General features: G+C 41.6%; 7 protein-coding genes and 3 pseudogenes across 23 annotated transcripts; 6 read left to right on the top strand and 4 right to left on the bottom strand.

Moving 5' to 3' along the window:
* The first annotated feature begins 37,028 nt into the window (after window positions 1–37,028).
* LOC120856251 lies at window positions 37,029–37,408 on the top strand (annotated as a pseudogene).
* Window positions 37,409–76,840: 39,432 nt separating this feature from the next.
* Window positions 76,841–78,943, top strand: HPDL (4-hydroxyphenylpyruvate dioxygenase like). The gene has a single exon (XM_040231329.1). It carries the CDS (start codon window positions 77,537–77,539, stop codon window positions 78,707–78,709), a length of 1,173 nt encoding a protein of 390 aa, XP_040087263.1. The 5' UTR covers window positions 76,841–77,536; the 3' UTR covers window positions 78,710–78,943.
* A 564-nt stretch (window positions 78,944–79,507) lies between these two features.
* Window positions 79,508–89,356, bottom strand: MUTYH (mutY DNA glycosylase). Of its 4 annotated transcripts, none has more exons than XM_040231314.1 (17): window positions 88,860–89,356; window positions 83,834–83,917; window positions 83,554–83,680; window positions 82,875–83,023; window positions 82,746–82,785; window positions 82,551–82,624; window positions 82,372–82,413; window positions 82,218–82,289; window positions 82,027–82,140; window positions 81,849–81,946; window positions 81,622–81,766; window positions 81,472–81,535; window positions 81,107–81,298; window positions 80,860–81,002; window positions 80,624–80,776; window positions 80,392–80,433; window positions 79,508–79,694 (listed from the first exon to the last, which is right to left on the bottom strand). In XM_040231314.1, the coding sequence occupies exons 3-17, from the start codon at window positions 83,672–83,674 to the stop codon at window positions 79,563–79,565; spliced, it is 1,581 nt and encodes a 526-aa protein (XP_040087248.1). In that variant the 5' UTR covers window positions 83,675–83,680; window positions 83,834–83,917; window positions 88,860–89,356; the 3' UTR covers window positions 79,508–79,562. The 4 variants fall into 4 exon arrangements, with proteins under 4 accessions (XP_040087248.1, XP_040087250.1, XP_040087251.1 ...); XM_040231317.1 differs by having other exon boundaries at window positions 79,509–79,694; window positions 82,875–83,062; window positions 88,860–88,944; XM_040231315.1 differs by having other exon boundaries at window positions 79,509–79,694; window positions 82,875–83,020; window positions 88,860–88,944.
* TOE1 (target of EGR1, exonuclease) lies at window positions 88,956–92,704 on the top strand. Of its 3 annotated transcripts, XM_040231312.1 has the most exons (9): window positions 89,011–89,190; window positions 89,903–90,045; window positions 90,132–90,172; window positions 90,318–90,414; window positions 90,543–90,701; window positions 90,972–91,231; window positions 91,432–91,591; window positions 91,670–92,115; window positions 92,158–92,683. In XM_040231312.1, exons 1-9 carry the CDS (start codon window positions 89,139–89,141, stop codon window positions 92,414–92,416), a joined length of 1,617 nt encoding a protein of 538 aa, XP_040087246.1. In that variant the 5' UTR covers window positions 89,011–89,138; the 3' UTR covers window positions 92,417–92,683. The 3 variants fall into 3 exon arrangements, with proteins under 3 accessions (XP_040087245.1, XP_040087246.1, XP_040087247.1); XM_040231311.1 differs by having other exon boundaries at window positions 88,956–89,190; window positions 91,670–92,704; XM_040231313.1 differs by lacking the exon at window positions 89,011–89,190 and adding an exon at window positions 89,581–89,677 and having other exon boundaries at window positions 91,670–92,683.
* On the bottom strand, window positions 92,617–229,938 carry TESK2 (testis associated actin remodelling kinase 2). 2 transcript variants are annotated; one of them, XM_040231309.1, is made up of 11 exons: window positions 229,612–229,938; window positions 195,791–196,102; window positions 162,773–162,894; window positions 133,453–133,501; window positions 106,356–106,502; window positions 96,582–96,664; window positions 96,272–96,356; window positions 95,701–95,784; window positions 95,400–95,486; window positions 94,580–94,697; window positions 92,617–94,289 (listed from the first exon to the last, which is right to left on the bottom strand). In XM_040231309.1, exons 2-11 carry the CDS (start codon window positions 196,010–196,012, stop codon window positions 93,568–93,570), a joined length of 1,719 nt encoding a protein of 572 aa, XP_040087243.1. In that variant the 5' UTR covers window positions 196,013–196,102; window positions 229,612–229,938; the 3' UTR covers window positions 92,617–93,567. The 2 variants fall into 2 exon arrangements, with proteins under 2 accessions (XP_040087243.1, XP_040087244.1); XM_040231310.1 differs by lacking the exon at window positions 95,701–95,784.
* On the top strand, window positions 143,337–147,427 carry LOC120855405 (annotated as a pseudogene).
* Window positions 229,939–233,771: 3,833 nt separating the features above from the next.
* CCDC163 (coiled-coil domain containing 163) lies at window positions 233,772–238,669 on the bottom strand. 9 transcript variants are annotated; one of them, XM_040231333.1, is made up of 11 exons: window positions 238,359–238,669; window positions 237,992–238,121; window positions 237,858–237,891; window positions 237,525–237,718; window positions 237,351–237,432; window positions 237,003–237,189; window positions 236,824–236,891; window positions 236,464–236,531; window positions 236,059–236,159; window positions 235,614–235,747; window positions 235,093–235,387 (listed from the first exon to the last, which is right to left on the bottom strand). In XM_040231333.1, exons 1-11 carry the CDS (start codon window positions 238,370–238,372, stop codon window positions 235,269–235,271), a joined length of 1,131 nt encoding a protein of 376 aa, XP_040087267.1. In that variant the 5' UTR covers window positions 238,373–238,669; the 3' UTR covers window positions 235,093–235,268. The 9 variants fall into 9 exon arrangements, with proteins under 9 accessions (XP_040087274.1, XP_040087267.1, XP_040087269.1 ...); XM_040231335.1 differs by having other exon boundaries at window positions 235,620–235,747; XM_040231334.1 differs by having other exon boundaries at window positions 237,525–237,715.
* A 12-nt stretch (window positions 238,670–238,681) lies between these two features.
* Window positions 238,682–243,945, top strand: MMACHC (metabolism of cobalamin associated C). The gene is made up of 4 exons (XM_040231349.1): window positions 238,682–238,856; window positions 241,250–241,444; window positions 242,117–242,269; window positions 243,165–243,945. Exons 1-4 carry the CDS (start codon window positions 238,776–238,778, stop codon window positions 243,576–243,578), a joined length of 843 nt encoding a protein of 280 aa, XP_040087283.1. The 5' UTR covers window positions 238,682–238,775; the 3' UTR covers window positions 243,579–243,945.
* Window positions 243,946–245,075: 1,130 nt separating this feature from the next.
* Window positions 245,076–255,513, bottom strand: PRDX1 (peroxiredoxin 1). Of its 3 annotated transcripts, none has more exons than XM_040231358.1 (6): window positions 255,412–255,513; window positions 253,616–253,732; window positions 251,844–251,997; window positions 251,008–251,130; window positions 250,605–250,735; window positions 245,076–245,412 (listed from the first exon to the last, which is right to left on the bottom strand). In XM_040231358.1, exons 2-6 carry the CDS (start codon window positions 253,719–253,721, stop codon window positions 245,327–245,329), a joined length of 600 nt encoding a protein of 199 aa, XP_040087292.1. In that variant the 5' UTR covers window positions 253,722–253,732; window positions 255,412–255,513; the 3' UTR covers window positions 245,076–245,326. The 3 variants fall into 3 exon arrangements, with proteins under 3 accessions (XP_040087292.1, XP_040087294.1, XP_040087293.1); XM_040231360.1 differs by lacking the exon at window positions 255,412–255,513 and adding an exon at window positions 255,141–255,376; XM_040231359.1 differs by lacking the exon at window positions 255,412–255,513 and adding an exon at window positions 255,044–255,126.
* A 6,331-nt stretch (window positions 255,514–261,844) lies between these two features.
* Window positions 261,845–262,426, top strand: LOC120856247 (annotated as a pseudogene).
* The last annotated feature ends 12,995 nt before the right edge of the window (window positions 262,427–275,421 follow it).

The following is a 275,421-nucleotide window of genomic DNA, read 5'->3' as shown; positions in this document are numbered from 1 at the left end:
GAGTACATCATGAGAAACGCTGGACTGGAAGAAGCACAAGCTGGAATCAAGATTGCCGGGAGAAATATCAATAACCTCAGATATGCAGATGACACCACCCTTATGGCAGAAAGTGAAGAGGAACTCAAAAGCCTCTTGATGAAAGTGAAAGAGGAGAGGGAAAAAGTTGGCTTAAAGCTCAACATTCAGAAAACTAACATCATGGTATCTGGTCCCATCATTTCATGGGAAATAGATGGGGAAACAGTGTCAGACTATTTTGGGGGGGCTCCAAAATCACTGCAGACGGTGACTGCAGCCATGAAATTAAAAGACGCTTACTCCTTGGAAGGAAAGTTATGACCAACCTAGATAGCATATTCAAAAGCAGAGACGTTACTTTGCCAACAGAGGTCCGTCTAGTCAAGGCTATGGTTTTTCCAGTGGTCATGTATGGATGTGAGAGTTGCACTGTGAGGAAGGCTGAGTGCTGAAGAATTGATGCTTTTGAACTGTGGTGTTGGAGAAGACTCTTGAGAGTTCCTTGGACTGCAAGGAGATCCAACCAGTCCATTCTGAAGGAGATCAGCCCTGGGATTTCTTTGGAAGGAATGATGTTAAAGCTGAAACTCCAGTACTTTGGCCACCTCATGCGAAGAGTTGACTCATTGGAAAAGACTTTGATGCTTGGAGGGATTGGGGGCAGGAAGAGAAGGGGACGACAGAGGATAAGATGGCTGGATGGCATCGCTGACTCGATGGACATGAATCTGAGTGACCTCCGGGAGTTGGTGATGGACAGGGAGGCCTGGCGTGCTGCGATTCATGGGGTTGCAAAGAGTTGGACACGACTGAGCAAGTGAACTGAACTGAACTGAATTGAGCAACTAAACTGAACTGAACTGCTGGCTAGGGAGGGTCTAATCTCCAGGCTACCTTCCTGCAAGTGGGACTCAGCCATGGGACCCTGAAACCACTGTGGTATGAATCCCACAGTTCTGCAGAAGATCTAATTACTTCCATGTGTGTAATAGGAATAGAAAATGAGATTTTAAATAATTTTAATATCACCAAAAACCATGAAATATTTAGGTACAAATTTAACAAAGTGTATGTAAAACCTGTACACTGAAAACTGCAAAACATTTCTAAGAGAAATTAAAGCACAGTTTGAACATCCCTGGTAGTACAGTCGCTAAGACTTCACACTCCCAATGCAGGGGGACTGGGTTCAGATCATGGAACTAGATTCCATATGTTGAAACAAAGAGTTCATATGCTACACCAATTATCGAAGATCCTGTATGCCACAATTAAGAGTGCTGCTGCTGCTGCCACTGCTGCTGCTAAGTCGCTTCAGTCGTGTCCAACTCTGTGGGACAGTGGCAGCCAAAATATAGGGCTTCCCTTGTGGCTTAGAGGGTAAAGCATCTGCCTGCAATGTGGGAGAAAGTGAAGTTGCTCAAGTTGCTCAGTCATGTCTGACTCTTTGCGACCCCATGGACTGTAGCCTATCAGGCTCCTCCATCCACGGGATTTTCCAGGCAAGAGTGCTGGAGTGGATTACCATTTCCTTCTCCAGGGGATTTTCCCAACCCAGGAATCGAACCCTGGTCTCCTGCATTGCAGGCACACGCTTTACCATCTGAGCCACTAGGGAAGGAGACCCGGGTTCAATCTGAGTCGGGAAGATCCCCTGGAGAAGGAAATGGCAACCCACTCCAGTACTCTTGCCTGGAAAATCCCATGGACGGAGGAGCCTGTGAAGTTGTAGCCCATGCCGTCTCAAGAGTCGGACACGACTGAGTGACTTCACAGTCAAATAAATTAATTAATTTAAAAAAAAGACTTAGCTTAGAAAAAGAAAAAGAAAATAAAGCAGAATTAAATAAATGGAGAGGTGGAATCATGTTCATAGATCAGAAGACTCAATGTTGTTAAGATGCCAATTCTCTCCAAACTGGTCTATCAGTTCAGTTCAGTTCAGTCGCTCAGTCATGTACAACTCTTTGCAACCCCATGAACTGCAGCACACCAGGCCTCCCTGTCCATCACCAACTCCTGGAGTTTACTCAAACTCATGTCCATCGAGTCAGTGATGCCATCCAGCCATTTCATCCTCAGTCATCTCCTTCTCCTCCTGCCCCCAGTCCCTCCCAGTATCAGAGTTTTTTCCAATGAGTCAACTCTTCGCATGAGGGGGCCAAAAGTATTGGAGTTTCGGCTTCAGCATCAGTCCTTCCAATGAACACCCAGGACTGATCTCCTTTAGAATGGACTGGTTGGATTTCCTTGCAGTCCAAGGAACTCTCAAGAGTCTTCTCCAACACCACACTTCAAAAGCATCAATTCTTCAGCGCTCAGCCTTCTTCACAGTCCAACTCTCACATCCATACATGACCACTGGAAATACCATAGCCTTGACTAGACAGACCTTAGTCGGCAAAGTAACGTCTCTGCTTTTGAATATCCTATCTAGGTTGGTCATAACTTTTCTCCCAAGGAGTAAGCGTCTTTTAATTTCATGGCTGCAGTCACCATCTGCAGTGATTTTGGAGCCCAAAGAAATAAAGTCTGACACTGTTTCCACTGTTTCCCCATCTATTTCCCAGGAAGTGATGGGACCAGATACCATGATCCTCGTTTTCTGAATGTTGAGCTTTAAGCCAACTTTTTCCCTCTCCTCTTTCACTTTCATCAAGAGGCTTTTGAGTTCTTCCTCACTTTCTGCCATAAGGGTGGTGTCATCTGCATATCTGAGGTTATTGATATTTCTCCTGGCAATCTTGATTCCAGCTTGTGCTTCTTCCAGTCCAGTGTTTCTCATGATGTACTCTGCATAGAAGTTAAATAAGCAGGGTGACAATATACAGCCTTGATGTACTCCTTTTCCTATTTGGAACCAGTCTGTTGTTCCATGTCCAGTTGCAACTGTTGCTTCCTGACCTGCATATAGGTTTCTCAAGAGGCAGGTCAGGTGGTCTGGTATTCCCATCTCTTTCAGAATCTTCCACAGTTTATTATGATCCACACAGTCAAAGGCTTTGGCATAGTCAATAAAGGAGAAATAGATGTTTTTCTGGAACTCTCTTGCTTTTTTGATGATCCAGCAGATGTTGGCCATTTGATGTCTGGTTCCTCTGCCTTTTCTAAAACCAGCTGAACATCTGGAAGTTCACGGTTCACATATTGCTGAAGCCTGGCTCGGAGAATTTTGAGCATTACTGTACTAGCGTGTGAGATGAGTGCAATTGTGCGGTAGTTTGAGCATTCTTTGGCAGTGCCTTTCTTTGGGATTGGAATGAAAACTGACCTTTTCTAGTCCTGTGGCCACTGCTGAGTTTTTCAAATTGAGAATCAGCTACGCGGGCGCCGGAGCGCTGAGAGGAGCTACTCCATGTTCAAACTGGTTTATAGATTCAATCAACTTATGGAAAGGTTTTGTTGTTGTTGTTGTTGTTTAGAAATTGAGAAGAAGTTTTATAAATGTATATGGAAAGGACCCAGAATAGACCAAACAATCCTGACAAAGGAAACACGCTGGGGCACTTATGCTACCTGACTTCAAGAACTACTATAAAAATACATTATTAAGACAGCATGGTGCTGGCATATAGACATATATGAATATGTGTGGATGGACATATGGATCCATCAATGGAACTGAACAGAGAACCCATAAATAGACTCATATGTATATGGTGAGTTGAAGCAACCAAAGCAATCCATCAGGAAAAGGAAATCCTTTCAACAAATAGTGCTAGAACAGATAAATATCCATATAAAGAAAATGAATCTCAACCTCTATCTCTTCCCACACAAAAATTAATTCATGACAACCCTAATGTAAAAAACTATAAAACTTTTAGCCAAAAAATAGACAGGGACTAGGCAGATTTTCTTAGACATAACACAGAAAACAATAATCATTTTAAAAAGGTGATACATGAGACTTCATCAAAATTTAAAACCTCTGTTCATCAAAAAATATGAAGAAAATAATAGGCAATCCACAAACTAAAAGAATATATTCATAAAACATGTATCTGACACAGGACTCATGTTCAAAATATATAAAGAATTTCTAAAATTAACATTAATAAATATTCAAGCAAGATATTTAAACAGACTCTTCATAATGGAAGTTATATGAAATGCCAATATGCACATCATCAGTACTTACTAAGAAAACGCAAATTTAAACCACTATGAAATACAGCACCCACTGTGTGCGTGCTCAGTTGCTCAGCCATGTCTGACTTTTTGTGACCCCATGGACTGTAGCCCACCAGGCTCCTCCATCTATGGAATTTTCCAGACAAGAATACTGGAGTGGGTTTCCATCTCCTCCTCCAGGGGATGTTCCTGACCAAGAGATCAAACCCACTTCTCCTGGATCTCCTGCATTGGCAGGCAGATTCTTTATCACTGTGCCACCTACAACGGCTAAAAATTTCAAAAACTGGTATCACCAAATGCTGAAAAGGATGTAGAACAAACAGAACTCTCAAACATTGCTGGCGGAAATATAAAATGGAACACTTGGGTAAAATGTTTGCAATTTCTCATAAAGTCAAATCATAAACCTAACCTATATCCAGAAAACTCATGGGGTCGCTGAGGGTCGGACACGACTGAGCGACTTCACTTTCGCTTTTCACTTTCATGCGTTGGAGAAGGAAATGGCAACCCACTCCAGTGTTCTTGCCTGGAGAGTCCCAGGGACAGGAGAGCCTGGTAGGCTGCCATCTATGGGGTCACACACAGTCGGACACGACTGAAGTGACTTAGCAGTAGCAGCAAGTAATTAGTCAAGAGAAATAAAAGTACAAATCTACAAAAAGACTTGTGCAAGAATGTTTATAGCAGCTTTATTTATAATAGCATAAAACATTAAAAAACCCAAATGTCCTTCAGCGATTGAATGGATAAACAAGTTGTAGCATATTCATACAATTAAATAATTACTCAGAATAAAAGACAAAGTCCTATTCTATAGCACAGGGAACTACATTCAATATCCCATAATAAACCATAATGGAAAAGAATTAAAAAAAGAATGTATATATATGTATAACTGAATCACTTTTAGGGACAGCAGATATTAACACATTGTCAACTATACTTCAATAAAAAATTATTCAGAAATATGAAAAAACATGGAAGCAACCTAGATGTCCATTGATAGATGAATGGATAAAGAAGCTGTGGTACATATTTATATATATATATATACAATGGAATATTACTCAGCCATAAAAAGGAACCCATCTGAGTCAGCTCTAATGAGGTGGATGAACCTAGAGCCTATTATACAGGGTGAAGTCAGAAAAAGAAAAACAGGTATTGCATATTAACACATATATATGAAATCTAGAAAGATAGTACTGATGAAGCTATTTGCAGGGCAGCAATGGAGATGCAGACATACAGAATAGACTTTTGGGCATGGAGGGCAGGGCAGGAAGGAGAGGGTGGGATGTATGGAGAAAATAACGTGGAAACATATATACTACCATGTGTAAAATAGATGGCCAATGGGAATTTGCCGTATGATTCAGGGAACTGAAACCAGGACTATATAACAAAACCTAGAAGGGTGGGGTGGGGAGGGAAGTGGGAGGGAGGTTCAGGAGGGCAGGGACATCAGTATACCTATGGCTGATTCATGTCGATGTTTGGCAAAAAACAACACAATATTGTAAAACAATTATCCTTCAATTAAAAATAAGTATATCTCATTGAAATAAAAAGAAATATGAAGAAATAAACTACTGATATATACACCAACATGGATAAATCTCACAAACATAATGCTAGGCAAAAAAAGCTATACACAAAAGAGCATGTACTATATGATTCCATTTGTAAGAAGTTCTAGAACAGACAAAACTAATCTAAAATGAAAATAATCAGAACAATGATTCCCTCTGGGGGGACAGGGAGGGACTGATGGAGAAAAGAGAGGATGGAGATTTTTAGGGGGAGACTGAGTGTTATTTGCTCAGTCGTGTCCAACTCTTTGCGACTCCATGGACTGTAGCCCACTAGGCTCCTCTATCCATGGGATTTTCCAGGCAAAAATACTGGAGTGGGTTGCCATTCCCTTCTCCAGGGGATCTTCCTGACCCAGGAATCAATCCCAGGTCTCCTGCATTACAGGCAGATTCTTTACTGTCTGAGCCACCAGGGAAGTCCTTATATTATTATAGGTGTGTGAGTTATACAGGTATATCTGTCAAAATTATGTAATTAACTTTCTTGTATTTCAATATGTGTATATCTTACCTTTAAAATAACTGCAAAAAATAAAATAATGGTCAAAAAACAATGGGAAGTGAATGGGTGGAAACACTGAGGAAATAGGATTGGTAGAATGTTAATAATAACTGAAGCTGGTCATAGTTACACTGAGTTCATTACATGATTCTGTTTGCTTTGTACAGACTTAAATTTTTTCATAACAAAAGGTTTTAAAAATTAGCTGGGCCCGCTTCATTTCCTGGCAACATTTCCTTGTTGTCCATCAAAAAGCTCATTTCCCACTATCAAAAGACTCTTTCAAACCTCCTCCTCCACTTTCCTCCAACCTGCCACCTGCCCTGTCTCCTAGTCTCCTCTTACCACTGAACCTACAGCTCCACCAGCATCTGTATCCACACCTTTCTCTTTCCCACCTGTTCCAGAGAAAGGGGTGGCACTTCTCTCCAGTGTCAGTCCCTCTGCCTGGGCCCTAAAGCTCTGGCCCCACCACCAACCCACTTTCTCAGAGATCTTGTGCCTTTGATGATCATTTTCTCCTCTGCCTTCTAGGCTGGCTCCTTCCCATCAACATTCAGCTGCACTCAAGTCTCTCCTCTCCTAAAAACAAAGCAAAACAGAAAAGCTTATCTCCACACTCCCCCCAAACCTCTGCCTTTTTCCCCACCTCCTCTAGAACCAAATTTCTTGAAAGAGTTTGACACTATCTCCACTTCTTCCATTTCTTCCACTCTTTGGCCCACTTGAGTCTGGCTTCCATCTCTACCACTTCATTGAAATGGCTCTTACCAAGACCACCAATGACTTCCATGGCACTAAAACAAAAGAGTATTTTTCAGTCCTCACCTTCTTGGACACTCGGCAGCATTTGACAGCCCCTTCTTATCAAAATCCCTCTCAAAGTGACTCCATATTCCCTGACCCAAGTCTCATCTGTTAACTTCTGTCCTCTATTAGAATATTTTATGCTGGAATTTCCAAGGTCAATGTCTGAGACCTCTCTCAACACATTGTGCCCCTCCTGGGTGATCTCATTTGCTCCCAACTATATGCTGAGAACACCCAAATGGATATAACCAGACTGTATCTCCTTCATATGCCAAAACCATATACTTGACTCTCTATATGCTCCTGGATGTCCCATGGACATCTCAAACTCTGAATGTCTAAAGGTGAACTCTTGGATTTCCCTCGTGATCTAATTGCTACAATTCCATGCTCCTAATGCAAGGGGCCCAGTTCAATCCCTGGTCGGGCAGCTAGATTCCACATACTGCAACTAAAGATCAAAGACCCTGAATGCTGCAACTAAGGCCTGGCACAGCCAAATAAATAAATAAATATTAAAGCAATAGAAAACTGTTTAGGAAAAAAACAACAAAGTTGAACTCCTGGCTTTCCTCCCATACCTGCTTCCCTCAGAACTTCCTGTTTCAGTATCTGGCATCACTTTCCACACAACAGCTCAAGCCAGAGATCTGAGTATCTTTGACTCATCCTTGAAGTCACTACCTACACCCAATAAAACACCAGGTTTTAGAGATTCCACCTTTTAAATATCTCTCAAATCTTTGTTGTCTCTGGCTCATCCCAGTCCAAGACACCATCCCCTCTTCTTAGACTCCAGAAATTGTCTTCAGTCTCACAGTCTCCCAGCCCATCCTACACAAATAGCCAGAGTGCTCATTCTACATTTACATTTGATGATTTTCCCTATTTCTCCCCAATCGACTCAGAAATATGCAGTGTCTTCCAACTACCCTAACTGTAAAATGAAAACTACTTAGCATGATCTATAAAGCCCTGTGTGTTCCAGCTTTTCTTACTTTTGCAGTCTGGCCTCATGGCTCTCCCCTTCAGTCTCTGTCTTGTTACACTGAGACAGGTGTGGCAGTCAAATCCTCTGTGATGGATAGATGCTGAGATGGAGTCAAGAAGGCAAAGGTTTGTTAGGGAGTAAAATCTATGAAAGCAAAAGGAAGGAAGCAGGATTGAGCAAGGGGGAGCGATGAAGACCACAATACAGGCTTGTTACAATCTTTGTCAGCACCACGGGGAGCTCTGGAGCAAAGGTTGCACATTACAGGATGCACACTGGATGTAAATGGCCAGGCTCTTACACCGCAGTCTTAGTCACTGGCTGGGGCCATTGGAGAGGACCACAACCCCATCTCAAATACTGAGATGGAATTGAAAGAGTTAACAGTTGTAGGTTGTTAATTGACCTTACTTTTTTTTTTTTTTGGCTGCATAGCATGTGGGATCTTCCCTGATCAGGGATAGAACCTGTACCCACTGCAGCAGGAGCACAGAGTCTTAGCCACTGGACTACCAGGGAAGTCCCAACTGACCTTCTCCTTAACAGTCCTCTTTTGAAGAGAAAGCAGCTATTTCAGTGTCTACCACCAGGAAGCATATGATCAAAGTCCCCACTGAAGCCTAGGGGATTAAGGACATTTCCCAGTGAAGTGGCATTCCCAATGAAGCTGAGGCCTAGGCATTCCCTGTTGGTTCAGTGGTTAGGACTCAGCCCTTTCACAGCTGGAGGCCTGGGTTTGATCCCTGACTAAGATCCTGCAAGCTAGTGTGTAGTAGCCTAAACAAACAAACAAAGACCTGCTGGATAGATTAAAATTGGCCAGGGAAGCATGAAAGTATTCCAAAGACCAGCATGTGAGAAAGCTCTGTGTGGCAAGGGTATTGGATCCTTGGAGGAAATGAAAAAAGATCCTTGTGGCTAAGCACAATGTGTTGAGCAAAATGTCGGCTTCCAGCACACTGAGGAAACAGATCTTTTACAAACTGAAAGTGTAAAAGACTTTGAGAACCTCTAATTAAAAATGCAGACCCCTGACCCTCACCCGGAGAGTCTGATGCAGCAAGTCTGGTACAGAGTCCATTACCTATGTTTTAAAAGGCACTTTCCCCTGGGGATTCCAAAGTAGGTGGTTCACAGGACACACTTTGAGGATGGTGGTAAACAGTAGCTCTTATTATCTCTTTACTTCTCTCCCATAGACTGTGAGGGCCTCTCAGTTTTCTAGCATTGGGCATAAAATATACATGTGATAAACATTTGAGGAAGGAGTAAATGGCAAATGAAAAATGGAGGCAGAGCCATATAATAAAAACGGAATAACTAAAAGCATCTTGTAAACTATAAATAAGATGTTCTATTCTGTGAACAGTGACTTTCAAACTTTTGGGGCATGTCCCACACTAAGAGATATATTTTACATTGGGACTCAACAAACACACACACACACACACACACACACACGTATAATTATAAAACAACAGATTCACTAAACAATAGTTACCTTTATTGCATGCAAAGCATCCTGATATTTGCTACTCTCTCTTTCCAAAAAGTATATTGTTTTAATGATCCATTCATGGGTTTTATGCAATTTAAAACACAGTGAGTAAAGTGCAGTCACTATCCCCTGACCTATCCTGTCCCACTCCCTCAGGTATGATTGTGTGCTAAGTTTCTCAGTCATGTCCAACTCTTTGTGATCACTATGGACTGTAGCTTTCCAGGCTCCTCTGTCCATGGGATTTTTCAGGCAAGAATACTGGAGCGGGTTGCCAATTCCTTCTCTAGGGAATCTTCCCGACCCAGGGATTGAATCTGCATCTCTTGCATCTCTTGCATTAGCAGTCTCTTGCATTCTTTACCAGTGTGCCTCCTGGGTAGCCACAGGTATGATTTGGCCTTGCTAAATTAACAACTGCAGCCATGAAATTAGAAAATGATTGCTTCTTGGCAGGAAAGCTATGACAAACCTAGACAGTGTATTAAAAAGCAAAGACATCACTTTGCCAACAAAGGTCTGTACAGTCAAGGCTATGATCTTTCCAGTAGTCATGTATAGTCCAATGAGAGCTGGACCATAAAGAAGGCAGAGCGCTGAAGAATTGATGCTTTTGAACTGTGGTGCTGGAGAAGACTCTTGAGAGTCCCTTGGACAGCTAGGAGATCAAACCAGTCAATCTTAAAGGAAATCAATTCTGAATACTCATTGGAAGGACTGATGCTGAAGTTGAAGCTCCAATACTTTGGCCACCTGATGCAAAGAGCTGACTCGTTGAAAAAGACTCTGATGCTGGGAAAGATTGAAGGCAGGAGGAGAAGGGGACATCAGAGGATGAGATGGTTGGATGACATCACCAATTCAATGAACATGAACTTGGGCAAACTCCAGGAGATGGTGAGGTACCTGAGTCCATGCGGTCGCCAAGAATTGGACATGACTTGCCAACAGAACAACAACAAGTTAGTGACAAGTACCCATGACTTCTGTGAACTTAATTTTCAAGTCTCATATATGGTGCTTCTTCTGACTCAGAAGATCCTTCTCCCCATCCTTACTTGGGTATGTGTGTGTTAGTCACTCAGTTATGTCAAACCCTTTTGCGACCCCCTGGACTGTAGCCCACCAGGCTCCTCTGTCTATGGAATTCCCCAGGCAAGAATACTGGAGTGCATTTCCAGTTCCTTCTCCAGGTCTCCTGCATTGCAGGTGGAAGTTTTACCGTTTGAGCTACTACACCTTTTACTTACTTGGGTAATTCCCATTTACTTTATCCTGTCCTGTGGCCTAAGAAGACTCCCCTCTCCTTATGCCTGTCTTAGGCTAAGACAGCATAGTGTTCCTAGCTCTGTCACTTTGTACAGAAAGCATCTATGTGTCCATATCCTTTAGCAGACCATGAATATTTAGAAGTCAAGGATTTGGCAAAATGGGCAATCAAAAAATACTTGTCAAATACCTGAGTAAAATCTAATGTGCTGTTAAGTGTTATTTTGAGAGGAAAAGTCTGGGTGCTGAGAGGTAAAGAGGAGGCATGAGCTAAATGGTATAATTATGTTGTTAAACACATGAAACTTCTGTAAACAGTCCAGGAAAAAACTCACACTTCTGGTTCCTTTCAAACTCTGTAACTCACTAAAACCATTCACTATTATAGTAAAGTTTTAAGTCAGAGTGCAGGTTTTTGCTGTGTGATTTTTGTACAGAAGCTAAATATTTAAGAGTTTTGAGCATACATATTAATAGAAATAGTGATTCAGTGAGAAGTGATAAAGGCTTTGATGCTGGAATCAAACTGAATGGGTCAAACTCAAAGATGTAACCTCAAAGTGTCTAATATGATGGCCATAATTGAGATGGACAAGCTCTCAGAAGGAGTAGAGTGGCTCTGCTATTCAGCACCACCAAAGGTCCCTTGGCTAATGTCCACATGCAAAGTGAAAAACTGAAATTATAAGGTCTTACCTTTTCTTCCCTCCTAAGGTTACTTCTGTTAATTTACATATACTGTATTTTAGGGACAATGTTAATAAAATCCAATAACATTTCAAAGAAGCTTGTGTTGCCTTGAAAAACTGCTTCATCTTTGTAAAAAAGTATTTTTGTCATTTCTTAGCATCCTTCACTTTAAGCATTTCTACTTAAAGAGGCTCTTGACACTCTTTACTCCTTTCTCTGTCCCTGGCATCTTTCTTCTGTCTTGTATTCTCTCTCTACTCCTGAGTAATCAGAAACCAAAAGGATCTTTGAAATGCAGCTCTCTGACAGCCAAAGGGGGTAAGGGACTACCTTGCACCATACTTCACAAACAAGGACTCCAGAGAGTGAGGCTCCGACTCCTGGGAGCTGGGGCTGGTGTTCAACAGTGATAGCAGCGATGCAGGGATCTGAGAGGAAGAAGCATGATTACATGTGAAAAGTCTGCTGTTCCCCTGCTGTACTGACACTTGGTAAAACTGACCAACCCAAATTTACTGCTTTTATTCTTTGTTTTTTCTTTCTTTTTTAGAAAAGCTATTTGTCACCTGAAAAGAGATTAAAGCTAAAAAAAAAAAAAAAAAAAGGTGTACATTGGGATAATCTGTTGCCCATTGGCAATTTTCCTCAGCGGAGCCCAGACCAAACTATCATAGACATAAAACAAGAATTGAAATAGAAATGTGTATTCTCAACAACTATGAAATCTTCTCTTACTCTTCAATTTTCTAGAAAAGTACTTTATTTCTGAAAACTCTTTCATAAGTTTTTCACTACTAGTCATAATGTATCACTGTCTATGTACTCATGTGAGAAAATATGGATTCTGAAACTGCTGAAAATGTAGCTCCTATTAAAAAGGATGAAAACAGTGAGTTTACCATCTAGTATAAATGAATCTTACCACCTAAGTTGCTATCACTCAGCAGTCCAGGGAAACTGATTCCACAAGGGGTTTCTAGTTGGAAAGGGTGGCATATTAGGCCACTGGTTAAGTGAAATATTCACTATGTGCACTTGTATGATCTCGCTTTCAGTCTAAGAGCATGTGGTCTAACACTGAGCTTCCTACTTTTCATGCTTAATATGAGAATTAATCAAACTGTCATAATATTTATGCAAATGCTATATTATAAACATACAGCATTTATAATACTATGTCTATTATGACCTTGTGTCTTTTAAGACTTTTTTTGAATATCCAGAAGTCAAGTGGGCCGTAGGAAGCATCACTGCAAACAAAGCTAGTGGAGGTGATGGAATTCCAGTTGAGCTATTTCAAATCCTAAAACATGATGCTGTGAAAGTGCTGCACTCAATATGCCAGCAAGTTTGGAAAACTCAGCAGTGGCCACAGGACTGGAAAAGGTCAGTTTTCATTCCAGTCCCAAAGAAAGGCAATGCCAAAGAATGCTCAAACTACCACACAATTGCACTCATCTCACACGCTAGTAAAATAACACTCAAAATTCTCCAAGCCAGGTTTCAGCAATACGTGAACCGTGAACTTCCAGATGTTCAAGCTGGTTTTATACCAGCCAGAGAAACCAGAGATCAAACTGCCAACATCCGTTGGATCCTTGATAAAGCAAGAGAAAAACATCTATTTCTGCTTTATTGACTATGTCAAAGCTTTTCACTGTGTGGATCACAACAAACTGTGGAAAATTCTTAAAGAAATGGGAATACCAGAGCACCTGACCTGCCTCTTGAGAAATCTGTATGCAGGTCAAGAAGCAACAGTTAGAACTGGACGTGGAACAACAGACTAGTTCCAAATCGGGAAAGGAGTACGTCAAAGCTTTATATTGGCAACCTGCTTATTTAACTTATATGCAGAGTACATCATGAGAAATCCTGGGCTGGATGAAGCACAAGCTTGAATCAAGATTGCCTGGTTATCAATAACCTCAGATATGCAGATGACACCACCCTTATGGCAGAAAGGGAAGAAGAACTAAAAAGTCTCTTGCTGAAAGTGAAAGAGGGGAGTGAAAAAGCTGGCTTAAAACTCAACATTCAGAAAACGAAGATCATGGCATCTGGTCCCATCACTTCATGGCAAATAGATGGAGAAACAGTGGAAACAGTGGCAGACTATTTTTGGGAGCTCCAAAATCACTGCAGATGGTGATTACAGCCATGAAATTAAAAGACGCTTACTCCTTGGAAGAAAAGATATGACCAACCTAGACAACATATTAAAAGCAGAGACATTACTTTGCCAACAAAGGTCCATCTAGTCAAGACTATGATTTTTCCAATAGTCATGTATGGATGTAAGAGCTGGTCTATAAAGAAAACTGAGCACAGAAGAATTGATGCTTTTGAATTGTGGTGTTGGAGAAGACTCTTGAGAGTCCCTTGGACTGCAAGGAGATCCAACCAGTCCATCCTAAAGGAGATCAGTCCTGAGTGTTTACTGGAAGGACTGATGTTGAAGCTGAAACTCCAATACTTTGGCCACCTGATGCAAAAAACTGACTCATTTGAAAAGATCCTGATGCTGAGAAAGATTGAAGGTGGGAGGAGAAGCAGATGACAGAGGAGGAATGGTTGGATCACAACACCGACTCAATGGACATGAGTCTGGGTAAACTCTGGGAGTTGGTGATGGACAGAGAGGCCTGGCATGCTGCAGTCCATGGGGTCGCAGAGTCAGACATGACTGAGCGACTGAACTGAATGTGAATATCCAGAAACCCTTGTCAGTCATTTAACAAAATTAGTAGAGATTTCCCTGGTGGTCCAATGGTTAAGAATCCACCTGCCAATGCAGGGGACGTGGGTTCTATCCCTGGTTGGGAAACTAAGATCCCACATGCCATGGGGCAACTAAGACAGCTTGCCAAACAAAGCTACTTAGCGCAAGCTCTGGGGCCCATGGGCTACAACTACAGAGAAGCCCACATGCTGCAACGAAAGATCCTAAGCACCACAGTGAAGACTCAATGCAGCCATAAATAAATAAATAACAATATCAATAGAAATCAAAGAAAGAAAAATTTACTCTCAGTCCCACCACTGCAACAAATCAAAACTCTCTTCATTTTCCTGTTCCCTTCAAATCCTTGCCTGTATCTCTATCAGCTATTTCACTTGCAAATGACAAAAGAACAATAAACAATAAAGGAATTGTTGAAAAGTATAGTTTCATATGAGGCTTCCTTCACCCAACAGCTTGAACTAAATCACCAAGTACCAAGTTTCTTTCAACTATGCTATTCTGCCTACCACTGCCTTGCTTTACCCTCAGGCTCTGTCTGGTGACCTTAGCAAGTCCCAGGCCCTCCCAGTGTGGTAGGAAAACAGCTGGAGAAGTTCTAGATCCCACACTCTTACACCTCATCAAGCCCTAGTAAGTGGGCTCCAATTAGTTTACCTGCCCATCCCTGAGCTAGCCACTATGGTCAAGAAGGTGATGTTTAGATTGACCTGAATTATCAGAACTCAACACATGGCTGAGAACTGGTGAGAAGTGGTTTCCTTTCAAACAAACATATATGCTCTTAGCAAAAAAAGAAAATAGATGCTGAACAACAGAAAGAATATATGCCTGTTACCATATGCAAACTTGATTTGTATCATTATAATCACCGTTTGTTTGGTTGGGTTGTTTTTTTTTTTTTTTTGGCACACCCTGCAGCATGCAAGATCCTAGTTCCCAATCAGGGATCAAACCCATACCCCCTGCAATGAAAGCGTGGAGTCTCAACCACTGGACCACAGAGGAAGTCCCATAATCACTGTGTGGGTGTGATTTTATATTCTGCTTTTTAAATATACCTTTATTTAATTATTTTTGGTTACATCAGATCTTAGTTGTGGTGCACAGGCTTCTTTCTAGTTGAGGCGTGTGGGCTTAGCTGCCATGAGGCAAGTGGGATCTTAGTTCCATAACCAGGGATCGAACCTGCATCCCCTGTATTGGAAGGTGGAGTCTTAAACCACTGGACCACCCGGGAAGTCCCTATATTCTGCTTTTTAAACACAATTTTCTATAGAGTTGTATCTCAATATGTTGGACTGATAGTAAGCATATTTTTTTTCCTGTCTTCACCTCTGTCAGATAATCTATATAAGAGTGTTTTCATTTTATTCTACTGCCATATGGACTAGGTTGGTTTATGGTGACATTGACAGATATCTAGGTGGGAGGCCCAGGGGAGAAGGGGAAACCCAGTGAGCATCCTTTTTTTTTTTTAGTAAGCATAGTTTTAATGCTGTTAAATTTATGTCATCTTCACTGATTCTGTCATCATTTAAACTTGAATGTAAAATACTGTTGATGCTAATGAAAAATCTAGTGACCAATCATTCAAATAAAATGAGCATTAAAATGAATCTTCTGTGAAAGCTTGTGTATCATAACAATGATCAAAACGCATCTTTGATGTGGTCAACAATTTAAGGTGAAGACTGCAAGTGAGTATTTATTCATTGATTTAGTCATTTATTCTCAACAGACATTCAACAAGTACTCATTGTTTGCCAGTGTGTGCCAGAGTAGAGAATACAAAAGGCGAATCAAACCTGGTCCCTGACCTCACTGATTGCATGTTTTTGGCAGCCTTTTCCTCAAACCTCATTCTGAGTTTCACAATCTTGTTTTCTATATAATCTACTTTGATGCAGCAAAATTCAGTAAAAATCTCAAGCTTTACATCTCTGATCAATTTCTTCCATGGGGCGGCATGGACATCATTTCAATTTTCTTCAGATTGACCATCAAGCTGCAGGACGGCAGTGTCTGACTACAAAACAGATTCTTGCACATTTGCTTATGTACCTCCAGAACTTAGTTATCAGCACATAATAATTTCTAGAGCTATAAAGGAATATTTGACTGAATGGAAACAGGCAACATGCCCCTGGATGTCCGTCCTTCCCCAATCAGTGTATTGTTAAGTGCAATTCTAATCAGTCATCATATTAATTTTTAAATTATAACATAATATCTTCTGGAGAAATATAAAAAATGAGTGATGGTTAGCCCTTCAGAGAAACTTTACTTATTTTTCATTTTTTTGGCTGTGCTCCTGTGACATGTGGGCTCTTAACGATGTTAACGCAAGTTAAATACCCCAGTGGAGTGTGATGAGAAGGGTGCTTCACTTCTGTGTTACTCTTTCCAAGAGCAGTAAATAGACTGTAAGTCCAGTCTAATCATGAGAAAGACATCAGACAAACCCCAGCTAGAGAGAAGCCTGTGCAATGCAACAAAGCCCAAGCACCACAACTAAGACCCTACACAGCCAAAAATAAATAAAATTTTTTAAAATGAAATAATTTCAAAATAAAAGTTTACCTTGTAAAAAAAAAACAGCATGATGCTGGCATAATTACATGCAGATAGAGCAATAAGACTAGAGATACTACCTAGAAAGAATATTAGGGTATAACAATATAATATAAGAAAAAGAAGGTGTTACAAATTACAAGTAATTTATAGATTAATCAGCAAATAAAGTTGAGCCAAGTTTTTCAACAATTTGAAATTAAATCCAATTTGAGCTTTACTTCCATATTCATCTATGAATAATCTATAAATATTGAGCACCACCCATATGCCAGGAAGTATGTTGGGTATTAACACTGTTCCTATTCTCAATGTGCTTACAATTTAGTAGGAAACGAGACATGGAACAGTAATTATAAATGTAATTATTGTAAAGGGGCAATCAGTTCAGTTCAGTCGCTTAGTCATATCTGACTCTTTGCGACCCCATGGACTGCAGCATGCCAGGCCTCCCTGTCCGTCACCAACTCCCGGAGTTTACTCAAACTCATCTCCATTGAGTCAGTGATGCCATCCAACCATCTCATCCTCTGTTGTCCCCTTCTCTTCCCACCTTCAATCTTTCCCAGCATCAGGGCCTTTTCTAATGAGTCAGTTCTTTGCATCAGGTGGCCAATATATTGGAGTTTCAGCTTCAGCATCAGTATTTCCAATGAATATTCAGGACTGATTTCCTTTAGGATGGACTGGTTGGATCTCCTTGCAGTCCAGGGGACTCTGAAGAGTCTTCTCCACACTACACTTCAAAAGCATCAACTCTTCAGTGCTCAGCCTCCCTCATAGTCCAACTCTCGTATTCATACATGACTACTGGAAAAACCATAGCTTTGACTAGATGGACCTTTGTTGGCAAAGTAATGTCTCTGCTTTTTAATATGCTATCTAGGTTGGTCATAGCTTTTCTTCTAAGGAGCAAGCATTTTTTAATTTCATGGCTGTAATCACCATCTGTAGTGATTTTGGAGCCCCCAAAATAAAGTCTGTCATTGTTTCCACTGTTTCCCCATCTATTTGCCATGAAGTGATGGGACCAAAAGGGCAATACTGAGTGCTTGAAAAGTGTTCCTAACCTAGCCTTGGGCATCAAGAAAATCTTCTCTGAGGCAGTGACATTTAGGTTGACATCTGAAGACAAGAAATTGACCAGGTAACAAAGGAATGAAGAGCACTGTAGGAAGAGAGACTGACCCAAGTAAAGACTTGAGATGTATGAGATGACCTAAGGAGAAAGGTTAGTGTGGCAAGAATAAACAAGAGCTGGGAAAATAGTCCTAAGGTACTCTAACATTAGAGGATGAATAGTGGAGCAAGAGCCAGCCTTGGGACAGAAAAGAAACACTCAAAGATGTATAAGGAAGAGATGTACATGTCTTCAAAACATAATGACAATGTGGAAGCCAAGAAGAGAAATTGTGAACACCAATTGCTATATGCTGCTACAGGTTGAAGTGTCCCTTTTATTTAGCAATACTATTGGAGAAAGAAATGGCAACCCACTCCAGTATTCTTGCCTGGAGAATCCCAGGGACTGGGGAGCCTGGTGGGCTGCCATCTACGGGGTTGCACAGAGTTGGACACGACTGAAGCGACTTAGCAGTAGCAGCAGCAGATTACTGGTAATCTTTAATAAGAGCATTGAAATGACTGGAATAAAAGCCAGATTAAGTGATCTGAAAGGGCAAGAGACAGGACTTCTGTTTTGAAGATGGCAGAATGATCCCTTACAGGAGTGTCCTAAAAGTATAGGACACTCTTTTCACCCAGACTCTGAAGATTCTATTGGTAAGGGGAGCACCAGCATCCTTGAAAGGCTCTGTATTGGCCATTCTTGGAAAGTCAGAAATGACAGTGGTGATGCTGCCATTGAGATGGGCTCCCTGAATTCTATGTGTGATAAGAGTGGCAGAGGCCAAGTGGAGCACTTAACTGTCAGAGAGATACTTCAGAACTCTCTCTCTCTCCCCCCCACTACTCTGTCTCTCTGGTGTGCATGGGTGGAGAGGTGGGGATGAGGGGAAGACACATGCCTGTGTGTGCATGTGCAAAGACAGTCAGAGCAGTACACTTTTATTGGCAGAGACAGTTACGCCTTCAGTATCTTGCCTCAAATCTGTGTTGACTCTCTGTCATAATCTAGACCCTAGAGACTTTGATCATCTCTCCTTTCCATATCACCAAACCAGCTTCCACAGATGGTTGATTCACTGCCTTGATGACATCTTGCTGACTGTGAGAGGCAAGCAACTTCCTAATGAGCAGGAAGTTGTTTATCCAAAACACTGGATGCTTTGATAAGACACATGAGTGCCAGAAGGAAGGAAATAAACATAAACATTCATGAGACTGTTACATTGATGAACTTTCCAAGAGTCCAGTGGTCTGAGGTATGTAAAATGTGTAGTTCTCCAAGATGAGATGAACAGTAGAAGAGAGGAGACCGTTACTCTGGAGATCACTGCAGCCAGAGATGTGGGCAGACGTGAAAGCCGGAGCAACTTCCCAGGGAGCTCAGAAAACTATCTGCTTCTGCTTCACTGTTTGAGACTAAGTCAATTGGTGGAAGCGTCTCAGGTTCCTGAGAATTATGGCACATTCCCAGTGCTTTCTGGAGAACGACTCAATCATTGATATCTCAAGATGAGACTTTTGGTGGCACTTTCTTTATCTTCGATAGTGGTTTCTCCAGCCTTTACTCTCCTGCTCTACTAATTGTTGTATAAGCCCCTAATTCATTATTTAGCCTTTCATATCTAGAAAACATAGAATGGTTCTGTTGTCTGATCCAGCCCATACTTCCCTACTTATTCAGGAATCTTTGACTTCACTGGATTTTCAAGTGGTTGAACCAATTTACTATGCTATTCACTATTTCAGTTTCTTCCCTTATGAATTAGCCATTCTTCTTATTAATTGCCCATTTTTCTGTGGTTTATGTGATGGTTAGTTTTATATGCCAACTTGGCTAGGCTATCATTTCAGTTCAGTTGAGTCGATCACTTGTGTCCGACTCTTTGTGACCCAATGGACTACAGCACACCAGGCTTCCCTGTTCATCACCAACTCCTGGAGCTTACTCAAACTCATGTCCGTTGAGTCAGTGAAGCTATCCAACCATCTCAACCTCTGTCATCCCCTTCTCCTCCTGCCTTCAGCCTTTCCCAGCATCAGGGTCTTTTCCAATGAGTCAGTTCTTCTCATCAGGTGGCCAAAGTATTGGAGTTTCAGCTTTAGCATCAGTCCTTCCAGTGAACATTCAGGACTTATTTCCTTTTAGAATTGACTGGTTTGATTTCCTTGCAGTCCAAGGGACTCTCAAGAGTCTTCTCCAACACCACACTTCAAAAGCATCAATTCTTCAGTGCTCAGCCTTCTTTATAGTCCAACTCTCACATCCATACATGACTACTGGAAAAACCATAGCATTGACTAGAAAGACCTTTGTCAGCAATGTCTCTGCTTTTTAATATGCTGTCTATGTTGGTCATAGCTTTTCTTCCAAGGAGCAAGTGTCTTTTAACTTCATGGCTGCAGTCACCATCTGCAGTGATTTTGGAGCCCAGAAAAATGAAGTCGCTCACTGTTTCCATTGATTCCCCATCTATTTGCCATGAAGTGATGGGACCAGATGCCATGATCATAGTTTTCTGAATGTTGAGTTTTAAGCCAACTTTTTCACTCTCCTCTTTCACTTTCATCAAGAGGTTCTTTAGTTCCTCTTCACTTTCTGCCATAAGGGTGGTGTCATCTGCATATCTGAGGTTATTAATATTTCTTCCAGCAATCTTGATTCCAGCTTGTGCTTCATCCAGCCCCACATTTTGCATAGTGCATTCTGTATATAAGTTAAATAAGCAGGGTGACAATACACAGTGTTGACATACTCCTTTCCCAATTTGGAACCAGAGATCTCTAGTCTTTCCCATTCTATTGTTTTCCTCTATTTTTTCTGCATTGTTCCCTGAGGAAGGCTTTCTTATTTCTCCTTGCAATTCTTTGGAACTCTGCATTCAGATGGAAATATCTTTCTTTTTCTCCTTTTCCTTTTGCTTCTCTTCTTTTCTCAGCTAATTGCAAGGCCTCCTCAGACAACCATTTGGCCTTTTTTGCATTTCTTTTTCTTGGGGATGGTCTTGATCTCTGCCTCCTGTACAATGTCATGAACCTCTTTCCATAGTTCTTCAGGCACTCTATCAGATCTAATTTCTTGAATCTATTTGTCACTTCCACTGTATAATCGTAAGGGATTTGATCTAGGTCATATTTGAATGGTCTAGTGGTTTTCCTCACTTTCTTCGATTTCAGTCTGAATTTGGGAATAAGGAGTTCATGATCTGAGCCACAGTCAGCTCCCAGTCTTGCTTTTGCTGACTGTATAGAGCTTCTCCATCTTTGGCTGCAAAGAACATAATCAATCTGATTTCAGTATTGACCATCTCGTGATGTCCACATGTAGAGTCATCTCTTGTGTTGTTGGAAGAGGGTGTTTGCTATGACCAGTGCATTCTCTTGACAAAACTCTGTTAGCCTTTGTCCTGCTTCATTTTGTACTCCAAGGCCAAACTTGCCTGTTACTTCAGGGATCTCTTGACTTCCTACCTTTGCATTCCAGTTCCCTATGATGAAAAGGACATCTTTTTTTTTCTTTTTTTTTTTTTTTTTTGGTGTTAGTTCTAGAAGGTGTTGTAGAACCATTCAGCTTCAGCTTCTTCGGCGTTATTGGTTGGAGCATAGACTTGTATTACTGGGATACTAAATGGTTTGCCTTGGAAATGAACAAAGATCTTTCTATCTGTTGCATGTAAGGCTGCACCCAAGCACTGCATTCAAACACAAATCTAGGTATTGCTGTGAAGATATTTTGCAGATGTAGTTAACATCTACAACTATTTGACTTGAAGTAAAGGAGATTATGCCCACTGAGAGAGTAATACATATGGGGGTGGGACAGAAGAAGAGAATCTCCCCTATTTAGTTCTGTGTCCCTGGAGAACCCTGCCTGAATCAGATTTTGGTACTAGGAAGTGGGTGCTGCTGTAACAAATGCCGAAAATGTGGAAATGGCTTTGGAATTGGGTAATAGGTAGGGACTAGAAGAATTTTGAGGCACATGATAGAAAAGGCCTAGATTGCCTTGAAGAGATTGTTCTAGAAATATGGAGGTTAAGGTAATTCTTGAGGTCTCAGATGGAAATGAGAAATATGTTTTTAAACCCTCAAAGAAAGGCAATCCTGGTTACAAAGTGGTGGAAAACTTGGCTGAACTGTGTCTTACTGTTAGGTGGAAAGTAGAAATTGTAAACAATGAATCTGGATATTTAGCCCAAAAGATTTCCAAGAAAAAGTATGGAAGGTATGACCTAATTTCTTGTTGCTTACAGTAAGACATAAGAGGAAAGAAAGAAATTGAAGAAAGGGCTGTTAAACAAAAAGGAACAAATACTTGATGATTTGAGAAATTTTCAGCATATTCAGATAATACATACACTCTGGAAATAGAGGCAAGGGTGTATGTAGCTGGACAAACTGTTGTGGATGAGATTAGTTGTGTGACTTAACAGATCTAATCAACCACCTCAGCAGAACCCAGGAATAGACATATGGGTTATACAGGAGGGATCTGTGGAGAATGCTCTTGTGTAATGGCATGGATTCCCCTGACATACAGAGAAGACTAACAAAGGTTTGTGAGAATGTCATATCAGCAGAAATACTGCCAACCTGGACTGAAGAGGACAGAGACAGAATGAAGGAAAGCTGTGGGACTTCAGGGATTCTACAGGTAGGAAATGAGCTGCCAAAATTACTCAGCTACATGTATATGTTATGCTTCAAGTAAAAGGAAAAATGATTCCAAGGGCAGTACCTTGGACACAGAGGCCAGAGAGATGGGCCCAGAGGCAGGAGCTGAAGAGACCTCCTTGGGCTCAGAGGGCAGATAGAGCCACAGAGAATGATTCTCCAGCCCCAAGACCTAAAGGAATTTTCCCTGCCAGCTTTTGAATTTGTTTGAGATCAATTCTTTGTGACACTATGGACTGCAGCATGCCAGATTTCCCTGTCCTTCACTATCTCCCAGAGTTTGCTCAAACTCATGTCCATTGAGTTGATGATGACATCCAACCATCTCATCCTCTGTTGCCCCCTTCTCCTCTTGTCTTCAATCCTTCCCAGCATCAAGGTCTTTTCCAATGAGTTGGCTCTTCACATCAGGTGGCCAAAGTTTTGGAGCTTCAGCTTCAGTGTCAGTCCTTGCAATGAATATTCAGGACCAATTTCCTTTATGATGGACTGATTGGATCCTTGCTGTCCAAGGGACTCTCAAGAGTCTTCTCCAACACCACAGTTCAAAAGCATAAATTCTTCAGTGCTCAGCCTTCTTTATGGTCCATCTCTCACACCCAAACATGACTACTGGAAAAATCATAGCTTTGACTATACAGACCTTTGAAGGCAAAGTGATGTCTCTGAGTTTTAATACACTGTATATATCCACTCTTTTTTAGATTCTTTCCCATATAGGTCATTAAGAGCATTGAGAAGAGTTCCGTGGGCTATACAATAGGTTTTTACTATTAATAGTTATCAATTTTATATATAGTAGTATGTATATGTCAATCCCAACCTCCCTATTTATCCCTCCCTCACACTTCCCCCTCTTAAACATAAGTTTGTTTTCTACATCTGTGACTCTATTTCTGTCTTGTAAATAAGTTTATCTGCATCATTTTTTTAGATCCTACATATAACTGATATCACATGATATTTTTCTTTTTCTGTCTGAGTTACTTCATTCAGTATGATAATATCTAGGTCCACCCATGTTGCTGCAGATGACATTATTTCATTCTTTTTTATGGGTGAGTAATATTCCATTATATATATATATACATATATATGTGTGTGTGTGTGTATCACAACTTTTTAATCTATTCATCTGTTGATGGACATTTAGGCTGATTGGCTATTGTAAATAGTGCTGCAATGAACATTTGGGTGCATGTATCTTTTCAAATTATGATTTTCTCTGGATATATGCCCAATGATGAGATTGTAGGATCTTACTGTAGCTCTGTTTTTAGTTTTTTAAGGAACCTTCATACTGTTCTCCACAGTTTATCAATTTACATTCCCACCAACGGTGGAGGAGGGTTCCCTTTTTTCCACATCCTATGAGAAAGAAATGGTATATGGAGAGCGCTTGCCTGGACTCCAGTATTCCTGCCTGGAAAATTCTATGGACAGAGGAGCCTGATGGGATACAGTCCATGGGATATCAAAGAGTTGGGCATAACTGAGTTCACCCACACACATATCCAGCATTTACTGTTTGTAGATTGTTTGATGATGTCCATTTTGATGGGTGAGAGATGACACCTCATTGTAGTTGTGATTTGCATTTCTCTAATAATTATCGATTTTGAGCATCTTTTCATGTGCTTTTTGGCCATTCATATGTCTTCTTTGGATGTCTATTTAGATCTTCTGCCCATTTTTTGACTGTCACCTTTGTATTTTGCAACCGAGCAACTTGTTTTCTAGCTTCACAGGTTCACAGATAGAGAGAAATTTTGTCCCATGGTGGAGCATTTTCAGAGTTTCACCCACACTTGATTTACAAAATTTAGATTATGAGGTTTGGGACTTTCTAAATTGATATTTAGATGATATTTGGGACTTGGAGTTGATGCTGGAAAAATTTAAGACCTTTGGAGATGTTTGGATGCAAGAAAGGTATTTTGGCACACAGCATGAATGTGAAAGTACAGGTTCAAAGAGCAGACTGTATTGGGTTGAATAGTATCCTTCAAAAAACCAAGTCCACCAGAACCTCAGAATGTGACCTTATTTGGAGATTGGGTTTTTGCTAATGTAATCAAATTTAGATGAAGCCATATTAGATCAAGGTGGTCCCTAAATATAACAGTTAGTGTCCTAAGAAGCCCATGTTAAGACACAGGGAAGAAGAACATGTGAAGACAAAGGCAGAGATTATAGAGTGATGCAGCTAGAAGCCAAGAAATTCCAAGGATTGCTGACAACCTTAGCTAGGAGAGAGGCATGGAACAATTCTTCCTTAGAACTGTCAGAAGGAAACAGAGCTGCTGTCACCTTGATTTTGGACTTCTAACCTCCAGAACTGTGAGAGTATATTTCTGGTGCTTTAAGCCACTTCAGTTCAGTTCAGTTCAGATCAGTCGCTCAGTCGTGTCCAACTCTTTGCAACCCCATGAATCGCAGCACGCCAGGCCTCCCTGTCCATCACCAACTCCCAGAGTTCACTCAGACTCATGTCCATCAAATCAGTGATGCCATCCAGCCATCTCATCCTCTGTTGCCCCCTTCTCCTCCTGCCCCCAATCCCTCCCAGCATCAGAGTCTTTTCCAATGAGTCAACTCTTCTCATGAGGTGGCCAAAGTACTGGAGTTTCAGCTTTAGCATCATTCCTTCCAAAGAAATCCTAGGGCTGATCTCCTTCAGAAAGGACTGGTTGGATCTTCTTGCAGTCCAAGGGACTCTCAAGAGTCTTCTCCAACACCACACTTCAAAAGCATCAATTCTTCGGCGCTCAGCTTTCTTCACAGCCCAACTCTCACAGCCATACGTGACCACTGGAAATACCATAGCCTTGACTAAATGGACCTTTGTTGGCAAAGTAATGTCTCTGCTTTTGAATATGCTATCTAGGTTGGTCATAACTTTTCTTCCAAGGAGTAAGTGTCTTTTAATTTCATGGCTGCAATCACCATCTGCAGTGAGTTTGGAGCCCCCCAAAATAAAGTCTGACACTGTTTCCACTGTTTCCCCATCTGTTTCCCATGAAGTGATGGGACCAGATGCCATGATCTTCGTTTTCTGAATGTTGAGCTTTAAGCCAACTTTTTCACTCTCCACTTTCACTTTCATCAAGAGGCTTTTGAGTGCTTCACTTTCTGCCATAAGGGTGGTGTCATCTGCATATCTGAGGTTATTGATATTTCTTCTGGCAATCTTGATTCCAGCTTGTGCTTCTTCCAGCCCAGCGTTTCTCATGATGTACTCTGTATAGAACTTAAATAAGCAGGGTGACAATAAGCAGGGTGACACCCTTGACGTACTCCTTTTCCTATTTGGAACCAGTCTGTTTTTCCATGTCCAGTTCTAACTGTTGCTTCCTGACCTGCATATAGGTTTCTCAAGAGGCAGGTCAGGTGCTCTGGTATTCCCACTTCTTTCAGAATTTTCCACAGTTTATTGTGATCCACACAGTCAAAGGGTTTGGCATAGTCAATAAAGGAGAAATAGATATTTTTCTGGAACTCTCTTGCTTTTTCAATGATCCAGCAGATGTTGGCAATTGGATCTCTGGTTCCTCTGGCATGTATAAAATCAGCTTGAACATCTGGAAGTTCACGGTTCACGTATTGCTGAAGCCTAGCTTGGAAAATTTTGAGCATTACTTTACTAGCGTGTGAGATGAGTGCAATTGTGCGGTAGTTTGAGCATTCTTTGGCAGTGCCTTTCTTTGGGATTGGAATGAACACTGACCTTTTCCAGTCCTGTGGCCACTGCTGAGTTTTCCAAATTTGCTGGCATATTGAGTGCAGCACTTTCACAGCATCATCTTTCAGGATTTGAAATAGCTCAACTGGAATTCCATCACCTCCACTAGCTTTGTTCGTAGTGATGCTTTCTAAGGCCCACTTGACTTCACATTCCAGGTGAGTGATCACACCATCATGATTATCTTGGTCATGAAGATCTTTTTTGTACAGTTCTTCTGTATATTCTTGCCACCTCTTCTTAATCTCTTCTGCTTCTGTTAGGTCCATACCATTTCTGTCCTTTATTGAGCCCATTTTTGCATGAAATGTTCCCTTGGTATCTCTAAGTTTCTTGAAGAGATCTCTAGTCTTTCCCATTCTGTTGTTTTCCTCTAATTCTTTGCATTGTGAGGAAGGCTTTCTTATCTCTTCTTGCTATTCTTTTGAACTCTGCATTCAGATGCTTATATCTTTCCTTTTCTCCTTTGCTTTTCACTTCTCTTCTTTTCACAGCTATTTGTAAGGCCCCCTCAGACAGCCATTTTGCTTTTTTGCATTTCTTTTCCATGGAGGTGGTCTTGATCCCTGTCTCCTGTACAATGTCATGAACCTCAGTCCATAGTTCATCAGGCACCATGTCTATCAGATCTAGTCCCTTAAATCTATTTCTCACTTCCACTGTATAATCATAAGGGATTTGATTTAGGTCATACCTGAATGGTCTAGTGGTTTTATAATTTCTTTCCATTTGCCCCTTAGATTTTCACTATGATGCCATTGACATACATGATTTTTAACATAAAAGGTATAAACCTTTTCCTTTATGTTTTTTGGGGTTTTTCATTGTCCTGTTGAAGAAATCCTTCTTACCCTGAAACAATGAAGATTTTCTCCCATGTTTTCTTCTTAAGTGTTTGTGAATGGAAAGAGATAATATTGTATTTTTTTCCAATCAATTGCTCCAGCACCACTTAGTAAACAGCCTGTCTCTTCTCCACTGATACATAATTCTATTCCTGTCATATATCACTTTCCATATATGCAGGGGTCCATTTTTTATCTCTCTCTTCTGTTCCATGGATCTATTTGTCTACCCTTGTACCAATAACACATCAAATACTGAAACTTTGTAGCAGTGGTCTTCAACTAGGGTGATTTTACCTCCCAGGGGACATTGGGCAAATCAGGAGACACTTTTGGCTGTCGTAATGGAGGTTGAGAGTGGTACTGGCATCTAACAATAGAAAATGGAAATGCTGGTAAACATCTTACAATGCACAGACCAGTCCCACACAAGGAATTATCCTGCCTCACATGTCAGAGGCACTGAGGTTGAAGGATCTTGTTTTATAGAAGGCTTATATCTGATAGGAAGTGCATTATCTCACTGAAACTTCACAATAACTCCATGTGATAGGTACTACCACTGTCCTTACTTTACAGATGAGAAAGCAGGAGCTCTGAGTTGAGTGAAGGTCCTACATCAAACATTTGTCAATAATTGGTAGAATCTGGATATAAATCTAACAAAAACTCCCTAAAATAAGATAGTTCTCATCATGTCCTAAGATGGGGCTTCCAAATCTCTACAGTGTTTTCCATTGATTAACTGATCTTATCAGAAAACTCACTGTACACCCTTTAGATGCCAGACTGAGTTGAATGGTGGGAATCCCCAGCAAACAAACCAGAGCCCCCTGGCCTTGTGGAGTTCATAGTCTAACAGGGAGATAAAAATGGGAACAGACAGTCTCTCCCAAAATGCTGTGGCAGAGGGTAACCATCACTTCAGTTACCTATCATAAAATAGTGCTTTAAGTGTTCAGGGACATGTGTCATCCTATGTACTCCCAAGTTTTGTTTAAAATCTTAATTTTAATCCATGACAGAAAGGGTTTGCTAAGCAAAATTCAACTTCACCCCAAACCCTGTTCAAATTATTGCAAATTACAAATAAACTTAGCCAGTGGAATTGTACTGTTATGGGTATATAAATGTAGGGCAAAGACTGTATATGAAGATTGGGAGCTTCCCTTGTGTTCCAGTGGCTAATACTTGGTGCTTTCAATGCAGGGGGCCTGAGTTTGACCCCTAGTCAGAAAACTAGATCCAGTAAACCACAACGAAGATTGAAGGTTCCGTGCGCTCAGCTAAGACCTGGCAGAGCCTAATTGATTAATTAACTTAAAAAATACTGGATAGCAATCTTCATATAAAGACAAATAATTAAATCTCTTATTTTGGTGGGACTATAAATCAGGACAGTCACTATGAAGAACAGTATAGAGATACCTTAAAAAACTAAAAGCAGAGCTACCAAGTGATCCAGCAATCCCACTCCTAGGCATATAACCAGAGAAAACTCTAATTCAAAAAGATACATGCAAAAAGAAAAAAAAAGATACATGCATCTCAGTGTTCATTGCAGCACTAATTACAATAGCCAAGACACAGGAAACAACATAAATGCCCATCAACAGATTAATGGATAAAGATGTGGTACATATATACAATTAAATACTACTCAACCATAAAAAGGAATGGAATAATGCCATTTGCAGCAAGATAGATGGACCTTACTTACTAAGTGAAATCAGACAAAGACAAATATCATGATATCACTTGTACGCAGAGTCAAAAATTATACAAATGAACTTATTTATAAAACAGAAACAGACTCACAAACTTTGAAAATAAACTCACGGCTGCCAAAGGGGAAAGGTCTTGTGGATGGATAAATTAGGAGTCTGGCACTAACATATATATAAAATAGACAATCATAAAGATCTACTGTGTAGCAAAAGGAACTCTACCTGTATTCTTTGAATAACCTGTATGGAAAAGAATCTGAAAAAGAATGGATATATGTATAACTGAATAACTTTGCTGTACATCCAAAACTAACACAACATTGTAAATCAGCTTATACTTCAATATTAAATAAAAACTAAAAATAAAATTGGAAAGCATTTGTCAAAAAATGCTCTTCTTTTGTTTGGAGAGAAAATGCTTGTTGTTTGTTCTGGATTAATACAATAATCATGGCAGGGAATCTGTGGTAAAACAGTAGAATCAAAGTTAGAACCATTTAACCTCCATCTCTGCCCACCCCAGCCTTTCAGAAGTTTGAAAAGAAGGCCTGCAGGGTCATTAGTTTCTCTCTGTGGTAGCAGGATGGATGTGTTGGTCTCAAACCATCCATAATAGATAGGTTCTAGTCTAGCCTTCAAAATCTACTCCTATGATGATTGTTCCACAGCCTCCCTTGGCAGTTCTTAAGTGTTCTTAGAATTTTAATATTTATTAAATCCAAACCTCATCAACTTATTTCTGAAGTCCAGACAACAGCAGGCAAAATCTCTTGTAATTGATTCGTCATCTGTTCTTCCATTGTTAGGTTCTGACTTTACTTGCCAGGCGTTTTCCATTGTCAAACTATTTCCTTCCTGTCTCGACTGCCAAACTTTCTTACATCACTAGTCATTCATCACTCCTGTCCTCATCTCCTCCCATTCCTGCCCAGCCTCTCCTTTTCTGAGTGCAGGCTTCTCAGTCTCCTTTGGACCTAATTCTGGGAGCACTCCTGATTCCAGTTGCTGAATTTTGCAACTTTCCAGTTATCTTTTTACTTTTTCTGAACAGTAATGCTTACAGGATTAATTCTATTTTACTATTACTGTAGCTAGCTAAGGGAAACTGATGCCTATTTTGTAATGTTGCTTTTATGAGAAATAACCTAGCTTTAGGACTTCCCTGATGATACAGTGGATAAGAATCTGCCTCCCAATGCAGGGGACATAGATTTGATCCCTGGTCCAGGAGGATCCCACATGCCACGGGGCAACTAAGCCCCTGCACCACAACTACTGAAGCCCTCCATACCTGGAGCCCGTGAACCACAACTCCTGAGCCTGCATGTAGCAACTACTGAACCCTGAGCACCTAGAGCCTGTGCTTTGCAACAAGAGAAGCCACAGCGAGAAGCCTATGTACTGCAGTTAGAGAGTAGCCCCCACTCTCCACAACTAGAGAAAGCCTATGTGCAGCAGCAAAGACTCAGGAAAACCAAAAAAAATTAAAATCTAGCCTTAAATTTTTTCACCCAGTATCTATTTAGCCATTTTCACACTTTTTAGTTAAGTATTTCTTATGTACTTAAGTAGATTGGGCAATGCTTTCCTGACAAAGACTTCCCTTAATACGGTTTGGCCAAAGTTTTGTTGAAGAATCATAGCAATTAAAATTTTAATGTTCTTACTTCAAGCATTCATCCACCAACTATTTATTAACGATCTATTGTATTCCAAGCACTGGGCCTTTAGGATGAATCAGACTCAGACTATCTTCCTGCAGCTCCCCTCCAGTGGCAAGCCAGGGATTTTGACTAATAATTATGGTAAGAGGTAGACTCTTCTGAGTGTCTTCAGAGCACAATGGATGTACAGCTCAGTCACAAACATTTTCTGAGTGACTTCAGTCTGACTGCTGAGCAGAGAGGGAGGTGGATACAAAGATGAATCATATAAGGTCCCTACCCTCAGGAGTCACAATCTAGAGGGAGAGACTGAACAGGGTAAGATGTCTTGAGGCTTACAAAGAGGAAATATCTAGGCTGGGTCTTGAAGAAGAAGACAGCAGGCAGAGGTAGAGGAGGGAATTCATCCAGGCAGGGTAACAACCTATACAAAAACACAAAGAGGCATAAAACCACAAGGCTGGGACTTTCCTGGTGGTCCAGTGGTTAAGAGTTTGCCTTGCAATGTAGGGGACGTGGTTTTGATCCTTGGTCAGGGGACTAAGATTCCACATGCCTCGGAGCAACTAAGCTCCATGTGCTGCCACAACTACTGAGCCCACACACTGCAACAGAAGATCCCAGGGCTGCAACAAGAAATAAAAGAAAAAAAAAAAGACCTGGAGCAGCCAAGTAAATATATACATACATATTTTTTTAAAAAGCAAGCTGCAGACAGGTAAATAGGAAAGACTAGAAATCTCTTCAAGAAAATTAGAGATACCAAGGGAACATTTCATGCAAAGTTGGGCATAATAAAGGACAGAAATTGTATGGACCTAACAGAAGCAGAAGATATTAAGAAGAGGTGGCAAGAATAAACAGAAGAAATGTACAAAAAAGATCTTCATGACCCAGGTAATCATGATGGCATGATCACTCACCTAGAGCCAGACATCTTGGAATGCGAAGTCAAGCGGGCCTTAGGAAGCATCACTGTGAACAAAGCTAGTGGAGGTGATGGAATTCCAGTTGAGCTATTTCAAATCCTGAAAGATGATGCTGTGAAAGTGCTGCACTCAATATGCCAGCAGATTTGAAAAACTCAGAAGTGGCCACAGGACTGGAAAAGGTCAGTTTTCATTCCAATCCTAAAGAAAGGCAATGCCAAAGAATGCTCAAACTACTGCACAATTACACTCACCTCACACGCTAGCAAAGTGAAAAAATTCTCCAAACCAATAGTACATGATGATGAACTTCCAGATGTTCAAGCTGAATTTAGAAAAGGCAGAGGAACCAGAGATCAAATTGCCAACATCCGCTGGATCATGGGGAAAGCAAGAGAGTTCCAGAAAAACATCTACTTCTGCTTTATTGACAAAGTCTTTGACTGTGTGGATCACAACAAACTGGAGAATTCTTAAAAAGATGGGAACACCAGACCACCTTACCTGCCTCCTGAGAAATGTGTATGCAGGTCAGGAAGCAACAGTTAGAACTGGACATGGACTGGTTCCAGATAGGGAAAGGAGTATGTCAAGGCTGTATATTGTCAACCTGCTTATTTAACTTACATGCAGAGTATATCATGAGAAACGCTGGGCTGGATGAAGCACAAGCTGAAATCAAGATCGCCTGGAGAAGTATCAATAACCTCAGACATGCAGATGACACCACCCTTATGGCAGAAAGTGAATAGGAACTAAAGAGCCTCTTGATGAAAGTGAAAGAGGAGAGTGAAAAAGTTGGCTTAAAACTCAACATTCAGAAAACTAAGATCATAGCATCCAGTCCCATCACTTCATGGCAAATAGATGGGGAGACTGTGGAAACAGTGAGAGACTTTATTTTGGAGGGGCTCCAAAATCACTGCATATGGTAACTACAGCCATGAAATTAAAAGATGCTTGGTCCTTGGAAAAAAGTTATGACCAACCTAGATAGCATATTAAAAAGCAGAGACATTACTTTGCCAACAAAGGTCCATCTAGTCAAAGCCATGGTTTTTCCAGTAGTCATGTATGGATATGAGAGTTGGACTGTAAAGAAAGCTGAGTGCCAAAGAATTGATGCTTTTGAACCGTGGTGTTGGAGAAGACTCTTGAGAGTCCCTTGGATTGCAAGGAGATCCAACCAGTCCATCCTAAAGGAAATCAGTCCTGAGTATTCATTCAAGGGACTGATGCTAAAGCTGAAACTCCAATACTTTAGCCACCTGATGCAAAGAATTGACTCATTGGAGAAGACCCTGATGCTAGGAAAGATTGAAGGCAGGAGGAGAAGGGGATGACAGAGGATGAGATGGTTGGATGGCATCACCAACTCAATGGACATGAGTTTGAGTAAACTCCGGGAGTTGGTGATGGACAGGGAGGCCTGGCATGCTGCAGTCCATGGGGTCACACAGAGTTGGACATGATTGAGCAACTGAACTGAATTGAGACAGATAAATATAGTATGATACCACTTACCTAAAGTTTCAATATATGGAAAATGATACTATATATTATCTTGGAACACTTATGCATTGAATATTAAGATTATAAAAACCTACATGTGAACATTAAATACTAAATTCATTTTGGTTACTGCTGGAAAAAGAGCAGGAAGCCTCGGGGAAAGAAAGGGCTATAAGAGGGTATTGTAATAATTATATTGTAATCATTCACTTCTTTATCTGGGTGGTGAATTAGGTGGGGTTTAATATCTCATTTTCTCTTCTCTTTCACATGCAACAATATTTTGTAATTTGTTAAAGTTGGGGAGAAAGGGCCTTTTGGAATAGACTGTTAAATTGTGGTAGTGACCCTAGAGCAGTGTCAGTAGGTGGTGGGAGCAAAGGCTGAATGCACTGGTGAGAAGATAACAGGAGGTACCATTTGAGCTGCCTTTTAAAGACTTGCAAGGCCTCCAACTGTATTTCTGGCCTCTAGTCAAGCTAACCAGGTCAATATGCCTTAGATATAGCCCACTTGATCCCCACCCTAATCCTCACACTTGATTCCCATATTTATTTACATCAATTCTATTCCCAGGGACTAAGAGTTGTAGCTGTGACTTTCTGACAACCTGCTGCAGTCCTGGCCACTATGTATAGAACACCTACTATGTGCCGGGAACTTTACAGATACTCTTCTAGTTAACCCTGACAGCAGACAGAAGTAGATGTCATTCTCATTTTACAAATGAGAAAACTGAGCTTAAACGTCATATTCCAGGTCACTCAGGAAATGGTAAAGCTGAGATTTATATCTATGTTCATCTGAACCTAAAACATGTTTTTCCATTATAGCAGCCTGTCTTACCTTCCTAACACTGGCCCCACTGTACTCAGTTTCCATTCCTTGACTCAGTTCAAATATCCAACCCTTCCTTTTCTGACTCATCTTTTCAAACATGTATTGAGTGTTTCCCAGGTACTGGTACTCCATCCATATGCCCTTGGCCCAGCCCAGAGACACTTGCAGCTTCTGAAGACTGAATGGCTTATGCTTCAAACACTGGCATCTTTCAGCCTGAAGGCTTTATCTGGCTGCAGGAGGACTTGGCCCATGTGGCAAGCAGGCTAAGGTGATAGAGAATTAGCACTTGAGGGCGCTAGCCTCAACAAATGCAGGGTGGTGCTTGGTAGAAAATACCCCCGCTTGCTCTCTTTGATGGGACAACTCGGAAGTACATTCTACACACTTCCTGAAAGGGCACCCAGCAGGATGGAGCCCTAGTTGCCCATTGCTGTAGCCCTTTGATTAATGAGCCTTTTATTGGCTTTCTTACCTTTTGTGTCTCACTTTCCTTCCCTCTCACCATACTTCTTGGAATCATGCTCAAATAAGCTCCATGTGCTTTCTCAGAGGGTACTTAGGGGAAAAGAGACTAAGACAGAGGGTCTTCCTTATGCAGAGTCAGCGAAGCCTTCCCTCGAGCCCAGGCATGGTTTGTGTTCCCTCCTTCCACTCGCTTTGCTCTAGCTCTCTGAGGCTCTGTCATGCTATCCCAAAGCCTTTCTAAATGTGGGTCTGCCTAGCTCACTTTGAACCCCTCAGAGCTGATGCCCTGTTCTTCTTTGTCTTCCTTGACCCTAGCACACCAGAACTGCCCACTGAATGCCTGCTGAGTGGGCTGAACTGTTGAAAGTCCTTCTTACATTTGATCTAATTAATCCTCACCTCCCTTTCAGGAAACCTTGTATTACCCTTAAGCCTAGAACTATAAACAGATCAAGTCAAAATACATACAAGTTGTAACAATGTCAGAATAAATTCTTCTTCAGTTTGAACCAGAAATAAACTAGAAAAACAAATCCAGGGACTACATCTTCTAATGCAGGGGGTGCAGGTGATCCCTGGTTGGAGAGCTAAGATCCCAAATGCCTCGGGCAAAAAACTAAAACATAAAACTGAAACAATATTGTAACAAATTCAATAAAATACTTTTAAAATGGTCCACATTAAAAAAAAAACAAATCCAATCATTGATTACACTTAAGATCTTAATTCTGACAGTTTTCCTTTAAAAAAAAAAAAGCCATACTTACGTTGGGTGCTTTGATTCAGACTATAAAGATGAATTGAAGTAATTGCTTTTAAATTTCTGTTTATTAATAAAATGCAAATACATTGCTTGAAATGAAGGCAAGCAGGTTAGTCCAGGACCAGAGATATCTGAAGAGAAATACATTTTTTTGTTTGTTTTCAGTGAGGCACCCTTATGAAACAATATAAAGTGGTAGATAAGAGCATGGATTTTAAAGCCAGCTTGCCTCTGTTTCTGTTTCCACCACTTACAGCCATGTGATCTGGAACCAGTTACCCAATCCCTCTATTTCTTAGTTGCCTTAATTATAAATTAGAGATAATAATAGTACCTATTATCTCACAAAGTTGCTGTTATTGAGATGGGCGTGGGGCTGATAATCCTGCTGCTGTTTTGGCTCATCCCTGCATCTTCGTCCTGCTCCATCAGAGAGCACCCTACTCCATGTTTCTCATTCCTGAACCTCCCCCCACCTTCTCATAACCAGCCACCTCCTCCCTCTTAATCTCCCTTCCCTCACTACCTGGGCCTAGCCCAAGAGCTCTCTCCATTGTGGTCCCTCCCGTTTCTCATACCTCCTTTTTCCTACCTCATCTCTCTTCTCCAATTGAGGATACAGGTATTTAGAAGAGGCATATCTATAGGACTCAGAAAGGAAGTTCCAGAGAATACAATGGAATGACTGAGGAGCAATGCAAGAAGGAAGGGCTGGGTCAGTGGAGGGGACCCAGGGAAGGACCTGTATAGAACAGATGGAAGAAGAGTCAGAAAGGCAGGGTGACCCCAGTGAATGGGGTTCATCCTGAGAGTCTCTTGGAGGAGGAAGCATTAACCCTGACTCTTTTCTCCCCAGAGCAGTCTGTTCTTGTCCTACCCTAGGACCTTAGGTGAATCCCTCATTCCAAGTGTCTGGAAGAAGTAATTGAACCAGAATTATCTGTCTTTCTCACTGATAAAGGTGCCAGGTCTGTCACTTTGAAGAGAGGGTCCTCTAGTTTCCAGCCTTCCCCAATCTTACAGCATCATCTTGACTGTATCTGGGAAGTAGGAGATAAGAATATTCTGCTTCTTATCTATAAAACACTGGTTCTCTGGCTGTAGACCTAATTTAGATTATAATCTCCTAGAACCATGTCTACCAGTGCTGCATAGGAAAAAGCATAAACCATGGTGTCAGGTAGACATAGATTCTATTTTCAGCTCTGCCACTCACCAGTCACGTGACTTTGAGGAAGTCATTAACCTTTCTGAGCCTCAATGTCCTCATGGGGACTGAAGTCCCCACCTCATAGATCATAGAAATAGTTTTATTTATTTATTTTTTATTTGGCAGCACCAGGTCTTAGTTGCAGCATGTGGGATCTAGTTCCCTGATCAGGGACCAAACTCGGGCCCCCTGCATTGGGAGTGCGGAGCTTTAGACACCAGATCACCAGGGACGTCCCGGTTATGAAGAGATGATGTATGAAAGACTCACAACTGGGAGGACTGAGACTGGGCCAATTTGTTCACTATTTGTAGTTCAATGTTCAGCACAAAGCATGCTCTCAATAAATACTTGTTATGACTGAACGAATGAGTAGGTACCTAACAAACTGTAGCCAGGTATCCCTTTGTCTGGGCTGATTCTGCTGGCTGCAATGACACTCTTCCCTGACATATTCTGAAAAAAACTCACTGCATCGAATCCAGAGATAGTAGCATACTAGTCTAATGTGCGTGGGAGATTGCATCATGTCCCAGCAGGTCAAAAGGGGCTGGTGTGAAACAAAAGTTTCAATAATATTGATTGTGCCCATTGAGGAGTTTAATATAGTGCTTCTCAAATCTTAGTGTGCCTCTGAATCACCTGGGGATCTTGTTAAAAAGCAGGTTCTGTCTGCCATCTTTCTGTGCTGTCATAATGGTGTGCACAAATGTCCTGACTGATATTCTCAAGAGCATCAACAATGCCAAAAAGAGAGGTTCTTATTAGCCTGTACTTCAAAGCCAACATCCAGTGTCTAACTGTGATGATGAAGCATGATTAAATTGGCCAATCTGAAGTCACTGATGATCACAGAGCTGGGAAAATTGTTGTGAACCTCACAGGCAAGTTACACAAGTGTGGAGATCAGACCCAGATTTGATGTACAACTCAAAGATCTAGAAAAATGGCAGAATAACCTGCTACCATCCAGTCACTTTGGTTTCATTATACTGATAACCTTAGCTGGCATCAAGGACCACAAAGAAGCAAGATGAAAACACACCGGTGGGAAAATCTTGGGCTTCTTTTTCTAGGGATATAATGTGTGTATGCTCAATCGCTCAGTTGTGTCCAACTCTTTGTGACCCCATGGACTGTAGCCCACCAGGCTCCTCTGTCCATGGGATTCTTCAGGTAAAAATACTGGAGTGGATTGCCATCTCCTCCTCCAAGGGATCTTCCCACAGGGATTGAACCCACATCTCCCGAGTCTCCTGCGTTGGCAGGCGGATTCTTTACCACTGCGCCACTTGGAAAGTAATACATACATGCAAAGAAAATGCCTCACCGGGGGAAAAAAGAACAAGTTCTGACACATCAGTTGCAAGTGGAGATTTGACAAGCTGCCACGTGATGCCGAGACTGCTGGCTTATGGACCTCATTTTGAGTAGCAGGGGTCTAATACAGGGGTGAACAAATTTCCTCTGTAATGGGCCAGACAGTAAATATCGTAGCTTTGTGAACCATGGGATTCCTGCTGCAACTGCTTAACTCTGCCAGTACTGAAAAAAGGCAGCCATAAAAAACACTCAAAGAAACAAGCATGATTGTCTTCCAATAAACCTGTATTTCTAAAAACCCAGCAGACCGAATTTGGCCTATGGGCTGTACGTAGTTTGCCTACCCTTTATCTAACGTAGGTAAGTCAGCATACCACTCTTGTAATGAACATCGGTGAGCTTGTCACCTGAGTGCCCAATAATTCCCTCTCATATGATAGCTTCTCTCTCCTGCAGATCCGCTTCCCTCTCCCCACTATGATGCCAGGAGAGGAGTACCACTGCCAGGCTCTCACAACAGGCCTCTGCTTCCAGACCCCAGCAGACTGGTTCAGAATGGTGGCACAAGTCCAAGGGGCATCATTCACACTCACATCATCCATACTCTCTTGCACAGAGTGCTGCACTCCAGGAGTACCCTCTACAGAGAGAACCATGCACCTGACTAAAGCAGGCTACTCATAGTCTTTCCTTAAGATTCCGGAATTGAGTGTAGGAGATTCCTGTTTTTGTCTGCCTATCTGTTCTCTTAAATGGAGAATACATTAGCAGAGATAGACCCTTTAAAAAAAAAAAACAACTCTGTTTACTGGGATAGAGATAAAGTTAGTAGAGAGAGAGAAGGAAGGAAGCATATATTCAGAGAGAGAGAATGGTGAGAGCTGAGAGGGGCTTCCTGGGTTTTCAGCAGCTCTGCAGTCACTGACGCCAGGTCACCTTGAGGTCCAGCTGCATCCTTGCCCTTGCCTTCTGTGAGAAGACCTTCTATAAATGTATTTTTCTTTTGCTTAAATCCAGTAGAACTCGGATGCATGCAAACTTCAATCCTAATAGCACTGGTAAGCAACAAAAAAGTTCTTCAGTGAAATTCAAATTTCATAGGATTTTTTTTTTTTAATCAATGGATAGGGACTTTCCTGGTGGTCCAGTGGCTAAGACTCCACACTACCAATGCAGGGGGCCTGGGCTGATCCCTGGTCAGGGAACTAGATCCCATATGCTGCTACTAAAAGTTTGCATGCCGCAATGAAGACTCACCACATCCAAATAAATAAATGCTAATTAATTCATTTATTTATTTAGGCTGTGCTAGGTCTTCAGTGCTGTGTATGGGCTTTCTCTAGTTGCAGCAAGCTGGAGCTACTCTGCAGTTGCTGTGCATGGGTTTCTCATTGCGGTGGCTTCTCTTGTTGCAGAGCATGGGCTCTAGGGGCAAACAGACTTCAGTGATTGTGGCATGCAGGGTTAGTTGCCCCATGGCATGTGGCATTTTCTCGGACCATAAGTTGAACCCATGTTCCCTGCACTGGAAGCACGAATTCTTAACCACTGGACCACCAGGGAAGTCCCCAAAATATGTTAAATAAATAAATGCATGAACAAATAAGAAATCAATGTATAGATTGTTGTAGAAGCACATATTTTTGTTGAAACTGGATCTTCCTGACAATAGAGTATGTCCAGTGCGTGGTTCAGTCCAGTGGTTAGGACTCCATGCTTTCACAGCCATGGGCCTGGGTTCAGTCCCTGGTTGGGGGACTAGGATTCTGTGAAAGTGAAATTGCTCAGTCATGTCTGACTCTTTGTGACCCCATGGACTGTAGCCTGCCAGGCTCCTCCATCCATGAAATTTTCCAGGCAAGGATACTGGAGCGGGTTGCTATTTCCTTCTCCAGGGGATCTTCCCAACCCAGAAATCAAACCCAGATCAAAAGAGTATGTGATACTTCATAAATATTAAAGTACATCCATATTCTAATGAGCCACATAGTAATCAACCATTGTGTCAGATGTATAATAATTCTCAGCCCCTAGGGCTTAATGGCAGAGAAAACTACTCACTTGGGCAGAAAGGGATTTGGTGCAAGGTATTATTAATTGAAGTTGCTCAGTCGTGTCCGACTCTTTGCGACCTCATGGATTATAGCCTACCAGGCTCCTCTGTCCATGGGATTTTCCAGGCAAGAGTACTGGAGTGGGTTGCTATTTCCTTCTCCAGGGGCACGGTATTAAGTGGCTTACAATGTTGTTAGATGCCCTGAGGAAACAGACTCCAGTTTGATCACCCAGGAAAAACTCTGTAATCCACTCTGCAGAACTGGGCTGTGAAGAAGGCTGCTGCTCCCTAGAAAAACAGGAGACTACTTGCTGAATCAGGGAGTCACGACCCAGCACTAGCTCTGGAATCTTGTTACCTCTTCCACATCAGGAATTTCCCTGCCAAATTAGGGAGTCAGTACCTCTGCTTTAGGTACACATCAAACTCCTTTCCTCTCAACCATTAGAATGAGTAAGATAGATGCCTCAAACTCTCCCTCTTAACTGTTCATTTTCAGGTTACAGGTGGATGCATTTGAATGAAGGAACCTACATCTCATTCAGAACCCTAGCAGGAAAAGAGTCTGGAAAATGTACTTTTAAACTTTTCAGTCTCTGCATTCCAGGAAGACACACTGTAATGAGAATGGAACAGATGTTGAATGAGCCAGTCCACAGAATTAGCCGCACCCTTAATCGACCACACAGTTGTAAAACAAATTTTTTATTTTTGTGAAGAAAATGTAAATATGAGCAAACAAACAATAACACAGTAGTTCGCTGCACTTGTCAGATTGATGCTACATAATTCAGACTTTCCTTCCTTTTGCCAGATAGTGTTAGTTATGCATTCATTTCTACTTAGGCAACTGGAACAGCTTTTAACATCGCAATGACTATGATGAGTAAAGAGATCTATTCATTCATTCATTTATTCAACAAATACGTTTCAAATGCCTGCTGTGTGCCAGGCACTGCTTTTGTTCTGCAGCTACAACAGGGAACAACGGATGCTACATCCTATTAGGTCAAGATTCCCTTTGAAAATTCCCTCCATCCTCTATGAGGCTGAAAGGATTCTTGGGGTTCTGTTGACAGGGGCAAAGACAAAGCTGTTGCAATAGTCAATGACCCTTAAGTAGTTGGCCTTTTAAATCCAAAAGGTGCAAACATTTGATCAAAGCATGCAATGACATGAAAGTTAACTTTATTGACTTAAAAATTGTGTTTAAAAAATCTACATTAGAGATTTATTTTAAAAAAATTTTTTTAACCCTCTCTCAGCCAAAATTTCACCATTATTTGATGATCCTTACGAATTTTGCCTTGTCAGCTTTACTTTTATGCCAACTGATCTTTGGTAGTATGTAATGGAAGTGAAATATAATTAATCTTTCCTTATACTGAGATCACTCAGATAAATGCAATCTTTTAAGGGTTAAGTATTTTTGCTGATTTCTTTGTATATTTTTCTCCCACTCATAAGGATGAAAAAGTCTATATATAAAGTGAAATGCAGAGAAGAGGCAACAGGAAGTTTCAGGCACCTATTAGAATCATTATTGATCTAATTATTGATTGACACCAAAGCAGAAAAAATCTGAAAAAACAACAAAAAAAAGCTGTTCATGAATTTGGTGATTCATTCATTCAGTAAATATTTGTTTAAAAACCTATTATATTAGTTATCTATTGTTGCATTATAAATTACCCCAGAACTTGGATGCTTAAATCAATAATGATAATCATTTATTACCTCTCACAAGGAGCAACTTGTTGCAGTGGCTTAGATTCTCTCATGAGATTATAGTTAGATGCCAGTCAGAGCTGCAGCTATCTGAAGGCTTGACCAGGGCTGGAGGATCCACTTTCAAGTGCCTTCCTCCAATGGGCGGAAGGGATAGTTAGGGAGTTTGGGATCAACATGGACATTCTGCTATATTTAAAATGAATAAAATGGATAACCAACAAGGTCCTACTGTATAGCACAAGGAACTCTGCTTAATGTTATATGGCAGCCTGGATGGAAGGGGAGTTTGGGGAAGAATGTTTACATGTGTATGTATGGTTGAGTCCATTGGCTGTTCACGTGACATTATCACAACATTGTTAATTGGCTATGTGTGATGGCTCAGTGGTGTCCAACTCTTTGTGACCCCATGGACTGAAATTATTGCATTAGGATTCAGAGAATTCTCAGTTGCTCATAAAGAATTTGAAATTTTATTTTGTCATACTTCTTGATGGAAGTATGATTCCTTGCTAAAGTCTGAGGTAAAAGAAGTGTCCTTAGTATGCAAAAGTTGTGGCTTATATGGAACATCTTATCTGTCCCTAACAAGAACCAGCACAATGCATGCCAAGAGTTGTGGTTGTTTAGTCACTAAGTTGTGTCTGACTCTTTGTAACCCCATGGACTGTAGCCAGACAGGGTTCTCTGTCCATGGGATTTTCCAGGCAATAATAGTGGAGTGGGTGGCCATTTCCTCCTCCAGGGGATCTTTCTGACCCAGTTAATTGGCTATACTTCAATAGAAAATAAAATATTTTAATTAAAAAAAGACAAAAAGGTGCCTTCCTCTCATGACTGAAAACTTGATGCTGGCTATTGGTAGGAGGCCTCAGTTCCTCTCCATGTGAGTCTTACCATGGTGTTTCTTCTTTAAAAAAAAAAAATATATATATATATTTATTTATTTATTTATTTATTTATTTATTTATTTATTTGGCTGTGCTAGGTTTTAGTTGTGGATATCTTTACTTGCAGCATGTGGAATACAGTTCCCTGACCAGGGATCAAATCCAGGCCCCCAGAATTGGGAGCATGGAGTCTTAGCCACTGGACCACCAGGGAAATCCCTACCACAGTGCTTCTTGAGTGACGTCATAGCACGCCCTGGCTTTCTCTGAGCAAGTGATCCAAGAACAAGAAAGCACCAGGAGGAAGCTTTATTCTTTCTATAACCTCAGAAGTTATATATTGTCACTTCCACTACATTCTATTTGTTAGAAGCAAGTCACTAAGTCTGGTCCACATCAACAGGAGGAAAATTAGTTTTCTGCCTTGAAAGCATGAGTGTCAAAGCATTTTTGGATATATTTTAAAACCATCACACCTATTATATGCAAGTATTAGAATACCATGTGTATCAAACAGACATGACCCTTGTGGAATTTACAGACAAGCAGAAGAGAGGAGCTTTAATTAAATGAGCACATAGATAACTGCAAAATTTTAACTATGATAAGCTCTGTTAAGGAGAGGAACACAATGTGATGAGAGAGAATAACAGGAGAGCCTGGGGTGTACCCAAAGGAGGGAAGTTTTAGTCAAGATCTGAAGGATGAGTAAGAGAGGGCAGAGAGAAGGGTGTGTGCCCCTGTGGCAGAGAAGAACATGCAAGAATTAAGGATCTAAAAGGTGGCTATGATATCTGGAGCAGAGAGTGCAATGAAGTGAGAGGAGGCTGGTGGGAAAGGCCTACCATGAGTTGGGTTCTAAGTCTCAGTGGCTGTTCCATGTGAACCTGGGGGCAGATGCCCTGAGTTATCAAATCCCCCTCTGTGTGCTGCACCCCCATGTGAAGCTGCAGGGACCGTATTATTGCCAAATCACCACAAGAAGGCTCCCAACTATACTCAGCCAGTGTATATATCTTTCATCAAGGAATTCTCAGGACAAATTCCATTCAAAAGGATCACCCTACCTTTGTGACTCTCCTTACCTGTTCTTGATATCCCCTCAACTGATCCAGCACTCTTTCTTGGCCCTGAACCCCAGTCATCCCTTTGTATCCTCTTGAACCTCATTCTGAAACTGATAAACTCCCTTAGATACCAACATCCCCAAGCTTTTCTTTTGCTTAAACTGAAGCCTGGTGATCCCTTGAGGACCCTCCCTCCACCCACCACAACCTCCTCACCAGGCAAAGCTCCCTCTCCAACTGGAAGGTGAAATCACTGTCCTTCTTACCACCATGTATAACTTCTAGAACTTTACTACTTCTCCTTGTAAAAGAAAACTTATGAGAACTTCCCTGGTGATCCAGAGGTTAAGAACTCGCCTTCCAATGCAGGGGACACAGGTTCAACCCCTGGTCAGGGAACTAAGATCCCACATGCTTTGGGGCAACTAAGCACAAGTGCCACAAGCTGTGGTACATAACACAATGGAGTATTACTCAGCCATTAAAAAGAATACATTTGAATCAGTTCTGATGAGATGGATGAAACTGGAGCCGATTATACAGAGTGAAGTGAGCCAGAAAGAAAAACACCAATACAGTATACTAACACATATATATGGAATTTAGGAAGATGGCAATGATGACCCTGTATGCAGGACAGCAAAAAAGACACAGATGTGTATAGCGGACTTTTGGACTCAGAGGGAGAGGGAGAGGGTGTGATGATTTGGGAGAATGGCATTGAAACATGTATAATATCATGTAAGAATCGAAATGCCAGTCTATGTCTGATGCAGGATATGACACGCTTGGGGCTGACGCGCGGGGATGACCCAGAGAGATGTTGTGGGGAGGGGGGTGGGAGGGGGGTTCATGTTTGGGAATGCATGTACACCTGTGGTTGATTCATGTCAATCTATGCCAAAACCAATACAGAATTGTAAAGTAAAAATTAAAAATAAATAAATAAATAAATTTTAAAAAAAAACAAAAAACAGAGAACCCCCTGCAATGAAGAGCCCATGTGACACAATGAAGACCTAGCGCAGCCAAAAAAGAAAAAAAGAAAAAGAAAAGAAAAATTATGTGCCTTCAATGTCTCACTTCATCCAGATTTACCACCATCTTCTCCTCCCCACACAACTATCATTTTCCATTTTCTTAGTCATGACCTGTCATCCTCTGAAGACTTTGGCATATGATTCAAGACTTTTCTCTCATTTACAATTCCTATTATCCTTCTGGGTGGTATTGGTACCCACACAGCTAAACCTGGGCTCTCAGTTTCCTAGACTTCCTCACTGTCAGTGACTATTTTCTTCATTTCATCTCTGCCTCCCTATGTCCATGGTCACATATGGACCTTGTCATCATCAGAATCCAATCATATCCTAAATAATTTGTCCAAACATATCCTTCTTGAAAGGGCAAACACCACAGTGCCCTCTCATTCCAGCTTAATTATTTAAGAATCCCCATGGAAGTCACTCTTGGCCTTATCAGGATCTCCAATTTACTGGTTTTGCTCCATTCTGTCCATCAGCACTTACCTTCCTTGTCTCCTTAATGCCTTAAACATGGTCTGTCTTTGTGGTCATTCTTTTGCAAATATCCTTGACCTCCCTGCCCCTGTCTCCTGGCTGGGGAAAAAAAATCTATCCTCATGGGCTCTTAAGCCCGGTTTTTGCCCCTCTTGTTTCTTAGAAAGCTCACTCTTTCCACTACCCCCTTCTCCAACCCCCACCTCATCATCTACGTCTTTAACTTCTTCCCCTATAGCAGAGATTGCTAGCTACCAAATCCTCTTCTTCCTCTTCCTGCACGCAGCTAGACAAGATTTCTGAATCTCTCTGGAAGTTAGGTATGTATTGATAGTATGGCTCTGTGTGCTGAAGTGATCACTGCTGCTTCCAAGCCAGACCCCTAAAAACATCCCATGAATATTATTCATGCTCTTTTCTCTTTCAAGGCTTGATGCAGACAAGCTTAGAATCACAGGAGTCTGTTGAAGGTGGGTGAGTCACAAGGTATAGGAAGTCAAGGTCCTAAATTACCATCTGGAGTAAACCTGATTGCTTTAGAATTTAAGTTATCAAGACACAAACTTCTATCATGTTTGAGCCATTATGCATAATTGGGAAAGTTTATATAGGAGCTGGGCTTCCCCAGTGGCTCAGCAGTAAAGATTCTGCCTGCTGTGCAGGAGACATACCGAGAGGGGCGTTAAATCCCTGGGTCAGGAAGATCCCCTGGAGGAGAACATGGCAACCCACGCCTGTATTCTTGCCTGGAGAATTCCATGGACAGAGTAGCCTGCCGGGCTACAGTCCATAGGGTCTCAAAGAGTTGGACACGACTGAAGCAACTGAGCACACACACACATATAGCAGCTAATGTTAGCTTAATCACTACATCATTTACTGAACTGTTTTCATCAGCACACAAACATAGGCTAGGATCCTCCAGTTACAAGAGGAATGTCTCCCTTGATCCAATACCCTTTCCAGCTACTACCCTCTCTTCTCCCCTAATAGCCAAGTTCTGTCAAGAATGATCTTCTCAGACTTCCCTAGTGGCCCAGTGGATGGGAATCTGCCTGCCAATGTGGGGGACATGGGTTCAATTCCTGGTCCAGGAAGATTCCACATGTCAAGGGGCAAATAAGCGAGTGTGCCACAACTACTGAGCCCATGCTCCAGAGCCCATGCTCCACAACAAGAGAAGCCACCGCAATGAGAAGCCTAAGCACCGCAACAAAGAGTAGCCCCCACTCATCACAACTAGAGCAAGCCAGTGTGCACCAACGAAGATCCAGCGCAACCAAAAATAAGATAGATAAGTAAGTTACTTTTAAAATCCCTCATAGGCTATTTAAAAAAAGAAGAAGAATGTTCTCACACTTTGTTTTCTCCCCCAACTCATTCTGATAGTCTCCAACCTAGCTTCTACCCACATCACCAAAATTTCTCTCACCTCAGTCACCACATTGGCAAGCCTTCTGGACACTTTCCGGTGTCCATCTTACTAGCTCTTTCAGGAATATATGACTCAGTTGGTCAGCCTTTCCCTCTTGAAACACTTTCTCTTATTTTCTGTGGCACCACACTCTCCTGGTTGATCTCTCACCTCTGTATCTATTCTTCTTTCTCCATTGCCAGCTCATTTTACCTGACATGGACTGTCAATATATTTCTTTCACTCCCTTTCTCATTCAACTTTCTCTCTCTACACAACTTCATCCACACCCATATCTTTAACAACTAGCTATATATAATAACTCAAATTTATGTTTCCAACATAGACTTCCCTTCTGAGCTCTGAATACTCTATCTACGTGAGGTATTCTACTTACTCATTTCATGACATTAAAGATAGAACAAAAGTCCAGGGCCAGAGAAGTGAGAGTGATTGCTGGTATATCAAACAAATCAAACAGAAGGAGAGGGGACTTCCCTAGTGGTCTAGTGGATAAGACTTTACCTTCCAATGCAGGGAATGTGGGTTTGATCCCTAGTCGGGGAAGTAAGATCCCATATGTCTTTGGGCAAAAAAAACCCCAAAACAAAACAGGAACAATATTGTAACAAATTCAATGAAGACAATAAAAATGGTCCATATCAAAAAAAATATTAAAAAAAAACTGCAGGAAGGATAGATTGGACTGGGAGTGGAGGGGATAGAGAACACGGAGGACACACTGTTTTACAGCCCATGGAGCACACAGCCTGGATGGATCAGTCTCTCTCTTTAAAAAATATATATATTTATTTGGCTGTACCAGGTCTTAGCTGTAGCATGTGGGATCTAGTTCTCTGACCAGGGATTGAACCTGGGCACCCTGCATTGGGAGCGTGGAGTTTTAGCCGCTGGAGCACAAGGGAAGTCCTAGATCAGCCTCTTTTAAGGGACTAATGAAGCAGAGACACGGTGACAAGTATTTTGCTTCATCCTTTGCCTATAATTCCGTTCCTCTAAATCAGAGAACTAATTTAGCCTGAAGGTTAGACTTGTACATTCCCAGACATTTGGGAAAATGTATTAAATATGAAATTCTTCTTTGTTGGATTAAGAACATAAACTTGTATATAATTTTATTTGTTCAAGATTGTTATATTTTATATATTACATTTTAAAACATTTCAAATTCAGAACATAAATTACAAATTCACTAAATTATTTTTAAATATAAAAAAGATGGAGCCCACAAACTACAGGACTTTAAGAACAAAGTATTGTTTGCCAGCTAGAAAAAGTAGGCAAAAACTGCAAACATAAGATGAGGACTTCCCTAGTGGCGCAGTGAATGGAAGTACATCTGCCAATGCAGGGGACACAGGTTTGATCCCTGGTTCGGGAAGGTTCCACATGCCATGGAACCACTGCACCACCACAACTACTGAGCACAAGGAGCCACAACTACTGAGCTTGAGTGCTGCAAATACTGAAGCCAGCATGCCTAGAGGCCCTGCTCCATATAAAAGAAGCTATTGCAATGAGAAACCAGCGCACGGCAATGAAGAGTAGCCCTCACTCACTGTAACTAGAGAAAGCCCAGGGACAGCAACGAAAATAATCCAGCATAGATCCAGCACAGCCAAAAATAAATAAATAAATAACATTTTCAAAAAGAGAGAAAGAGAGAAGATGATATCCTTTTTGGCAATCACCCTGAGTCCTCCAGCCTGCTGGGGTTACTCTTTAATATCCAAATAAAGATTGCTCAAGACACTGCCCCACAGAATGCAGAAGTCTGTGCCCTCCTGATGTTTTGTATATTGCTTGGGAAGGACTCGTGTTCTCCTTATCACTGATTGTCCTGTTCTCCAGCTCATGATGACTTACTTCACTCAAGGTTCTTCCTTGGATCTGGTATTCCAACCTTGTCATTTCTTCTCATTGTTTCACTCTCTCCAAGTTATCCAGGCCTATTCCCCCAGGCTGTTCCTGAACTCCAAATTCCCCTCACTTACTGCTTACTTTCCCTGGCAGATCAATTCTGCCCTCTTTATCTTATTTCTTCTGTCCTCCTCTCCCCCTGCCCATTCCTTATTCCTCTCCTGAGAATCACACATCGTTTTCCAATCTGTGTCATGAATGCCATCTTCTTCCTGAGCCATGATTTTTTCCCTGAAGAGCAATTTGTTCCCACTCCACAGAGAAAATCATTCTTTTAACATCAACATCTGCCTCTGTGCCTCAGCATATACTGTTCCCTCTGCCTGCAACAGCCCACATACTCCTCTCAACCCTTCTCATGGCCCACACATCCCACACAAGGCTCACTCAAGCATAACCATCCCCAGCACCTGGTACACATTTGAGAACTGAACACATTAATTACGTCTTCTCAACTCTCAAGTACAAACAGCATTCATTTCTAGAAAAAATCTTCAGGAAAAATAGAGCAAAACTGACTCAAACTTTTAATCTAATGGGTCTCATATTCTGAGCTACTGTTACCATCAGTTTCTACTGCTGTAGTTTTAGAATTTGCATTGGCTCCTCCAAGTTAAAGGTTAGCCAAGACGGGAGCAGCCTGCTCTTTCTTCCCTCATGTTCCTTTACTCCTTTAACTGATACATTTCCAGGAGGGAATGGAAATGGTTTCTGATGGACATGCTTGTTAGGAACTCAGCTGCTCTCTGTGGTCTGTACACTATTTTCAAGATCTTTCTGGTATGCTGTCATTTGGTCAACATTTGCGGGTTTGCATTTCTGCCTCTGCAAGTAGAAAAGTTCAAAAACACAGTTCCATTTCTTAAAAATTCTTCTCCAGATAGTTTGGAAAAGGGCTGTTTTCACATTGTAACTAAGAAGGCAATTTCTTCTTTAATTATTTTTGATAGTCTTTTAAATTTTTTAATTTGGAGTATAGTTGCTTTACAATGTTGTGTTAGTTTCCACTGTACACCAAAGTGAATCAGCTAATATGTATACATATATAACCCTCCCTCGTGAGCCTCCCTCCCACTCCACCTCCACCCTACCATCTAGTTCATCATAGAGCACCCAGCTGAGCTTCCTGTGCTATACAGCAGCTTGCCACAATGTGTGTCTGTGCACTCAATCAGTCTATCCAACTCTTTTTGACCCCATGGACTACAGCCTGCCAGGCTCCATCGTTCGTGAAATTTTCCAGGCAAGAACACTGGAGTGGGTTGCCATTTCCTTCTCCAGGGGATCTTTCTGACCCAGGGATCAAACCCACATCTCTTGCGCCTCCTGCATTGGCAGGTGGATTCTTTACCACTGCGCCACCTGAGCTTCCTGCCAGCTAGCGATTTTACACATGGTAGTATATATAGGTCAATGCTACTCTCTCAGTTCGTCCCACCCTCCCCTTCCCCCATGTCCAAGAGTCCATTCTCTTTGTCGGCCTCTCTATTCGTGTCCTGAAATAGGTTCATCAGTACCAAGAGGTCAGTTTAAAAAAGGAATGCATACGTCACTCAAGAGTCCGTCTTCAGGTGGAGACAGATGACTGTGCAACATGGCAGTAATATTTTGACAATTCACTTATTGTGCTGTTGGTCCTATTTACTTATAGCATTCTGATGTACACTGCAGGTTAGTAAAGCAAATGTTTCATTGGCCCTGCTGCTGCTGCTAAGTCGCTTCAGTCATGTCCGACTCTGTGTGACCCCATAGATGGCAGCCCACCAGGCTCCCCCATCCCTGGGATTCTCCAGGCAAGAACACTGGAGTGGGTTGCCATTTCCTTCTCCAATGCATGAAAGTGAAAAGTGAAAGTGAAGTCACTCAGTCATGTCCAACTTTTAGCGACCCCATGGACTACAGCCTACCAGGCTCCTCCATCCATGGGATTTTCCAGGCAAGAGTACTGGAGTGGGTTGCCACTGCATTCTCCATCATTGGCCCTAGTCTTCTACAAAATGTACTATCATTAACTCATAATACATTGGGTGTTCTGTTATTTCCCTTTCAGCACTTTTATTAAAATTATTTTGAGGTGTTATCATAAAGCTTATTATTTCTTGTTCCTGAAAACGTTTTATCTATCCAGGCAAGACACAAAGACTCATGCCTTTTTTTCCACACAGGTTTTATCATCTGGTTATAATCTCACTTTAAAAGAGGTTTGTTCTGGGGACTTCCCTGGTGGTCCAGTAGCTAACACTCTGTGCTCCCAGTGCAGGAGGCCTGGGTTCAATCCCTAGTCAGGGAGCTAGATCCCACAGGCCACAACTAAAGACTCCACATGCCACAATAAAAAGATCTTGTGTGCTGTAACTAAGATCCAGTGCAGTCAAATAAATAAGTATTTTTAAATTAGATAAATAAAAGAGGTTTGGTCAAACTTGACTATTGTGCAAATAGGTAAGTAATACAAGGCAGTGATTACCATGGGCTTTGGAATCAATGGCTTCCTTGGTAGCTCAGTTGGTAAAGAATTCAGCTGCAATGCCGGAGACCCCAGTTCAATTCCTGGCTAGGGTAGATCCGCTGGAGAAGGGATAGACTACCCACTCCAGTATTCTTGGGCTTCCCTGGTGGCTCAGCTGGTAAAGAATCTGCCTGCAATGCGAGAGACCTGGGTTTGATCCCTGGATTGGGAAGATCCCATGGAGAAGGGGAAAGCTACCCACTCCTGTATTCTGGCCTGGGAGAACTCCATTGACTGTACAGTCCATGGGGTCACAGAATTGGACAAGACTGAGCAACTTTCACTTTCACTTTGGAATCAGTAAACGCCTCTACGTACTGGCTGTGACTTTGGACAAATCATTTCAATTTGGTGAACTCCAGAATACTACTTTAGAAAATGGAGGGCCATGTATAACTAAGAATTGCAACTAAGGATTGAAAAGCATTAAATGATTTTCAACTTGTTGACACAACAACCATAGAGCCTGAAACATAGCAAGCACTTAAACAGGAATTACTATACTACTACTATCATTATTATTACTGCACTTATAAGATCTGAAAAACCCTGACATTCCCCTTGAGTTTACTTGTCAGTTTTGATCAGTGGTGTCCCAGGAAGAGGTCCAAGAAATAAATGTTCTATTTTCCTACATGATTTGCTCCTAAAATCTTGTATAAAAAACCAAATGTGTGAAAATTTAACTATCTATTCATCAAGGAAAAGAAAGGTATCTATTCTTAACATGCAAATATATATATGTGTGTATATATATATATATACATACATACATACATAAAGTCTCAAATTATATCTGATTATATATTCCCAGTATTTTTTTACCTATTCGTTAATTCTTTTTCCATCCAAGTCAACACAAAATAAACTGAGTTAACACATTCTCATCTAAATGGGAATAAAGTCAACACTTCCAGCTTAACTGAATGGTAACCATTTAATCTCAATAGCAATACATTTATAAGACATATACATTTTATCACCACTATCAGCAATTTCTTTTTCTGTTTTCCACTTAGTTATATAAAATATACAAAAAATTCAAAGTTGGACAAATACTGTTACACCAGCAAAAATGGAGAAACCAAATTGCCACTTGGTATTGTGTGATGGATTAAAATGTTCACTTATCAGCAGATGTGCAAACATTCAAAATGTTTTATTTAGAGATGTCAAAGTGTAATGTATAAAAGTACAGGTTGTAAGTCAGTCAAGAACTACCCCCATTGCATTTTGACAATCTTTTCTAAAGTTAACCAATAACTTTTCGTAATGATTATTCATCTGAGATTGTTAATGGGCAATTCTTTTTTATTCTTAGTTTTCTTGGGGGGCAGTGCCATGCAACATGTGGGATCAATGCAGGATCTTACTTTCCCAACCAGGGATGAAACCCATACCCCCTGCAATGGAAATACAGAGTCTTAACCACTGGACCAACAGGCAAGTCCCTGGGCAATTCTTTTTAATAATGCTGATGTAATGGACCAGAGAAGACTTCTGGGCAGAGGATGTTAGGAAAAGCAAGAACACCTTGTCCATAGCCACAAAAGACTTTTAAGGTGTGGAGCTAGCCCTAGTACATGAGGCGGGTGGCCATTTGAATGTAAACTGGAACTGCATATTTCATGTGCCAGTATTTGCAAAGGTCTTGCCTGGATTGGGGCTTTTTGTCTCATTCTCAGAAAAAATTTCAGTTTGAAAATGTTTTTATGCCAGAATTTCCCCAGGCCTCATCAACCTGTAAGTACAAACGAGGTCACATGAACAGATAAAAGACAAATTGTACTGGCTCAGGCCCACGTTCAAGACTGTAGGCAGTGAGACTGACAGGTGACCTAGAAAACTGGGTTACCTGTGAAACTGATGTTTATTTAAAGGTTACAATGGGAACAAAAGTAGCAGTGGAAAATCTGAGTGTGATGGCAGAAGCATGGGTGCTGCTGCATGAGGGGGTGGGGGAAGTTCCAGCTTAAGGGTATGCTGCAACAATGCAAAAAGACAACTTCCTGTGGCTACTTTATGGTGACCCCTAGATCCTCATGGTTCAGAGCTGCGTGTGTGCTAAGTCACTTCAGTCGTGTCTGACTCTCTGCGACCCTATGGACTGTAGCCTGCCAGGCTCCTCTGTCCACGGGATTCTCTAGGCAAGAATACTGGAGTGAGTTGCCATGCCCTCCTCCAGGGGACCTTCCTGACCCAAGGATTAAATCTGGTCTCCTGTGTCTCCTGTATTGCAGGCAGATTCTTTACCTCCTGGAGAGGGAAACGGCAGCCCATTCCAGTACTCTTGCCTGGAAAATTCCATGGACAGAGAAGCCTGATAGGCTACTATCCATGGGGTCACAAAAAGTCGGACATGACTGAGCGACTTCACTTTCACTTTCACTTTTCTTTACCTCTAGCGCCACCTGGACAACTCAGACTTTAACAAAAGCTCAGTTTAACCAGTCGAAACAAGACACGCCTGCAGTGTAGGCCATCTCTTCTCCCTGCTCACCCAATTCTCCCCTACAATATCAAGTTACATATTAAGAAAGATAAGAAGGCAAAAAAAAAAACACACCAAGTCATAAGCTCAAACCATAAGCAGCACTGACTTTAAACGCGGTCCAGAGACAACCTGCAACAGAGAGGTGCCCTCTGTCCCTGACTGGGAGCTATCCTAACACAAGCTTCTGGCACAGAGGATGACAGTCACAAGAAGCACTTCTAGCCTGAGGGAGTCTCAATCCTGCTTAAGTCACCACCATGACTCCATGAGGCCAGACTCCTGATAGCACACAGAGGAACCAGACCCTTCACGTGCAGAAGCGTTTCCCACTTGAGAACAATACCTCCAAACTACAAAAGCTAAAAGTTGAGAAGCTGAGGGGCAAAAATCCTGTGGGTTATTAGGTATAAGAGTGAAATGAGTATTTGTATACATCACATTGTAGACATCCTAGTTGTATGCACTGACTCCCAGACCCATATATTCTGGCTGTGGGGGAGAAAGTACCATATAATCATCTCTGAATCAGAGTATATACTGTTACTGAAAGAGTGTGTGTGGGTCTGGGCGCTCGCTGCTCAAAAGGCAATAAACAGGCCAGGCTGGAGGAAAGGAAAGTTTGCTTTATTTCACGTGCCGGCAACTGGGATGGGGGCGGGGGGGACAGGAGGGACCAGCATCATCTTGGTTGCTTTAGGTACAGTTAATCTTCAGTTCCAGGGTCCCGTCTGTTCCCATTTCTTTGAGGCCAGTTCTCAGAATTGTGGCAACTCATGTTGTGGGTACAGTCTGGTCATCATGTGGTTAACTTCTCCATCTGTGTTTTTTAGTATCTATAAGACAGCTCAGAATATCATCTATAGCCCTTGAGAAAGAACTAAATGTCCTTGACTATGCTTAAAGAGTATATTATTATAATTTGGTTTCCCTCTGTTTACACATGTTCTTATTTCTCCAATTAAACTTATTCTTTGACTTAAGTTCCCCACAGACAAAAGGCAGGCAGAGAACATGGGTGGGGAGGGCAAGGACCATACAGTCCTGCTCCATTTCAATATTTCAGCCTGTAAGACAGAACACTCTCCCTTCAGAGTGTTGCCTCCTAACTGACTCCAAAACTGAGTCTTCAGTAGGCCATTCCACCTTTTTAGTAAGCCAGATACTTCTAGGTAATGGTAAAAGTAGTAAGACCAGTCAATTCCCTGGGCATGAGCCCACTGACTGTGGATAGAATCCATGACAGTACATAAAGTATCCTGATAGTCTGTAGATGGTAGAATTGACAGAAACATTACAGGCAGGATATGGAAAATCCATATCCATAATATATGTTTAGTCCTCTAAGGATGGATTTATGACCTTTTCATGATGAAAGAGATGTATAATATATTCAGCCTACATCAGCTGGCTGGCTTGTTCCTCTAGGGAATGCTATCTATTGGGGACTCCGTGTTGACATCATCTGTTAGCAGATTAAGCACTCAGAAGTAGCAGCAGTCAAGCCAAGTCAGCTTCCTTAAGGGAAAGTCCATTTTGTTGAACCCATGCAGAGTTCTCACCTCCATCATCAAAGCCTGCTGTTCATGAATCCATTAAATATGCACTGGGGTGGCTGATGAAAGGGCATAGATTTGATCCAAAATCCTAAAGATCTATACTGTGATTCTCTTACTGGTACTTGCCTAAGGTTTTATTACCATCCTTATTTGTTAGAGATTCTTGACTGTCACTGGACCTAGTGATCATAAGGACCAAGTAGAAAAACATCTTGTGCTATAGCCTGGACTTGCAGAAGCTTTGTTTCACCATTTGACACTCGCAGCCTTATAAGGGACTCCTCAGATGGTTCCAACTCAAAATGTGGTTTACACTGCCTCCAAAAGCCAAAAAGACCTATCAATTATGATTCTTTTGTCATGGTAGATAATACATCAATTTGTCTGTCACTGTGGAAAGAATATCTCAACATGCTCCAGTCTGCTGGATTCTCAGAAATCACTGAAGTGGCAGGTCCCTCAGATTTACCTCAAACTTTCTGGTTTGCTCATATCTTAGTAAGGCTTCCAAATTAACTGCTACTTTTGCTCATCAGATTCAATCAGCAAAACGTCATCTATGTAATAGACGGAGTGACGTTTTGCAGAACATCAGCACCATGGAGATCTCTGCTGACTATAACATGGCAGACAGATTGAGAGCTGACATAGGACTAAGCCAAGATGGTGAATGTCTTGGCTGTCGTCGCTGCCAGGTAAAAGTAAACTGTTCATGGTTACCTTTTCAACGTGGCATGGAGGAAAAAGCATTAGTCACATAACAGGGCCAGGGACTCTATTGATTTGTTCCAGTACAGAAACTGTTTTATAATGGGAGTTGCAACTGAAGTCACACCCTAACTAAGTTTATTGAGATTTACAGTTATTCTCCAATATCCATTTTATCCAGGCCAAACAGGTAAACTAAATAGGGATATCCTAGATATCACCAATCTTGCATGTTTCAAGTCTTTGCTATTGAACTGATCTTTGTAGTTCCCTCAGAAATACAGCATTGCTTCTGGTTTACTATCTTGGTAGGAGGAGGAAGTTCAAGGGCCTTCCATTTAGCTATTTCTACCATAATGACCTTGTCCCATGGGTTAGAAAGCCAACACAGGAATTTTTGCCTCTGGTCAAGTTTGTCTGTTCCAATCATTGGGGGAATTACCATAGGGTAGACCCATGAACTGACTGATCCCACACACTGGTGGGTCACAGTGGCATTTTTGGCTCCCAGGAATTAACATTAATCTAAAAGTAGTGTCTAGACATCCACCAAAGCTCTCAGTATTTTCCTTTCTCCACTTTAGTAAATGATATTAGGTATCTTTAGGAAAGACTCACAAGGAAGATTTACATTATATGTTTGTGGCAATTCTATAGGATTCTTCCATAGTGAGACCTAGCTTTCTGTTCAGTAGAGGAGCTCTGGATTTCAGAACTGGATTAATTCTGTAAATTGAATGAGAAGCCATGATTTTCCACTGTGGTGACCCAAAAGAACTGAAAACAGATACTCCAACAGACAATTGTTTATGAATGTTCACAGCAGCAATATTCACAACAGGCAAAAAGATGGCATGAATAAATTTTAAAAATTGTGGTATATCCATACCATGGGTATAATTTATCCATAAAAACAAATGAAGCACCGATACATTGCTATAGCTTGGATGAATCTCAAAAGTATGCAAAGCCAAATAAGCGAGACAGAAAATAGCACATACTGCATGGTTCACTTAATATGAAATATCCAGAATAGGAAAATCCAAAAAGACATTAAAGGAGTTTAGTAGTTGCCAGGGACTGGAAGAGGGAGGAATGGGGAGGGATTGCTTAATGGGTATCTTCTGGAGTGATAAAAAAAGTTTGAAACTAGAGAGAGGTGGGTGTCTACAACATTGTGACTGCACTATGTGATACTGAATGGGACACTTTAAAATGGTTAATGGTATGCTATATGAATTTCATCTCCATGTTTTAAAAGAAAAGTAACAAAACAGTACCCCTAAATAAAAAAGTAATGAAACTTTTCCTTCTCTAGTACCAGTGGAAGGAGAGCATCCTGTTTTTCAGTCATGCATATTTTTACCCTTTTACTTCAGAGAAACAGTACTTAAAAGAAATTGCAATGATCCAATACTACTAAATAGTTACATATTTTGCTGAGTTGTTGGAATTTTGGGGGGTCGGGTAGGGATTGTTGTGAAGTCTGACGAGGAAGAGAAGATCTATATAAAGCCTTTTTGTATTGGTCTCTTTGTTCTCAAAGAGAACATTTCTTTTTAAAAATATATATATATATATATTTTAATTTGGCTGCTTTGGGTCTTAGTTGCGGATCATCCTACAGATGCTCTTTTGTAAGCATCTAATTTCTTGCATTGAATTCTTTTATGTTTCTTTCCTTTTGAATGGTTTCTGTTTCTTATCCTGAACTTCACTGACTTTTGAGGGTATTTAAAGAGATAAAGCATTGAAAGCAATCAGCCCAGTGCCTGGCACATGGAAAGGGGTCAAAATTGATAGCAATCACTATTATTACAACACATTATTTTCTAGTTTTTATTATTACTACGTGATGTAGAATTTCAATGTTTCTCCCCTTTCTTTGTTCCCCAATCCTGGTTAGATTATAAAAGGTTCACTCAGGGACTTCCCTGGTGGTCCAGGGGCTAAGATTCCTTGCTCCCCATGCAGGGGGCCTTGGTTCGATCCCTGATTGGGGAACTAGATTCCACATACTGCAAGGAAGACCCAGTGCAGCCAAATAAAGGAATATAATTTTAAAAACAAACAAACAACAACAACAAAAAGGTTCACTCAAAGAACTGAGGAGTCCTAAACTTTTTCTCTGTTTTCATTTAGGCTCCTCATATTAGTCAAATTTCTTTGACAAATCTCTCTCTCAAGAGACTTCCCTGGTGGTGCAGTGGTTATGAACCCACCTTGCAATGCAGAGGATGTGAGTTTGATCACTGGTCAGGGACTAAGATCCCACATGCCACGGAGCAACTAAGTCCACACACCACAACCAGAGAATTCGTGCACCGCAACAAAGATCCTGTGTGCCACAACTAAGACTCAACACAGCCAAATAAATAAATATTTTTTAAAAAGGTTCTTCAGAGAAACAGAATCAATAGAATATAAGAGTGCATAAGGATGTGTGGGTATGGGTCTATATGTGCAAGCATACAAACACACACACACTAGCAAGTTTGAAATTTGTAGGGCTATCCAACAGTGTGGAAATCCTGGCAGAAGCTGATATTATATTCTTGAGTCAGAAGGCAGAATTCCTCTCTCTTCAGAGGACCTCAGTCTTTTCTCATAAGGCCTTCACCTGACTGGATGAGACCCACCCACACTATGGAGTGTAACTTGTTTGACTCAAAGTCTACCGATTTAAATGTTAATCTCATCTAAAAATACTCTCACAACTATTTGACCACATAACATAGACTAGTTAAATTGACACAAAATGAACTATCATATTATTTAAACTATCAATCATGTCATGTAATATTTATCTATTGATGTTAATCCACAATGCTTTGGGGCATAAGACATATTTGATTTCACTACGTACGTTTTAAAGGTATGGTACTTCAGTTTTCTTAGATTGAGTATCTGATATATGCAATAAACTACAGAAGACTGCAAAATGAGTAAGGAATAACCTGGAGCCTCTTCCTGCCTTTCACATGCCACAGCTAGAAGATCCTGCATGCCCCAATGATCAAAGAACCCACATACCACAACTAAGACTCAGCACAGCCAAACACATAAATAAACATAAATATGAAAAAAAATATTACATGGAGCGTGAGATATAGGGAGACCATTAGGGTCCATGGCAGTAACCCAGGCAAGAGATGTCAGTCACATGGATTAGGATAATAGCAGTGGAGGTAGGAGTGGAGATTAGAACAAGTAAATGATTTTAAGAGCCCTTTAAAAGGAAAAGTGAAAACATTTGGATATGGATTGGGCACAAGGTGAAGGGGAGGTTGGGGTCCCAGGTTTCTGGCTGGTACAACCAGCTAGTCAGTACATCATTTACTCAGACAGGGAACACTGTGCAAAGAAAAAGTATAGGAGAAACTGTGTGTTCAGCCTCAGGTATGCTGAATTTAAGGTAAGACACTCAAATAGAACTATCCAATAAGCAGTGAGGTATGCAGGTTTGAAGGTCAAAAGGGAGGTACAGCCTGGAGATGAATATCTGGAAGTCATATCCAGGGCCAGTCTATCTACTAGGCATGACTAGGCACATTAGAGCCCCAGTACTCTCAGGGCTCAGTTCAGTTCAGCCACTCAGTCATGTCCGACTCTTTGCAGCCCCCATGGACTGTAGCATGCCAGATTTTCCTGTCCCTCACCAAATCCCGGAGCTTGCTCAAACTCATGTTCATTGAGTCAGTGTTGCCATCCAACCATCTCATCCTCTGTCGTCCCCTTCCCTTCCTGCCCTCAATCTTTCCCAGCATCAGGGTCTATTCCAAGAAGCCAGTTCTTTGCATCAGGTGGCCAAAGTATTGGAGTTTCAGCTTCACCATCAGTCCTTCCAATGAACATTCAGGACTCTTGGGGCTCACATACACACAAAAAAGCTTTAATCTCCTTTAAATCAGAAAAAGAAGTCTTAATAGATAAAGATGTTTTAATAGAAATTCCATGGACAGAGGAGCCTGGTGGGTTGCAGTCCATGGAGTTGCAGAGTCAGACACAACCGAGCACACACACACAACACACAATATATTCATCTTTACCCCAATGCAGTCATAAAAGATAATTTTAAAAGAAATGGTTCCCTAGGAAGGAGTGAGCCCACAAAAGTCCTAATGCTGTTCTGGTTGTATCAGTAAGGATGCTTCCTACCACAAATATCAGAAAGCCCACTCTCAATGGCTTCAGCAGGGATGATATTTAATTTCCCTTGTTCAGCATTAGCGTGGCCTCCAGAGGTGACAGGAAGCTTATGCCCTCAAGGACAGAGGCTCCTTCCAACTCTCTACTCTGCCATCTCTGCTGTTGGCTCCATCCTCAGCTGGAAGCACACCAGTGCAGTAGGTCCAGAACACATCCAGACTTGACAACATTTCCAGAAACCAAGCTCCTGAGGAATGTCATGTCCAGAGAATGCTTCTCTCCTAGGAGTGAGAAAACCTTTCCCAGAAGCCCCACAGCAAATGTCTTCTTAGTCCCACTAGGCAGATACTGGCAAGAAGGAAGGAATTTATATGATGGGCTCAGACTAATAATCTGGGGTACAATAGAGGTTAGGGGGTCAACCACAATGCCTTCTCTCAAAAACTTCCTCCAGGAGGTGGGACTAGAAGCTAAAAGCAGGGATAAGCTCACCCAGGGAAGAGTGTTCAAGAGGGAGAAGAACAGAGGACCTAGGAACTTTAGTATATCCATGTTATGATATGGATATACTAAAAAAGTGGCCACATCTTTTCCTCACTGATGGAAGAGACTCATCATTAAATACAGTTGCAAATGGACTGGAATGTGAACACTCCAGCCTGGGTGTTGGAGGCCCAGGTGTATGTTAAAACCTGTGTGACTCGGTAGGTTTCTTAAACTTTCTGCCTCAGGTTTCTTCTCTGAATAATACCCTACACATAGTAAATATCAAATAAATTCAGCTATTATTTTTTTATGTCATCCACATTATTATTATATTTAGGTGATGGGAAGATACTGGAAGGGAATTGACAGGCAAGTGTCCTGGACAGATTTGTGGCTAGGTTATATGGCTTGGGCAGGTTGTGCTCTGCACTGGGTTTCCTTTTCACGAGATCACTGTGAGCAACTCTCCAAGCTTCCCTCTGGCTGCCCCCAAAGTTGAACCCCACCAGAACCCTCCAGGCCCCAGCAGCATCTCTATAAAATCTGTGTGTTGGTTTTAGCTACACTCCTGTGTCTTGGAATCAGGATAAATTACTATCTCTCCTTTCACCCCTGTCCGCTTGCATTGTTGTCACTCAAAGAAATTAATCAGGTTTATTAAGCATGACCTCTCTTTTGTGAGCCTTGCTCCCGGTCTGCGGATCTGTACCTGTCTGCTGCTCTCCTAGCTCAGTTCCAGTTGGGGAGGCCTCAGCCTCTCTCGGTGTTCTGGTGGGGGCAGGGACAAGCAGCCAAGTGGCCATATCTTTTGTTATTTGCAGAGATTGATGCACTGGGCTGGATTGGACAAAGGCAGGATGCTCCGCTGTAGTGAGCACAAGGCTCTTTGTTGCCATGGCTGTGGAAGAAATAGGAATAGAAAGGATAAATGTTGCATCCAAATACACTAATAATTAACACTTAGCACCATGGATATAAAAAGCACTTAATGCTAAATTACTGTGATCATAATAGCTATTCTTTATTCAGCCTGACTCCATATGGCATCATGGTTTGGTAGTTAAGTATGTGTGAACTGGAGCCTGACTGTCTGGGTCCAAATCCTGGCTCTGCTTTTTGCCATTGTGGGCCAGTTACTCACACTCCTTGAGTCTCAGTTTTGCATCTATAACACACAGATAGTGGAAGTACACAACCCATTGTGTTATGTGAGTTCACACTAAAAGCACTTAAGCATGACCTGCCACATAATAAGCACTCAATAAATATCATATTTTCATATAAATTGGCAAATTTAGACCTCAAAACAAACTTATGACATAGATGTTATTATTACCCTATTGATTGATTAAGGATTCCAAGACTCAGAGAGGTTGAGTAACTTTCCCGAAGTTACCCAGCAAGAAATTAGCAGGACCGATTCTGACTGACCCTAAAGTCATGTGCTTTCTACCACACGTCACTGTCTTCCACGAGCTCCTGGCAAGAGGCCCCACATCAATGTGATGGTGCAGTATTGGTGACTTTCACAACACTCTCTTTCATTACAGGTGGTACAGACCAGGTATTTTCATAATGAAGGACAGAGGAGTCTTGTGGACAAGGCAGCTTAATCAAGGTTTCTCTATTCTTTAGCCTGGCTTCATGCCCAGATCCCCAGGCTTCCATATGTACAATGCCCAGTTCTCTGGTGGAAGGTGGAAGGCCAGCTAGGGAAGAGCAGAGCCATAGCCCAGGTCTGTCTCAGGCACCATCCGTCTCATGGCTTGGCTTGTAGAGAGGAGCCAAAGGGCAGAACTTGGCCATGGGACACCAGGCTACACCAACACCAGGTCTGAGCCCAAGATGGTCCAGGACAGATGTTGCACCCCAAAAGTCTTTGGACACCACCAATAAAATAAAGTAAAACAGCACAGCCCAAAGCACCTTATGCCAAAGCACTTAAAATTCTTGAGGGATGTCTACATTTTTTTTTTTTCATGTAAAAGAATCCAAGTCTGGCTTATCATACCTTTTGTGGAGTAGACATCTGGCTGCCAGACCAAAAAGTGCCCACAGGGCTCTGACCACTGTCTAGCCTAGTCAGGCCTCTGCCTATTCCTCCACACAACCAAATTTAGGCCTCTGCTCATACTTCCACACAACCAACTCTTGTTATGTATTCAATAGCAGCTCAATTCCCAAATGACCACCCAGGCAAAAATAAAACAGCCTTACAAATATCTCTGAGAAAGAGAGGCAATTGGCTATATCATTAATTGCAACCATTCACTGAGCCCAAACTCTGGACAAGGCACTGTACTTACCATGACCCTTGTCACAGGCCCTACCCATCCCTCACTTATCAAGTTTAAGTTTATGGCTAGCTCCTGATGGCTCCTCCTCTGTGATTCATGTTCAGATGTCCATTTGCAAGCAGGTAAGACGTGGCTGGGTTTACCCTTGACTCTGGGAAACACAGCCTTGAATATACAGCCTGGTGTCAGGAGAAGAGCCTGTGAAGGGGGCTCCCTAGAGTCCACAGGCTATGCCCACCTCTACTTCAAGACAGCAGAGACTTCTCGTGTGGACAGGCAAACTGTCAGTGCTATGCGGATCCCCCACTCCTACGCAGGCTCTGATCACAGACCCTCTTCCTCAATCCCTTCCACCCACACCTGCCTCTTGCCTCCTCCTCACACCCCAGGGGCTCTCAAATGGTGACCAGAGAAGGAAGGAAACGGCCAGGCTAAAGATTCAGTGAAAATAACAGGAGCTTTATACTTGGACAGACATGGGTTTGAATTTCACCATGTTATTTAATAGCTCTGTGACCTGGGCTGGTCACTTGACTTCTCTGAGTCTGTTTTCTAATCACTGAAAAGAGAATAATCTGTACTCTTAGGGTTTCTGTGAGGATTAGAAAAGGTATATATCAGTATATTATGCTCAGTGGCACTCAATAAATGGTAGATATTGTCAGACATAAATTGGACTCTTTTTTTTAATTTTTCAAAAGATTGTATTTATTTATGGCTGTCCTGGGTCTTTGTTGCTGTGCGGGCTTTTCTCAAGTTGAGATGAGCAGGAGCTATTCTGCAGATGCACTGCACAGGCTTCTCATCGCAGCGGTTCCTCTTGTTGCCAAGCATGGGCTCCAGGGCACGCTGGCTTCAGGAGTTGTGACTCCCAGGCTCTGGAACCCAGGTTCAGTAGTTTTGGCGAAGGGCCTTAGTTGCTCCATGGTATGTGGGATCTTCCCCGATCAGGGGTTGAATTTGTGTCTCCCCCATTGGCAGGCAAACTCTTGACCACTGAACCACCAGGGAAGCCCTATAAGTTGGTCTCTTTCCATTCATTTAAAGTATATACACTTTCTCTCTCTAAATGCTTACAACCACCAGGCAACAGTCAGCCCACTCGTGATGCTGCTGGAAGGAGCTTGGCTGGGTTAGAGTATCTTTCCTGCTGGGCTTGGAGCTTAGTCTAGTACATATGTTGCAGTTTCAGCCCCTCTGCCCATGGTTTGGTGACCAACACTCTCGAGTTGCCTGAAGTTCAGCCTTGGGAAATCTGGTATGATGGGTCATCCTATCAAGACAGTTGACCCAGAGCAGATGGAGAAGATGTGAGACCTGGAAAATAGCTGGGATTCCCATAACCTCTCCCAGTTTGCTGGATTGATGGGCCAGACTGGGCATCAACTCCACCCTTCCTTCTAGGTTCCCAGCCAAAGCCTAGTTAAACTGAAGTCAAGGGCGACATCTAGAGTCTATGTGAAAAACTGCAGTCTGGTAATCGCCTACCTGGCCCTTGAGGCCTTAGCTGGTTAGTTCCTCTCAGTTCAGTTCAATTCAGTCGCTCTGTTGTCCGAGTCTTTGCAACCCCATGGACGGCAGTATGCCAGGCCTCCCTGTCCATCACTAATTCCCACAGTTTACTCAAACTCGTGTCCATTGAGTCGGTGATGCCATCCAACCATCTTATCCCTCTGTCGTCCACTTCTCCTCCCGCCTTCAATCTTTCTGAGCATCAGGGTCTTTTCTAATGAGTCAGTTCTTCACATCAGGTGGCATTGAAGTTTCAGCATCAGTCCTTCCAATGAATATTCAGGACTGATTTCCTTTAAGATGGACTGTTTGGATCTCCTTGCTGTCTAAGGAACTCTCAAGTGTCTTCTCCAACACCACAGTTCAAAAGCATCAATTCTTCAGTGCTCAGCTTTCTCTATAGTCCATCTCTCACACCCATACACGACTACTGGAAAAACCATAGCTTTCACTAGATGGACCTTTGTTGGCAAAGTAATGTCTCTGCTTTTCAACATGCTGTCTAGGTTGGTCATAACTTTTCTTCCAAGGAGTAAGCGTCTTTTAATTTCATGGCTGCAGTCACCATCTGCAGTGATTCTGGGGCCCCAAAAAATATTCTGTCACTGTTTCCACTGTTTCCCCATCTATTTGCCATGAAGTGATGGGACCGGATGCCATGATCTTAGTTTTCTGAATGTTGAGTTTTAAGCCAACTTTTTCACTTTCCTTTCATCAAGAGGGTCTTTAGTTCTTCTTCACTTTCTGCCATAAGGGTGATGTCATCTGCATATCTGAGGTTATTGACATTTCTCCAGGCGATCTTGATTCCAGCTTCATCCAGTCCAGCATTCCCATGATGTACTCTGCATATAAGTTAAATTAGTAGGGTGAAAACATACAGCTTTGACATACTCCTTTCCCAATCTGGAACCAGTATATTCCCATCTCTCTCAGATTTTTCCAGTTTGTTGTGTACACATAGTCAAAGGTTTGACATAGTCAATAAAGCAAAAGTAGATGTTTTTCTGGAACTCTTGCTTTTTCGATGATCCAGAGGATGCTGGCAATTTGATCTCTGGTTCCTCTGCCTTTTCTAAATCCAGCTGGAACATTTGGAAGTTCACAGTTCACGTACTGTTAAAGCCTCACTTGGAGAATTTTGAGCATTACTTTACTAGCATGTGAGATGGGTGCAATTGTGTGGTAGTTTAAGCATTCTTTGGCATTGCCTTTCTTTGGGACTAGAATGAAAACTGACGTTTTCCAGTCCTGTGGCCACTTCTAAGTTTTCCAAGTTTTCTGGCATATTGAGTGCAGTGCAGCACTTTCACAGCATCATCTTTTAGGATATGAAATTAGTTAGTTTAGTAAATATTTATTATTGAGTTCTCACCACGTGCCAACCCTTGTATTAGGCACTAGGCACAAGTCCTGGGGGTCTTGGAAGACATCCTCAAACAAGTCAAATTTATGTTGAGACCTGAGGTTGGAGAAGGAAATGGCAACCCACTCCAGTATTCTTGCCTGGAGAATTCCATGGAAAGAGGAGCCTGACAGGCTACAGTCCATGGGGTTGCAAGATATGGACACGACTTAGTGACTAAACCACAACCACCACCTATTGAGGTATTTGCTAGGTCAAGGCAGGAGGGCAAGAGTCTTCCAGGCAGGAAGAAATAGCAAAGACAAAAACTCTGAGTGGGAAGGAGCACAAAACATCCAAGAAGCTAATTACAGTATGAAGGAGGGAGCCAGTGATGACAACAGCAGTTGGGACGGTTACTAGGGCCTATTAAAAAAAGTCAGGGGATTTTTGTCTTTCAGGTTTTTTTTTGGTCTTTACCCTGAGTGCAATCAGAACTTAGTGAAGGGTTTTAAGCAGGACTGTAACATAATAGGGCTTCCCCAGCGGCTCAGTGGTAAAAAAAATAGGCCTGTAATGCAGAAGCTGCGAGTTCAATCCTTTGGTCGGGAAGATCCCCTGCAGAAGGAAATGGTAACCCACTCCAGTATTCTTGCCTGGGAAAGCCTATGGACAGAGGAGCCCGGCAGGCTACAGTCCACTGGGTCACAAAAAGAGTCAGACACAACTTACCAATTAAACAGCAATAACATAATCAAACCTGCATTTTTCAAAGTTTACTCTGGCTTGGAGAGTATTAAGTCTAAAGCCAGGGAGGTGATTAGATCACTGCAGTGTCCAGATGGTCCACAGTCTGGACCTGGATGGTGCAGGGAGATGATGAGAGATGATGGTTTGAGAGATGTTATGGAGACAAACGGGCAGAGACATGGTAATTGATTGGAGGTGAGGGTTGAGGAACAGTGAAGTTCAAAAATGACTTGTAGATTTCTGGCTAGGATCACTGGACAGCAGTGGGACAGCTGCTGTGATGGAAGCACAAGGAGGATGATGTTGGACACATGGAATCTGAGGGACCCATAGGACATCCACATCAAGATGGCAAATAAGCATGTGAATAAAGATTTGTTGTTGTTCAGTCACTAAATCGTGTCCAACTCTGCAACCCCAAGGACTGTAGCACACCAGTCTCCTTGGTCCTCCACCATTTCCCAGAGTTTGCTCAAGTTCCTGTCCATTGGGTCAGTGATACTACCTAACCATCTCATCCTCTGCTGCCCCCTTCACCTTTAGCCTTCAATCTTTCCCAGCATTGGGGTCTTTTCCAATGAGTTGGCTCTTCACATCAGCTGGCCAAAGTATTGGAGATTCAGCTTCAGCATCAGTCCTTCCAATGAGTATTCAGGGTTGATTTCCTTTAGGATTGACTGGTTTGATCTCCTTGCAGTCCATGGGACTCTCAAGAGTCTTCTCCAGGTTAGGAAGAAGGAAATAATGTGGGGGTCATACACTTGCAGATGGTAACTGAAGCCCTGAGCAGCACCAACCTTTACAAGTGGGCAGAGGAAGACCAGGCAAGTATTATAAAAAAGTATTATAAAAGCCAGGGCCAGAGTGTTTCAGAAAGAAAAGCGTGGTCAACCCCATAAAACATTTCTGAGAGGCAGCAAGATGAGATCCGGAAATTGTTGACTGGACAACATGAAGATCATTAGTAACCTTAGATCCTTTTGAAGAGGAATGATGGAGAGAAGTCAAGTTAGAGTGAATTGCGCTGTGAACAGGAGGTGAAGAGGTGGAGAAAGTAACTGAAGCCAATTCTTTCAATAAATTTGGCTAAACTATCACCAGTGAGAGTGTGTGTGCTATGTCACTTCAGTCATGTCCAACTCTTTGTAACCCCATGGACTGTAGTCTGCCAGGGTCCCCTGTCCATGGGATTCTCTAAGCAAGAATACTGGAGTGGTTGCCATGCCCTCCTCCAGGGGATTTTCCTGACCCAAGGATCAAATCTTTTGTCTCCTGCATTGGCAGGCGGGTTCTTTACCACTGAGCTACCAGGGAAGCCCTAGCACTTCAGGCAGATGGATGTGCTAGTAACTTCGAGAATGTGAGAGTGTAATTAGGTACAACTTTTTTGAATGGTAATTAGGCAGAACTTATGAAAATTAAACACACACACAGTCTTTATCCCAACAAGTTTACTTCCAAGAAGTTACACTGTAAATGTACTTTACCCATGTACAATGACTTACAGAAAGGATATTTACTGTGGCATTTTATAAATAGCTAAAGTGAAATACAACTAACACATTCATCAACAGGGGGCTGGTTAAATTAGCTGTAATACATCCATGCGACAGGATGTTATACGTCCATTAAAAAGAACATGTTAGATTGATATGTATTGAAATGGGTACATACCTAAGACTGGATTTATCAAGGAAAAAAGTATGCCATAAATATGCTTGTATAAATGAATAGAAAATACTTAAAATGAATACATAAGAAACTCTTCATAGTGGTTACTTCTGCAGAGTAGTCAGCATAAGAATTTTACTTTTCATTTTATGGTTTTTCTTATGTTTGGACCTTTATTGCGAGCAATGTACAGTGAAAATTTATGTAATTTATATATCTATATAATAATTGATATAACTAGTTTTTTAATGAGCAGCAGACTTAAATAGACATTTCTCCAAAGAAGACATACACATGGTTAGCAGGCACATGAAAAGATGTTCAACATCACTAATTATTAGAGAAATGCAAATCAAAACTACAATGAAGTACCAACTCACATTGGTCAGAATGGCCATTATCCAAAAAATCATAAATGCTGGAGAAGGTGTGCAGAAAAGGGAACACTCCTACAATGGTGCTGGGAATGTAAATTGGTACAGCCATCATAGAAAACAGTATGGGGGTTCCTTAAAAGGCTAAAAATAGAGCTACCATGCAATCCAGCAATTCCGCTCCTGGGCAGATATCAGGGAAAGATGAAAACTCTAATTCAAAAAGATACATCCAGGGAATTCCCTGGAAGTCTAGTGGTTAAGACGGCACTCTCACTGCTGTGTGCCTGGGTTCAATCCCTGTTTGGGGAACTAAGATTCTGCAAACCATGAGGCATGGCCAAAACACAAGTAAACAAAAATCCCAAGAGGAAAAATGCACTGTAATGATCAAGAGACTAAAAAAAACTAAAAAAATTTGTAAATTAAAAAAAATTTGAAATTCTATCCTCTCCATTTACCAGCTGTCTGATTCGCTGACTTGGCAAATTATTTAACTCTTTGCCTCAGTCTCCTCATCTACAGTGGACAAAATTATAGTATTTTTGCTTAATGAGTTAATGTGTGTTACAGAAGGTTTTGTTCTTATTACAAACATTCATTATCCATAATTAGATTAAAAGTAGGGGCAATGTCAACTGTGTGTGTGTGTGTGTGTTCTTAGCAGATAGTAAAGTTCCTCATACATAGTATGAGTATAACAAATATTTATTAAATAAATGAAATACTAGAAAGAAAAAAGTACTTGGAAAATCATTTTTTGTTCTCATTTTTTTTACTTTGCATATGTCAGTTCCATGAAATAATGTTAAATAAAAAAACAGTAATCTAGGGGACTTCTCTGGTGGTCAGGGGTTAAAAATCTGCCCTGCCATGCAGGAGACATGGGTTCAGTACCTGGTTGGGGAACCAAAAATACCACATGCCACAAAGCAACTAAGCCTGGGCAGTGCAAGCACTGAGCCTGCATGCTCTGGAGCCTGTGTGCCACAGCTAGAGAGTTCATGTACCTCAACAAAAGATCCCTCATGATGCAAGGAAGGTCTTGCATTCCACAACTAAGACCCTTTGTACCCAAATAAATTTGTTAATGTGATGTGTATATATATATGTATATATACACAATGGAATATGAGTCAGCCATGAAACGAATGAAATATTGCCATTTGCAGCAACATTCATGAACCTAGAGAATATCACACAAGGTGAAATAAGTTAGAAGAGAAAGACAGATATTATATATCACTTATATGTGGAATCTTGAAAAATATAAAACAGAAACAGACTCACAGACATAGAAAACAAACTTATGGTTACCAAAGGGGAAGGGGATGGGAGGAGAAGGAAAATAATCTGAAAAAAAAAATATATATATATATATAACTGAATCACCCTGCTATACACCTGAAACTAGCACAATATTGTAAGTCAACTTTACTTTCAGAAAACTTATTTTTACAAGTTTGACTGTGAAAGGGAGGAGAATTATACAAAAACAGTTGTAGAAGTCAGCAGGATAGAAGAGAAAGAAACATTTGGGTTCTTTTCTTTTTTTTAAGATGAGAGACAGAGCAGTTGGCGGGGGTGGGGTGCAGTGGCAAAATAGATGACACATCTGACTACAGAATGGAAGATTCTAGATGAGAGAGAACTATTGATCTCTTAAGAGGGAAAGAGTAAAGATATATAGGAGAGAGAGGAAAATCAGTAAAGCAAGTTCACTGATTTTACAGGGATTTCCAACTGTGCAGGGATTGTCACCCCAACTCTATCCTTTTCTTCACCACCTGTGTTGTTCATGCATGCATGTTAAGTAGCCTCAATAGTGTCCAACTCTGTGTGACCCTATGGACTGTAGCCCACCAGGCTCCTCTGTCCATGGGATTCTCAAAGCAAGAATGCGGGAATGGATTGCCAGTATCACATCAGTATCACTGATGATGTGAGTGTTGGTGGGATCCAGTGCCCTGGTTAGTCCAGCAGGTCTTCAGAGCCTGGCCCTAGGGCTATGGAAATGAAAACACATTCTGCCACTCCTACCCTCCCAGGAAGCTCCCAATCTAGGGGTTTAATTAGTTGACCCCTGAACAACACAGGGCTTCCCAGGAGGCACTAGTAGTAAAGAAGCTGCCTGACAATTCAGGAGACATAAGAGTCACGGGTTCAATCCCTGGGTCGGGCAGATCCCTGGGTCGGGCATGGCAACCCAATCTAGTATTCTTGCCTGGAGAATCCCATGGACAGAGGAGCCTGGCGGGCTACAGTCCATAGGGTCACACAGAGTCGGACACAGCTGAACCGACAGCATGCATGCATGAACAACACAGGTGGTGAAGGAACAGATAGGGTTGGGGTGACAATCTCTGCACAGTTGGAAATCCCTGTAAAATATGCATATAACTTTATAGTCAGCCCCCCATATCTGCTGTTCCACATCCTCAGATTCAACAGACCATGGATGATGTACTATGATGTATTTATGTATGATGCCAAAACCATCACAAAGAAAAAGAAATGCAAGAAGGCAAAATGATTGTCTGAGGAGGCCTTACAAATAGCTGAGAAGAGAAAGGGAAAGCAAAGAAGAAAGCAAAAGATATACTCAACTGAATGCAGAATTCCAAAGAATAGCAAGGAGAGATAAAGTCTTCTTAAGTAAACAATGCAAAGAAATAGAGGAAAACAAAAGAATGGGAAAGACTAGAAAACTCTTCAAGAAAATTATACCAAGGAAACATTTCAGGCAAAGACAGGCACAATAAAGGAAAGAAATGGTAAGGACCTAACAGAAGCAGAAGAGATTAAAAAGAGGTGGCAAGAATACACAGAAGACCTTTACCCAAAAAGGTCTTACTGACTCATATAACCATGATGGTGTAATAATCACTCACCTAGAGCCAGGTATCCTGGAGTGTGAAGTCAAGTGGGCCTTAGGAAGCATTACTATGAACAAAGCTAGTGGAGGTGATGGAATTCCAGTTGAGCTGTTTCAAATCCTAAACAATGATGCTGTTAAAGTGCTGCACTCTATATGCCAGCAAATTTGGAAAACTCAGCAGTGGCCACAGGACTGGAAAAGGTCAGTTTTCATTCCAATCCCAAAGAAAGGCAATGCCAAAGAATGTTTAAACTGCACAATTGTGCTCATTTCACATGCTAGCAAGGTAATGCTTGAAATCCTTCAAGCTAGGTTTCAACAGTACCGTGAATCGAGAACGTCCAGATGTACAAGCTGAATTTAGAAAAGGCAGAGAAACCAGAGATCAAATTGCCAACATCCGTTGGATCATGGAAAAAGCGAGAGAATTCCAGAAAACATCTAATTCTGCTTCACTGACTATGCTAAAACCTTTGACTGAGTGGATCACAACAGACTGTGGGAAATTCTTAAAGAGATGGGAATATCAGACAGGCCACCTTACCTGCCTCCTGAGAAACCTGTATGCATGACAAGAAGCAACAGTTAGAACTGGACATGGAACAGACTGGTTCCAAATTGGGAAAAGGGTATGTCAAGACTGTATCTTGTCACCCTGCTTATTTAACTTATATGCAGAGTACATCATAGGAAATTCTGGGCTGGATGACTCACACACTGAAATCAAGATCACCCTCAGATATGCAGATGATATCACCCTAAAGGCAGAAAGTGAAGAGGAACTAAAGAGCCTCTTGATGAAGGTGAAAGAGAAAAGTGCAAAAGGTGGTTTAAAATTCAGCATTCAAAAAACTAAGATCATGGCATCTGATCCCATCACTTCATGGCAAACAGATGGGGGAAAAATGAAAACAGTGGCAGATATTACTTTCCTGGGCTCCAAAATCATGGCGGACAGTGACTACAGCCATGAAATTAAAAGACGCTTGCTCCTTGTATGAAAGCTATGACAAATCTAGAAAGCATATTAAAAAGCAGAGACATCACTTTGCTGACAAAGGTTCATATACTCAAAGCTATGATTTTTCCAGTAGTCATGTATGGACCATAAAGAAGACTGAGCATCGAAGAACTGATGCTTTTGAACTGTGGTGTTGGAGAAGACTCCTGAGAGTCCCTTGGACAGCAAGGAAATAAAACCAGTCAATCCTAGATTAAATCAACCCTGAATACTCATTGGAAGGACTGATGCTGAAGCTCCAATACTGTGGCCACTTGATGTTAAGAACTGACTCATTGGAAAAGACCCTGAAGCTAGGAAAGATTGAAGGCAGGAGGAGAAGAGCACACAGGATGAGATGGTTAGATGGCATCACTGACTCATGAGTTTGAGCATACTCTGGGAGATGATGAAGGACAGGGAAGACGTGTTTTACAGTCTATGGGGTTGTATAGAGTTGGACACAATTTAGGGACTGAACAACAGTATGTATTTACTGAAAAAAACCCCACATATGAGTGGACCTGCATGTAAGTTCAAACTCATGTTGTTCAAGGGTCAACTGTACTAACAACTGTCAATCAACTACACTCGCTCTCACCTCCCAGGCCTTTGTATAAGCTGTGTCCTCCACCTGGAGCATTTATTTCACTCCCAATCTCCAACACATAAAGTTACCCCTCACCTTGTCAATTCCTACTTAAAAATCTGGTCTCAACTTCCCCTGGAAGCCTTCCCTAGACCTCCAGACAATGTTAGAAGCAACAGTTTCTTCTGGCCTCCCCAATCTGCCCTGGCACCCCCTCCAACCTGTTATCAACTCAGCAGCCAGCTAGGTTCAATGAAAATGCAGTCTGATATGTCAGCCTTCATCTTAAAACCTCCAATGGCTTCCTATCTTGTTAGAAAGTGAAAGTGGTTTTTTTTTTTTTTTTTAACGTGAGTGTTAGTCACTCAGTCCTGTCAGACTCTCTTGAGACCCCAGGGCCTGTAGCCCGCCAGGCTCCTCTCTGTTCATGGGATTCTCTGGGCAAGAATGCTAGAGTGGGTAGCCATTCCCTTCTCCAGGGCATCTTCCCTACCCAGGGATCGAACCTGTGTCTCCCACACTGCAAGCAGATTCTTTACCATCTGAGCCACCACGGAAGCCCATCTTACTCAGAGTAAAAGCCAAAGTCCTAACAGGCAAAAGCCACTATTACCCCTCCTCCCTATCTTCTTCCAGCTTCACTGGTCCTTTGCTCCAGAACACTAGCCCCATTCCTGCCTCTGAACCTTTCCGTTTGTTCCTCTTGCCCCCACACTTCCTTCAAGAATTAATTAAAAAGTCACCAACTCCGAATTCTGACATTTTACAACATGGATGAAACTTACAGGCATCATGCTAAATGAAATAAACCAAACACACTGCCCAACTTCATTTACATGAGGTACCCAGAGTAGTCAAAATTATAACAGAGACATTAAAATAGAATAACGGTTGCCAGCGGCTGGGGGGAGGGGCGAGTGGAGAATTATCTAATGGGTAGCGCTTCAGCTGTGGGAAAAGGGTTCTGTACTTGGAAGAGGTGCCGGGCGCACAACACGAATGTACTCAATGCCATTGAACTGTACCTTAAAAATGGAACATGGTAAATATTATGTGTATTTTACCACACACACACACACACGCACAAAGTCACCTTCTTTAAGGTCTTCCAGGTCACTCCTTATAAAAAGTCAAGGACTCTAGGAGAACGGAATCATGTGGAAGAAGGGCGAGGGCAAAGCCAGAAAGGAGGGAGCTACACAGGGAGCCTCCTTGAAAGGGTGGGAGCCCGGAAGAGGCGCCTGAAAGGCGGAACCTTCCCAGAGCGCGTTTCTGAGGAAGCGAGTAAGTCCGGAGCTTGGGAGAAGCCGGCTCCAGGAAGGGCGGAGTCGGGCGCGATCAAGGAAGGGCGTGGGGGGTGGGGGAGGAGAGGGGAGGAGGAGGGGGGAAGAGGGGGGGAGGAGGAGGGAGAAGGGGTGGGAGGGGCTTGAACGGTGAGAGCTCTCGTGTGGAAAGAGGCGAAAAGTGGGAGGAGAAGCGGTGGGGGAAAGAGCTGGAAGCTGCTGAGGAACCGAATTTCCTCTGAGGCAGAGGGCACCTCGGGTAGCCGGCTTCCTAGACTGAGCGCTCCACGAATTCGATCTCTTGGCCCTCCACACCCCCCACCTCGACCTCTTCTGACCTTGTCGTTGTAGACGGCAGATGTGTTAGGCGCCACCACCTCACCTCTCGGACCACGCGCCCTCGCGTACTACAGGCCGGTTTGCTCAGGTCTCCACCGTCAGCATCAGTAGCCCCAGTCAGTCAGTCAGTTCAGTCGCTCATCGTTTCCGACTCTTTGTGACCCCATGAACCGCAGCACGCCAGGCCACCCTATCCATCACCAACTCCCAGAATCCACCCAAACCCATGTCCATTGAGTCGGTGATGCCATCCAACCATCTCTTCCTCTGTCGTTCTCTTCTCCTGCCCTCAATCTTTCCCAGCATCAGGGTCTATCCAATGAGTCAGCTCTTTGCATCAGGTTGCCAAAGTATTGGAGTTTGAGCTTCAACATCAGTCCTTCCAATGAACACCCAGGACTGATCTCCTTTAGGATGGACAGGTTGGATCTCCTTGCAGTCCAAGGGACTCTCAAGAGTCTTCTCCAACACTGAAGTTCAAAAGCATCAGTTCTTTAGCACTCAGCTTTCTCTATGGTCCAACTCTTACATCCATACACGACCACTAGAAAAACCATAGCCTTGACTAGATGGACCTTTGTTGGTAAAGTAATGTCTCCGCTTTTTAATATGCTGTCTAGGTTGGTCATAACTTTCAAGGAGTAAGCATCTTTTAATTTCATGGCTGCAATCACCACCTGCAGTGATTTTGGAGCCCAGAAAAATAGTCAGCCACTGTTTCCCCATCTATCTGCCATGAAGTAATGGGACTGGATGCCATGATCTTAGTTTTCCGAATGTTGAGCTTTAAGCCAACTTTTTCCCTCTTCACTTTCACTTTCATCAAGAGGCTCTTTAGTTCTTCACTTTCTGGTGTAAGAGTGGTGTCATCTGCATATCTGAGGTTATTAATATTTATCCCGGCAATCTTGATTCCAGCTTGTGCTTCATCCATATATTATACCATATACTATTTCTTTTAATCATAACAATCCCATGAACTAGGTACTATTATTATTCCTATTTTTACAGATGAAGAAACTAAGGCTCAGAGAGGTTAAGCAACTTGCCCAAAGTTATACAGGTGCTAGTCAGAATTGGAGGTGAATTTTAATACCAGGTCTTAATGGCTTCTGGAGCCCATGTTCTCAAAATCACTGGTGTGTGGAGTAGCACAAAGTGCCTTTCACCACTAATGACCTGCTTCCAGGTACCGACTTACTGACTGTAGGCCTGAACACTCAGCCAGGCCTTTTGCTAAGCCCTGTCTCCTTGTTGCATCCTTCTTCCTCTTGCCAATGAAACTCAATAATAAGTTGTCACACCAGGCTGCCTGATAAAGGAGTCTCTTTTACAATGCCTCAGACCATAGCATCCGTCCCACTATCTCCCCAACCTTATGCTCCATGGGTCCTCTGAGGGCTTGTCTCACACTCCTCACTGAGCTTTTGCTTATGCCATTTGCCCTTCTTGGAATGCCCTTCCAATCCCTTCAAGAGCTACCAGTGAAGTTCCAAAAGAGTCCTAATTTCCTCAACCCAGGGATCTCACACTGTTCTGAATGACAAGAACAGAAGTGCCCCCACTAAGCTTCTCTGGCCCAGTATCCAATCAAGAAACTGCAAACAGCAGGGAGGGCTTGTTCAATCCTAAGGCTTTCCTGGTGGTTCAGCTGGTAAAGAATCCACCTGCAATTTGGGAGACCTGGGTTCGATCCCTGGGTTGGGAAGATCCCCTGGAGAAGGCAACAGCTACCCGCTCCAATATTCTGGCCTGGAGAATTCTATGGACTATTCCATGGGATCTCAAAGAGTTGGACACAACTGAGTGACTTTCACTTTTCTTTCAATAGAGTCAGGAGGGTGAGAAAGGACACCCATGCAGCTATTCCTTTCAGATCCTGAGCCACTGTTTTTTGTTTTTCCCTCTAAATCTTGTTTAGGACAAGGAGGGTAAACCATATTAAGGGAGAAGTGGGGTTGAAAAAATAGGTGCAACTGAGAGATTTCCCAAAAGATAGATGCGTGTAGTGAAGAAGGAATTCATACGGCCTGGACTCCATCTTAGGCCTGGTCATGCTGATCATGCTCAGCCACCTTTCCAATGGACTCTGAACTCTGTTTAGTGCCTATGAAAACAACAACAGAAGGATAAGACCCCCTCCAGACAGGGAAGCTTGAAGATCGTATCTAGGTTACTCTTTGCCTAAGAGAAAACATACACTAATCACCCCTTCCTCCATCCAGGCCATGAATTTTTCTGTATCAATCGGAGTGTAACCTCGGGTTTCTTGATTATTGGCTAATTGTTTTACTGTTTGACCATGTGAGCACATAGCACGTGAATGATGGGATTATTGGGATTGTATTTTCCTTGGTTTATGTAAGTTTCAAGGAATTTGGAGTGGTGGGTTCAGACACATACATGGGGTATAAAAGATTTTCACATATGCTGGTCGGGGTCCTTGGCTAAGAGGAGACTCTGCCTTGGGGCTGCCGGTGTAATAAACTGCACTCCACTATCGGCATTGTCCTTCTGAGTGAGTTTGTTTCCTGGAACTCGTGGCTACATTAGGAGCTATATAAATGGTCTATCTTCCTATAACATAAATTTCTCTGCACTACTTTGGAGAAAGAGTGAAAATTTGTAACTTAAAGCATTTTAAGTTTTAGGAACATTAAGACTTAAAAGCAAAATTCTCCAAATATTTTAAGCTAAAGCAGGAAAATTGCTAAGAAATCCCGTGCTTGTAGGGAGAAAATCCGGGCTTTTCCCCCAGCTGGAGCTGATTCCCTTTGCTCTGAGGTTGGGACATGAATGGGAGCCCAATGCCTGGAATCTAGTGAAGGCAGCTATTGTGATCTCGAGAGTTGGGGGAAGGGAAAATCAGTGCCCAAGCGTGTGTGGCCCAGACAGAGGCCATGGGAAGGTCAGTGCTCAAGGGTGAGGCCCAGCCAGAGACCGTGGGAGGGAGCAGTCCTGTGTCCCCGGGTTACTGTCTGCGACACAGGCTGAGCAGAAGGTGGAGCAAGGCAGCTGCAGTCACTGCCTCCGCCCCTTCTCCCGCCCCTTCCCTGCCGTGCCTCCACGTGGTTCTCAAAAGCTGCAGCTCAGACTTGGTGGTCCCCAGGCAGCTCCAGTTTGCGGTAGCTCGGCAGCACGAACTGGAAGCCTCCAAGGGGGTCCGTCTGCGTCCTCTGCCAGAAAAAGATCGAGGAAGGTGCTTTGCGGGCAAAATTGGACTCCACCGGCTTCCGACGACAAGACTGAGCGTCTCAGAGTCCTGAACGACAAGTGAGCATCCCCAGGGGCAGGACAGGCCAGGGTCGCCATCCAGACCGCTATGGCCGCGCCCGTGCGCCGTCTGTGTCATATTGCCTTCCACGTGCCGGCAGGGCTACCCCTCGCCCGGGATCTGCAGCGCCTCTTTGGCTTTCAGCCTTTGGCAGTGAGGGAAGCAGACGGCTGGAGGCAACTGGCTCTGCACAGCGGCGACGCTGTCTTTTTGGTGAATGAGGGCGCGGGCCCCAGAGAGCCGCTGTATGGCCTGGACCCGCATCATGGGATACCCAGCGCCACAAACCTGTGCTTCGACGTGACCGACGCGGGTGCTGCCGCCCGGGCGCTGGCGGCGCTGGGCTGCAGCGTGCCGGTACCCCCTGTCAGCGTGCGAGATGAGCAGGGCGCTGCCACCTATGCCGTGGTCAGCTCGCCGGCAGGCAACCTCAGCCTGACTCTGCTAGAGCGCACTGGCTTCAGTGGGCCCTTCCTGCCTGGCTTTAGTCCTGTGCCCTCCGCACCCGGCCCTGGCTGGTTCAGCCACGTGGATCACCTGACCTTGGCCTGCAACCCCAGCAGCTCCCCAAAACTGATGCACTGGTTCCACGACTGTCTAGGCTTTCACCACCTGCCACTGAGCCCAGGTGAGGATCCAGAGCTGGGCCTGGAGGTGGCAGCAGGGTCTGGGCTTGGCGGGCTAAGGCTCACCGCCCTGCAGGGCCCTATTGGCTGCACTGTCCCCACCCTTGTGCTGGCAGAGTCCCTGCCAAGGGCCACCAGCGGACAGGACCAGGTGGAGCAGTTTCTGGCCCGGAACAGGGGACCTGGATTGCAGCACGTGGGGCTGTACACACCCAGTATCAAGGAAGCCATTGAAGGGGTGGCAGGGGCTGGGGGTCAGCTTCTGACTCCTCCTAAGGCCTACTACCAGCAGCCAGGCAAGGAGGAGCAGATTCTGGCTGCAGGGCAGGAGCCTAACCTGCTGGCCCAACAGGGAGTCTTGCTAGATGGTGACAGAGGCGAGTTTCTGCTTCAGGTCTTCACCAAGTCCCTGTTTGCGGAGGACACTTTCTTCCTGGAGCTGATCCAGAGACAGGGGGCCACTGGCTTTGGCCAGGGCAACATTCGGGCCCTGTGGCAGTCTGTGCAGGAGCAAGCTGCCAGGGTCCAAGAAGCCTGCAAAGGGCCCAAGCTGGATGCAGCTGGCTGTCCCGGCGCATTGGAAAGTTCAGCATAGGGCCTGCTGGAACTGAGGGACATTCAGAGGCCTGGAGTAAATGCTTTTGTCTTTAGGGGCTTCCATCTCATCAGTACCTGCCAGAAGCTGAAACTCTCACAGGGGTCCAGAGAGGTGGGATTTTTTAAACTGTGAAATATTTCTCATATTGTCTGTATCTAATATATATGCACAGTGTAAAGAATAGCAGAATTATATGATTAGGAAATAAAACATAATCAGTATTTCTGAATCCTCCTTATGTCTTTCTGACCTCATTTCTCTCCACCACACCTCCAATATTATGATTAAAAACCTGTTTTTCTGCAGTTTCGCTCCATATATAATGTATCCCTAAACAAATGATCTAAATGGCAACCCACTCCAGCATTTTTGCCTAGAAAATTCCATGGATAGAGGAGGCTGGTGGGCTATAGTCCATGGGGTCGCCAAAGAGTCACTGAGCACAGGAGTCTAAGGCAAAATAAATTCTCTGTGCTTCCCTGTTCCCTAGGGAGAAGCCACTGCAGGAAGGAGGGGCTGAGTCAGGGCTAAGCCCAACCACCTGCTCTAGGGTGATAACGCAGCTCCAATCAGAGACCTGGCCGGAGAGTGCTGGATGTAAGCCACTGGCAGGGGCTCCCTGCAGCTGCCTTCTCCCTTTCTGGGGTTGGAGGAGGACAGAACACCCCCCTCCTCCATCTGCCCAGGGCTGGCTACGAGCTCAACAGAAGTCAGCACCAAACAGAGCTCTACCACTTTCTGGGTCCCTCAGAGGTGAGGAATGAAGAGGCTCAGGAGAGGGTGGGAAGCCTCCAGAATGACTACAAAAATAAGCATTTTATTAAACAGGATTCTCGGCGGGGTGGAGGCATCACTGGGCTGCAGTGTTGAGGCTGGGTGCATCAGTGGGGACGTGGGGCCGAAAGAAACTCTCCAGGACCTGCTGGCCTGGACTGGGCTTTTTCCGTTTGGACAGGGTAGCCACCTGGGATCTTTTGGAACCCTGTGCAGAAGACGAAGGAAGGAAACACCAAGGTGACAGTAGAGTCTTCCTTCCACCTCGCCCCCCCATACCACTGATCTAGCTCAGATTTTAGCCTTAGTACTGTAAAGCTTCCATCCTGTTTCCAGTGTCTAACTCTTCAATCAATCAATTCTTTAAAAGGCAGCCTGAGGTAGTCTTCCTAATAGGCAAATCTGACTCCTCTCTCCACCTAAAATCCTTCAGGGCCTTCACTGGCCTGGGCCAGTCCTGCTAACAACTCCAACTAATCCAACAGCTCACAGGCTGTATGGTACTTCACCTTGGCTCATACTACTCTTGGGCCAGGAAAGAATATCTTTACTGCTGATTCTCCTTCCAAACCTGGAGAAAATGATTTAGTTCTAGGACCTAGATTACCAGCTGCTTCTTCCAAGCATCCATTCCTGATTCTTGTCTCCCAGATAGAAACGATAGCTCCCCACTTCATATCCCACAAAAGTGAGTACAAACATTTCACACACTGTGACTCTACTGTCTCCATCATTTGCTCCTGTCCCCTCTCTACCTGTAAGGTCTTCAGGTCAAGAACTATTCCTCTTGCCCCAGTGAACTCTGTCATGCAGACTGTTCACCCAAACATGCATCACTTAACTCACTGAAAACCTGTAGATTTGGCCCTGGGGAGAGATGGCTGGGTGAGGGCCAAGAAACTCACCTTGCAGGTGCCAGGCTGTTGGCCCTCATACATGCGGAACACCTAGACGAGAAGAGGGAAGTGCAGGGCTGGCATCTTTCCCACAAAGAGACAAACCTCTGTATTCTATCCTTAACTTCATGCCCCAGCCCTTTTGTTTAAGTTATGTTTTTCATTTGTTTATATAGTAACAGGTTTACTTAGAACATGCAGGGAACAGGAAAAAACCCAACAAAGACAACAAAGGTAGTGCCTTTTTCATGGCGGTGGAGACGGCTGCAGTGTAAAAGTCCTCCCGGGTCAGCCAGCGAGCACCAGGTGGTACAATGGTCACTGGGGTGTGTTCTTCCAGGACCTGACCGTATACTTGGTATGTCATCTTGATGTGAGAGAACGTGTGGACCACCTAGGGGGTGCCAGGAGACTGAAACAGACCTGGAGATGTGGCCACTGAAGCCATCATTCCTGGTCACTCCTCTCCTCACTCACCTGCCCCAGGTGCTGAAGGCGCGTGTCCGGGAGGGGCCCCACCCAACTCTGCAGTTCCTGCAGCAGAGCCTGCTGCTGATGCTGCCCTGAGGCTTCCGCATTCACACTCACCGATGGGAACTCCCACAGTCCTGCCAGCAGACCTGAGAGGAAGGGCAGCCAGGCGTGGGTGGGGCCTTAGCTGCTGCTGCCTCCATTTCTTCCCTGTTGCTCATGCCACCTCGCTGCACTCCCAGGGTCCAGGTACCTGAGTTGGGCCTCTGCACCAGCAGAATGCGGGCACCCCCAAGAGCCTTGGGCTGCTCCAGAACACAGATGGCAGAGCACTCCTCCCTGGGCGGCTTGCGGCTGGCCTTTCTGGGAAAGTTGGTTACTCCCAGGGTTTGGTCCCAGGGCTCTGTGGGAGGCGCACACAGCGGGCATTGTCCAGTATTGGGAGCTGGGAAGAGAGATCAAGAGCCTCACTCAGGCCAAGTGGGCTCAGGCGCCAAGCCCAAACAGCAGGTCTTTGCCCAGCTCTGTAGAATCTGACTCGGTTGTAGGATGAAAGGGAATGAGGCTGCCACAGGCAGCTTCCTGACAGCAGAGGGAAGGGCTGGGGCTGCCACTCACCACACTCCTCCACATCACAACTGCCGGGCAGGTTCTGTGAGGCTGAGAGCTGCTCCCGCTCCACCTGAGAGGCACAGACAGGGCAGGATGCCATGGGGCAGTGGTCACTCCCTAGGACCCCTGACTGCCTCCCTTCCTTGGGCGGCTCACCCTCTGGCGTGCCCGGCACAGGCTCTGCACAGGGCAGTGGCTGCAGAGTGGGCGCTGCGCGGTGCACACTATGGCCCCCAACTCCATGGCTGCTTGGTTAAAGTCCCCTGGCCGGGCTGGGTCCACCAGCTGCTGGGCTAGGCTCCTACAAGAAGGGAATATTGCTCTGAGCCAAAGACCCTTTGGAGACACCTTTTCCAATCTTCCCCTTTACCCTAGTATCCTACCAGAGGTGCTGGGAGACAAGAGTGCTGCCAGGATCAGCACCTATGGCTCGGACACGGCACAGCACCCGTATGACGTTCCCATCCACCACTCCGGCGGCCTGGCACAGAGGAGTCCGGAGTCAGCCTGGTCTGGGAGGAAGGTGGGCACGTACAATATGGGGGTGGGCGGTGGGCTCACCTGGCCAAAGGCTATGGAAGCAATAGCTCCGGCTGTGTACCGCCCTACCCCAGGTAGGAACTGCTGCAGGGTCTCTGCTGTACGTGGCATGTGGCCCCCTAGCTCCTCTACCACCTGATTGGAATGGGAAGGTTCATGGTTACGAGGCACCCAAGGTCCTGGAGCTTCCAGACCCCTCGTCAACCCCTTACCTTCCGGGCTCCTTCCTGTAGCCACCGGCCTCGAGAGTAATAGCCCAGGCCGGCCCAGAGTTGGTTAACTTCCTGTGCGTGGGGTCAGAGGTCAGAGGAGTCAGGGATAGGTCCTCAGTAGTCCCCATTCCCCCTACCCTAGGGTGGTTCTCACCTCCAGGGAAGCACTGGCCAGGTCCTGCAGCGTTGGCCACTTCTATAGCCCGAAGGCAGACAAAAAGAGATGAGGCCAAAGGTGAAGGAAGTGGAGGAGGCCTTATTTTATCCCCACCCCCAAGGAGTCATCTGGGGTCTGGACCATGACTGACCCATCCCTCTGTTCCCGGAAGTCACCTGCATCCATCGGGTATAATAGTTGATCACCGTGGCAACCTGGGTCTGCTGCAGCATGACCTCTGAGACCCACACTGGGGAAGAGGGGCTGGCATGAGGACACCGCTGGCTGCCCTACTCTTAGCCCACAGCTCCTAGACCCCAAACCTGAGGCCGTCTAGGCAAAGCAACCCTGCTCCAAGGAAATGTACTCACCAGCGTATGCCCGCCTGTCTAGGTCCACCTCACCCTCCACCTGCCAATGCAATGCCAGATGGGCAGTTAGTGTGGAAGGCGCTGGGCACCAGTCTCCTACCTACCCCCTCACATCCATTGTCCTCCTACCAGCCTTCTCCAGGGTAGGTCCCGCTTCTTTCGGTCATACCAGCCCAGCAAGCTCTCCTGGAAGGCTGTGACCTCGGCCACATCTCTGAATAGATGGTATGGGGAGACAGAGGCCTGCAATAACGCCTTCTGCTGCCTGGCTGGCCCTGCTGGGGTTTCAGAAAACTCAGGGATCATCCCTGCACAGGCTGTGCACCAGAGGCCTGGTTTTAGGCTGTCCACTTAAGGCTTAAGTGGACACCCCCACTCCAATCCCTTGATTGAGCGCAGACTGGGAGGCTCCAGGGTTTTGTAGCCTACGTCAAGTTTCTAGCCTTTATTTCCCCAGGGAGGTACCCCTGGCTCCTTTGTCTCTGGATCATAATGAAAATCCAAGTTTCTGCCAAACATACACCTGTGGAGGGCCTTCCCATTCACAGAACACGCTCAGGCTGATAAACTCGTTGGATCCCATGAAAGCCAAGTGAGGAAGGAAATGCACAAACTACTGCTCCATGTCACTGATAGAAAGCATCTATACAGAGCAATTATCCCAAAGTACAGAGCAAAGTCAGAATTAGATCCTTAATTAGTCCCCTAATGACTTGATACATACCATGCTCTCTTCTCAGCCTGAATTTGCCCCCTTTCACGGCCAATTAAACCAGCCCCTGAGTCTGATTAGGACCCAGATCCTCACCACTGGGGGCAGACAGCTTGGCCTGGCTGCTACCAAAGGCACATTTCTCCTTTCCCTCCTGGCTGGATGCCTGCTTCCTGCGACCACTTCGATTCCCCACAGCTGCTCGTGGCTTCTTCATGATCAGCTAGAACAGAATGGCCCAGCCAAAGTATGTCAGTCACCATGAGGCTGAATCTTAGGGTCCTGTAGAGGGTAAAGCTACCTCCCTCCCCACACCATTCATATAAAGTGTCTAGCTTTTCTCAAGCACTCCCCAGATGCTCACGGGCTTACTTACTCTTGGCTGGCTGTGGTACTGAGGTATGACCAGTAGGGCTGAACTTCTGCAAGTGGCCTTAGTAGAACCAGCATTAGTATACACCTGGAGACATTAAATAAGAGGTCAGAGCTGGGCTGAGTCAAGGACCAAAGCCTCCTGTGCAGGAGCATATGTGTATCCCTGGGAGCTCAGGTGTAAGAGGTTTATCTCCTTAGAGATGTAGCACATTTACACTGAAACAGCCTTTTTTTTTTTTTTAATTTTAATTGGAGGCTAGTTACTTTACAATATTGTAGTGGTTTTTGCCATACATTGACATGAATCAGCCATGGGTTTACATGTGTTCCCCATCCTGAACCCCCCTCCCACCTCCCTCCCCATCCCATCCCTCTGGGTCATCCCAATGCACTAGCCCTGAGCACCCTGTCTCATGCATTGAACCTGGACTGGTGATCCATGAAACAGCCTTTAGTAATCATCTAGTCTAAACCTTCATCCTATAGAAAGGAGAAACCTCAGTGATGATTTTAAAAATAAAATGCAAGGGAAAAAGAAAACAGAGAAACTAAAGATCAGAGAGGGTAAAAGATTTGCCTGAGAGCAGATGGCAAGTTGGGAAGAGGGGGAAATGAGCTATTTTTATTTCTAATCTTCTACTGATTTAGTAAATCACAGCTGCTTATCCACTAGTAATGAGAAAACATCTGGTTGATCTTCACTGCTCCCTAACTATTCTGGCTGCTGATTTTACCTTTTATCTAACAGCTAAGTTAGTGAGTGATATACATGCCAGACCCAATGTAAATGCTTTACCAGAGTTCTTACTCAGTCTCTTTAACAATCTCATGAGGTATGTTCTAGGATTACCTCCATTTCAGTTACGAAGAAGCTGACGCTTGTGATTAAGCAACTTTTTGATTCAAACTCCAAAGGTCTGCCTGCAGAGCTATACTTGGCTCTGCTGCAGTCCCTGCTGAAACTCTGGTTCAAACCCTCTCCTCAAACTTTTTGCTTCACACCTGATTTTCTTTTTTTTTAATTAAAGGATAATTGCTTTACAGAATTTTGCTGTTCTCTGTCAAACCTCAACATGAATCAGCCATTCAGTTCAGTTGCTCAGTCACGTCTGAGTCTGCGACCCCATGAATGTCAGGCCTCCCTGTCCATCACCAACTCCCAGAATCCACCCAAACCCATGTCCATCAATTCAGTGATGCCATCCAACCATCTCATCCTCTGTCGTCCCCTTCCCCTCCTGCCCTCAATCTTTCCCAGCATCAGGGTCTTTTCCAATGAGTCAGCTCTTCACATCAGGTGGCCAAAGTACTGGAGTTTGAGCTTCAACATCAGTCCTTCCAATGAACACCCAGGACTGATCTCCTTTAGGATGGACTGGTTGGATCTCCTTGCAGTCCAAGGGACTCTCAAGAGTCTTCTCCAACAGCACACTTCAAAAGCATCAATTCTTCGGCGCTCAGCTTTCTCTATAGTCCAACTCTCACATCCATATATGACCACTGGAAAAACCATAGCCTTGACTAGATGGACCTTTGTTGGTAAAGTAATGTCTCTGCTTTTTAATATGCTGTCTAGGTTGGTCATAACTTTCCTTCCAAGGAGTAAGCATCTTTTAATTTCATGGATGCAATCACCATCTTCAGTGATTTTGGAGCCCAGAAAAATAAAGTCAGCCACTGTTTCCACTGTTTCCCCATCTATCTGCCATGAAGTGATGGGACCGGATGCCATGATCTTAGTTTTCTAAATGTTGAGCTTTAAGCCAACTTTTTCCCTCTCCTCTTTCACTTTCATCAAGAGACTCTTTAGTTCTTCTTCACTTTCTGCCATAAGGGTGGTGTCATCTGCATATCTGAGGTTATTGATATTTCTTCTGGCAATCTTGATTCCAGCTTGTGCTTCCTCCAGCCCAGCATTTCTCATGATGTACTCTGCATATAAGTTAAATAACCAGGGTGACAATATCAGCCTTGATGTACTCCTTTTCCTATTTGGAACCAGTTTGTTGTTCCATATCCAGTTCTAACTGTTGCTTCCTGACCTGCATACAGGTTTCTCAAGAGGCAGGTCAGGTGGTCTGGTATTCATGTCTTTCAGAATTTTCCACAGTTTATTGTGATCCAAGGCTTTGGCATAGTCAATAAAGCAGAAATAGATGTTTTTCTGGAACTCTCTTGCTTTTTTGATGATCCAGCGGATGTTGGCGATTTGAATCAGCCATAGGTATACATATATCCCTCCCTTTTGAAACTCCCTTCCCATCCCAACCCTGTGGGTTAATACAGAGCCCCTGTTTGAGTTTCCTGAGCCATACAGCAAATTCCTGTTGGCTATCTATTTTATATATGGTAATATAAGTTTCCATGTTACTCTTTCCATATATCTCACCCTCTCCTCCCCTCTTCCAATGTCCATAAGTCTATTCTCTATGTCTGTTTCTCCACTGTTGCCCTGTAAATAAATTTTTCAGTACCATTTTTTCTAGATTCAATATATATGTGTTAGAATACAGTATTTATCTTTCTCTTTCTGACTCACTTCACTCTGTATAATATGTTCTAGGTTCATCCACCTCTTTAGAACTGACTCAAATGTGTTCCTTTTTATGGCTGAGTAATATTCCATTCAGGGAAGGCAATGGCACCCCACTCCAGCACTCTTGCCTGGCAAATCCCATGGATGGAGGAGCCTGGTAGGCTGCAGTCCATGGGGTCGCTAAGAGTTGGACACAACTGAGCGACTTCACTTTTCACTTTCATGCATTGGAGAAGGCAATGGCAACCCACTCCAGTGTTCTTGCCTGGAGAATCCCAGGGACGGGGGAGCCTGGTGGGCTGCCATCTATGGGGTTGTACAGAGTCGGACACGACTGAAGTGACTTAGCAGCAATATTCCATTGTGTATATATATCACAATTTCTTTATCCACTTATGTGTTGATGGACATCTAGGCTGCTTCCATATTCTAGCTATGCTTCACACCTCATTTTCATCAAAAGAGCTTGCTTCTGCCTTCAGGAAAAAAGAACCAATGCATAAGCTTCCCTCCATCTGTACTTTCCTTCTCCTTTATCCCATTATATGGAGGAATGTTCTCTCTTCTTCCTCCAATCCCATTCGCAAGACACACCCACTTCCTAGCAAAAGTTCCTTGACCAAACTCACTGACTTCCATAATTCCTTATGGAGTGCCTACTATGTGCCAAGCAGTTTTAGGTACTTGGACTACTTCAATAAATAAAACATCAAAGGTTTGGGCCTTCATAAAGTTTATGGGGTCTACAAAAAATAATGCACAAAATCAGCCAATTATATAGGATGTTAGGTGATAAAAACTAGCATAAACAGTCAAAGTAGACTTGTGAAGGGGATAAGAAATAAGTGAGGGTGGTGGAATGTTGCAATGTTAAAAAATGTGGTCAAAGTGGGCCTTGTTAGAGCAATACTTGACCAATGACTTAAAGCAGTTAAAGGAGTTATTCATATGGATGACTACCTGTGGGAAAGGCATCCTGAGAAGCTAGTCCAAAGGCCCTAAGCAGGATTACTGGTGTGTTTGTAGACTGAGGAAGTCAGTGTGGTTAGAAATGGAAGGGGTGAGTAGCAGGTGAGGTCAAAGAGGTAAAGAAGGGGAAACTGAAAGTGGCTCAGTCATTTTGTGACTGTAGCCCTCCAGGCTCCTCTATCCATGAACTTCTCCAGGCAAGAATACTGGAGTGGGTGCCATTTCAAACAAGGTGGGGGGAATAGGATTACAAAGTACCTTGTAGGCCACCGGAGGACTTTGGCTGTCACACCGATTGCTCTCAGGAGCCAATTCTCTTAATGTATCTTTGCAGGATACAAACAGCTCAACCTGCCTCATCCCCTCACCCACTGCACTCCAGCCATAAAAGTGAAGTCACTCAGTCATGTCCAACTCTTTGTGACCCCGTGGACTGTAGCCTACCAGGCTCTTCTCTCCATGGGATTCTCCAGGCAAGAATACTGGAGTGGGTTGCCATTTCCTTCTCTAGGGGATCTTCCCAACCCAAGGATCGAACCCGAGTCTCCCACATTGCAGGCAGACGCTTTAACCTCTGAGCCACCAGGGAAGCCCAGCCATGTTTGCCTGAAATAGTTGCTTCAATTCCCAAGTGTCTGTCCACCTTGAGGCTCACCCAGTTCATTTCCTCTGCTTGAACAGCTCTTCTGTTTTACCTAACATTTATTCACTCTTCAGGTCTAGACTTAAATGTCCAAATCAGATCCCCCCCAGTCTTACCCTCTTCTGTACTTCTCCATTGTTGCTCTTATACCAATCATATTTTCATGTTTATTTGTGATTCTTTGATCAGTGTCTGCTTTCCCCACTTAACTGTAAAATTCCATGAAAGAAACTTGGCTGTCTTTTGTTGACTGTTGTGCACAGTGCCAGGCAAATTGCATTAAAAGTACCCCTTTTTTCCAGAATGGGAGAAATCCCAACAGTTCAGAATGATGACGCAAAGATTCAGTAGAGAGAAAGGATGAACTGGAAACAGCAAATAATCAGAGAGAGAAAAGGTTGAGTCCTTGGTGGAACTCTTGGGAAAGTTCTGCTCTACGGTAGGGACAACTCTTAGTAGCAGAAATCAAATCCAAAACCCCTCAGGAACAACTATAACTCTTAATTGCTTACAAGCTGTCACTGCTGGAGCCTAATTCAAGTCCTTATTATCACGCGCGTCTATTGTTTCAAAAATGTCCCCGCCAGCGGTCGCTTTCACCCTCCGCAGCCTCATCTCCTGTCCCCCTCCCCAGCTCCTTTCACTTGCTGGAATGCAACCAGCTCTCCACCCTTCCTAGGAGCTTGCCTTCCCAAATCCTTTTCCCCCGCACACTCTCTAGTCTGCATAACTCCTACGGTTGCTTTAAGCTTAGCTCAGGTATCATCTCATCCTCTACAGACATAAAAGCCCCAAACCCCACCCCGCGGCAGAGTCGGTGAAGACAGCGTAACGCAAAAGCCTGCGTTCCCGCCGGATCGCACGGGAAGAACGAATTACCTCCCGCCTGATCTCCCGCGCCAAGCTCAACGGCGAACTCCAGGGGGCGTGGCCCCGGCCAATTTTGGCGGCGAGCCGATCCACGCCGGCCAATAGGATTCCAGCGCGCGCCAGGCTGCCTCTTCCGCACCAGACCCAGGAGATCTTAAAGGAAGTCCGACCGTTCGGCGACTCTGGGCATGAGACCCCGCCCCATCCCCGACTGCAGGAACCGAGACAGGAGACGAAGCGGAAGTCCCCCGTGCCCAGTGACTATACTGGCGAGGGACCCGTGGTGTCATGGCCGCCGACCGTGACGATGGCGCAGCCTCAGCTCCCGCGGTCTCAGACGGTGAGTGGCTTTCCCAGGGGCTGTTTTCAAAGCCTGTGTGCTCCGAGGCAGCGGAGGGCCTCGGACTCGTAGTTCTAAGAAACCGGCCTCAAGTTTCAGAGGACTAGCGCCTTCCTTTTGAATCAGCCACGAGGAGACTACATATCCCGGTGTGCACCGCGGTCCCACCTCCAAAAGCCTGGAGTGTTGGGAGGCTGGACCACTGGGGGCATGTCGGGAGATGTAGTTTGGAGTTTATAGCGCTGTTAATTGGGGGAAGTTGGGAGTTGTGGTCCACAGGAAGTGGGACGGATTGGGGCGTTATCTATTAGGCTCTGGCGCAACCTGGCTACTGCTGCTTGTGGCTATGAGGCACCATGGGAACGGTAACAGAGCGTTGTGGGATATCAACGGGCCTGAAGTCCTCAAACCTTGCAAAATATTTCCTACAGGATATGGGGAAAAGGAACCTCAACAGATTATCTAGCTCAGTCTTCCACTATTACAGGTTTTGATGCTAAGGGGAAATATTTTCCTAGAATTTTACATCAGCCACTGGAAGACCCAAGCTTTCTCTCCCCAAATTCAGGGCACTGTTCACTCCAATCCTGTGTATAAAGCATATGCAATATAACTCTTGAGGGGGAAGCTGCCCCTAGCCATGGCCTAGCTTGGTGTCTGTTCTCTTGGCTCTTTCCTGAGCATTAATATCCATCACCCTTCTTATCTCCAGATGGTGTCAGCCAAAGCACAAAATCTGGGGAGGAGCTAGTAGTCCAGGTTCCCGTGGTGGATGTGCAAAGTGACAACTTCAAGGAGATGTGGCCATCCCTCCTCCTGGCCATAAAGACCGCTAACTTTGTGGCTGTGGACACGGTGAGAGCTAGGGAACTGGGAGAGCAGGTGGTGGTTAAAGGGCTGGTACTGCAGAACCTAACAGCTCTCCCTTTACTGATCCATAGGAACTGAGTGGGCTTGGGGACAGAAAATGTTTGCTGAACCAGTAAGTATAAGCCCTGATCTCTTTAGTCCTAGCCTTGCCAGGAAGGGCAGACCTCAACCCTGGAGTGGAGGTCACAGTCCTGGGTGGTTTGGGTCTTTCATGAGGCTAACTCCCAGCCACAGCCACCCCCAAACCCAACCCCAAGGTGCATCGAGGAACGTTACAAGGCCGTGTGTCATGCTGCCAGGACCCGTTCCATCCTCTCGCTGGGCCTCGCCTGCTTCAAGCAGCAGCCAGACAAGGTATGGGTTACTCTTACCCCCATCCCTGATCTGTGGCAAGGGAAGGAGGGATTAAGATACTGAGGAACATCAGCTATGAGATTTTTTTTCTCCTAAGCCTGGATGTAGCAGATCTCTTTTTCTCCCAGGGTGAATACTCATACCTGGCCCAAGTGTTCAATCTGACCCTACTGTGCATGGAAGAGTATGTCATAGAACCAAAGTCTGTGCAGTTCCTGGTACAGCATGGCTTCAACTTCAACCGGCAGTACGCTCAGGGAATCCCCTACCACAAGGGCAATGACAAGGTAGATCTTCAGCCTTGAGACTGCCTCTTCTGTGAATTCGTTTCTTACTACTCTAGGCTGGGTACACTGGGGAGGATCTGCTTCTTAGAGAGTATGGGGGCTCACCAGTGACAGAGCTGGAGAAACAAGATTGATATACTGGTGAATAGCAGTAAATTAGATGAAAGCAAAGGAAAACTTTCCAGGTGAGGCTGCCTGGGACAGGTGTCCTGCAAAAGAGGTTCCCTAAGGCACTCTATCCTTCTTGATGACCCCTTTCTTTCCACCTAGGGGGATGAGAGTCAGAGGCAGTCAGTGAGGACACTGTTCCTGGAGCTGATCCGGGCCCGCCGGCCCCTGGTACTACACAACGGTCTGATAGACTTGGTGTTCCTCTACCAGAACTTTTACGCACACCTGCCTGAGAACTTGGGAACCTTCACTGCTGACCTTTGTGAAATGTTCCCCGCTGGCATTTATGACACCAAATACGCTGCTGAGTTTCATGCCCGCTTTCTGGCCTCCTACCTAGAATATGCCTTCCGGAAATGGTGAGGGACTGGTTGAGGGAATGGGGTGGGGCCTGGCATAAGCCTGATTATTTCATTCACTTAAGATATTCAGTGAGTGCCTACCATGGGCCAGGCACTGCTTTAGTGCCAAGCGTTCAGCAGTGAACAGAACAGACAAAAACCCCTACTCTCACGGAGCTTACATGCTAGTGGACCTATATCCTTTTGTGATGTTGCAGTGAGCGGGAAAATGGGAAGCAGCGGGCAGCTGGCAGCCCACATCTGACCCTGGAGTTCTGTAGCTATCCTTCTAACATGAGGGCCCATATTGACTACCGCTGCTGTGCGCCGCCCCCCACCTACCGTACTCATTCCACCAGCATCTGTGACAACTTCTCGGTGAGCACACCTGCCCATTTACTGGGGAAGGGACTTTGATGCCTGGAAACCCTCTCTAAGCTTCTTTCCTACCTCTAGGCCTATGGTTGGTGCCCCCTGGGACCACAGTGTCCTCGGTCCCATGACATTGACCTTATCATTGACACTGATGAAGCTGCGCTGGAGGACAAGAGGCGACGGAGACGACGTAAGGAAAAACGGCGGAGGGCTTTGCTGGGCCTGCCTGGGAAACAGCCTTCTAGGGAAGCTGAAGATAGTCCTCCCACCAAGCAGGTCTGTAAGGACAACGTCAAGCCTGAGGAAACTGAGCAGGAGGTGGCTGAGGATGAGACTGGGACCCAACCTGGCTCAGAGCAAGGTCACACAAATGACCTGGAGATGGAGCCTAAAGCAACAAGTGCTGAGACAACTGACATGGCCACCTCAGACACACCAGAAAGGCAAGTTACAACTGACATGGCCACCTCAGAAGCGCCAGAGAGGCAAGACACAACTGACATGGCCACCTCAGAAGCGCCAGAGAGGCAAGACACAACTGACATGGCCATCTCAGAAGCGCCAGAGAGGCAAGTCAGTCCTAACCCAGTGCCTGGGGATGGACTGCATCGGGCTGGTTTTGACGCCTTTATGACAGGTTATGTGATGGCCTATGTGGGAGTGAGCCAAGGATCCCAGCCCTGTAGCTCTGAACCATGGCTACCTGAATGTCACAACAAGGTATACCTGAGTGGCAAAGCTGTCCCCCTCACAGTGGTTAAGAGCCAGTTTTCCCGTTCTTCCAAAGCCCACAACCAGAAGATGAAGCTGGCTTGGGGCAGCAGCTGACCCAACTTCTACACAGCACTCAGGGCCTAGGAAGAGAAGCTGAGAGTGGGTCAGAGGGGTCTGGATCCCTTTAGCCTGTGAGTGACTTAATCCCAACTACTCGGGGAAAGGATGGGGTCCTGGCAGAGACACTGTTGCACTGCTCTGGCATTTCTGCCTTTACCCCAGAGGCTGAAGAACAAGGGTACAAGTAAGAAGGCTGACCAGCACCTGTAACACCGACTTTATTCATTTTTAAATCTTAAAGTGTCCTGGGAAAGTTTTACCCCAAAAAAAAAAAAAAAAAAACCAGAAACAAGATATGAAAATATCTGACTAGCTTCATCTTTGGTTCTTATTGTGGTTCTATTAGGACAGACTGTTCCCATAGCTCCGGCCATAGCAGAAAGGGAAGAAATCAGTCCATGTATAAAACCAGTTGGGTGTATCATGTGTCGACAAATTGACAGAGCAGGCCCTAGGGCCTACAAAATCAGCCCCACTCCCAACCACAAGGTTGAAAGTCTTTTAGGGCAGAACATTAAGACTCCTTCATAAATATGAAAATAGATTAATCAACTGGAAAAGATCTTTGAATAGGTTAGCTGAGAGCCATGACCACCACTCTGCCTTGCCTTGCATAGAAATGTAGTGACATGGTCTGGCTGTGCAGTAAGTGCAAACAGCAATTATTATTCAAGTGTCTTAGACATTCTGGCAAGAAGCACCCCAGTCTTCAGGTCTGAGACATAGCCATGCCCTTTATGATCTCCTGGTCAGCTCCAGGTTCCATCCATTAGCTTATATGCCCCAGGAAAGGGCAAGAAACAGACCCGGGGTAGGAGAAGAACCTGGGGTAATAGCTGCCTGCCAGCTCACAGGAACTAGGAATCCTCTGGTCCTGTTGGGAAGTCTCGGGGATCTGGTGGGAGCCAGAGCTCCTTGCTGGATTTCAGAGGCTTCGTATCAGCCATTGGCCCTATCTAGGAATGTCTCTCATGGCTACCTCACCTCACATAGCCACTGGGCAGTGGGAGCCTCACAGATGAGTCTGGCTTGGCTTAGCTTGCGTGCTCTGTGGGCCCTGGGGAAGAGTCTAGGCTTTGCACCAAGGGGGCCTTGTGGCTTCAGCTGAAGGTCTGTCCCCAAGGTGAGGTGGGGATGAACTCTGCTCACCCATCCTGTTCTCCCTGGGTCCTCAGGCCCATGCCTGAGACAGAGAAAGGGACTGGAGCCAAGTCTCTTGGCCTTTCTTCCACCTCCATCTCCTCAGGGCCACCTGCAAGGCATGGACTGACTCCCTGGGGCCTGGGCCCAAAACCATTTTCTTCCTGGGGGTTGGAGCAGTCCATGGCCTCATGGGCTGGAGCAGCTGGCTGGGCAGATGTTCGGAATGGTGGGATCTCCCTTACTCTGTACTTGTGACTGCTGAGGCGTGGTGGGGGCCCATCAGATAGTGATTCTTCCCGGCCCACAAATGGACAAGCCTCCTGATGCAAGAACTCAGGTGAACTAGGCAAAGAACGCCACCGGCGAGCAGGTGGGCCCAGGGGCTCCTGCCAGTCAGCCATGGGCATTGTTCCAGGCCCTGGTGCATCCAGGTCAAATACCAGGGAGATGACAGATTTGCTGGGCAGGTCAAAGAACTTGATCTTGCCACCTTTGAGGTCCTGGCGAGTACTGAAAGGATTGATTTTGGGGGCTCGGGCAGCACCAACTCGTTGTGGCTGGTAGTAGGGATCCAAGACATTCACTGTACGTGGCGGCTTATTGGAGAAAATGTCTGACTGGCTTCGAGACAGCCAGATGGTACGTCTTGGGTGTGGGGACTTAGGAGGTATCTTGTCATCCAGTAAGCTTAGTTGCTTCACCCCAGGTCCTTTCTCCAAGAGTCCTGAAGAATAGTGAGTCAAGTCAGCGTTTCTAGTCATAACAAAGTATTACCACTTGAGAAAGCAAAGGTAGATACTGTTGTCCCCATTCAACAATGAGAAAACAGACTCAGAAGGGAGGCGGTATGCTAGCACAGAGCTCCATGACTTTTCCCATCATCCCCTGCTTTTTTGCCTTTCTTCTGTACATGCGATCCTGTGATCACAGCCCTAGAGTGGAAGCCCTTTTGCCCCCCACCATCCTAATATCCTCCCATGGGTTCAGGCTGGACCTTCTGGTTTCATTTCTTACCCTTGGCTGTGGGCTGCAGCTTCCTGTCCCTCTCCAGCTCTTCCTCCTGTAGGCGGCTCAGAATTTCCTCCAAGGTCTTCCCAATCTCCACAAAGGATGGGCGTAGTTTGGGGTCCATCTGTAGTCATCCACAGCAGCCATTAGCCCTGACCTCCTATCTTCCATCCCGAGGATGGTATTTGAGTCTGTTTCTGGCATCTTTTGAGAGTCAGATGTGTATCTAAGAGATCTTTTTTGAAGGTTCCAGACCATAAGACTGAGCCCAGAGTGAAGGTCAGGGAAGATGCTATTGTCTAGTACCCTCCCCTATCTCAGCGGCCTTTCTATGTCTTGTCCCCTTATTTGGCATAGAACCCTCCAAAAGTGGGTGTTCACATTGGTTGGTTCTATTCTTTGTTGAGTTCTGCAGCTAACATGTTTCTGGAAGCCACCTGGACCAGTCCCAGCTACCCCTTAGTCGTAACTGGGAGGTGCGGCCCCAGACCTAAAATGCTAACAAGAGCCTTTCTTATGGGCCTTGGACCAGTTGGATGCATGGTCCAACTAAAACCTGACCAAAGCTCCATCAATATCCAAGAAAAGGGGTAGTAGGTTTACATTACAAGCTGAGGACTTGATAATACAAAGCAATTTTCCTTTCCTTGGTCCAAGGCTCTGGGCCAGAGTCCAACAGGCACAGAGGAAGGAACATAGGCACTGCCACTCATCATTGAGAAAGAAGTCCCTCATGAGGCTAATTAGCAGCCTCTCCCTGTGGTCCTAACCAGGTGAACAGGGTTCAGCCAGCCCCAACCAAAGCCCAGGAGAAAAAGATACTCACATTACAGCAGTTGAAGGTGAGCTGCAGAAAGTCTGGGGGACAGTCTCCCACCATGTGCTGGAAAGCATCATAGTCTAGCCCGAAATTCTGTGGAGGGGTATGGTGGAGAAGGAGCAGGGACATGGGTAGACAGGTCATTAACCCCTCCACCCATGTTGGCCTGCTCAGGAGAGGTGGAGAACTGCCCCAGAGAAGAAGCCACAGACTAAGTTCCAGGAACTCCACCCCAAGAAAATAAAAAATTCCATGGCCTCGAAAGCAGCCCCATCCCAGTGGCACTGATCCCCATCCTGGAGCTCACCTCTGTTCGGGGAAGATAGTCTGGATCAGCCTGGATGCGGGCGATGATCTCACAGAGGATGATACCATAAGAGAACACGTCCGCCTGGTGGGTAGTGAGATCTCAGTTTCCCTCGATGGGGTAAGAGGTGGGGTTTCTGCCCTCTCATGTTCACTAGCCCAGGCTTGGGCCCTACTGACCATGTGCTCAGTTGCTCAGTCATGTCTTAACTCTTTGTGACTCTGGACTGTAGCCCGCCAGGCTCCTCTGTGGGATTTCCCAGGGAAGAATACTGGAGTGGGTTGCTATTTTGTACTCCAGGAGATCTTCCTGACCCAGGGATCAAACCCACATCTCCTGCATTTGCAGGGGGATTCTTAACTACTGAGCCATCAGGAAGTGGAATGAAATACTGACCATATTTCATTCAGTTCATTCACCAGGCAGCTGACAGGTACCAGTGCTGATTTTGAAGGAAGGATATAGATCCTTACCCTATACGTGAAGGGTGATCCAAGATACTTTATGCTAAGAATGGATTCTACAGAGAATCAGGCCTTGGGGTCCCCAGACTCACCTTCCCCAGACTTACCTTTTCATTGTAGGGCTCATCTCGGAGAACCTCAGGTGCCATCCAGAAGGGTGAGCCCACCACAGCTAGCTTCTCACTTCCCGTGCTGTGGGGTAAGATTATATGGAAAATGAGCTTGCTACTGGTGGGTGCAATGGGAGATCTGACTGTTGGGAATTTCTCTCCCCCAAGGATGGGCACACCAGAAATGACTGAATTTAGGGAGCTGAGATTGGGCTGTGACCAAGTCCTAGCCTCTGAAGACGACGCTGGAGTTTTCCCCTTTGCCTCAGTCCCTTCAGTGACCCCAGCACCCATTAGGGCTACCCACCTGACATCAGGGATCTTCTCAGCCAGGCCAAAGTCAGCTACCACTGCAGAGTAACCATTTTCATCCCTCTTTATCAGGCAGTTCTAGGTTCCCAAAGAAGAAGACATGTGGCTCAGAAGAGGGGACCAGCCAGCCATAGTTTCCCACCACCCCTCCCTACTACCACAGGGTACCTTGTCCTTTTGCTTCTTGGTGAAATCATGCTCTTGGGCTGACCCCAGTGGGGCTCTAATAGCCATGTGAGATGAGTTAGGCCTGGATCTTGGGTGGCTGCCCTAGGATTCATACCATGCTCCAAACACAAATATTTATCTTTGTTTTCCATGTGCTAGGCAAGGTTCTAAGTATCAAAGATACCACAGTGAACAGAAACCCTCGTTCTCCTGGAGCTTATAATCTAGTGGAAGAGGACAGATTATCAGACCCTGACCTCCCTTCATTCTTCCCTCAGAACATAGAGACTCAAAGACCAGGCCTGACCTTGCCAAGTAATGTATGCACAGGACAAGTACCCAAGCCTATACCAACTTTCACTGCCCACAAGATCACAACCACCCTCTCCTCTGGCATTAAAATTCCATGATCTGGCTCTGTTCTGTGATCTGAGCCCCTGGTGCCCCTATGTACATAGCTTCATCCAAACTTCTTACAGACAAGCCTGAACAGGCCCTTCAAACCTTTGCCTTTGCTTTTTCTTTCCATTTGGAATATTCTCCCAATTCTTTTTCCCTCAGAATATTTAGTGTGCTTTAAGGTAAGTTTACCTTTCCAGTCCTGACCTCTCTAGTTCTCACCTTCAGCTTTCTTAACTCCTCTCTGCCACTTCCTCTTACAGCCTAGCAGAGAGGCCATCAGCCTCTCAGGGGCAAATTCGGGTTTGGGCCTTCTTCACAGTATTCAATTTATGAGAGAGGTTCAAGACAAGCTTGTTGAACAAATGCTGCTGTCTCCAGAGAAAGGATGAACCCAGATGACTTTAAACATAAAGCAGCAACGAGTTCTCCCCAAATATCATTCAAAATGGACCTTCACCACTCTGGCTCAGGAGGCACCTCATTCCATCCCCCTTCCTCCAGGGGCAGCAGAGAGCAGGGATCCTTGGCTCACAGGGACATTTCTGGAACTGGCAAGGCCCTCTAGCCCTCCCTCTTCCTCACCTTGGCACGTAGTTGCCAAGGTATTGCTAAGTCACCTGGTTACTTCACATCAGGTACAAAGTAGTCCATTACTCTGGCCTCTCTTTTTCTGAGCTGGAAGCAGCCTGTGATTTCATTACATCTACTGTCCTCATTTCCTGATATACATAACTGTCCCTGGCTTCTAAGCAGGCCTGTCCTTGTGCTTGTCCTGGCTTCAGCCCTTCCATCAGTCCCCTGGCTCAGCAATCTACCACCCCCACCCCAGCTCCCTGACTTTACAATATATGAGAAGATGGGTTCTAAGCCAGCCTGTCTATTAGACAGCCAAAGTCTAGGCAATTGGGCACTGGCTTGTGAGGCAGTGGCGGCTCAGATCTGTTGCTTGTTTTCCTCCCCTCCCCCTGTTCTTTCATCAACAACTCAGGCTCCTGTCTCCAAGGATCAGTCTAAAGTCCTGTTTACTACTGGCTTTACAGCCTTCAGAAACAATCCTGTGAAATTCAGCTTAGGCGCAGCAGTAAGGAACAGAGCATGGCCGGTAGCCCTTATCAAATCTGTTCAATTTCTGTCCCATCTTCACAGTCATGAAGCCCTCTCGTACACTCGCTGTAGACCAACCATCCAGGAGGAAGTGACTTACAGTAGCTTCTTGAGCCACTGAAAGATGGCTACGGCAAGGTTGATCAGGGCCCCACAACATGGGTGAGCCTGCCTAGTCCAGTCTGCCTCTGATTTGGAATGTGACCCCTGCCTCTCTTAAAGCTTCTCCATAGCCAGCAGTCAGGCACTGGAGCTAAAGACAAAGATGGAATACTGAAAACCAAAAGAGCCAACTTTAGGAGTCTGTATCTGAGGTGATAAGGAAAATGGGGAGGAGCCCTGACCGAGATTAGCTCCTATGGGGTTTTTCAATAAACTCCTGAGCCTGCCTTTAATGAGGTCTAGACTAGTGAAGTCTGGCTGGCAACACTTGCTGTTTTTACTTCCTCATCTCCCACCCCTTCCTCACTGGCTTCTGCTGGAAGTGTTCTCCCTGAGGATCCCTCTGAGTTCCATGGCATTAAACTCAATAGACAAAGTCAGTCCTTAGTATTACTTGATTTTGCTGCTGTTGACATTGCTGATTATTTCCTTCAGCATTTTTATATATGATTCAGGAATCCTATCAATGCTGGGCATGTAGAGACTAAGCCATTGTGGTCCTGGAGCAAACAGACTAGCTATCACAGGCTATTACAGGCTATTTCTGTTGCTTTTGATTCTTCTCTCCTGGCTTCTGTGACACTATAGATTGCCTTCTCTACCTCTGGCTACTCTGAACACTCTAGGGCAGGCCCTTCCTCCCATCCCCCCCCCCAAGGGTGATGGTCTCAGGGTTCTCCTAGGCCTACAGCTTGTGCTCTATTGTGGAGACTATTCCACATTTCTTTTCTCATTACCACTTCTGTACTGATGACTCCCAAATGTATATCTTCAGCACTGACCTTTATTTCTCAATCTTCAGCTTTGCACATCCAGTCTATATCTGGTCAACATCTGGATTATTCACACTGAACTCTATACATACAAACCTGAACCCATCTTTTTCCCCCAAAACTAAATCTCTAGCTGTATTTTTATGTCAGCTAGTACTGCCATTTCCCACACAGTTTGCTAAGCTAGAAACTTGGGATTCACCTAGACTTTCCACTCTTAACTCCAAATAATTTTAGCTTCTAAATGTTTTCAAATCGCCCCCTCCTTTTTCATCCCCATGACTACTGCCTTAATTCAGGTCCTCCTCTGAATACTCCAATATTCCAGATGGTCTCTGCCTAGGCTAGGCTTGATCTCCATAATCCACCTTCCTCACTTCTGCCAGCATGATCTTTGTAAAACAAAAATCTGTGTTACTCACCTACTTAAAAGCCAGCAATAATATATTGTATGATTCTGTTTCTATGAAATGTCCAGATTAAGCAAAGCTATAGAAACTGAAAAAAGATTAGTGGTTGCCAAAGGCTGAAGGGAGGGGAGAACAGGGCATGGGGTTTTCCTTTTGGAACGATGAAAAGATTTGAAATTAATAGTGGTGATAATTGAATATACTAAAACCCACTGAAATGTATACTTTAGAAGGATGAATTTTATTTTATGTGAGTAATATCTCAAAAAAGCTCTTATTTAAAAGAAGCCTACAATGGTTCTTCATTTCCTATCTAGAAGATAAAATGCAGGTTAGATGGTATATGATCAGACTCCTCTGCTTTCAATTCTTATCCCCTACCACTTCAGCCTCACAGTCTGCATATCATACTGTTCATGTTTCATGTCTCTATGCCTTTGTTTATGCCGTTCGTCTGATCTGATCTGGAACATAACCCCACCACATACACAGTGTGGGTTGCCACACCCTCTTCCAGAGGCTCTTCCCAACCCAGGGACTGAACCCAGGTCTCGCACATCTGGGCTTCCCTGGTGGCTCAGTCAATAAAGAATCTGCCTGCAATGTGGGAGACTCGGGTTTGACCCTTGGGTTGGGAAAATCCCCTGGAGGAGGGCATGGCAACGCACTCCAGTACTTATGCCTAGAGAATCCCCATGGATAGAGGAGCCTGGCAGGCTGCAGTCCAGGGGATCACAAAGAATCAGACATGACTAAGCAACTAAGCACACACACACAATACTTACTAAGTAGAATTCAATTTTCAAGATTCAGCTCATGCATCACCTTCTCCAAGAAGTCTTCTCTGTACCCTCAGGTTAGGTTCAATATCCTTTTCCAAAGTATCCTTTGCATTCTTTTCTCTCTAACCTTAGCATTTGACCTAAGTGTCTGTTTCTATAGTCCCTTCCTATAGCTATAGGCTGTACGCCATATACTAAAAGATTCAGCAAAGCAGCAATATCTTAATAGCGAAGTGCCTTCGAGAATATTTCCTAGCTGCTTGTGCAAGGGAAAGACTGTCTACTTCTGCCTGTGTGGTACCTTTCGAATTAATTATAAAACACTATTCATAAACTAGTCCAAGTGATTCAAACAACCTTGTCAGGTGGGCAGATCTGAGATTTTTACATTTAAGATGAGAAAAGTGAAGCTTACAACTATGAGCGGTAAAGATGTGGGTCTCTTGATTCTAATAGGATCCCCCACTAATGATTCTGACCTTTCCAGAAAAACTGGTTGAAAAGCTTTCCACTAGAGACAGCAAGGCTATGGCAGGAACACTGTAGTATTAAGACAGAAGCAGAGGCCCAGACCTATGGAGAAGGCAGCACTGTTTGGGCAGGCAATACAGTAAGACCCCTTCATCTGGGGTGCTAGCCCCCACCTCCAAAGCTGATTAATCCAAGGGCGCCTACTGTAATGCTTGCATTTCTCACCCAACTTGGACATGGCCGCAGTACAGACTAACTACAGAGCACAAATTATGAACTCAGACCACTGTGTGGCTCTGAAGAATCCAGACTAATTTTCAGGCTGTGCGGGATACAAAGTCCATTAAATCAAGCTGAAGAATGCTTTATTCAAAAGTATGCCTGGAGTAAGCAACAGACATAAGAAAGGCCCAGTCAGACTTCCCTGAGGTGAGAGGTGACCTTTTCAGGTTCAAAGAGGAGCCCAGGCACTGCTGCCGCCTGGCTCCCATTCCTCTTTGTCCTCACTCTTATTATAATACATCACACCGTAGCAGAGAGACTTACATGTCTGCCTCTTCAAAGGGCAGAGACTGATCCTATTATCTCTGTATCTCTAACCTAGCACAGACATGCAGAAAGAACTCGGCCAAAGTTTGTCATGTGAAAGTCTGAGAATAAAGCTTCTTTCAAAAGCAAGTGAAAAGGCACACGCTAATCATACATTCGACTTTCCATGATGGGGACCAAGCTGACAGATTCAAAAGGTGGCCATGAACGCATTTCTGTAAGCCAGCACAAACCCTTCAGGACTGGGCCAGGGGAGACACCTGAGAGCAGATCCCGAGGGCTCCTAGGACAGCTGCACATCTGTACTGGCACTGGATGAAACCACCCAAACGGAGAAATGCCAGGTCCATTTATAAGTGTTAGCTCTACACTAAAGCTATTTCTATAACAACAAAAAATGGCTTTCCGTGTGCCAACACCTCTCTCCCCTTACCCCAAACAAAGTCACTCCATAAATCCAGTTAGAAAGAAAGTACTGATTCTATGTCTCAAGAAAGGTTAAAAGTTTCTTTTCACAGCACAGCCAGATCAGAGATTGAACTGCCCTCCTAAATGTCCCAGAGACAACTAGAGTCCAACTTGGAGAAGATTATCTGGTTTGCTCTAATGTATCCTGTCCCTTCCTCTCCATTCCAACATATGATCCTATACTTTCTCCATAGTTCTTGGGAAGTAATCTGTTCACATATCTGTATCTCCAACTTGACTCAGAGCCCATGGATGGTACAGATTAGGTTCCAGTAATTTCTATCTCCTCTAACAGCACAGTATAAGTGGTTCCAAAAGGCTGTTGATGGTTCTCATTATAAAAAATGACTACAGAGTGCCCTAACACACACACACTACATCCTCCAGCATCCACTCTGTTTCTAATTCATGTTCTCTTCAGTCTCTGAAACTGTTCTCTTGAGTTTGATGTGTGACACAGGGAACCCAAAGCCAGTGCTCTGTGAAAATCTAGATGAGCGGGATGGGGAGGGAGCTGGGAGGGGCGTTCAAGAGGGAGGGGACACATGTATAGCTAATACCAATGCATGTTGATGTATGGCAAGAACCATCACAATACTGTAATTATCCTCTTAATTTTAAAAAATATATATTTAAAAACAAACAAAGAAGCCCTCCTTAGCTGCCCTTAAGAGCAAGGCTCACATACAATGGAATCAACTGCTTCTAGCCTGCATGTGGCTGTTGCCACTTCTTGATGGAGCTCAAGAACTGAATGTTTTTAAAGCCACACAACCTCCCATTTCCTTCTAAGTAATCAGCATTGCCACTGCACAAACCTAAATCAGCCTGTTTCTTAGAAGTAGTTATAAAATTAGACTGAAGAGCTATATCTGACAGACTTTTCATTCTTGAAAGCAGTGTTGCAGTAACCACTGATGTGTGAATTCTACAAAGGGAGTACTACTTTCAGCAGGCACTCTGAAAACTAGGATTCTCTCTGCCACTACTCTAGGCCCAGGATCATTTGGAAAATGGCATATGCTTCTCTCTGTTCTGGTTTACCCACCTGAAACACACTGCCACTATTTTAAATCCCTCTTATTAGCTCTGGTCTGAGAAGCCAGGGCTGATGTCAATAGCCTAGGGACATGAAGGGCCCAAGAACTCTGAAGTCATTTAAAGAGGTGGAATAAAACTGGATGTGGGACTCAAAATCTCAGTTCTCAAGTAGATGTTCTGGCCTCTGTGCCATCAAGTACATTTTCTGCAAGAGGGCTAGGAAGCCTCTACTCTGACAGGCCCTATGTTAGGTGCTAGGGGGAAAAAGGTGAATAAGAACAGCACTTGAGAAACTCATGTGTTGGTGGGAGACACAGACACAGTATAACCATCAAATAACTGGAATTGTACACACTAAAATATAAGTAAACCTTTTATTGCTCTTAGAGAAATCAAACTCAGACTCAAGGCTGACAATGAGGAGATAATTCGAAAATTTCAAAGCCCTGCTCTGTCCCTTTAGCCTTATTTTTCCCTTGGGCTTCTCATTCTTAGGGTCAATGTCACCACCATACAGGTCTCCTGGGTGGGGCTGCTCTGGTCTAGGTGTGAACATACAACCTCTCCTTAATCTCTGCAACACTGTGAAGCTGAAACATTTGGATAAAAGGGCAATAAATACAGTCTCTCAAATTGGATGGTCTGGCTTATAAAATTTGCTTGTTTTTCTTCAACTTGAGATTCCCTAAAGTGTAGTTCCCAGCCTGTCTTCCAGTTGCAAAGTCATTTGTTCTCACCACCACCTAAAGTTCAGACCCAAGAAAGTACACCCAATAATACCAGAGAATTATTTCTCCTAAATTCCTAGTTTCTCATCACAAGCCAGCTGACATGGGAACACCCACCATCAACTAAGAAAACCAAAGGACAGTGGTTTTACCCTAAAGATCCAAAAAGGGTAGTCATTTTTACAATACATACAATATGACAAACCCAGACAGAACCACACTAGCACAATGGGATAAAATATTTTGGGGGCACAGAATGGAATATGATGAGTTCCTCCAGAAAACCTAGGTACCCTAGTCTACTGATTTTTTTTCGCTGAAAACACATAGTCTATAGCTAAACACTCAATTATAAAATGCTATGAACTTTTCTGCAAGGAGATCCAACCAGTCCATTCTGAAGGAGATCAGCCCTGGGATTTCTTTGGAGGGAATGATGCTGAAGCTGAAACTCCAGTACTTTGGCCACCTCATGCGAACAGTTGACTTATTAGAAAAGACTGTGCTGGGAGGGATTGGGGGCAGGAGGAGAAGGGGGCGACAGAGGATGAGATGGCTGGATGGCATCACTGACTGGATGGACGTGAGTCTGAGTGAACTCCGGGAGTTGGACAGGGAGGCCTGGCGTGCTGTGATTCACGGGGTCACAAAGAGTCGGACACGACTGAGCGACTGAACTGAACTAATGAACTTTTCTTCAGTTATTTGCCAACAGACTATCTGTGGTCAGAAATTATCTTTCTTGAATATTCCTTCATGCATGGTGCCAGGCACAGAAGACACTCATGTGGGTGTGTAGGAAATATCTGTGTGATTGGTAAATAACTGATCATGACCTCCCTCCAGTTAGAAGACATGATGCTCTCTGAGTAGGAAGCAACAATTTGATTTTAGTTGCATGCCCAAGGTAAGGGTATGCCATCAACTTGAGACAGTAGCTAAGTTGATACAACCCAACCCATCTGCCAGGAACAGGTGCAGTTTTCTAAGTCTTGACTTTCTAAAACATTCTAAGGAAAGAGAGGAGGCTGATGAAGGGATAAGATACTACCTTCCAGCTCCCAGCTGTCTAGCTCTTGCTTATACCAATGAAGATAAAGGACTTCTCACAACTAGGTCTCAGCTGGTCACCAGATTCCACCAATTTTAGGGTTTCTTTAGTAACAGTGCAGCTGACTACAAATGGCACTGCCACACCTAGAGCCCTACGAGCACTACTTAGAGCTATTTTCTGTGTAGTCACAAACCAATGGCCAGGGTCCCTTGGGGACAGTACTGCTGTTTAGAACACCAGAACCATTCTAATGGGAGGTAGCCAGGGACTCACTGCTCTAGGTCTATTGGCTCTGAGAGCACAGGCTGCTTTTGTTCCCCTTGCAAACTTTTTCCTGTACCAGGTTTCCTTACCCCTCATCCAGGACAGAAGAGCTGCATGAGTATGTGTATGCACGTGCATATGCGTGTGTTGAGGGTGCAGAATGAAGTGGCCGCTGCTCTTGGATGGGTATAACACTTCCACACACCTCCCCTGCATGCATGCCTCTGTGCTCAGAGCTTAGTTGTGTCTGACTCTTTGTGGCCCCATGGACTGTAGCCCACCAGGCTCTTCTGTCCATGGGATTCTCCAGGCAAGAATGTTGGAGTGGGTGCCATTTCCTCCTCCAGGGGGTCTTCCCGACCCAGAGACTGAACCCAGGTCTCCTGCGTCTCCTACACCGGCCGGCGGATTCTTTGCCATTGAGTCACCTGGGAAGCCGCACATGCCTCCCTAGGAGACTTCTAAACCAGCTTCTGAACACAAGTTGTATTAGATGATTTACAGTTCCCATATCAATGGTCCAACAGTACTATTAAAAAAATTTTTTTATTGGCATATATTTACAATGTTATGTTACTTTCTGCTGTACAGCAAACTGAATCAGTTATATATATATATATCTGCACTCTTTCTGAGATTCTTTTCCCATATGGGTCATTACAGAGTATTGAGTAGAATTACTGTGCTATATAGTAGGTCCTTATTGGTTATCTATTTTTTATATATAGTAGTACAAACAGTACTATTTATATAAGCCTTGTCATGTGGTATCCTGTGCTACTTGGCCCTGAGGTGTCTGCCTTGCAGTTAGCCAACTTCCTCTAAAAGCAACTCTTTTCTAACCTGGTCACACAGCAATTTGGACAGCAAGAGAATACTACAGAGACCAGCTGATGCAAAAGAGGAACTGGCAAGATGGCAGAAACTCAATCACACAGAAAGAAAATGGGTCAGTACATTATGGCCTCCAAAACCTGTACTCAAGTGACTAAAAATCACAGAACCCCTGCTGGAGACCATGGGAGAGAATACAAAGAGGCAGGTTCCCACACGGCCTTGACTGCTGTCACCCGTAAAGAGCAAGAATCTCTTACGTGTTCTCGTGCCATCTATTCCTGCAACATACATTCAGTAGTGAGTGAAACCAAGAATAAAGGTTCTCAAGATGTATGTGCTGATGGACTCAACAATGAAAGGAACCTGCTGTGAGCCAAGTTTGGCTTTCTAAGGACTAGCTATACACAGTAATAAGCTGTATCTTCCATGATTAAATGTTGAATTTATAAGAGATCTCCAACATTCCAAAGCTCATTAATGACTGGTTTCTTAATGCAGTTTTCTTGGTAAATGGGAGATAGTGTCTCACAGAGTTGTCTAAGTAAAGCCTTCGTACCTTAGAGGTGAGGTCCCGATGGAAAATGCCTTTGAAGTGAAGGTAGCTGAGGCCCACTGCTATGTCATAAGCCAGTTTCACCCTCACAGTCCAGGGCAAATGCAGGTTACTGTCTAGCAACTGTTCCAGGTTTCCAGAGTTGATATACTGCAAAACAGAAGGAAAACCCAGCTACCATTTGTCAGCAACGTTTAGGGTGGGGGTAAAACTACTAGAGGGTAAACACCTAGAAGACAGAGTTTTTTTTTTTTTAAGTTACTGAGCAGTTATTCTGCATCTGGGCACTATGGTAGATGCTGCACCTTCCTTTGAGATCACAATCTATTAAGGGATATAGACAAACAATATCATGTAGCAAATGCTAAAAGATAGCTTTGTATAGGTATGACAGCACAAAGGATAAAGGTACAGACTCAATCTAGGCATGTCAGGGAAAGCTGCACAAAGGAACTGAGGGGTTCAAAGGATGACTTGGGGGAGCAGGAAAGAAAGTCCACACAGAGGGAGCAGCAGACATAAAGCTATAGGTTAAGAATATGGTGTATTCAGAAAACTAATTTACTCAGTGTGGCCAGAGTACATGAGAGGTGAGGCTGATATCTTTGCTAAAGTATATGGACTTTATCCTGTCTATGGGGAACAAAAGAAGCCTTTCAAGCCAAAGAGCAATATGTTCATACTTGCTTTTTTAAGGAAAAGATTATTTCAGCAATGGTATGATGGATGGATTAGAGTGGAGAATATGGAGAAGGGAAAATAGGTTAGGAAATTATTGCAATAATCCTGGTGAAGGAAGAATGCCTGAGTTAAGGCAACAGTAGAGGCATTGGAACAGAGCAAGATTCAAGATTTTAGATGGCAAAGTCAAAAAAACTTGATGAATGCCTTGATGAGGAGGATGAAAACAATGAAAAGCTCCTAGGTGGATTGCAGGCTATTGGCCCCTGTGTGCCATTATTAAATATCCAGAATATAGGGAGAGGAGGTTTTTAGAAGAGGCAATATTAAAAAACAGGGAGTATAACTAAGACATGCTGGGCTTAAGGACATATGGAGATACCCTATACCAAGTCAGTTTAAAGTTTAGGAGCAAAATCTGGGCTAGAGACTAACATTTAGGAGGTAATGACATTGAGCTGAAGTAGTCACTGAGGCTAAGGAATGTATGGGATTGCCCAGGGTTTAACATGTAAGGTGGGAAATTAACAGAATCCCAAACAATTGGAACATTTACAGAAGCAGGCAGAGGAAGAACCACCAAGCAAGAATGTCACCACAGAAGCCAAAGAAGGAGAACATTCCAAAAGAGAAAATGACCAAAGTAGCAAAATGCTACAGATCAAGTAAGATGAGCCTGAAAAGTGTCTACTGAATTTGCCTCTAACAAGTCACCAGCAGGATTTCCCTGGTGGTCCAGTAGTTAAGAATCTGCCTTCCAATGCAAGGGATGAGGATTTAATCCCTGGTCTGGGAGCTGAAAATCCCACATGCTGTGCCTCAACTGCTGAGCCCACACTCTGGAACCCATGGGACACAACCAGAGAGAAGCCCATGCGTCATAACAGAAGATGCTGCGTGCAGCAAGACCCAATGCAGCCAGATAAATAAATAAGAAGTCACTGGCAACCATGGCTAGAGCAGCTTCAGTAAAGTGGTTAAGACCAAAATAAGACCAAAGTGAATTGAGGAGTGAGTAGGAGACAAGGCTAAGTGGAAACTACGTGAAGATATACTCGTTCAAGAAATTTGGCTGTCTGTCATTCTGCAGTTCAGTTCAGTCGCTCAGTCATGTCCGACTCTTTGTGACCCCGTGAATCGCAGCACGCCAGGCCTCCCTGTCCATCACCAACTCCCAGAGTTCACTCAAACACATCCATCGAGTCCGTGATGCCATCTAGTCATCTCATCCTCTGTCGTCCCCTTCTCCTCCTGCCCCCAATCCCTCCCAGCATCAGAGTCTTTTCCAATGAGTCTACTCTTCACATGAGGTGGCCAAAGTACTGGAGTTTCAGCTTTAGCATCATTCCTTCCAAAGAAATCCCAGGGCTGATCTTCAGAATGGACTGGTTGGATCTCCTTGCAGTCCAAGGGACTCTCAAGAGTCTTCTCCAACACCACAGTTCAAAAGAATCAATTCTTCGGCACTCAGCTTTCTTCACAGTCCAACTCTCACGTCCATACATGACCACAGGAAAAACCATAGTCTTGACTAGACGGACCTTTGTTGGCAAAGTAACGTCTCTGCTTTTCAATATGCTATCTAGGTTGGTCATAACTTTTCTTCCAAGGAGTAAGCGTCTTTTAGTTTCATGGCTGAAATCACCATCTGCAGTGATTTTGGAGCCCCGGAAGATAAAATCTGACACTGTTTCCACTGTTTCCCTATCTATTTCCCATGAAGTGATGGGACCAGATGCCATGATCTTCGTTTTCTGAATGTTTTTCACTCTCCTCTTTCACTTTCATCAAGAGGCTTTTTAGTTCCTCTTCATTCATACCCACAAAGAGCTGCTTTGTTTTGTTTTGTTTTGTTTTTAAAGAGCAAATAAGTCTATTCATACAGAGATAATAATAATAACAACAATAGCAGCAGCAGCTGCTATTAGTTGGTGCTTACTTTGTGCCAGGCACTACTCTGAGGACTTACTATTAATTACATCATTTAATCTTCACAAAACCCTAAGGTAAGTGTACTATTATTCTCATTTTACAAGAGGTATTTGGAGGTTTAGCAACCTGCTCAAGGTTACCCAGTTATTAAGCAGCAGAGCCAGGGTTCAAACTCAGGCAGTCTGGCTCCAGAGTTCACGCTCTACCCCTGTATTAAATTGGAGAATAGAGGCCGTGGCACCTGGACCAGGGAGCCTCATGCAGAAGAGGAGCTCAAAATTTTTTGCTAATTAAATTCATGAATTTACTCAAACCTCACATGATGTATTATTTCCCTCCTCCTTCCAAGGAAGAAAAAGGGGCAAATTCCTCTAAGCCTAAAAATAAGCACTTCATCCCTTTTCGGAGTGGGGGGTGATATTGGTTTTACAAAAGACTAGAGAACCTAATGGGAGAGAAGACAAGAAATCTGGATTTTAGTCCAACTCTGCCTCTAAACAGCCATTTTACTTTGGACAAATCGACTAATGAGGCTTTCCTTCTGTTTTCCCATCTATACAATAGGTATGATAACCCATGATCCATATACCTCATGATGTTATTATAAGAACTGAATACAAATACATCAAAGTGCTAAGAAAAAAAATAATAGAAGTTTCATATAATCTTAGATTCTCTGATGTGGTAACATGAGTACCAAAACGAACCAGTTGGGGGCAGCATGAGGCAGCATTTCAGATCCTTGGATGAAACAGATCAGGTTTGGCAAGGCAGAGAGAATGGCTAAAAATACGCCAAATTTCTCAAAAGGGAAACCTGTTGATCTGCTTCATCTTGTTTGATAATCCACCTTTGGAAATCTCAAAACAACGCATAATGACGGTATTAGCATAGCACCTTAGCCTCTTCACTCTAGTTGAATTTGTTCACGGTTCACATCTGAGGTGCCCATTTGCTAAAAGGAAAGTGAACTTGCAAATTCCAAGCTATAGAGGGGCAATGAAGCTGACAGCTCATGTAGACAAATTTCTCTAGCTCTGAGAGTAAAAAAGGTATGACAAGGTTGTAGTCCACTTGTTTGGCACCATGACAGTGTAACATGGAAGGCTTGACTTCAGGAGCCACTCAGGTTCCCCACTGAGGGCCAGGCAGAAAAGGCGGGTAAAAAGCCTGTATGTGTACTCTGTGGGCCAGGGTAAGCCAGGACTCTCGGTTCAGACAAACGCATGTTTACTCTGTCCCACCACGTCTTCTGAAAGTCTGAGAAATCCACAGACCAAGCCACAGGGTGGAGAGCAGAGGAGAGAGGTGAGACAAGGTGAGGAATCACACTGGCTATTAGGCGCTGACTTTTCCAGACAAGATGGAAAAAAAAGCACAAACCCAGGACCAGAGAGGGAAATCAAATGGAGTTTATTGTTACAACCCATTTCTCTTGCCTGCCTTCAGTGAATACTTCGGTGGGGCTGATAAGCCTCTGGGGCTCTCAGAAACCACAACTTCTCACTGTCTCAAGACCTTTGCATGTATGAGGAAAGGAAGTTTGAGATCTGCCAACAAGGAAGATTTCTAAGTTGCTACACACTCTGTGTGCCCATTAGTCGGAATATCCACTTCCCCATAAGCAACGCCACATGCAGACTCAGCTGGTGTGTGCTCCGAACAAATCCCTCTGTGGGAAGCAGAGGCAAGAACAACTGTCCCCACACATTCAGCTGTCTGGACTGGGGATAACAGCCGCTTTGCTTTCATTTTCTTCCAGACCACTCCCTTGGGAGCCCTACAAACCAACCGAAGGCATTGGCAACACATTTAAATACCTGCCAGAGAGAGATTTTATAATTTTTATTGTTGCTCTTTTTAACTTTCAAGTTCAGAAAACTATAATATCAGCCGATCAAATGTGTCAGAGGGACTTAATACCTCTAAGTGACTGTTCCCCAAGTTCACGTACACCAAAACCTGCTTCTCCTCCTCATGGTTTAATAAAATGTTAAGAGTTTCTGCCATTTCATTAGTGTGATACTTGATTTCATTAAAGACTTTTTTCTTAAAAGGCACTGAATAGACAAATATGTGTTGGTGACTGAACAATATTGCTATGTATGTAAAAAATCATATGCCACACTCTAGAAAATTATCAAAGGAACAGGTAAGCACACACTCAGTTCACCACTCAGGAATATCAGCTTATTTCTCCAAATACTTATTGAGCACTCCTCCCCTTCCTACCACCCCCATATGAGAGTAAGAACTTGTCCATTTACATCAACATTGTATCCCCCAGTGAAAGAGTCCCATCCACACAGTAAATGTGGGTATATAAATACTCAGTTTATACCATAAAGAAGTTCATGAAAGACACATTGGTAAACAAATAATACTAGTAACCTTTCAGCAGAAGTAAATACTTGGGGTATAAAAGTAGATATTGAAGAGTTTGGAAAATTTCAGAGAAAAAGTAATATCTGAGTTGGATCCTAAAAGGCTGAGAATGGCTCTTTCCATATATCCCCTATAGAGTCTGATGGTACCACTCAGACACAGACAGACACATAAACTTGTACATACAAAGAATATTCTGAAGCAGGACTAGGCAATACATACTTCTCCCTGAGGTAACATGCACTACACCCAGGACTCCTGTTCTAGATTCCTGCTGATTCTAATCATAACCTCATCCAATCATAACCAGTCAGAAGAACAAGAAAAAATGGTTAACCTTTCTTAACTCTGAATTATCAAAGTAGTAATATCTATAATCAAACAAACTTATCTGTGAATAGTAGTTCAAAGGCATATTTAGTGAGGTACTAAAGAAAATATCAACTCTAAGAATTATTATTCCTTTGTGAAAAATCTACCCAAAAAGCCTAGAGCTAGGGCACTTACCTAAGGCAGATGAATGTACTGCCATTCCACTAACAGACATCATTTGCTGCCACCTAACTAGAGGGGTTATCCCGAGGAAGATCCACCCACCTCTATCCATACACCTACAGAAATACTGAAAACCGACTACGTGAAAACACAAAACTAAGCAGGGCCAATCTCTGCCCTTAGTTCACAGTCTAGTAGAGATGACACAAAAATAAATAATTTTTTTCACCCAGGACAATGACCAGATGTGCTTTAGAAATATCATTCTAACAGTAATGTAAAAACGGTACAGAAAGGTCAGGAATTGAGGCTGGGAGAAGAGTTAGGAGGCTTCTGGAATCCAAGTGAGAAGCAACAAAGGCCTGAAAAAGACTGGGAGTGAGAATGGAAAAGAGGTTAATATCTAGAGACATCTCAGAGGCAGAACCAAAGTGATTTGGTGTTTAATCAAAGGCAGGGAAAAATAAAGAGAGATAAGATATACAAAGTATTAACATGTCTAGCACATGCTTAGCTTAGCTCAAAGTATACAACTCATTCTTTCCACTATTAATATCTTATCATTATTCCTCCCCTGGGTTACTCTACTAGCTTTCGAAGTAGGCTTCTTTTCTTTTCCTTACATCTTGAATAGAGTTAGCCCTCCTTCCAATCCATTTTCCTTAATATATCCAAGATTAACCTTCTAAATGCCAACCTTAAGTCATTCCCCTTTTAAAATTATTCACTGATGCCCTATTACTCTTAGGATAAAATCCACAATCCTTAGCATGTCATACAAAGTCTTTCACTCCTGTTTATAAGGGTCTGATCCCTGCTTACTTGCACATTTGTGCACATTGCTGGCCCCATTACCTGGAATACCTTTTCCCACTAGGCCTGGGTCATCACCCATTGAGGATTCAGTTCTATTTCCTGGAAGCCCATATGCAGGGTTGGAGTAATAAAGACATTTTATACAAAAGGAACACCAAGTGCAGCGATTAGTAGTTATTCCTCTTTTTTTTTCTTTCCCTGCATGAAGCATAAGCAGGGGAGAAGAATGAAGTTAAAAAGTGAAGCCAGGCAGTGCAACATAGTGGTGAAGCCCGCATACTGCAGAGTTAGGCTGCCTCTGATTGAATCTCACCTCTGACTAGCTGTGTGACCTGCGTTGGTTACTCTTTAACATTCATCTATAAAATGGGAATAATAATAGAACCTAATCCATAGACTTATGAAGATTCAATGAATTGATTATCTGTGAATGTGACCTTATTTGAAAATAAGGTCTTTGGCAGATGTAATCAAGTAAAGATAAGGTCCTTCTGGAGTAGAATGGATCCTTAATCTAATATCTTAACAAAAAGAGGAGAGGAGACACAGACAAACAAGGAGAATGTCAGGTTACAGTGGAGGCAAAGATCTGAGTGATGTGTCTATAAGCTAAGGAACACCAAGAGAAACCAGGAAGAGGCAAGGCTCTTCTTCCTTTAGGGCCTTCAAAGAGAGCAAGACCCTGCCAACACTTTGATTTCAGACTTCAAGCTTTCAGAACTATGAGAAAATAAACTTGTATCATCATAAGCCACTCACTTCGTGGTGCTTTGTTATGGCAATCCTAGGAAACTAATACATGACTGAAACTACATTTTAGAAAGCTCATGGTGTTAACAGGAGAGAGAAGGACCTAGACGGAGGTTTAAAGGCCACTGCATCAGCCCAGATGAGAGATGACCAAACACCTGACTTATAGTGCTATTACAGGCATGAAAAAACAGTCTAGAGTTAGACTAAACAGAGGTAGAATCTAAAGGATTTAGCAACTGAGTGGTAGATATGAGAACTAAGGGAAAAGAGTCAAAGGCAACTCAGATTCCAAATAGAGGTGTTGATAGAAACAATGGGAAGAAATCCTACAATGTTACACACCAAAAGTAAGTCAGAAAGCCCATCAGAAACCAGCATCAATACCAAACAGCCAAATCAGAGGCTTGTCCAACCTCTGTTCTTTGGATGGGCCCTCTGGAGAGGAGGGCCTGGGCCCCGACCTACTTTTCACTGAAGCCCAACAATGCCATTGTGCTGGTCCCTGTGTGTTTGTTGGTTGGCTCCAAACACAAAGGCTAGCAGACATCCCATCCTGCTGGCTTGGTTTAAAGAAGAAAAGAAAGCTTTGTTACTGCCCTGGGTAATTCCGGGACAGGCATCCCAAGAGCGCCCTGTGGGAGGCTCATGCTCTAAAGAAGCCCCCTGTTCTCAGCCCGAGGTTCCACAGCCACCACACAAGTGCACATCCACACATCTGCCAAAGCCTGAGTGCGCCACGGTTCAGCCTCCACTCCAGGAGGTCCACTGGGACCTGCGCGACTCAAGCAGGCAGCAGTAATGAACTGAGTCAAAGAGAAAGGGAGCCCAAGATGTATTTCAGAATATTTAAACGTTAAACTCTCTCTGCCTTCACATATGCTTAATTACTATGCAGAATACTCTTCTTCCCCTTCATAGCTTTGCTAATTCTTATTCATTCTTCTAAACCCAACTTGAGTCGCTTATATTGGAAAGCACTTCCTGATACCCTATCCCATCCTTTGTGCCTCTTGGGCCCCCTGTATGTATTTCTACCACTGCTTATCATATTGTAGTATAACTTTGATGACAGGGACCAGATCTTTCTCAAGTTTCTAAGTCTAGTATCCAGTAAGGTAAATAATAAATCACTGAATTAATAAATGAATGATTAAGTACATTTAAATAATAGAGGCAAGTTTTAAGTTCCCTCTTTTATTAGAAGCCCTCCCATTTCTGTCATTACTGTAATTTAAGATCAAAAAGAGAGATGTGCTTTTAGAGGAATTTTCTGATACATATCACGCAAAACAAACATTTAATAATGCCTACTTGAAGCCTTCTCAGATGGCACTAGTGGTAAAGAGCCTGCCTGCCACTGCAGGAGACATAAGAGACGTGGGTTGGGAAGATCCCCTGGAGAAGGGCATAGCAACCTGCTCCAGTATTCTTGTCTGGAGAATCCATGGACAGAAGAGCTTGGTGGGCCAAGGTCCATGGGGTCGCAAAGAGTCGACACAACTGAAGCGACTCAGCACGCATGCACTATATGGCAGCTACTACGGTAGCAATAAATACAAAGCAAAATACAAAACAGCCTGTCTGGCCACTCAGTGGAAGGGAATTCTGAGGATCTTTTGATCACTCTATCTGTAGACTCTTTAAAGTGATCAGAATCACATGGACTTAAAGATATATCTAAGATCTCTTTTTGAAAATTAGAGAGGGCATTTCTTTTATCAGTAGCTGAAAAAGCCAAGTTAGAAGAGGCCATAAAGATACCACTCACTTTTTCCTCATACTTCCTGCAGACACTAAGTAAAGCCCGCTCACCACTTTAAGAACATGTTTGTTTAATGCACCTGAAGTAGTACGAGTGTTTTTCTATGCACATAAACTACTATAAACATCAAAATGACTGTTTACCCACAAGATTCAAAAAGTATGACTAAACTTCTCCCACAGATCTTTAACTCTTACTGTAAACATCTCATAATCAAAATCAAATTTGTTTAAATAAAGTAAACATTAAAAGATAAATCTGTAAAACTAATCTTCTCAAAGAAATGAACTAAGATAACACTAAGACTATTTTATTTGCCCCATAACACTCTACTAGCAATCAATTGTCTCAGACATGATTTAAGATCAGCCTAGGTCTCCTGACTGCTCTATCCAGTCTGCTTTCCCATCCCCACCTCCATGATATCTTCACCAGCGACATAGTTACTAAGGTCATGTTTGAAAGCTTTCTTCTCTACTTCAATAAAACAATTTTTTAATTTAAATTTTAAAAAATAAATAAAACATTCTTCCCTCCAACTTGCTACCCCATGTCTACTACAACCTCACATTTTCCAGATTCAGACAAGAACTTCTGACATTCACCTTGTGATTGAACTCATAGTGAACAAAGCAATCTGTTAAGGAAGACAACAGACCCTGCTTCCCCCTTCACCAGATCTCAGGAGTAAGGGCTTGACAGTGGACAAAATGAAAATGGAAACCAAAAGAGGTTTAAGTTTCTAATTAAGATGATTTATATCAAAGGAAACTACAACATGGAAACTTACATTGCCATACGTAAAATAGATAGCCAATGGAAATTTGCTGTATGGCTCAGGGAACTCAAACAGGGGCTCTGTGACAATCTAGAAGGGTGGGATGGGAGGGAGATGGGAGGGAGGTTTGGGAGAGAGGGGACATAGGTGTCCCTAAGGCTGATTCTTGTTAATGTTTGACAGAAAACCACAAAATTCTGCAAAGCAATTATCCTCCAATTAAAAAAAAAAGGTGGGGGAGGAGAGACTCTATCATCAAATAAGCCAATCATTTCTTCCACCTCTTCTGTCCATATCAACATACAACTTGGCCTATGGATAAGGACAAAGTCAAGCAAAATTTAGAGGCAAACTATAAGCCCAAATGGTATCTTCTAGTGGCAAATGGTAGGTAGAGAGGCAAAAAGGTAGGACAGGTTTCCAATTTGCTATGTAGAAAACAGCTTCCTAACTCAACAGTCACTCCAAGTGCAGGGAGAAATCTCCTCTAAAGGCTAAGGGTTAAATAGATAACTAATTACCTGCAAGATCACAAAAATTCACAAAGACTAGCTGGAGTTATCAAAAGAAGGGGCAGGCAAAGAGTCAGCCAGTTTTGGTTCAACTGCAGAGAAAACAGATTTGAGGTCTGGTGTATACATAAGTGAACTTCCCAGGTGGCTCAGTGGTAAAGAATCCACCTGCTAATACAGGAGACACAGGTTTGATCCTTGGGTCAGGAAGATCCCCTGGAAGAGGAAATGGCAACCCACTCTAGTATTCTTGCCTGAATAACCCCATGGACAGAGGAGCCTGGTGGGCTATAGCCCAGGGGGTCACAAAGAGTCAGACATGACAGCGACTGAGCACGCATGTATATGTAAGTATCTACAGCTGTAAAGAAAGAGAGAGCCTTTTCTTTGGTTTCAGACCATCTCAAATGTTGGAATTATGTGCCCTCTGTAATGACAGAGTAGAGAATTCCTGAGTGGTCCGGTGGTTAGGATGCCATGCTTCCACTGCAGGGGCACAGGTTCGATCCCTGGCTGGGGAACTAAGATCCTGCAAGCTACACAGGAAAAATGAGAAAGGAAATGAGAAAAATGAGATGATTAATCTTGAGTCAAGTTAAGTCTAGATTTTTTTCTATTAACATGTTCCAAATTATCTTTTCTCTATCAGTCACTGGACTCTCTGAGAAGCAGCTAACGCTAGTCTAAGGCCAACTCTCAATTCAAACAAAGCAGCAGATCTGGATATTATATCACTCAAAGGGGTTTTGGGGATGCTAAATTCTAAGAAATTTTTCTAAACAGCTAAAAGCAGAGAATGACCAAGGTGCTGAATTCTGAATACTTTTCCAAATAAATTCACAAGGTTCTAATGCACAATTGACTTCATTTCTTGAGTTCACTGAGATTCAATGCCATTGCTAGATCAGTGTAAGCCTCAATAGAAGGGAATTGAATTAACGAACAAATTAAGCATCTCCAACCATTTATCTACATATAGAGATCCCTTCTACACTCTCCATGAATCTACTCTCATCAGCTACCTCAGTCTTTAGAGCTTAGACCAAAAAGGTCTTGTCCATGGAAGGGCTTTAAGATGCAGTGATGTGTTATTCTTAAAAAGCTCAAAGGCTGAGTCTGGTCTTCCACAGCAAACAGACTATTCTGATTAAGTGTTATGTTAACAAAAAAAATCTCAGGTAATACATACATGGCTGAGTAGGCATTCCATCAGCGTTCTGCAAATTTTCCAAATCTCAGTAAATGAAACAACCACTCACCTAGAAAATGGGCCTCATTTGATTCCTTACTCTTTTTCTTATCAAAGTCGCAAGACCTTGTGTTTCTATTTCTAAAAAAGACCTTTAAAAATCTTCACAGATACCACTCCAGTACAAGCTACCCACATTCTCTCATATAATCCGTGTTTCTCCCCACTGGTCTCCTTGTCCTCACTTTTGTTCCTCTACAATCTATTCTCCACAGCAGCCAAAGTGCTATTTTTTAATGCAAACTGCATCCTACAGCTCTCTTATCTAAAATCTTTCAATTGCTTCCTGCTGTATTTAAAATAAAATTCAAAATCTTCACCATGGTCTATAAGGCTCTGTATGATCCAGCCTCTATCTCTCAAATTTTTAACATTCTTTTCTCTAATCTTCATGAATGTCTCCTTATCTTTTACGTATTCCCAGAAAAGTATTTCTAAGAACTTATGTACAGGATAAGTTAGTCAGTATCAACATAGGTACATTCTCCTTCCTGATTTCATGGATGGATCAACAATTTTTTCAAAGATACTCATGAAAAAAACAATGCCCAAGGGTATGGAACAACAATATAATATGGTGGGATAGAACTGAAAGGCAGTCCATGCTAAACTCCACATCATACAATTGAAGTCCTTCTATAACATCCTTGCCTAGAAGCCAAAGTAACCCATATTAGCTTTGTAAAGAGAGTAAGTTAGGGAAGAGAATAATCACACTAAACACAACGGTCCGTCTTAACTGTGGTGCCCTCTAACACTCCAAATTCCCAGCATCTAAGAATGTGGTCTTTAGCTTCCTGAGCTTAATATAAAGGCAGTAACTGAGGAGGTCCACTACTTCCTCTACCAACCCCATGCCCTTCAATGACCTGCTACTTACTTGTTGCTGGTAGTAAACAAAACAGAACATGGTCCCAGTCCTACTGGAATTGATATATGGGAGAGGGACAATAAACAAACATCAAATAAATAAAGAATTATATGTTACGATATGTGCTACAGTGAAAAAAGGAAGAGTACTATCAAAGAGAATAATAATCTAAGTAATCATCTAGATGTGCAGGGGGAACTATTAGGAAAAGCCAATACAATGAAGTGAAAATTTAAACTAAGACTTGAAAATTGGGCTAAGTAGATAAAATGAAAGAAGAGCTTTTCAGGTACTATTTAATCTAATTCTCAGCTTCTTTTTATATAAGATAGCAACAATAATGTCTACATCTCACAGGGTTGTCAAGTTGTCACAGGGTAAAAAAAGAAAATGCATGCCAAACTTGACATTCTAGAAATATTAGCTACTTCTTTAATGAGCATGTGTGATTTCATAATCAGAAAAAAAAGTTATTTTTTAAAAAAGCATTCCTGACACTGCCAAGTACATCAAATTATTGGTTAAAAATTAAAATATTTCCTCATCCTAACACTTTAGTTGACTTAAAGATTTATTGGGCAAGTAGTATGTCTATTGTTTTATTTGTAAGTCCAGTACTCAGTTCTGTTCCTTCTGAGCATATCAGAAACACGTCTGACTAGCTAGTCTGGGTAGAAAAGAAATTGCCGAGTGAATTAGTTACAGAAGGAAAGGGTAACTATGCAAGAGGTCTTACAATTGAACAATTTAAGAAGCCATTTAGAAATTATTCCATTCATGAGGCAAGAATTCTACACATTCGTACAGGTACTAAAAATCACTGGAAGATTTTTCTCAAGTTCATTTTTTTGATGACATAAAATGTTTACTGTTTGCTTCCTTTCCTCCCTATTCAATCATTCAGCCAATACCTATAAAAGTATCTTCTAAACCTGGGATTTCTTTGGAAGGAATGATGCTAAAGCTGAAGCTCCAGTACTTTGGCCACCTCATGCAAAGAGTTGACTCATTGGAAAAGACTTTGATGCTGGGAGGGATTGGGAGCAGGAGAAGGGGACGACCGAGGATGAGATGGCTGGATGGCGTCACTGACTCGATGGACGCAAGTCTGAGTGAACTCCGGGAGTTGGTGATGGACAGGGGAGGCCTGGCGTGCTGCGACACATGGGGTCGCAAAGAGTCGGACACGACTGAGCGACTGAACTGAACTGAACTGAAACATGAGGTACTGTTGGGAGATTAGGAGTATACAGATGAATGAGACACTATGTTTGCCATTATATAATAACCAGCAAGTGATTTTACAAAGCACTTTCACAGTTACCTCATTTGAACCTTGCAAGATCTTGAAACATTCTTGTCATCCTTTTCTACTGAATAAAGAAACCAAGCCCAGAGAATTTAACTAACTTGCCTTTGGCTATTCAATGGATCTGAGATAGGGATCTGAACCCAAGTCTTTTGACCCTGAAGTCTGGGTTCCTCCTTTATTCTAGGAGCTTACACTGCTGCAAGGAAACTAAAGCAAAAATTACTTTAATGCATGGTGAAATGTGTAATAAGAGAGGTACCCCCCAAAAAAAACCCTGTAAAAGATCAATGGAGGGAAACATTTTGACTACCTAAGGGAGAGGGAGGGAGGTGTAGCAATGGTAAGGAAACAATCAGGAAAGGTTTTATGCAGAAATAAGTGGCCTTTGAGCCAAGTCTTGAAGAGGGGGAAGATTTCCATAAGATAAAGGAAAAGAGTATTCTGGGTTGAAGAAATAATACGAATAAGGAGGCAGGAAAACACACACTGCATTTAGTAAACACATAAAGCCAGTTTGCCTGAATTAGAGTACTTGTGAAAGAGGAAGAGAACTAGAAGAAAACAGGCAGGATGATGCTACAGCAGAGAGGACTGGATACCAGGCTAAGAGTTTATTTTGAGTTCCATGTTTTAACCCTAGCTGTGTACTAGATAACCTATGGTGCCCTGTTAATTTATTTTCAAATACAGATGCCTGGGTCTCACCCAAGACTTTAACTCAATAGGCCTTGTGTGAGGTCTCGGCATCTGTACTTTGTAAAAAACTCCTAAGCAATTCTAATAAGCCACTGCTGCTGCTGCTAAGTCGCTTCAGTCGTGTCCGACTCTGTGCGACCCCACAGACGGGGGCCCACTGTCTCTGGGATTCTCTAGGCAAGAACACTGGAGTGGGTTGCCATTTCCTTCTCCAATGCATGAAAGTGAAAAGTGAAAGTGAAGTCGCTCAGTCATGCCCGACTCTTAGCGACCCCATGAACTGCAGCCTACCAGGCTCCCCCGCCCATGGGATTTTCCAGGCAAGAGTACTGGAGTGGGGTGCCATTGAAGGTTACGAAACTGATTTCCAGTGAGGAAATCACAAAATACTTTTGAGCCAGAAAATGCTACTGATTTTTTATTCACTCAATCAACCAACAAATATGATAAGCAGTTATCATTGTCAGGCACTATGAAGGAACCAATGGAGGCCAATGCAAATAAAACAGACCCTGACCTCAAAAAATTTATAATCTACATACAAAGTCAGTTCAGTTCAGTCACACAGTCATGTCTGACTCGTTGCAACCCCATGACTGCAGCACACCAGACTTCTCTATCACCAACTCCCAGAGCTTGCTCAAACTCATGTCCATCGAGTCAGTGATGCCATCCAACCATCTCATCTTCTGTCGTCCCCTTCTCCTCCTGCCCTCAATCTTTCCCAGCATCAGAGTCTTTTCTAAGTTCTTTTCAGTTCTTCACATTCGGTGGCCAAAGTATTGGAGTTTCAGCTTCAGAACTTTCCTTCTAATGACTATTCAGGACTCATTTCCTCTAAGATTGATCAGTTTGATCTCCTTGCAGTCCAAGGGACTTGGAAGAATCTTCTCCAACACCACAGTTCAAAAGCATTAATTCTTCAGTGCTCAGCTTCCTTTGGGCTTCCCTGATAGCTCAGTTGGTAAAGAATCCGCCTGCAATGTGGGAGACCTGGGTTCAACCCATGGGTTGGGAAGATCCCCTGGAGAAGGGAAAGGCTACCCATTCCAGTATTCTGGCCTGGAGAATTCCATGGACTGTATATAGTCCATGGGGTCGCAAAGAGTCGAGCATGACTGAGCAACTTTCACTCATAGCCATCTTTATGGTCCAGTTCTCACATCCATACATGACTACTGGAAAAACCATAGTTTTGACTAGATGGACTTTTGTTCGCAGAGTAATATCTTTGCTTTTTAATATGCTATCTAGATTGGTCATAGCTTTTCTTCCAAGGAGCAAGTCTTTTAATTTAACGGCTGCAGTCACCATCTGCAGTGATTTTGGAGCCCCCCAAAATAAAGTCTGTCACTGTTTCCATTGTTTCCCCATCTATTTGCCATGAAGTGATGAGACCTGATGTCATGATCTTTGTTTTTTGAATGTTTTGAATTTTAAGTCAGCTTTTTCATTCTCCTCTTTCACTTTCATCAAGGGGCTCTTTACTTCCTCTTCACTTTCTCCATAAGGGTGGTGTCATCTGTGTATCTGAGGTTATTGATATTTCTCCTGGCAATCTTGATTCCAGCTTGTGCTTCATCCAGCCGAGCATTTCGCATGATATACTCTGCACAGAAGTTAAATAAGCAGGGTGACAATATACAGCCTTACCTACTCCTTTCCCAATTTGGAACCAGTCTGTTGTTCCATATCCGGTTCTAACTGCTGCTTCTTGACCTGCATACAGATTTCTCAGGAGGCAGGTGGTCTGGTATTTCCATCTCTTTAAGAATTTTCCACAGTTTGCTATGACCCACACAGTCAAAGGCTGTGGCATAGTCAATGAAGCAGAAGCTTTTCTGGAATTCTCTTGCTTTTTCTATGATCCAATGGATGTTGGCAATTTGATCTCTGATTCCTCTGCCTTTTCTAAATATAGCTTGAACATCTGGAAGTTCTTGGTTCATATACTATTGAAGCCTAGCTTGGAGAATTTTGAGCATTACTTTGCTAGCATGTAAGATTACTTTGCTACATACACAAGAAAAGAGTAAATTAAAGTCAATGATAAGTACTATGGTATTATGGAAGCATATAGGAAAGATGTCTAACTAATCTTGGCAGATTAGAAAAGACTTCCCAGAGAAAGTTATATCTAAGCTGAGTCCTGAAGGTTAAATAGGATTTGGCCAGGCCAATGAGAGACAGAAAGATTATGTTCTAGGGAGAGGAAGAGCTGGGGCAGGGACCCAAAGGTGGCAAAGGTCACATCTCATTCGTGGAACTGAAGGAGAAAGAGGTTCAGTACAGCTGCAGTATACAACTGAGACAAGAACCAACAGATCAGAGAAGAACAAGCAGTGAGGACACAGAGATGGTGAGGACCAGGATCAGATATTTTGACTTTACTCTGAGGATCCAAAAAAGGGTTTATGAAAGGAAAAACAAAATTAGCTTTGCATTAAACATTGTGGTGTTGGCATTATGACAGACATATAGACTAATGGAATAGAATAGAAAGCTCAGAAATAAACCCTCATATGTATCAAAGGGAAAAGGACAGTCTCTGCAACAAATGAGAAATGGAGAAATGCAAGTCAAAACCACAGTGAGTTACCACCTCACACCCATTAGAATGCAACTATTCAAAAAAAGAAAGAAAGAAAACAGTAAGCATTGACAAGGATGTAGAGAAATTAGAACCCTTGTGCACTATTTGTAGGATTGTAAGATGGTACAATAACTATGGAAACAATATGCTGGTTCCTAAAAAAGTTAAAAATAGAACTATTATATCATTTAGCAACTCTGCTTCTTGGTATACATCAAAAAAAAAAATTGAAAATGGGGTCTCTGAGAGACATATGCACACCTTTATTCAGTATTGTTCACAACAGTCAACAAGTGGAAGCAACCCAAATTTCCACAGATGAATGAATAGGTAAGTAAAATATAGTATGTATATACTTGTGATGGAATATTATTGAGACTTAAAAAGGATGGAAATCCTGTCACATGTTACAACATGGGTGAACCTTTAGGACATTAAGCTAAGAAAATGAGCCAGTCACAGAAAGACAACTACTGAGTGATTCCACTTTTTTGAGGTACCTAAGTAATCAAAATCATTGAAACAGAAAATAGAACAGTGGTTATCAGGAACTGGAGGAAGCGGGAAATAGGGAGTTGTTTAATAGTACAGAATTTCAATTCTGCAAGACGAAAAAGATCCAAAAACCTGTTGCACAACAATATAGACATATTTAACTCCAATACTTTGGCCACCTCATGTGAAGAGCTGACTCACTGGAAAAGATGATGCTGGGAGGGATTGGGGGCAGGAGGAGAAGGGGACGACAGAGGATGAGATGGCTGGATGGCATCACCGACTTGATGGACATGAGTTTGAGTAAACTCCGGGAGTTGGTGATGGACAGAGAGGCCTGGTGTGCTGCGATTCATGGGGTTGCAGAGTCGGACATGACTGAGCAACTGAACTGAACTGAATACAAACTGTTGAATTGTACACTTAAAAATTGCTCATATTGTTAAAAAATAGATTTGTATTTTAACAGGAACTCTGTCTGGCAATATGGACAATATGGATGCAAGGCAAGGAACAAGACTGATAGGGAGACTAGTTTAGAAGGCTGTAGCAAAAGATGATGATAGCAGAAGGAACTTGCCTGAGGTGAATGGATTCAAGATAGAAAGGAGGTCAGGACATGATGATTGATAAGATGCAAAAAATGGGAGAGGTCAAGGAGGAAGGGAAAGAGAACTAGTTTTAGAAAAGCTAAGCATTATACTAATACTTTTACAAGTTATTAATTAATTTAATAAACATTATTAAGGAGCTACTTGTGACAAGTACTTCAGAAGTCTTTAGACAATTGTTCTGCCACCTTCACAGAGCAGCTTCTCTTGGAAGTTCATCTAAACTAGCCCTTGACACAAAGTGTCTCCTTAATAATTATTTGTTGAAAAGGATATAGACACAAGCAATTACTATGAGAAGGTCAAGTGTACTAAAATGAGCATGTTGAGGAAAGAAAAGCTTATGATTCATTTTGGAAATCATTGATCTAAGAACCTACTATATAAGCAAGCAACGGTGACTGTGATAACAAGAGAAGACCAACAATAAACAGCAAGGAAACACAGAGCATAAAGATTAGGTATCAAGTGTAGGAATGCTGAAATGCCCTGAAGCAGTAAGAATGTGTGAGAGGTACATCCTCCCACCATTGTCCTATTTGCTACAGAATCCAAAGTAGGAGAAGCTCTCGAATCAACACAGATCCAACTCTGATGAATGATACCACCTATCAAATTAAGAAAAACACACTTGTCAAAATTTCTGTTAGAAACAGGTTTAGCCTAAACTCACAAGGGGCTCTATGAATTCAAATGCCACACTAGTTTCACAGTCATGGAGAGGATTAAAAGAAAGATTAGCTAGAAGTCTCCTGAAACATTTTGTAAATTCTCTGTCCTATCACTATCAACCACTGAAAAGATTTGTCATTTGCCCAAAACAACCCTGCAAGAGGCAGATGTCTGTGGCTAACAGCTTAATGGCTGGACGTTCAAGTGTTGGGAAGCAGTGTCCACTCATTCATCTATTTATCCATTCACCCAACAAATATTTATTGCATGCCAGTTATGTGAGATTCAACAGTAAACAAAATAGCCAGGATCAAGGAGCTTAAAGTTGAGTAAATGGAATTATAGTCAGGTAGAACTTGACTCAATCCCAGCTCCACTTCCTAGCTAAGAGATCTCAGGTAAATTAACTTCTTTTTGAGCCTCAGATTTCTCACCTGTAAAATGGGAAAATACTACATATTCCATGGGATTGTAGGCTAATGTATCCCCTCCACCCCAAAGGAGAGGCTTAGTAGGACCTGGGACACTTATAAGAAGAACAGCTTAATGTTCTTCAGAACAGCTTTATGTTCTTCTTATAAGAAGAATAACAGAAATAATAGTAACAGAAAATAAATTATTTTTCTTATAATAAGAAAAATAGCTTAATGATTTTCATTATTATCACTCAGAAAGTAATACAAGCAGTTGAAAAACACCTCCTTCTAAATCAATAAAATGTTTTCTAGTGAAAAAGCTGATAAACAGGATCTGTACAAGGAAGGTATCTTTCAGAGCACTCCTTGAAATCCTGATGCTTTATGAAGTTATCTCCACTTCGATGTTCAGTAAATATCACAAACTCAATCTGTTCAAAATTGGCCTCTTGATTATCTTCCATCTTGTACCTCCTGAAGTCTTCCCATCTCCATTAATAGAAACTCTATCTTTCTGATGTTCAGGCCCCAAACTTCAGTTATCCTTGAATTATTTCATCTTCTCACTTCCCTCACCCACTGCATCAGGAAAGTTTGTTTTCTCTACTTTCAAAATAGATCTAAAATCATGATGTTCACTGCTACCACTCTAGTCCAAGTCACCATTCAGTTCAGTTCAGTTCAGTTCAGTTGCTCAGTCGTGTCCGACTCTTTGCGACCCCATGAATCGCAGCACACCAGGCCTCCCTGTCCATCACCAACTCCTGGAATTCACTCAGACTCATGTCCATCGAGTCCGTGATGCCATCCAGCCATCTCATCCTCGGTCATCCCCTTCTCCTCCTGCCCCCAATCTTTCCCAGCATCAGAGTCTTTTCCAATGAGTCAACTCTTCCCATGAGGTGGTCTAAGTACTGGAGTTTCAGCTTTAGCATCATTCCTTCCAAAGAAATTCCAGGGTTGATCTCCTTCAGAATGGACTGGTTAGATCTCCTTGCAGTCCAAGGGACTCTCAAGAGTCTTCTCCAACACCACAGTTCAAAAGCATCAATTCTTCGGCCCTCAGCCTTCCTCACAGTCCAACTCTCACATCCATACATGACCACAGGAAAAACCATAGCCTTGACTAGATGGACGTTAGTCGGCAAAGTAATGTCTCTGCTTTTGAATATACTATCTAGGTTGGTTATAACTTTTCTTCCAAGGAGTAAGCATCTTTTAATTTCATGGCTGCAGTCACCATCTGCAGTGATTTTGTCACCATTACCTCTCAACTTTTTTGCATAGTCTTTATTTATTGCATGGACTCTGTTGCAATAGTCTCTCTTAATTAGTCTTTCTGCTTTCACCTTTGCCTCCTTTTCAGTCTATTCACCACACAGTTGCCAGGGTGATCCTGTTAAAAGGTAAGTCACATCATGTCGTAATTCTACTCAAAAACCTCCAAAGACTTCTCAATTCATCCTGAGTAAAAGAGGAAACTCTTACAATGGTCTATAAGGCACTTTGCGGGCTCTGGCCCATGCTTCTTCTCTGACTTCCGTCTATTACTATCCTTTTTATTCCTCCTGCTGCAGCCACATCACCGTCTTCAGAGTTCTTCGACCACACCCAGCACCAGGCATTTCTCCCTCCATATCTTTACACTTGCTGTTTCCACTGCCTAGAACACTTTTCCCCCAGATATTCACATAACTAGTTCCATTACCTCCTTAATTTTTATCTCTTCTGTGATATCTTCTCTATCCACACATTCAAAATTGTAAACCCCAGAGCACATAACATCATATATACAATTTGTTTCTTGTTTAGTCTAACTCCTCTCCCATCCCTGATGATTACAATGTAATTTCCATGAGGGCAGAGATCATCATTTGTTCATTATTTTATTCTACAGTCTTCCCTGTAGCTTAAATGGTAAAGAATCTGCCTGCAATGCAGGAGACCTGGGTTTGATCCCTGGGTCAGAAAGATCTCCTGGAGAAGGAAATGGCAACCCACTCCAGTATTCTTGCCTCGGAAACCCCATGCACAGAGGAGCCTGGCAGGCTGTAGTCCACGGGGTCTCAAAGAGTTGGACACAACTGAGCAACTAACACTACACTATATTCCCAGTACCTGGAAGAGTGCAAAACACATAGTGGGAGCCAGTAAATTTGTTTCTTTAATGAGCTAGAGGCATGCTAGCAAATCAGGGGGAAACTTCTTTAAGAAAAAAGTAAATTAAATGAACTCTTCTATTATTTGTAGGTTAGGCTGCCAACCTCAAATTCTTGTTTCTCAAATGTCTTAGGGAGTTACTAAAAATAAGGGCAGAAAACATGTACCACAATTTATTTAGAGATTTTTAAAGTTACTAAATGACCAAACCAAAAGTTAAATAAAAGCTACATTTTTTTCAGAAGTAAAGAAGATGCCAACATGTATTCATAGGAATGCTTTAGCTATTTTTACATGTATAAATGGAATGAACTTCTAATTGTGAAAGGACTTAGATGTAACATTTCACACTATTTTTGACTGCTGGCTCTTTCCACTGGAGTTAATACAGCTTCTACATGTACTATGGACCCAGTCACACAAGGTATCATTATACAGACCCTATTTAAGAGACTGACCTTCACTAGAGAACTTGGAATTTGACATAACTTGGAAAGTGGAAGGGAGAAGAGAGACAAGGGCATCCCAGGTCCTGGAAGGCATATCTAAGGCCGGCACGTGTAGAAGATAGCAAAGTGACCCACCTAACTAAAGGGAGCAATTTGAGTTTTGAAATCCGATTAGAGAAAGTCTAGAATACTAAACAGAGGTTTTTAAACAGAAGCATCACATTATCAAAGTATGCCTAATGAAGATTACTTATGTAGTAACATATCAAACTGAAACAAAGGCAGACCAGGGACAAGAAAAGCAGCCACATGCTTGAAAGATGGAGGGCATGGCTATGCTGCCAATGTTAACTCAAGGCAGGTACCAGACAACTTTGCATTTGGCTCAAGGTAAGTTAGACCAGGAGAATACTCTGTACTGGGTCACACAAAAATAAGAAAAGCAGTAGGCAAAACCAATGGCAATATCACAGCACACCAAGAAACTGGAATCAGGGTCTGGCTGCTCGTTTTTATAAATAATGCATGAGTTTGGTTACCGAACCCACAGAGTTTCCTTTCATTGTAAGCTCTGATTATATAAGGCTTCTTAGAGGTCTGACAGAAACCGACTCAGAAACAACACATATCAACCCAAATAAACAAGGAAATTTCCAAAGTAACTCTTCTTTAATAAAGAAGGTGGGGAAGAGGGTAGAAATGGTGAGTGAGAAGAGGATGAGGGCTTTGTCAATTAAAAATTCTCTTCAGCCACTTGCAGGGCCAAATATTCCCTCATGAGTGAAGAGCGTTTCTTTCAGTACCAAGTATCTGACTGGCTGAGGTGACTTTGCTGTAAAGAGGCCAAGCAATTGCTCTGTTTATAGCTGCCACGCCGTGTTCAGTTGCTTCAGTCGTGTCGACTCTACGACATCACAGACTGTAGCCTACCAGGCTCCTCTGTCCAGGGGACTCTCCAGGCAAGAATACTGAAATGGGCTGCCATTCCAGAGGATCTTCCCAACCCAGGGATTCAATCTACATCTCCTGCACTGCAGACAGATTCTTTATCACTGAGCCACCAGGCAAGCCCCCTTTTTATAGCTAAAGAGCTCTTATAGCCACAGTGGAAAAAAGTTTTTCCATGGCAGAAATGGCAAGAAAGACCCCAAAACATCCTACCAATTCTTTTGCTGACTCCCTTGACCAGAGTATTGTCACTTGAGGCCCCTACCCCACAACCTTATACTCCGCTCATCCACCAAATTCCCAATCTTCTAGGCACTAAAAGGTTCTGTACAAGGAGGTCCCCCCCCAAAAAAGAAGTTTCCCGAACTGTTTGATATAAGGATATTTCCTTCCTTGTGCTTAACAAAGTAAAAAACAAAAAATATCCCCAAACAAAAACAAACCGTAAAAACCATTATGAGATGACATGTAATCTGTCTGTAAGCATCTCTCTCTCCTCTCTTTGACATCCCTCCTACCTGAATATGGAATAGAAAACAGCATGTAAGTTGGTGGCAGCTACTTTTTGATTATGAATGAGAGCCAACCTTAGGACTAAGCTGACAATGTAAGCATAGAACAAAGAAATGGGGAGAGGTGGGGGGGTCTCTGGATAACATCTATTTAGCTGCTGAATTAAACCAAGCTCTAATCTAATAAGCTGCTAGAATTTCAGTTTATATGAGTCCTTTTGTTGTTTAAGGCCATTTAACTATTTTGTTTCTTGCACCCAAATACATTATAATATATCCAATAACCAGAAAACAGCTTTCCCAAATAACAGAAAATATACAAAGTTAGTCAGAAATGAATTCTACAAATACTACATGTGTTACACATACAAGAACCTGTGCTCAGGACTATGGGGAATACATAAATGAATTAAGGACGGCATGTTGCAATGAAAAGAATATCGACTTTGAGGTCAGATGAACCTAAATCCACATCCTACTTTGAGGAAGTCGCTTAATTTCTCAAGCCTTAGTTGTCTCATCTATAAAATAGAAGAAACAGAACTACAGAATTGTGAGAACTATAGGTAATATATAAAGCACCAAGCATAGCACTCAGCCCACAGTGGGTGCTTAATAACTAGTAGTTATGATTTTTAAAATGAGAGCAAGTCTTTACCCTCAAGTAGGGTAGAAAAGACAAATAATTATAATGTGCTAACTGGGATGTTTATAGGGTATGAGATATTGCAACAAAGGTTCCAATTCTTCACCCCTTACTGAATCAATGTTCTTTGACACAAAGAACTTTGCAGTATGCTCCCAGTGTGGATTCAGGCATGTGATTTGCTTTGTCCAATCAGATATTAGCCAACCAAACTGGAACATAAGGAGAGTCATGAAAAACACTTGTACAAATGTGCTGGCACACTCTTGCTATTCTGGTATCATCTTAAGACGGACAAGTCCAAGTTAGCCCACCGGTCCCAGAAGACAATGAGAAACAGCTGAAGCAAAGTGCCCACACAAAGCTCACCCTACAGCAGACCACCAGCAGACCTGCAGATAGATGACTGAGCAAGAGAGAGAGCAGCAAAACTGCCCAACTGGGCCCCTGGGCCCAGTTCAGCTTAGCAGAGCCTCCAGAGGTATGAGAAATAAATGTTTATTGTTGCATGGTTTTGTGGTTGAATATTACGTAGCAATAGCTAACTGACCATAGGGTTATATTTCTGTCTTTAAAAACCAAAGATTTCCACTTCCTTGATACTTGTGACTAAATGAAAGACAAGGTTAGGTCGGTCTGAGTCAAAGACATACTTTGGGATTCTTAATTCAACTCATTAAACTCAAAAGTGCCTGATCTTTCATCAAACTGCTTTCTCTTTAACAAATACTAATTTGTTAAAAAATTAGAAGTCTATGCTTACTATAAGTAGTTAAAAAAAACACTCGTAAATATCTGACTGTTCAAAGTTCAATTAATGTTTACAATTACAATGAACACTTGTAGAAGTGGCTGAGGCCCAGAAAAGTCTGTATCACCATTGTACGTGAGAAATATTCTTCTTAATAATATCAATACTTTATAGGCATCAATAAGAGCTGTGCTTCTCTACTGTAATTATTGACAAACTATTTTGAGAGAAATAAGGAATGGTGCTCACATTACTGTGGAGGACAGGCATTCCACCAATCAAGAAATATTTACTAAATATCATCCAAGTTCTAAGCAGTGTGCTTGATGTTATTAGTAATTTATCTTTATGATCCTTAGTGAAACCAAGAGCTGTGCTGTCAAGTCAAATTATTTTGCCATTAAACCAGAAATCTATGCCATGAAGGCCTTTATTGAGGCCCTTATGAAAACAAGCAAGAACATTTGGATATTTGGGCTTCATGACCTGTGGCCTATTAATATCATAATAAAGATTATTAATATGATAAGTTGTATCAATATCTCATTAATTATACAGAAATACACTCACAAAGCATTTACTGTATCTTGCATATGACTATAAACAAGCTACTAAGCAACAGAAAATATTATTTAAGTGCAACATGGCCAAAAGAATGTGGCACTACAATCATCAATTTCTGCCCTTTCTACTACATCTACTTTCAAATTTGAAGCATGGTCACAGGTTTTAAAGCATATTCTTATTTGTCAGTAAAACCAACACACAAAGCTCTTCCAGTGAACTCACATTTCAGAAAACAATGATATAAACAGGGAGTGCAACAAATAACTTTTACAAGTGTTTATGATTAGTGTCAGAGTTCTGGTGGATAGAAGACTTGAGAGGAGACAGTTTTGTCTTTGAGGAATATATATACTCACTTCTGAGAAAAGAAATACACAGAAAATATTTCTTGATCCAGGATGCTGGTTATGGGTGTGTTCATTTGTGAAAACCTAGTGAGATACACATTTTCCATATGTGTGCTTTTCTTTATACTTTGTAAAAGGTTTTAAAAGTTTAATGACATAAACAGCAGTACAGAATTAAGTACTAAAAGAAAACTACTGACAATTCGAGGAGTTCAGGAGGGACTGGTCACTGTTAATGCTATAATAGTTAAAATGTATTAAGCAATTACTGTATGCCACCTACTGTGTTAAATAAACATTTTACATCCACATAGTATCACTGTGGTCATAATCTTACCAACAGCATTTGCCACAACTATGTAATTATTTCTTCCTCCTTGAAACCCCTTCCTTTCCATTCCAGGCCAACACACTCCTGGTGTTCTTCCTATTTCCCTAGCTACTCCTTAATCTGCCTTTCCCACCAGACTTTAAAAATTCAAGTACTTTAACACTCAGCTATAGTCTTCTTCTCTATCTGGACTCCTTGGGATAGGTACTACTATTATTATTCCTATCTTACAAATGAAAACATTGTAGCACAGGGAGATTCAATTATTAGATTCAATTACTTATTAGGGAATCCAAGAATATTAAGAGATATGGCAATCAACACTACAGAGCCCATACTCTTCACTACCTCACTAACCTACTTTCTTTGGGGTTACAAGAGGCAGGACATAGCTATACACATTCCACATTCCGGTGTTCTCAGTAATTGAGAAAAAAGACACCGAGTGAGGCACATGGGACCCTCCTTGATAATATATTAAGGATTAATACCAGGTACCAAGCCAGCAGGAAACCAATGCTCTTGCAAATTCTGTTGAACAATTTTCCTTCTTAAATTCTTCACTTTTTATTCTGGTGCTTCTCAAGGAGAAATGTGAAATCATTCTAGAAGATAGAATCTGAAGAGTTTTCAAGAATACCTAGGAGCCTTATGAAGATCTACTAAACCTAGAGTATTCTAGGAATCCAAATTTCTAAGAAGCGACCCAAGCAAATTATGAAGCTGGTAACCTAGTACCTGAATTTGGGAAGCATTTGTTTGAGAGGGGATTCCCTGGTCCTCAGAGGCTAAGTAGTGACCACTACATATTTACCTGCCTAGAAGAGACTGAAAATGAAATGAGAATAGAGATGTAAACTCTAAAAGGAGTACTTTCCTCCAGTCAGGAAACTAGAGCAGCAACAGTGGAATTTTAGATCAGGACCCCACACATTTCTTAATAATCTGGGAATTTGTTGTCATGATACAGCATGCAGCCAAGTGACATCATCCCTTAGTTTAGGAGGGGGTCATCCAGGCAGCAACAACCAATATAATATTTGAGCACTCGTTCCCAGTTCAGTTCAGTTCAGTCGCTCAGTGTGTCTGACTCTTTGCGATCCCATGAACCGCAGCACGCCAGGCCTCCTTGACTCATTCCCAGAGTACTCACCAAGTGCTATCAGGGAATCCAAGAGTATTAAGAGATATGGCAAACTGTCCCAAGGCTACAGAAGAAAGCTTTGTTAACAATGCCCCTTTTGCATAAACATAAATGAATACATATTTTGCATACGTATGCGAGTAACAATTAGAGTGGAACCATAAATGCTGAAACTAAGGCAAAGAAGTCACTTCAACATGCTTATTGAAGTCTTACCTCTGTGAGTGCATGCAACTGTCCTTGATGTACACACACACCCATGAACCTACAAAATAAACAGATTTTTTTTAAACAAATGAAAAGGACATGAACTTAACTAGTGTAGTTGTGCATGCATTACAGACAGTCCAACACCTGTAAAGTCTACTGTCCTGAATAACACTGTAGCTTCTCAAACTTTAATACCACTCTTGTAAATTCTAAGTTTATCATGAAATATCTGGCTATGGCAAGACCCAGTGGTAAAAAGCATTGGTGGAAGAGAGAGGTGAGCAAGCCTTTAAAAACAGCATGGTATAATGAGACAAGCACCAAGCTGGAACCAAGGAAACGTGATACTGGTTTAGCTTGGCCATTATCTGTTTACATGCTCACACACACAAAAAGGTCACTAACCCTATGGTTTCCTCAGTTTGCTCATCTAGGAAGTAAGTAGGTTGAACTACCCAATATGAAGGTCTGTAATTTACAATCAATGAACTGGGGTTGGGAATACCCACATTAACTAGAGGACAGAGAGCTAACTTCCTTAACATAAAAAGAACTCTTCTAAATATGTAACTTTAAAAAGAACCCAATAGAAAAATAAGCAAAAAGCACGTACATTAAAAAAAATACAAAGAAAACTAAGAATAAAGGGCTAATCATATAAAAATGTGATCTCTCTCATAATGAGAGAAATGTATACTAAAACAAGGAGCTATTACTTTTTAAATCTATCAATGAATGAAGATTAAGAATGATAATGATTGGGAGAATTCCTCAAGATGGATCCCGTGGTTAGGACTCTGCTCTTACTGCAGAGGGTGCAGGTGCAATCCTTGGTTAGGGAACTAGGATGTTGCTTAGGAACACAAGCCCAACAGGGCAGCACCCCCCAACCCCCAGAAAAGAGTGATAATGCTCAGTGTTGTCCAGAAGGGAAGGAAACAAGAATAGGAAATACTGCTGAGTCCTCAGTACAACTTTTTCAAAGGGAAATTAATTGATCATCCTAGCAAAAATTTTCATTACTCCAACAATCCACTTCTAGAAATTTATCTTACAAGTATAATCAATTTGGGTGAGCAAAAATTCACATAAAAGGACATCTACTTCACCAGTGTATGTGAATCTAAATACCCATCAAATAAAAGACTTGTTAAATATTTACAGTATAATTCATACATTAGAATACTATACAGGCATTAAAAAGAATGAAGTACTCCTTACGCATTGACATGACAATATACACCAAATATACTGCTAAATGAAAATGTCAAGCTTTAAAAAACCATTTGTGTAAAAAAATTTTTATACATTAATAAAAAGTATCTAGAAGCATTAATAATAAATGGTACTGAGGGGATAAAGGGTGATTTTTATTTTTTAGTGCACAACTTATATTTGAAGTTTCTTCAAACATCAGCTTAAATTTTTACGTAGAAATAATTTTTAAACAAAAATCACAAATCAATTATTATGACTGATGATAATCATTAAGTGACAGAAGATAAATGATATAAAGCCAGTGACACTCAGAGCTTAGGTTGTCAAGAAAAGTCTCATTAACAATACCCACAAGGCCCAAGTAAGTTCTAGTTTAGAAGAGAAAAGAAAAGGGAAGAGATTGACTAAAGTGATAGTGAAGGCATAGCAGTGACTGTGCTCGAAAGAACCATAAAGCTCTATGAAGGCAGAGTCCAGGCCATAGCACCTAACAGTGCCTAGCAAAGAGTTTGCTTACTCAGTGAATAATTGCTGAGTGAAAAGGAACTGAGTGAGGGAGAAGGCCAGCTGTAACATCACAGCGGTTTTAAAGACATGCTGCTCTAACCAAAATTACTAGTGTGGAAATTTCACAGTTTCTCCAAGAGGTGTTATCTAGACCACTGGTTTTCTCTAAGGGCATCTAGAGACACGATGGGGACTTGAGAAAGGAAAAAAACCCAAGGAAATATTTAGGTAGTACTGAAAATAAGATGCAGGTTTCAATGACAGGCTAAAACTTACCTCTTGGGAATAAACAGGTTTAGGAATAAAAAGGAAGTGAGAGTAGTTAAAAGAGGTCTGGAAAAAAAAAATAAAAGAGGTCCTGGATTTCCCTGGTGGTACAGTGGATAAGAATCTACCTGCCAATGCAGGGGACATGAGCGGGATCCCTGATCCAGGAAGATTCCACATGCCATGTGCCACAACTACTGAAGCCCACACATTTTAGTACCCACGAGCCCCAACTACTGAGCCCTCATGCTGCAAGTACTGAAGTCCAGCACACCTAGAACTCGTGCTCTGCAACAAGAGAAGCCACCACAATGAGAAGCTTGCACACCACAACCAAGAGTAGCCCCTGTTTGCTGCAACTAGAGAAAGTCCACACAGCGGTGAAGCCCCAGCACAGCCAAAAATAATTTAAAAAATTAAAAGTACAGAAAGAAGACAATTGACAATCTAGATATCAATTTACAAAAGAGCTCTGAAGTTAGAAGGTGTAGGTTCAAATCACTTGTTACTAGGCAAGCATTAGTTTCCCTCTTATAGGATAATAGTGTCCACAACATAAGGTTGTTGGAAAGACTAAATGAAACAACTTTATTCACCAGTCAGTTTCTTTACTGTGAAACTCACTACCTAATATGGAAGAAAATGAGGTGAGGCATGTAGACAGGTAAAAGTTTAAAGAATAATTAACATAAGTAACACAGAGTGCTGGAAGACTGAATCTGGAATGCTGAATGTTTCTGGGCAGCATGGCATAGTGTCTTTGCAGATACAGTATCTGATACCTTCAGTTTAACATCAGAAACCAGTTGGGTAAAAGAGAGGAAGCTGTACTAGAACAAAGGAAATCCGGGCAAGATAAATGAGAAAACAATCAATCTGGGGGAGCTGAAGTTTTAGACGTATCTTTTTTTCCCCTTATTAAAGACACTTTTTTTTTTTTGGTAATGATGTTTTTATTGAAGGACAGTTGATTACAATATTATATTCACTTCAGGTGTACAGCAAAGTGATTCAGTTATATATATATTCTTTTTCAGATTCTTTTCCCTTATAGGTTATTACAATATATTGAGTATAGTTCCATAGCTATATAGTAGGTCCTTCTTGGTTATCTATTTGATATATAGCAGCATGTATCAGAGAAGGCAATGGCACCCCACTCCAGTACTCTTGCCTGGAATATCCCATGGATGGAGGAGCCTGGTAGGCTGCAGTCCACGGGGTCGCTAGGAGTCGCACACGACTGAGTGACTTCACTTTCACTTTTCACTTTCATGCACTGGAGAAGGAAATGGCAACCCACTCCAGTATCCTTGCCTGGAGAATCCCAGGGACAGGGGAGCCTGGTGGGCTACCGTCTATGGGGTTGCACAGAGTCGGACACGACTGAAGCGACTTAGCAGCAGCTTCAGCAGCAGCAGCATGTATAAGTTAAACCCAAACTCCTAATTTATCCCCGTCCCACCTTTCTCTTTTGGTAATGATAAGACTGTTTTCTATGTCTGAGGGTCTATTCCTATTCAGTGTCATATATGTGTGTGTGTGTGTGTATATATATATGTATGTATGTATGTATGCATATATATATCCTTTTTCAGATTCTCTTCCATTATAGGTTATGACAAGATACTGAACATAGTTCCCAGTACTATACAGTGGCTCCTTGGTGATTACCTATATTGTGTATAGTAGTGGGTATCTGTTAATTCCAAACTCCTAATTTATCTCCCATTTTCCCTTTTGGCAACCATAGATTGGTTTTCTATGTCTGTAAGTCCATTTCTATTTTATAGATAAGTTCATTTTGAATTTTTTAAGAGTCCACATACAAGTGATATCATATGATATTTGCCTTTGTCTGACTTACTTCACTTAGTATGATAATATCTAGGTCCATTCATGTTACTGAAAATGGCATTATTTCATTCCTTTTATGGCTGAGTAATATTCCATTGTATGTATATACCACATCTTCGTTACTATAGAGGTATCTTTTAAAAAGGTCAGTGTTCTTTAAGTGTTTGTACAGTTCCTCAGTCACCAGAATTATGAGAGTCAGTATTCTATTCATTTATTTAACAACTATTTGTTGAGTGGTCACTATGTGTAAGACATTAGGGACAGAACAGTGAATAAAACAAAGTCCCTGCTCTCAAAGCAGTTTCATTCCAGGGATCATTCTATTGGAAAGCAATTGTAGTAAAAAGCTAAATGGATGTTTTGCAGAATGCAGTTAAATTGTTGTGCATAAATAGCTGTATCTAGTGAACCTCTTACAGGAAGGATGCTTCCCTGAGATTACATGGTATTTCTGCCTAAGGATGATTCTATTCTCATTATCCCACCATAGCAAAAAGAGGTAAATAATACACAATATGCTTTTATTACAATTATACAATAAGCTTTTATTACAAAAATTTTATTACAATATTACAATAAGTAATATATAAAAGCTCACTACAGCTTTCTAAACTATAAAGGGCACTAGCAGGGGTTAATAACTAAGGCCTACTACTTGTTTTTATAAAAATTTTATTGGAACATAAGCAGCAGCAGCAGCAGCAACCATGGTATTTTCTGGGGCTGCTTTTGTGCTACAACAGCAGACTTAAATAGTTGTGACAGAGACTGTATGGCTTGCAAATACTGAAACATTTACTATCTCGTCCTTTACCAAAAGAGTTTGCTCATACTACTTTTAAATGTTTTTTATTTTATTATTATTAACAATTCTAAATTATACCATCTCTTATATGACTATTAGAGTTACCTTTTCAAAACCTGAACTATGTAATTTCCTTCTTTATAAACCTTCAATGGCTCCCTTCTGCCTATAAAGTCAAAATTCCTTACCACAGCATTTGAAACTTTCCATGATGTGTTCCAGCTTATCTTTGGAAGCTCACACTTTCCCATGAGCCTTATTCTTCACCCATTTCTCCCTTTCTTCTGCTTCTATCCTACAAATATATTTAAATTTACTCATCTTAAAAAATGCTTCCCTTGCCCCCTCTCTAGTGGTTCAACAGTAAAGAATCTGCCTGCAATGTAGGAGATGTGGAGATGTGGAGCTCTGTGGGTTTGATCCTTGGGTCAGGAAGATCTCCTGGAGGAGGAAATAAATTTCTAATGGCACTCCAGTATTCTTGCCCAGAAAATCTCATGGACAAAGGAGCCTTGTGGGCTACAGTCCATGGGGTTGCAAAGAGTCAGACAGGACTGAGCGACCAAAACAACAACAAAAACAAAGCCCCCTCCCTAAAATATGATCCTAAGTCATTCTTTGCATTTGTACCCAACCTTTAAGAGTAGGTTACATACACTATATGGCTTCCCTAGTGGTTAAGACAGTAAAGAATCTGCCTGCAATGCAGGAGACAGGGGTTCAATACCTAGGTTGGGAAGATCCCCTGGAGGAGAAAATGGCAACCCATTCCAGTATTCTTGCCTGGAGAATTCCATGGACAGAGAAGCCTGGCGGGTGACAGTACATGTGGTTGCAAAGAGTCAAGTCGGACACAACTGGGTGACTTAACAGCTTCACTTTACATACATATCTTTACACTATCTGGCTTCCCTGGTAGCTCAGCTGGTAAAGAATTTGCCTGCAAAGCAAAAGACTCTGGTTTGATTCCTGGGTCAGGAAGATCTGCTGGAGAAGGTATAGGCTACCCACTCCTATATTCTTGGGCTTCCCTGGTGGCTCAGCTGGTAAAGAATCTGCCTGCAATGCAGGAGACCTGGGTTCAATCCCTGCATTGGGAAGCTCCCCTGGAGATCTTCATGGCTACAGTCCATGCGAACACGACTAAGTGACTAACACTTTCACTTTACATACACCATCTACATATCTTTAACCTTCCTTTGTTCCTAAACTCATTATAACCTGCCTTCTGCCCACATAACTCTTTTTGAAATTTTCCTTACTGTGGAAGATTCAGAGTTTTATTTGTCTCTGCATTTCTAGTACCTAGTATAGTATCTTACACACAGTAAGCAAGATCTCAGTAAAGATTTGTTGAAGGGCATGAATGATTTTTATGACCTAGAAACTTAACTTCAAGCTCCTCCTTGAGCTGGAAGACTTCATTTACTTACAGAAAATTATCCTTCTAGGATCAGCTAAAATTTCATTTTCTCTGCAATCATCTTTAGGATGCCTTCAGTTAACATTAGTACTCTTTCTCTTTCTTCCTGGCTCCAAGCAGTGCTAATATCCTTCTTTGCAAGATTGCTCATTAGCATAAGTCAAGAGGTCCAAGGTCTGGAGTCTGCTTGGATTTGAATCCTGGCTCTGCTTACTGATGACCTCTCCGTATTTCAGGTTTTTTCCACATGCAAAATGGAAATGTTGGTATTATCTAATCTGTATGGTTATTGTGATGATTAAAATAACTTGAGCTTTTAGAACATAATATGCACTAGAGAATGTTAGCTATTCTTCTTTTTAACCTTCCTGACTTCTCCAGATTGGAATATAAGGAAGGCTTTTAAGAGTACAGAACTCATCTAATTTATTTCTATATACATACAATGCTTTGCACATAAGATGCTAAACAAGTATTTCTTGAATGAAAAGGCAATAATCACCAGATTAGTTTCACAACGTAAACTCATTTTATAAGAAAGAACATTTAGAGGCAGGTACAAGGCTAGAAAACCAAGAGGTATTTATTTTATTTCATCAAATATTTGTATAGAAGGGAGGCAATAGGATTCTATTAGCAAAACAATGGCTACATTCTAAAGTTAAGAGTCGTCTAGAAACTGAAAGTACTTGGTTTGAGTGTGATTTACCCTTGCTTCCCATGCCCTCAGACCCACCATCACTATTACCACACCACCCACAGAGATGTCACAGAGGACACGTTCAGGCAGGCATGGCTTCATATGACAGTCTTCCCCACCCCCTACTCCCATCACCACATCATAGTGGTGTCGCACAATTCTACTTCTGCGTGAAACTTTTCTGCTAGACCTTCTCAACCTCATTTCCTTTTTACCACCACCACCACCGCATCAAAAATGGTATTAAAGAGCTGGCAAGCTGAGACAGGCATTAGCTTTCTATTGGAAGAAGAGCTTAAGCAGAGCTAATCATTCGAGTTGCTATAAAAGGCATATACTTTTAAAAGGGAAATATTACTCATCCTTAATAGGGAAGTGATTTATGCCTAAAAAGGCATTTAATATATCAACAGTAAGTTTCTACTGATATTTTTATTGCTACTTTAATCAAAATCTAAACTGTGGCCAAAGCTGAAAATCTTTCTTGGTAAGAGACAGGATCTTAAAAAAAATTACATTATGAATGATTCTTATTCTCCACTACCAACACCCAAAATCATGTAAGCTTAAATTATTTAGCTCAGAAAGGGGGCATTTTCTTAATGGATATGCTTAAGAGTGAGTGACAGATTACTCAAATTTGTTATTTTTAATTTCATATTACACACACATTTGCATTGTCTTTTACACCAGTGCTTCCTAAATTTTAATATGGAAACAGATCACCCAGAAGTTATATAAACTGCAGACTTTGATACTATAAGTCGGGGGGAACTGAAATTTTGAATTTCAGTAGCTGATCACTACTCTAAAGTTACTAAGACTATAACAGGAAACTCCCAACTCTGACACTACTGGTAAACTAGAGTTTGAAAGAAAGTTTCCTGTCTTTCCTGTAGAATGATTTACCATTCCCCATAAAGTATCATAACCACACTTTTCCATAACTTAGCTTTTTTCCTCAGACTGTTTCCAATGTTTAGAATGCCCCACCCTTCATTTCCACAGAGTTATATTGTGCCCCAAAGCTCATTTCCTTTCCCCAAAACAAATCTGGCTCTAAGTAGAAGTATTTCGGAACTAGCATGCTTCTGAATTACCAAGGCACTCCATCTATACCGCCCTGCCACAGCATCATAATTTTCTACCTTTAACTGTTTTATAATATGCCTTACATTTCCCTTAGGAGACCATAAGCTTCTTACAGCATTCTCTTGAGTGGCATACGATAGTATATAAACACTTGCTGGATAATTTAAAACACAACTCTGATATTTCTGAGTGCCAGTTATGTGCCAGGCACCGGTAACGATCATAACAATGATAAGAACTAACTCAAAGAGTGCTTACCATCTAGGCATTGTTCTAAGCACTTTATGTTATATTCATTTAATCCTCAGAATAACCCAAAGAAGTAATACTTTTATGAACCTGATCACATTGATGAAAAAACTAAGGCTCAGAGAAATTAAGTAACTTGTCCAAAGTCACACAGCTAATAAGTGGCAGAGTCAGGAGTCAAATCTAAACAGTGGGTTCCAAAGTCTGTGGTTTTGTTGTTTTTGTGGGTTTTTTTGGGCCGGGTGGGGGTGGGGGGGCGGGTGTGTACCATGTGGCTTGGGGGATCTTAGTTCCCCCTACCAGGGATCGAATCCAGGGCCCCTGAAGTACAAGTATAGAGTCTTAACCCCTGGACCACCAGGGAATTCCCAAAGTCTGTGCTCTTTATCATGATGTTATAATACCTCTCCGTATAGTTATAAAGAGGATATAAAAATGAGTAAGACACAACCTGTTCACTTAAGAAGCTACTAGCTACTCAAAAAAATTGTTGTGGCAGCTCAGAGCTCATGATATAAATCCAAACTCCTTAGCATGCTATTCAACAGTCTGAATGATCTGACCCAAACCTCTCTTTCTTTATTACATCCATCTGCATTCTCTATGTTTTACTGTAGTTACATAACCAGCTTCTCCTAAATATGTCCTGAATTCTCCCACTTCCACTTCCGTTTTGTTGCTGGAATAAGTCCATCTTTCTCATCAAAATTAATCTTTCTCTTCCCTATACACTCAAATTACTCCACTTAAACTTCTACTGTAACACTAACCAGGCTTGCCTTCTACATGTTTTAGCTATCTCCACCTTTTCCACTCAATTAGAGGATTCTTGAAGGCAGAGATGGAAGAGTATGGAAGAGATGGTTACCTGTTAACTTCCCTTTTCCTCTTAAAGTAGGCTACATTTCCCAGATGGTTAAGATCATAACACTGAGTTCTGACCAGTGGTACAGGGATAGAAGTGATTATATCATTTTCAGGCCTGTCCCATTAAAAACCTCAACATCATCCTCCATACTTTCTTCATCTGCCAGCAGATGCACAGGATTCAATAGAGGAATCTGAGGCCCTGTCCTAGGTTAAAAGGAGACCCCCTTCAACCTCCACTCAACATGCACTGGATTAGAATATGAGTAAGAAACAGCTTTTAAGCCAATAAGATTTTAAGTTAGCCCATCTGGACTAAATACACCTTATAGTTTTGTTTCTCTATATATACCCAAAACACTGCCTTGTTCATAATTAGTGTTCAGTAAATATTTAGAGTCCAATTAAAAGTTAAACTTCTTATTGCAAGGCAGAACCTTTCAAGACTCTACTATTAGCCAGCAGTCTTCAAAACTGGGGGTATGAGAGAGATTATTCATTGAAGTATGGGAAGAAAATTGAAATTTTTACTTTTTTTTATACAAAAAAAGAGAAATGTTTACTAATATTTAATATAAGTTGATAGTAGCACCTGGGATGGGCTAAAAAATGTTTTCCTAATAGGATTCTACGGTAGACAGAAGATATCCAAAGATGTCCATGTCCTAATCCCTAGAACCTGTGACTATGTTAGACGGCAAGTAGAATAAATTTAAAAAACTGCAGATGGAATTAATGCTGCTAATCAGTTGACTTTAAATTAGGGAGATTATCCTGGATTAGCAAAGTGGGTGCAGTGTAACCATAAAAGGTCTTCAAAGGTGGAAAGAGGGAGGCATAAAAGTCAATATCAGAGGGCTATAATATGAAAAAGACTCAACGGGTCACTGCAGGCTTTGACGATGGAAGGGGACTACAAGCCAAGGAATGCAAAACAGTCACCAGAAGTTGAAAAAAGTAAGAAAATAGGTTCTCCCCTAGAGCCTTCAGAAAGGAATACAGCCCTCCTTGAATTTAGCCCAGTAAGACCTGTAAGATAATAATTTTCTGTTATTTTAAGCCATTAGGTTTGTGGCAATTTGCTACAGCGGTCCTAGAAAACTATCAGAAAAATCTAAGGGTCACTATTTTATGTTATAATGTTCACAGATCTAAGATAGACTTTGGGCTTTGACTCTTTGTAAAGAAGCATAAGGAAAATAATAACGTTATTTTCCTTGGTGGCATTTACATCTAGTAGGTCAAATATTTATTGAACTCACAGTCATGTATAAAGCTCAGGGTTAAACATTGAAGTTCAAATGTTATCCCTTCTCAAAAGTTTATTACCTAAATAAAAGAATAAGGGAGAGGTATGGTAACAGTCTAAAACACATCTATCCTTCTTCTGAAAAACAAAACAAAACAAAATACTGACACTACCATTTTGACTGGGACCCCTTAAATCCTGCATAACAGGACCTAGGAAGAGAAATGCAGCCACTGCATCAAAGCTGTCAAGAAAATTGCTCTGTATTGCTCACCTACAATATACCTGGAAACTGTGCTAGGTGTTTTATAGGTGCTACCTGATATGGAATTACCCCTATTTTATCATCTAGGAAAATAAGATTCAGAGTATTTAAGTGACTTGACAAAGACTAGAGAAGGTACTGGAAATTGGATCCATTTGGCTCAAAAGCCTATGTTTTGTTCTGTGATAATCAGTATGTATGAAAAAGGCCAGTAGATCAAGAATAATTTTATTTTTGATTCATAAAAAAGAACTATCTATCTGCAAACCAATGAAAATCTGACTAGTTTGCTTTACAAGCCCTTCTACTGCCAACTTTGAGCAGTAAAAATAGCACTCTTCTTATAAAAGTTTTTCTGACCTGTACTGGTCTTTCCGGAAAAATGTCTGACTCCAAAGTTTGGTAAAAACAATTAAGAGGCCTGAAATAAACCTATAGCAAAATATTAGAATGTGGGCATGATTTTTATAATAATATGCTTTCTAAAAGGTCTGCATTTGAAACTTACTTAGATTGGTTTACTTTTCTTAAAAAAAAAAAAAAAAAAAAAAGTTTTTCCAGAAGTTTGAATATATTTTTATCTTATTTCCTCACATAATTTTGGAAGGCAAGGCCCTGGAACATACTCCACGAGATTCCACTAAGCTGTAATGTGTGGCACTAAAAGGAACTGCTTTGCATTTTACTCCCAAATAAAGCAAAGATACCAACACTCTCTCTTGGACTAGAAAAAATCACCAATAACCAAAAAGGAGAAGAGACGGAAATGGCTCAAATCTTAAGTCCCAAAAGAGCTATGAATCCAGACCCATACAAAAAGGAGTAATATCCTTAGGTAATTAAGGCTTGCTGGAGTTCAAACGTGTTTTAGAGGTATTACATCATGGAAAACTGGTTGTACTGGGTCCTAGATATGAAAATTCATAAGGAAAATTCAGCTGAACTGACATTAACCACCAGAGCTCACATCAGGTGACACTGAGCAGAGCTGGTTCAGTCTGGTTTTCTCTTTTCTGCCCATAGCTTTTATAGTCCAATTTTAAGATTGCTAAAGGCAGAATAAATATGCCTCAGCCATCACTAGATTATGTCAATAGCACTACATATAATAACAAAAGGTCGAATCAAGTTCATGTTCAAATTTTACTTTTTCTTAGTAAAACAATACAAATATCTAAAAAGTTAAAATGAGATCTGCTTGTTTATAAATATTATACAGTATAATAAATATAAAATCCTAGATTTCTGAGAGAAAAATATCCTCTATCTTCAATAACAATTGAAAATAAAATGAGACTAAGAATGAATTCATTCTGTATTTTATTTCATATAAAATTTTAAACCAGATTGCTCAAAACAGTCATGCAAGCAGCAAAATACCAAGTCTCCCAACAAAGGCAGAGCTATTAATAAATATATGGGCAGTGACTTCAAAATGTCCCCAACATGCTTTCTGTTTGTAAACCCAGGAAGTTCAGAAGAGAACTAAAATCCACAAACCCAAGTATATAGATTGTCTCCCCAAGCACTGAAAAAGCTTCTTCCTCCTTCCCAAAATTATCTTTTAGCCTACAATTACTCATAAACTCATGCCAAAATAGCAAAATATAAACAAACTTCAATTTATGTGAACATACTTTTGAAACTATATTCTCCCAATGATTTATTTCTTCCCCAATTCAATCCAACAAGCATGTATCAAGAAATACTATATGCAAATACCTGTATTCTCCATTGATAAACAGAACACCTAATTTTCTTTTTCACTGCCTGTCACATATATATAAGAACAGTGCCAGGCAATAAGGATCAAGTAAGGTCCGTCTAGTCAAGGCTATGGTTTTTCCACTGGTCAGGTATGGATGTGAGAGTTGGACTGTGAAGAAAGCTGAGCACCAAAGAATTGATGCTTTTGAACTGTGGTGTTGGAGAAGACTCTTGAGAGTCCCTTGGACTGCAAGGAGATCCAACCAGTCCATCCTAAAGGAGATCAGTCCTGGGTGTTCATTGGAAGGACTGATGCTGAAACTCCAATACTTTGGCCACCTCATGCGAAGAGCTGACTCATTGGAAAAGACTCTGATACTGGGAGGGATTGGGGGCAGGAGGAGAAGGGGACGACAGAGGATGAGATGGCTGGATGGCATCACCGACTCAGTGGACATGAGTTTGAGTGAACTCTGGGAGTTAGTGATGGACAGGGAGGCCTGGTGTCTGCAATTCATAGGGTCACAAAGAGTCGGACACGACTGAGCGACTGAACTGAACTGAGGGGCCATAGAAATCAACATAAATAAATTCTTCTTTAAGGAGCTCAGAGACAAATAATGATAATAGTAGATAACATTTACTAAGCACTTACGTGTCAGACACTGTTCTAAATACTTTACAGGATTTACCTCATTTAATCTTTATGAAGATATTATGTAGTAGGTACTATTACTCTCTCCATTTTATAGACATGAAGACTGATTAAGTGGCAGTCAGAAGTAGATCCCTAACTCTTTTTTTTTTTTTGCTTAACAAGTTATCTATTTATTGTTGCTTGAATCCTTAACTCTTAAGCTTTATGCTATACAGCCTCAATATATAATGCTTCAGATGATTATAACAGCAACAATAATAAAAAATAATAGTTAAGATTTAGTCCCTTGCTTTGTGATAAGTTGTTTGTAGACATTATTTCATTTAATAATCTCCATAAAAGCAAGCAGGACCCTGGGCACACAAGCTTTTCAAACAGTTGCTAATCTGGGAAAGGAGGGGATGCTGAGACAAGGAAGGAGCAGTCAGGAAACAAAGGCTAGTGTTGCTATCCAACCTCTTGGCGGCTGCAGCTCTTCCAGCTGCCCCAACAGCCGCTGCCCCCCTCCACAACAATAACAACTGTGTGGAAGGTGAACAGTCTTTGCCTCTGCCAGCCAGCCTCAATAGTTCCTGGGCGCAGCTCCCCAGGAATAGCGATGGCAGTGGTTACAACAATGGGGAAAACAGGGTGCTAGAACAGGTACCCTCCTCATCCTCTACCCACAGTGGAGACATAGAGAATATTCTTCTGGATGCACAACATGAGTTCAGAGTAGTTCAACAGACAGTTCGCACTGCAACAACCTTCCCCACCAGAAGAGGAGGAGATCGTGTTTGATGGGAAACACAGTAGCAGGGACCGTAGCTCTCAGTCAGAAGAAACTGCCAAAGAGAGAGATGTGGGTGCACTGAAGAAAATCGCAAACTGGGTGTCCAGCTGGTCTAGCAGACCTGAAAACATTTTGCCTGAGGAATCCCACTCAGGCACCCTAAATATTCCATTTCCTTAAGCATGAGGAGAAGTGGGTCCATGAAAAAAGGGGAGATTTTCTTTCTCCGCACAATTTCTTAAGGTATTCATTCCATCTCTCTTCCTTTGCCACGTTATGGCTTTGGAGCTAGGCACCTACATTGGAAAACAACTAATCACAATTACTGCCAGTACCTACTGAAGGAAAAGAGCCCCTGGGAAAGCGTGTGACTTGTGATGTGTGTATTGTCAGTAGTTTATTTGAACTTGAGACCACTGCAAGCATGACCCAACCTACACCCTGTTTTTATATATCCAAGTAGTTCCAGTAATTCTCAAATCCATTATTTTATTCAAACTCGAGGCATCGAATTTAACTAATCTCATTCTCTTTTTGACCTAAAAAACACTTAGGTATTTCTTAACAAAGTTTACTGTTGTTGACCTTTATCATTTGTGATACAAATTTTACTCTTGCAAGATTATTTCCATCTTTCTTTTTAAATGAGACCAGGTTAGCAAGTGTTATATATAAAAGCTTTGTTTTTCAAGACAAAGGCCAGTTTGAATTTATAGTTATTAAAAAAGAAAATAAACAAAAGACAGAATAAAAAATATCCCGGGCAATAAAAAATTATTTTAAACCAGAAAAGAGAGAGAGAGAAACAAACAACAGTTTGGGGGCAGGGTCCTGGTTCCATCTCAAGAGATAAAACATAGTATCTTTGAGCCCTTCTACAGAATTAAAATCTCCAACAAGTGGAAGATGTTAGCATTCTTCATTCCAGAGGAGATCATAGTTCGATTAACCTCAGGAAGACCATGAGAAGACCACCTAAGGCCAGATAAAAGAAGGACAAGCCTTGCACACACCTTGATCCTTATCAGCAACCCTGCCCTTGAACCATTGCTATAAATCTCACCAAATCGCCCTGGATTGGGACATACAGTTTTTATCAGAGCATGAGCCTCCTGTGTCCCTCTTTGCCTGGCAAAGCAATAAAGCTATTCCTTTTCCCAAAACTGTCTCCAAGATTAAGAGTACCACCAACCTGGTACAGTAGTAATACTATTCTTTTCTACTTCACAGATGAGAAAACTGAGGTGATAGAGGTTATATAACTTATCTAAGGTCCCCTAACTATTAAGTGATAAAATCATCCTGAACCTCTCCTCTAAATTCCAGACTTGTTTACCCAACTTGCTCCAAGAGGAGCAACCCCACGTCCAAAGAGAGGCGGCTGGGCGGGCACAGGAGGGCCGGCTGGGCAGGCACAGGAGGGCCGAGAGGAGCTACTCCACATTCAAGGTCGGGAGGGGTGGCCGTGAAGAGATACGCCTCATCCAAGGTAAGTAGCAGCGGCAGCACTTTGCTGGAGCAGCCATGCCCCACATCCAAAGTAAGAGAAACCCAAGTAAGAGGTGTAGCCAGAGGGCATCAGAGGGCAGACACACTGAAACCATAATCATAGAAAACTAGCCAATCTGATCACACAGACCACAGCCTTGTCTAACTCAATGAAACTAAGCCATGCCCGCAGGGCAACCCAAGATGGGTGGGTCATGGTGGAGAGGTCTGACAGAATGTGGTCCACTGGAGAAGGGAATGGCAAACCACTTCAGTATTCTTACCTTGAGAACCCCATGAACAGTATGAAAAGGCAAGATGATAGCATACTGAAAGGGTAACTCCCCGGGTCAGTAGGGGCCCAATATGCTACTGGAGACCAGTGGAGAAATAACTCCAGAAAGAATGAAGGGATGGAGCCAAAGCAAAAACAATACCCAGTTGTGGATGCGACTAGTGACAGAACCAAGGTCTGATGCTGAAAAGAGCAATATTGCATAGGAACCTGGAATGTCAGGTCCATGAATCAAGGCAACTTGGAAGTGGTCAAACAGGAGATGGCAAGGGTGAACATCGACATTCTAGGAATCAGCAAACTAAAATGGACTGGAATGGGTGACTTTAACTCAGATGACCATTATATCAACTACTGTGGGCAGGAATCCCTTAGAAGAAATGGAATAGCCATCATGGTCAACAAAAGAGTCTGAAATGCAGTACTTGGATGCAATCTCAAAAACGACAGAATGATCTCTGTTCGTTTCCAAGGCAAACCATTCAATATCACGGTAATCCAAGCCTATGCCCCAACCAGTAATGCTGAAGACACTGAAGTTGAACAGTTCTATGAAGACCTACAAGACCTTCTAGAACTAACACCCCAAAAAGACGTCCTTTTCATTATAGGGGACTGGAATGCAAAAATAGGAAGTCAAGAAACACCTGGAGTAACAGGCAAATTTGGCCTTGGAGTACGGAATGAAGCAGGGCAAAGGCAAATAGAGTTTTCCCAAGAGAACGCACTGGTCATAGCAAACACCCTCTTCCAACAACACAAGAGAAGACTCTGCACATGGACATCACCAGATGGTCAACACCGAAATCAGATTGATTATATTCTTTACAGCCAAAGACGGAGAAGCTCTATACAGTCAGCAAAAACAAGACTGGGAGCTGACTGTGGCTCAGATCACGAATTCCTTATTGCCTAATTCAGACTTAAATTGAAGAAAGAAGGGAAAACCACTAGACCATTCAGGTATGACCTAAATCAAATCCCTTAATCTTCCACTACAGTGGAAGTAAGAAATAGATTTAAGGGACTAAATCTGATAGACAGAGTGCCTGATGAACTATGGACAGAGGTTCCTGACATTGTACAAGAGATAGGGATCAAGACCATCCCCGTGGAAAAGAAATGCAAAAATGTAAAATGGCTATCTGAGGAGACCCTACAAGTAGCTGTGAAAAGAAGAAAAGTGAAAAGCATAGGAGAAAAGGAAAGATATAAGCATCTGAATGCAGAGTTCCAAAGAATAGCAAGGAGAGATAACAAAGCCTTCCTCAGCAATCAATGCAAAGAAATAGAGGAAAACAACAGAATGGGAAAGACTAGAGGTCTCTTCAAGAAAATCAGAGATACCAAGGGAACATTTCATGCAAAGATGGGCTTGATAAAGGACAGAAATGGTATGCACCTAACAGAAGCAGAAGATATTAAGAAGAGGTGGCAAAAATACACAGGAGAACTGTACAAAAAAGATCTTCATGACCAAGATAATCACAATGGTGTGATCACTCACCTAGAGCCAGACATCCTGGAATGTGAAGTCAAGTGGGCCTTAGAAAGCATCACTATGAACAAAGCTAGTGGAGGTGATGGAATTCTAGTTGAGCTATTTCAAATCCTGAAAGATGATGTTGTGAAGGTGCTCCACTCAATATACCAGCAAATTTGGAAAACTCAGCAGTGGCCACAGGACTAGAAAAGGTCAGTTTTCATTCCAATCCCAAAGAAAGGCAATGCAAAAGAATGCTCAAACTACTGCACAATTGCACTCATCAAACACACTAGTAAAGTAATGCTCAAAATTCTCCAAGCCAGGCTTCAGCAATACGTGAACCATGAACTTCCAGATGTTCAAGCTGGTTTTAGAAAAGGCAGAGGAACCAGAGATCAAATGGCCAACATCTGCTGGATCATTGAAAAAGCAAGAGAGTTCCAGAAAAATATCTATTTCTCCTTTATTGACTATGCCAAAGCCTTTGACTGTGGATCACAATAAACTGTGGAAAATTCTGAAAGAGATGGGAATACCAGACCACCTAACCTGACTCTTGAGAAACCTATATGCAGGTCAGGAAGCAACAGTTAGAACTGGACATGGAACAACAGACTGGTTCCAAATAGGAAAAGGAGTACTCAAGGCTGTATATTGTCACCCTGCTTCTTTAACTTCTATGCCGAGGACATCATGAGAAATGCTGGGCTGGAGGAAGCACAAGCTGGAATCAAGATTGCCGGGAGAAATATCAATAACCTCAGATATGCAGATGACACCATCCTTATGGCAGAAAGTGAAGAACTAAAGAGCCTCTTGATGAAAGTGAAAGAGGAGAGGGAAAAAGTTGGCTTAAAGCTCAACATTCAGAAAACTAATATGGCATCCAGTCCCATCACTTCATGGGAAATAGATGGGGAAACAGTGGAAACAGTGTCAGACTTTATTTTGGGGGGCTCCAAAATCACTGCAGATGGTGATTGCAGCCATGAAATTAAAAGACGCTTACTCTTTGGAAGGAAAGTTATGATCAACCTAGATAGCATACTGAAAAGCAGAGACATTGCTTTGCCAACAAAGGTTCGTCTAATCAAGGCTATGGTTTTTCCAGTGGTCATGTATGGATGTGAGAGTTGGACTATAAAGAAAGCTGAGTGCCAAAGAATTGCTTCTTTTGAACTGTGGTATTGGAGAAGACTCTTGAGAGTCCCCTGGACTGCAAGGAGATCCAACCAGTCCATTCTAAAGGAGATCAGTCGTTAAGATGAAACTCCAATACTTTGGCCACCTGATGCGAAGAGCTGACTCATTTGAAAAGACCCTGATGCTGGGAAAGATTGAGGGCAGGAGGAGAAGGGGATGACGGAGGATGGATGGTTGGATGGCATCACCGACTCAATGGACATGTGTTTCGGTAGTCTCTGGAAGTTGGTGATGGACAGGGAGGCCTGGCGTGCTGCAATTCATCGGGTTGCAAAGTGTTGGACATGACTGAACGACTGAACTGACTGACCTCAATTCTTCCCCAAATCCTCCAACAGAACTGCAAAATTTTTCCGAACACGAATGTCCATCCTGTCAAACACATCTGGGAATATATAAATTCTTTCCTCAAACTCCACTGCCCAATCTCTCTCCTGAAGTTCTTGATCCTCCCACTCCAGTTTAGACTGCTTATTCTCTAGACTATTGCCCAGCAGTCACCCTGGGACTTGCTATCACCTTTCTTTACAGATCTTATGCCTTTTTATTTTTATCTGTTGTTTTGTTTGCCCCCTTACTTTTGATGGGGGTCATAGTCCAGCACTTCATAAGAAACAGCTCACGAGAGGTAACATTTTCAAAACCGTGCATGTCTGAAAATGTCTTTACTCTCATGCCTGACTGGTAGTTTGACTGGATAAAGAATTCTAAGTAAGAAATAATTTTCTCTCAGAAAGCATTGTTCTACTGGTGGAGGTTCCAGAGCTGGGTTTTGGGTTTTTTTTTAAGATTTATTTGTTTATTTTTTGGCTGTGAGTCTTCGTTGCTTCACGTGGACTTCCTCTAGTTCCCACAAGTGAGGGCTACTCTTCACTGAGGTGTGCAGGCTGCTCATCATGGTGGCTCCTCTTGTTGAGTAGCACAGGCTCTAAGCGCAAGGGCTTCAGCAGCTGCAGTATATGGGCTCAGTAGTTGTGGCCCAGGGGCTTAGTTGTTCCAAAGCATGTGGGATCTTCCCAGACTGGGGAATCAAACCTGTGACCCTTGCTTTGGAAGGAGGATTCTTAACCACTGGACCACCAGGGAAGCCCCCAGAGCTGGTTTTGAGAAGTCTGATACCATTTGAATTTTCAGTTCTTTATATGGCCTCTGGTTCTCTCCACCCCTATGCTGTCGAAGTACTTAGAATCTTATTTTTATTACCCATATTCTAAAATTTCACAACTATATGCTCTGGGATGGGCCTTTTTTTCATTCATTGTGCTGAGCACTTAGGAGGCCCTTTCACTTTGGAAGTTTATGCCCCTTGGTTGTAGAAAATGTTCTTGTATTAGTCAAAAACAGACTTCCTAGATTGATCCTTTACTTTTTAATTCTTTTCTCTCTTATTTTCCATCTTTGGTTTTTTACCATTAATGGATGATTTCCTCTTTATCTCCTTGGCAGGCCAATCAAATACTTAAAACCATAAATAAAGAATCATATAAAACTATATATAAACATATAACCACATTTTAAAATTTTCAAGAATCTTTATGGTTAATTACTCCTATTTTACAGTATATTATTCTTATTTCATAGATGCAGCTCCTTCTCAAACCTCTCCTAGAAGAAGTATATTTAGAAGATAATAATTAGTTTTTTTGCTGGTTATACTTCAAAGTTTTCTTCTTTTACTTGGGGCTCTTCAATTTCTCCAAATCTACCAGTTTCCTGGCAGTTGAGGGTGGGATGGGGATAATTCCTACCTGCTTAAGAGTCAAAGGATAGAAGAGGACTAGAAGTCTCAAGAGCCTCACCATTCAGTACATAGACAGTCCCTTCATTTCCCTCTTCTCAGGATAACATTCCTTCTCCATCAGCTGTCATACTAGATGCTTACCTAGTATGAAGCATGTATGGTTCAATTTTTTACCAAAAATAAAAATTCACCTCTTGTTGAGGTAGGTGAGACTTAACTGATTCATTGCAATGAATAGAGATGGTGACTTTTAGGCCCAGTTACCCCTGAAAAGACTTTCAATAGTCCTCCTGTTTTCAGCCCAAGCCTGATATCCACCTTCAGTTCCAGAGCTGAACTGTAGGTTTTGTAGGTTTCTGTGATGCAAACTGGCTTGCTTCTATGTAGCATCTGCCTCTATAGACACTACCTTCAGGGAACTCACCCTATCTGAAGGCTATAAACAATAAGTAAACAAATAAACAAGATATTTTCAAAGATGATAAGAATGATGTAGACAAAGCATAATAATGAGGGGGTGAAGAGTGATACTGGATGGCTATTTTAGACAGGCTGGTCAACAAAAGTCTCTTTGAGGATGAGATATCTCAGAAGAAGCATGCTAAATGATTCTGGAACAAAGACATTATAGGAAAAGGGAAAAGAAAGTACAAAGACCCTGAAGTATGAAAGACGTTGGTGTATCTGAGAAACAAAAAGGCCAGTGAGGGTGGTTAGGATGGTGTAAGCTAAGAAAGAGCGATCAGAAATAAGGCCAGGGACTTCCCTAGCGGTCCAGTGGTTAAGACTTTGCCTTCCAATGCAAGGGATACAGGTTCAACCCCTGGTCGGGGAGCTAAGATCCCACATGCCTCGTAGCCAAAAAACATAACCTCATAGCCAAAAAACATAAAACAGAAGCAATACTGTAACAAATTCAATAAAGACCTTAAAAATGGTCTACATTTTAAAAAAAGAAGAAGAAAATAAGGTCAGAGAAGCAGATAGGTCAACTCATTTAAGGTCTTGTATGCACGCATCTCAATATCAAAGCCCTGAGTTTAGACTTCATTTGAAGAGTGACAAAAAGTCATAGAAGGAAATTCAGCAGAGGAGGATGGTATGATCTGATTTACCTTCTTCAAGCTCAAACTGGCTACCATAAAGCAAGAGGGGATCTGGGAGATCAACTAAGAGTGTTGAAGTAGGATGGTGGCTATGGAGGTAATAAGTGGTAGTCAGACTCAGGGAATATTTTAAAAATAATGCTAAACTACTTGAAGGTTTGAAGTAGGGTACAAAGGAAAAATATTAAAGATGACACCTAGGGTTTTGGCATAAGTAACAGATGAATGGTAATTCCATTTGCTGAGAAGGGGAGACATCTAGAAAGTAAAAGGAATATGATCAACAGTGGCCCAAAACAGGTGCTCAATAATTGGTACCCATCGTTTATATTAACAATCATCTTACATTGTATGTCAATTATATCTCAATAAATTTCTTAAAAATCACCTTCTTTTTGGGGTTACACTACTTCACTATCCACAGACAATGACATAAATAGTACTGAAGCTTATTCCACATTTATTTTAAACAAAAACTTTCTGGTTATATGAAATTAGAACTCAGACTCAATTCATAAGTTATCAGACTTTCTAGCTTAGTACAGAGAAGAGAAAACAATATTAAGATTCCCCTTACCAACGTTCAAGTATTAAAATTTGCTTTGATGGCTATATTGACACTCTCATTTAGTTACTCACTAGGATTACAATGATAAAATCAAAAAGGTGAACTTTAATCCATCATTTTTAAATGCTTCCCATTTATTCTGAACAATATGTGCACACACACAACTCAAACACACCCTGAGATAATATATTTTTCAAACCTGATCATTTAAAAACTATTCAACATTAATTCCACATGATTTCTAAGCTGATCCATTCTTCTCATTTAACAAAAGGGGAAACCAAAGCCCAGAGGTCAAATAACTTGTCCAAGAGAACACAATTAGGAAATCACAGAGTGTACAAGAATGTGCATAAGAATAGCTGAAGATAAGGCTAGAAAAACAGAGCAGACATTAGCTGTCTGTCTAAAGAATTTCTGATTCAATTCTGAAATAAATGGGAGCCACAAAAAGTTTTTAAGAAATGTTCAGTCGCTAAGTTGCGTCCGACTCTTTGTAACCCCATGAACTGCAGCACACCAGGCTTCCTTGTTCTTCACTATCTCCTGGAGTTTGCTCAAATTCATGTCCATTGAGTCAATGATTCTGTCTAACGCACTCATCCTCTGCTGCTCTCTCCTCCTTTTGCCTTCCCTTCTCCTTTTGCTTTCCCAGAATCAGGGTCTTTCCCAATGAGCCAGGTCTTTGTATAAGCTATACAGTTAGAGCTATGTATCAGGAAAAGTGAAAAGGAGGGCAATTCATTCAAGGCAAAAGTGAAGAGGATTGAACTGACAGATGCATAGGGGAAGAAGAAGATGCTAAAGTCTTTGAAAGTTTAAAATCAAGAGCTAGTTTCTGATTAGAAGCAAGGAATAAAAGGAATAACTAGAGATGAGTTTGGGATTTCATAATGAGTAACTGGAAAGACTGCTATCTTAATAATGAGGTTGGGAAAATACTCTGACACATCCTCATAGCATTAGCAGATATTAGTCTGTTTCCTAGGTATACAGTTTGCTTCCTAAGGAGACCATCTGGGAGATATGGTATTACCTAGCATGGGGTTGGACTGTGTAGTTCTAAATAAATATTTGGTGATTTGAAAGCATATTCTTCATTTTAACAAAATGGCAATCATATTGTTGAATATGGATTCTGAATAAAAATAGGTAGATAGGAAAATAAATCCAGAATGTGGCCTAAAAAGAAGTAAACATGAGATTGTCAACAAGGAGTCTAAAAGAAATATTAAATTTCTCATGGCGTGAAGAATAACAAAGAGGTATGAGAACAAATCTTGGTACAGGTCCTCAAAAAGGCCATTGGGGAGTGGAAGTGAGCAGGGCACAGAATTAGATTACAGATCTTTGAGCATAAGACTTCCTGGCATAAACAACCTTATTCACAAGAGGTCCAAACTATCGGTCCCTGCCCTCAACAAAGCATTTTGTTGTTCCTTTTTTCAACCGATAAGTTAGAGCAACTGATGATAAAACAATCTTAACCGTATCCATGTATTAAAAAAATACATACACACAAACAAAATATACACATATACTTGCCTCTGTGTCTCACCAGGGCCACTCTCTTCCTTCCAACTAGAAATCTTAGGAGGGAGAAAGATAAAAAGAAAAGAGGAAATAGGGAGGCTGGGGTCAGAAAAAGAGAAATAAAACTGCAAAGGTTCAGCTCATTCACTCATGCTGGGCACAGAATAGCTGTGCCAGCAGAGGACCAATTCATGCCCAGAGGATCAGATGCCCACCATCTGGCAGCACATGCAGATAGCCTTTTTTTCCCCAAGTACACCTTCAAAATCACTAATGTAGCAATTTTCAACTTTTTCTTTAAGTAGGAGATCTTTTTTGCAAAACTCTTAGATGGAAGTTCAGTATAAAACAGCTTCTCTGGCTGGATGAAACAGATATGGAAACCGAAAGGCTCATCTGCTCAGCCACCTCCCTCCTGAGGTTAAGCCCCCGAGGATGCAAGTTGGTGAAAATCCTAGGGTTCCAAGAGATGGATTCTTCCCAATTTAAATCCCATCTTGAAGGAAAACTTTGGTGCATATTTCTGTCTCAGCTTTTGTATCTCTAAAAAAAACTAACCTATACTAACAGCTTGAAAATAGGCTAAGAGCCATACTAACAAATAGGAACAAAAAATTTGAATCACAAAAAATATTAAGTATGAACAGTAAATTTCTAAGACAACTAGAAAAGCATTCACGGAGAAGGAAATGGCAGCCCACTCCAGTACCCTTGCCTGGAAAATCCCATGGACAGAGGAGCCTGGTAGGCTCCAGTCCATGGGGTCGAAAAGAGTCGGACACGACTGAGCGGCGTCAGTTTCACTTTCCTCACCTCCTACTCTTCTCTGTCTATAAAAGAAACTGGCATGCAGACCCAGATAAGATGATACGCGGGGGCACTAGCCTGCCATCTTCTAGGACGCCTAGCTTTCCAATAAAGTTGTATTCCTTGCTTCAGCAAAAAAAAAAAAAAAAAAAAAGGCATTCAGTTCAGTTCAGTCGCACAGTCGTGTCTGACTCTTTGTGACCCCATGAATCGCAGCACACCAGGCCTCCCTGTCCATCACCAACTGCCGGAGTCCACCCAAAACCATGTCCATTGAGTCAGTGATGCCATCCAACCATCTCATCCTCTGTCGTCCCCTTCTCCTCCTGCCCTCAATCATTCCCAGCATCAGGGTCTTTCCAAATGAGTCAGCTCTTCGCATCAGGTGGCCAAAGTATTGGAGTTGCAGCTTCAAAATCAGTCCTACCAATGAATACCCAGGTCTGATCTCCTTTAGGATGGACTGGTTGGATCTCCTTGCAGTCCAAGGGACTCTCAAGAGTCTTCTCCAACACCACACTTCAAAAGCATCAATTCTTTGGCACACAGCTTTCTTTAGAGTCCAACTCTCACATCCATACATGACTACTGGAAAAACCTTGACTAGACGGACCTTTGTTGACAAAGTAATGTCTCTGCTTTTTAATATACTGTCCAGGTTGGTCATAACTTCCCTTCCAAGGAGTAAGTATCTTTTAATTTCATGACTGCAATCACCAGCTGCAATGATTTTTGGAGCCCCCCAAAATAAAGTCTGACACTGTTTCCACTGTTTCCCCATCTATCTGCCAGGAAGTGATGGGACTGGATGCCATGATATTAGTTTTCTGAATGTTGAGCTTTAAGCCAACTTCTTCCCTCTTCTCTTTCACTTTCATCAAGAGGCTCTTTAGTTCCTCTTCACTTTCTGCCATAAGGGTGATGTCATCTGCATATCTGAGGTTACTGTATTTCTCCTGGCAATCTTGATTCCAGCTTGTGCTTCCTCCAGCCCAGTGTTTCTCATGATGTACTCTGCATATATGTTAAAGAAGCAGGGTGACAATATACAGCCTTGACGTACTCCTTTTCTATTTGGAACCAGTCTGTTGTTCCATGTCCAGTTCTAACTGCTGCTTCCTGACCTGCATACAGGTTTCTCAAGAGGCAGGTCAGGTGGTCTGGTATTCCCATCTCTTTCAGAATTTTCCGCAGTTTATTGTGATCCACACAGAAAAGCATTAAGGAAATAAACATTCTAAGAATTTGAGACTGGAACACAGTTATGCATCCTCAGTTCAGTTCAGTTCAGTTGCTCAGTCGTATCCGACTCTGCGACCCCATGGAGTGCAGCACACCAGGCCTCCCTGTCCATCACCAACTCCTAGAGTTCACTCAAACTCATGTCCATCGAGTCAGTGATGCCATCCAGCCATCTCATCCTCTGTTATCCCCTTCTCCTCCTGCCCCCAATCCCTCCCAGCATCAGGGTCTTTTCAAATGAGTCAGCTCTTCGCATCAAGTGGCCAGAGTACTGGAGTTTCAGCTTCAACATCAGTCTTAGGGAAGTATAATAAATGCTTCTACTGCTATGGGACTCCTCTGGTTAACAAAAGCCAAGAGGACTCTGCTTGCTCTAGGCCCCCTTGATAGGATAATTTCCTTCTGTTGTATTCAAAATATACAATGAAAGTAAAGGCATGAAAACATGAAAGATAAAAGCAACTAGAACTTCTTTTAAAAAGTAATCCACTTCCAGGCTTTTAACTGCTCTATATTTGAGACAGATGGCTTATGCAGGACAAAAAATGTCACCATCAAAATGCAAACCCACCATGGTTAATAATCATTATAATAATTTTCATGTATTATATGCTTACTGTGGATTATAACAGATCTATAGACTTTATATACATTATCTCACTTGTTGGCTTATTGTGAAGATCAAGATAGAATTAACATTACATTTTATATGTTAGAAAACTTAGCTCACAGCAAAGAATATGATTTTTTGTAAGTTAAAAGGGAAGGGTGTGTCATTCCTGAACAACGAGGCAAAAAAAAAGATAGGCTGAGAAAACAGACCAAGGAGACATCAGAATAGGAATGGTATTCAACAAGAGCAAAGATGTACATAGACTGAAAGCCCAGGATTGTCCAATATAGTAGCTGCTAAGCTTCCTGTGGCAATTTAAATAAAATCAAATAAAAAATTTAGTTCCTTCTTTGTACTAGCCACATTTCAATGCTCATCAGCCACATGAAGCTATTGAACAGCACAGATAAAGAACATTTCCATCATTTTAGAAAGTTCTATTCTACTCAACAGCATCACTCTAGCAGAAAACTCTTGAATGTATTAGAAACAGCAGTAAACCCTCAACAAACGTTTGGTGAGTGAATGAATGATAAAAGACAGATGGGATGCAGTGAGCCATTTAAAGAACTAGCCGGAGGAAAAGAAACTAATAATAATAGCTAACATTTACTGGACACTTAACAAAACCAAGTACTATTCCAAGGTTCTTTATATGGATTAAATTGATTCTCAATAACAACTCTATGAGGGATTTAAGGTCATTATCCTCATTATAGATGGGAAAACTAAGGATGTCAGAGGTTAAATAACTTTCCAAAGATCCAGGATTTGAATTCAAGCAGCTTGATCTGGAATCCAGAGCCTCTATTTTTAATCAGTACACTATAGTATTCTACTTCTTTATATAACAACTACATCTTTAAACTTTGCTGTCAGGAAATAAAATTTGTTTAGAGTTAATCTTCCCATGCAATTACCAGTCAAGTTCATAGTGAAGAGAATAAAAAAAGAAGTGATGAATAAAGAAGATTGGCAGAATATATATCAAATGTTAATACTAGCTTGATGCCTAGATGCTGAGATTAAGGACCATTTTTTATTTTCCTGTTTTTGAGAATACTATTTTCTCAATGATCCACAGTGATGATGTATCAATAATAATAAAACACTATTTTTTAAACAAGACGAAAATATAATCAGCTTAAAAATTCCTAAGCAGAACATCAAATCAAGACTCAACCATCTCGAGGAAATGGCGACACACTCCAGTATTCTTGCCTGGGAAATTCCATGGACAGAGGAGCCTGATGGGCTACAATCCATGGGGCTGCAAAGAGTTGAACATAATTTAGTGACTAAACAACATATACTATATATGGTATACTATACATTAAATAGTAGGGAAAAAAAAAAAAAACTCAACCATCTCAAACACTGTAGATGTCCCCTAACTGATCTCTTGGCCACCAGTCTCTTGCCATTAGTTCCCTCTGTCATCTAATCCCTGTTCAGAATTCAACACATAAAACATAAAATATAATCTTCTTGGCTTTGGGCAAAATATTTCTGCATAGAATGGCCCAGCTCTACCTTTCCACATTTATCTACCAATGCTATCCTGTCAAATCCTTTAGAAGAGACATGATAGAAAAAGTTCTTCTAGGAGAAACATGGTAGAAAGTGTCCTACCTCAAAGTTACAGACCTCAGACAACACATAATCTCTTGGCCTCAGTTTCTTCAATGAAGAAAAATTGTGAAAATTAATTCTTTAAACAGGCAAAACATCCAGCATACAAGGAAGACTTCAATAAATGGTTTTCTCATTGCTTTTATTATTAACAAAATTTTTTTTCAGTCCAATAAATTGCTCTATTTATTTCCTGACCAGATCACAAAAATAATCAGTCGATATCTTAGTTCATCCTTTGAACAAGCTGTTGATCTAGTCTTCCCTGTGGCCAGCATCTCTACCTTCAATAAAATGGGTGGTCTTTTCCTTCATTCCACCTCATGGAGAAAAGAACTGGAATGGCCACAAGAAGTTGTTTCCTTCTTTGAAGAATTTTCCAACAGTATGGGTCTTATAAATCAGATCCTCCATGTAGATAATGCTATATTTACCAAGACATCAGGCAATCCATGTGTTATCTGTCAGGGAAATTTGCTTCTTGTTGATTTTGTCACAACCACATCTGTAGATCAATTCATCTACTGACTGCAGGTTCGATTACCCTCACGCAATATATGGTTCCATGGTCCTTGGCATGTTAAATGGAGCATAGTTGATCTTAATGAAGGTGCCATTGAAGACTTGACAAAGGTGAAGAAGTTGCATCGTCTTTCAGATCTGTGAACTGAACAACACTGATGCCTCTGATCCTGCCAACAAATGCCAGTTTGGGCTCTGCAGGTGCATAGAAGCTGCCAGCTTTTCTTGCCATCCTAGCCATCAGAATCTCAGTTCTGTACATCTGCCTATACCCTCTGTGAGAGCACTTAGCTTCTTTACAGATAAGCTTCATTCCTTACCTTTTGAAGGATCTTTTGGGCAAATTTCTTTCATAGGCACTTGATATTCAGCTCTGCAAAATTCCTTCCCATTTCAAAAATATATTTGTTTTCTAATTTTATTTATTTTGACTGTGCCAGTCACAGTGGCAGCACACACAATCTTCCATCTTTGTTGCTGCATATGGGATCTTTTACTTGTGGAATATAGAATCTTTAGTTGTGGCATGCAGGATCTAATTCCCTAACTAGAGATCAAGCCCAGGCCCCCTGCATAGGGAGCGAGGAGTCTTAGCCAACTGTCCACCAGTGAAGTCCTCAAAATTCCTTCATTTTTCCTTAAGGGTTTCAGTAGGAGCATTAGTTTTCTCCTCTTCTGCATACTCCAGAGCCAAATGGGCTTTTAATTCACTGACTCCTTAAAAAGCTTTGTACTTTTACCTTTATGCTTTATTTGTTATTATTTTGTTCCTTTCTGAGTTTCTAGAAGACTAGCGAGAGTCCCTTGGACAGCCAGGAACTCAAACCAGTGACTTAAAGGAAATCAACCCTGAATATTCATTGGAAGGACTCATGCTGAAGCTGAAGCTCCAATACTCTGGCCACCTGATGCAAAGAGCCAACTCACTGGAAGAGACCCTGATGCTGGGAAAGATTGAAGGCAGAAGGAGAAGGGGAAGACAGAGGATGAGATGATTGGATGGCATCACCAATTCAATGGACATGAGTTTGAGCAAACTCCAGGAGATAGTGAAGGACAGGGAAGCCTGATGTGCTGCAGTCCACAGGGTCAAAAAGAGTCAGACACAATTTAGCGACTGAACAACAACAACAATTTTGTTCCTTTCTGAGTTCCTTCCCTATCTTCTAAAAGCCTATTAAACTTCACGTTACAATTTGAGTCAACCTCCTCTAAGAAAGCTTTCTGGCTCTACCAAGGGAAGTCCCCAAAGTTGCCTTATTAAATGCAGTTAATTACCAGAAATTTGTTTTAATAGGTAGAAAAAGACCTACAGCACAGCTAAATTCCAGCAAGACAGATTCAGCATGAAACCTGGAATCCCTCTTTTCAGCTATTACTACTATTCTAACAAGTTTCCAATAATGTTTCAGCTTTCTCACTGATCTCTGGAAGGAAGGAAAAGCCATTACCTAAGGATGTTGGGATGGGAGAGTCTATTCATGAGCTGCACTTCTTTCAGCATGTTTGCCCGGTTACTGCTCAACGTGTTCATCTTAAGAGCCATCACCTGGCCAGAAGCTCGGTGGCGCACCTAGAAAACAAAATAGAACAAGAGACTCAAGGACAGCAGCTATATATGAGGTCAAAGTCTCCACATGTAGAGCATGCTGAGATGTTTTACTGCCAATTCAGATAAAACAGACATGGTAAGGGATGTTTTTCTATAAACTCTGATTACATAAGGGTTTCACATGCATTAACAAAGATGGATTTATTCCTTTGAAGACCAAAACTGTTTCATATTAAGCTGGCTAGAAAATACATGATTATACCTCAAGAAATCATGACTTCTTACTTTGCTGTCCACCTGAAACTATCACAGCATTGTTAATTGGCTATACTCCAATACAAAATAAAAAGTTTACTTTAAAAAAAAAGGAAAAAATCATGATTTCTTAAAAAAAATACCTTAGAGAAAAATGGGGAAAATGTATTAGGCTGGTTCCTCATGGCCAATGCTTCTGAGCCTTAGGACACTAACCGGAAAGTCTCTTTCGTGGAGTTTTAATTGTGCACAGAAAAGATTCATTCACAAGGCTTATGTAACATTTAATGAACATTTAATAAAACTGTCTTTACAGGACACTAAACCCACATCCTCAAAATCTCTCCCAAGCACCATAAAATGTATATCTATACAGAAAATATTATTGCATATTAAATATAGAAAGAAGGCAGTGGATCTTCTGGACCTAATATTGAGTAACGCAACCCAAAGTTCCTTATAATCATTTACAATCAAGTCAGATACAAAAAACCTGAGCCACACCACTTACACCATTACCCATATACACAGAGCAAAGTCTACTTCTAAAACATTCATCCACTGTAGAACTCAATCTATTTTACATGTAAAAATATTACTTTATAATTTCAATGCACACTCCACAGGTTTAAAAAACTCAACACTTTACCTGCAAGAAAATTAACTATGTTTTCAGTCTCCAAAAGTAGTCTCAGTAGTATCAAAATGAGAGAATCAAAATGAGAGACTAACAAAATGACAGAAAATATTTTGTCTTAACCAAAAGAAGCTCAATTATTCACTTAGATATGTGTTTCCTATTGAGCAATTATGAATGAGGCTGTAGAAAAGTTACAAAGTACCAAAGACCTCATTACTTACTGGTTAAAAAAAAATTCATTTCAGATCATGTACAACAGGGACATGCCATGCACAACTGTCATCATTTTATGGACTTTCAGAGTATCATTTCAGGATATTATTTCTACTTCACCAAGTGGAAATTCCAATAGAAAACACAAAAATCTACTTAACTCTTCAACCTCCAGAAATTCTTTGACAAGACAACAGCCTCAGAAGTTTAGTATAGCTATTAATATAGGACAGACAACACAGCTGTCTTAAAACTCAAAGACACAATGTTTCAGAGTGTCTAGACAGAAGAAGGAGAAGGAAGAATTAAAACACTCAGAGCCACAGGAACCCTGATCAGAAGAACTGAGCACAACACCGGGCTGTCTCTCCCCTCTTCTAGATCCCTGAGTGAGATCTGGAACCCAACTCTCTTCCTAGTGCATCAATGATTCTGTTGTCATGTACCTCGTGACTGATGAAAGAGAAGTGGCTTTCCTTTTCAGATCCTGCGTGGATAAGTTAAAAGAGACATTTATATACAAAGAACACACTGACAGTATTTTTCCAGCTTTATTTACAGAAGACATCTGTTTTTTCATAAGGGCTCTCCATTCTGAAAGTCACTCCTCTTTTTTTTTTTTTTTTCCATCATCTGAAAACTATCACTCTTGAGGTCTTTTTTTTTTAATGTCTGCTTTTAAGAAACTTTGATAAAACAATGTGTGAAATTTAGGAATAAAAAAAGTTGTTTCAAATTAATCATAAAAAACCCTACTTCCTTAAACAACCGGACAAGGAGATGAACATGTTCATAACACTGTATATCTTTAATGTGCATAAAATATTTCCTCTTTCTTCTAGCCCCTCAAATTCTACCTATCTTTGAAGGCCATACTCAAATATCCCCTTCCTGTCTGACATCTTCCTTGTCTGTCTCTAGGAACTGTTTGTGGTTTCCTTCTTCATACTGCCTCAGAACAACAGTATACCACTCAAGACATAGTTCTGTGCATAAATATATCCTCACTAGGCTACAAAGCATTTTGAGACCAGGATCTATATTGTATTAATTTTTATTTTGCAGTACCTAAATAAAAGGCCTGGTACATCATAAGAGCACAATGAAAACAACAGCAAGAACAGTTAGTTAAATGATACTTCTAACATAGTTTTTAAGGGCCAGTGCATCATTCATTTATCCAGGTAATTTCTTTCAGGGTAGTGCTTTTTTCTTTTTCTCTTTTTGGTGGCAGAGGTACGAGGGGAGGATATAAACAGAAAAGCAGTACAAGATTTGGCTTAAATTTTCTGGAATTAGCCATCTAGAAAAGGACAAACAATAAGCAATTTGACCAATCAGTAAAGAAAGAGAATAAAGACTCAAATATATCACAAGAGGTATTTATATGAATGTTGATGCACTTAGGGGAAAACTTCATGGGACTTCAGTGAAACTTCCAAGAATTAATAGATTTGGACAGATTTTTGAAGCACAAAACTGACTATAGGCGATAAAGAAAAAGGTATCATCCAATATAGAGGTCCACAGGACTTCCCTGGCAGTCCAGTCCAGTCCATATTTCCAATTCAGAGGACGTGGGTTCAATCCCTGGTCAGTGAACTAAGATCCCACATGCCCCAGAGCAAGGCAAAAAAAAAAAAAAACATAGAGATCCACTAAACATAGGGAACCTGTCTAAATCCAGGAGGATCTTCATTCCAAGTTGTCAAAACCACAAAAATTTGTTAGCCCTCAAACCTACTTAGATTTTCAGAATAAAGGGAAGGTCAATTTCTGCTTAAGTTTGTCCTCTATACATAGATCAGTGTTACTACTACTAAGCGGATTTCCAAGAGACTGATATCTTTAAATATCTTTTTAAAAAAAATTAAAAACAGAATTGCCATACGATCCAGCAATTCTACTTCTAGGTACAAACCCAAAAGGACTGAAAAAGGGTCTCAAAAAATATTTGTACACTCATGTTCAAAACAGCATTATTTATAATAACCAAAGGGCAGAAGCAACCCAAGAGTCCATCAATAGATGAACAGATAAACAAAATGTGGCACATGAGGGAATGTTATTCAGCCTTAAAAAGGAAGGAAATCTTGACATATGCTATCACATGAATGAACCTTGAAGATATTATGCTAAGTGAAGTAAGCCAGTTAGGAAAAGGCAAATACTTATGATTCCACTTACATGAGGTTCCTCGGATAGTTTAATTCAAACAGAAAGAATGTAGAATGGTGATTGCTAGGGGTTGCAGGGAGGGGAGGAATTCAGAAATGTTTAATGGGTACAAAGTTTTAGCCTTGCAAGATGAAAACAGTTCTGGAGAATGGTGACACAAAAATAGGAACTGAATTGTACACTTAAAAATGGTTAAGATGGTAAATTTTATATATACTTTACCACAAGTATAAATAAAGGAAGGAAGAAAAGAAAGAAGAGATAGAGAGGGAAGAGAAGAGAATCACCAAGGTAAGAATTACTATCCCTCTTTGAAGCTTTCTGTTGTAAAATAAAGAGAATGATAGTGTCTATCTCATTTGGAGGATAAACTGATGTTGTTATGTTAAAGAAACAAAAAAATGTATATAAAGTACTTAACATAGTGCTTGGCACATAGTATTCACATAAACAGGTATCTGAATAAATAGGTATCTGTCTTTAATAAAGATAAGAAACTATATGTTCATAATAGTTTAGTATATCAGGTGATTTTAAGATGATATAGAAAATGTATACCTGTAATTTTAAGTGAAAAGAGCAATATTCAAATCTGTATTGGCCTCCAAGATGATTTATTTATCACAAAGGGGAAAAGGTAACCTTTACAATGGAGAGGTCTGGCAGCTAGCACCTTAATCAAGGGTTTATAAATTCAGTTATTAGCAAAAGTGAGACATGCAACATTATCAACCTTCTGAAGCAATGAAATACACTTGCCAAATGTTTAACTCAAATCTAATCATAAGAAACTGACTCATCAGAAAAGACCCTGATGCTGAGAAAGACAGAACGCAGGAGGAGAAGGGGATGACAGGATGAGATGGTTGGACGGCATCACCGACTCAATGGACATGAGTTTGAGTAAATTCCGGGAGTTGGTGATGGACAGGGAGGCCTGGCGTGCTGCAGTCCACGGGGTCTCAAAGAGTCGGACATGACTGAGCGACATATTCAGAATATCTAAAAGACAACTGACAGTACTCTTCAAACAAACAAAATGTGGGGGAACATTTTAGATTTAAAAAAATTTTGGCCATACCTCATGGCATGGGGGGATCTTAGTTCCCTGACCAGGGATCAAACCCATACCCCCTGCAGTGGAAGCACAGAGTCTTAAGCACTGGACTGCCAGAGAAGTCCTAGAATATTCTAAATTAAAAGAGATTAACATTCATAACCAATGAAATGAAACAGATGAAATCGTAACTGAATTCAGGGTCTAAAAGTTATAAAACTTTTTGGAGGCAAACAGAGAAAATTTTAATAGAGACTGTACATTAAATTATTTTACTGAATTAAGGTTAATTGTCTAATGTATAAATAATATTATGACTTTGTAATAGAATGTATTCTTAGAAAACACATACTAAAGTATCTAAGTGTTATGATGTCTGCAATTTGCTTTCAAGTGGTCTGTCAAAAAAAATACAGATAGATAAAGCAATATAGCAAAATATTAACAACTGATGAATCTAGATGAAGGGACTTACAGGAGTTTATTGCATTATTTCAATTTTCTATAGATTGAAAAAGTTTTCAAAAGTTGGAATAAACAAGTAAAAACTGAATTTTATTTCCTTACATGAATTTAGGAAATTAGGAAACAAAAATTAGCTTTTAATTGTAGGGAGAAAAATTCTGCATATGGCATATGCCTAAGTTTATGTCAAAACAAAAAGTAGAAGTAAGTTTATAAAATATTAATGATGCTTGTCACTGACAGTAGATCAATGATTTTTTTCTTGCTTTTGTTTCATTTTCTACTTTCTTCCACAATATACTTGCCTTAATTTTCTAATAGAAAACATAGCATTTCAACTTGAATTTATATTCATTTTTAGCTAAATAAGTACTACATGCATATAGTTTCTTTGTAACACACTTAAACAATATACATAAGTAAAGTCCCTTATGATATCAGATTCATTAATCCTAATCTTCCGTGCTCATTCTCAGAAGCTGTTATTATTGCAAGCTTAAATAGTACCTTTCTGGGCCTTTTACAAAATGCACTGACCAAAACAACAACAAATCACTGGTGTGTATAACATATACATGATCTAGATGAGGGATATATTATGTGTATCAGAAGATGGAAGCTCTACAAAACAGAGGCTTCTTTCAACATGCTCAAAAGTCCAAGTACCCTATATGTCTTTTTTTTTCAAGTACGCTATATGTCTTTTTTTTTTCCAAGTACCCTATATGTCTTAAGTCCTAAGAATATTTCAGTAATAAGCTGAAACAAAAAAACAAAAAAGCCATAGATACTATCACCACAATGAGAAACCCGAGAACCACAACAAAGAGTAGCCCCTGCTCACTGCAACTAGTGAAAAGCCTGACCAGCACTGAAGACCTAGCAGAGTCAAAAACAATTAAATGATTTTTTTAAATAATGATTTTTTTTTAATGCAGGAAAAAAAAAAGATCCACAAACAAAAACTACAAACTAAGCCAAGAACTAAGAGTTGGCCAAGTGTGTGCATGCAGCTTGAAAGTAACTGATAATATTTCATTAGTCTTTTCAGTCACATTCAAATAGCAAATACTATCAGTCCAGTTCAGCCGCTTAGTCATGTCCAACTCTTTTGAGACCCCACGGACTGCAGCACACCAGGCCTCCATCATCAACTCCCGGAGCTTACTCAAAATCATGTCCATTGAGTCGGTGATGCCATCCAACCACCTCATCCTCTGTCGTCCACTTCTCCTCCCGCCTTCAATCTTTCCCAGGATCGGGTCTTTTCAAATGAGTCAGCTCTTCGCATGAGGTGGCCAAGGTATTGGACTTTCAGCTTCAACAGTCCTTCCAATGACTATTCAGGACTGATTTTCTTGAGGATGGACTGGTTGGATCTCCTTGCAGTCCACGGGACTCTCAAGAGTCTTCTCCAACACCACACTTCAAAAGCATCCATTTTTCAGCACTCAGCTTTCTTTTTAGTCCAACTCTCACATCCATATTTGACTACTGGAAAAACCATAGCTTTCACTAGATGAACCTTTGTTAGCAAAATAATGTCTCCGCTTTTTAACATGGCGTCTAGGTTGGTCATAACTTTTCTTCCAAGGAGTAAGCGTCTTTTAATTTCATGACTGCAGTCACCATCTACAGTGATTTTGGAACCCCCAAAATAAAGTCAGCCAGTGTTTCCCCATCTATTTGCCATGAAGTAATGGGACTGAATGCCATGATCTTCGTTTTCTGAATGTTGAGCTTTAGGCCAACTTTTTCACTTTCCTCTTTCATCAAGAGGCTCTTTTTTTAGTTCATCTTCACTCTCTGCCATAAGGGTGATGTCATCTGCATATCTGAGGTTATTGATATTTCTCCGGGCAATTTTGATTCCAGCTTGTGCTTCCTCCAGCCCAGCATTTCTCATGATGTCCTCTGCATATAAGTTAAATAAACAGGGTGACAATATACAACCTTGACGTACTCCTTTCCCTATTTGGAACCAGTCTGTCGTTCCATGTCCAGTTCTAACTGTTGCTTGCTGACTTGCATACAGATTTCTCAAAAGTCTGGTATTCCCATCTTTTTCAGAATTTTTCACAGTTTGTGGTGATCCACACAGTCAAAGGCTTTGGCATAGTCGATAAAGCAGAAATAGATGTTTTCCTGGAACTCTTGCCTTTTCTATGATCCAACGGATGTTGGCAATTTGATCTCTGGTTCCTCTGCCTTTTCTAAAACCATCTGGAAGTTCACTGTTCACATACTGTTGAGGCCTGGCCTGGAGAATTTTGAGCATTACTTTACTAGCGTGTGAGATGAGTGCAATTGTGCGGTAGTTTGAGCATTCTTTGGCATTGCCTTTCTTTGGGACTGGAATGAAAACTGACCTTTTCCAGTCCTGTGGCCACTGCTGAGTTTTCCAAACGTGCTACCATATTGAGTGCAGCACTTACATAGCATTATCTTTCAGGATTTGAATTAGCTCAACTGGAATTCCATCACCTCCACTAGCTTTGTTCGTAGTGATGCTTTCTAAGGTCCACTTGACTTCACATTCCAGGATGTCTGGCTCTAGGTGAGTGATCATACCATAGCGATTATGAGTCATGAACCTCTTTTTTGTACAGTTCTTCCGTGTATTCTTGCCACCTCTTCTAAATATCTTCTGCTTCTGTTAGGTCCATACCATTTCTGTCCTTTACTGAGCCCATCTTTGCATGAAATGTTCCCCTGGTATCTCTAAGTTTCTTGAAGAAATCTCTAGTCTTTCCCATTCTGTTGTTTTCCTCTCTTTCTTTGCACTGATTGCTGAGGAAGGCTTTCTTATCTCTTCTTGCTATTCTTTGGAACTCTGCATTCAGATGCTTATATCTTTCCTTTTCTCCTTTGCTTTCCACTTCTCTTCTTTTCACAGCTATTTGTAAGGCCTCCTCAGACAACCATTTCGCTTTTTTGCATTTCTTTTTCTTGGGGTGGTCTTGATTCCTGTCTCCTGTACAATGTCACGAAGCTCTGTCCATAGTTCTCAGGCACTCTGTCTATCTGTCTATCTATCTGTCTGTCTATCAGCTCTACTCCCTTGAATCTATTTCTCACTTCCACTGTATAGTCACAAGGGATTTGATTTTGGTCATATCTGAATGATCTAATGGTTTTCCCTACTTTCTTCAATTTAAGTCTGAATTTGGAAATAAGGAATTCATGATCTGAGCCACAGTCAGCTCCCAGTCTTGTTTTTGCTGACTGTATACAGCTTCTCCATCTTAGGGCTGCAAACAATATAATCAATCTGCTTCCAGTATTGACCATCTGGTGATATCCATGTGTAGAGTCTTCTCTTGTGTTGTTGGAAGAGGGTGTTTGCTATGACCAGTGCGTTCTCTTGGCAGAACTCTATTAGCCTTTGCCCTGCTTCATTCTGTACTCCAAGGCCAAATTTGCCTGTTACGCCAGGTGTTTCTTGACTACCTACTTTTGCATTCCAGTCCCTTATGATGAAAAAGACATCTTTTTTGGGTGTTAGTTCTAGAAGGTCTTGTAAGTCTTCATAGAACTGTTCAACTTCAGCTTCTTCAACTTACTGGTAGGGGCACAGACTTGAATTACTGTGATACTGAATGGTTTGCCTTGGAAATGAACAGAGATCATTCTGTCGTTTTCGAGACTGCATCCAAGTACTGCATTTTGGACTCTTTTGTTGACTATGATGGCTACTCCATTTCTTCTAAGGGATTCTTGCCCACAGTAGTAAAATATGATGGTCATCTGAGTTAAATTCACCCATTCCAGTCCATTTTAGTTCTCTGATTCCTAGAATGTCAATGTTCACTCTTGCCATATCCTGTTTGACCACTTCCAATTTGCCTTGATTCATGGACCTAACATTCCAGGTTCTTATGCAATATTGCTCTCTATAGCATCGGACTTTGCTTCTATCACCAGTCACATCCACAACTGGATGTTGTTTTTGCTTTGGCTCCATCTCTTCATTCTTTCTGGAGTTATTTCTCCACTGGTCTCCAGTAGCATATTGGGCACCTACTGACCTAAGGAGTTCCTCTTTCAATGTCCTATCATTTTGCCTTTTCATACTGTTCACAGGGTTCTCAAGGCAAGAATACTGAAGTGGTTTGCCATTCCCTTCTCCAGTGGACCGCATTTTGTCATACTATCATCTTCCATATATAAATCACCATGCTAGATGCTGAGAAGGCTTTTACATATCAACATGAGACATCAGTTTGTCAGATCTCCCCGCAATCCTTGTTTCCCAATTGCAAAGTTATCTTGTTGCTCTCCAGCTTAAAATTCTTCAGTGGCTCACCACTGCCTGGAGAATAAAGTCCAAACTCCTTTTAGCAAAACTAAATCCATTGACTTCTCCCTGTATATTCCCACCATCCTCTCTCCTTCAATCCTCAGTGTGTGCTCAATCATGTCTGATTCCTTGTGACCCCACAGACTGCAGCCCACCAAGTTCTTCTGTCCATGGAATTTTCCCAGCAAGAATACTGGAATGGGTTGCCATTTCCTCACCTAGGGGATCCTCCTGACCCAAGGATCAAACCCGACTCTCCTGCATGGTAGGCAGATTCTTTACCACTGTGCTACCTAGGAAGCCCTCTTCTCCCCTTACCTTTAGTTATTATATACTAATACTTGTAATTATTTCTAAATGCATCACCCTCTCCACTTTTCCTTTCCTTGACACATTCTATTCTCCTTGCCCTGATGTAATCCTCAACCCCCTAAGCCCTATCCTAATCTCCCTTCCAAATTCCTTTCAATTATTCAAGTTATAAGAAACATCATTTTCCCTGAGAAAAATCTCACTTCAAGAAAAGTTAGATGGCTCCACTCTGTTTTCTTAATACTCTGTTCTTATTTATCTCTGTTACAGCACTTGCATATTTTTTCAAAACGTTTATTTGGCTGTGCCAGTCTTAGCTGCGGCACTCAGGAGATCCATTTTCGTTGCAGCACACAGGATCTTTAGTTGCGGCATACTGGATCGAATTCCCTTACCAGGGATCAAACCTGGAACCCCTGCATTGGAAGAGCAGAGTTGTAGTCACTGGACCACCAGGGAAGTCTCAGCATTTGCATATTGTATGCTCTTAGTCTGTCCACTTATCTCCAATATATCTAAGGGCAGTTCTGGTTCAAGGAGGCAACTAGGAAGATCCAGAACTTACCTCCTCCCAAAGACAGAGAATCTACATTTGCATATGCAACAACTTCCTATATGCTTAAGGGCAGTTCAGTTCAGTTCAGTCACTCAGTAGTGTCTAGAACTGCCTTATTCATTACTCATTTCTTTATTCCAAGAATAGCTATTCAGCTCCTCCCACCATCCACCCACAATACACACCTTCTGACAAGCAAGACTTTTCACATGGACAAACCTAGATTTTCGTCAAAATTCATTAAAAGCTAATCAGTAAAGAAAAGCATGGCAATTATTATATAACTATCAACAGACACTAGTAGATTGCAAACTGTAGACTGAAAAGGCAGATTACAGGTTATACACAATCTTATGGCCACTAGTTATCACTCTACCCATTTTTACCCCATTCAAGTAAGCATATTAACATGCAAGTGAGAATGACAGGAAACACAGTTGCTGTTGTTTAGTCACTCAGTTGTGTCTGACTCTTTGTGACCCCATGGACTGCAGCCCACCAGACTCGTCTGTCCATGGGATTCTTCAGGCAAGAATACTAGAGTGGGTTGCCATCTCCTTCTCCAGGCGACCTTTCCAACCAGGGGTTCAAACCCGTGTCTCCTGCATTATCAGGTGGATTTGTTACCACTGAGCTACCAGGGAAACCTCAATTGGGGTGGCTCTGTGTGTGTGTGTGTGTGCTTAGTCGCTCAGTCATGTCCAACTCTTATGACCCCATAGACTGTAGCCTGCCAGGCTCCTCCATGGGATTCTCCAGGCAAGACTACTGGAGTGGGTTGCCATTTCCTTCTCCAGGGGTGCCTCTAATTCAGCTCTAATTTATATTTTTCAAATTAAATTCTTTGCATATGCTGGTACTTCAATCATTTAAAATAACAAACTACATGCAATAACTTCAGCTTTAGCAATGTGGTATGAGACCAAATTGAGAAATTCTTCTCTGGCACAGTGCCTAGCATCTAGTAGCTGACTACTCAAAAACTGTTTGTTGAATTTAAATGGTTAACTTGAGTCAGGACACTTATTTTCTAGAGGGGAAGAAAAGCATAAGCCTCTGACCAGCTCACAGAAATACTAAAGGGAGAATTAAGTAATAAAAACAACAACAGTGTAAGAACGGTAACAAAGTAATTAATCATAAAGTTAACTATTAGATGAGTGGCTTAGGACTTCCAGCCAAGAAGTCACAGTGAGCATACAATAAATATAGAGTAAGCTGGGATAGCAACATTAATATTAGGCAAATAAAGTTTAAACAGTAGTCTTCAAAGGAGGCTACAACACCTCCCTTCAGAAGTGTTTTTGAAGTTTTCGGGTGAAATGTTTTGGTTCTAACAATGACTGGGGGCAGGGAGTGCTGCAGGCCTGAGATGCTGCAGCTACAGGACTGTAATGCACAAGGAAGCATTGTTCCATGTGCTGTAGAAAATGCAAATGTCTTACCAAATATTCATGTAAATAAAGAACATATTTATTATTATCTAAGCTTGGGTTCTAACTCCATTTTACATTAAAAACAAAGTCACTTTGCATGGTATTAGTATATACTGAACCTCCTAGGAATGCAACTAACTACCTGTAAATTAAGGAAAATTGCTTTTTGTTTTGTTGAGAATATCATTAAGAATTGGTCCTCATTTCAGAAAAACAGACCACCAATGACAGTGCTGCTCCTGAATCCCAATATAACACATCTGTATCAGATCCATTTGCAGTTTTTATATTTATGGTGATTTATTTAGCCTTTAAAAAACAAAACAAAAAACAAAAAACCACTTTTTATTTTGTATTGGGGTGTAGCCAATTAACTGGAGAAGAAAACAGCAACCCACTCCAGTTTCATGGGAAATCACATGGGCAGAGGAACCTGATGAGTTGCAGTCCATGGGGTCACAGAGAGTCAGAGACTACTTAGCAACTAAACAACAGCAACACCATAGCCAATTAACAGTGTCGTAACAGTTTTCGGTGAATAGTGAGCACAGAGACTCAGTCATACATAAATATCTATTCATTTTTCCCCAAACCCCCCTCCCATCCAGGCTGCCACATAACATTGAGCAGAGTTCCATGTTATTTAGCCTTTTTAAAAATATCAAACATACATAGGACTTTCCTGGTGGTCCAGTGGTTAAGAATCCTCCTGCCAGTGCAAAGGACACGGATCTGATCCCTGGTCCAGGAAGATTCAACATGCAGGGCATGTGTGCCACAACTACTAAGCCTGTGTGCTGCAGCTACTGAAGCCTGCCTGCCCTAGAGCTCAAGCTCTGCAACACGAGAAGCCGCCACAACCAGAAGTCAGTGCACCACAACTAGAGAAAACTAGAGAAAGCCTAAGCACAGCAACCATGACCCAGCACAGCCATAAATAAATAAATACAATTTCAAAAGTATATATGTATAAAGTGTATTTTTGCTTTGCCCACAAACTTATCATTGTGCCTATTCTGCCAACTTTTTTCTCTAATGAAACATTCCAGGTTAAATGAACATCTGATAAACCTGGCAAAGATATATTATACCTCCTTAATCAATCTGTAATTTGTCTTGGCAAGCGATTCCTATTTCAACTGAAGTTCCTCTTTCCTTTATCACATACAAGTAAGTCTGGTCTATTATTATACTTTTATTCTAATATTCTATGGCATCTCTGTTCTTTTTTTTTTTTGCATGGAGTGGTTTCTGTCTTCTCTTAAAACTAGAACTAGTCATGCTTAAGAAGGTAAAAGCATCTAACTATTTTAATATGTATTCCAGCATAGTCAGGCCCCAAAGTGTGCATACTGAAATCTATATTTTCACTAATTTAATTTTACTCTTCTTTTATCATACAATTTTATCAATGATGTTTACCATTGATCTTATATAAGTATAATTATAAACAACAGAACCACTGTTTCCTATCAATTTCGTGTCAGGGTAGTTAAGAGTTAGGTTTTAAAAAATTGTTATAACAGCTAAATTTATACCACTTGCTATATACTAGGTTCCGTTGTGTAACTGCTTTATATATTTTAACTCAGCTAATCCTCAAAATAATTCTATGAGATATTACTAACATTTCCCATATTACAGCTACGGAAACTGAGGCAAAGAGAGATTAAATAAGACTTTTTCAGAGCTCCAGCAAATGGCAGAGCCAGCATCTTACTTCCGATAATGCAAAGAACAGTGGACCTGAAAGTGTTCAAAACAAGTGGTCTAAGAAAAAAGCACTGCACGCACGAGAAAACAGTTTACCAAATGCATGGATACTACATCATAATGATTGAGTCACATTCTCAGACCACCATGAAATAAAATTTAAAATCAACAGTAAAGAGATAATTAAAAATAAGCATAGTGGGCAAACCTAATTGTTTACCCAACATCTAACGTCCCCTTTTCTTGACCAACGTAACTCCAATTAGGTGGCTTAATTAAAATATTCAATCTTCCCTTCCCTGCAGCTAGGATGGACAGATGTCCTAGTCCTAGTAAGGACACGGAAGTGGGAATTGCTTGGTGGAGGATTCTGGGAATGCTAATGTTTTCCTGATGAAATTGTTCTTTTTATCTGCTGAAGCATAGATGTGGTGCTTGCATCAAGAGCAAGAGGACAAAAGCCACACACTAAAGAGAGCTAGTGGAAGCCTAGATTGTGGATGACTTCCTCAAGCAGTTATAAAGCATAGGAATTTCTCAAGACTTCCTGAGAAACATTAATATCTTATTTGAATAAGATAGTGGTGTTCTGATTTCTGTAACATACTGCCAAAGACAATCCTAACTGATCCATAAAATATTAAAAATAAATAATTTAGAGTTCAACCTAAAGATTCTAGGGAGGACTTCCCTGGTGGTCCAGTGCTTAGGCATCCACCTGCCAATGCAGTGGGCCTGGGTTCAATCCCTGGTCTGGGAAGATTCGTCATGCCGCAGGGCAACTAAGCCCATGCTTGGCAACTACTAAGCCCATGTTCTAGAGCCTGTGCTCTGCAATAAGAGAAGCCACTGCAGTAAGAAGCCCACACACCCAAACCAGACAGTAGCTCCTGCTAGCTGTAACTAGATAAAGGCCTGTGAGCAGCAATGAAGACCCAGAGAGGCCAAATATTTAAAAAATAATAATAAAGATTCTAAGGAAAAAAGAAAGTATAATAATAAAGATAAAAGCAAAAGTTAATGAAACAGAAAATGAAAAAATAATAAAGAGGGTCAACAAACCAAAAGCTGATTTAGGAGAAGAAAAAAACATATAAAGAAACATATCTCCAGGGGCTTCCTTGGTGGCTCAGTGGTAAAGAATCCACCTGCCAATGCAGGAAACACGGGTTCAACCCCTAGTCTGGGAAGATCCCACATGCCAAGGAGCAACTAAGTCCATGTACCACAACTACTGAGCCTGTGTTCTAGTAGCTGCAACTACTGAGCCCACATGCTGCAACTACTGAAGCCCAAGCACCTAGAGCCCATGCTTGGCAACAAGAGAAGGAAGCCACAGTGAGAAGCCTGCACGTCACCATAAACAGACCCCCCGCCCCCACTGGGCAAAATTAGAGAAAAGCCCATGCAGAAACAAAGACCCAACACAGCCAAAAAAAATAAATAATAAAATTATTCAAAAAAGAAAACATATCTCCAGAAATCTTTTATTTCCAGGTCACTGCTTACCTTTCTAGACTCATTACAGGCTTGCCACTTCTTTCCATGCATGCATCAGACTTGAACTAAACCCAATTTTTCACTCACCACTCTGAGAATATTCCATGCTCTTATTCCCCTGTGCCTCCACAAATGCTTTTCTTCTTGCTTGAAATACCCTTTTCCCTGGTTGTCTTCCTAACAAGCTCTTTCTTCTTCTAGAAAACTCACTGGTGACCTCCTCTGAGAAGCCTTCTCTGACTCCTTTAAACAAAGTTTGTACTGGTGGCCCATATTAAATTCCTTGGCACCTTTTGCATACTTTCACACACTTATTAACTATATATTAAGTAATTTGAGGCTCTTGCTACAGGCTCTGTTTTAGCAAGTACTATATTTTAAATATATTTCCTTTTTTTCACCCTTAAGCAAAGAGCTCATTTAGGGTAAGATTTTATTCATTTCTCTATCCCTAACACTAGCTCAGTGTCCTATCTATACCTAATGAGCTGCTGCTACTGCTAAGTCGCTTCAGTCATGTCCGACTGTGCGACCCCATGGATGGCAGCCCACCAGGCACCGCCGTCCCTGGGATTCGCCAGGCAAGAACACTGGAGTGGGTTGCCATTTCCTTCTCCAATGCATGAAAGTGAAAAGTGAAAGTGAATTCGCTCAGTCATGTCCGACTCTTCACGACCCCATGAACTGCAGCCTACCAGGCTCCTCCATCCATGGGATTTTCCAGACAAGAGTACTGGAATGGCAATTGCCTTCTCCGATACCTAATGAACACTAACTATATATTTGCTGAATAAATGAATGAATGATTAAGATAGCAAATAACTGCAATATTTATTACATGCTCGAAGTATCAGCCTTATGAGATCTCAAAGAGGAAGCAACCAACCCTCTCACCTTATTGAAAAAATAATATGCTTTAAGATAACCTTTTTTTTTTTTTTTGGCTACACCATAAGGCCTGCAGGACCCTAAGTTCCCCAACCAGGAATAAAACCCTGGGCCTTTGGCTCAGTTCGAAACAGAACACAGTTTCTAACCACTGGACCCCCAGGGAAATTCTAAGATCAGTGTTTTATATCTCTCACAAGCCTTCGCATATATCAATGTCAACAAAAATACACCCATACACTGAGTGAATCCAAGTTGTACATACAATTTCTGTGCTTCCAGTTTTTGTTTTTCTAGCTGGATTATCAATTAAGGTGAAGGATCTTGGGAGCATAGCAGTACACACACAGTAAAACTCTCAACCTGATAAATTATCCCCTGACGTTAACTAGTGCTAAGTTCATCCCCCAGAGACATTTGCAAAGTTCTTTACTAATCAGTAGCCCAACTTTCCACATCAGCTCTGGAGGAAATAGTAAATGGGTGGAATATGGCCAAAAGCTACAACCATACATTACTGTGAGTGAACCTTAAGAATACATGTTATACAAATAGTCTCCTTTAAAACATATCATGTCACCCCAAAACCCTGAACCTCCCCATGAGAGCTCCCTCTCTGAAACCTCACTGTACCTCAAAGAGGTTGCAAAACGAGATAAATGCAACAAGAAAAACAGCAGGAAATTTAGCAAGAAGCAGTTTTGACAGACAGCAAGGACATGTAACAAGGACCATTTCCAAGGTGCAGAGCCCTAAGAAGCCTTGGACTGCTATCATCCTTTCTCCCGGGGTTCTCAATGCTAAACTCCTTTTAAAAAGGTGGTGGGAGATGGGAAGGAACTTCTTTCCTCTCTATTCTCTTTTGTAAATCTCTGTAATACATTGTTAGCCCCTTGGATTCAGCACAGGCAAAAATAAATAATAAAATTATTTTTAAAAAAATTAAAGAAGAATTAAGAATTAAAGAAAAATTAAAGAAGAATTCTGGTGGGTCAGTAGCTAAGACTCCATGCTCCCAAGGCAGAGGCCCCAAGTTCAACCCCTGATCAGGAAATTAGATCCCACATGCCACAACTAAGAGTTTGAATGTGACAAAGAAGATCAAAGATCCTCCATGCCACAACTAAAATTGGGTGCAGCCAAATAAATAAAAGTAAATAATTTTTAAAAGAAGAGTTAACTGCAACCTAAATATAATGATGTTAGATAAGACTCTAACCCATAACTTGCTAGGAGACTCCCATGTTTGCTGGCTTTGAAGAATCAAGCTGCAACATGGAAAAGGAAACAGCAAGGACCTACAGCCTTCAATTCAGCAATCTGACAGGAATTGAATGATGCCAACAACCACATAAGCTTAGCAGCAGATCCTTCCCCAGTTGAGCCTCATATAAGACAGCTGCCCTAACTGACACCTCGATTGCAGCTTTGTGAGCCTCTGAGGCAGGGGACCCAGCTAAGTCATACCTCGACTCTTGAACTACAGAAACAGATATAATAATATGTGTTCTTTTTAAACCACTGCATCTGTGGTAAAATTGTTATGCAGCAATAAATAACTAATATACTATCCTTCCCTTTGTGTGGCAATTACCCTTGTACTTAATTAATGTTAATATAAGTGATTACCATTAGATTATAATTTCTACAAGGTCAGGATTAACAACTTTTAATCATCACTGTATCTCAACACTTAACACAGTGTCTGATGTGAACAGATGGATAGATGGATGAATAAATGCCTACTCTGTTCCAGGCATAATGCTATATCTTAGAGAAACCAAAGGTAATTAAGACATAGTCCCTGTTCTTATGGAGTTTGAAGCTAAGTAGGATGACAAGACACTTAATCAGATGATTTCAAAAGACTATGTTAAAAGTAACATAGGCTTCTGTGAAGACACAGAATATGGGCTTTTAACTCAGACTGCATGGGTCCAGGTACAGGAGAGGAGAAAATCTCCCCAAGAGTAGAAAGACAAACAAGGCTGTGGGGGGTATGATCAAATCAGTGCACTATGAGTACTACTCTCTCAAGATTGACATCATTATCAATAATGTCTTCAGAATATAATCTAGTCCCAAAATGACAAAGTATTCGGTATGCTGCTGCTGCTGCTGCTGCACTGCTTTAGTCATATCCAACTCTTAGCAACCCCATGGACTGCAGCCCACTAGGCTCCTCTGTCCATGGGATTTTCCAGGCAAGAGTACTGGAGTGGGTTGCCATTGCCTTCTCCCGAGTGTTTGGTATAGTGGGATTAAAAACAAGGAGCCACACCTCTTGCAATGTGAGAAGACACATTTTAGGTACTGTATTAGTTACAAGAAAATCTGATATCAAAGAAATTCAATTAATCTTCTAAAGGAATGTTTGGGGATTCTCAATAGATCAATAAAATCAAGATTTATATTGATCAGGCAACATGATCTTATGTATAGAAAATTCTTAAAAAAAAAATAACTAGAAAAACTGTTAAAATTAATAGAAGAGTTCAGCAAGGTTATAGGATACAAGATAAATATATAAAAATCAATTGTTTTCTATACTGTGCTGTGTGCGTCCATAGTCGCTCAGTCACACGTCAGACCCTTTGCAACCCCATGGATTGCAGCCCGCCAGGCTCCTTGGTCCAAGAGGACTCTCTAGGCAACCCACCGGAATGGGTTGCCCACGCCCTCCTCCAGGGGATCTTCCCAACCCAGAGATCGAACCCAGGTCTCCTGCACTGCAGGCGGATTCTTTATCACCTGAACTACCAGGGAAGCCAGTTTTCTACACTAGGAATAAGCAATCAGAAAACGAAATTAAGGACATAATTTTCCTACAACAAAACTGCTAGAAACAAAGACTGAGAACCTTAGGACTTTGAATCCAACGTAGCTAGAGCATTATCCTTATAGCACATAAAGTTCTCTTCTAGAGGAGGCAAAAAGGTTGCTGCTCTGCCTGTGTTTTTCCCTACAGTATCCCTTGCTGTCACTCTGGAAGACACCAGCTGACTTTTGCCTGACACTGACATTCTCAGTTTGATCTCAGTCACTGCATCCTTCTAACACTTAACACTCCTGAAGTTAAAGAAAGGGTCCTCATTGCTTGAGTATAAAAATCCTCCCAAGTGAAACATCTCTCTTAGTTTTCTTTTTAAACCCCCTTTCACTGTAATAACTTTTCTTTTAATAAAATATTCCTTTTTTTTTTTTAAGACCTAGGAAGGAAGGGAGGAACACAGAAAGAAAGGAAGAGAAGAAAGAAAAGAAGACAATCACAGTTACAACAGCACCAAAAGTTAAGAGCTGAAATGACAGAACTATTAGCAAAAAACATTAGGGGAAATCTTCACCACATTGCATTTGGCAACAATTTCATGGATATGACATCATAAGCACAAACAACAAAAGGAAAGCTATAAATTGAATCTCAACAAAGTTAAGAACTTTTGTGCATCAAAGGACACTACATAAAGAACTACAACTCAACAAAAACAACCCAAGTTTTAAAAAAAAAAACGAAAGAAAGGAAGGAATATGCAACAGATTAAAGACAATCTCTTCAGCAACTGGTATTGGGAAAGCTGGACAGCTACGTGTACATCAATAAAATTAGAATACTCCCTCACACTATGCACAAAAATACTCGCTTAGTATCATGCTTAGTGAAATAGGCCAGAGAGAAAAAAAGACAAATACTATATTTTATCACTTACTTGTGGCATCTAAAAAAAAAAAAAAAAAAAAAAACTAGTGAATAGAACACAAAAAAAAGCAAAACAGACACAGATAGACAGAACAAGCTAGTGACTACCAATGGAGCAAAGAAAAGGGGCAAAATAGGGGCAGGGGATTAAGAGGTACAATCACCATGTATGAAATAAACTACAAGAACATTATCTATAGCACAGGGAATATAGCCAATTTTTATAATAACTATACATGGACTATAATCTATAAAAATTGTGAATCTCTATGTGGTACACCTGAAACTAATATAATATTTTAAATCAATTACTATCTCAAAAAAAAAAAGCTCATGAGATACTACTTCACACCCACTAGGATGGCTATAATAATAAAAATTTTTAAATAATAAACAGAATAGTAAGTGTTGGTGAGATGAAGAGAAACTGGAACCCTTACACATCGCTTGCAGGCATGTAAAATGAAACAGCCACTGTGAAGAACCTCAGTACCTCAAAAAGTAAAATGAAATTACTATATGACCCAGAAATTCCACTTCTACATAGACAGCAAAAGAATTAAAAACAAGTGCTCAAACAAATACTTGTATACAAATGTTCACAATGGTACTATTCACAATAGCCAAAAGAAGGAAACAATCCTAATGTCTATCAACAAATGACTATATAGACAAAATGTGGTATTTCATACACTGGAACATTATTGGGCTATAAAAAGGAATGAAATGTTAATACATACTATAACACAGATCAATGCTGAAAACACTATGCTAAATAAAAGAAGTCAGTCATAAAAGTCACATATTGTATGATTCCATTTATATGAAACCTCCAGAACAGGCAAGTCTATAGAGACATGAAGTAGAACAGTGTTTGCCTGGAGATGGGGGAAGGGAGGAACGGACAATGACTATTAATAAGTACAGAATTTGTTTAGAATGATAAAAATATTTTAAAATTAATGGTGAGAGATGTACAGCCATGTAAATATACTAAAACCCACTGAATTATGTATTTTAAAAAGGAGAATTTTATATTACCTGAACTATTTCTTAGTAAAGTGCTTATTAAAAAAAAAAAGTACCCTGATACTTTGTTCTGGAATAGGATTCCAGGTTTTATAGGTTTCACAATATACACTAAAATACAGAATTATCTCATGGGGGTACTTTAGTTATCTCAAGAGACTGGAAAAGTCATCAGCCTACAAATCCTCCTTTCAATTATATTTCCAAACAAAACAAGGACTAGCATAAGAAGAAATTAAGAGCCTTCTCCTGTAGCCCAACAGAAATACTCTTAACGTGAAACTGAAAAGGTTATCAACCACTGCTACACTGGAGCTGAACAGATTTTCCACTTAGCAGAGCTAAGAGATTGGGGCCATTGTGCCATTTGGTTTTACATTCTTTTCTCTTTACAAATGTACATACAAACACTCATGTCACCTCTATTTACACATACCTCAGTTCTTCCCTAAACAGATTTCACTAACATCCAAAATATCTAAGTCATTTTCTTAGAAACAACTGAAATTAATCTGTTTTATAGTATTTTTAAAATAAGAAGATGATTAACAGTCAAAAGAACTCTCTGAAGCTCACAAATTGTTTTAAGTGTAAATCCAACCTATTTTGCTTCTAAAAGGGTGTTTTTTCTAATTTCAGTAACAGATGTTTTATATATCTTTCCTAGTGCTTTTAGGTCAGGGCTTTATAACCTCAGCACTATTAACATTTTGGGCCAGACAATTTTTGGTGGTGGATGGCTATCCTGTGCATTGTAGAACTGTTAGTGGTATCCTCTACCCGCTAGATGCCAGTAGTACCCCCTGCCCAGTTTTGACAATATCTCCAGACATTGCTAAATATCTCTTAGGAAAGCAAAACTGACCCCAGTTGAGAACAACTGCCCTAGTTCATCAGTCTTAATTATTTCCGGACTTCCCTGGTGGGCCAGTGGCATCCACACTTCCAATGTAGTGGGCCTGGGTTCAATCCCTGGTTGGGGAAAATCCCACATGCCACATGTTGTGGCAAAAAATAAGGAAAATGACAAATTATCTAATTGTGACTCATGGGGCTAATGAACCACAAAGTATACAATAAATACCATGAGGTTTGATAGTCATAGCTTTCTATCCTTCATAAAATATAGCCTAGTAGTCTTTTACTTATCTAAAGACAGGCTTCAGAACTAAATTGAACAGATAATATAACTAAAATCTATCCTTAAGGAGGAATGACCAGAGGGTGCTAAATCCTAAAACTGAACTATTTTAAAGGGATATAAATAAGCTGCATAAACCCACATTCTTGGGACTTTCCTGGCAGTCCAGTGTTTAGGGCTCCACGCTGCTGCTGCAGGGGCACAGGCTTGATCCCTGGTCAGGAAACTAAGATCCTACACGCCATGTAGTGCAGCCAAGAAATAAAAAATAAAAAGTTCACATTCTTTAATATGAAGTCATCCATCAGCCAGTTTTCTTTTGCTATCTAAGAAACTAAAAGTCCTTACGCTACCTGCATAATTTATACCTCCCACACCAGAAGTTAAATATTTTCTTTTATTGCTACTGATACATTTTTTATTTAACCTGACCTTTAAAGCTCTGTAATCATCTGTACTTTGGTAATCAAAGATAAAAACTAACCATCACCTAGCTGTGCACTACAGAGCTATTAGACCAGAGGTTGGAAAACTTTTTCTGTAAAAGGACAGACAATAAATATCTTGGGCTTTGAAGTTATATAGTCTCTGTTGTAACTACTCAACTCTCACTGTAGCACAAAAGCAGCCATAGAACATACATTACCAAATAAGTGTAGATGTATTCCAATAAAACTTATTTACCAATGCAAAAGGCAGGCAAGATTGGTCCAAAACCCTGTATCAGAATACTACATGTGAGATAAAATATAAATATTGATCCCTCTCTTTCCCAATGATGTTTTCATCATAAAATTAAACTAATAACTTTCTAAAATACCATAAAATACAATTAAGTTTTCTTGTTGCTGTTCAGTTGCTAAGTCGTGTCCGACTCTTTGTGACCCCAAGGACTGCAGCACACCAAGGTCCTCTGTCCTCCACTATCTCCCAGTGTTTGTTCAAATTTATGTCTATTGAGTCTGTGATGCTATCTAACTATCTCATCCTCTGCTACCTCCTTCTCCTTTGGCCTTCTATCTTTCCCAGCATCAGGTTCTTTTCCAATGAGTTGACTCAGCTGGCATCAGGGGGCCAAAGTATTGGGACTTCAGCATCAATCCTTCCAATGAATATTCAGGACTGATTTCCTTTAAGATTGAGTGGTTTGATCTTCTTACAGTCCAGGGCACTCTCAAGAGTCTTCTCTAGCACCACAGTTCAAAAGCATCAATTCTTTGGTACTCGGCTTTCTTTATAGTCCAACTCTCACATCCATACATGACTACTAGAAAATCCATACCTTTGACTATACAGACTTTCATAGGCAACATTCTTTCTAATATGCTAAGTTTGTCATAGTTTTCCTTCCAAGGAACAGTATTTTTTAATTTCATGGTTGCAGTCACTGTTCACAGTAATATTGGAATTCAAGAAAATAAAATCTGTCACTGCTTCCACTTTTTCCCCTTTTAACTAGCTTTCTTCAATTAACAAGCTTTCTCCTATTTAGTAACAGGCATTCACAGTGGGAATTTCCTATTGCTTTAAATGAGGAAAAAGAGCCAACTAATCAGGCTCAAGATTGAGATTTGTACTATACCAGTATACAGAAGCCTGACCCAAGAAATTAAAATAAATCCTTTAGGTTCAGATCCAGAACCTAAACGAACCCAGCAGAAGCAATGTCAGACCTGTATATTAAAACACACCCACAACCTAGAAAACTGCAAGGTAAAACCTATTTCCCTGAATATAGGCTCTCAATATAAAATTATAAATCACAGAAAAAATGAAATACCAGCAGGTCAAAAGACCAAATAGTAAGGTATTCACACCCTAAGACTTGCAACTAATCTTAAAGGGACTAAAAACAAACAAAAAAGTTTAATGGTGAAAATTTACTCATCTCTATGCAAATCTACTAGAAAACCTATAATAATAACATTCTCTTTTTTCAAATTTTTATTTATTTATTTTTTTGGTTGCACTGGGTCTTCGTTGCTGTAAACAGGCTTTCTTCAGCTGCAGCAAGCAGGGGCTACTCTTCACTGCAGTGCACAGGCTTCTCACTGCGGTGGCTCCTCTTGTTGCGGAGCGTGAGCTCTCCAGGCACAGGCTTTAGCAGCTGCAGCATGTGAGCTCAGTAGTTGTGATTCACCGGCTTAGTTGCTCTGCGGCATGTGGGATCTTCCCAGATCAGGGATCAAACCTGTGGCCCCTACATTGGTAGGCAGATTCTTAGCCACTGGACCAGCAGGGAAATCTCAACAATAATTTTCTAGTAAAATATAATTACTGAAATTGACGTAGAAGAAACAAAAATTTATACAGATCAGTTAAACTAAAAGGATAGAAAAATTTTTCAAAGTACTTGGCCAAGATTTGACAGAATTCAATCAAATATTCAAGAAGTAAATTATTCCAATAATATTTCAATTGTTACAAAGCATAGGGGAAAAAACTTCCAAATTATTTTTATGAACCAAGCATAACATTCCTAACAAAACCTAAAAACAGAAGCATGAAAGAGAAAAACACAGCCTATTCTCATAAATATTGGGATACAAACACCCCACCCTAAAGAAGTTAGCAGCTCATTAAAGAATAATATACCAGGAATGCAAAGATAGTTTACTATTAGACTACTTACTAATATAATTCACTTTACTGATAGCAAAAGGCAAAAATACATGCATCATCATATGTATTACAGTTCTTCAGAGAAACAGAACCAACAGGATATATACAGAGACAAAAAGATTTATCACAAGGAATTGGCTGACACAGTTATAGACTCTGATAAGTTCCAAGATCTGCAGTTGATAACATGGAGACCCAGGAAAGCCAATGGTGTAATTTCCATCTGAGTCTGAAGCCCTAAGAACCAGGAGAGCCAATGGGATAAGTTCCAGTCCAAAACATGGCATGGCAGTTCAGTTCAGTTCAGTCACTCAGTCCTGTCTAACTCTTTGTGACCCTATTGACTACAGCACACCAGGCCTCCCTGTCCATCACCAACTCCCAGAGTTTACTCAAACTCATGTCCATTGAGTCAGTGATGGCATCCAACCATCTCATCCTCTGTTGTTCCCTTCTCCTCTGACCCTCAATCCTTCCCAGCATCAGGGTCTTTCTAAATGAGTCAGTTCTTCGCATCAGATGGCCAAAGTATTGGAGTTTGAGCTTCAACATCAGTCCTTCCAATGAATATTCAGGACTGTATTTCCTTTAAGAAGAATTTGTTGGATCTCCTTGCAGTCCAAGGGACTCTCAAGAGTCTTCTCCAACATCACAGTTCAAAAGCATCAATTCTTTGGTACTCAGCTTTCTTTATAGTCCAACTCTCACATCCATACATGACTACTGGAAAAACTATAGCTTTGACTAGACGAACCTTTGATGGCACAGGTCTCTGCTTTTTAATGAACCTTCAATAAAATCTTTAATAAAAGGTCTCTGCTTTTTAATATGCCACCTAGGTTGTTCATAGTTTTCTTCTAAGGAGTAAGTATCTTTTAATTTCATGGCTGCAGTCACCATCTGCAGTGATTTTGGAGCCCCCAAAAATAAAGTCTCTCACTGTTCCCACTGTTTTCCCATCTATTTGCCATGAAATGATGGGACCAGATGCCATGATCTTAGTTTTCTGAATTTGAGCTTTCAGTTCAGTTCAGTCACTCCATCGTGCCCAACTCTTTGCGAACCCATGAATGGCAGCATGCCAGGCCTTCCTGTCCATCACCAACTCCTGGAGTTCACCCAAACCCATGTCCATTGAGTCGGTGATACCATCCAACCATCTCATCCTCTGTCATCCCCTTCTTCTCCTGCCCTCAATCTTTTCCAGCATCAGGATCTTTTCCAATGAGTCAGCTCTTCACATCAGGTGGCCAAAGTATTGGAGTTTCAGCTTCAGCATCAGTCCTTCCAATGAACATCCAAGACTGATCTCCTTTAGGATGGACTGGTTGGATCTCCTTGCTGTCCAAAGGACTCTCAAGAGACTTCTCCAACACCATAGTTCAAAAGCATCAATTCTTTGGTACTCAGTTTTCTTTATAATCCAACTCTCACTACCATACATGACCACTGGAAAAACCAAGCCTTGACTAGAGGGACCTTTGTTGACAAAGTAATGTCTCTATTTTTGAACATGCTATCTAGGTTGGTCTTAACTTTTCTTCCAAGGAGTAAGCGTCTTTAATTTCATGGCTGCAATCACCATCTGCAGAGAATTGGAGCCCAAAAAATAAAGTCAGCCACTGTTTCCATTGTTTCCCCATCTATTTGCCATGAAGTGATGGGACCGGATGCCGTGATCTTAGTTTTCTGAATGTTGAGCTTTAAGCCTACTTTTTCACTCTCCTCTTTCATTTTCATCAAGAGGCTCTTTAGTTCTTCTTCACTTTCTGCCATAAGGGTGATGTCATCTGCATATCTGAGGTTATTGATATTTCTCCTGGCAATCTTGATTCCAGCTTGTGCTTCTTCCAGCGTTTCTCATGATATACTCTACATATAAGCTAAATAAGTAGGGTGATAATATACAGCCTTGACGTACTCCTTTCCCTATTTGGAACCAGTCTGTTGTTCCATGCCCAGTTCTAACTGTTGCTTCCTAACTGGCATACAGATTTCTCAAAGGGCAGGGCAGGTGGTCTTGTATTCCCATCTCTTTAAGAATTTTCCACAGTTCATTGTGATCCACACAGTCAAAGGCTTTAGCATAGTCAATAAAGCAAATGTAAATGTTTTTCTGGAACTCTCTTGTTTTTTCGATGATCCAACAGATGTTGGCAATTTGATCTCTGGTTCTTCTGCCTTTTCTAAATCCAGCCTGAACATCTGGAAGTTCACCATTCACATACTGTTGAAGCCTGGCTTGCAGAATTTTGAGCATTACTTTACCAGCATGTGAGATGAGTGAAGATGGCAAGCCCAAAGCCTAAGAAGAGGCAGTATTTCAGTTTCAATCCAAAGGCAGGGAAATACAGATATCCCACCTAAAGTAGTCAGGTAGGAATTCCCTCATCACAGGAAGGTCACCCTTTTGTTCTTTTGGGGCCTTTAAATGATTGCTTAGGTGGTAAAGAATCTGCCTGCAATGTAGGAGACCAGGGTTCAATCTCTGTCTCAGGAAGATCCCCTGACACAGGGAAGTGGCAACCCACTCCAGTTTTCTTGCCTGGAGAATTAGGAGGCTACACAGTTCATGGGGTTGTAAAGAGTTGGACATGACTGAGTGACTAACGTCCACATTAGGGATGGCAATCTGCTTTACTCAGTCTACTGATTCAAATGATAATCTTATTCAAAATGTACTCTCAGAGACATACTCAGAATAAAATTTGACCAAATATCTAGGCACCATCTGGCCCAGTTAAGTCAACATATAAAATTAACCATCATGCTAGAGACTGTGAAAAGACATACAGTAAAAGTCATCATCCATACTGCATAAAAGTAGGAGGTTTTTTTATTACAATTTTGAAGATCGAACAGAAAAAGAAATATCTACTTCAGCCCCCCAATCATATCATGTTTAATTAGGAAACACTACAGGTATTCCCATTAAAGACAGGAACAAAGACAAAGATGTCAAATACCAATATTACTTAACACTTTAGGAAGTATTAGTCAATGCTGTTTATTGAGAAAAAGTGAGATAAAAAATGGGAAATAAATTTATCATCATTCAAAGATATAACTATATATCTGGAAAATCAAAGTGAATCAACCGAAAATCTATTGCAAACATTAAAAAAAACTCAGTACACTGGATGCATCAAAGATTAATGTGTAAAAATTAGTAGTCTTCACAAGTAAAAAACAAACAGAAGATATAACGGAAGTACAATTGATATTTACAATTGCAGAAAAAAAATGAATATCCAACATCAGAAGAAATGTGGAATTTTTTTTAAATTTTTTAATGTCTACAAAGAGACACAAAATACTTGAACAGATGAAAAGGTATGCCATATGCTTATATAAAAAGATAATAATTCTCTGAATTAACCTATAAATTTACTCAAATCTCAATAAAAGGGTAATAGGATATTTTTTGGAGAAGGAAATGGCAGCCCACTCCAGTGTTCTTGCCTGGAGAATCCCAGGGACGGGGGAGCCTGGCGGGCTGCCATCTATCAGGTCGCACAGAGTCGGACACGACTGAAGCGACTTAGCAACAGCAGCAGCAGCAGCAGGATATTTTTAGAAACTGACAAACACACTTTAAAACTCACAATAAAAATAAGGAAGAATTGCTAAGAAAATTCTGAAAAGGAATAATAATGATGAAGAAGACTAGAGTAACCAGATATTAAAATAAAACTGAAATGATTAAATTATTATAACAGTGTATTATGGTAGACAGGCCAATGCAACAGAATAAAGTCTAGAAAGACACCAAAATACATACTGAGGAAAATTCAGGATAGAATAAAGGTAACACTTCCAATCAGTGAGAAAAATATTAAATATACATTAAATGTTGCTGGTACAACTGAGTAGACATCTTAAAAACAAATTCCAGATAAATCAAACATTTAAACATAAGTAGTAATACCATAAAAGTGGTAAGAAAAAAATTATAATGTTATTTATAACATAGGAGTATAGAGAGCTTTTTTAATAATAAAAGAAACAGAAGACAATAAAAAACAAACAACTATTTCTACATCTCAAAAATTGTTAAAAACTAACTTAAAAAGCACTACAATCTTAGAAAATTCATAATAATTTATAGCACACATAAAATCAGGATATAGCAGTGCAGAGATAAAGAGAGATTTAAAAAAGAAACCTGCCCTCATAGAACTTATACTACCTCTACCATGGAGCAGGTAAGTAAGTAGGTAAATAATAGATAATTGATATATAAACATGCACACACACATATACATACAGGCATACACGTATTTGCTTACATAAGTACAAAATATCTCTAGAAGGACACATAAGAAAGCACTGAATACCAGTTACCTAGAGAGAAGAAAACTGAGGGGCAGAAAAAAAGCAAATGATTTTTCACTGAATAACCTTTTACACCTTTTAAGTTTATACTATGTGATTTTAAAAATAAATTTAATTAAAATTACACAAAATTAGATGTTCAAAGAAAAGCAGGAACAGGATATTTGAAACAAAAGAGAAGTGCATTTAAGAAACACAAACAGAAAGTCTACAAAACTCTCATCACAAGAAAAAAAAGAATCTGGAAATATATGACGTGATGGATGTTAACTAAACCTATTATGGTAATCATTTCACAATATATATTCATATGAAATCATATTATATATTGAAAATTAATACACTGTTATATGCCAACTGTATCTTAATAAAATCTAAAAGAAAAAAGCCAAAAAAAGAGAAAGTCTAGAAAAGAAAAACAGCAATTGAAATTAAAAAATCTCAAAGGCAGTTTGAATAATAGAGTAGGCCCCAAATGAAAAGAAACTAAATAGGAAAATAGGCTGAAAATCACCACCACACTCCCCCCTAAAAAAAACTAGCACAAAAAGGCAAAGAAATAAAAACACGAGAGAAAAATTAAGAGACATGAAAGATAGCATGAGACAATCCAATATGCATGTAATGGGACCTTAAGAGGCCAAAGAAAAGAGCAGAATTTTAAAAGATAAAATGTCCAAGAATTTTCTAGAATTTAAGACACACGAGTTCTTAAAATGAAGGAGTAAACCACATTCTAAGCAGAATAAATAAAAATAAATCAGCTCTGAGACCAATATAATCAAAACTGAACAAAGAAGAAAAAATAATTCTAAAGGCTGATTAAAAAGGGTAAACAACCAAACTAACAACTAACTTAGCAACAGCAGAGGTGAATTAAAAAAAGAAGAAAAAAGGAAAGAATAATTTTAATGTGCTGAAGAAAATACTGTCCTAAATTCTATACTCATTAAATTATCATTTAAGAGTTTATTCAGTGTAAAGATAGAATAACAATAAATATAAACAGATTACAATTTCTCTGTCTCTTTATGGGCAAATTTAATTTTGGATCAAAAAAATTTAATATAAAACTATTTCACAGGACATACACAAAAAATGTACTATCACAGGCAGAATAAAAATAGAGATAGAAAAAGACATACTGGGAAAATAATAACCAAAACAACAGATAAATGCATACAGTGAGGAAGAAGGTACATAATATTGATATCAGATAAAGTAGAAATCAAAGCTAAGAGCATAAAGTGGGACAAAAATAGAAAACTAGCATTTATAAAATATACAATCTATAGTGTACATTCCAATAATAAACATGAATTTCTATTAATATATACTTCACAAAATGGACTATAAACAAAATAACCACACTGACAGAAACACAAGGAGAATTTATAAACACATTAGGAAATATTAATAGACTTTTTCCAAAGAAATAGATTAGACTACAATAAATAAGGTCATATAACATTTGAATAACAATACAAAAGCTTAATCTAACAGAGGTACACAGAACTTTATGCAATCAAACAAAACAGAAATTCATATTTGTTTCAAATATATTTGTGGCATTCAAAAAAATCTGACCTTGTGCTGTATCAAAACAAAACCTAAATTATATTCCAGAGGCTTCCTTAATGGTCCAGTTGTTAAGAATCTACTTTGTTGGACATCCCTGGTGGTTCAGAGGTTAAGAATTCGCCTTGCACATGGGCATATGGGTTCGATCCCTGGTCCAGGAAGATTCCACATGACACAGGGCAGGTAGGCCCTTGTTCCACAACTAATGAGCCTGAGCTCCAGACCTTGCAAGCTGCCACTCACTACTGAGCCCACCTGCTCTAGAGTCCCTGAGCTGAAACAAGAGAAGCCACTGCAAAGAGAAGCCCGCACACTGCAACTAGAGAAAGGCTGCCTGCAGCAATGAAGGCCCTACACGGCCAAAAATAAATAAACAAACAACTTTGTTTTTTTAAAAAAAAAAGAATGTGCCTTGCAATGCAGAGGACTCAGGTGCAATCCCTAGTCTCAGAACTAAGATCAGCTAAGCCCCGGTAGACCACAACCACTGAGCTCTTGTGCCACAACTCAAGAGTCCCTGCACTGCAATGAAAGATCCTGCATAATCCAATTAGGACCCAACACAGGACTTCCCTGGAGGTGCAGTGGATAAGAATCTGCCTGCCAATGCAGGAAACATGGGTTTGATCCCTAGTGCAGGAAGATTCTACATGCTGTGGAGCAACTAAACCTGTGCACCACAACTACTGAGCCCACGAGCCTCCTAGGAACTTCAAGCCACAACTACTGAAGGCCGTGTGCGTAGAGCCTGAGCTCCGCAACAAGAGAAGCCACTACAGTAAGAAGCCCGTGCACCACAACTAGTAGCCCCTGCTCGTCATAACTAGAAAAAGCCCACAGGCAGCAACAGAGCCAGAGCAACAAAAAAAATACATGAGATAATTAAAAAGAAAGAGCCAACACAGCCAATAAATAAATATTTTAAAAAATAACTTATACTCCAAAGACTTCATATAAGCCATTTTCTATGATCATGATGCACTAAAATTAGAAATTAAATATCAAACAATTACCCAAAAGAAAATTCACCATGTAAACATTTTAAAATTTCATTTAAATAATTCTTATATCAAAATGAAATCAAACCAAACTACATTTAGAAATGATGAGACCACACTGAAAACCTGTGATATGGCCAAGTCTAGAGAAAATGTTAAAGCTTACGTGTGTATACGAGAAAATAATAAACACTGGGAAAAACTGAGATAAGAATAAAATACAAAAAGAACAAAACATCACTAGAAAGTAAATGAAAGAAAGTAATACAGATATAAGTAGAAAATAGTGAACCATAACACAAACAGAAGATAATCAGCAGAATCAAAGGTAATAATCTGACTGCCAGGTTCTGCCGAGGGAAGAGTTATCATCAACAGGTGTGGAAACAGAGACAAACTTCCCTGGGACAGGTACAGGGGCAAAGGCAGGACCAATGAGATTTCATAGCTATCCCCACAGGTCCCAGAATTCTATATTTCTTAAGCTTTCAGTTTATCAATAAACGATACCTCTTCCCCGCCCCCGGCCCCCATTTTTGGCCACATGGCTTATGGTATCTTAGTTCCCTGGCCAGAGGTTGAACCCAGACCTTGGTAGTGAAAGCACCAAGTCCTAACCATTGGATCGTCAGGGAATTCCCAACTAGCTAAATTTTTTTTTTAAGCAAATCCTTTGAGAAGAAACCTAAAATAAATTTGTGTTGTTTTATTTTTAAAATAGAAGACACAAATAAACCATATTAGAGGAAGGAGGCAGATATTGATATGGTACAAATTACACTAATTACACTTAGGTTTGGCTGCAAACAGAGGACCAAATATTAAAAGTCTTTTAAGATTTTTTTCCTCACAAAGAGACTCGAGGAGATAGTACAGAACCAGGCAGCTCTCTTCCATGTAGGCATGGAAGATGCAGGCTCTGTCTTGTTGCTCTGCCACAGATGGCCTCCATTTGTAGGGTCACACTATGATCAAAATGTACAACAGCAAATATGAAGGAAAAATGGATATAAGAAGTGGCAAAGGAAGATTTCCAAAAGCTCCCATACGACAATTCTGCTCATACCCTATTGGACAGAACTACTGATATAGTTAAACCTAGCTATAAGGAAAGCTAGGAAATGGCATCAGTGTGTCCAACTAAAAGATCTATTAATATGGAAGAAGCAAAACACAGCTATTGCAGAAACAAAAAACCTGTGCCACGTCAATTACATAAAGTATTTATGCCCACAAATCTGAAAATTTAAGTAAGATTAATTATATCCTAAGAAAATAAAATTAACAAAAATTACTTAAGAAAGGAAAGATCCCACACAATGTGAAGCAATTAAGCGTGCTCTCCTCAACTAATGAACCAACATGCTCTGGAGCCCACATGACACAACTAGAGAGTCTATGCACCTTAAAGAAAGATCCTGAATGAAACAACTAAGACCCAGTGCAGCCAAATAAATAAATATTGAATGGAAAAAAAAAATTTTTTTTTTTTGGCCACGCCACAGGGCTGGGTGTGTTCTCAGTTCCCCAACCACAGATAAAACACAGGCCCGGCAGTGACAGCACCAAGTCGTAACCACTGGATGACAAGGGAATTCCAGGCACAAAAGGACAAATATTATAATTCCATTGTATGAGGTTCCTAGGATAGACATATTCATAGAGACATAAAGTAGAACAGATATTAACATGGGCTAAGGGTACTAGAGAGAGGTTTTTTTTTAATGCATACAAAGTTTCCATTTTGGATGATGAAAAATTCTGGAAGAGTGGAAGAGGCTCCTATGTTATTTTAATTTTTGATCAGTATGGATTATTTTTATAGTTAAAATAAAATATCTTGCAAGTTAATAGACAGCTCAAGAGGAGTTTACAATACTACTCAAAATCCACAGCCCCCTGACAAGACAAAGCCTACATCCTAATGAAACACAGCTGTGAACTCTGCAGTGAAACTGACCCTCAACAAGACAATATGAGAAAAACTATGGCATCACTCACCTTGAACACTTCAGAGAAGAAGCCAGACCCTATTTTTTCACAGGTGAAGTCATCTAAACGTGTCAGTCTGGAAAAGGCACTTATAAGAGCTCGATATGAGGAGGGCCAAATTCTTCCCACTTGGGTCATGTTCCCATCCCCTCCACCACCTCCTTCAAAATCCTCAAGACGCTCCACACGTGGAGGTAATCCTGCAATTGAATTCCGTTTGCTCCGATCCATACTCTTCAATAATCACTTGTTTCTTCTTTTAAGAATGAATTCCATACATAATAAGTTTTTGTTGAGTTTTACTTCTCTTCTGGCTTGACACTAAACAAGAGATCAAAATAATATTTCATTAAAACCATTAATAAAAATTAAACACATGCATACAGTAAACTATTAATGTAAAAGTACTGCCTCTCTTATATTCTAGTTACTGATTTTCAGATCTAAAAAACACTTTATGCCTTTACCTTAAAAAAACAATGATATAGCCATGATTTATTGAGCACCTACTATCTAGGAAACAGTATGAGAATTGTACATATGTTATGTTATTTGATTTTCAAGTAACCCATGATACAAAGATTATAATGCTTATTTTGCAGAGAGGTCAAATAATCATACAGTCACTAAATGACAGAGATAAAACTAAAATGCCAGACTGTCTGATTCAAAAACTTGTACTCTTGCCAATGCCCTTCACAGTCTCACATAATTTTCTCTTCATTTGAAAAAGTCAAGTTCAAATATATAAAACAAGGATGACAAATATTTTACATTTTAAAATTATATAATTTTAAAAGAAAAAACTATATCCAAAGGCAATTTAAAAAGCCACTCTTTATTAAACAACCCAGTCTAGCAGAAATGACCACAGAAGGCTCTACCATTCTGGTACCTGACGAACAATAAAAACAAAAGCCCACTTTTTCTTTTAGTCTGTCTCTACTACTTTTTCCCACAAGAATCAATTATATTTAGGTTTAATTAATCCATTTTGAGTTTAGTTTTGTGTTTGGTGTTAAAGAATGTTCTAATTTAATTTTCTTACACGTAGCTGTCCAGCTTTCCCAGCACTTATAAAACTCTTAGAGGAAAATATAGGCAGAACACTTGACATAAATTACAGAATTACTTTTTGAATCCATTTCCTAGAATAATGGAAATAAACAAATGGGACCAAGTTAAATTCAAAACTTTTAAACAGCAAAGGACACCATTAAAAAAAAAAAAAGACAAGCTACAAAATGGAAGAAAATATTTGCCAACAATGCAATGACTAAGTGATTAATCCCCAAAATTTACAACAGCTCATACAGCTCAAAAAAAAAAAAAAAAAAAATCGACAGAAGATCGAGACAGACATTTCTCCAAAGACATACAGATGGCCAAAAAGCACATGAAAAGATGCTCAACATTGCTACTTATTAAAGCAATGCAAATCAAAGCTACATGCTATCAGGCGTCCCTGGTGGCTCAATGGTAAAGAATCTGCCTGCCAATGCAGGAGACATGGGTTTGAACCCTGATCCAGAAAGATCCCACATGCCGTAGAGCAACTAAAAGCTGTTTGCTACAACTACTGAGCCTGTGTTCTGGAGTCTGGGAGCCGCAACTACTGAGTCCACGCGCTGCAACTAATGAAGCCCAAGTGCCCTAGAACCCATGTTCCACAAGTGAAGCCACCACAATGAGAAGCCCTTGCACTGCAACTAGAGAGCAGACCCTGCCTGCTGCAACTAGAGAACGCCTGTGCAGCAACAAAGACCCAGCACAGTCAAAAATAAATAAAATTTTAAAAAAATATATATATCACCTCACACCAGTCAGATGAATACTGGAGAGGGTGTAGAAAGAAGGGAACTCTCCTGTACTGTTGGTGGAAATGGTACAGTCACTATACAGAACAGTATGGAGGTTCCTCAAGAAACTAAAAATACAGCTACCATATGATCCAACAATTCCATTCCTGGGATTTTTCTCGAACCTGAGAAACCATGGTTTGAAAGGATACATGCACCCTAAGTTCATTTCAGTGCCATTTACAATAGCCAAGACATGGAAGCAACCTAAATGTCCACTGACAGATGAATGGATAAAGATGTGGTACGTACATACAATGGAATATTACTTAGCAACTAAAAAGAATGATAAATATTTAGGACCAACCTAGACAGCATATTAAAAAGCAGAGACATTACTTTGCCAACAAAGGTCCGTCTAGTCAAGGCTATGGTTTTTCCAGTGGTCATGTATGGATGTGAGAGTTGGACTATAAAGAAAGCTGAGCACCGAAGAATTGATGCTTTTGAAGGGTAGTGTTGGAGAAGACTCTTGAGAGTCCCTTGGACTGCAAGGAGATCCAACCAGTCCATCCTAAAGGAGATCACTCCTGGGTGTTCACTGGAAGGACTGACGTTGAAGCTCAAACTCCAATACTTTAGCCACCTGATGCAAAGAGTTGACTCATTGGAAAAGATCCTGATGCTGGGAAAGATTGAGGGCAGGAGGAAAAGGGGACAACAGAGGATGAGATGGTTGGATGGCATTATCAACTCGATGGACATGGGTTTGGATGGACTCCTTGAGTTGGTGATGGACAGGGAGGCCTGGCGTGCTGCGATTCGTGGGGTTGCAAAGAGTCGGACACGACTGAGCAACTGAACTGAACTGAACTGAGTGCTATTTGCAGCAACATGGATGGACCTCGAGGTATCATACTAAGTGAAATCAAACAGAAAAGACAAATTTCATGTGGCATCTCTTATATGCAGAATCTAAAAAAATATGATATAAATAAACTTATTTACAAAATAGAAAGACTCTCAGACAATGAACTTATGGTTATCAGAAGAGAAGGGGAAGGGGGAGGGACAGACTGAGAATTTGGGATTGACATGTGCACACAGCTATGTTTAAAATAGATAACCAATAAGGACATACTGTATAGCACAGAATACTCTGTAATTCCCTAAACAGGAAAAGAATTTGAGAAACCATACACACATATATGTATAACTGAATCACTTTGCTGTACACCTGAAACTAACACAACATTATTAATCAACTATATTCCAATATAAAATAATAAAAATTAAATTAGTATTGAAAAAAACTTTTTAAAAAGAATCAATTATGAGTCCTATGCAAAATACTACATTGTGATCCTACAATTAGTGAAATGCTTTTGTAAATGTTATGAATACCTAACTCAGACTACCTCTACCAACCTCCAATCATGGAGAATTAGTGGCAGGGCTCACAAGACCATTCTTATACTATGCCCCTGCTTTAGTGAAAGCTGGTGGCCTTCTACCCAATATGGACCAATCACATTTCCTTTCCTGGCAATTTGGAATTGGAATTAAGATATTCCAGCCTCAGTCTGGCTGCTTTCTAAAATGAAAGCAATGTAAACTCAGGAGATGTTGTCCGTGTCCATTTTCTACCATGCAGCCTTGAAGGCACAAAAAGCCAAGTGACTGAGGCCAATTTGTAAAGAAAAAGAGACAGTAAGAACTTCTTGATTTTCCTAATGTGCTCTATCTAGTTCCTGATTCCTGAGGCCTAACTGCATCCTGGCAGTTAAGGTTTCACAAGCTATCCCCATATCTTTAAATTACTTTTGCTTAAGCTAGTTTCACCAGTCTTCATAGAATGAAGCATAATCCAAGTTCCTAAAGTACCTCTATTGAACTTCTGCCAAGAAGCGGCAACAGATCACCAGTTCAAAAATTTAACGTTATAAAATCAACATTTTTAAAATTTTACAGCCAATAGAGACCATAAAGTTCATTTTATACTTGAAGAAACACAAGGACCAGAAACTGGAAATTATGTGCCCACAGCTCTAAGTTATTTACTAGCAAAGCTAGACATGGAATCAAGGATAGTGCATCTCTAAAAGTTGATCATCTGCTTCAAAATTACCCAAGGACTTTGTTTAAAACTCAGATTCCTGGGTCTCAACCTTGACCTACTACTCACTCTTGGAGTGAGGCCTGGAAATTTTACCAAGTTTCCCAGAAATTAATGTGCACTATGAGTTGAAGATCTCTACAGCAAGGAAGGAGAATATTAATAGCTTATAAAAAAACTTTTTTAAAAAAACCACTAAGAATTTCACAAGCATTTTCTCATTTAATCCTCAAAATATACCACCAAGTAGGTGTATTTTGAGGATTTTTTTGAGGATTTTCCCCAAGTTACAGAAAAAGAAATGTAGGCTCAGGAGGTAAAGGAAATTGTCTAAGGAAAAACAGCTAGTAGAATCAGCACTGTAATCAAGGTCCACCTAGCACCAAAGCTCAAGCTTTCTCCATTTCATTATTACTTAGTTCAGTGTTTTTTCCACTAAGAGAGTTAAAAGGAGTTCAGCTAGTCATCTGCACAGAAAAGAAAATCAGGACCTGAGTGCAGAAGAAGGCCAGGCCGATTACAATTTAGACAGAGATGGAAAAGAAAAAGAAACTTTAGAAAAATACAGAATGGGAGGAAATATTTTCAAAACAAGGCAACTGACAAGACATTAAAAGAACTTAACAAAAATACAGAATGGAAGAAAATATTTTCAAAACAAAGCAACTGACAAGAAATTAATCTCCAAAATATACAGCAAAAAAAAAAAAAGAAAAACTCAATCAAAAAGTGGGCAGAAGATCTAAATAGACATTTCTCCAAAGAAGACATACAGATGGCCAACAGCACATGAAAAAATGCTCAACATCACTATTCGAGAAATGCAAATCAAAACTACAATGAGATATCACCTCACACCAATCAGAATGGGCATCATCAAAATATCTACAAACAATAAATGCTGGAGAGGATATGGAGGGAACACTTCCCTACCCTGTTGGTGGGAATACAAATTGGTAGAACCACTATGGAGAACAGTATGGAGGCTACTTTAAAAACTAAATATAGAACTACCATATGATCCTGTAATCCCACTCCTGAATCCAGAAAAAATTATACTTGGAAAAGATATACACACCCCAATGTTCATTAAAAGACTATTTATAATAGCCAAGACATGGAAGTAATCTAAATGTTCACTGACAGGGATGGATAAAGAAAATGTAGCATATGTACACACACACACAAAGAAGTATTAGCCATAAAAAAGAAAGAAATAATGCCATTTGCAGCAAATGGATGCACCTGGAGATATCACGCAAACTGAAGTAAGCCAGACAGAGAAAGACAAATATGATACCACTTATATGTGGAATCTAAAAAAAAAGAGAGAAAGATACAAATGAACTTATTTATAAAACAGAAATATACACACAGATATAGAAAACAAATTTATGATTATCAAAGGAAAAAGGTGGGAATGGATAAATTAAGAGCTTGGGATTAACAGATATACACTGCGGTATATAAAACAGATAATCAATAACGGCCTATTGTATAGCACAGGGAACTTATATTCAACACTTTTTAATAACATATAAGGGGAAAGATTCCAAAACAGAATAGAGATATATACATATATAATGGAATCACTGTGCTGTATTCCTGAAACTAACACAATACTGTAAATCAGCTGCTGCTAAGTCGTGTCAGTCATGTCTGACTCTGTGCGACCCCATAGATGGCAGCCCAACAGGCTCCCCCATCCCTGGGATTCTCCAGGCAAGAGTACTGGAGTGGGTTGCCATTGCCTTCTCAGTAAATCAGCTATACTTCAATAATTTTTTTAAAGAAAAAAAAGATATATATACCCCAATGTTCACTGCAGCACTATTTACAATAGCCAAGACATGGAAGCAATCTAAGGCCTTCAACAGATCAATGGATAAAGATGATGTGGTATAATGTGCAATTTTAAAAAAGGGTATAAAGGAACTTTTTTACAAAACAGAAACAGAGTCATAAATATAGAAAACAAACATGGTTACTAGAGGGGAGACGGTGAGAGGGAAAATTGGGAGATGTGGATTGATATATATGCACACTACTATATATAAAATAGGGAACTAATAAGGACCTCCTGTATAGCATAAGCGGAGAAGGCAATGGCACCCCACTCCAGTACTCTTGCCTGGAAAATCCCGTGGATGGAGGAGGCTGGTAGGCTGTAGTCCATGGGGTCGCTAAGAGTTGGACATGACTGAGCGACTTCACTTTCACTTTTCACTTTCATGCATTGGAGAAGGAAATGGCAACCCACTCCAGTATTCTTGCTTGGAGAATCCCAGGGATAGAGGAGCCTGGTGGGCTGCCATCTATGGGGTCGCACAGAGTCAGACACAACTGAAGTGACTTAGCAGTATAGCATAAGGGGACTCTATTCAATACTCTGTAATGATCTCTATGGGAAAAGAATCTAAAAAAGAGTGAATATATGTATATGGATGACTGATTCACTTTGTTGTACAGCAGAAACTAATACAACATTGTAAATCAACTATACTCCAATAAAAATTTTTAAAAAAGATGTGGGGGGTGTGTGTGTGATACATACACATATACAATGGAATATTACTCAGCCATAAAAATTCAAGCAATGTCATTTTTAGCAACATGGATGGAGCTAGAGATAATCATGTTAAGTGATGCAAGTCAGAGAAAGACAAAAAAAAATGATATAAATGAAATTACTTTCAAAATAGAAATACACTCACAGACATAGAAAACAAACTTACAGTAACAAAGGGGATGGAAGGGGAAGGGTAAATTAGGAGTTTGAAATTAACAGATACACACTTCAGTTAAGTTCAGTTTAGTCACTCAGTCGTGTCCAACTCTTTCTGACCCCATGAACCGCAGCACGCCAGGCCTCCCTGTCCATCATCAACTCCCAGAGTCTACCCAAACCCATGTCCACTGAGTCGGTGATGCCGTCCAACCATCTTATCCTGTCGTCCCCTTCTCCTCCTGCCCTCAATCTTTCCCAGAATCAGGGTCTTTTCAAATGAGTCAGCTCTTCGCATCAGGTGGCCAAAGTATTGGAGTTTCAGTTTCAACATCATATAAAATAGATAAACAATAAGGACTACTGTATAGCACTGCTACTGCTACTGCTAAGTCACTTCAGTCGTGTCCAACTCCGTACAATCCCATAGACGGCAGCCCACCAGGCTCCCCCATCCCTGGGATTCTCCAGGCAAGAACACTGGAGTGGGTTGCCATTTCCTTCTCCAATGCAGGAAAGTGAAAAGTGAAAGTGAAGTCGCTCAGTCATGTCCGACCCTCAGCGACCCCATGGACTAGAGCCTACCAGGCTCCTCCGTCGGGAACTATATTCAATATCCTGTAGTAACCTATAATGGAAAAGAATAGACAAATATATATGTAAAACTGGATCACTTTGCTATACACCTAAAAGCAATTTAAGTTAACTAAGCGTCAATTGAAAGAAATAGTTTAAAAAATAAAATAAGCTAAAAAAAGCAATATTGAGTGGAAGTGGAAAGAAGCAAGTTGTAGTTCACAGTATCATTAAAACTGAACTGAAAACAATTTTTAAGAAGTTACCCAAAAAATTATAGGACTATCCCTATAGAATGATACCATTTTCATTTTTTAATGTATTTTTAAAATATACAAGGGGGCTTCCCGGTGGCTGAGTAGCCACCTGCAAACACGGGAGATGCAGATTCAATCCCTAGTCCAGAAGGATCCCACCTGCCACAGAGCCGCTGCTGCTGCTGCTAAGTCGCTTCAGTCATGTCCGACTCTGTGCGACCCCATAGACGGCAGCCCAACAGGCTCCCCCGTCCCTGGGATTCTCCAGGCAAGAACACTGGAGTGGGTTGCCATTTCCTTCTCCAGTGCATGAAAGTGAAAAGTGAAAGTGAAGTCACTGAGTCGTGTCCAACTCTCAGTGACCCCATGGACTGCAGCCTACCAGGCTCCTTCGTCCATGGGAGTTTCCAGACAAGAGTACTGGAGTAGGGTGTCATTGCCTTCTCCGACAGAGCAGCTGGGCCTGGGCCAACTGTTGAGCCCGTGCTCTGGAGCCTGGGAGCCACAGCTGATGAGCCCGCTGGCAGCATCTACTAAGGCCCACACCCCTGGAGCCCCTGCTTTGCAGCAAGAGAGGCCGCCACAGTGAGAAGCCCACGAATGGAAACCAGAAAGTGGCCCCCACTTGCGGCAATTAGACAAAGGCCCGGGTTGCAGCAAAGACCCAGCACAGTCAAAAGCAAATAAATTAAATAAATTAAAAAAAATTATTAGACTAAGCCTGAATGCCTCAACTACTGAGCCAGTGAGCCACAACTAGAGAGCCCACATACTCCAGAGTTCTCACACCACAGCTAGAGAGAAGCCGGCATGCCACAACCAAGACCTGATATGGCCAAAATAATTAATTTTTAAATACATAAAAAATAACATATACTTATAGAGAGGGAGGATTGCTTAAAGGTACATGCTTGCTTCATTTGGGAGTTGACTGCCACAGACCTCAGGAGAAAATGCATCTTGCTTTTGCAGAGATCAACATAGTTCAGCAATGCCCAAGCTTCTTTTTCAGAGAGGTGAACCTCAGCTTAGAGGAAGGGCTAAGGAGGCTTCCACACTGAAGGCGACATGGAGAAGAGGTAGTAATCACAAGGGAGCCAGCTCAGGGAACAAATGGAGCGCATGGCCACCTGCTGCTTCCCTGTGCCCTGCCAGGAGAGCGCTGTAAAGCAGAGGCATCCAGATTCCCAAGCGGGCACCAGCAACACCTCCAAAGCAGACTCCGAGGCCTCCCTGCTGGTGGGGACCTGAGGAACCTGAGGATGAGGTTCCAAAAGTAGTCCCTGCAGAGGCTAAGAGTCTAATCAGGAATAAAAGTAGACAAGCAGGGCAGGGAGTGGGAAACGGGGCTTGGTGTATGTATGTGTGTTCAGTCCGGTCTGACTCTTTGCAACTCCATGAACTGTAGCTCATCAGGCTCCTCTGTCCATGGAATTTTCCAGGTGAAAATACTAGAGTGGGTTGCCATTTCCTTCTGCAAAGGTATACATGATTAAAGGTATAGCCTCCAGACAAATGTGGCTTCAAATCCTCGATCTGTAGCTTGCAGCTATATGAACCCAGCCAAGTTATTTTAAAACCTCTACATTATTTACAAAATGGAAATAAACTAGTACCTGCCTTATATGGACTTCTCCGGTGGCTCAGACGGTAAAGAATCTGTCTGCAGTGCAGAAGACTCAGTTTGATGCCCGGGTCGGAAAAAATCCTCTGGAGGATTGAATGGCTACCCACTCCAGTATTCTTGCCTGGAGAATTCCATGGATAGAGGAGCCTGGTGGGCTAGTCCATGGGGTCTCAAAGTCTAACATGACTGAGAAACTAACACTTTCACTTTATACTTCCTGTAACATTTTCTATGTATTAATTTATTACAGTCACCATAAGGTTATTGGTTAAATGAACAGTGTCTGGCAAGTAGTAAGCATTCAAGCCCATTGGTTACTATAATTATTTTGTTGCTGTTGAGCCGCTCAGTCCAGTCCGACTTTTTGTAACCCCATGGACTACAGCATGCCAGGCTTCCCTGTCCTTCACCATCTCCTGGAGCTTGCTCAAACTCATGTCCATTGAGTCGGTGATAACATCCAACCATCTCGTCCTCTTTCATCCCCTTCTCCTCCTGCCTTCAATTTGTCCCAGCATTGGGGTCTTTTCTAATAAGTCAGTTCTTCCAATCAGGTGGCCCAAGTATTGGAGCTTCAGCATCCATCCTTCCAGTGAATATTCAGGACTGATCTCCTTTAGGATGGACTAGTTTGATCTCTTTGCAGTCCAAGGGACTCTCAAAAGCCTTCTCCAACACCACAGTTCAAAAACAACAATTCTTCGGTGCTCAGCCTTCTTTATGGTCCAACTCTCACATCCACACATGACTACTGGAAAAACCATAGCTTTGACTAGACTGACTACTGTCGGCAAAGTAACATCTCTGCTTCTTAATATGCTGTCTAGGTTGGTCATAGCTTTTCTTCCAAGGAGCAAGCGTCTTTTTATTTCATGGCTGCAGTCACCATCTGCAGTGATTTTGGAGCCCAAGAAAATTAAGTCTTTCATTGTTTCCATTGTTTCCCCATCTATATGCCATGAAGTGATGAAACTGGATGCCATGATCTTCATTTTTTGAATATTGAGTTTTAAGCCAGCATTTTCACTCTCCTCTTTCACTTTCATCAAGAGGCTCTTTAGTTCCTCTTCGCTTTCTGCCATAAGGGTGGTGTCATCTGCAAATCTGAAGTTATTGATATTTCTCCCAGCAATCTTGATTCCAGTTGTGCTTCACCCAGCCCAGCATTCTGCATGATGTACTCTGCATATAAGTTAAATAAACAGGGTAATAATATACAGCCTTGAAGCACTCCTCTCCCAATTTTGAACCAATCTGTTGTTTCATATTATCTTCTAACTGTCGCTTCTTGACTTGCATACAGATTTCTCAGGAAGCATGTAAGGTGGTCTGGTGTTCCCATCTCTTTCAGAATTTTCCACAGTGATCCACACAGTCAAAGGCTTTGGTGTAGTCAATGAGGCAGAAGTAGATGTTTTTCTGGAACTCTGTTGCTTTTTCTATGATCCAACAGATGTTGGCAATTTGGTTTCTGCTTCCTCTTTTTCTAAATCCAGTTTGTATATCTAAAAGTTCTCAGTTCACAGACTACTGAAGCCTAGTTTGGAGGATTCTGAGCATGACCTTGCTAGCATGTGAAATGAGTGTGATTGTGCAGTAGTCTGAACATTCTTTAGCAGTGACCTTCTTTAGCACTGGAATGAAAACTGACCTTATCCAGTCCTGCGGCCACTGCTGAGTTTTCCAAACGTGCTGGCATATTGAGTCCAGCACTTTCACAGCATCAACTTTTAGGATTTGAAATAGCTCAACTGGAATTCCATCACCTTCACTAGCTTTGTTCATAGTGATGCTTCCTAAGGTCCCTTTGACTTCACATTCCAGGATGCCTGGCTCTAGGTAAGTGACCATACCATCCATCATAGTTACCCGGGTCATTAAGATGTTTTTTTGTATAGTTCTTCTTTAAATTATTATTTAAAGGTACATATTTATAGTAAATGTCTAAAAGCAAGAAGTAGAAAGCCAGTCACTAAATTCATCATAGTAGTTGCCTTGGTGGCAAAGAAGAAAAATGAAATAAGGAAGGGAAAAAAGGAGACTTGTATTATAGCAATAATGTTTTGTTCACTTTTATTAAAATATCAGAACAAATATGTTTGCTAATTTTATTATTTTTTCACTAACTTGCTGTTATTGTTGTTCAGTCGCTAAGTTGTGTCTGACTCTTTGCAACCTCCCATATATTGCAGCACTCAAGGCTTCCTTGTCCTTCACTATCTCCCGGAGTTTGCTTAAAGTCATATCCATTGAGTCAGTTCAGTTCAGTTGCTCAGTCGTGTCCGACTCTTTGGGACCCTAAGGACTGCAGCATGCCAAGCTTCCCTGTCCATCACCAACTCCGGAGCTTGCTCAATCATGTCCATGGAGTCAGTGACGCCATACAACTATCTCATCCTCTGTCGTCCCCTTCTCCTCCTGCCTTCAATCTTTCCCAGCATCAGAGTCATTTCTAATTAGTTAGTTCTTCGCATCAGGTGGCCAAAGTATTGGACCTTTCAACTTCACCATCAGTCCTTCCAGTGAATATTTAGGGTTGATTTCCTTTAGGATTGACTGGTTTGATCTCTTTTCTGTCCAAAAGACTCTCAAGAGTCTTCACCAGCACAATTCAAAAGCATCAATTCTCTGGCACTTAGCCTTCTTTATGATCCATCTTTCACATCCGTACATGAAAAAAAACCTAGCTTTGACTATATGCACTTTGTTGGCACAGCGATGTCTCTGCTTTTTAATACACTAAGTTTGTCACAGCTTTCCTTTCAAAGAGCAAGTGTCTTAATTTCATGGCTACTGTCACCGTCCTCAGTGATTTTAGAGTCCAAGAAAATAAAGTCACTGTTTCCCACTTTTCCCTCTTCTATTTGCCATGATCTGATGGGATTGGCTGCTATGATATTAGTTTTTTTAATGTTGAGTTTTAAGCCAGTTTTTTCACTCTCCTCTTTCACCCTCATCAAGAGGCTCTTTAGTTTCCTTTCATTTTCTGCCATTAGAGTGGTTATCACCTGCATATCTGAGGGTGTTGATATTTCTCCCGGCAGTCTTGATTCCAGCTTGTGACTCATCCAGCCTGGCATTTCACATGATGTACTCTACATATAAGTTAAAAGAGCAGGGTGACAATATACAGCCTTGTCGTACTCCTTTCCCAATTTTCAACCAGTCCATTGTCCCATGTCCAGTTCTGACTGTTGCTTCCTGACCTGCATACATGTTTCTCAGGAAACAGGTAAGGTAATCTGATATTCCCATCTCTTTAACAATTTTCCACAGTTTTCACTAACTAATATTTGTTAATACTGGGTGATATTACATTGTACTTTTTTCTATATTTAACTTTTCTAATAAAAAAAGAATTTTAAGTTTGTTTTGTTTTGTTTTGTTTTGCCAATACAACAGCTATGCCATATGATCTGGCCAAAACAACTGACAATAATTTGGCAAATAAATAGCATCCCAATGTGCAAGCCAAGTCTCACAATTCTCAAACTTTTATCCTGCAACAGTTCAACCGTAGTTCTTGGTCCAAGGAGCATTTATATTTTAAGCTAAAAACTCAAAAGAACTGGGAGAATTTTTGGATAGCTTTCCTTATTCAAATCCACACACTCAAAATATAAAAACACTCATGAAAAACACTGATATTTAGTTGTAGAGCCCTTATTATATGCTAAAGCAATACTAATTACCAGACAGTTGAGGGAGGTGAGTGGGAAAAAGTACAGTCCCCTTATGGGAGTAAGAACTTTATTAATCCATTTTGGAGAAGTGCTGAACATGGGAAAACCTCCAAACCATGCCTTCTGCTCCCCTGGCCAACATACTGAATGACCACATTTTAATAAATGAAACCAACCAAGTTACAAATAGCTTTCAATTTAACCTAATAAATTTTAATTTAGCCGTAAAAGGCAGCAAAGGTATGTATGAACAGACTCTAAAACCATATGCTTTTTTAAATCAGAAAATGACTAATTTTAAAATGAGACAATACATTCTTTGAAATGTGTGAGATTTTATGCTATTTTCAGACCCTGGATTATCTCTCTTGGTGTCATTTACGGAATATTACCTTTTGATGTTAATGGTGCCCTTTAAAGTACACATTTTGGGTAGAACAGAAAAAGTTACTCTTGCTATCGAGGCTATTTGATTCAAGAGATGACACACTGATGATCAACAATAATGAATTTTTAGCTTGTAAAAACTTGAAATTCCTAAATGGAAGCTGATGATACTGTGAGCTGATTCACTAAATATATCCGAGCGAGAGTCCCAGTGGTTCTCCATTAAGGGCATGTGAAAATTTAGGGGGAAGGAGGCTCTTCTCAGGGTGGAGCTATTGTCACAATGGCGGGGGTGTGGGGTGGGCACTTTTGGCATTTTAGTGGGCAGGGCCAGGGAAGCTAAATGTCCTACAATGCACACAACAGTCTTGCACAACAAAGAATTGTCTTGCCCTAAATGCCAATAGTCCCCCTGTTAAGAAGCACTGTGTGAGAAAAGCTTAATCAGTTTTGTTCTTAAACTAGGAAACAACCTTCAGCACTCTTTCAAAAATGCCAAAATCATGTGCTTACAAGGACACAAAGAATTTTTTAGTGTGTTCTCAACTTCAATACTTATAAACTGGGAAGTTCAGAACTTTTTCCCTTTCCCATAAGCAGGTTTGTCTTTTCAAAGGCTAATTTTCACTTATCTTGGGATTGATTTCCTTTTCACAAAAAAAGTACAATTAAAAGCTTTTATTGGAGAAACTAATTGGAAAAGCTGTCAATAAAAAAGTCAGTGAACTAAATATCCTATAAGATACATTACATCTTTCCAAAGTAGGAATTCCACAAATCGTTTTCTGGAGAATTAAGAAACTTTTTTAGGACTCCCAAGTAGACCATACACTTATCCACAATGCTTCTGGAAATAATAACCACAATCACCATTTACCATAGGTCATGGATTCTACCAAGTGTTTTTGCATTTGCTATCTCTAAGCTTTATGACTCTTGAGAGTCTTCTGGACAGCAAGGAGATCCAACCAGTCCATTCTAAAGGAAATCAGTCCTAAATATTCATTGGAAGGACTGATGCTCAAGCTGAAACTCCAATACTTGGGCCACCTGATGCAAAGAACTGACTCATTGGAAAAGACCCTGATGCTGGGAAACATTGAGGGCAGGAGGAGAGGGGACAACAGAGGATGAGATGGTTGGATGGCATCACCAACTCATTGGACATGAGTTTGAGTGAACTCCGGGAGTTGGTGATGGACAGGGAAGCCTGGCCGTGCTGTAGTCCATGGGGTCTCAAAAAGTTGGACACGACTGAGTGACTGAACTGAACTGAACTGAAGCTTTACGACAATTCTGCAAGATAGGTATTATCATCTCCATTTTTTAAAAAAGAAATTACAACACTGAGAAACTAAATTCAAATAAATATGGCTCAGCTGGTAAAAGATCTGCCTGCAATGCAAGAGATGCCTGCAATGCAGGAGACCTGGGTCCCATCCCTGAGTCAGGAAGATCCCTTGCAACAGAAAACGGCAACCCACTCCAGTATTCTTGCCTGGGAAATCCCATGGACAGAAGAACCCACTTGGCTATCGTCCATGGGGTCACAAGAATCAGGCACAACTTGGTGACTACACCACCACCACAGGCTGTATTCAAATTCAGAGTTCTAATACCAAACACTTCCACTACAGCATGTCTCCTCCAGAAAAATAGCTAAATTTCTGTGAAAAATTGCTCATTAGCTACGTACAAAGCTACTATTATTCCCCACCTTAACTTAACAGAGACTAAAGAATATACAGACAAGAGCTTCACTAGCCTCTGGAGCAAAAGCCTTCAGTCATTTAACCACATTCCACGGGCATAAAAATTAGCATTGGCTTAAGCAGACTATTTAAAGAACCGAGGCCAAACTGACAGGAAAGATATGCAAACTCCCAATCAGTCCTTCTTTTCCATTCTGAAGTACAGTATTAGTTGTTTCTTACCCTTTCATTCCACAGAAATGAAGCAGATGAAACTTCACAACAATGCAGATGCAAATAAAATCCTGTAACACACTGAACAGCTATCAACCATCAGGTAACTGGATGTGGCCAAGTGTCAGCCAGCAACCATAATCTTCAACATCCATCCAAAAATGGAATCGTGTGCACACAGTTGGTAATGAAGTTCCACAAAGTGAGTAAAAAAGGATTTCTGAAACTTTTATACCCTGGGTATAAAAAGCAGAAAAAGAATGCAAACACAATGTCCTGCTATCCTAATTACACTTTGTTTTCTTTCTATCATCATAAAAATTCCCTAACTAATTCAAAATAAATGAAGGATTCATCATGAGTAAGATGGAGCCCAGAAAACTGGCCATTTTCCAGAGATGGAAAACTGATAAGTACATTAGCTATATATCAAGACCAACCACATGGCAAATCTATATCACAGGTCTACTCAGTTGCCATCCTTTCTATGAACCAACATAGCAAATACAGACACATTTCAGGATGACTGCCTAATTAAAAATAAAAGCAATACTGCTGAACTTGCCATCCTGCTGTGAAATAATGAGTTGCAGTTTCCATTCAAACCAAAAGCAATCTAACATAAAAACTGGCATCCCCTATTTAATTAGTCATGAGTATACACAATGGCGTATATTACTGCCAGACAGATCAAAAAGCCAGTTCTTAAAACTGTATTGTCTCTTTTGGATAAGCATATTATATGCTGTTGTAACTACAATCCACCAGGCCCTAGGTCATGACATAAAACAGAAACTTAGGTTGAAAGTTGTAAAGGCATTTAGAGGTTAACTAGTCCAATCTTTCCAATATTCATTGGAAGGACGGATGCTGAAGTTGAAACTCCAGTACTTTGGCCACCTGATGCAAAGAACTGACTCGCTGGGAAAGACTGAAGGCAGGAGGAGAAGGGTTGACAGAGGATGAGATGGTTGGATGGCATCACTGACTCGATGGACACAAGTTTGAGCAAGCTCCAGGAGTTGGTGAAGGACACGGAAGCCTGGCATGCTGCAGTCCATGGGGTCGCAAAGAGTCGGACATGACTGAGCAACTGAACTGAACTGAGTCCAATCTTTCAGCCAATTCAACAATCCCCTCTATTAAAAAAATCAAATGTTAGGTACCCACTAAGTACAAGGCATTGAGGTATGTGCTATAATATTTACAGAGCATTTACTATAATCCAGATATTCTTCCAAGTGCTTTATATTTAATATCCATATCAGTCCTATAAAACAGATACTACAGTTGATCCTTGAACAGTGGTGGGATTAGGAACTCTGACCCTCGATGCAGTTAAACATATATATATATATATATATATATATATATATATATATATATGGTCCCCAAGTTCCTCCGCATCCAACCAGTCTCAGATCATGTGTACCATAGTATTTACTATTGAAAAAAATATGCATATAAGTGGACCCATGCAGGTCAAACTCATATTGTTCAAGGGTCAACTGTATTAGTATCCCTGTTCTACAATGTGGAAACAAAGACATGACATGAAGGAATTACTTAACTTGCCCAAATTCTTAGAGCCAAGACGTGGTAGAGCCAGAAATTCAAATCCAGAGCCTATGTCATTAATCACTATACTATTACGTCTCTGCGAGGACATAGAAAACTGAATAAAACATGACTCCACCCCTCCAGGAACTTAGTCTCCCAGGAAAACACATGTAAATCAATAAGTACAATACAGCATACTAATTGTTAGTGACAGGTTAGAAGCAAGGAGGGCTTAATACTTACTGTTCTTACTTGAGGGCGAAGAAGTAAGAAAGGAAATATGTAATTTTAAAAAGGAGAACAAGGACTTTCCCAATGGTCCACTGGTTAAAAACTGCCTGCCAATGTAGGAGACACAGGTTCATCCCTGATCCAAGAAGATTCTACATGCCACGGGGCAACTAAGCCTGTGTGCCACAACTACTGAGCCTGTGCTCTAGAGCCCACAGGCTGCAACTACTGAAGACTGTATCAGCTCACGCTCCGTGGGAAGCCCATGCATTGCAAGTAAAGAGTAGCCCCAACTTGCTGCAACTAGGGAAAGCTCATGCACAGCAACAAAGTCCTGGAGAAGCCATAACTAAACCAATTTTTTTTTTTTAAAGATGAACAGAATAGGAATTCCCTGGAGATCCACTGTAGCCTGGTTTCAATATCTGGTTGGGGAACTAAAATCCCTCAAGCCATATGGTACAGCCAAAAAAAATTTTTAATAAAAATCATAAATAAAATGAAATTAAAAGATAAACAAAAAACCCAAAGGAATCTACAGATTTAATGCAACTCCTATCAAATTACCCCTGACATTTTTCACAGAACTAGAATAATCCTAAAATTTACATGGATCCTCAAAAGAGCCAGAATAGTCAAAGCAATCCTGAGGAAAAAGAACAAAGCAGAAGGCATAACCCTCCCAGACTTCAGACAATGCTGCAAAGCTACAGTAATCAAAACAGTAAGGTACTGGCACAAAGTCAGACCTATGATTAGTGGAACAGAATAGACAGCCCAGAAATAAACCCACACACTTTCAGTTAATTAATCAACAAAGGAGGCAAGAATATACAACAGAGAAAAGACAGTCTCTTCAGCAACTGATGTTAGGAAAGTTGGTCATCCACATACAAATCAATGAAGTTAGAACACTCTGTCACACCATGCACAAAAATAAACTCAAAATGGTGTAAAGACTTAAATATAAGACATGACACCGTTAAATTTTTAGACAAGAACATAGGCAAAACATTCTCTGACATAAATCAGACCAATGTTCTTAGATCAGTCTCCCAAGCTAATAGAAATAAAAGCAAAGTAAACAAATGGGATCTAATCAAACTTATAAGCTTTTGCACAGCAAAAGGAAATCATAAACAAAACAGAAACACAACCTACGAATTGAGAGAAAATATTTGCAAACAATGCAACCAATAAGGGCTTAATTTCCAAAGTATACAAACATCTCATATAACTCAATAACAGAAAAACAAACAACTCAACCAGAAAATGGGCAGGGAACTTCCCTGGTGGTCCAGTGGTTAAGACTCCATGCTTCCTTTTCAGGGGCATGAGTTCAGTCCCTGGTCATGGAAGATCACACATGCCCCATACCACCAACTCCACCTCACCAAAAAAAAAGAAAATGGGCAGAAGATCTAAACAGACATTTCTCCAAAGAAGACATATAGATGGCCAACAAGCATATGAAAAGATGGTCAACATCACTAATGATCGGAGAAATGCAAATCAAAACTACAATGAGGTATCACTTCATGCAGGTCAGAATGGCCGTCATCAAAAAGTTTATAAATAGGGACTTCCCTGGTAGTCCAATGATTAAGACCCTGAGCTTCCAATGCAGGGGGCACTGATTCAATCCCTATCAGGGTCACTAAGATCTGGCATGCCATGCAGCATAGTAAAAAAACAGTCTGCAAACAACAAATGCTACAGAGGCTGTGGAGATAGGGAACCCTCCCACACTGTTTGTGGGAATACAAATTGATACAACCACTATGGAGAACAGTATGGAGGTTCCTTTAAAAATAGAACTACCCAATGATCCTGCCATCTCACTCCTGGGCATATATCCAGAGAAAACTATATAATTCAAAAAGATACATGCACCTCAGCAGCCCTATTTACAATAACCAAGACAATGGAAGCAACCTGAAAATGTTCATTGACTTAGCACCCACCAATATTCCAGAGTTTCCCAAACTAGAAAAACGAGTCAGCTGTAACCATTTACTGAGTTGCTACTATGTTCCAAAGCCCAGTCTCTTTCCTGCCTCCTTAGCTGAGATTAGATTAAGAGGTCAAGGGACCATCAACAAACACAGGACAAAAAGAATAAAACGAAAAGGAGGCATGTCACACAGGCCAAAGGTGGGAATGACAAACATATCAAAAGTCACAAACCAGTCAAACAAAATGAAGAAAAGTGTCCACTGGATTGGAAACTACAGAGGCCAGAGTTAGCTCAGCCTACTGAAACACTACCACTAGTGAGCTCTCTTTGAGCTCACTAATTCCTTCATCAGCCTGTTCTACTACTGGAAAGTTCTGATTGTTACAAAGTCCCCCCTCCCCACCCCAAGGAAAGAAAAGCAGAGAAAAAGCACAGTATGGGGACTTCCCTGGTGGTCTAATGGTTAAGACTCTGAGCTCCCATTGCAGGGGGCACAGGTTCACTCCTGGTCAGGGAACTAGATCCCACATGCCACAACCAAGACTAGGCACAGTTAAATAAATGTTAAAAAAAGAAAGAAAGAAAAAAAAAGCACGCCACAATATTCAAATTCTAACTCTGAAGGAGAATTAAGAATATTAACAACCAAAACAATGATACTTGATTGAATCTTGATTTGAACAAAGTAGGTATAAAAGACAACTGGGGAATTTTTAATAAGGACTACTATTAGCTGTTAACAGAAAGTTATTATTAACTTAAGTGTGATAATGATATTAAGATTATATAAGACCTATTTTTGGAGATACACACAGAAATAGAAGTGAAATACACACAGAAATACAAGTGAAATATCATGTCTATATTTGTGCTAAAATACATCAGAAAAAAAGATGTAGCAAATTTTACAAAATGTTAATAATTGTTAAGATACTGGTGACAGGTAAATGGGGGTTTTGTTATATTTTTATCATGATAATAACAAAAACAAAAAAGGCTTCAGAAACAAGATGATAAACTTTTTGTCAATTTAAAAAAAAAATCAAGCAAATGAATGAAGCACAGAGCTCACAAACACCAACAACAGAAATGGAAAAACCAAATGGTCTTATGTTATGTGAATGACTTCTTGCTGCTTAGAATAAAACTTCTAATAAAGTACCATATACATATTCAAAAAATGTGGTTTCTAAAACAGCTTAGAAACTAATAAAGAACCTAATGTATAGCACAGGGACCTCTATTCAATATTCTATAATGGTTTAAATAGGAAAAGACTCTAAAAATAGAGTGATTATATGCATATGTATTACTGATTCACTTTCATGTACAGCAGAAACACCATATTGTAACAATTAACATAATATTGTAAATCCACTATACTCTAATAAAAATTAATTTAAAAAATAAAATAAAACAGTTAAGAGGAAAGAGCAGAAAATATACAATGCAAACTGTGCTAGATAATTAAAAAAAGACCCAGTGACAGCAAAGATACTGAGATTGAAAAAGCATGTAAAGATAGATAAAATTTCATGAAATGAGAGCAGTCAGTGGGGGGGATGACAATTTTTCTAAAATAACATATTGTTACATATTATTTAAAACATATGTATGTGACCAAATTAAAACAATTTTAAAAAATTCTGACTCTAACTTAGTAGGTGAATGATCTTAGGGATATTAATTAACTTCTCCCCTAATTTACAAATTAAAGGTAAATATTAACTATATTTCACAACTAAGGTCCGTCAAGGCTATGGTTTTTCCAGTGGTCATGTATGGGTGTGAGTTGGACTGTGAAGAAGGCTGAGCACTGAAGAATTGATGCTTTTGAAGTGTGATGTTGGAGAAGACTCTTGAGAGTCCCTTGGACTGCAAGGAGATCCAACCAGCCCATTCTGAAGGAGATCAGCCCTGGGATTTCTTTGGAAGGAATGATGCTAAAGCTGAAGCTCCAGTACTTAGACCACCTCATGCAAAGAGTTGACTCACTGGAAAAGACTCTGATGCTGGGAGGGATTGGGGGCAGGAGGAGAAGGGGACGACAGAGGATGAGATGGCTGGATGGCATCACGGACTCGATGGACGTGAGTCTGAGTGAACTCCGGGAGTTGGTGATGGACAGGGAGGCCTGGCATGCTGCAATTCATGGCGTCGCAAAGAGTCGGACACGACTGCGCAACTGACCGGAACTGAACTGAGTTGTTATGAGAATTAAATGAGAACATACTAAGGAATTCTAAAAATGCATATATGAAGGGACCTTCCTGGTGGTCCAGTGGTTAAGACTTCGAGCTCCCAATGCAGGGGACACAGGTTCAATCCCTGGTCAGGGAACTAATTCCCACATGCCACAACTAAGAATGTGTATGCTGCAACTAAAGATCCTGTATGCTGCAGCTAAGACCCAGTGCCACTAATATAAAATTTTTTAAAATGCATATATGAAGCACAAGGCAAAGTCCTAACACACAGTAAGCATTCAATAAAAATGAGTTTCCTTTCCTCTCTCTCCCCAACTCCAACCTTAATCCTAGTTCTGGATGCTGCAAGTATATAACAAATTAAGTCTGGTTTTCTTCATGATACCTTTTCAGTTACCAAGTTTTCTCCAGAGCAGATGCACACAAGCCTTTCAGGTCTCCTATGGAACAGAGCATCAAGAGCTTCCTGGTCACCTTGTTTAAAGTAGAGCCTTAATTACCCTCCAAACCATCAAAGCCTCTCTAAAACACAATAGCAAAAAATGTACATGATATTACATATGTGATCTAACTAGCAGAGAATTGAGGACTATTATTTCCCATAACCTGTAATCTGGATATAAAAAGCTTTGTTTCCAATCTTTTTTTTTGGCTGCACCGTATGGCTTGTGGGATTTTAGTGCCCCAACCAGGGACTGAACCTAGGCCCTCAGCAATGAGACCATGGAGTTCGAACCCCTGGACTGCCAGGAAATTCCTTCTGATTTTCTTTTTTTTTCTTTTTTTAATTTTTTTTTTTCAAATCCTTGTGTCATGGACCAACTTTCAATAGACTGCAGTGAGAGAGCTGCTCTCCTACCCACAAAACCCCGACCCAGAAGCAAGTCGTCTACGAACGGTTTAGCACCAGGTTCCCTACAAACATGCGGTGCATGATGGGCAAGAGGCTCATCTTCTAAGTACACCAAATGTATCCAAACTTTTGTATGCTGGAACATGAAGCTTGACACAGGATAAACTCATACTGGATCCTATTTAAATAAGCTGCATGCTAAAGTACTAAGAGGATGTATGAATATGCAGAATAATCTCTATTTTGATCAACTTTCTCTCTTTTTTTTGGGGGGGGGGGGCCACTCAGTTTGTGGGATCTTCATTCACCACCAGGGACTGAAGTGGGGCCCCTGGCAGTGAGAACACAGAGTCTTCACCACTGAACTGCCAGGAAATTTCCTGATAAATTTTCCTATTTGAATTTAAGAAGACCACTTAGGTCAGTTAGGCAACTCACCTCTTCTTTTGAGTTAGAAGGCTATTTAAGAGACTGGGGAAAAAAGCAATCAAGATAAAAGAGGAAGTTAGGTTCCTGGGGTTAGGGCAAGCTCTTCTATAGTTTACATTACGAAGTTGATGTCAAAGGAAAAATCTGATAAAAGGCAAAACAAAATTAGTACTATGAAATATTGTCAAAAAGTATTCACCAAAAATATTTTTTATTCAATCTTATTTCTCTCCCAAATGTATCATTTCTACTAAAGGGAATACTTTACAGCCATTAAAAGTGACACTTAACTATAAGCACATAAAATATATATATACAAGAATATATTAACTTACATGCTGTCAGTAACAGAAAAACAAAACTGAAGACAATCCAAATATCCATCAATAGGATAGGTTAAATAAACAGTAGTATATCCAAATAATGTATTATATAGTCATTCAAAGAATGAGATAAATTCTATATATACTAACATGGGGAGATGTTTAGTTTCACTGTCCAGTGACCATAGTACGTTGCAAAACAAAATGTATAGTGCAATCTTATTTTTATTTTTTAAATATAATAGTAAATATTAATATATATCCAAAAACCAATTTAGAGGTACTCATATATTAAACTGTCATCTTGGTGGAAGATATGATTATATAAGACTCATTTTTGTATGGAATACATTTCTGTTCAGTTTTTTTTTCACAATTATCTTGCATTAATTTTGCTTTTAAAAATTTAGATTAACAGTATTGCAAAGTAAAATAAAGTAAAAACAAAATTAAAAAAAAATTTAGATTAAAAGGTTAGAACTAAAAATCACCCTTTTATCCCTACCACCACAGGAGCTTAAATGACATGAGATGATATTTATGATATATGTTAAATGGGAAGAGGGAAGGGCAAAAATACAAAAACTGCATAATCAATAATTATATAAAATTATGCACTGGAAAAAAAGGAATTATACCAAAATGATAATGTTGTTTTGGGTGGAAATGTATGACTTATTCTTTACTCTTACTCTAAACTATCTGTAATACTATATTGATAATAAATATAGAAAAATGCAAATAATTTCACAATCAATGTGTAATGAACCTGAGTCTCTGAAAACACTCAATTATGAGTGTACAGATATAAAAGTGTACAAATATAAAAGAAGTAGTAATTCAGTTAAGTTCATATTAGCTACAGCATGTACACATTCAGTTAAGTTCATATTAGCTACAGCATGTACAAATATAAAAGTAGTAATTCAGTTAAGTTCATATTAGCTACAGCATGCATGCATGCATGCTGTTGCTTCAGTTATGTTCGACTCTGTGACCCAGCAGGCGTCTCTGTCCATGAGATTCTGCAGACAAGAGCACTGGAGTGGGTTGCCATGCCCTCCTCCAGGGGCTCTTCCCTACCCAGGGATCAAACCTGCATCTCCTGCATTGCAGGCAGATTCTTCACCCACTGAGCCACCTGGGAAGCCCGACTACAGCACACTACCTGGCATTTCTTCTACTTTCTGATAGGGATTTGCTTCCTTGAAAGATTTTCTTTCTGATTTAAATTCAGGAAAAAAATTTCAGTTCAAAAATAAAAATGTATTCTTTAATGTAATCATGGAGCTTTAAGAGGACTTTTGCAGGGGTTTTTTTGGTTTGTTTTAGGAGGGTTTTTTTGACCATGCCATGCAGCTTCCCCCAACAAAGATCAGAGTGCCCTGCAGCGAAAAATAAGTCCTAACCACTGGATAACTATTAACAAAAGGTATTTGCAAACAATGCCTATATTCAGGGGTCTTCACTCTGTGTGTGTGTGTGTGTGTGTGTGTGTGTGTGTGTGTGTGCATACTTTCCAAATAAAGGGTCATATTCCAGTCTGAAATGTTATTTGTTTAGATACAATTTTGATAACATTTCTATTATTTCACAGGTATAAAAGATTTCAACATCATTTCAGACTAGCCAGAAGGAAGCACTGAAGAAAGTGGGGAAAACCACTAGACCATTCAGGTATGACCTAAATCAAATCCCTTAAGATTATACAGTAGAAGTGACAAATAGATTTAACAGATTAGATCTGACAGAGTGCCTGATGAACTATGGACGGAGGTTTGTGACATTGTACAGGAGACAGGCATCAAGACCATCCCCAAGAAAAAGAAATGCAAAAAAGCAAAATGGCTGTCTGAGGAGGCCTTACAAATAGCTGTGAAAAGAAGAGAAGTGAAAAGCAAAGGAGGAAAGGAAAGATATAAGCATCTGAATGCGGAGTTCCAAAGAATAGCAAGGAGAGATAAGAAAGCCTTCCTCAGCAATCAATGCAAAGAAATAGAGGAAAGCAAGAGAACGAGAAAGACTAGAGAGCTCTTCAAGAAAATTAGAGATACCAAGGGAACATTTCATGCAAAGATGGGCTCAGTAAAGGACAGAAATGGTATGGACCTAACAGAAGCAGAAGATATTAAGAAGAGGTGGCAAGAATACACAGAAGAACTGTACAAAAAAGACCTTCACAACCCAGATAATCACGATGGTGTGATCACCCACCTAAAGCCAGATATCCTGGAATGTGAAGTCAAGTGGGCCTTAGAAAGCATCACTAAAAACAAAGCTAGTGGAGGTAAAGGAATTCCAGCTGCGCTATTTCAAATCCTAAAACATGATGCTGTGAAAGTGCTGCACTCAATATGTCAACAAATTTGGAAAACTGAGCAGTAACCACAGGACTGGAAAAGGTCAGTGTTCATTCCAATCCCAAAGAAAGGCACTGCCAAAGAATGCTCAAACTACCGCACAATTGTACTCATCTCACACGTTAGTAAAGTAATGCTCAAAATTCTCCAAGCCAGGCTTCAACAATACGTGAACTGTGAACTCCCTGATGTTCAAGCTGGTTTTAGAAAAGGCAGAGGAACCAGAGCTCAAATTGCCAACATCCACCAGATCATCAAAAAAACAAGAGAGTTCCAGAAAGACATCTATTTCTGCTTTATTGATTATGCCAAAGCCTTTGACTGTGTGGATCACAATAAACTGTGGAAAATTCTGAAAGAGATGGGAATACCAGACCACCTGACCTGCCTTTTGAGAAATCTGTATGCAGGTCAGGAAGCAACAGTTAGAACTGGCCATGAAACAACAGACTGGTTCCAAATAGGAAAAGGAGTACGTCAAGGCTGTATATTGTCACCTTGCTTATTTAACTTATATGCAGAGTACATCATGAGAAACGCAGGGCTGGAGGAAGCACAAGCTGGAATCAAGATTGCCAGGAAAAATATCAATAATCTCAGATATGGAGATGACACCACCCTTATGGCAGAAAGTGAAGAAGAACTAAAGAGCCTCTTGATGAAAGTGAAAGAGGACAGTGAAAAAGCTTAAAGCTCAACATTCAGAACACTAAGATCATGGGATCCAGTCTTGTCACTTCATAGCAAATAGATGGGGAAACAGTGGAAACAGTGGCTGACTTTATTTTGGGGGGCCTCCAAAATCACTGCAGACGGTGACTGCAGCCATGATTAAAAGATGCTTACTCCTTGGAAGGAAAGTTATGACCAACCTAGACAGCATATTAAAAAGCAGAGACATTACTTTGTCAACAAAGGTCCGTCTAGTCAAGGCTATGGTTTTTCCAGTGGTCATGTATGGATGTGAGAGTTGGACTATAAAGAAAGCTGAGCACAGAAGAATTGATGCTTTTGAACTGTGGTGCTGGAGAAGACTCTTGAGTGTTCCTTGGACTGCAAAGAGATCCAACCAGTCCATTCTAAAGGAGATCAGTCCTGAGTGTTCATTGGAAGGACTGATGTTGAAGCTCAAACTCCAATACTCTGGTCACCTGATGCAAAAGGCTGACTCATTTGAAAAGACCCTGATGCTGAGAAAGATTGAGGGCAGGAGGAGAAGGGGATGACAGAGGATGAGATGGTTGGATGGCATCACCGACTCAATGGACATGGGTTTGGGTGAACTCCGGGAGTTGGTGATGGACAGGGAGGCCTCACGTGCTGTGGTTCATGGGGTCGCAAAGAGTCGGACACAACTGAGCGACTGAACTGAAATGAACTGAACTAAGACGGAAGCAAACCGCAACCTGTAATAGTTCACACAACACATGACAGTTTAAAAAAGTCAACATTTATGATGGTTAAAAGAAATTCATTGACATCTGTTGCATATAAAATTTCTTAGCTTGGTATTCAAAGCCTTTGCTCTGCTAAAACTGGCCTAATTGTTATACCCCAGACTTAACCCTCCTTTCAAGTGTAGCTTTCCCCTCCTAACTCGGCTTAAATGATGTTCACCTCATTCCAGCTGTTGTATTCAACATCTTCTTGGTCTTCCTAACTTTACTGTCACAACTCTCCCAATTTACTCTCCAAAATGAGTAAATCTGAGAATTTTTCATGTGTGACACAAAGGCTCTTATTTGGCCCCTGCCCACATCTCCAGCCTCATCTATCTGTATTCCTTTACCCACAGACACAATCTGCTACAAACACAGAGAACTATTTGTAGAGCCCTACTCATACTTCAGTGCCTAGAAGGAATGTTCCTTCTCTCTGGCGTGTTTTTCTTGAGCTCTTCTACGTGGCTCTCTGGGGATCATCTCATATAGGAAGTGTTCTCTGAGTCTTCAATCTCTGCTAGTGCCTTGCAATCTCTTGATAATGCCTTGCACAAAGCTCTGTTATAATAGTTATCATACAGTATTTTAATGGCTGCTTATCTATCCCTTTCATTGGACTATGAGCTCCATGAGGACTTAGACTTGAACTTACCTCCAAATGAGTATGGCATAAAAATATTAATATTACTGTATGAATAAAAATTTACAGTGGGAATAAACTAAAATAAATAATTATGTCATTGAAATTCCGTACCTTCTATATAAAAACATATTCATCCATTCGTTCATTCAATCAGCAAATATTTATTTAGCACCTTAAGGGCCAGGTACTATGCCAAGCCATACAGAGCTAGTGATGACAATATAGACACATACACAAAAAGAATCCTGAGAGTCTTTGAATTTGGGGAAGATATGAATAATTTAAAATCATCTCTATTTCCCAATTCCTTCTTAACGAACATGCATTAGTTTTATAATCTCACACACATAGAAAGTGAAAGGTCCTCCCAAGTTACAAATTCCTACCAATCAGTAAGAATATAATGCCCAAAGTAAATAATGTGCAAATCTGTGAACCATAGCTAATGCAAAAGCAAAACAGTTTTTAAGACCTTTTAATCAGATTCCAATTATACCTAATACAAAAAACAAGATTAAGTACGCAAAAATACTTCATGATTTCCACAGTGCCTACTTTTGAAAAAAGAAAATACCATGCAAACTGTCCAAGAAAAACACTGACCACAAGATCAATACCATCCTAGTTTCCCACACTGCATAAAAAAAAAAAATTGTCATCCTATTCCATTTAATTGGAGGAGGAAATGGTAACCCATTCCAGTATTCTTGCCTGAAGATCCTATGGACAGAGTAGCCTGACGGGCTATAGTCCACAAAGGTGCAAAGAATCAGACATGACTGAGCGACTAAGCACATTCCATTCAATGCAGAAGAGGTGACATCCTCCATACAATTTGTTCAGAAGACAAATTAATAAACACCATATTTCATCTGTATAATGATTTACAGTTTACAGTTCACTAAGCACTTTGACCTTTACAACAATTCTGTTTTCTTATTCCCACTGGACAGATTAAAAAACTAAGGGTTGAGATGAAGAAGGTCTTTCTAACTATGACTCAAAACCAAAAGTCATAAAAGAAAGGACTGATAAGCTTGTCTACGTAAAAATCTAAAAGTTCTGCATGGGAATAAAAGAAGTCAGAAGACAACTGTCAAAATGGGAAAATATCTGCAATACTTCAGACCAAAAAAAATGTATTTTATCATCTTATCATACATATATATGATACACAGTACACAGTACACATAGTGTTAGTCGCTCAGTCATGTCCAACTCTTCGGACCCCATGGACTGTAGCCTCTGTCCATGGAATCCTCCAGGCAAGAATACTGGCATAGGTAGCCATTTCCTTCTCCAGGGAATTTCCCAATCCAGGAATCAAACCCAGGTCTCCCGCAATGTAGGCAGATTCTTTACTGTCTGAGCTACCAGGCAAGCCCATATACATATACAAATACACATATATTACGAATCAAGAGAAAGAGACTTACAGAACAGTAGGAAAGAGATCTATGACTCAAAAGAAAAATAGGTAAAGAATTTAGACACAGTTTACAGAAATATGAGTGATCAAACAATATAAAAAATCCTTGATCTTAATAATATTTTAAAACTTAAAACTACTCTGAGCTATCATTTTTCTCTATCACACTGGCAAAAATTCAAGTCTGATAACAGCACAACTGACATAACACTGGTAACACTGATCCTAGAGCCAGAGTACTTAGCTTGAGTTTCTGCCACAGTAGCTGTGTGATTTGGGCAAGGCATTTAAATTTTCTACTCATTAAGTATTCTTCTGAAAAATGGAGATAATAATTGTACCTAACCCAAAGGAGGTTATTAAGATAAAATGAAGTAATGTATATAGAGCACTTAGTATCGGGAACACAGAAAGCACCATGTAACTGTGATAACAGTTAATGTTGGTGAGTGAACAGGCAACGTACATTTTGGAGCAACCCCAAAGGAAAGCAATTCGGCAATATATTTCATAGTTATAAATGCATACATCGTTTAACTTAGAAATCCCACTTTCTACAAAGTTATCCCACAAAGGGCCTTACACACATGTAAGATGGCAGGCATATGTTCAACAGTCTCCATCATAGAACTACTTATAATATCAAAAGACTAGAAGCAACACAATAAGGAACTATTTGACTAGAAATAAATTATGATACATCCATTCAATGAAATACTACGCAAAAAAAATTTTTTTTTAAAAAAAGCAGGAGTTCCCCAATGACCTAGTGGTTAGGAATCTGGGCTTTCACTGCCATGTCCCAGGTTCAATCCCTGGTTGAGGAAGTGAGATCCTGCAAGGTGAGAGATGTGGCCAAAAAATAAACAAAGGGTAAGAGCAAAAACCGTAAAAATAAATTACATTTTAAAAATTAAAAAAGCAGAAACTATGTACTGAACTGGAAAGATCTCTAAGACATATTAAGTAAAAAAGTAGTTTGGGGGTAACAGTTTGAAGGTGCAGAACAGTGGGGACCATGGACTAACTTTTGCATGAAATGTAGAAAAAATTAGATTACATATTCATATTTGTAAGCATTTGCCTAAAGAAAGTCTCAAAAAATGTAAAGAAACTAGTAAAAGCAGTCAGGAAGGGAGCATGGGAGGACTAAGCATAGGAGTGAGATTTTTGCTGCTTACATAAAATATATAAATGGGCAACTAACTATTTGAATGTATTACCTTTTCAAAAATTAATTTTTAAAAAAAGCTCAGAGCATAAAAACTTTGCCTACAAGCATAGAGTTAATCATAACAGGATGGTTTTGTCACACTGTCTTTCTGAAATTTTCAAGAATGTAAGATTTAAAAATTATCACAGGAGTCCCCTGGTGGTACACTAGATAAGAATCTGCTAGCCAATGCAGGGGCACAGGTTCAAACCCAGGTCTAGGAACTAAGCCCATGCACTACAACTACTGAAGTCTGTGTGCCTAGTGTCTGTGATCCACCACAAGAGAAGCCACTGCAGTAAGTCCAAGCACAAGAAGAGTAGCCCCCAGTCGCAGCAACTAGAGAAAGCCCACGCAAACGTAAAAAAGACCCAGTGCAATCAAACATTAAAAAAAATAGTCATAAGTGAGACTTCCCTGGTGGTCCAGTGATTAAGATTCTGCATTTCCACTGCACAAGGAACTAGCATTCCATATACCACATGGTGTGGCTATAAAATAATAACAATGATGATGAAGTTTTTTAAAATAAAAATAAAAATTATCACAAGTAAGTTTTTCTCTGAAACAACCACTCCCTCAACAAAAGTAACACCAGTGTGACCACAATGAAGTCATCTCCATATGATGACTTGGAAAATATATATAACAATGTGAGTCTAAAATATTCACCATCACCTACACTATTCAATGCAATAATTGGGCTTCATTTCCTGGAAGATGAAATTCTCATAAAAGCCCTTATCATAGGTTTCAAATTCCAATACAACATTCATTTTGCAGAAAAATGAAATATACGACACAGGAATTATATTCGTAAAAACTTTCACATGGAGAAAGAATCATTAAAGCAAGTCAGCTTTCTACTCTAAATAAGCCAGAGGATGAGTACATATAAATATGAAATGTGTAACTTTGGTTTTACAAATAACATAAGTACAAAATGTTATTGGGGATAATGGGTTGGAGAGTCCTAGCCTAGCTTCTCAACATATACACTTTTAAACAGAACTAAACAGGCCTGAGTTCAATCCCTCAGTCGTGTCCAATTCTTTGCGACCCCATGGACTGCAGCATGCCAGGCCTAAAATATTCCAAATTACAAAAGACTGTTTGAGACCACCATCCCAAATATATATATACCTGTATGAGAGAATACATCATACATCTAGTGTATCAAGGATCTCAACATTAGTTCACACACACGCACACAAGTACTTGTACCACCTAGTACTGCTTTTGAACAAGTGACAAGGAACGTCCAACTCAATTTTGGGTCCCTTAGGGCTGCCCTGGCGGCTCAGTGAGTAAAGTGTCTGCCTACAATGCGGGAGACCTGGGTTGGATCCCTAGGTCAGGAAGATCCCCTGGAGAAGGAAATGGCAACCCACTCCAGTACTCTTGCCTGGAAAATCCCATGGCCTGAGAAGCCTGGTAGGCTACAGTCCATGGAGTCGCAAAGAGTCGGACACGACTGAGCGACTTTCCCTTTAATTATGAGCAGCCCCACATATAGAACCCAGCATCTCCTCTGTTCCACTTCCTGCTTCATAGTGAGCAACTACGACATCCATATTGATGACGTAATATCTGTCATGTCCCTTATCCTCCCACTAGTTCAATAATCTCTATTCCCCTTCAACAGCACTGAGACAGTTACATCTTGTTTTTAGTTTTTACCTTGAAACTATATTTATATTGAACTCACAGCTTTCTCATTTTGTATCTCTTACCAAACCTAGTCTTCAACCACCTTTCTGATTATCTCCTTATTCTCCAAGTACACTAGCCCCAATGAACGTTTTATTTCTTATAGCCCCAGCTTGGACCCTCAAAGTCCATCACATCTCCCACACTACCATTAGCAATGTAAAGTTTCTCTCCATTTTATCTCTTTCTTGTAAATTCCACTTCTGGATCCACCCAATCATCTTTTTTGCCCTCTTGCTCTTAGGCTGCTGAAGAAGTATAAAATCCATGGTGCTAGGCCCCATAATTATAAATATTACTGGACCTACATGTGGTTAGCAATTTTTTGTTTGTTTAATCCTTAATCCATCCCTCTTTCATGTTCCATTCAAGATTTCCAAGGCCATAAAACTCAAGCCAGAAACTCACCATAGTTCCTTCAGTCTTCAAAGATAATTGACTTCTCCACAGATAAGCGAGCACATCAAGAAAATAAGACCATCTTTAAACTCGCTCACTTTCTTTCCCTCCAACATCAGTATCCATACTTAATGTCTATTCTTGTGGTGTCAAAAAATGAAACGCTCAACATATTAAAATTTCCCCTTATAAATAAAGTTTCCCTTCAACCTACAAAACTGTTTCACTCATACTAAGAAAAACACACATGTGCCATAGTGGAAAGAACACAGGTTTCAGAACTAGACAGATTTTTTTCAAATTCTTGCCTATAGCCTTCCCAACTATAAAAGAGGGATACTGCTGATACTAAACAAGGCTGTTCTGATCTATAAAGCATCTTTATGATACGCAACCTATAGAATAACCTCAACAAAGGTGTTTCAATACTATCAGTTTTCCTTCACAACCACAGTTATTGAACAAGGAATTTTACTCACTGTTCCACATCTGTTTCTCAGTCCATCATGATCTGATTACTGCCATCCATCATTCCCACCATCAAGCTATCTAAAGCGTCTTTCAAAGAAAACAAGTGATCTCCTAATTACTAAATTCAGTGGTTTCTTCCTAATTCTCATTATACTGGTATCATACACTGATAGTTACCCTCTCCCTTCCTGAGATCCTTTCTTCCTTTGGCTTCTATCATAATGCCACTCTGTTCTAGTTCTTGTCCCATTCTTTTAACCTCTCTTTCTCAATGTCTACTACCCTACAAATAATGATATTCTTCCTGGTCCACAGCCCTTTTTATCTCTTCTTTCAGCATTACCATCCAATACTAAGGCTTCAAATATCCTGCATATATTCTTAGTTGACCCTCAAATGTATGTATCCAGTTCCAAACTCTATCCCAACTTTCAGACCCAAATTTCCACAATAATACCTGAAAAACACCTCAAACTAAACTTGCCCAAAACCAGATTCATTACCTTCCCCCATAACTGCTCCTTTATTCTCTATTTCAATTAATATTACCAATCCATCCCATCAGTCACGTTAGAAATCTCCCACTAATTCTCTCCACTTTGTTTTGAGAGCACATGGAATTGCATGCCATTCTCTTCACTCTCCTCTGACCTGGATTAGCACATTACTTTCCAAACTACCTAGGCTGTCTGCCTCCAAGTCTTCGCTTTGAATTCTTCCTCCATATTTTCACCAGAGATAATCAACCATACTAAACTCCTGCTTAAAAAAGCTTTAAAAGCTCCCCATACCTATGGAATAAAGTCCAAATTATTTAGCAAGGTTCCCCACCCTGCCCAGAGGGATAAACTGACAGGTTTTTATTTTTAAATTCAACAAACCCGGTTTCACTTCTAGCTAAATCTGAATACTGGCTTAGTCCGGATTGTTCAAAGAAAAGGATAAAAGGCAAAGGAGGGAAAAGGAGAGATTGGGATAAAAGGGATGACAGGGGAGGACTGAAAAGGAGCTAGTAGTGCCTGAGGGGAAGACAGTATCTGAGGGTAGAAATGGATGAGGGAAGATTATGTTTGATAAAAGTTTGAGAGTCCAGATCTCCGTCTGAGCTGACAGGGTGAAGCTTAAGGTCTCAGACACAGGAGTCCTCCGAGGAAATGAAGGAGTCCTGAGTCGCTAAAGTGGGAAAAGTACCTGAGAGGAGTCGGGGACTGGGTAACATTTATGAACGAACTTCTCATGGGTTCCGGGCCTCTGAAGAGGGCAGAGAGAAGGCGCGCGGGGAGGGGGGAGGGGGGGGAGCTGTCCCGGGACCTTGAGGGAAGTGAAAAGAGTAGGGGAAGGGGCCGAGGAGTGTCCCCAGCCGCTGAGAGAAGGGCCTCCGGGAAGTGAAGGACTTTTGCCAGTGCTAAAACACCCGAGCACCAATGCTCCGGAGCCCAGGCGGGTAGCAGCCGCGCGCGCGGGCCGGGTGCCCTGGGTTCGTGCCCCACGCGCTCTCTTGGCGTTACCTGAGGCGGGACTGAGCAGCGAGAGGGGTGCCTGCGCAGGCAGGAGGGGGAGGCGAAGGCAAAGAGGGAGCATAGTAGCCCTCACTGCTCGGAGGCGGCAGCGGCTCTTAGCCTGCGGAGGCGGTGGGGGTCCCTCTCGCAGAAGCCGGCGACTCGGCGGGGCCAGCGGCGGCGGAGGGCGAGGAGGCTACTGCCATGACCCCCCAGTCGGGGTCGCTCCCTCCGCTTGTTCGGCGGGGCCAGGAGGATGATCCGGCCGGAGAAGCAAAGAGGGCAGCTGGGAGCGCCGCTAGGCTCCCTGGCCGCGAGCGACTGAAACGCCTGCCCCGCAGGGCAGGGGAGTTTGGGGCGGGGTTTAGTTAGCCCCGCCCCTCACCTCAAGCCCTCAGAACAGCCAATCAATCGCTAATCCTTGAAAAAAACGAGCTGGTGAAATTGCCCAATTAGCGCTAGGAATACCACGTGGTATGAGGGCGGGCACAATGGGCGTTCAGAGAAGCCAATCATCAGCCCAAAGCTCCAACTCTGGAGGACTAAGGGAGCCAATAGGAAGAAAGTAGAGGTAAAAACAGAAGAAGCAGTGTGTGGAAAAGGCGGAACCAAGGGCGGAACCAAGGAGGAGGGAGGGAATACACCTGGGGGAAACCCAAGTCCAGGAGCCACTCAGAGGGCGGGACAGTAAACACAAAATGGGCCAATCAAAATGCCAAACATATAAGCTCTTGGTAATTGATAAAGCCAACAGAAAATGGACTCGACCGGCGCGGCTTTTGGGTTGGAGAAGAAACAGCTGAGTAAGAACTATCTGAGTAGGCAAAAGCTGTATGAACGCAGAGTCCGACAGGATCTTAGTGTAGTGTGGGGAGAAAACTGATGTGAATAATTGTTAGCGACTTGAGATAGTAAGAGCAATGAATAGAAATGTTGAGCGAGTAACTCATCTAAACTAAGAGATTCGATTTGGTGAGGGCTTCTAGGAGGAGGGAACCCTTGAGCTGGCTTGAAAACAGGGCAAGGAATAGAATTTTGTTCAGCTGTTCAACCGGTACATATTTCCTCTTGTTTTCCCTATGCCTGAACCTCAAGCAGTCATAATCTCATGCCTGAGCAGATTGGAATAGGATGAGAGCTTCCAGGGGAAAAAAGCAGGTAAAGAAACAAAGGAGTATGGACCTTCTTGCACCAGTGCTCCCTAGGGTTGGAGACCTCCTTTCTGACATCTTTAGGTTTACCTCCTGCTGGGTCTTTACAGATTAGTGGAATTTGAACAAGTGGAGTGGTGTGCATTCTTGATGGCAATAGTGTTTAAGAAAAGGGACTTCCCTCGTGGTCCAGTGGCTAAGATTCCACAACTCATAATGCAGGGGGTCTGGGTTCAATCCCTGATCAGAGAACTAGATCCCGCATCCCACAACTAAGAGTTCCCATGCCACAACTAAAGATCTCACTTGACTCAAATAAGACCCATGTACAATCAAGTAATTTTTTTTCAAAAGAAGTTTAAGCTTTCTAGTTAGCTCAGTGGTAAAGAATTTGCCTCCCAATGCAGGGGATGCAGGTTCATTCCCTGGGTCAGGAAGACCCTCCCTAGAAGAGGAAATGGCAACCCACTCCAATATTCTTGCCTGGAGAATCTCATGGACAGAGGAGCCTAGCAGGCTACAGTCCATGGGGTCCCAAAGAGTTGGACACGACTGAGCACGCACACTGTGAGGTAGGAGATAAGAATGGAGAAAAAGTTTAAATGTAAGTTCAGTTTAAGTGCCAGACTTGTCCTTTCTTTTTTATGCTGTGAGAATTATCAAAGGTTCTTTAGCAGGAGAGTAACCTTAACAGGATACTGTTATAGAAAGATGGATAGCTCACAGGATCTCTCAAGGGAGAAAAGAGATCAACATTGGCCCAGTTTCCTTGGCCAAAAGCCTTTTCTGTATCATTCTTCTGGCAACAAATCATGTGCTGCCACCTGGTGACAGTTCAAATACCATTGTTCCACATTGCTATTGGAGCCCTGGCACCCTTACAAACCTGTCTTCCACAGACATTGATGCGAAAGAGTTGATAAATAAGCAGAGCACTGGTAGCAAGTAGATTAAATAATATCATTATGCCAGATGTATCACCTCCCCAGTGAAAGATGTAAAACACAGGGTTTCCTTGCCCTGCTTCAGTAGGAAGATGAGCCTTGATGGGAAGTTTTGGGGGTTTTTGAACAGCTTATATTTGACCCAGGTCTGATCGTTGTCATTCCACTCTCATTAATCTCCCTAATGCTGAAGGGAAAGAAACCCTGAGGATTGCCTTATAGCTATTCAGGTGTCAGAGGCCCACTCTTCATGACTTGTCTGCTAGTTAACTCAGGGCCTTGAATGTACCCCATAACAGGAAATAGTTCCTGCCCTCCTCACCTCAGCCTTTTATTATGCTTTTATTTCAGATAACTGTCTCCTCTTCCTAGCTAGATTGACCTAAGAGCTGGGAGTCCATTGCACACTTTTGTTGTTGTTCAGTAGCTAAGTCTTGTCTGACTCTGCAACGCCATGGACTGCAGCACACCAGGCTTCCCTGTCCTTCACTATCACCTGGAGTTTGCTCAAACACATGTCCATTGAGTCAGGGATGCCATCCAAACATCTCATCCTTTGTCGCCCTCTTCTCCTCCTGCCTTCAGTTTTTCCCAGCATCAGGGTCTTTTCCAATGAGTTGGCTCTTCACATCAGGTGGCCAAAGTATTGGAGCTTCAGTTTCAGCATCCGTTTCTGCCCTACTCACCCCCAGCCTTTTATTGTGCTTTTATTTCAGGTAACTGTCTCCTCTTCCCAACTAGATTGAGCTAAGAGCTGGGAGTCCACTGCACATCTTAGCTCAGGACAAATACATACCGACTGGTATGCATTAAGTTCAAGAAACATCATCCACTTGTGTTAAGCAACTATACTCCACTAAAAATTAATTTAAACAAAGGAATGCCTTTGAGTCAGTTCTAATGAGGTGGATGAGCCTAGAACCTATTATACAGAGTGAAGTAAGTCAGAAAGAGAAAGAGAAATATCATATTCTAACGCATATATACAGAATCTAGAAAAATGATACTTAAGCATTTACTTACAGGGCATAAATGGAGAAACAGACATAGAGAAGAGACTTGGGGAGAGGGAAGGAGAGGACAGGCTGTATGGAAAGAGTAACATGGAAACTTACATTACCATAGTAAAGCCAACAGGAATTTGCTATATGGCTAAGAAAACTCAAACAGGGGCTCTGCATCAACCTAGAGGGGTGGGATGGGGAGGGAGATAGGAGGGAAGTTCAAAAGGGAGGGAATATATGTATACTTATGGCTGATTCATGTTGAGGTTTGACAGAAAACAACAAAATTCTGTAAAGCAATTATCCTTCAATAAAAAATAAATTATAAATAAGTTACAAAAAAGTTTAAAAAAGAAGAAAAATCCACTTAGTGGATAAATAACATTATTTTGGCTATGTTTAGCAGAGGAAGAGACTTCATGAGACCTCAGTGAGATGCTACTACTTCTAGGGAAATCTTGGAATGCACTGTCCAGAATACAAAGCCCAGGTAAGGAAAAAGTAAAGCTTCCCTTACCTGCCTAGGAAGACATCCTTTCCAGAGAGCATCCAAGCGGAGGAAGGATCAGAACCAATAGCTAAAAAGCATTTTTTAATATAACAGGAAATATCAGAGTATCTAACTCCTAGTAAGTACTGAATCATAAAATTTGTTTCGGTTAATAAATACAGACATGTATATTTACTAGGCTACAATTCAGTCTAAACTATTTCTTACTAGAGGTCCCAGTCAAAAAATCCTGAAAGCCACTGGATTAAAGGTTGAGGCTGAAAGAACGACCAAAGAGGAAATTGCTACAGAATCACAGTCTGGGCTGCTGAGGATGAAGAGATATAAAGGGGCCAGAGAGAGCCTCAAGAGGCAGAAGCTGAAAGAAAAAAAAAAAGAGGGCTCCTTCTATTGCCCAGGTCAAGGGCCCACCAGAATGTCTTGTCCTCCTCTGCATCCCCACAGCAGTACTGCCCCAAGCACTGGCCTACCTCATTCTACCCACCAGACTGGGAGATTCCATCTCCTTCTGTAAGGCTCAGAGAACTGCACTCTGAAAAGGACATTCAGGGACAGCCTCTAGTGGACTGACAAAGTTTATTATCCAGCCGTGTGGTTTTATGGTCTCAGGGAACAGAGCATAAAGCAGACTTGCACGTAGCTTTTCTTGACAAACTTCAAAGCATTCAAGCATAAAATACAGTTCCCACTGCCCAAGACATAACATAGCTTTGGCGAAACTCTAAAGAGAGTCTTATCATGAAACAACAGTCCTTGCTCCCAGAAACAGGTGGTCAGAAGGAAGCCTCTGAATGCTTCAAGGCCGGGCGTATGACCCTTCGTCATCCATTCCCAGCCTTGGGCACCCGGTGAACGCTCATAACCCTTTGTTATGCTCATTCCAGCTTCCAACCTTCGTCATGAGTGAAGCAAATACATTTTCAGTATTTGCTTAAAGCCTTCCAGCTCCTCCACATCCTTCCAATTTCCACTGAACACAGGGTCTGTACTCAGAAGATACAATCATAAATGCCCATGAACTTGGATTTCAGAGAGGTGGCAGGAAGCAGTCAAGTAAACAGGAGGAAGAAAAGGTACAGCTGAGCCTATCCCATGTGGGTGCTGATTCACAAACACGAATTCAGTTTAGTCGCTCAGTCGTGTCCGACTCTTTGCGACCCCATGAATCACAGCACACCAGGCCTCCCTGTCCATTACCAACTCCCGGAGTTCACTCAAACTCATGTCCATCAAGTCGGTGATGCCATCCAGCCATCCCATCCTCTGTCATCCCTTTCTCCTCCTACCCCCAATCCCTCCCAGCATCAGGGTCTTTTCCAATGAGTCAACTCTTCACATGAGGTGGCCAAAGTACTGGAGCTTCAGCTTCAGCATCAGTCCTTCCAATGAACACCCAGGACTGATCTCCTTTAGGATGGACTGGTTGGATCTCCTTGCAGTCCAAGGGACTCTCAAGAGTCTTCTCCAACACCACACTTCAAAAGCATCAATTCTTTGGCGCTCAGCTTTCTTCACAGTCCAACTCTCACATTCATACATGACCACTGGAAAAGCCATAGCCTTGATTAGATGGACATTTGTTGGCAAAGTAATGTCTCTGCTTTTTAATATGTTGTCTAGGTTGGTCATAACTTTCCTTCCAAGGGTAAGCATCTTTTAATTTCATGGCTGCAATCACCATCTGCAGTGATCTTGGATCCCAAAAAAATAAAGTCTGACACTGTTTCCCCATCTATTTGCCATGAAGTGATGGGACCAGATGCCATGATCTTAGTTTTCTGAATGTTGAGCTTTAAGCCAACTTTGTCACTCTCCTCTTTCACTTTCATCAAGAGGCTCTTTAGTTCCTCTTCACTTTCTGCCATAAGGGTGGTGTCATCTCAAGGAGGGTTAAACCATTTTATTGCAATTGCCAGACAGGGATGGACAGGCAGTGACAAGCCTCAGTAGGGAGGTCAAACACCAACTAGATCAAGAGGGGAGGGGCAGGCAACTCAGAAACAGGACCTTGGAGGGGAAGGTGAGCAAAGAAGACTTCATCCTACATTACAAGTCCTTACAGGTCACTTAGGAGTATCTTGGGGCCCTTAAAGAATAGGTCCTCTTGCTCAAGACTCTGGGCCTGGAGCTGAAAGCTGCTGGGCTCCGGGTTAGAAAGGGTATGCCTCTGGAGATCTATGAGGAGAGAAAGGGGAAAAAGAACAAATCATCAGCAAGCACTGTGTTACACATGGACCTAGACTTGGGCCCTGTTGGGGAGGGACATACAGGCCTGATGGGATAAGGAGCGACAGAGGTTGATGGATTTCCAAAGAAAGAGGCAGAGACCCCATTCTATCCAGTGTCAAACAATTAGGCAGCTGGCATCCAGGCACCACTCAGATTCAGCCTCCTGCCTTACCCTCACCTAGCTTCCTTAAAAGTTCCCAGCTACTGTTACTGTCCAGAAGCCTGACTTCAGAGCTAGATGAAGAAAGCGACATGGTGAAGGTAGGCAGTCTGGGCAGCTTAGATTGAAGGACATGAACGGAAGTCCTGCAAAGGGGAAACAATCAGAGGTAGACATGGTGACAGTGGGTTAAAGGGGCCCTCCCAACACAGACCTGACCTGTCCCTGAGGCTAGGATTCCAGTCTCTTTCCCCTTTATCCTCTAAATACAGAGATATCTCAGAGACACTGTGTCAAGTAAAGAAAATGTGCAGTACTGCCCATATAGGCTATAACCCCCTACCACACCTTCCCTACCAGCTCATGTCAAATCTGAGATAGCTGAACTTTGGTCCCCAATGCCTGGCCTCTGTGAGCCAAATCCTTTCCACTGCCATAAGCACCCACATCCCCTCACCTGAGGAGGTCATGCTCCTGCCGGGCATCCTGGACCTCTGTTCTGACAGCCTCCAGGGTGTGACCTTTGCCATCCTGGCCACTTTGCAGCTGATCCAACATCTGCCATACCATAGGGTCAGGTAGGACCAAACCTCTACCTCTCCAGGAGGAGCACCCGCCTCCCCATGATTAGCCTCTTGAGCCCATTTGGAGCCTTCATGCGGACAAAGATAGTTTCTCGTGTCCTTTAGTAGAGGGCTTGGGAAGAAGAGCTTTGGAGGGAGGTGGAGTCAGCACAAGGAAGAGATGGAAAGAGATAGCAGTAGGAGAGGGTATCCTGGCCTGCCCGCAAAACAGGATAGATAGAGAAAGGAAGGGGCCTCCAAAGGGAGAGATGAACAGATAGGTCTGATCCTGGTCCTACCTTCCAGCTGCAGGCCTGAGCTTGCTGCCTCTCAGTTATCTGTTTCAGCAGCAGCTCCTGGTGCTGGCCTGCAGATGAGAGAAAATGGAGGGAATGTCTCCATAACTTCCTTCCTTCCCCTTCCCTGCCTTGCGCCCAGCCTGGCACTGAAAACGGACAGATACATTCTGGTCCAGCTACTGGGCAGTTTCCAAGCTGACTGGAGAGACACACTCACACTATATGAGAAAAGACAAAATACTTGGCCAGGTTTCTGGGTAGCTCAAGCTGTCAAAGGTATGGTCATTTATTAGGAAAGCAAGAAGGCTTTTCAGAGAAGGGAACAGGTGAATTCATACGCAACCTCAATATTTTACTCACTCAGCTGGTCCCGTAGCAACTTTAGTTCTTCCCGAAGAATCTGTGACTCCTCACACAGCAGTTGCTGCCTTCAGGGATAATAGCAATGTCATTCTAAAGCCAATTAACAAGCCTAGAGGAGGCTACCAGAGTACCAGGAGTTCAGGGCTGAGGAAGGCAAGGTTTTGCCCATCACTTACGCATTCTGAAGCTCTTCGTGAAGGCCACTGGTGGCACTGCACTTCTGTGGTCCTGTCTGTATTTGGACTCGGGCCTGTTCCTGCACTTGGCTTCGAAGGCCCTGCAGTTCCCTTCTCATCTCTTCCAGAAGTTGCTCCAGGAGAAGGACCCTTTGCTCTGGGCCCCCCTGCAGCAACCTTAGTGATGCTACAGTGAGACAAGTAGGGGATCAGCCCCATAAGAACTTCATACACGAGCCTGTAGACTCCACTTGCAAGTTAAGACACAAGTGCACAGACAACAGAAGAGCCACAAAATGTGCACACACATTTGAGGCTGTGTATATGAAGAAAAGAACGATCAGATACCTTCCAGGGCAGAGATCTGGTACTTCTGCTGCTCTCGCTCTTCCAGCAGGCCCTGGACAGCCTGCCGTAGTGCTTCAGTCACCTACCCAGGCAGAAAAACCCCATGAGCACTGGTAACCTCATCCCACACTCACACAACCCCAAATATACACACCTCAGGAGTCCATGCCTCACCTGAGCCTGGGATCGAAGCTGGGATCGTAGAATAGTAACTTCATCCCAGAGAGAAGATGTACTGTGGGCCTCAGCCCAGTTTAGCCTCTCTGGAAATACAGGAGCCGCCTCTAGAGCCCAAGCCTTTTGAGCTTGGATTCCTGACTGAGTAGGCAAGTGATGAGGGGAAATCCAAGCCCCAGCCAGGTCTCCTGCTGAGGGAAAAAGGAAGAGACAATTGCAAAGCCCGTTAGGCAGAGGAGGGAACAGATGTTTCTTTAGGAAAAGAAAAAGTTGGAATTTGGAAGGAACAGTGGATAACACTGGAAAGAAAGGCTGAGGGACAATATTTACCCCCGGTAGATACTCCAAGTGGATACAGCCGTTGCTACAAAAGAAACAAATGCACAGGCCAATGAGTTCTGTTTTGCAATCTATTAACCCACATCCCCTAAACAGGGGGGCGGGGGTCTCAGGCGGCCCCTCACCTTAATCCGGCTCACATTTCGGTCCGTAGCATTGAGAAGCGCGTCGAGCTGCTCAGACCAGCTCAGGCTCCTACTCATAGCCTGCGGCAGGGGTCTGGCTCCCTGGCGTCTTGTGCCCATGCTCCCCACACTGTGGACACCAAAGACACAGCCCTGGGAAGACCACAACTTAAGCTCTAAAGAGATGGGGGGGGGGGGGGGGGTGGGATGCAATACTAAAGGTAAGGAAGCAATAATCAGACCAAAACTGAGCTTCTGGGACTAGTCGGGGGAGTGGCTTCCTTGCGGAACTAGGGGAAAAGCGGGATGCCCTGATAAACATATATCAATTGGGAATTGAAGATGCTGAATCTTGGTTTAGACTCACAACTCTGGCGCCATAACACCGAAACTGTGCCAGTGACCACTACCGCCGCCCAGTTCAAACCTTACGGTAGGCCAGGACTGGCCTCTGCGGCGCCACTTGGGAAATTGAGTTCGCCTCTATTGGAGACAACCGGCGATGGAAGCTACCGAACTACGTTTCCCTGGAAGCAACACGCGCAATCACAGTTCCCCCATCACCGTGAAGCTTCCCGGGAAACCGAGTTTTTCTGCTTCTGTAGTTGGTGCCTCTACGAACTGAATGAACTACGTGTCCCAGGATGCGTCGCGCAGAGACGACACAGTCCCGCAGCTGATCCCCGTAGCTCTAGGGAAATGGAGTCCAAGCCGTCTCAAAGCGTAAAGTCCCGAGTAACCTTGAGACTCCATTCCCCAGCAGGCTCAGAGTGTAACGTGCGCTATGGAGCCGCTAGTCGCAGAGCTGAAGCAGAAGATTGAGGACACGTTGTGCCCTTTTGGCTTTGAAGTTTACCCCTTCCAGGTTGGTTTATCCCTGCTGCGGTGCTAGGGCGAAGCGTATGGATGGCTTTGGTGCCACTGACGTGGGGCCCGTGAATTTTCTGATCTTTCTCGAGCTCCTCTGGCCGCGTGTCCGTTTGATTGTCGAGACAGGGCGCTTGGGCTAAATGGGTACAGCAGCGTTGCAGGTGTGTGCTTTTGTTGTTATTGTTCAGTCGCTCAGTCGTGTCCCACTCTCTGATCCCATGGACTGCCCCACTGCCAGGTCTCCCTGTCCATCAACAATTCCCGGAGCTTGCTCAAACTCATGTCCGTTGAGTAGGTGATGCCATCCAAACATCTCGTCCTCTGTCGTCCCCTTCTCCTCCTGCCTTCAGTCTTTCCCAACATAAGAGTATTTCCAATAGTCATCTCTTTTACCCTCCTACAATGCTGTACTGATGAGTGGGGGGAGACACCATGTGATCCAGTAACCTCGTGGTTTTGTCACCTAGGTAATTTAGAGGAAGAAGGGGATCTGTGGAGCCGGAGTCACTTTGGAAGCTTCCTGAAGGAGTTTAGGAGAGAGCAAGGTCTGGGAATGTTTGTATGGCTCATGAGCAAAGGGCACGTTGAACAAGCAAACAGTTGGCTTGGTTGTTCAATCTACCTGTGAAAGGTTACATTCATGATGTTGCCAATCCATCAATGCTGGGCTGGGTTTGGAAACTGTACACTGGCCTGACACAGAAGTCTGGCATCAGGACCTACGCTTATTCACATAGGTCCATTTCCCCCCACATCCAGTGCCCTCTGCACTGAGCCCTGTGCTTAGTGCAGAGCTAAATCAACTCAACCTGAGCCTTTTGCCTGATGCTTAAGAGGCCACCCTTTCCACTTCCCACGGAGTGGCATACAGCAATGCTGGGAGAGGATTATAGAGAAAGAGGTAGTTGGGTCTAGCCTCAGAGAGGCTTCCCTGGAAAAAATGGAGTTGAGCTATATATGAAAAGATAGATTGGAAGGAAGGAGGGTCATGTATATCTCAAATATCAGAAATAGCTTGAGTAAAGGTATGGAGGTAATGTTGGATGGCAGGTGTGGAAGAGATTGGAGATGGCTGTCTGATATAATCAAGAAGACCTTGGTAGTAGGAGCTGTGGTATCGAACAGTGTGCCATTTACAGCCCTGCCAGTCATCCTATGTTCCTACTTCTCTCATCTTCCCAGCACCACAGTCATCCACAGTGATCTTTAGGAATCTGTCTCCTAAATCTGTTTCCTAAATTCAACCTATCTATTGTATGGGTGAGAGAGTTGGACTGTGAAGAAGGCTGAGTGCCTAAGAATTGATGCATTTGAGCTGTGGTGTTGGAGAAGACTCTTGAGAGTCCCTTGGACTGCAAGGAGATCCAACCAGTCCATTCTGAAGGAGATCAACCCTGGGATTTCTTTGGAAGGAATGATGCTAAAGCTGAAGCTCCAGTACTTTGGCCACCTCATGCAAAGAGTTGACTCATTGGAAAAGACTCTGATGCTGGGAGGGATTAGGGGCAGGAGGAGAAGGGGATGACAGAGGATGAGATGGCTGGATGGCATCACGGACTCGATGGACGTGAGTCTGAGTGAACTCCGGGAGTGGGTGATGGACAGGGAGGCCCGGCGTGTTGCGATTCACGGGGTCGCAGAGTCGGACATGACTGAGCGACTGAACCGAACTGAACTGAATGCTCTGGTTCAGCCCACTATTAGTCATTTGGATTTCTGCAATAACTTCCTTGCTGTCACTTTGCCTCTATTCCTTCCTCTACACTGCAGCCAGGTTGATCTAAAATTGATCATGTCAGTTTTCTTCTTAAATCTTCAGTGGCTAACCCCTCACTGTCAGCAAATTAGACCCATATTCCTTCAGTTGGTATTCAAAGCCAGTCACAGTCTCATTCTTACTGATCTCTCCAGCCTTCTCTCCCTCTGCTCCCCTCCACAGATGCTTCATTTCTATCAAACTAGACAATTTGCTATTCTCCAAGTATGCTTTGCATTTTTTGCCTCTTTGTTTATGCTGGGACCTGTTTAAAACACGCACCAGATTCTCCCTCTCCACCTCAGCCTGTAAGTTACTTTCCCAGCCATCAAGACTCAGCTTCCAAGAAGCCTTTTCTAATTTCAGAGGACCTTCATTGGCCCTGTTATTGCACTAACCACAGTACAATCAATTTCTTTTTTCTTAGTTGTTTATGAATTCTTTGCCTATTATAACTCTGTCAGATGAGTCCCCCACAAACAGACATCACACAGCATCAGGAGAATTTCATTGTTTGAATAAGAAGGAAGCTGGACAAGATGCATGAAACCTTGAATGCCAGGCCAAGGTATGGGCCTGGCTAAGGCCTAAGTTGGCCCTCTTGTGTGGCTTAAATTCTCTCTCTGTTCCAGGTGGCATGGTACAATGCACTCCTGCCTCCAGCCTTCCATCTGCCCCTGCCAGGACCTACACTGGCCTTCCTGGTACTCAGCACCCCTGCCATGTTTGACCGGGCCCTCAAGCCCTTCCTGCAGAGCCGCCACTTCCAACCACTGACTGACCCTGTGGACCAGTGTGTGGCCTACCACCTGGGCCAAGTTAGAGAGGTGAGCAAGGCTGGCTATAGCCTCACCCAGCTTCCAAACCTGCATCTGCTTCTAGTTCCTCTAAACTCAGTACAGAATCTAGACCTATGACAAGGAGCCACTTCCCCGGCAGAAGGCTATCCTAAAGCCAGCCTTGACATTGTGATCTCTCCCCATTCTGCCTTCTCATCTCAGGTTTAGCCACCCCCTCTAGCCAACCAGGTCTGAAATGGATCAATCTCACCCTTCACTGATGGGCAACTTGATGAGCAGACTTCCCTTGACCTCCAAGTAAAATAGGAATAAGCCCCAAAATTCTCCATGCATCTCCCACCTGTCTTTGCCCTAGACCTGGGAGCCTTATGGGGTCTTTTGAGGACAGAACAGGACCCCTGCACTACATACTTCACATGTATACATAAATACATCTACATACACTGGGTCTCCCCAAAGCTGAACCGTCTTCCTCCACACTGGGCCTCTGGAGGCCAGAGCCATAACAGAGGTTTCTGAACAATCCTAAACAGAATTATCATTTTCTTCACACTGGAGCCTCCAGTCCCACTCCAAGTTTAAGGTCATGTTTTCCCTTTAAACATGACTTCTAAGGACAGGGCCATGTTAACACAACTGAAGGCTCTGTTGAACATGATCATGATTCCAATTGCACTAAAAGTCTTCATCTTATCCCAGAGCTTCCCAGAGCTGCAGATAGAAGTCATCGCTGACTACGAGGTACACCCCAACCGGCGCCCCAAGATCCTGGCCCAGACAGCGGCCCATGTAGCAGGGGCTGCTTACTACTACCAGCGACAGGACGTGGAGTCTGACCCTTGGGGGACCCAGGTCAGAGGGCAAGTATGAGCAAATAGGGGCTGAGAAAGGAAATGAAATAAAATTCCATCAAGATTTCAAGTCCCAGGAATTCCCTGGTGGTCTAGTGGTTAGGATATCAGGTTTTCACTGCAATGGTCCCGGTTCAGTCCAAGTTCTGTTAACCACATGGCACAGTGAAAAAAAAATTTCAAGTCCCATTCTTCCACCTTCCCTGGGTAAAGGAATTGCTGGGCACAATCCAGGACAAGAGTGCACCATGGTCAATGATCCAGTTCCATGATTTGTCTACTTGCAGACACATCAGGTCAGAAAAAGTGAAGTGTTAGTCACTTAGTTCTCTTGCGATCCCAGACAGTAGCCCACTAGGCTCCTGTACACAGAATTCTCTGGGCAATAGTAGCCTGGGTTACTGTTCCTTTCTCCAGGGCTTCTTCCCAATCAAACCCAGGGATTAAACCCGTCTCCTTCATTGGCTGGCAGTTTACCATCTGAGCCACCAGGGACCGGGTTAGAGAACTAGTCTGTTACTCTTTGTGACAGAATGGAGCAGGTAGAGCTGCTATTAAGCCCACGGTGCGACTGGGAAGCTGAGGCTCAGCTTAAGCAAACTCTCCCTGAGGTCAGTGACTTCATGAAAAGTTGACGAAGTAAGGGAGCCCAGCCAAGACTGACAGAAGTTCGTGTTCGCGTGTGTGTGTGATCTTAGTTCCTTGACCAAAGATAGAACCTGGGACCTTGGCAGTGCCAGTGTGGAGTCCTAACCATTGGACCACCAGGGAACTCCCTGACAGGCTCACATGTAGCATCACTGTCTGTTAAATGAGAAGTGAACTAGCTTGCATTGATGGTAGTTATTGGTGCCTAGGACCACTATGACCTTGCTTTCTTTTTACCCTCTCCCCAGCACATAGCAGGTGTGTGCATACATCCCAGATTTGGGGGCTGGTTTGCCATCCGAGGAGTGGTGCTGCTGCGAGGAATAGAGGTGCCCAATCTGCCACCCACAAAGCCCGTTGACTGTGTACCCACAAGAGCTGACCGCATCACCCTGCTTGAACGCTTCAATTTCCATTGGCGTGACTGGACTTACCGGGATGCTGTGACACCTCAGGAGCGCTACTCAGAAGAGCAGAAGGTGTACTTTTCCACTCCTCCTGCCCAACGCTTGGCCTTACTGGGCTTGCCTCAGCCCTCAGAGGAGCCTAGCTCTCCATCCCAAGAGCTTCACTTCACTACACTCTTACCCAAGAAGCCTCAGAATCCCAGAAGAGGCTGGCTCAGTCCCACAGTTTCCCCACCTACATCCCCTGGACCCTGATACCTTCCCTGCCCGTGGGATCTTCATTTAGGGCAGTGGCACCTGTTAAAAGACTTTTACACTACTATTATTATTTCACCAGGGAAGAAACTTATTTTGGGTACAAAATGATTATTTTTGATAAAGAATTCTAATAGAGATCTTAAATGAAAATAACAAGGCTCAGGAAAGTTTGGTTAAGACCAAAGTAGATCCAGACCTCACACCTGCCTTGGAATGTGGGATTGCTACCTGTTACCTATTTCTCTGCAGTGCTTCAAAATGCTGCCTGTTACAGGGTGTGAGGACTATCCCCTCAATAATAATACCTGCTTCAGAGGGTTATCATGCTGACTGAATAAATGTGAAATTGCTTAGCATACAGTAAGCTGTTGTTGAAGGCCCTGGGAATCCTGTACTACTGCCCACAGGTAGGCTGGGCTAGTGGTGGGGTGTGGTATCCGGAAGGGCACATACTGAAGGATCTTCAGTTGTAAATCTGCCCTAACCTTGGGCCCAGGAAGAATCCACCTTCACCCCATTGACAACCCTCCCTCAGAACAGATATGAATGAGAACAAGTTCAAAGTGAGTGAAGTTGCTCAGTTGTATCTGACTCTTAGCGACCCTGTGGACTGCAGCCTACCAGGCTCCTCCGTCCATGGGATTCTCCAGGCAAGAGTACTGGAGTGGGGTGCCATTGCCTTCTCCAACAAGTTCAGTTGCATCCAAATCTTTGCAACCCTATGGACTAGAGCACGCCAGGCTTCCCTGTCCATCACCAGCTCCCAGACCTTACTCAAACTCATGTCCAAGTTGGTGATGTTCTCCAACCATCTCATCCTGTCATCCCCTTCTGCCTTCAATCTTTCCCAACATCAGGAAAGATGGGGCTTCCCTGATAGCTCAGTTGGTAAAGAATCCACCTGCAATGCAGGAGATTCCTGGGTTGGGATGATTCACTGGAGAAGGGGAAAACGCTACCCACTCCAGTTTTCTGGTCTGGAGAACTCCATGGACTATAGTCCATGGAGTTGCAAAGAGTCGGACAGGACTGAGTGACTTTCACTTTCATAAGGACAAGAACTACCCTTAAATCAAGGCTGGAAACCCAGGGAAGCCAAGAGGTGCTCACCACTGTTCTTTGGACACAGAAGCCAGCCCTGGGTTTGTCTCCCCCTTTCAGTTCCAAAGGTACCTAAAGCCCATAACTCTGTAATTTTTCATAGATGCAGTCCCAGGCATTATCCAGGTTTTCATGTAGCCCTCCTAGTACTGTAAGTATCAGGCACTCATTGCAACCCAGCTACAGCATGAACTGCAGCCTCAGCTGATCCTGTACCGGGTCTTGCTCTTTTCCCTGTTGTCTATGTACATTTTCCCTCAATATCATTTCACGATTCTGAGGCAGCTCTCACACCTCATTTTCTCCCAAAGTGGGGAAACAAACTAAATTCTTAAAATCAAAGGCTAATGCTCCCCCACCCCACCCATCCACCAATGAAGAATCAACAAGGTGTCATTTCAAATTTAGTAAAACTACAAAAGATCAAATGATACCCCCCTTACAGTATACATCAGTTGGCCTGGCTCAGGTCATTCCATCCAGAGGAAGAAAGGCTGGCGTCCCCAACCCCTGCAGGAAAGGCCCGTCCTGTCCCACACATCCTGGTGGAGTGTAAGATCATGGTTTTAAGCATGAAAATAGGACAAAAGAGGTTTTGTTTTCAAGGCCGCCTACTGCAGCCTGGTCCTAAAATGGCTGAGCGCTCACTTCTGCTTAGAGAAATATTCTTTGCTCTTCTGGACATCAGGCTTGATGGTATCACTGCCAGGCTTCCAGCCAGCTGGGCACACTGCAAGAGAAAGGGTACTGATTAATAACCAGATCACTGGTAAGCTCCACTCTCCTAAGGACAACTGGATGCCTCAAAACCAAATCTGAGCCCTAAAGGGCTTCAACATTCAGGTGCCAGGAGGCCTCCAGTCAGATCATTCAGCCTTTCAGTACAAAACTAAATATACAAGTTAATCCTCACTGTAGCCTGAATTACTACACTTAATTTGTTCATGCAGTAACTGAAATTTAAAGAAATTAACAGCTTCAACTTTATGCTGTTCTAAAAACAATCTATCTAAACCATGTACAGCAAAATATTTGAGATTTTGTTAACAGTGGGTAGTAACATGGGTACTCATATGCTCTCTGTAATTTTATGTATGCTCCAAAAACACATGTTTTGAAAAATAATCTTCAAAAGATGTTCTGGAAAAGCTGAATTTCCACATGTACAACAATGATGCTGGTCATCTATTCATACCATATACAAGAATTTACTTAAAAACACATTAACAACCTAAATATAAGAGCTAAAACCATAAATTCTTTTTTAATGAAGGATAATTGCTTTATAGAATTTTGTTTTCTGTCAAGCCTCAACATGAATCAACCATAGGTATACATGTCCCCTCCCTCCCATCTCCCTTCCCATCCCACCCCTCTAGGTTGATACAGAGTTCCCTGAGACATACAGCAAATTCCCTTTTGCTATCTAATTTACATATGGTAATATAAGTTTCCATGTTACTCTCTCCATACATCTCACCCTCTTCTCCCTTCTCCCCATGTCCGTAAGTCTGTTCTCTGTCTTATATAAATTTTTGGGTACCATCTTTCTAGCTTCCTTAATATATATGTTCATATACGATATTTATCTTTCTTTCTGACTTACTTCACTTTGTATAATGGGCTCTAGGTTCATCCAAAAGTCCATAAATTCTTTGAAGACAACTCACAGAATGGGAAAAAATATTTACAAATAGTATCTAATGAAGGATTAATAGCCAAAATTAAATCCAAATTCCCACAACTCAACAACAAAAAGACAATTCAAAAATGAGCAAAGGACTTGAAAAAAGATGTATCTCCAAAGATATACAAATGGTCAATAAACACACAAAAATATGCTATCACTAGTCATTAGAGAAATACAAATCTAAACCACAATGAGATACTACTTCATATCCCCTAAGATGGCTATAGTTTAAAAAGAAAAAAAAAAGACAGAAAGTAAATGCTGGGAAGGATATAAAGAACCCTTGGTATTGCTGCTGCTGCTGCTGCTGTTAGTGAAGATGTAAAATGGTACAGGTGCTATGGGAAAGTCTGAAAATTCCTCAAGAATCTAAACACAGAAGTACCATAGGACCCACAAATTCTACCCCTATGTATTTATTCAAAGTAACTAGAAACAAGGATTCAGATATATTCACCAATATTTTAGCAATATTATTCACAATAGCCAAAAGGGGGGAAAAAAACATGTTAACAGACAAAATGTAGTATACATATGAAAAGTGAAAGTTGCTCAGTCATGTCCAACTCTTGCAACTTCATGGATTGTAGCCCAACAGGCTACTCTGTCCATGGGATTCTCCAGGAAAGAATACTGGAGGGGGTTGCTTTACCCCTCTCCAGGGAATCTTCCCCACCCAGGGATTGAACCTGGGTTCCTGCATTGCAGGCAGATTCTTTCCTGTCTCAGCCACCAAGAAGCATACATACACAATGAAGTATTATTCAGTCTTTAAAAAGAATGAAGTTCTGATACATACTACAGCCTGGATAAACTTTTGAGAACCTTGAAAACATTATGCCAAGTGAAAGAAACCAGACACAAATGGATAAACATTGTATGATTTCACACATACATAGGTAAATTCATAGATGCAGCAAATTGAACAGAAGTTACAAAAGGCTGGAGGGAAAGGGGAATGGTGAGTTATTTCTTCATGGTTACTACTACTACTGCTGCTTATTTGGGATGATGAAAAAGTTTGAGAAATAGTGGTGATAGATATACAACACTGAATGTAACTAGTGCCACTGAATTATACACTTAAAAAGGTAAATTATATCATATATAACCACAGTAAAAACTGACCAAAAAAAGTGACTTACCCCCATACCCAAGAAAAATATAAGCTAAAAAATGACGAAGTTAGGACTGTGTAAACCCTAACACTAAGCTGCTGCTTCTATCAGCTGGCTCTTCAGAGATAGGAAGGTAGCAGTTTGTCTTCATGTTCCGTAACTCTGCCAAACAAGAATGCCTGAAACACAAAGGGGCAAAGGGGCAGGATCCACAGAAGGTCCTGCTTGTTTCACTAAGTAATTGCCTTCTATACCCTTGGTAAGCAAAAGGTCTGAGTTTGAATCTCTCAAACACTTTATGCAGAAAAGCATAACCTTCAGTCTTTCCTATGATCCTGAGTTAGCAATGGTCCCTGGAAAAACCTGAGGAAAGTGAGATAAGGGGAGCGATCTCTGATATTCCACTCTTAACCTGTTGTTTTGTCTTGCAGGAGACATGTAGTCACCAAAGTCCAGTAACGAAGCAGCAAAAGTCTTGCTTTCTCAAGTAGAGAAGCGAAGCCCTTTTCTTCCCCTCTAAGGGATGTCATAGCCTCAGAGGTCAGACACTACAAATAGCCGTCTGGGAACAAGGTATGGATGCACTTAGCTGCTTTACAAAATCTCCATTTGATCCTTACATAGTCATTGGCTTTAGTGCCACCAAAGGGTTAGAACACAGGTCATAAGTATAAACAAGCTTCTGAGAATAAAGAGCAGCATAAAATCAGAGACCAGACCCAGCAGTTTACCACCAGGGAAACCAAAGATTCTTCTGTCCAGGAAGCAAACACAGCTTTAGAAGAGCCCAGTTTCAAACCACGACACAAAGATAGAAGGAATAATGAGGCAGAAAGAAGAACCTTGACAACTTAGTATCCTTGCACTAAGGCCTCTTGGCACTTAAGACTGTACCAATAATCAATGACAGGAAAGATCGATCCACCCTTGGACTCATAGCCAACAGTGCTGGTTTTTAGAATATGAAGCTCAGCAGAACTGGCTGAGTCCCACATTCACTAGCTTTCAACAGAACCTGAAGTACAACTCTCTCCAACACACAACGCTCTCAATAATGCCTTTCTCATCATTTTAAACTATGTAAAAAAAAAGGAGGGCTTTGAATTTTGATCCCAGTTCTACCATTAACTGAATACATGCAGTGTTTAAATAGTGGTTTATTGGTCCTAAAAATAGGAACACAGGGGCTTCCCTGGTGATTAGCAGTGAAGAATCCGCTTGCCAACACAGGAGACATTTCCACCCCTGACCCAGGAAGATCCCACATGTCACAGAACTAAGCCCGCGCACCACAACCATGGAGCCTAATTTTAGAGCCCAGGAGTCACAACTACTGAAGCTTGAGTGCCCTAGAGCCCACAGGCCACAAGAGCCCCCACAGTGAGAAGCCCTCACACTGCAACTAGAGAGTAGCCCCCACTCGCAACTAGAGAAGAGCCCAAGTAGCAACGAAGACCCAACAGAGCCAAAAATTAATAAATTTTTTAAAATTTTAATTTTTGAAAAATTTTTAAAAAATAGGAACATAGGATTTATGTAAAAAATTTCTTTGTAGTATTGTCAGTTCACCCTTTTCTCTGCTAAAATGTAATACAGGTTAACTCAAAGATCCCCCCAAAAAAAGTGTAAGTTCAAGATAAAAGAAATTTTAAAGAAAAATAGCAACGTAGCATATACAATTATCAGATCATTATGTGGTACACCTGAAACTAACATGTATCTCAATTTTAAAAACAGGACTGTAGGATTATTTGTCAAATAACATGACAGCACCTCATAGAGTGCTTGATATCCACAGGCACTAAAACACTATCATATTATAAACCATTAAAGACTGCACACAGAAAGCTGTGCTTGTTTTAGTGGGATGGGAAGCAGCAGAGAACAAGAGTGTTGAGAAGCAAGCTTCACAACTCATGAAACCTTGGGTTCAAGAGTCTATCCCAGTAAAAATTAATTTAAAAGTCTATACTACACATGCAAGGGAAAGTCCAATAAAGGGCCAACTTTGCCACTCATTCCTCAGCTCCTTCCATCTTTGTTCTGAACCATTCTCCACCAGAGGGCAGTCTCAGCAGCTATCTGCTTCAATCCAGAGTAAAGCCTACACATACTTCTGCAAATGGTGCCTTCTGATTCCCATTACCTACTTGCCTTCCACTCCAGCCAATAGCACTTTCGGGTCCCCCAAACACCACTAATCCAGACTCTTAACTTTCACCTCCTGTAACTCATGAGATCTGAACTGAACAGTAGCAGTGATCACAACTATTTTATATCCTCAATTACATTAGGCTGGGGTGGCTGGGTGGGGTTCAAGATCCCCTTCCCCCTACATATCCAGCACTTGCAGCAGACTGAGGAGCTGTTCTTAAAACTAAACTCTTTAGTTGGAATAAGGTAGTCTCATTACAAGCAACAACTCCATTGGGCTAAAGTGGGGAGTTTTCAGAAGCTACAATCTTGTAAACTGAGAGCCTGGGAGCAAGCAGTTCAGGACTTTATCAAAAACACTTCAAGGAGACTATTTCAGATGAGAAGGACCAGAGCAGTAAGAAAGACCTACACTCTAGTGAATGCTAGACAAAAACCATATAATTGAATCTTCTCAGTAATGTTTAGATTTTACAAGGACAGACTCACAAAAACATCTTTAATCCTGAAACTTCTCTAAGGACCTTGAGATTTCATCTCAAACCCTCTTGCCCTAATCCCTCCTCAAAAAAATTTTTATCTTGAACATTTATGTAATTTGGTATTTGGTGACTATAATTCTTATAGATACAAAAAATATCCTGCACAACAGAATGAATTTTTTAAAGACAAAAATGTTAACACCTATGAGATCCTCCTATACTTTAAAAAGTTGAATCTGCAGCAGTAAGTAATTCTAAATGAGCAGGGTAGAAGCTGGGAATACACAGTTGGAACAAAAAGCCTTTATATCCTCCTCCCCAAGCTCTTCTATTACCTCACCCCCACAAACCACTATAATCCACAGACTGCAATTTCTTAAAGAGACATAATAACCCTTTTCCTATCTGGTAGAGTTTGTTCCTACCATCTTTCCCACCCTATCACTCCACTGTCCTGTCACCAGGCAAACTGGCTTACCTTCCCCATGTTTGTCAGTAAACTGGAAGGCCTGAACTAGTCTCAGTGTCTCATCCACAGAGCGGCCAACAGGAAGGTCATTTATGGTTATCTGTCGAAGGATACCTTTATCATCAATAATAAAAAGGCCCCTGCAAGAAAATATTAAAGGTCAGAGGGAGAGATAGTACAGTTTTAGAAACTGCTGTTAGAGTAAATCAGCAGAAACTGGCCTTCCCCTTAGGTCCTGCATAAAGTATGAAACCATTATGCCATCCACCTTAAATTTACACAGTGATGTATATCAATTATTTCTCAACAAAACAGGAAAAAAAAAAAACAAAATAAGAAACGTCTCCACAGATCACAGCTCTACTTATAAAAGATCTTCAGCCAATCAGCCAGTTTCCTGGTGCATATATACCTGAATGAGATGCCTTCATCAGCCTTTAAGACCCCATAGTCCTGAGCAATGGTGCGCTTGGGGTCTGATATCAAGGGAATGTTCATGGGTCCCAGTCCTCCTTGTTTCTTGGGTGTGTTGATCCTATAGTAAAAAAACACACAATCACACTCATTCAAATTCTTCTGCAACAAAAGCATTAACTGTGTCTATCCCACCCCAACGTTGCTAATCTAACTCCCCAGAAAACTTTAAATTCTTTCCAGCAGTAAATGGTGGTTTAGTGGCTAAGTTGTGTCCGACTCTTGTGACCCCATGGACTGTAGCCTGCCAGGCTCCTCTGTCCATGGGATTTTCCAGGCAAGAATACTGGAGTGGATTGCCATTTCCTTCTCCAGGGGATCTTTCCAACCCAGGAATTGAACCCGGGTTTCCCGAATTGCAGGCAAATTCTTTACCAACTAAGTTATGAGGGAAGCCCAGCAGTAAGTGGCTGAGGCCAATTAAAATCACCAGGGTACACTCAGCTGCAACCCAAGCTGCTTTTCCTCTGCTGCTAAGTTATAAGAGCAACAAGAGGAAGTCAGAGCATTTGCACTGCTTCCATGATGAGCCAGAAGTCAGTACTTGAAAAAGTCTATTGCCAAAGGCTCCTGGTTCCAGTTGCTGCTTAAAAGCTCCTATGCCTGGACTTCCCTGGTGGTTAAGACTTCTACCACGTTTCCACTGCATGAGGCACAGGTTTGACCCCTGGTTGGAGAATTAAGATCCCACATGCCACACAGCACAGCTACAAAAAAAAAAAAAATCCATAATTTTCTAAAATAAGCCCATGCCAAATGGACCAAGAGATTTACCATGCCAGGTGACAGAAGTGAGAATCCACAGAAGCACCAATTACTTGGCAGTTGAGTTTCTTAAATTCTTCTGCCCTATCACTAAAAGCAATGATCTCCGTGGGGCACACAAAGGTGAAGTCAAGAGGGTAAAAGAAGAACACAACATATTTTCCTGGAAAAAAAAAAAAAAAGCCTGTTACGCTTTGTTTTTGCAGAGAATGTAAACCTAAAGACATTTTCCTATGGGAAAAAAGAAGCCTTTTTTTTTTTCAATCTGATGGCAGACAACTGTTAAAACACCAAGATGCTCAACACAGATGATGCCTAGCAGCTACTGTAGAACCTCAGCCATAAGAATTTTCCTTCTTCCATGTTAGCTGCCACCTACAGATAAGCACTGTTCAGTCTAATTTTGATCTTCTCTGAGTAGTTAAAATTAACACAAACACCAAGTTCTTCAGTGAAGAAAAGAAAAAACAAGGATGCAATCATTTACTGCCAATACTCATATAATCAGTGCCCAGAAAGAGCTGAATTGCTGGATTCTCTGCCACAAGGCAACAAGACCAACAAGAGAAAGTCAGAGCCTTTGCTATTCTTCCACAGTGAACCACAGTTAACGTGATAGGTAAGGTCTAAGTGATACCTAAATCACCACAAACATGGTTCAAATAAGTCTGATAGGATGCACAAGCAAAGAAAAAATTTCTAAGACAAAAGTTCCCAAAATTCTCCTGGTGTAGGTAACAGGATTTCTAGTTGGAATTTTATGAAAGTCATTCTGATTACCAATTGAAGTAGATCTTCAACCTGTCAAGCAGTCTCTCACCAACAATTCCAAATATTCACATTTCCAGATACCAGCAATGTTTCAAAATCAAAATATGCTGGTCCTTCTGACATTCACTTCAACCTTCCCCCAGGGTTTTGCTAACAAGCTTCAGCAGGTCAAGCCCAGGAGGGCACAGAGCAACTCTTCCTAAACCTCATGCCTTTACCCTTGGGCCAGGGTCACCTCCCTATGGTACTACTTACTTTGTTTGCCAGGAGGAGCTTTCCTCCATAGGGCCCCACTTATCTGCTCTCATTCCAACCAGTATGTGCAATTTGTTAAGAAATCTAGTCATAGGTTTTACCCAAAAGCTAACTCTATGAACTGCTATATCACCAAGAAAGGTATACTTGACGCCTGAGTTCTTAAGTTTAAATTCTAGGAAAATCCGTATTTTAACTGTCCCAGAATACCTTGCTATTCTAGGACAGTAAAGTAAAAAGATCCTCATTAGTATTTGCCTGGTTTCTACATGAAACTACCTAACAGAAAGGAGAGTTGTTCCAATTGTGACATCAATTTTTCTCTGGGGGTAAAATGTCAAGGGAACATGCTTAAACCCTCAATCGTGACACACATTTTGTAAACTGAACAGTTTCACACCTCCAAAGACTTGAGCTCTGAGACTAAATTGTCCAAGGCTTTAAACTGTAACAAGATAATGAGTGTATCTCCAGTAAAATAACTGATGAGCAATATTGGGACGATAACTGAGATATTATGTCCAGATATAATGAAGTATGCACATGCCTTCTCCAGAAGTAGTTTGGACTTGGAGATCTACCCTACGTTCACTGATGATAATCACCACTTCAATAGGAAGGCAACAGCCTCTTATCCTAAAGACAAATGAGATGTAAAAATCATTTTACACTCAAACATGACAAGAGATAGAGAGTAAACAAGCCCTCCCTAGACTGTAATATAATTTCATAGTAACAAACTTAATTACTCTTACCTTTGTAGTCAGCTAGGCTGATATCCTTGAACTGACCATCTGGCATAACAGCTGTTGCCTTGAACTGGGGGGCACGGTGCCCAATTTTGGCATTTCCTGAAGACATATTGCTATCAGCTGGAAAAGATGAGAAAGTGAATTAGAAACAAGTCTTACTTTTCTAGATAACAACCTTCATCTATTTAAGAGACTAAGCTGTAGAAATTGTCCAGTGGTCTTGAATATACACATAAACTTTTATAACAGTAAGAAGCATGAACTGAGCTTTCCAACTTTTCAAACAAAAATATTACACATCTCTGAATCTCACCTGTTTTCATTTTTGAGGGGAGGGACTGTTCATTTGAGATCTTTAAATTTTTATTGGAATATAGTTGATTTACAATGTTGTTTTCATTTTAAAATGGGAATTTCTTTATAAACTGAACTTTTCCTGTTCCTGAACCATCATCTGTACAATTGCATTTTCTTGTGTACGTTTATTATACAGGTGTACAGAGAGAAGAGGGTGGAAACTCTCAAACCTGGGCCCAAATGTGCAATGCCATAAACACTGAGCACCCAAGCCCCAGAAGCTGCCATGATGCCCTTTCCCTGGACTGCACCTCCATCTGCCTTCAGAACGTGGGAAGCACACTTTAATCTTTCTCTGGGTAGATTTCCCAAGACACACACCCTAAAGCCAATCCAATTTTTTAAGAGACCAAGTCCAAGATTATGGCATCTGCTCAATTTCAAAATTCTAAGCGTTGTGTTTAAAGCCCAGAAGTCCTTTCAAAAGTGAGTTTACCGAGGGACCAAGATCCTGGAAAAATGGTAAGTAGAACAAGAGTCAAAAAAAAAAAAGAACAAGAGTCAATTTATTGCCAAAAAGCAATGTAACACTGGATTCACCCTGGTCAAGAACAAGATAAAATTTAACCCAGTAAGTCATCAGTTTGATAATCCCAAGATGCTAACTTTTCAAGTCCCCAAATTCTTGGTTCATAATACTACAGCCATAAGAAAGACTGAACATCGACTGTGACAGTTTTTTTTTTAACCGCTTAACACCTTTAATAGCAAACCAAAAAACCCAAACACAGGAGGTGACCCTAATATACATGTCTTCCTTTTTCAAACCTTTTCCAAGGGATCCCCATGTCCACTAAAGCACGACCAAGAGCGGGGGGCGGGGAAGCTGCTGGAGTTCCACCGGGTGTGTCCCCTTCAGGAAATCGCCCCTTGAAGGTCCCTGGTGAAAGCCACTCCCCCAAAACTCACTTCTTGTACCCTCCCTGCCACTCCCATCATCACCCCCACCCTAGCATCTCAGAAAGCTCCAGAAGAGGGCTCAGTCTTCACCGAGGACATTTAGAATCACTACAAATCCCATTCTGCAGGTGGAAAAATAAAGACGGAGAACGGAATCTTACTAACTTTCCACACCTGAAGATCGGGAACAACCTCTCCTTCTACTACACGATCGACGGATAGCCCTCAGTTCCCGATCAGTTTGCAGATTCACTCGAGAAGTTTCCCTCACCCGCCCGTCAGGAGACTCCATCACCACCAACCCGCCCAGACGCCACGCCAAGCCAATCAGCGCTTTCTGCTTGTATTGCTGGGGGTAGGGGAGACTCAAGCTGCCGTTAGCCTCGGGTTTCAACCTCGTCCCCGCACCCAAAGGAGCCCCACACGAGGGTCGCTTCGCCTGGCCGCCTTCTTTGTCCGAGGAGCCCAGCTGAGTTCAGCGGGCCCCGAGGAGAGGACGGGAAAGGTGACGGGCGGGGCGGGGGCGCTGCCCTCATACTCACTAGTTCCAAAGAAAGACGACCGATACCAGCGAGGAAGAAGACGCGCGAGGCGTGCGCGGGGCGCTGCCTTTATAGCCTGTAAGGCTCTCGCGAGAGTCAGGGCGGGCCGGGGGTGCAGGCGGGGGAATGGGGAGGGGGATATGGCCAGCGCACCGCCGGGACCCAACGTGCCCCGCCAGAATGACTCAGCGCTTTCCCTTGCTGGGGGCGGGCTCCCGCCCTTAAGAGTACCAATCCCCCTCCCCGCCGCCGACGGTTGAGGTCTGAGTTTGAGGCGTTCTTTCAATCCTTTCAGAACACGAATGCCTCCTCCTTGTTCGTAAGGCCCAAAGCAGGGTACGGGCACTCGCTGCTGCTCACGGAAGACTACGTCTAACCAAACCCTGAAGAGAACGATCTCTTCAAGTATTTCTGAAATATTCCGCCCCTATTTCCGCAGCCTCTGCTCTAGTACTGATCCTCCGTAACCCTCATTATTTAGACAGCCTCTCTTATTGTTCTTCCTTATAACAGGGTTGTTGCATTCCAGCTCCCCTGCATGAATTCCTTTCCCATTCACTCCACTGCGGCTGAAGGAAATCTTCCTGAAATTTGATCTCATTCATTCACCGCTCTGATTTGTGGTTCATAGAAACTGGGGCTGTGTCTTCCTGGATTAAAACTCTTGTTATTTTATGTGTGGCCTTCAGGCAAGAGTCTTAATCAATTAGCCTTAACTTTTCTCGCCTGTAAAATGAGAATACTATGAATTCTTTCTTGAGATCATCTCTAGCTTATTTAGCAATTCTCACTCATAAAAATGTTAGCTGTTATTAGTGTAACTTCTTGCTGCTCTGTTGTAACTCCTAGGACAGAGAGTAACTGTTTGAAACCTCAGGCTTTTGTTCGAACATGCAGAACCTGTTCTCTCCTATTTGGCCTGCAGAAAACGTGTCAGCTGAAGCATTACCTTCTCGTGAAACTCTTCTGACTTTCACTGATCCTCAGAATTCATTCCATCCTTTCTGCTCAAACAGTAGCCTGCTTGGTCACAACCATCTCTGCGCCCTCAAGTCACAACACAGCATCGGATATAAAATAAAGAGTATTGAATACATATGTTAGGTAGGTAGAATAGGAAACGGGAGTCCAGAATGGCTGTGGCTAAAAGACAAGGAAGGGAAAAGCCCGCGAAAATAGAACAAAGGAAGGTTGAGGACTGGAATGAGGACCTCAGGTGGAACAAACAGCACTCCAGGATAGCCCAATTTACATAGGGCAGGCCCAGGGGGAGGAAAAAACATAACACATAGTACTGTGTTCCTCTTTCTGCCCACAGCCCCCACTACCTTATCTCCTTTGGACCTTATAGCAGAATAAAAAGTAGGGAAGTGCTGTGTCATTCTGATTGAGCATCTCAAAATTTTTTCGCATTTATCATCCTACCGCACAACAGTAGTGATTTTTTTCCCTTTTTTTTTCCTCTCTGCCTGAGATGAACAGTTATTTGGCCATTACTCATGTCCTTCTTTTTTTCTTTTTAATTGGTCATAGCCATCCATTACTGTGCTCAATCAAATTTTATTGTTTTTTTAATATCTATAATATTTTCATTTATTTATTTATTTTTAGTTGTGCTGGGTCTTTGGCACTGTACTTGCTTTCTTTACTTGCTCTGGGGAAGGGGGTTTCTATGCTTTGTTGTGGTGAATGGGATTTTTATTGAGTTGGTTTCTCTTGTTGCAAGCACAGACTCTAGGCATGCAGAGTTCAGTAGTTACTGGCTCAATGGGCTCAGTTGCGTTTTAGCATGTGTGATCTTCCTAGACCAGGGAAGATCCATAATTGAATCCATGTCGCCTGCATTGGCAGGCAGACTTATTCACTGCACCACCAAAGAAGCCCCTCATTTACTTCTTGAGGGTTCAGGGGAAAAAAGACATTCAGAGTTTAGTTATTTTGTGTAATCAGTCACTAAGTCCTGTCCCACTCTTTTGCGACCCCATGGACTGTAGCCCACCAGGCTCTTCTGTCCATTCTTTTGTCCAAGGGAATTTCTCAAGCAAGAATACTAGAGTGGGTTTCCTTCTGTGAAGATCTTCCTGACTCAGGGATCAAACTTGCGAATCCTGCATTAGCCTCAGAGCTTAATAGTGGATGTTTATTGCTCTTAAAACAACAACACACAGTCCTACTTCACCCTAAAGAAAATTGCCATTTATTGTATCTACCATGTGTCAGGCCCTGGGCTGGGCACTTGAGTTTGTCTTATTTAAGAACCAAGAGTTATCTTGGCCCAGGGAAATATTAATATCCAGTTCTTGTGGATAAAAAAAAAAGAAATAGGACAGTTCTAAAAAGAGAAGAAATCTATTGAATGCATGTGTAGAGTCTCTTTCCGCAAAGAACTGTAAACATTTTGGAAATGGGGGCAGGGGAACTTTATCCTTCTATGGGACCTTTGTCCTCCCTGTTCACCAGTAGTTCTGGGAAGGATTTTATGTTTTATTTATATTTGTAGTACCAGAACCCATCATGCTAACTGGCCTAGGAGATGTGCTTAATTAATTTTGGAAGGCACTACAGATTTTTGAGATGTGGAGTTGACTTACTTGAACTACATTTTAAGATGATGATTCTAGCACCTGTGTGATAGATAAACATAATGACTAGGAGACAAGAGACCAACTGGGAGACTACTGAAATAGTCCAGATAAGAGAAGTCTCACAGGGACTTCCCTACTGATCCAGTGGCTAAGAATCTGCCTTTCAATACATGGGGCACAGGTTCGATCCCTGGTTGGGGAACTAGGATCCCACAGCAATCGTAACTAGTAATGAGAGGCAACACTGTGAGCAACTAAGTGCTTGAGCCACGTCAAAGATCCCAAGTGCTGCCTCTAAGACAGAATGCAGCCATGTCTAACTAACTAACTAAATATTTTTAAAAAGAAAAAGAGAAGTCTCAGAACTGTAATGACATTGGCAGCAGGAAGGGAAGAAGAAGAGAAAGTATGTTTATACAGGCTTTTGGATTAATTGCATTTAAGGTGAGAGGAAAGAGGAGGTTCAGTCTGATTCCTTGGTTTTATAGGAAACATGTAAGAGGAAACAATTTTAGGTTAAAAATAGCAATGAACATTTGTTGAGTGTTTTACTACCTGTTTTATAGATGAGATGCCTGATGCCCAAAGAATTTAAGTAGATTATCTAAAGTCACAGCTGAGTGGTGCTGGAGTCAGAGGCCATCCAGGCCAGCAGAGCCATCGTGCTGCACGTGAGGCAGATGTACCATTTACATAGACCATAATGTGGACGATGCCCCCTGGAGGTGTGCCTTACAGTGGTTTGGCCAGGCTGACGCCAGAGTCTACCTTATTACTGACTCCTCTCTTAAAGGAGACAGTAATCAGTTTGGTTTGAGGCAAAGAGCACTGAGATGCTCACAAGACACCCAGGTAGAGGTATCCAGAGTTGCCTTTTGGAGATGAACATTTGAAAATCAAGAGCACAGAGGTTTAGTTACATATTTATTGTTTTTCTATTTATAGGAGGCCTATTCTCTACTAGGTAACAGACATGCAAAGATATTCAAAATACTATCTATTGAGGTGTTTTGAAGTACCACTAAAGAGTTAGCTAGGGCTTCCTCCCTTGTGGTTCAGTGGTTGAGAATCTGCCTGCCAATGCAGAGGACACAGGTTCCATCCCAGGTCTGGGAAGATCCTACATGCTGCAGGGCAACTAAGCCAATGCACCACAGCTACTGAGCCGCACGCTGCTGCTGCTGCTGCTGCTGCTGCTAAGTCGCTTCAGTCTTGTACAGCCTGTGAAATGAAACTACTGAAGTCCGCACACCCTAGAGCCCATGCTTTGCAACAAAAAAAGCCACCGCAATGAGAGGCCTGCACACCACAACTAGAAAGTATCCCCCACTTGCTGCAACTGGAAAAAGCCCTCGTGCAGCAACAAAGACCCAGGACAACCAAAAATAAATAAATGAATAAAAATAACTTAAAAAAAAAGTTAGCTAAGGAGAAGGAGTTAGCTAAGATCCAACCAATCCATCCTAAAAGAAATCAGTCCTGAATATTCATTGGAAGGACTGATGCTGAAGCTGAAATTCCAATACTTTGGCCACCTGATGTGAAGAACTGACCCATTGAAAAAAACCCTGATGCTGGGAAAGATTGAAGGCGGGAGGAGAAAGGGACGACAGAGGATGAGATGGTTGGATGGCATCACCAACTCAATGGACATGAGTTTGAGCAAGCTCCGGGAGTTGGTGATGGACAGGGAGGCCTGGCGTGCTGCAGTCCACGGGGTCGCGAAGAATAGGACACGACTGAGCAACTGAACTGAACTGAACTGAAGGAGAAGAAAAGTGTGGAATGAGTTCCAGGCAGAGAAAACAGCAAAAGAAGTGGAGAACAATATGTTTGGGGAAGCACAAAAAGTTGAATATTAGTAAAATGTAAATGCCAAAGTCTAAAATGTAGAAACTAAGAACACAGAGATTCTTTATGATGTACCCTATAAGCTAGGCTGAGGAGCTTGAATTTTATCCCAGGGGGCAAAATTGAATATGGAAGTATAGAAAGCCAGTAAGAGTTTTGAATAGGAGAATACCCACATCAGGTTGTATTATTTATCATTCTGGCAGCTGCAGCAAAAATAGATTTAGGGGACCAAGAGATAAACGATAAGAGAGACCAAGAAGGAAGCTATAGCCATGACTGGGGGAAAGAGGTCAAGAGCCTGAGGGAAGACAGTAGTGCCAAGCACGGAAAGATGGGGTCAGATGGCAGAGTTTGCAAGATCTGAGCATCAGGTACAAGAATTAAAAGAGAGGAAAGAGTCAAGGATGAGTCCCAGGGAAACTGGGTGAAGATGATGCAATTCAGAAGAGATAATGAGTCTCCTTCGGGACATGCTGAATTTGAGATTCCAGGAGGAGATGGGCAGGGGGATGCTGGAAATGTAGAAACTTGAGTGTAAACCTGTGGAAAGGCAGGGACTCTGCCTATCCTGTTTGGCACATTATAACTCTAATACTTAGCAGCATGCTTCCAGGCACATGATAGGTACAGTAGATATTTGTTAAATGAATTAATGCATTACATTTTCTGGCATAATTTGTGATATCAAGGATATCTGAAACTGAGGAGAAAATTAAATCCCTAAGAAAGTGGAGAGAGGGGAGACAAGACCAGAATCTCAAAGATTTTCTATGAGGAGACAAAGGCAGTTAAAGGAAGTTTAAAAAACATACCCCAAAGCAAACCAAAAAAATGCAGCATTTTGTGCTCAAAGGGTCATTCATGAAGATGGACTGTTTCTACCCAGAATAATTTCCTTTGATCTTCACCATCAGCATTGAAGTTTATTGTACCTGGCAAAGGATAACAAAAAAGCAAACAAACAAAAAAAGGGATGAGTTGTAACAGGTCAGTCAGTATGTAGATATATATGCCATCCTTGAGATTTACTGCTGAGTTTTCTCTAAAATCCTTTAAATTAAAAAAAAAAAAATCTGTTACTAAGTTGCTGGTTGCTAAGGGCTTTAAGTGGGGCTTTATTAAAAAGAATTGCTTCAGGTCAGGTCAGCTGCTCAGTACAGCCCTTAACATTTTTCTCTGTCTAGTTCAGATAAGGATGGCTCTCTGCTGGGCAAAGCACAGGTTCCCAGCACAGTTCTTTAAAAGATTTAGTTTTCTCCATCTATTAAAATAGTATTCTCAAACAAAAGTAACATTAGGTCCCTTATGAAAGGAAAAATATTCATGAGGACCCCCAATGTTGCTTTGATTTATTAAACTTATTTAACTTTCATTAATTTTATTTCATTTTTAAAATTCAGATTTATATGTGTGTGTGTGTGCGTGCTCAGTAGCTTCGGTTGTGTCCGACTCTTTGTGACCCTCTGTACTGTGGCCCACCAGGCTCCTCTGTCCATGGAATTCTCCAGGCAAGAATACTGGAGTGGGTTGCCATGCCCTCCCCCAAGGGATCTTCCAGACCCAGGGATTGAACTTGGGTCTCCTGCATTACAGGTGATTCTTTACTGCTGAACCATGGGGGAAGCCCCATATATACGTATGCTGCTGCTGCTGCTAAGTCACTTCAGTCATGTCCGACTCTGTGCAACCCCATAGACGGCAGCCCACAAGGCTCCCCTGTCCCTGGGATTCTCCAGGCAAGAACGCTGGAGTGGGTTGCCATTTCCTTCTCCAACGCATCAAAGTGAAAAGTGAAAGTGAAGTCGCTCAGTCCTGTCTGACTCTTTGTGACCCCATGGACTGCAGCCTACCAGGCTCCTCCGTCCATGGGATTTTCCAGGCAAGAGTACTGGAGTGGATTGCCATTGCCTTCTCCAGGGGATCTTCCCGACCCAGGGATTGAACCTGGGTCTCCCGCCTTGCAGGCAGACGCTTTAACTTCTGAGCCACCAGGGAATTAAGTGGCCTGAGGTGACCCCTAAAAATGGTGCACTATTCACTTGACCCAGAAAACCCCACAAAATCATGCAAATCAAGAGGTTCAAATCTTCGTGTTCACTTTAAGAACACCCGTGAAACTGCCCAGGCCATAAAAGGTATGCATATCCGCAAAGCCACCAAGTATCTGGAGGATGTCACTTTAGAGAAGCAACGTGTGCCATTCCGTTGTACAGTGATGGAGTTGGTAGGTGTGCACAAGCCAAACAGTGGGCTGGACACAGGGTCAGTGGCTCAAAAAGAGTGCTGAATTTTTACTACACATGCTCAAAAATGCAGAGAGTAATGCTGAACCTAAGGGCTTAGATGTAGATTCTCTGGTCATTGAGCACATCCAAGTGAACAAAGCCCCCAAGATGCGGTGCAGGACTTACAGAGCTCACGGTCAGATCAGCCCCTACATGAGCTTTCCCTGCGACATTGGGATGATCCTTACTGAAAAAGAACAGATTGTTCCTAAATCAGAAGAGGAGGTTGCATAGAAGAAAAAGATATCCCAGAAGAAATTGAAGAAACAAAAACTTATGGCCCAGGAATAAATGCCACAAAAAATAAATGCAAATAAAAGTAAAAGTGTTGGTTATCTTAAAAAAATAATAATAATAATTTCATGGCTGCAATCACCATCTGCAGTGATGTGTATATATATATTTTGCCACATAAGGCAGCATTCAGAATCTTAGGTCCTTGACTGGGAATCAAACTTGTGTCCTCTGCCTTGGAAGCACAGAGCCTTAACCACAAGTCCTCCAAGGAAGTCCCTATATTCAGAATATTTAATATTTTGATAGGTTAAGCAATATTGAATTAATTTAAAATACTGTTTCATGAAAATGTTCTTCTTGATAATCACTACTGTACTTGCTGCTGATGAATTATTGCCAGTTATAATATACAAAATGAGTTTATTTTAAGCAATACCCTTCATGAATACGGTCCTGATACTATTATAGTTCATCACCTCCCGGGTTCAGCATACTTTTACTGGCCAACACGTGTTGGTGACTCAATTCTCCTATTACCTTTCTCTGTTCAACTAGCCATGAAACTGGTTCATAGTGTTTTTTGACATCATCTGGCCCTCACTTAACTTAAAACAGTAGTTACCTCAGAGCACTAATTTGCTGTGGTGGACACAGTTAACCGACTCATCAACAGCAATTGCCCCCTTCTTCATATTAGCTAGATGCAACAGGTAAGGTAATTCAATGTGAGTATAAAGCAGATGTGAAGAAGGCAATGGCAACCCACTCCAGTACTCTTGCCTGGAAAATCCCATGGACGGAGGAGCCTGGCAGGCTGTAGTCCATGGGGTCGCTAAGAATCGGACAGGACTGAGCGACTTCACTTTCACTTGTCACTTTCATGCATTAGAGAAGGAAATGGCAACCCACTCCAGTGTTCTTCCTGGAGAATCCCAGGGACGGGGGAGCCTTGTGGGCTGCCGTCTATGGGGTTGCACAGAGTCAGACAAGACTGAAGTGACTTAGCAGCAGCAGCAGCAGCATAAAGCAGATGTCCCAGAGCAATGAGTATCTTAACCTTAGGACTTGATAACCTAATAGCAACTTGTCATAAACTTATAAACCCTTAAAGTTAAACCTGTAAACCATTAAAGTTAAACCTATAAACCATTAAGTTTAAACCTATAAACTATTAAAGTTAAATCAGTTCAATTCAGTTCAGTCGCTCAGTCGTGTCCAACTCTGTGACCCCAAGGACTGCAGCATGCCAGGCCTCCCTGTCCATCACCAACTCCCAGAGTTTACTCAAACTCATGTCCATTGAGTCAGTAAAGCCATCCAAGCACCTCATCCTCTGTCGTCCCCTTCTGCTCTGGCCTTCAATCTTTCCCAGCATCAGGCAGGGTCTTTTCATATGAGTCAGCTCTTCGCATCAGATGGCCAAAGTACTGGAGTTTCAGCTTCAACATCAGTCCTTCCAATGAACACTCAAGACTTATCTCCTGTAAGATGGACTGGTTGTATCTCCTCAAAGTCCAAGGGACTCTCAGGAGTCTTCTCCAACACCACAGTTCAAAAGCATCAATTCTTCGGCGTTCAGCTTTTTTTATGGTCCAACTCTCACATCCATATATGACTACTGGAAAAACCATAGCCTTGACTAGACTTTGTTAGCAAAGTAATGTCTCTGCTTTTTAATATGCTGTCTAGGTTGGTCATAACTTTCCTTCCAAGAAGTAAGCGTCTTTTAATTTCATGGCTGCAGTCACCATCTGCAGTGATTTTGGAGCCCCTGTCTCCACTGTTTCCCAATCTATTCCCCCATGAAGTGATGGGACCAGATGCCATGAATGTTGAGCTTTAAGTCAACTTTTTCACTCTCCTCTTCACTTTCATCAAGAGGCTCTTTAGCTCCTCTTCACTTTCTGCCATAAGGGTGGTGTCATCTGCGTATCTGAGGTTATTGATATTTCTCCTGGCAATCTTGATTCCAGCTTGTGCTTCCTCCAGCCCAGCATTTCTCATGATGTACTCTGCATATAAGTTAAATGAATTAACCTAAAGTTAAATGCTTTAATGTAATTGTAACCACAAATACAATCATAGAAATAAAAATCTCAGGGTAGTATTTAGTTATAAGTGCATCCAGATAATTTTTAAAAGATTTATGTTAATTTTTTTAATTGTCACTGAAAGAAAAACAGTACATTTAACAGCTCTCAAAGAATACTTGAATCCTTTAATTTACAAAATTATATTAGGGGTACACAAAGGCCTACAAATCCCAACAGAAATACTGTTATCAAGGATGTTTGTTAGAATTGAATACAGCTGCAAGTAACATACAACTCAAATAACAAGCTCAACAAGATAGAGGATTAATTTTTCCCATTTAATAAGTCAGCATCCAAGGGTCCTCTCAGGAACCCCGAGTTTTCACTTTCTCTTCCCAAATCTCTAGCATGCAGCTTTTATTCTTACAATTACCTTATAGTCACAAAATGTCTGCTCTACCTCCAATCTTATACCTATACTCCAGGCAGGGAGAAGGGAAAAGGCAGCCAAAAGTAGGTGTGAACTCTAAATGGGGAGGCAAAGCATTCCGAGAAAGCCTGTTTATATAGTATTTGCCTGAGTATGTGCACGACTGCTCCTAGCTATTTGCCTGAGTATGTGCATGACTGCTCCTAGCTATAAGGGAGTCTGGAAATTGTGTCTATTAATTGGGCATTCTGCCAATCCAAACACAATTGAGATTTTGTTAGGAAGGAAGTGGGGGGGGAGGGGGGGCTGGGGGAGGCTATTAGATAGGCAACTGACCTGGATGAATAGAACAATAGAAACAGGATTCTGACTGTAACCATGTAACAATGTTGAAATGCTAGAAAAAGAGACTAAGTTATATATTTTTCCTACTCTTGCTACAGATGGCCATTTGTTTTATTAAACTGCCAAATTTCTACATTTTCAATCAGATTCCAAACCTTAAATTCATGTATGATTTGATATCTGTTATTCTTCCATGATTATCCTGTTTTATGTTAAGCTGTTGGTCATAATTAAATGAGGCATATGTTTAGAATATCAAATTCTTGATTTTAGGCTCAAGTTTTCATCCCTCCATACCTAACTAAAAATCAACATCAAACTTGTTTCTTCTCTCTCTCTTTTAAATGTTTATTTTTTTTGGCTGAAACAAGTCTTGGCCGCCGCATGCAGGATCTTTAATTGTGCCATGTGAACTCTTAGTTGTGGGCTCCAGTTGGCTGACTAGGGATTGAACCCAGGCCCCCTGCACTGGGAGAGCAGTCTTAGCCACTGGACCACCAGGGAAGTCCCTGATTTTCTTTCTCTTCCTCCATCGTCCTTCTCCTCCAATTTTAGGAGAGCTGGAATAAACACACAGATACATCCAGACCAGAACAGTAAAGCAGAAGGAAGTGCCTGAACTGGGTCAACCATGGTGCAGCTGTAAGTTAGACTTGTAGAGGAATGCAACCTGTGTTCATAGAATTAAAACTGGTTTTCACCTCTAACTACCTTGTGTATCAGAAACTAATGCTCAAATCCTCATCCACCCCTGCTCCCAACCAAATCTTTACAAACATAAGCAGTTATCAGTTATTTCTCAACTGCAGTGCCATCAACATCCTGAGTCTGCTAATTTTTTGTTGGAGGGAGGGGCTGTCCTATACATAATTAGATGTTGAGCAATGTCCTAACCTCCAGATGCCAGTAGCACCCCCTCCAACACATTGCAAATGTCCCCTGGGGACAAAACTGCCACAGGTTGAGACCCTCTCAGCTAGAGAAAGTCAACAAACAACTTGAAGACTCCTGGCCTATCTAAACTTCTGGTTCATTTATCCTGGATGGTAGGGTCTTCTCTGCCTGGAAGCAGGGAAAAATACATTTTATTTCTTTCATGTGTTCATACTTTACTTCTAGATATCTTGGCCAAAGCTTCCAGAAAAGAGTGCCTTGCTCATCAGAAGAATGGCAATTAGGAGAACGATGATGTTAAGACCAGAAAGACTCACACCCATTGTAATGACTCTTTTGGCTTTTTCTTCTGAGCACTTCTCTGTCAGTGACAGCTGGGAAAGGGAAACAAAAGATTAAAGGATCTGAGAAAGCACACAGATGGAAAAGGAGAGCTCTACCTCTGGGCAAGGCTTCACTGATTCATTCCTAGCCTCAACCACACCTCTAACCACAAGCTGGAGTCCCGCCTTTCCTGGAGTCCTTAGTCATGTTCCTCTGACCCTCTGCAAGCTATAATTCTGCAACTAAAGGCATGTCCACATTCTTTCCTACCACCTTCCCCCGAGGAACAGCAGGGCTGACAAGTAGACCCCGGGTGGAGAACTCGTAAGACCGGAGCTGGATAGGAGGCAGGGCCATCTCAAATGTTTGAACCATTTGGGCCACTGACCTAAGAGTCTAGCTAACCTGTTTATAGTGTGTAGTCTACCAAGCCAGAATAAAAGTTGGCCCTTTCTGGACTTCCCTGGTATTACAATGGATAAGAATCTGCCTGCTAATGCAGGGGATCTGAGTTCGATCCCTGGTCAGGGAAGATTCCACATACTGTGAAGCAACCAAGCCCATGCACAAGTAATGCCACAACTACTGAGCCTGTGTGCTGCAACTTCTGAAGCCCATGCACCTACCGTCTCTGCTCCGCAACAAGAGAAGCCACTGCGATGAGAAGCCCGTGCACCACAGCAAAGAATAGCCCCCACTTTCTACAACTAGAGAAAGCCCATGCACAGCAACGAAGTTGTAGCACTACCCCAAATTAAACTAATTAATTATTTTATAGCTGACCTTTTCTGATTCTGAAGTAACATAATGAACAGCTCTTAAAACATTTCTCTCTCCTAAGTCTTCTCTTCTTCAATGTAAGTAGCCCTATTTCCCTAACAACTCCTATGTGACTTGATTTCCAACCCCTTTGCTGATATCTCCCCACAGCATTTAGACTGGCAAGCATTCAGCATAATGCTTCTTATCTTGACACACAGGCCCTCTACCCATCTAATGTCTTGTCTCTCCTTCCTCACATACAGCACAAGCTGCTCTAACCATAAAGCACTGTGTGCAATCCTGGAGTATATCATGGTGTTACAGATCTCCCATATCCTGTTTGGTGACTCTTGGTTGCCTGCCTCCTGCTTATCTCTCAGAATTGGGCTAAAGTGTTTCCATTCGGGGTCACCTTTCCTGACAAGCTCTCCATTCTCGAACTGATTTTCTGTGCTTCTCCCTCTTTATTTCCAGCATACCTTGTGCTTATTTCTGTCACAGCTAGCATTTATCATATCATTCTGTAATTACTGATTTTTTTCCTCTACCCCCAGTGACCATGATCTTAGTGAGTTAAGGTTATGGTGGTAGTAAGTACTTTATAACACTGAAGAGAAAACAGATTGAAAAGCATTGCATTGGACTGCCATTCCTCAAGGGCTGGGCCACATCTTCACCTTGCCCTCTGCAGCATCCAGAGGGAAGCATGATCTGGAAGCAGCTGGTGCTCAGCGAATGTGGAGTATGCATGAATGCCTCAGACAGAGGAAACTGATCTCAGGTGGCTAATCATACATTTGATGATCTTATCTTTGAATGTCATGAGGATACTCATGACAGGTTTCTTATTTCTGTCAGGAGCAGAGAAAGTGCTCAGTGGGTGTTTGTTGAATTGATGTCTCAATTGCCCCATTGTCAAGAACTAAGGTTCCTGCTCCATTCTACCTTAGGCTAGCAAGATCAAATATAAATAAAAAAACAGCCTTCCCAAGTATTTAGTATTGCTTTCTGAGTTCCCTGGGAGCAGAGTATTATGCGTCAGCTCCATTAAAATTGAGTCAACCATATCTACTCTGGTCTGAAGAGTGGCCTGGAAAACTGACAGGATAGAGCTTCACTTTTTTTTTTTAAATTGAAATATACTATATATACAATATTTTGTTAGTTTCAGGTATGGTATATAGTGATTTGACATTTACACATATTATAAAATGGTCACCATGATATCTAGTTACCATCTGTCCCTATACAAAATTATTACAATATTATTGACTATATCACTTATGCTTCATGTTACATCCCCATAGCTTATTTATTTTCCAACTGGAGCTTTTTTAATCCTCCTCACCTATTTCATCCCCCACCTCCCTTCTGGAAGGCAATTATTTTCTATACCTATGAGTCCGTTTTTATTTTGTTTATCTGTTTGCTTTATATTTTATTTTTTTGCAGCATCCTAGTTCCTCGACCAGGGATTGAATCCAAGCCCCCTGCTGTGGAAGCACAGAGTCCCAACCACTGGACCACCAGACAAGTCCCTCTTTTAGTTTTTAGATTTCACATATAAGTGATGTCATACAGTATTTGTCCTAGTCTGGTTTATTTCACTTTAGCATAATACCCTCTAGACCCATCTATGTTGTTGCAAATTGCAAAATTTCATTTTTATGACTGAGTAATATATATATAAATATATTATATATTTTTTATATATATATAATATATTATATATAAATATATATATATCACAATTTATATACCACATCTTCTTTATACATTTATCTATCAATGGACACAGGTTGCTTCCATATCTTGGCTATTTTAAATAATGTTGCAATGAATGTTGGTGTGCAGATATCTTTTCAAATTAGTGTTTTTGTTTCCTTAGGGTAGGAGGAATTAACCTGGGCCTGAGAACTGCATTGTGACTTCTGTCCTTCTCCTTTCCAGAAAAAACACTGCAGACATTTTTTTAAGTGTATAAGAATTGGGCCCCTAGTACCTTAGCTGGGAAAGGCCAGTGTGGGGATTTTTTTTTTGTGGGCGCGGGTGGATTTTCATTGGAGACTTTTGTTGTTGTTGATGTTTTAATATTTATTTATTTATATTTATTTGGCTGCACTGAATCTTAGCTGCCACATGTGGGATCTAGTTTCCTGACCAGAGATCAAACCTGGGCCACCTGCATTGGGAGCACAGAGTTTTAGCCAGTGGACCACCAGGGAAGTCTCTCACTGGAGAATGTTTTGATCAGTAAGTGTTATAAACTGGATTTATTACCTCAGACCCAAGAGGGTTTCCAGATGGGGCCTAGCCAGGGAGTTCCAGAGCTCTAATTAGCTACTAATTGGCCATTTAAGTATCAATAATAACAGCTTGTTTTGTCCAGTGTTCAGATCCTAAAATATGTCATCTGATGAAGAAACTGTTTTCCTTCCTAGTATCTTACAGGAAGTCCAGGCTTATGTTGAAGCTTAATTAGTGTTTATTTACTCTTATTTCTGAAGACCTTGAAATCTTACAATCCTATCACCCCTCAGAAATGGATTTGAGTATCTCTCCTCTAATAGAACACAACCAAGCAGCTTAACTACAGTTGGTCTATGACTAAAAAAGGACAGCCTTATCGCAAAGGCTTATCTGCTCAAGTCCCTTAGAAAAAGGGAATCAGATTCACAAAGTCCAGCACTAGCAGAGCCCAGGCAAGTCAGCTTCACACCCTAATGAAGTGGGAAAGGCACCAAAATATACCCAAGGCTTTGGGTAGAACCTCATCCTCTTTCTGCTGGTGAAGGAAATCCAGGCTCCAATGCAGGTATCTGTCATAGCTGTGACAGAGCTGAAGGAGAAATGCCCATTCCATTCTGGGCTCTGGGCTCAGGGCCAGTCTCCTCCCTCATCATATACAACCTTGATCCAGAAGCAGGAACTGGCACCTGGGCCTTCTGAGGCCGTAAGAGTTTGATCTTTGAATCTGAATGAACTGAGCACAGCTAGTGCCAAACCTGCTTTTGGTGACCTCCTTTCTGTTCTTTGTTTTTTCCTCCACTTAACAACACATCCTGGACACTTTTCTACAACAACAGTTACAGATCTACTTTATCCTGTGGCTGTATCGCCTTTATTGTGTGGATGCACAATAATTTGTTTCGCCAGTTCCCTTTTTATGAACACTTGGGTAAAATTTTCTTTTCTTTAAATAATACAATAAACCACCTTGTCACTTTTATTATTATTATTTCCTTTGACTAAATTCCTTAAAATTCCTGGATGAAAGGGAAAATCAGAAGAGATGCACATTAAAATTTTAATATATATTACCAAATTATAGAAGGATTATACTGTTTTGTACGCCCATCAACAACAGTGTGGGAGTAGGTCCCTTTTTTCACACTGTCTCCAACACTGGGGCTGGCTTGATCTTTTTATTTCTTTCTTTCACTTTTATTTTTTCACTGGTTGCCCTGGGTCCTTTGTTGCGCACAAGGGTTTTCTTTAGTTGTGGTGAGCAGAGGCTACTCTTTGTTGTGATGCACAAGCTTCTCCTTGCTATGGCTTCTCTTGTTTGGAGCACAGGCTCTAGGCACATGGCCGTCAGTAGTTGTAGCACACAGGGTGTCGCCCCGATGCAGGTAGAATCTTCCCAGACCAGGAATCAAATCTGTGTCCCGTGCATTGGCAGGCGGATTCTTATCCACTGTGCCACCAGGGAAGTCCCAATCTTTTTAATTTTTCAATCTGACAGGGAAAGTAATCTGTATTTCTTTCATTACTAGTGTATTTAAATAATCTTTTTATAGCCATTTTTCTTTCTTCTATTGGGAACCACCCTGTTAAGAATTTTGTCTATTTTTATCAAAATATTCTTAATTTATTTTCTCTCAGTTCTTTACAAAGTAATACTTGAACCCTTCAACCATTAAATGGTGCAGACTCTTCTTACTGTCATTTGTCTTTTTGTTTATGCTGTCTTTTGCTGCAGTTTTCACTTTTATCTGTGAAAACTGTCAACATTTTCCTTTATACTTTTTAACTTTGGTTTTAAAGTTAAGAAAAGCCTTTCCCACGCCCAGGATAATGCAAATATTCTCCTATTTCTTCCTTTAGTATTTTAAAGATGTTTTTATTTTATATTCAAGCCTTTTTTTGTTATTTATTTCTTTTTGGCTGTGCTGGGCAGCTTGAGGGATCTTAGTTCCCTGACCAGGGATCAAACCCTGACCCCTGCATTGAAAGCTTGAAGGTACCAAGTCCTAACCACTGGACCACCAGGGAATTCCCATATTCAAACTTTTAAACCTCCTGAAATTTATTTTTGTGTCTAGTACAAGGTAAGAGTCTAAACTTTATCTTTTTTTCCAAATGGTTAGTCAGTTATCTCAGACATTTTAGTGTGGTAATTAAGGCTCTTTATGAACTGGTCTCATCTTACCTCTCCAGTTTCATCTCCCACTTTTCTCTCTGGAACTCTGTGCTCTCTTTTTATCAAATCACATGTAGTTCATGGAATTAACATCCTACTTCACCCCACCACAACTTAACACATGTTAGTTTCTCTGTCCAGACTGTCCTTCTCCAGCTCCCTTTAGCTCCCTGACCAACAACTATTTCTTTAAAAATACTTTATTTATTTATATATCCATTTGGCTGCTCTGGATCTTTTAGCTGTGGCACACAGGATCTTCGATCTTCATTGCAGTGTGCCTGATCTTTAGTTGTAGCATGTGAACTCTCAGTTGCAGCATGTGGGATCTAGTTCCCTGACTAGGGATAGAACCCAGGCCCCCTGCATTGGGAGCACAGAGTCTTAGCCACTGAATCACCAGGGAAGTCTCCCCAACTAACAACTATTCAGTCTTTCAGAAAATTCCTGGCACATGGTAGATATCATTAAATGCTTGTCAATGAATAAATCAATCACTTCTACCCACTTTTAGCACAGAGTGGCCTCTGTGGTAGACATATGCAATGGAAGGATGTAAAATTGGGAAGTGAAGTTGACAGGGGAAATCCGAACTGCCATATGACTTAGACTGTCTGCTTCCTGCCGTGGTTCTGCTCTTGCCTTGCCAGGCCTGCCCACAGTACTTATTCCTCTTCCCCACCCTTTTCCAGTCCCAGACCAATAGTTTCAGTTGGCTGCAGCCTCATTTCCACCACTGAACTGCAGCATTGATCTTTGTGCCTGTGTACCTCTGCCCTGATATAAGTACAGCTGAAGCTCTATATGAATATGTGTGCACACAGGTGTGTGAGTATGTGAGAGAGAGAGAAAGAGACAGAGAGAGTGCAACCCTTCTGCAGAGTCCCTTTCCATTCAGGAGTCCTGCTATATTTCTCAGATCTGGAGAGGAGTTTCAGCATCTTCACTGGTTGGGGAGGGGACTGTTGCAAACCACACCCACCTAGCCTGCAAACAGTCTATTGAAAATACAAACAATAATCACAACCATTCACCAAATCCCTACTATGTACTGTCAGACATTTTACTTCCATTGTTTCATTTAATCCCAAAACATATCAGCAAGGTAGATATTAAAATCTCTATTTCAGGACTTCTCTGGTATTCCAGTGGCTAAGACTCAGTGCAGGGGGCATGGGTTGGATTCATGGTCAGTGAAGTTTCACATGATGTGCAGTTAGGCCAAAAAAAACCCTCTATTTCATAAATAAGGAAATATGCCCAAGGTCACACAAAGGGTACAGGAAGGATTTAAACACAACTATACTTAAACAACCCTTGTAAAAAAAATGAAAAAATAAACGACACTTGTTCTGGTTAATTCACAACCCGTATCATTGGGCATTGCAAGAGGGCATCAGAGGGCAGACACGCTGAAACCATACTCACAGAAAACTAGTCAATCTAATCACACTAGGGCCACAGCCTTGTCTAACTCAATGAAACCAAGCCATGCCTGTGGGGCAACCCAAGAAGGGCGAGTCATGGTGGAGAAGTCTGACAGAATGTGGTCCACTGGAGAAGGGAATGGCAAGTCACTTCAGTATTCTTGCCTTGAGAACACCATGAACTGTATGAAAAGGCAAAATGATAGGATACCGAAAGAGGAACTCCCCAGGTCATTAGGTGCCCAATATGCTACTGGAGATCAGAGGAGAAATAACTCTAGAAAGAATGAAGGGATGGAGCCAAAGCAAAAACAATACCCAGTTGTGGATGTGACTGGTGATAAAAGCAAGATCTGATGCTGTAAAGAGCAATATTGCATAGGAACCTGGAATGTCAGGTCCATGAATCAAGGCAAATTGGAAGTGGTCAAACAGGAGATGGCAAGTGTGAACGTCGACTTTCTAGGAATCAGCAAACTAAAAGGGACTGGAATGGGTGACTTTAACTCAGATGACCATTATATCTACTACTGCGGGCAGGAATCCCTCAGAAGAAATGGAGTAGCCATCATGGTCAACAAAAGAGTCCGAAATGCAGTACTTGGATGCAGTCTCAAAAACAACAGAATGATCTCTGTTCATCTCCAAGGCAAACCATTCAATATCACAGTTATCCAAGTCTATGCCCCAACCAGTAACGCTGACGAAACTGAAGTTGAATGGTTTTATGAACACCTACAAGACCTTTTAGAACTAACACCCAAAAAAGATGTCCTTTTCATTATAGGGGACTGGAATGCAAAAGTAGGAAGTCAAGAAACACCTGGAGTAACAGGCAAATTTGGCCTTGGAATGCGGAATGAAGTAGGGCAAAGACTAATAGAGTTTTGCCAAGAAAATGCACTGGTCATAGCAAACACCCTCTTCCAACAACACAAGAGAAGACTCTACACATGGACATCACCAGATGGTCAACACCGAAATCAGATTGATTATATTCTTTGCAGCCAAAGATGGAGAAGCTCTATACAGTCAACAAAAACAAGACCAGGAGCTGACTGTGGCTCAGATCATGAGCTCCTTATTGCCAAATTCAGACTCAAATTGAAGAAAGTAGGGAAAACCGCTAGACCAATCAAATCCCTTATGATTATACAGTGGAAGTGAGAAATAGATTTAAGGGTCTAGATCTGATAGATAGAGTGCCTGATGAACTTTGGAATGAGGTTTGTGACATTGTACAGAATACAGGGATCAAGACCATCCCCATGGAAAAGAAATGCAAAAAAGCAAAATGGCTGTCTGGGGAGGCCTTTCAAATAGCTGTGAAAAGAGGAGAGGCGAAAAGCAAAAGAGAAAAGGAAAGATAGAAGCATCTGAATGCAGAGTTCTAAAGAATAGCAAGAAGAGATAAGAAAGCCTTCTTCAGCAATCAGTGCAAAGAAATAGAGGAAAACAACAGAATGGGAAAGACTAGACATCTCTTCAAGAAAATGAGAGATACCAAGGGAACATTTCATGCAAAGATGGGCTCAGTAAAGGACAGAAATGGTATGGACCTAACAGAAGCAGAAGATATTAAGAAGAGGTGGCAAGAATACACAGAAGAACTGTGCAAAAAAGATCTTCACGACCCAGATAATCATGATGATGTGATCACTAATCTAGAGCCAGACATCTTGGAATGTGAAGTCAAGTGGGCCTTAGAAAGCATCACTACGAACAAAGCTAGTGGAGGTGATGGAATTCCAGTTGAGCTGTTTCCAATCCTGAAAGATGATGCTGTGAAAGTGCTGCACTCAATATGCCAGCAAATTTGGAAAACTCAGCAGTGGCCACAGGACTGGAAAAGGTCAGTTTTCATTCCAGTCCCAAAGAAAGGCAATGCAAAAGAATGCTCATACTACCTCACAATTGCACACATCAAACATACTAGTAAAATAATGCTGAACATTCTCCAAGCCAGGCTTCAGCAATACGTGAACAGTGAACTCCCTGATGTTCAAGCTGGTTTTAGAAAAGGCAGAGGAACCAGAGATCAAATTGCCAACATCCACCAGATCAGCAAAAAAACAAGAGAGTTCCAGAAAGGCATCTATTTCTGCTATATTGATTATGCCAAAGCCTTTGACTGTGTGGATCACAATAAACTGTGGAAAATTCTGAAAGAGATGGGAATACCAGACCCCCTGACCTGCCTCTTGAGAAATCTGTATGCAGGTCAGGAAGCAACAGTTAGAACTGGACATGGAACAACAGACTGGTTCCAAATAGGAAAAGGAGTACGTCAAGGCTGTATATTGTCACTCTGCTTATTTTACTTATATGCAGAGTACATCATGAGAAACGCTGGACTGGAAGAAGCACAAGCTGGAATCAAGATTGCCGGGAGAAATATCAATAACCTCAGA

Source organism: Oryx dammah, unplaced genomic scaffold, assembly GCF_014754425.2.
Source record: "Oryx dammah isolate SB20612 unplaced genomic scaffold, SCBI_Odam_1.1 HiC_scaffold_28, whole genome shotgun sequence".
In the NCBI taxonomy this organism is placed as follows: Eukaryota; Metazoa; Chordata; class Mammalia; order Artiodactyla; family Bovidae; genus Oryx; species Oryx dammah.
This window is presented reverse-complemented; position numbering and strand designations above follow the sequence as displayed.

Bases quoted from the DNA above. Each gene is read 5' to 3' on its own strand.
- HPDL (XM_040231329.1), top strand. From the start codon at position 77,537: ATGGCCGCGCCCGTGCGCCGTCTGTGTCATATTGCCTTCCACGTGCCG.
- MUTYH (XM_040231317.1), bottom strand. From the start codon at position 83,674: ATGAAGAAGCCACGAGCAGCTGTGGGGAATCGAAGTGGTCGCAGGAAG. The intron at 82,625-82,745 runs GTGAGTACATTT...CCTCTTCCCCAG, and splicing joins AGACAGGCGGGCATACGCTG to TGTGGGTCTCAGAGGTCATG. The intron at 82,414-82,550 runs GTGACTTCCGGG...TTCGGGCTATAG, and splicing joins ATTATACCCGATGGATGCAG to AAGTGGCCAACGCTGCAGGA.
- TOE1 (XM_040231311.1), top strand. From the start codon at position 89,139: ATGGCCGCCGACCGTGACGATGGCGCAGCCTCAGCTCCCGCGGTCTCA. The intron at 90,046-90,131 runs GTGAGAGCTAGG...ACTGATCCATAG, and splicing joins ACTTTGTGGCTGTGGACACG to GAACTGAGTGGGCTTGGGGA. The intron at 91,592-91,669 runs GTGAGCACACCT...TCCTACCTCTAG, and splicing joins GCATCTGTGACAACTTCTCG to GCCTATGGTTGGTGCCCCCT.
- TESK2 (XM_040231309.1), bottom strand. From the start codon at position 196,012: ATGGATCGGAGCAAACGGAATTCAATTGCAGGATTACCTCCACGTGTG. The intron at 106,503-133,452 runs GTAAGACTTCAA...TCTGTTTTGCAG, and splicing joins AGTTGCATGCACTCACAGAG to TATATCAACTCTGGAAACCT. The intron at 94,290-94,579 runs GTAAGAAATGAA...ACTATTCTTCAG, and splicing joins GCTGCAGCCCACAGCCAAGG to GACTCTTGGAGAAAGGACCT.
- CCDC163 (XM_040231333.1), bottom strand. The intron at 237,719-237,857 runs GTAAATATTGTC...TTTTTCCCTCAG, and splicing joins ACTTGGAGTATCTACCGGGG to CAGGAGACCTGGCTGGGGCT. The intron at 236,160-236,463 runs GTAGGACCAGGA...ATGGTATGGCAG, and splicing joins CTCAGGCCTGCAGCTGGAAG to ATGTTGGATCAGCTGCAAAG.
- MMACHC (XM_040231349.1), top strand. From the start codon at position 238,776: ATGGAGCCGCTAGTCGCAGAGCTGAAGCAGAAGATTGAGGACACGTTG. The intron at 241,445-242,116 runs GTGAGCAAGGCT...ATCTTATCCCAG, and splicing joins ACCTGGGCCAAGTTAGAGAG to AGCTTCCCAGAGCTGCAGAT. The intron at 242,270-243,164 runs GTCAGAGGGCAA...CCCTCTCCCCAG, and splicing joins CTGACCCTTGGGGGACCCAG to CACATAGCAGGTGTGTGCAT.
- PRDX1 (XM_040231358.1), bottom strand. From the start codon at position 253,721: ATGTCTTCAGGAAATGCCAAAATTGGGCACCGTGCCCCCCAGTTCAAG. The intron at 251,998-253,615 runs GTAAGAGTAATT...TTTTTTTTCCAG, and splicing joins CAGCCTAGCTGACTACAAAG to GAAAATATGTTGTGTTCTTC. The intron at 250,736-251,007 runs GTATATATGCAC...ATTTTCTTGCAG, and splicing joins GATGAAGGCATCTCATTCAG to GGGCCTTTTTATTATTGATG.